We start from the raw sequence: 287010 nt of genomic DNA, 5'->3' as shown, positions 1-287010 counted from the left end.
TTACTGGCTGTGTGACTCTGGGCAAGGCACTTAACCCCAATTGCCCTGCAAAAAAAAAAAAAAGAATAAATAAATAAATAAAAAAGAATGAAGGACAAACAACTTTTAATCTTAAACTAAACATGATCATTTACTTAGCATTGAAGTAAAAGACATAATAATATCACAGGTACATATATTAATGCAAATTCAGAAATAAATACATAATAATCCCATAAACCAAGTTCATACCTTCTCACCAATTATCTGGGGAGTGGGGGTGGGTGGGAAGTGGACATGTACTTATAGGAAAGGAGCATGAGGGAGGGAAGGACATGATGGAGGAAAACCCATGAGCTCAGGGTAACTCACAACTGTTGCCTACAAACTTTGATGTCATTGGTCCACTTAGAAACATCAGCAGCACACAAAGCTGCTTCTCTGCTAATTGCTTGTCAGTTTGGTCCCTGTTGTGCTCTAGGTGGGTAAAATTATTCTAAAACTGACAGAGCATTTACAAGCTCTCTCAACTTAAAAATCATTTTAAAATTGATGTTGAGAAAGTGTTAACTTTTAACTTGTATACCAATTCCCTTTAAGCTGGAGAGCTGCTAACCCTATGTCTAGGCAACCATAGACTAGACAGGCCCAGTCAAGATTCACTTACTAGGGTGCTGTATTGTCCGAATCAAGCTGCAGAAAATGGAGCTCTCTTGGGAACACAAATTCAGCTGACGATATGAATAAGGCAAATAATCCTACCTAGTTTTTTACTCACCAGGAGGCTGCATTATTCAAGTAGACCTCGGAAACTCCTGTTATACAAGAGTAACTGTGTAACTTTGTTTTGTTTTGTTTTGTTTGTAGGGCAATGAGGGTTAAGTGACTTGTCCAGGGTCACACAGCTAGTAAGTGTCAAGTGTCTGAGGCAAGATTTGAACTCAGGTCCTCCTGAATCCAGGGCCAGTGCTTTATCCACTACACCACCTAGCTGCCCCCCAACTGTGTAATTTCTTTCCCCTTTCTGCTTTTCCCTCTCACACCAGAAGGGGGCAGCAAAAGGCAAAGGGCATTCTGAAAGGCTTCACCTCTTTTAACCTCTAGGGTGGCACTTAAGGCTATAGCTGAAATTGAAGCTATCTTCCAAATCAGGGCAGCAACTACAATCTGTAGTCATCCCTTCAAGGTACTACTAAATCGCTTTGGATAGAATGCACGAACTGGAATCAATAAGATCTGAATTCAAATCCAGCCTCAGATACTTAGCATCTGTGTGACCTTGGGCAAGTCATTTAACTCTTTTTGCCTTAGTTGCTTTGTCTGTAAAATGAGCTGGAGAAGGAAATGGCAAACCTCTCCAGTATCTTTGCCAAGAAAAGCCCAAAACAGGTCACAAAGAGTCAAATGTGACTGAAAAATGACTAAACAACAACAAAATCCCCTTCCTGTTATCTGACTGCTTCTGCTACTTCACATAATTTCAACAAAACTGTTTTTCCCCCTACAAAACTGGGTTTACTCCTACTCAGTCTTCTACCAAGTTCTTCACTGTCTTCATCAAATCAGGCTCAATCTTTTTCTCTGCCCCCTAGATTTTCAATTGCTTAAATCATAGCCTCCTAGCATGCAGTGACTCACCTTTCACTCACTAAGTTTTCCCAGTAAAATCAACAAGATTTATTTAATTCCACCCTCATCTCCAAATAGTCATATTATTTTTTCTTTCCTTTTTAGTTTTACCCCTTTGTCTTAATATAGTTAAATGCAAATGAGCTGAAGGATTATGGTGCTCTATAGTTTTGGGAGTTTTTTTGGTGGGGCAATGAGGGTTAAGTGACTTGCCCAAGGTCACACAGCTAGTAAGTGTTAAGTGACTGAGGCCATATTTGAACTCAGGACTGCCTTCATCCAGGACCGGTGCTTTATCCACTGCACCACCTAGCTGCCCCAGGAAGAGGAGTCTTTCTGACTGTAGGCTGACACTCTATCCACCATGCCACCGTGCTGTCCATAATAGTTACATTTCCCCAATTTTTTTTTTTTTAGTGAGGCAATTGGGGTTAAGTGACTTGCCCAGGGTCACACAGCTAGTAAGTGTTAAGTGTCTGAGGTCGGATTTGAACTCAGGTACTCCTGAATCCAAGGCTGGTGCTCTATCCACTGCGCCACCTAGCTTCCCCTCCCCAATTTTTAATAAATAAAAGTTCTTAGTATGCTCCTTTAAGTCATCAAACTGTTCACGTAAAAGGAGATGTCAATCAACATCCTTTACAAGGTGATTTGAGTTTTAACATTCATACCACAGTTCACTTTCTGTCTCAACCTACTTAACTCTCACCTGAAAATCATTTCTTTATACACATTAGCAGTGTTTTTATTAAAGTTTTTTTCCCTAGTCCTTTCAGGTATCAAAATATCCATCTCTGACAGAGGCAATCCCTTACATCCTTCATGAGTTTTAAAAAATCTTTTCCTTTATGCAAAAGTACTTTTTCTGTCCCTTTTAGCACTAAACTGCCCCAGATGAGAGAAGCAGTATTTTAAAGGGAAAGTACAAAATAAAAACAAGGACATTTTTTTGTAGAAAGACATTAGCACATGGAGAAACAGGAAAGGCTCTATGTAAAAGGAAGGACATACTGAGCTTTGAAAGAAAGTTCTAAGAAATTCTAAGAGGTAGGGGTGAGGAGGGTTAGTCATTCAGGGCATGGGGGACAGTCTCCCAATCAAACAGGCACACAGCTTGTGTGTCATCCTCCATAGCTGACTCAAACTCACTAGATATATCTATTCTGTTGCTGAGTCTTGTTTCTACCTTTACAAAATCTCTGGTCTACATGCCCTCTCTCCCGTCATCCAGCCACAACCTCATCATCTCTCTCCTAGACTTTTGAAATGGCCTAATGGTTCCCCTTCCTTCTCCTTCTCTGCTCTCTGCTCCATCCCTTACAACTGCTAAATTAATGGTTCCTAAACAAATCCCATCTTCAGATTCTTCAAATACATATTTTAGCAGTTTAAAAAAGATTAAAAGATTAAGCCAATGTTCATTTTTTATTCCTTTTAGAAACCAACTTATTCATCTACGAGAAAAGCAGTATCTTACATCGTATACCTATTGATTTGATCCCTTTCTTTTCTGATCCCAGGAGATCACAGAATCTCAGATTTGGAATGGACCTCACAGGTCATTAAGTCCAACTGTGATCTGAACGAGCGCCCCAACTGACATTCAGTAATTCAGCATCTGTGTGAAGACCTCCATCAAGGAGACTTCCTGAGACAGCCTACTCCACTTTGGAACAGCAATTCGTAGAATGTTCTTCTTCCCGAGGTCAAACCTTCCACATATTGCCCCTGTTCTGCCTCCTAGAGCCACACAGAACAAGTCCAACCCCTCTTCCTCTTGACAGTCCTTCAGAGACTTGAAGACAGCTATAATGCTCCCTCCGCACCCCTCAAGTCTTCTCTTCTCCAGACTAAACACCTCGAGTTCCACGAACTAATCTTCCTATAGCAGGGTATGGGCTCAAGGTCCTTCACTAACATGGCTGTTGTACTTGGAAGCCCTCCAATGCATCAATGCACTTCCTAAACCACAATACTCCAGATGAGCTCTGACAGGGACAGAATAGAGAGGGACCATGGCTTCTTATGACTGTATACTACACCACTCAATGGAGACCAAGCCTTTAGGTTGTCATGTCACACTGTTGACTTGTATTGAGCTTGCAGTCCACTAAGACTCTTGGAGATGATATTAATAATGAAATTGTGATAACATTTAGTAATATTAACACAGACACCACTGATCTCTGGCTAAAATATACTTTTGTTCAAAGTCAGGAGAGATACTGCAAGAAGCTTGGGGAATGCTGCCACCTAGTGGCAGCGGGAGAAAGTTGGGTAAGATAAATCTGATAACGCAGATAGCGCTAGCTTTCCTCTCCAGATTTCTGGATCCCTCTTGGCTAAAGAAATAGGAATCCTGTTTTCATGGATTAAACATCTATGAATCATGCAGTGGTCCGAAAGGGAAATCAACTTTTACACAGGAATGCAGTCCCACACTGAGGCCAAAATCCCAGATTCCTAGAAGCTCCTTGAACAATCCTGAGGGAATGTGTGAGCCTGCACCAAACACGAAGATTGCTCTTTTATTTAATAGTGAAAAATTAACTTTACCGAACCCTTTTTTATATCATGGTAGTTAGTAGTTTTTGTGTATACTCTCCTGTTCAACTGCACCCTTATCACCGAATCCTCCGATGTTATAGTAAAGAAAAAGACAAAAATTCACCGGCTGGGTCTAATATTCTTTGTAGTCCTCTAAGTGCCCCATCTTTCTTCCAAGAAGACAAGGATGTGTTCCATTAGCTGGTTTCTGGAACCAAGATCATTTATTTCAACCACTTGGTGTCTTTTTAATGTTCATATCACAATATTATTGGAAATGAGCAGGACATTTGATTTGTGATTAATCTGATAAGCATCTGTTAGCAATCAATTAACAAACATTTAAAAAAACATCATATATTAAAGGTTTAATCTAATGTCCTTTTCCCAGTCTTCATCCTTCTTGACCCCTCTGTGGTCTTTGACACTGTTGATCACCCTCTTCTTCTCAATACTGTCTTTTCTTTAGAATTTCATGGCACTCCTTTCTCCTGGTTCTCCTCCTACTCCTCTGTCTTCTTTGCTGGATCTTCAACCAGGTCATTTCACTACTGGGATCTGTCTTGTACCCTCTTCTCTTCTCTCTCTGTACAGCCTCAGTTGGTGATCTTATTAGTTTCATGAATTCAACCATTTCCTCTCTGTGGATGATTCTCAGATAACTTTGTCCAGCCCTAATCTCTTTCCTGACCTCCAGTCTTGCCTCTCAACTGTCTATTGGACATTTTGACCTGGATGTCTCTTGGGCATCTTAATCAGCAACTCCAAAACCGAACTAATAATATTGGTCTCTACAAACATGGATGATGACACAGCTTCCTATTTTAGTGGTTTCACTAGTGTGAGTGTGGAGAACTCGCAGTAGGAGAGCTTCCTCCAAGCTGTATCATATTAGAACTCATCTACCACTTCTGGGGTAGCAGGAGCATTAAAAGGTTACATGAGGGGCAGCTAGGTGGTGCAGTGGCTAGAGCACTGGCCCTGGATTCAGGAGGACCTGAGTTCAAATCCGACCTCAGACACTTAACACTTACTAGCTGTGTGACCCTGGGCAAGTCACTTAACCCCAATTGCCTCACACACACACACAAAAAAGTTAAGTGAATCGCCCAAGGGGACAAAGCTAGATGCATCAGAAGTAAGAATTGAAGCAAGGTCTTCCTGAGTCCCAAACTGGCTAGCTATCTGGAAAGGGACAGGGAGGAAAATTGATGGTAATAAACATGAAATGGTGGGAAGTAACAAGTCTACTTAAAAAAAAAAATACAGTAAGCCACTGGTGCTATTGGAAGGGACATTTACAGAGCACTTTAAGGTTTGCAAAGATCTTTACATACCTCATATCAATTGATTCTCACTGTTGTGAAATAGACATCACTGGGCTCATTTTGTTGTTCAGTTGTCTCAGTCATTTCTAACTCTTTGTGACCCCATTTGAGGTTTTCTTGGCAGAGATGCTGGAGTGGTTTACCATTTCCTTCTCCAACTCATTTTACAGACAAGGAAACTGAGGCAAATAGGGTGAAATGACTTGCCTAGGGTCACACAACTAATAAGGGTCTGAGGCCAGATTTGAACTCTGGTCTTCCCGATTCCTGTCCGGTGTTCTATCCACTGCACCACCCAGCTGCCCTTGGGCCCATTTTATAGATCAGTAAACTGGGACTCAGAGAAATGACTTGGTAAGCTTAAGTCATGGTTCTTTGTCTCTGAATTTAGTTCAGAGGACCTGTCTTGGGTTAATTTCAGAAACCCAGCTCTCCTGTTAATCACTGATCTATTCTTGTCTCAAGGAATTTTGCTAACCTTGGGGAATGTGTATGAAAGAAAGGGAATGGGGACTGATATCTTTATTTCACCAGGCTATCCCTCAAGGATGTCTACTTTGCTATCCAAAAGTCTGGGCTGCTATCTTGCACCTGGGCTCAAACAATGAGCACTTCTTAGTCTCATGAGAAAAGAAGGGCATCCATTGCGGGCCTCTATTATCAAACTTTCAACCAATCATGTTGTTCCCTGCACCTCAGCTCCGTAACCAGTCGTGTTGACCTTAATCCCATGATGTCATCTACCTTTTTACTGTACTCTGTTCCCGAAAACCTACAAAAGGGCTTAATTTTTGTCTGTCTGCTTGGGGTCTTTGGCATAAGTGGAGGCACTCCACTGACTCATTTATTGATGGGTAGAATTCCCTTGCTTACAAAAGTCACCTTCCTTGGAGATTTGCCTCAGTCGTCCCTTTTGTAAAATTCCAGAGGTAACAGCAGGCACTTGATAAATGCTTGTTGACTGACTTAAAGAAAAAGTATACTTTCCATCAAACTGAGCATCTTCCCTCCCATTCTCTCATCCCCTCCCCATCCATCTGTTCAAGGTTCTTCCACATTTTCTTCCTCGGCTTCCCGTCTTCTGACAGGTTCCCAAAGGTATGCACTGAGCTGATGAGTTCCCGATTCCATTTCTCTTCAGCATCACAAGGATGCTTCAGATCTAACTTTAAAAAAAAATAATAAATTGCACCTGGGATTTCATTAGTTTAGATAACTTTCTTCGTGGTGAGGCAACTTAGCTTCTGCTCTGCAACTTACTGACAGAATTGCCTCAGGCATTGAGAGGGTAATTGAGCTGTCCAGGGTCACACAACCAGGATGTGGAAGAGGAAGAACTCAAACTCAAGTCTTCATGACTCAAGGTCAGTTCTCTATCCCCTTGGTCTTGGTTCTAAAATACATTTTAAAATGTACAAAATCATATATCAGGGTGGGGAGAGGGAGGGGAGGGGAAGGTGAGGAAAGAGACCAGGAAGGAACCAAAAGAGCAAAGACATAAACGTGGCACAGGAGTGACTAGCAGGGCCCAGCCTGTTGGTCAGCCAATAGAAGGAAGGCTTAAGGGCTGAGGGTGCTGAAGAGTTGGTGCTTCTGCCATTATTGCCCATTTAGAAGAAGGGAAAGAGAGGAGGGATTGTTCCTTGTCATTTCCATAGCTGTTCTCTTGTATTCTGGGCTCCACCTATCTTCCTGGGCACCTAGACGTCTTCTTTTTTTTTTTTTTTTTTTTGCAGGGCAATGGGGGTTAAGTGACTTGCCTAGGGTCACCCATCTAGTAAATGTCAAGTGTCTGAGCCTGGGTTTGAACTCAGGTCCTCCTGAATCCAGGGCCGGTGCTTTATCCACTGCGCCACCTAGCCGCCTGCACCTAGACTTCTGACTGATGGTCATTTGCCTCTAGTCCAACTCAGATCCCTCACATGAACGTTCTGTGGACATCTTTGAGCCCCAATGTGGCCCGTGCTTCTCCCTGCCTACCTCCATCAAATTCTGTTTTCCTCTATTAGAACTGGAGCTGGGGGGCAGCTAGATGGTGCAGTGGATAGAGCACCAGCCCTAGAGTCAGGAGTACCTGAGTTCAAATCCGGCCTCAGACACTTGACACTTACTAGCTGTGTGACCCCTGGCAAGTCATTTAACCCCCCACTGCCTCACTAAAACAAACAAACAAAACAAAACAAAACAAAACAAAACAAAACAAAACAAAACAAAACAAAACAAAAAAAGAACTGAAGCTGGGAGCAGCTAGGTGGTGCAGTGGGTAAAGCACCAGCCCTGGATTCAAGAGGGCCTGAGTTCAAATCCAACCTCAGACACTTGACACTTACTAGCTATGTGACCTTAGGCAAGTCACTTAACCCTCATTGCCCTGCAAAAACAAGAACTGAAGCTCCTTGTATTTCCTTTCCATTGGTTGTGAATTTACCTTTTTCATTTTTGATATTTGTAATTTTACTCCTTTCTTTTCAGAATTAAATTAACTAAACAGATTATCTATATTAGGTGGTATTTGGGTTTTTTTAACTAGCTACTAGTTTTATTTATGAGTTCAATAGTTCCTTTGATTTTCAGGATTTTTATTTTGGCGTTTAATTGGGATTTTAAAATTTGTTGGTTTTGTTTTCTTTTTAGTTGCATGACCAACCCATGGATCTTCACTCTTACTAAAGGACACATTTAGAAATATGTAATTTCCCCCTAAATATTACTTTGACAGCACCCCCCAAATGTCGGTATATTGTCTCCAAGTCCATTGTCCACCCATTCTTTAGTTTCCGATTGCTTTTTTCTTTTTGTGAGGTAATTGGTGCTCTATCCACTGCACCACCTAGCTGCCCCCCCCCCACCATTGCTTTTTAATCTTGGCTTCAGATGCCCTTTGCTGAATGCCATTTTTACTGCATTATATTTAGTAAAAGATGCACTGCCCTTTATGTTTTTCTGCATCTGTTTGTGAGACTTTTGTGCCCTAATACAGACCGTTCTTGCTTGACAAACGTGGACTGTACTGCAGACCTCTACATAAAGTGATTTTTACATAATGTGAATTTGCCCATGGTTGTGGGGGAGAGAATTAGGGAGGCAGGAAGGGGGCAGGGTGACCATAGAGGGAAGGCACCAACATGCGGCTCGAGGACATGTGGGGGCCAGGGCCAGAGAAACCAGAACAGGAGGAGGAACACCTAGGGGCCTGGGCAGAACCAAGAGGAAGTACATACAGGGGCAGGCACATAGGGGTCAGGCGTGGGGGACAGGTGGGACGGGGACAGACCTGTGATCCTTGGGGACAGACGAATGGAAGATCCCCACCCAGGGGTTGGACGTGGGGGGAGCTGGGGGGAGCAGGGCAAAGGTCTCCTTTCTCAGCCCCAGAGTTCTCTAGCCAAGTCCTTGAGCCAGTGGTGGCAGCAGTGGTGGCGGCCTCTCCCCCTCAGCATCTCTTCTGCAGTGTGTGTCACCTCCCCGGCCACTCATACCTCCCCCTAACTTTACCTTCTGCCTCTGAGCTAGGTTGCATATGTCATGCAAACAGGGGTGTGCTGGAGCAAGCTCAGGCAGACTCTCCCAAGCAGATTGGGAGAACTACAGTGTGAGCATTTACACCTCGGATATCAGCGACCCCCACCCAGCGGGGCTTGATGGGTTGCTGATTGGCCAGAGTTAAGAAAGTGAAGCAGAAAATGTTAATACAGATTCAAGTCCAAAGTGTTTTGTGCATTTTTTTTTTTGGAGAGCTGGTTTAAATACATTGTTTAAATACCTATTTAAATGTTGTGTCCTCCCCTTCTCCCCACTGGGATGTAGGCTCCCTGGGGACAGGGACTATTTTCTCTTTTTCTTTGCATTTGAAGTACTTAGCACAGCCTGGCACATGGTAAGTGCCAAATACAAACTTGTTGATTGATTTTAATCAAACCATTCTCTGGCAGCTCGGTGTCGGTGGCACAGTGGATCAAGCACCAGTCCTGGATTCAGGAGGACCTGAGTTCAAATTCGGGTTCAGACACTTAACACTTACTAGCTGTGTGACCCTGGGCAAGTCACTTAACCTTCATTGCCCCACAAAAAAACAAACAACAACAGAACCCTTCTCAGTTAACAAGTAGTTCTTTGGATGTTCACCCTGCCACTTTCTGTCTAGAAGTTGGCTTCTCTGAAGATGGTTTTGGATGGGGGTCAACACTCATCCTCACACCAAGACAGCAGAGCATTGGCAGGCCTTTTACTTCAATTCCAGAAAATGTAAAGGGGGCTTTTTTTTTATTCCTATGAACACTCATTTTTTAAACCACACCCCCCCCCCCTTTTTAAACTTTCTTTGAGAAAAATGCTGAAAACACTGTGTTTCCAAGAAGAGAGTTACAGGAGAGCTTGGCTGTCTGTCTCCTCCTGTAGTGGTGTTGTGTGTGTCTACCTCCTGTAAGAGATTATCCTTTAACCAGGTTGTAAACACATCTTCTAAAGGTGTGACTAAGAGAGTATGATGGTTGGAGACTTCTAAATGGGGGATGGCGTGTCAAAGTCTTGTGTGTGTGTGTGTGTGTGTGAAAGTCTTAATGCCACACAGGTCAACTGCTTAAACCCTCCACAGACATATTTCCTGGGAAGAATGACATCAGGACTAAGAGCAAAGTACTGCTACTAACTGAAAAGGGAATTGTGTGTCGTGTGTGTGTCTTTTTTCTCTATCTGGATTGAATCCAGAATAACCCCTTTTCCGCTCTCACCCATACCCCACTTCACTGTTCAACCATAGAATCAAATTACACACATATACATGCATACACACACAAACTTTATACATGCACACAGAGATATAAATCTGCAGAGATATACACAGGATGTACATGTATGTGTGTTATATGTTTAAATGCATCTGTGTGTGTACACACACACATATCCTAAGGGTTCGTTAGCCTTGACTTCCCTTTTATGAGTAAAGATTCACCCCAGCTGTCCTCTAAAGTGACAGGACTCTCAGCCATTCCCTGTGTATGAGGTCTCTGATGTTCAAAGACACCATGTTTAGGCTGGAGAAAATGACCAGCATGGAGAAGGGCATTGGCTTTCTCATGGCAAGTCATGCCAGATCAACTGGTCTAACTGCCTTCTCTCTCAACCGACAATCTTTTTTTTTTTTTTAAAGAAAATCAGGGTTATGTGACTTGCCCAGGGTAACGCAGCTGGTAAATGTCTGAGGCCACATTTGAACTCAAGGTTTTCTGACTCCAGGACCAGTGCTCTATCCATTGCACCACCCAGCTGCCCCCTTCAATCTACAATCCTAAGATTCTGTGATTCAACCCTCATAGTATTTCCCACACACACTAAGGATCCCTGTTCAGTCTATGATGCAATGTGAGTGAATGAAAAATCAATGAAGTGAATGACTAGAAAGGTATTTATTAAGTGCTATGTGCCAAACACTGCTAAGTCCAAAATCAAGACAGGCTCCTGTCCTCAAAGAGCTTCCTTACCAATAAAGGGAGGAGGTATCTAGAGGGGTGTGGTGCCCATGCAGGACTTTTTTGGTTTGGAATGTTGCAGGAATAGTGAGTAGGGTTATAAGGGAGTAGCCTGACATGCCCTTTCTCTTAGCTGTTGAAGGACGGAGGATGATGATGGCGAAGGAGGAGGGACTGAGAAAACAAGCAAGGCAGCAGTGAGGAAAATGAGAAGATGGCATTGGAGCAGGAAGAATGATGTCATGTGAGGCACTCATTCGTCAAGACCTGGGGAGGGGGCGGGGAGAGAGCTGGGGCAGGAGTTCCAAAGCTGAAATTGTTCAGTCCTCCAGGGCACGGTCTCTGAATGGGAAAGCTTGAGAGCTGGTGGGAAATGAAGCACAATTATGGCTTTTTCTTTAGTGATAATTCATATTTTTCAGGCTTCCTGGACAACACTGTTCCACTATAAAAGAACTGAAAATCCAAATAATAAACTATGAATGGGTTAAAGAGGAAATCAGAATAATGTTAAGATTATTTGAAAGATAATGTTAAGGGGCAGCTAGGTAATACAGTGCATAGAGTACTAGCCCTGGAGTCAGAAGAACCTGAGTTCAAATCTGGCCTTAGACATTTATTAACTATGTGACCCTGGGCAAGTCACTTAACCCCAAATGCCTAAAAAAAAAAATGAATTAAGCTTGTACCTAAACCTAAAGGCACAAAGGAATAAAGCAAAATCAAAGAAAAGAAAAATCAAAAACAAAAATTAAGGGCAGCAAGCACCAGCCTTGGATTCAGGAGGACTTGAGTTCAAATCCAGCCTCAGACACTTGACACTTACTAGCTGTGTGACCCTGGGCAAGTCACTTAACCCTCACTGCCCTACCAAAAAACAAAACAAAACAAAACAAAACAAAACAAAACAAAAAAGGTGGCACAATGGATCTGGCCCTGGATCCAGAAGGACCTGAGTTCAAATCCGGCCTAAGACACTTGACACTAGCTGTGTGACCCTGGGCAAGTTACTTAATCCTCATTGCCCTGCCCGCCCCCCCAAAAAAGAATAATTGGAAAAAATAAAATAAAAGATACAGAATAGAAAAGCTAAGGAGGAAAGAATGATGAGGAGAATTGACACTTCAGAACACACAATAGAAAACCTTAATTAAGGACTGCCTGGAGATTAGAATGGGACAGACAGAAAACTATAACTCAATGACAATGACAATAGAAAATAGCAAAACAAACCAAAAAAAGTTGAAAAAAAAAACCACCAGAACATCTAAGACATATAATGTTAAAAAATAAACTGGGGGGCGGCTAGGTGGCGCAGTGGATAAAGCACCGGCCATGGATTCAGGAATACCTGAGTTCAGATCCGGCCTCAGACACTTGATACTTACTAGCTGTGTGACCCTCGGCAAGTCACTTAACCCCCATTGCCCTGCAAAAAAATAAATAAATAAATAAACTGGAAAACAGGTCAAGCATAGACAAGTCACAAATTAACAAACTATTTGAAAACTATGCTCAGGAAAAAAAAAAAAAAAGGTCTGGATGCCGTATTTAAGGAAATTATAAATGAAAATTGCCTAGATCTCTTAGAACCAGAGAGCAAGGTGAAAATAGAAGGCATCCACTGGGAACTTCTAGGAAGATATTCCAAAATCATAACGCCCAGAAATATCATAGGCAAATCATAGAGCTTTCAGGTCAAAGAAGAAAATGCTACAAAAAGCCAAAAAGGAATTTAAATACCAAGGAGTCACAGTAAGGATTATAAGAGATTTATTAGCTGTCATTATAAAGAAGAGGAGAGCTAGGAATATGACATTCCAAAAGGCAAGAAATAAAGGTTTTCAACCAAAGTACCTATCTGGCACAACTAAGTATACATTACAGGGGAAAAAAAGCAAGCTTTAGTGGAATATGGGACTTGATATGGGCTGGAATTAAGGGTCAAATTGATCGTGAGTTATCCCAAAAGAATTACAAGACTCAGTGACTCAGTTTCCCAAGTTTTATCGTGATACTGTGAGTGAACACGGGGAGAAAACCAGAATAGTGGAAAGGTATCTCTTGAATAGAAAAAGAAAAGACAGTTTTATTTATAGTATGGATAGAATGATTATCAGTTTCATTATAATAATCTCCACCTTAGGGAGGTATAGGGGAGGGCCTATCCTAATTTGGAGTTCCTGGGGTCCTAAGCCAACCCCTGAGGCAGGTACCTTTTTCAGTGGAGGTGTGTTTTGGGGGTTTACGTGTCATAAGGTGAATCGGGATAAATTTGGTCTTTTCTGCACATGTCTCTTTCTGGTTCCCATGCTTAGTTTCAAAACATCTTCATTTATCATTTATTCCTAGTTTGAGTTTCTATAGCCTGTCAATGTATCCTTGTTATAGTCTTAGGCCTTCACAGCCTGGCTCCCTCTGTTCCTGTTATGGCTACTGATTACTGTAGGTAAGAGAACTTAGCATCCTGACTTGTGAGTTATTCATTAACTGGGATCTGAATCCCTCTTAGAGCTCATATCTGAATTAGAGCTTGGGTCTTAAGTTTTTCTGTTAACCCCTTTTTGCCTCCTACATCAGGACTTACACGCATAACTAATGAAAAGGCTAGAACTGTATAGATATTTGAATATGGAAATACAGGTGCCAAGAAAAAGTTAAGAGGGCAGGTAGGTGGTATAATGGATAAAGCACCTGCCCTGGATTCAGGAGGACCTGAGTTCAAATCCAGCCTCAGACACTTGACACTTACTAGCTGTGTGACCCTGGGCAAGTCACTTAACTCCTCATTGCCCCAGGGGAAAATTTTTTTAAAAAAGAAAAAGTTAAAAGGTACACAGAGTTGCATAGTTGAAAAAATATGTGGGGATGAATTTTTTACATGTTAAATGGAGAATAAGAAACAAATGTCTTTTTAGAACTCTAATATCTTTAAGGATCATAGAGAAAAATGAAAATGATCAGGGGGTGGGGTGGGATGTCTTTGGGTAGTTCTGTCACAGGAGAAAACAAAATTAGACATGGGACTATACTGCAGGTGAAAGGAGGAAAGGGGGAGGAAAACCACTATTGCATAATATAGATGCAGAAGATAAATAGTATGTAGTCATGGGGAGTGGAGGAATGTATCTCAAGAACCTTATTTTCAACTGAAGCTGATAAAGGAAGATTGAACACAAGTAAATCCCTCCATGCCCCACCCTAACATACTAAATTCAAAGGAAGGAGAAGGGAGGGGTCTAAGAATGAGGACAGGATGGATAAGGGAATAGAGCTAAGCAAAACGAACTCTGATGTTAGAGTGAGGAATATGAAGGGAGGATTAAAAAGAAAGGAAAAAAAGTAAAAACCTGGCATCAGATGTGGGAGAAGAAGAGCAGCAAAAGAAAGGAAATAGGGGCGGCTAGGTGGCACAGTGGATAAAGCACCGGCCCTGGATTCAGGAGTTCCTGAGTTCAAATCCGGCCTCAGACACTTGACACTTACTAGCTGTGTGACCCTGGGCAAGTCACTTAACTCCCATTTTCCTGAAAAAAAAAAAAAAAGAAGGGAAACAGGCCGTTTCATTTCTAAGATCACAAGTGTCAGACAAACTCCCTTTCCTCTACCACTTTTTTATTTGTAAAGAGTGAGGTGGGAGCAAAGGAGGGAAAAGTGCAAGAGGATAAGATGAAGGGAAATACACAATTAACAATTATAACTATGAGTGTGAATGGGATGAATTCATTCGCAGAATGGAAGAGGGTAGCAGAATAGATTAGAAAGCACAATTCAACAATATGTTGTTTACAAGAGACAAACTTGAAACACAGAGTTAAAACGAGGGGCTGATGCAAAATGTGTTATGCTTCAGATGAACTCAAAAAAAGCAGGAGTAGTAATCAAATAAGACTCTAGTCAATACAGGTAAGATAAAAAGAGATAAGCAGGAAATTGATATTATACTTAAAGGCACCACAGATAACAAATCAAAATCCATTTACATATGTAAATATAGATCTTGCTTATTTATCTGTTATGTATGTCACATATAAATATACTACATATAAATTGTTATCTGTATTTGTTTTATTTATCTAACTGTATGCACCTAAATTGTTGTTGCTCTTCATAATCCATGAGGATCAAAATGACATCATAATGTTGGGGTCAATGTACAATGTGTTCAACCATGGCTGATCAAACCAGTACTATCTCAGAAGGCTCTACCATGGGTAGGCATAAATAGTCTGTATGAACATTTGGACTGAGTAACATAGCATTGAAATATTTAAAGCAAAAGTTAAATTGTAGGGGTAAATAGATAGTAAAACTATAATGGTGATAGATCTTAGTCTATCCCTTTCACACATAAACAAATCTAACCAAAAGACAAACAAGAAAGAAGTTAAGGACTGGAATAGTAATTTTTAAAAGTTAAAGGTGATAGATCATTGCTGATTACTGAATGGGAACAGAAAGGAATTTGCAAACAGCTGTGTTTTACAAAAACTGACCGTGTATTGGGGCATAAAGACCTCAACCTCTCTCAAAAAATGTAGAAAAGCAGAAGTACTAAACACATAATTTACTAACATAATGAAATAAAAAAAAATATAAAAAGCCCTTAAAGAATGAAGGTAAAAATAACTGAAGAATAAATAACATAATTCTATTTTTATAACGTAATTCTAAGCAACTGATCAGTTAAAGAATAAATTGTGCTTCCTCCACCCAATTCCTTCCTCCTCATTTTAAAAAATTATTTTTATTTATTTTTTTGTGTGGGGCATTGGGGGTTAAGTGACTTGCCCAAGGTCACACAGCTAGTAAGTGTCAAGTATCTGAGGTCAGATTTGAACTCAGGTACTCCTGAATCCAGGGCCGGTGCTTTATGCACTGCACCACCTAGCTGCCCCTAAAGAATAAATTATGGAAACAACAGAAAAGTTCATTAAAGAAAATAATGAGATCAAATACCAAATCTTATGGCACGCAGCTAAAGCAATTCTATGGAGAAACACTAATTTCTAAATGCTCATCCAAACAAAAAAGAGAAAGAGCAAATCAAATAAAAAAGGAAAAGAAAAAATCAAGTGAAAAAGAGAAAGAACAAATCAACGAATTAGTCATGAAATTGAAAAACTTGAACAACAAATCAAAAACCCCCAACTAAATAACAAAGTAGAAATTATGAAAATTAAAGAAGATATTAATAAAATTGAAAGAAAAAGACCTAAGAATTTATATATAAAACCAGGGCCTGCCTTTTTTCATGCATTACATTTATTTATTTTTAACATTCATTTTAAAAAAAAATTCTGAGTTCCAAATTCTCTTCTTTCCTTTCCCTTCCCCCAGCCATTGAGAGGGCAAGCAACACAATGCCCATTATAGGCATGAAGTCATGCAAAACATATCCAAAAAGTAAGAAAAATAAAATGAAAACCAATAAGCTTCAGTCTTCACTGAGAGTTCAAACACTTCTTTCTCTGGAGGTGGATTTCACTTTTCAGCGTGAGTCTTTTGGAGTTGTCTTGGATGATTGTATTGATCAGAGTTGTTGTTATTTTTAGTTGGTAAAACGAATAGCTAATTAACCTGATTTCTTTTTTTTGTTTGTTTGTTTGTTTTTTTTTTTTTTAGTGAGGCAATTGGGGTTAAGTGACTTGCCCAGGGTCACACAGCTAGTAAAGTGTTAAGTGTCTGAGGCCGGATTTGAACTCAGGTACTCCTGACTCCAGGGCCGGTGCTCTATCCACTGCACCACCTAGCTGCCCCCTTAACCTGATTTCTTAGAAGAGAGGAAAACCAAATTCTTCATCTCAAAAATGAAAAAGAGGAACTTATGAAAATCAAAGAGGAAATAAAAGAAATGATCAGAAACTGTTTTGCCAAATTATATAATAACAAAACTGATAACATAAAAGAAATAAATACCTGGAAAAACTTAAAATAGCCATAATGACAAGGAAGGTTTATTTAAATAACCCAATGACAGAAAAAGAAACTGAACAAACCATGAATGAACTCTCAGATAAAAAACTCCACGGCCAAATGGATTTACAAGTGAATTCTATCAAAAATCCAAACAATTATTTATAATACTACATAAACTATTTCCATTCTGGAAAGTAATTTGGAACTATACTTCCAAAATTACTAAATCGTACATACCATTTGACTCAGCAATATTGAGACTAGGTTTATATCCCAACAATTTTTTTTTTTAAAGAGGAAAAAGATCTATATATACAATCACTTTTTAGCAACTCTTTTCATGGTAGCCAACGATTGGAAACCAAGGGGATGTCCTCCTATTGGGGGATGGCTAAACAAATTGTAGTATGTGAGTTGAATGGAATATTATTATGCCATGAGAAATTACAAAATGGACAATTTCAGAGGAAGCTGGGAAAACTTAGATGAACTCATGCAGAAAGAATAGAACAATTCACACAATTATAATATTATAGAGAAAAACAGCTTTGAAAGACTTCAGAACTCTAATCAATGCAATGATAATCTGAGCATCCAAAGGCATGAAAATGAAACCCACCGTTCAGCTCCTAACAAAGAGGTGTTAGATTTAACCATGAAGAGAAAGACCATACATGGCTAATATGGAGATCTGTTTTGCTGGACTATGCAGCTATGTATTGAGGGCTTTTTTGGAGGGAGGGGTGTTAAATTTGCTTACCGGAAAGGAGATATTGGGGGGGTGATTTATTTTCAAAAGTGCTTGGTAATTGAAAAAATAATTTTGGGGGGGCAGGGCAATGAGGGTTAAGTGACTTGCTCAGGGTCACACAGCTAGTAAGTATCAAGTGTCTGAGGCTGGGTTTGAACTCAGGTCCTCCTGAATCCAGGGCCAGTGATCTATCCAATGTGCCACCTAGTTGCCCCCCAAAATAAAAATTTTTAAAAAAGAACAAATGTTGGATCTCATCAAAAGTTTTTCTACATCGACTGACAATTTCTTTTTAGGGTGAGGCCTTTGGTTTATGTCTTATGCTTATAGTCTTTCTCTGTTTAGTTTTGTTTGTTTGTTTTTTTGGTGAGGCAATTGGGGTTAAGTGACTTGCCCAGGGTCACACAGCTAGTCCATGTCAAATGTCTGAGGCTGGATTTGAACTCAGGTCCTCCTGACTCCAAGGCCTGTATTCTATCCACTGAGACACCTAGCTGCCCCTCTGTTTAGTTTTTAAAGCCCTTTATAAGCTGTCCCCAACCTGTCTTTCCCATCTCAATGGACCTTCCTCTCCCTCCTGCCTTCTGTCCATTTTTTGATCTAGCCAAAGTGGCCTCTTTTTCTGTTCCTCCAACAGGATACTCCTCATCTCAACGCTGTGCCTTTGATTGGCTGTCCCCGGTGTCTGGAATGAAGGTGTGGACTCTCTCCAGAGCCGCTAGGTGGAGACAGAAGAGAGAGTTCTGAGTCTGCAGTCAGGAAGACCTGAGTTCAAATAGGATCTCAGACCCTTACTAGCTGTGTGATCCTGGGAAAGTTACTTACCCCCCCCCCCCCACACACACACACAAAGGTTGATTCTCTCCTTGTCCCTTTTGCACGGTCCCTTTGTTGTTTCAAGACCCAGCTCAAGCACTACACGAGGCCTTTCCCGATTCTCCCACATCAGTGCCCTCCTTCTCTAGCTACTTTCTATTAAGTTATTTTGTATATCGTTGTTTATTCACTTTATATTAACGCTACATGAAGTTACATGTACCTGTCTCCCACATTAGAGTGTAAGTTCTTTGAGAGCAGGGATTGTTTCATTTTTTACACTCCTGTCCCTAAAGAGCCTGGCATATAGAAGGAACTTAATGCTGCTTGGTGACTGATGGAGTGTGGTTAAGGAGGTGGGGGTGGGGTGGGGTGGCGGGAGGTTGTAAAGGAAATCAGTGTTCGGATTGGAGTTGTAAGGTGCCCTCTTCCTTCCTCCCAAGTCTGCCAGAGGTGCCCCCGCCTGGGGCTTCGGGAAAGCTGGCCAAAGACCTACCCGGATGGCCTGAGAGAGAGAGAGAGAGAGAGAGAGAGAGAGAGAGAGAGAGAGAGAGAGAGAGAGAGAGAGAGGACGGGCAGGTGGCCAGGCCATTTCTCACTGGGGGAGCAGTGCCAGGAAGCACATCTGGCCAAGTCTTCCTCCACCTCACCTCAGGTTGCCATCCTCCCCAAATTGGGGCTGGCCGACGCTCCCAAGGGCAAGGCCTCCCGCCTCCTCTCCCAACCTCGGCGGACAACCCAGTCAGATGCGGACTTTCTCCTCATCTCATCGGCTCAGCCTTCCTGATGTCTCCGGCTCTCCCCTCCCCAAACCCCAGAGGCTTTTGCAAGGAGGCCCGGGTGACTGGGCTCCAGGGCTGCTTCTCGGGTTCTTCCCAGCTCCGCCCCTGCGTGCTGCAGGGCGCGGAGGTTGGGTCTGGGGACTTCTCTCCCCTCCTCCCAGAGTCCCCTCTGCCCCAGGACCCCCAGACGCCTAAGAGGAGAGAGTATCAGGGCGGTAGTTTTCCACTTCCTCGGCCCAGTTCTCCCTAGGCTAGCACAGCTGGAGACCAGATGTGCCGGGGCGAGGTGGGGGGAGCGGGGGCGGGACGGGGAGGAGAACCGGACGGGACAGCACAGCGGGCGGGGCGGGGCGCGCCGAGAAAGTGAAACCGGACGGGGCGCAGGAGGAGGAGGAGGAGGAAGAGGAGGCAGCGGCGGCAGCATCCGCGAGATGGGGAAGTAGCTGGGAGTCGCGCCGAGCCCAAGCCGAGCCCGCCATGGCCTGCGCCAGCCCCAGCCCCAGCCGGGCTGTCACGGCCAAGGTCACGACCACGGCCCCCGAGATGCACGACGTGCCCCTGGTGGCGCTCAACTTCAGCGTGAGGAGACGCCTGTCGCTCTACCTCAACCCTCCCACCCAGGTGTCAGCCTACTGGCCCTCGCTGGCCGAGGAGCTGGGCTTCGACTACCTGGAGATCCAGAACCTGCAGACGCAGCCGGACCCCACGGGCCGCCTCCTGGACACCTGGCAGACGCGCGAGCTGGCCACCGTGGGCCGCCTCTTGGAGCTGCTGAGAAAACTGGAGCGCTTCGACGTGCTCGAGGATCTGCGGCCCAGCATCGGTAAGGGGGCCCGGCATCGGTAAGGGGCCCCACCGCGGGCCAGGAACCAGGGCTAAGCCCCGGCCCCCTGGCCGCCTTTCCGTGCGCACCCGACACTGTGCTCTCCACTTGCCTCCTGCTTTCCCCCCATGTCTCCCTGTCCCGCGTCTCTGCTGCTCCCCAGTGGCCCTGCCCTTCCCTCTGCTTGGTACCCCTCCACTCTTTCTCACTGCCCTTGACCTGTCCCACTGTCTCCCTGGCCCCTGCCTCCTTGCTGCCTCTCCCTGGAGAATTCACTTTGCTTGGTACCTGTCCACTACTCTTCTCTGTCTCTGCCCCATCTCCTTGTTCCTTAACCCTTCATGGCTCCCTACTATCCCCTGTCCATCACTTCCTGCCCCACCTAATGTTGTAGTAAAAAGACCAGTACATTGAGCATCAGAAGACATAATTTTTGGTCCAGGCCACCCCATTAATGCACAGATAACCTTGGGCAAGTTATCTCCCTCTTTGACCTCAGTTTCCCCAAATGTAACACTAGGTGACCTCCTGTCCCCCAGGTTACTTCTGGTTCTTGATGATTTTCCGTCCTCACTCCCTCCTTGTCCACCCCTCCACCACCCCTGCCCACTCCTTTCGCTGCCCATCTTAATGCTTCTTAGGCAGTGCTCACTCCTGTTCATCCTTGTCCCCAGCCCCCTTCACCTGCCCTAGGTGCCACCTTCCCCCTTCTGGAGAGCTTACATTCCAATATGCCCCCCCAACCCAATACACACACCCCAACACAAAGGAGAAACATCAGGGGGAGCTTAGGGGACTCCCAAGATCATGGTTTTCAGCCTCTTGGATACCTGAAGCAAGTCAGTCAACCAGCATTTATTAAGCTCTGACTATGTGTCAGGCATCGTGCTAAGTGCTTGGGATACAAATAAAGGCTGACTTTAGCTAGGTAAGATGGGAGGCAAAGATGAGTGAGAGAGTTCCAGGCATGGGGGACAACCAGTGACAATTGGTGGAGTTGGAAAATAGAGTGTCATGGGCAAGGAACAGCTGGGAGGCCAGTGCCCCAGCATCACTATATATGGAAGGGAGTAAGATGGAAAGGTCAGAATGGGCTGGCTAATGAAGGACTTTGAAAGCCAATCAGAAGGTCTTATGCTTGATCCTGGGGTAAGAGGGAGCCACTGGAGTTTATTGAGTAGGGGGTGATATGGTCAGACCCCCATTGTAGGAAGATCAGTTTGACAGCCGAGTGGAGGGTGGCCTGAAGTGGGGAGAGGCTGTGAGGTAGTGAGACCAATCAGCTCAGGCATGAGATGGTTAGGGTGTTTTCAGTACCAGAGGAAAGAAGGAGGCATATGAGAAGAGTTATTAAAAAGTTAGAACTGACAGGACTTGGCAGCTGATTGATAGAACGAGGTGTCCAGGATGATGCCTACGTTGGGGGCCTTTGTGAGTGGGAGGATGGGGATGGCTTTAACAGGAAGAGGGGAGTTGGGAGGAAAGGAGAGTTTGGGGGGACAGATAGTGAGTTCCATCTTGGACGTGCTGAATTTGAGCTGCCTGTGGGACATCCAGTTCGAGATGTCCAGTTGGCAATTGGAGGTAAGAAAATGGAAGTCAGGAGAGAGCTTAGTGTTGGACAAATAGAACTGAGAATCATGTGCATAGAGATAATAATTGTAACTCCAGGAGCTGGGGCATCACCAAGTGAAATATAGAGGAAGAAGAGAAGAGGTCCCATGACCAAGCTTCAGTGCACACCCATCATTATGGGCCTCACCTAACAAAGATCCGGCAAAGGACAGAGAAGGAGCAGCCAGACGGGTCAGAGAACCAGCAGAGAGATTAGTGTCATGAAAACCTAAATCCAAGAGAGTATCAAGAAGAGGGGGGTTGATAGTGTCCAAGGCTGCAGAGAGGTCAAAGAGAATGAGGATTGAGAAAAGGCCATTGGATTTAAGCAATTAGGAATGCATTAGGAACTTTGGAGAGAATGTTTTCAGTCAATGATGTGTTCAGAAGGCAGTCTGCAAAAACTTAGGAGTGAGAGGAAGTGGAGGCCCCTGTGGTAGACAGCCTTCTCAGGGAGTTTAGCCACAAGGGGGAGGAGACATGGGGCTACAGTGAGCAGCGATGGTGGGATCAGGAGAGGGCTTTTGGAGGAAGGAAGAAGACAGGTGCACATGTTTATAGGCAATAGGGATGTAGCTGGTAGGGAGGGATTGAAGATCAGTGAGAGATTGGGGCGATAAAGGGGACTTTTTTTTTCTATGAAGAAATTGAAACAATTTATAGACATGAAAAGATGCTCAAAAATCTTTCCTGTTTAGAGAAATGCAAATTAAAACAACCTTGAGATATTATTTTACACCTATCAGATTGGCTAAAATGATGTGTGACAAATGTTGGAGGGGATGTGAAAAATTGGGACCTTAATTCATTGTTGGTGGATCTTGAGGCTGATACAACCATTTTAGAGAGAGATGTGGAATTGTGCCCAAATTGTTATCAAATTGCCTATACCCTTTAGCTCAGCAGTATAGAGGGGACATTCTGCTGGAGAAGATGGAATGGAATGGGTCATTTGTGCCTGGAGAAGGATTTCCCTTAGCAAGGAGAAGGGCCCCCTGTCCCTGTGAGATGGGGGTGAAGGAAGAGGTGGTAGCAGACAGCATCTGAATGATATGAGGCGAGGAAGAGGGAGAAGATGGAGCCCTTAGGCTTTAAGGACAGGGAGTAGAGAGGTACGGCTACTGATGGGGCTTAGACAGGAAGTAGGCTTACTGTGAAATGAAGTGAAGTGAAGTGAAGCCCACTCACCACCCCAGCCTCTAGAGCATTAGGCCTACTTCCTGTCTAAGCCCCATCAGTGCTTGGCACATGAAGTAGGCACTTACTAAATGCTTGCTGATTTGACTTGGTTTTCTGTGGGCTGCTTGGAAAAGCAGGCCCCTCCCGACACAGATTTTTTTTTTTTTAAGTGAGGCAATTGGGGTTAAGTGACTTGCCCAAGGTCACACAGCTAGTAAGTGTTAAGTGTTTGAGGCTGGATTTGAACTCAGGTCCTCCTGACTCCAGGGCCGGTGCTTTATCCACTGTGCCACCTAGCTGCCCCACCAACACAGATCTTAACCTGGTGTCCTGGGGTCTGTGGATCAATTTCAAGGAGTCTCTGAATGTGGGTGGGACAAAATCATACCTTTAGAAGAAACTTAGCATCTCCTTCAATTATTTAAGAACATGATTCCAAGAAGGAATCCATAGGGCTCACCGGCCTGCCAAGAGATCCTTCTAGGAAGCCTGCTCCGACCTCTGATGGAGCCCCAGGAGAGGGGTAACCTTTGTAGAGCTGGATAGGTCAAAGTGTCTATCTAGGCCCACTATTCCATTTTAGAGATGAAAATATTGAAGCCCCAGGAAGGAAAGAAAGCGCCTTGTCCCCAATCACCCCAGGCATAAGCAACAGGTGAGATTCAAAACCAGGTCCTGGTACTCCAAACGTAGTGCTTTTTCTGCTGCATCACTCCCAATATCTATGACCTTGAGCTTTGTTCTCTGGGCCCCTATTTTCCTGCAGGTCATTTAGACCCCTCACTTAACCCTGAGAATTGGGAACCTTCTGTCCATTGGGTGTAGCACTTTGATCTGGAAAATCTCTGAAGTTGAGGATAGGTTGGGAAAAGAGAGAGAGCAGGCAATGGTGGGTCAGACATTAGTTTGAGATGAAAGGGTCATTGTTAACCTAAGGGATGTGGGCACTCAGTAGTCATAGAATCTCAGAGTGGGAAAATATCTAAGAGGTCATTTAATCTAAACTCCTGCCCACTCTTGTCCATGATCTCTCCAAGCCGTTCTCTTGCCATAGGATGGACACCTTGAGGAGCTCACTAGTGATGATGGTGGCAGAGGTGGGGATGGTGGTGGTGGGGATGGTAATAAGCCAATACAACCAGGTGATCTTGCTAAAGTGCAGGTCTGATCATGGCCTCCCTCACCCCAATTCAGTCAATTCCAATGGCTTCCTATCATCTCCAGGATCAAATAGAAAATCTTCTATTTGGTATACAAAACCCTTTGTAACCTGGCTCTAACTGCCTTTGCACTCTCTTTATAACACAGTCCCTTCTATGCACTTTGGGATCCAGTGACGCTGTCCGATTTGCTGTACCCCACACACCACATGCCATCTCCTAAAACCACGACTTTGCACTGACCTGAAATGCTCTACCTCCTCATCTTACCTCTTGGCTTTCTTCAGGTCCCAACTAAAAATCTGCTTTCTGCAATAAGCCTTTCTGGGTTCCCCCTCCCCACTTAATGCTTGTGTCTTCCCCCTTAGTGCTTGCATCTTCCCTCTGAGATTATCTACAATTTAACTTGCACATCTCTTGTTGGTCCATACGTGTTGGCATATTGTCTCCTCCTTCAGACCAGGAGCTTCCTGAGAGCAGGGACTGTGTTTTACCTTTCCTTGTATCCCTAGTGCTTAGCACAGTGACGGCACATAGTAGGCTCTTAATAAATGTTGACCTGATTGTCATTTCTATTGCACTTTTGACATTATCTCATTTGATCTTCACAATCACCTTGTGAGGTAGGTTCTACAGGTATTTTTATCTCCATTTTACAGATGAGGAAACTGAGGCTCATAGAGGTAAAAACGGCCCATGGTCACACAGCATCATATAGAAGCATCATCACAGGGTTGGAAAGCATTTATTCAGTCTCTGCTGTATGGAAGCCATCCTACTAAGTGAATACAATGACTAAAAAACCAAACCAAACCAAACCAAAAACCCAAATAGTCCCTTCCCTCCAGGATCTTACCTTCTAACACATACTCGAGCAGAAATCCCTACTGCAACCTCTCGACGTTGAGATTCTGCTTGAAGAGCAACAGTGATGGGGAACTCATCACTTATTGAGGCAGCCCATTTCCACTTTTAGATGGCTCCCGTGACTAAGTGTTCCCCAGCAGAAATCTGTCCCTTTAACCTTCATCCAGTGCTCCGAGCATCTGGGACCGAGCAAAGCCAGTCTAATGTCACTTCTGCAGAGCATCTCATGAGAGTCAGTCCATTGTTCTGGCACGAGAGCTCTTTTTGAGATTCTCATTTTGTTACCCAGTGTTGGCTATTCTTTCCAGATGTTCATGTGCAAACTGATCAGGATGCTTTCTAAGTATTTTATTAACTACCAGGTAGTTAGGTAAAGTCTGAAGACAGATTCTCGTGGCCCTACATTAGGGACTTCCCTCCTTGTTGACATTGGCCCATTAATCAAACCTATTAATTTTCAGGCCACCTAAGGGTGCTATCACCCAGTCCACATCTCTCCATATTGTCCACAAAGATATTGTAAGTAAGAGACTCTGATGTGACATTCTGAAATCCAGAACTTCTCAAAGCTACCCAGTAAATAACCTTGCCAAAGAAGGAAGATGGGTTAGACAGACTGGTATGGCTTGTTTTAGAATGAACTCATGCTGACTCATAGAAATCACCATTTTTCCTTCCCAGTGCTTAGAAAACATCCTTTCGTAATTCATTCTAGAGTTTTGTTACAGTCTGAAGATAGACTGTGGTGAGTGTATACTATTGTCCCATTCGTTCATTCATTTGGTCATTGAGTGTATACTTTTGTCCCACCCACTCATTTATTCATTCAAAAGATATTGATTGATTGTAGCCACTGTGGGTAATGCCCAGTTCTGTGTCAGACATACATCAAAAGTGTACTGATGCAGGGGCGGCTAGGTGGCGCAGTATATAAAGCACCAGCCCTGGAGTCAGGAGTACCTGAGTTCAAATCCGGCCTCAGACACTTAACACTTACTAGCTGTGTGACCCTGGGCAAGTCATTTAACCCCAATTGCCTCAACTAAAAAAAAAAAGTGTACTGATGCTGAAAGACAGTTTGGTAGAGTGGATAGTGCACTGGCTTTGGAGTCAGGAGACACCCGGGTTTGAACTCCACCCCTAATATACACTGGTTGTGTGAAGCTGGGCAAGTCAATTCACTTTTCTGGGCCTCAACTCCCTCATCCATAAAATGGGGATAATAAATAACACCCGTAGCTGTAAACACATGGGGTTGCCAGTCAAAAAGTATTTATCAATAGCTGTGTGACCCTGGGCAAGTCACTTAACCCCCTTTGTCCTGCAAAAAAAAATTTGTTTATCGAGCACCTATTATGTGCAATCACTGGTGATACAAAGAAAGGCAAAAGATAGTCCCTACCCTCAGGGAGCTCTCGATCTAATAGGAGACACAATTAGCAGACAAATATGTACAAACAAGCTCTAGACAGAATCAATAGGAAAGAGGAAAGGCACTGTAATTTCAGGGAATTAAGAAAGCCTTTCTATAGAAGATAGGATTTTAGTTGGGACTTTAAGGAAGCCAGTTCTCTGGCCAGGGAGGCAGAGAAGAGGAGGGAAAGAGATAAGGGATGGCCAGCCAGAGAAAATGTCCAAGGATGGAGTGGTGTTCCCTGTGAAGTCCTGTCCATAAAGTGCTGTGCAACCCCCAAAATTCCTTTATAAAGGGCCCCCCTCATTATCTTTGCTTTGCGTTAACACAGTAAATAAATCAAATTATAAGTAGAAGATGAGCAGAGCAGATGGTGAGTTAATAGAGGGGTGTGTAGGATCTCTGAGAGCTGAGTGTTAAATGTTAAGTTTGAGCATTTACACCTCAGAAATCAGCAAATGCTACTAAATCAGGACATGACTTATTGTTTTGTCGATTGTCCAAGCTTAAGAAATTGATGGAGAAAATGGTAATAATGCAAATTAAACATCAAAGCGTGTTGTACATACATTTCCCCCCAGAGAGCTGGTTGTTAAATATGTACCAGTGTACTCAAGGTGCTTACTGTGTGTCAGGCACTATGTTCTTCAAGATGTTCAGAGTTTCCAGGGGAGCTAAGAAGAGGAAAAGAGCACATCTATCCAGGAAGGCTTCAGGGAGGAGGTATCGTTAGTGGTGTGTTAAAAATGGTTAGGGCATGGGGCAGCTAGGTGGTGCAGTGGATAAAGCACTGGCCCCAGATTCAGGAGGACCTGAGTTCAAATCCAGCCTCAGACACATGACACTTACTAGCTGTGTGACCCTGGGCAAGTCACTTAACCCCAATTGCTTCACCAAAAAAAAATGGTTAGGGCAAGGGGGCAGCTAGGTGGCACAGTAGATAAAGCACCAGCCCTGGATTCAGGAGGACCTGAGTTCAAATCTCGCCTCAGACACTTGACAGTAGCTGTGTGACCCTGGGCAAGTCATTTAACCCAGATTCAAAGCCCACCCAGTTTAGACACAAAGCATCTGGGCCATTTTTTCCTCTGGATTTCCTCTTTCAAATCCTATAAAGGTGAAAATCTTATGATTTGAGATTATCCTTGAAAGACAGCCACAGTTTCACATGGGCATGAGGCTGTGTTTGAGAGAAGGTAAGCAACATGACACGCATTGAGGCAGAGAGTGGCAATGGAGATGCAGTGAACAGTCAGCCTGGAGTCAGGAAGACTTGGATTCTAGTCCATCCTCAGACACAACTGGCCGGTAACCTTGGACACGTCATAGCTCCTTAGTACTCCTGGCAACTCTGAGACAAAAAATTCTAAAACAGTTGCTAGATTTTTATTGGTAGAGGGAGTTTCTTCACTGAGCATTGCCCATATCAATAGAATCCCAGATCTGGTTTACTACTACTAGTACTACTACTAATATAAATAATAATAATAATAAGGTTGGCCTGCAGAACCTGGGAGTTTGCCCAGGAATAGGGAGCCATTGAATGTTATTGAGCAGGGGAGTGTTTGAGGAAGATCAGTCTGTAATTGATGTGAAAGATGGCTGGTGAGCTCATAAATGTAGAGCTGAGATTGACCTTAGGGGCCACAGAATGCACAACCAAGTCCCAGAGAATATGAGATTGGGGAGAGAGATGAGAGGCAGCAAGACAAATGAAGACACCATCACAGTGGTCTATGTCAATAAGCTATGGCAAGAATCAACCCGAGAAGGTGACAATCGCAGCTATACGGAGAGTTTTGGGCAGCTGGGACGAGCAGCACTGACCAGGGCCAGCCCTTAGATCACCTTTGTGATGTGATCATCATTTAAAATCAGATCAGAAACTGTTGTCATTGAGTCGTTTCAATCATGTCTGACTCTTCATGACCCCATTTGGGGTTTTCTTGGCAAAGATACTGGAGTGGTTTGTCATTTCCTTCTCCCAATCATTTTACAGATGAGGAAAGTGAGGCAAACAGGGTTAAGTCATTTGTCCATCATCACACAGCTAGTCAATCTCTGGGGCCAGATTTGAACTCAGGAAGGTGAGTCTTTCTGACTCCAGGCAGTGTCACCTATCAGTCACCACTTAGCTGCCTATTCCCACTTAGCTTGCCCACAAAGAAATTACTAAGAAGTAATGAAGACATGGGGCGGCTAGGTGGCGCAGTGGATAAAGCACCGGCCCTGGAGTCAGGAGCACCTGAGTTCAAATTCGGCCTCAGACATTTGACACTTACTAGCTGTGTGACCCTGGGCAAGTCACTTAACCCCCATTGCCCTGCAAAAACAAAACAAAACAAAACAAAACAAAAAACAAAAAGAAGTAATGAAGACATGGGGCAGCTAGGTGGCACAGTGGATAGAGCACCAGCCCTGGAGTCAGGAAGACCTAAATTCAAATCTGGCCTCAGATACTTGACACTGTGTGACCCTGGGCAAGTCACTTAACCCCAATTGCCTCACCAAAAAAAAAAAAGTAATGAAGACAAATGCAAGTGAGTGGGAGACAGAATGGTATTCAAGGGATCTTCAACTTCCTTTGTGCTGTGGGCTCCTTGAGCAACAGTCTAGTGAAGGCCATGGACCCCTTATCGCAATCATGCTTATGAAGGAAAATAGTTATATTGAAATATGGTTGTCAAAATATTAAACAAACAGACAAACACAAATTCATGCATCCTACCCCAGTGACATAGTGGTTGGTAACCTCATTGTTTTGGCTGGGCCCTTGATCACCATCTGGTCCAATACACAGTATTTGGGGTCCCATGTTCCTTCTTCCTAGTCAGAGTGGCCTTGTCAGGAGAGAAGGTGTTACCCAGATATATCAGAGAAGGGCTGCAGCTTCTAGGGAGAGGGGAGGAGAGAAGCTGGCCCACCTGAAGGGACAGAAGCAAAGCCCCTCTTATCCCAGGCTCATTATAGCTCATATACATGGAGGTGGTGTGATCGCTTGAGAGGCCTTGCTGAGGCAGAAACAGCAGGACTTAGCCCCTGATTGCATGGGCCGGGGTGAAGGAGAGAGTTGAATCAAATTGTCTCTGGGATTCTGAGTGGGGGGAGTAGGAGGCTGGCTCCTGGTCTCTCAGCAAAAATAAGGACATCCTAGGGAGCAGCAGGGTGGGGCCTGGGGCCTGGGGCCTGGGGCCTAGAGGCAGAGTTCAGTCTTCTTTATCACTGCCAGCAGGTGCCTACGCCAAGGACTGCCAAGGGTTTAGAGTAAGATAGATGAATCAACCCAGCCTGCCCACCCTCAGGGGGCCCCACTGGGGCTGGACACCCAGAATAGTGCCAACACATACCTCTGGTCACACACCTAATGGCTGCCCGGGCAACTCACAGGATGAGACAAACTGGCAGCCTGTGAATAGAGTGGAGGGGGGAAGGGCCAGGTGTGTGTGAGTCACTGCATGCATGTGTATGTGCCTGTCAACGATGTGTGGTGTCTAAAAGTCTCATGCCCTGGGATAGGGGATGCCCTGAGCTGCCTCAGGTTTCTCTCTATGTAGAATTAACTTGATTATCTCCATTAACTGACGGGGACACGGTTCATCCATTCCTCAATTCACTTCCTTGTATTGACATTCAGCCGTCCCTTCACTCACTCACTCACTCACTTGTTCGTTTGTTCGTTCATTCATTCATTCATTCGTTCTTTCATTCGCTCGTTCATTTCTCCATTAAACATTAAGACCACAGACCACCTTCGGTTTGTCCCCTCTTGCATTAAGAAGGCATTTTTTATAGCTTGCCTCACTCATTCAGTCAGCATATAAGCCCTTCCCTCATGCTAAATTCTGTTCAGGCCCTTGATTTTCAAAGGCCACAGTGCCACAGTCCTGCCTTCAGAGAGCTTCTGTTCTATGATGATAACTCTGTACATATGTGTAAATTGATGAAAAATTCACACAAGGTGATTTCAGGAAGGCACACACTGGAGCCAACAGAAGGTGGGAAGAAGGAAGTTCTTGAGCTAAGTCGAGGGTAGGGAGGAGGGTGTGTGTGTGTTGGGGGGCAGTCGGGCCATGGCATCCTGGTTTGGCTGCCCAGTTAGCCTTGATTTCCTGCCTCTCTTCTATAGTGTTTCCCTGACACATTAGCCCATCTGCCCTTCCCGAGTTCTCAGTATCCGGGCAGTGGCAGACGTCCTTCAGGACTGGAGAAGGTAAGCCAGGATTTTGATCAGAACGCCCAGTGAAAGTCTCATTCTGGGTCTCAGAATGTTAGAAGTTCAGCCACGCCATTTTACAGATGAGGCTCAGAGATGGGATGTGACCTCCCCAAGGCCACACAGCTAACTCTTTTTGTGATGCCCCCTACACCCCCATAAGGAGGTCAAATCTCTTTCAGCTCTGCTGTTGGTGTTTGTCTTGAAGATTATAGGGATGGGACAAGGGCATTATGGGGAGTGTTGGATGTGAAGCCAGAAAGAGCTGAATTCAGATCCTGCCTCCAACACTTTCCAGCTGTGTGACAATAATGGATGAGTCGCAGAACATCTGCTAGTCTCCCTTTAAGTCAGAAGGCAGCAGGATAGAGCAGAAACACACTGCCTTTGCAACTGGAGGCTGTGGGTTCACATCTCAGCTCCGTTCCTTCCTGCCATTAGTTATAAAGCTTTCCTAGGCCCTGTGAACTGTTCCCCAGTTTCACTGGTAAGGACACAGGAGATAAACCCTCACCATTTATTCATCCTAACTATGTGCCTGGCTCGGTAATACTTGTTGGGGACACAGAGAAAAGCAAAATCAGTCCCAGCTTCAAGGAATTGAATGGGGGTAGACATGGCATATAAGTGACCACAAACATAAAAGGTGGGCACGGAGTAAATGGGAGGTGACCTCAGAGGAAACGTACTACCTGTGGGGTGGAGGAGAGACTAGGAAAAGCTTCATGAGGAAGGTGAGATTTGAGCTGAATCACGAAGGGTCAGGTCAGCCAGCATTAACTGCCTTCAATGTTCCAGGCACTGTGCTAAGTACTTAGGGTACAAAGGCGGCAAAAACCACAAAAACACAAAAAACCCAGCCCCTACCCTCAGGGAGCTCTCATTCTATGCCCATGACTCTGTCCAAGCAAGATATAGGCTGGCTCAGTGGAGATAATCGCCAGAGAAAGCACAAAGATTAAGGAGGGCTGGGAAAGGCTTCCTGCCTTAGGTCTGAAGCCTGAAGGAAGTCACAGGTGGTGGTGAGGAGGGATGGAGTCCACAGATGGAAAAGCTGTAATGAGCCTGGTGTCTCTCTCCTCACAGACGAGGACTGCAAGAAGTACCTGAAGAAGCAGCAGGAGCAGGAAGCCGAGAAGCCTCTGCAGGTGCCTGCGGTGGATAGCAGCTTCCCCCAAACCTCGGAGCTGTTGGGAATCACCACCCTGGATGACCCACTGGGTAATGGGGCAGAGGGAAATGGGGGCGGGGAAGAGAGCCTTCCCTGAACTCCCCTTGGAGGGCACAGGGGGGCTCATGTTTTCACAGCTGGGATACCTGGGGCTGGATAATCCCATCGACCACCAATCAGCCCCATGTGGTCTGCTCTCTTGGCAGATAATCTGTGGCAAAGCCAAGCCAACTTCTCCCCTCACCTTCTTCCAGTCACCATGTATCCTAAGGGAGTATAGGTTTATAAAAATGACCTGAGCAGAATGGAATGAATAGATGAATCAGAAAAAGAGATTCCAAAGCCAACACCAGTCCTGAATTAGCTGATGTTTTCAATTTTTTTCCATTTAGCGTTTTATTTTTCCCCAATTACATGTAAAAACAAATTTTAACATTTGTTTTTAAAAATTGGAGTTCCAGATTTCCTCCCCCCACCACTGAGAAGGCAAGCAATCTTAGACAGGTTATACATGTGTAATCATGCAAAACATATTTCCATGTTGTGAAAGAAAATCTAGACTCAAAGAAAATTTAAAAGTGTGCTTCTATCTGTATTCAGACACCATCAATTCTTTCTCTGGGGATGGATAACATTTTTCATCATAAGTCCTTCAGAGTTGTCTTGGATCATTGTATTGATTAGCTGAAGTTTTTAATTGACTCATGCCACTATTTCTGTATAATGGAGAATTTGTAAGTTTTTTTTAAAGACAACTTTATTAAATGTCATTATAGTAGCTGAAATTGAGAGAGGTTAAATGATTTGCTTGAGGTCAAAGGGAATGCCTATGGGCCTGTCTCTATCCTTTCTACCTCAGCAGCAGGGCTGATGGGAATATGGCCGTGGGCATCTGGATTTGGCTTCGACCTTCTCCGTTCACCACCTCCTGAGTTCCTGACCCTTGACCTCTGGCCTCCTCTCACTTCCCCTTCCCCCCTTCCCCCCAGGACAAATGCCTGAACGCTTTGATGCCTTCATCTGCTACTGTCCCAGCGACATCCAGTTTGTTAAGGAGATGATAAAGCACCTGGAACAAACAGATCACAGGCTGAAGCTGTGTGTGGCGGATCGGGATGTGCTGCCCGGTGCCTGTGTCTGGTCCATTACCAGTGAGCTCATTGAGAAGAGGTCAGTGGGAAGGGGCGCTGATGTGGGACAGCGAAAAGAGCCCAGCTTCAGAAGCCCAGAGACAACGTCTAGTCTCTGCTCTCCCTTGAACTCGCTGTGTGACCTGGAATGTCATTACACCCCCTCCAAGCCTCGGTATCCCTAGCTGTAAAATGAGAGCAGTCATATGTGTCCTGCCCATTTAGACAGTTACGGAAAGTCCCTTTTAGAAGAGTCCTCAGGGGTCACCGAGTCCAACTCCTCCCCCCTGCCAGGAAACCACTAAGTGGCCCTTGAGCTTTGAGTGGGAGGGAACTCGGTCTCCCCCAAGGCAGCGACTTTATTCAGCTCTAGTTGTTTGCTGCCTAAATCTCCCATATTTCAGCCTAGATTGTCCCTAGTTGTGAGGTCACGTGCCTATCTATGGAGTCCATGAGCAGGTGAGTGTAAGAGGCAGAGCAAAGAGGGTTTGGAGGCAAATGAGTTGGATTCTCATCTTGCCTCTAACACTCCTGCTGACACACCAACACCCCTGCACACCACAGCCTCTCTGGGCCTCAATTTCCCCCTCTGTAAAAAAGAGGGCCAGCCTAAATGATCCCTTAGATTCCATTCAGGTCTAAATATGTGACTCCAAGAGGGGCAGCACAGCTTAGTGGATAGAGAGCTGTCCTTGGCATCAGGACAGTCTGGGTTCAAGTCCCCTCTCTGACACATGCTGGCTGTGACTGGGGGCCAGCCACCGAACCTACCAGTGCCGGGCAGCTCTCCAGAACTTTAAAGTTGCAGGTCAGGTGCTTTGCACTGGTGAAGGGAGATTCTTACCTGAGAGTTCCTCCCTTAATGGAAGCCAGTGAAGGAAGGAAGGAAGGGAGGGAGGGAGGAAGGAAGGAAGGAAGGGAGGGAGGGAGGGAGGGAGGGAGGAAGGAAGGAAGGAAGGAAGGAAGGAAGGAAGGAAGGAAGGAAGGAAGGAAGGAAGGAAGGAAGGAAGGAAGGAAGGAAGGAAGGGAAGGAGGGAGGGAGTGAGGGAGGAGGGAGGGAGGGAGGGAGGAAGGAAGGGAGGAAGGAAGGAAGGAAGGAAGGAAGGAAGGAAGGAAGGAAGGAAGGAAGGAAGGAAGGAAGGAAGGAAGGAAGGAAGGAAGGAAGGAAGGCAGCATGTATTAGGCTCCTGCTGTGTACCAGGCCCTGTGCTAAGAGCACAGTCTTCCCGACTGCCGTCTAGCTGCAGTAACTGCTTGTACTTCCCTCTAGGTGTCGAAGGATGGTCGTTGTTGTTTCTGATGAGTACCTGCAGAGCAATGAATGTGACTTCCAGACCAAGTTTGCTCTTAGCCTATGTCCTGGTGAGCATCCCCTGTGACCAACCTGAAGGGTGGAACTTTCTGGGTTCTGAGAGCAAGGGGTGAGGCACCAATATTGGGGAGGAAGAGGGGGAGAGAGAGGAGGAAAAGGAGGAAGAGAAGGAGAAGGAAAAGAGGAGAGAAGAAGAAGGAGGAGGAGGAGGAGGAGGAGGAGAAAAAGAGAGAGAGAGAATGCAAAGGGAGGGAAGGAGGGAGGAAGAGGGACAATGGAAGATAGAGGAGGGGAAAGGGTAGGAGAAAAGAGAGAGGTTGTCTGTTACCCTCCATTAAAATGTCCTTGGAGATCCCGCCCTCATCCATTCAGATAGATGCCCTGCTTTCCCGCTACCCTCTTTATGTTGTCTTCCTCCTTTTGAATGTCAGTACCTATGGCCATCTCTAGGACCCTTTTTCTTGCTAAGTTTGGGTCCTCAGCATTGAGCGCAGTGCCTGGCCCACCTGAGTGTTTAATAAAAGCTTTCATCTGATGTTCTAAGCACCTGTTCCATACAAGACTCTGACCTGGGTGATGGTTACCTGGCTGGCCAGATGCCAAGGGAATTAGCTCTTCTGGAAGAGTGGGACTCTCTGTTTGATGGCATGTCCACTTTCTTCTCCTCCTCCACCTACTACCTAATGGAGCCTCAAGCTGCTGGCCAGAGTGGACCATGGGGAGAAAGGGGTGGGTTGGGGTCAGGCCCCAAATGAGTGCATCCAGGTTTTTGGCTCCAAATGCCCCCAAAAGCCAGAGCATGCTACTTTTTAATACTCTCTTGGGTGGACTCTCCTTATTCTTTTTTTTTTTGGCGGGGCAATGAGGGTTAAGTGACTTGTCCAGGGTCACACAGCTAGTAAGTGTCAAGTGTCTGAGGCAAGATTTGAACTCACATCCTCCTGAATCCAGGCCAGTGCTCTATCCACTGCCCCACCTAGTTGCCCTGACTCTCCTTATTCTTAATCCCTTCAGTGGAGTGATTGGTTAAGAGAAACCGAGGAGCTCCTGCTGCCTCCCCCTCTGTAAATGATGGATGGATGGATGGATGGATGGATGGATGGATGGATGGATGAAAAAGTGTTCATTAAGCACCTGTTAGGGGTCAGCCATTATCATAGGCACTAGAGGCATAAACACAAAAGCAACATAGTCCCTCTCCTGGTAGAGTTTACATTCTAACTGAGGAGAGAACTCATCAGAGAGAGGAGACAGTGAGTGGTTGGTGCAGCCATAAGGCAGCTCGGTGTCAGGCCCTTTCCTGAAGCAATGGGAGCATTGGTTTGGCTCCTGTTTTCAGGGCAAGAGCTAGAACGGGGCAGGGTAGGTGGTAAATGCTTCGACTGGCCAGGGTTCCCTGTGGATGAATGGAAGAGACCTAGACGTGGTCTAGGGTCAGGCTTAGGTGAGTTGGTGCCCAATATTCTGCCATAGCAGCAGCAGTGGCCTCCATTGCGGTTCTGACAGACACATCTATAAGTGAACAACTATTAAGCCCCTCCCTGTGGGAGGGGCTGGGTGGAGGCACAAAGATAGAAGAAACTCAGCATGGCCCTCACAGAGTTTACTGACCCTGCCTCTTTTGCAGGGGCTCGACAGAAGCGCCTGATTCCTGTCAAGTACAAGGCTATGAAGAAGGAATTCCCCAGCATCCTGCGCTTCATCACTGTCTGTGACTACACCAACCCCTGCACCAAGAGCTGGTTTTGGCCACGCCTCGCCAGAGCCCTCTCCCTGCCCTGAGGGGACCTCTCTCGGGTTGCCCAGGGCCTCCTAGGACTGCCTGACTCTGTAGGGGTGGGGGCGAAGCCTGGTCTCCCTCTTTAGCCAAAACTACCCCCTACAGACACAGCTGAAGTCTGTATCACGTGTGCAGCCCGTGTTGGATTTCATACATGTAATCCTCCAGATCTGTCATGACCGTAGGTAAGCCCTAGGGAGCTGCCTGAGGCTGAGAGTGATTGAGGAATATGCTCAGTCACACAAGAAGTCAGTGTCAGACGAAGACTTTGAACCCCAGCCATCCTGGATTCAAGTCTTTCCCTCTATCCACTACGCCATGATGCCTAGTAGACAAGTCATCCTAAAGAGAAAAGATGTTCCATGGTTTGTCTGGAAAGAAGTCCTGTAGATAGCCCCGTGCGATGACTGTTTCCTTATCTAAGTGCCTACACACCACCCCTTTAATGATCTCTTAGAGAACTGGACGGCGAATTGAGACCAAGCTCCCCAGGGCAGAGTCTGGAGCATCCACCTTCTTCCCCTTCTCTGAAAACCTCTAGACTTGCATCAGCCTCCTTTCCCATGATTTCTCAACTTTTCTGCAATCAGTCTCCAAGTTATCTCGTCTTTGGGGACAGTTCTTCTGGGCAGCTGGATGCTCCCTTCTTAAGTCTTCATTCTCTTTGGCTTTCGATGAACCATTTCCCTTCTTCCTTCCCTAGTGTGGAGATCCTTCTCTCTGCTAGAGAAGCCAGAGACACATGGCCAATATCTTGTCCTATGCAAGGGCTGTCCTTGTCCACGATCTCTCTTTGGTACGCCACCTGCCCTCACCCCAGGGAAGCCTGATGGAGGTTACCTACAGGAGGAGATGAAGAAACTAAAAACTCTTGGTGCCAAACTCAAGAGACAGCCATTAGCAGCTGCATCCCAATGAATAACCCTTTACAGAGCCATAACTAGGAATTTTTGCACCAGAGGGACCCACCACACCCAGGGCAAGTAATAAAAAAAGCCTCATAGCTGGGGGAACAGACATTGGGATATTTGTTGTTAGAAAGGTTGCTGAGGGGCTGGAGGGGTGGCAGGGTGGGGAAGGGAAATAACTCTCTCTGGGTAGCTTCCAATTTTAAGTAATTCTTCCTGACTAGGTCCTAAGCTTGGCTGTTTATAGCATTGAAAGGACTTCAGGTATTGATTGGGTGCCCTTTAAGTTCAGCATCCTGGGACAAAGCCTTGATCACCGCCCCCCTTAGTTATACTTTATGGGTTCAGTGCATTGCATATCAGTGCCTGAGGTGCTATGGTCCCTCAGCAACCCCTTGTGTGAATATTTCCCTATTTCCCTGCTGTATTGTTGCTCCCAACCATCCCGTTCCAGCAGTGAGATACTTCCTTTTCCTCTACTCCCGGAGTAAGTGGGCTCTGATTGTTACCTCCAACTCAGGGAATATATCCCCTGCTGCTAGAACAAGCCTGGATTCCATATTGGTGCAAACCAGGCTATACTCTTTGACTACTCCATTAAGAGGTGAGAGGCACAATGGGGACTAGACATTTTTCTTTACCAGAGCAAGTAGCAGAGAACAGGCCCAGAGTAGGAGGTCCAAAATGTGTCCACATAAAGCTTCTGGGGAAGCCAGAGAGAGGGGAGAAGAGTCAATTAGGCCAATGGGTGGAGCAAGAGCCTACCTGTGACATGGTGGCTTTGGGTGGAGGGAAAGAAAGTTTCTTTTTAAATTAATATTCTTACTAGCTAAGCTCAGTTGTTTCTATGCTATTGAAGAACTGAAAAATGTTCAAATTTCATCACCATGGTAGAAAGCATTTGTTGCCCCACCTTAGTTGTGATTCTGGTGGAAGGTTTGTTGGGGGTGATTGGGGAGTACGTTGACAACATGCTGAAAGCTGTCAGGAGGAGAAGTCGAGTTATCTGCAGCACTTGCTCTGAGACACTCTGCGTATTGAAGCTTTTGGCTTCTGCCTGGGGAGACCTGTCTCAAGGCTCACCAAGTCAGAAATGGGTGTTCTGGCTCTGCCCTAGCCGGGCAGCTCAAAGGCTGGCTATTCTGGGTTTTCCGATGAAGACTGGAACAGAAGCAGACTGCAAATTGAAAGGAGATGAATAACAGAATGGAAAGAGCCCCAGCCTGGGAGTCAGGAGCCCAGTGTCCTAGCCTCTGCTTTATAGGCAACAAACATTTATTAAATACCAACCATGTGCCAGACACTGTGCTGAGCCCTGGGATGCGAACACAAGCAAACAGAAGGACCACTCCCTGCACTCCTCAGGGAGGAAGCCACGTCATAAAAGGGAGCTGGGGGGATGGGGGAGAATAATGGCTACCCACATAGGGAAATGGGGGCAAAGTCTAGAGAGTCAGCAATAGAGCGAGTGGGATGAAACATAGCCATCTTGGGCCCATCACCAGATGCAGATCCTGGAAGGGAATCCCCAGTGGGAGAAGGGAGCTTGGGTGGTGCAGAGACATCGAAGAGTGAGAAGGAAAGGGCAAGGGAAAGGCAGAAACTGAGGGACTGTGGTGAAGTCCTCAGAGTCAGAAGCAGAGCTGTCCAGTCCCCAAAATGGACACCCTGAAAGGTCACCAAGGGACAACAGGGACTGACACGGCAGAGGGATGTTGCTTTGAACAATTTACTTTCCCTCCCCGGGCTTCAGTTTCTCCATTTGTAAAGTAGCAGTGACATGGGTAGAGCTGTGTCTGTACAAATTGGGGAACCTTCAACTTGGTTTAAGTTGTGGTCACAAAAGCAGAAGGATATTGGTGTAAGGACTGACATACCTAAAGTGTAAACAGCCTGGACTCTCACCTTTTACAAAAATTGTTTTCTGAAAGATCTTCCTTTCCTTTGCTCTTCCCCCTGAAATGGAAAACCCTGTTACAAGAAAAATGGTTAAGTAAAACCATCTCCTGCACTGAGCACATCTGGCAGGGTATACAGCACTCTGCCCTAGCAGGCCCCCACGTGTTCAGAGAAGGGAGGTATGCATTACTAAGTCTGGCCTTTTATAAAAATTTAACAATAGATTCATTAAATGCTGGACCAGAAGAGGACTCTAGTGGTCATCTTGTCCAACCTCTCACTCTTAGAAGAGACTTAGAATGTTGAAGTAACTAATAATTCCCCATGTATATAAATTGCGCTACTTCTCGAAGCACTTTCACATCCATTTTTCCATTGGACAGGGTACTGCTTCACTTTGGCTTTTCATGCAGTAGGCACTTAATAAGTGCTCTTTGATTGATCTGTAAACAACAGCAGGTAGGCGGGGAAAGCACTGTTACATTTATTTTAAAGATGAAGTTGAGTAGAAAGGGATAAAGAATGTATTCTATACTTATAAAATAAAAGCTATGCTCTACATTATGGCTACTTGGCATTCCTTGTACCATCTTCTTTGCCTGTTCTTTGTCTATGGAAATGCTCATTTGGGCTGGTATTTGTCAGTCAGAATCAATTTTTTAAAAATAATAAATCATTTAAAATTATAGTGATAAATAAACTGTAAGATCTGAGCAAGGTGGGGCAGAAATGGCCTTGGATCTGGGGTCAGGGTGAAAAAACAGCTGTCATTTGCACGGTGCTCTAAGCAGTTTGTGCCCAGTGAGAGGCAGTGAGACCATTCCCATGGTGCAGATCAATAAAGAGGCTCAGTGATAGGTACCAGAGCCAGAACCTTTCCTGGGGTCTACATCCTCCAGCCCTCCGGCCTCTGTCACTCTGCTCCTGAGTGGCGTTGCTGGTAGTGGCCCTGACCAGCTCACCTAGTTATTGTGAGGACGGCATTGTAGAACCTGATAGAAGGCTACATCAGCACTGTGAAAGTTTCCAAAATGGAGCATCTGCCTGCTGGGTGTGGCTTCCCACAGTCAAACCTGTTAGAGAACAGCACCAAAAGCAGGCTGTTTTGGAGTCAAAGGAACAGGGTTTGAATCCTGGCTTTGCCACTTCCTACCCACATGACCTTTGGCAAATTTCTGACCTCTGACCTCCATTTTCCTCTTGGGAATTTGACGGGGTTGGACCAGACAGAGGACACCAAGGTTTCTTCCAGTTCCTATTCCGCAACTCCATGAACTGACTGGTTAAGCTGAGGCTTCTTTTTGTTGTTGTGGGTGATCATAAGTTACTGAACTCTGTCCAGATAATGTCTCCATGCCTCAGAGTGGGCCTTTGCCAGGACTCCCACTTTCTTGTAGATAGAATCATAGATTTGGAACTCAAAGGGGTCTTGGAAGCTCTTCTGGTCTGATCCTCTGTTTTGTTTTTGGTTTTTGTTTGTTTTTTTAAAAACAGAGGATCAGAAAAGTTAAGTGATTTGCCCAAGGTCACACAGCTTTTAAGCAGGAGAACTGAGATTCGAACCCAGGCCCTTCTAACTCTAAACCCACGGCTCTCTCCAATGGACCATGCCAGAGATTCACTAACCACGGAAATACGCACAAGTCTGTGGCACAGTAGAGGAGGTCATGACCCATGAGTCAATGGTGTCTACTGTGACATTGGCTACTTTGACCTCTATGATGAAGTTGTTGTAAGGATCAGGATGAAGATGGGGGTCAGGATAAAGCATTGTTTGTGCTCAGGATGTACTGTCCACCTCCAGAAGCCTGGGAGATCCCTTGGGATGCTTTGGCATGTCTCTGAAAGGTACTGCTGAGCTGAAACAAAGCAGGCATAAAATCCCGCCCAACTGAGGACCTGCTGCAGATCTTTCCCCAGTGTGGGAGGTGGGTCCCCCTCCCTACTCTGTGTCTTCCTTTCATGTGTCCCAGGAACCCCATCTCTTCCTTCTTTAATGGGCACTTCTCTCACTTAGCGAATAGCCAACATGGCAGATGGGTTGGACCCCAGTGAGCTGGGCGGGGCCCCGATACAAGATAGGAAAGTTACACAGCTCAACAATTTTGTGATGATGGAATTCATGGATCCCCAAAAGGCCACAGGGGCTTTCAGAACAGAAATCAAATTGTCACCCCCATTGCCTCTGAAATTTACCCAAGATTACAGAATTAGTAACAGAGCAGAGATGTGAACCCAGGACCTCTGACTTCTGATCCAAAGCATTTCACCCCATATTACATGCATACAAAATCATGGAAAACTAGCAGGCACAAACCACTGTGGGAAAAGCTACCATAGCATCTGGAGCACTCTGACACGCCTGGGTTCCCAGCTGGCATGGTCTTCTTGGAATGCGGGCCTCTTCTCATCACCTGAGACTATGTCCAAGAGGCCTCAGAGAATTCTTTCTGACAGGTTCTTCCTTGAAGGACAGGGAAGTTGGCTGAGCCTGAGTAGACAAGTCTCGTGGCTGTGGTTACTGGAAAATCTTAGAGAGGTCAAGGAAAGGCTAGGTGACCTCACAATTCTGAGTGGGGAAGGGCTTGTGGGAGGGAGCTCTTCCCCTGTGCGTTCCTCTAGTCTCATCCTAGATGATTTTGTATATATTTGTGTGTATATGTACATACATAGGGCTATATATGGCTATAGGTACATATACACACAGATGCATAGCCAAACATTGTATTTATTTTTATATGCCCTTGTTTTCTCCCTAATTAGAATGTGAGCTCCTTGCAAGGAGGGATTGTTTTGTTCTTTGTACTTGTACCCCCACTGCCCAGTCCAGTGTCTGGCACATAGTAGGCACTTAATGAATGCTTGATTGACTGGTCTTAGTTTAGCTAACCAAAGGACAGGACCCATTGGATCTGGCACTGGTTTAACTGGATAATTGGCTGGCAGCATCGGTCCTCAGAGAAGCCTTGAGCTGCAAAGAAAGCTTCCCAATCAATGTCCTTCTGTGTTGCTGTCCCCATTGCACACTCACACCCTGAACATGTTGAATAAAATTAAGTAAAATTGAGATAGATTTAAAAAATTGATCAGAGAGTAAAGGAATAAGCTTAGAAACATGCATCAAGGCAGCTAGGTGGCACAGTGGATAGAGCACTGGCCTTGGAGTCAGGAGGACCTGAGTTCAAATCCGGCCTCAGACACTTAACACTAGCTGTGTGACCCTGGGCAAGTCACTTAACCCCAACTGCCTCACCAAAAAAAAAAAAGAAAGAAAGAAAGAAATGTGCATCAGTCACATCCATCCAAAAGGAGGCCAAAGGAAAGAGAAATCAGTCTCTCCACAATCCCTGCCACACCTTCTTTTTCCCATGCTCTAGCACCATGAGTGATCCACAACGATAAAGAGCAGTCTTTACAACTCATCCATCACCCCCTTTCTGTCTTCTCCCTTTGGATCTGGGAGGAGCAAGTCAACAGCTGCCTTACCACTACTGCTAATGCAGCTAGGTGGTGGATAGAGCTCTGGACCTGGAGTTAGGAAGTTGTCCACTGATGTCTGACTCTTCATGACCCGATTTGGGCTTTTCTTGGAAGAGATACTGGACTGGTTTGCCATTTCCTTCTCCAGCTTATGTTACAGATGAGGAAACTGAAGCAAACAGAGTTAAGTGACTCACCCAGGGTCACATAGCTGGCAAATGCAAAACAGATCCAATATCTTTGCCAAGAAAACTCCAAATGAGGTCAAAAAAGAGTTGGATGTAACTGAAATGACTGAAAAACAAAGCCTTTAGCTTACTATACTCATCAGTTTAATTCTTTCCCACCACATGCTAGTTATGGAAAAGATCACCATTAATAACAAACAAGTTTATCCAAGCAAATAGGCAACAGGAATTAGAGTAATTCCACAGATTAGACTGTGCCAAAGCAGTGGAAAAAGCACCGGCCCTGGATTCAGGAGGGCTTGAGTTCAAATCCAGCCTCAGACATTTGACACTTCCTAGCTGTGTGACCCTGGGCAAGTCACTTAACCCTCATTGCCCCCCCCCAAAAAAAAGTAATGGGCCCTTCATCTTGGAGCAAGAGGAATCTCAGCTCAATCCAGAAGAGAAAGAAGAGTTTCACTCAGAAGTTAATTCCAGCAGTCTCTAGAATTTCAAGCAAGTTCAGAAACATGATGGGAACGACTTTCCATGCCCATCCACCATTGGAAAAGACTCTCCTCCCTGGAGTATCCTTGGTTCACATGTCTCTGTCCTTGAAGAACCTCAGGAGATTAATTAGTAAATTCCATACACAGATACAGAGAGGCACATCCTCTCTACCAATCAGAAGTCACATCTCTCTACCTACACAGTAGCAGGCACGATTCCTTTGGCTTTTGTGGAAGCTGGATTACAAATACCTCACTCCAATCCACATGTAGTACTTGAAGAACCTTGAGGTAGGAGTTGGAGTTTTGTGGTGGCACTCTTAAATTTCACTGTTGTTAAGTTTGAAAAGTGAGGTAAACTGAGAGACAATGATTCGAGTATGATCAATTTATTTGGCTAGCAGTAACTAATACATTGGGTCAATGGCATCTCTCAATGACCAAAGACCCCGAGTGATGACTGACAGGGTCTTTTTTTTTTTTTTTTTTTGGTGAGGCAATTGGGGTTAAGTGACTTGCCCAGGGTCACACAGCTAGTAAGTGTTAAGTGTCTGAGGCTGGATGTGAACTCAACTCAGGTCCTCCTCACTCCAGGGCCAGTGTTCTATCCACTGTGCCACCTAGCTGCCCCCTGACAGGATCTTTTATACCTACATGTGTCTTCCTTCTGATTGGCCTGGCAGGCAGTACATCATTTGGACCTGCCTGGCAAAAGTAAAACAATCCCAGTTGTTAGACATTTTAAAGAAGAGGTGCCTTGAGTTATTTCAGCTTCTCCCCATTACTTCCTCATTGGGAGATGGGAATAATCTTCAGGTGATAGGATTAGTCTGCAGCTTGAATCAACTTGAATTAGAGTTAAATGGGTGGACCATGTTCCAATGTTTAGTCATTTTTTTTTCAAGGCAATGAAGCCATCAGGAAGACAGTATAGGAACTAAGTTCTTTTTGCCAAAAGTGATGAGGAAGCTGAGATGAACAGAGGTTAAATGACTTGTCCAGGGTCACACAGCTAGTAAGTTTCTGAGACTAGATTTGAACTTAAAGATTTCATGATTCCAGACCTAGTATCTATCTACTGTGCAAAAAATCTTTGAAAACATCATGGGGAGATGGGACTGAAAAAGGAATCATGATTTAGTAAGTGTAGCCCTCTGTTGCCTGCTTCTGTTTGTAGCTACACTTCTTTCTTTGGAATCTTTTTCAGCTGTGACAGCCATTAAGATTAAACATTGGAATAACCAACTTAAAATCAGGATCAGAATCACTGCATCTCAAAGTTTCAGATCAAGAACATATTGCTTAATACCACTTTTGGGTCTTTTCCCCAAAGAAATCATGGAAAGGGGAAAGGGACCCACATGTACAAAAATATTTATAGGTGCTCTTTACATGGTGGCAAGGAATTGGAAGTTGAGGAGGTGCCCATCAATTGGGGAATGGCTGGACAAGTTGTGGTATATGAATACAATGGAATACTATTGTGCTGTAAGAAATGATGAGCAGGAGGAGTTCAGAGAAACCTGGAGAGTCTTGTGTGAGATGAGTGAGATGAGCAGAATCAGAAGAAGATTGTACACAGTATCATCAACATTGAGTGTTGATTTACTGTGATGGACTATATTCTTCTCACCAATGCCATGGCACAGAAGAGTTCCAGGGAACTTGTGATGGAAGAGGATCTCCAAATCCAAGAAAAAAAAAAAAAGAACTGCGGAGTATAGATGCTGAATGAACCATACTATTTTTTTTGTTTTTTTCTATTTTGAAGTTTTTCATCATTGCTCTGATTTTTTCTCTTATAACATGACTAATGCAGAAATATGTTTAATGTTATTATATATATATATATATATATATATATATATATATATATATATATATATATATATATATATAAAACCTATATCAGATTACCTGCTGTCTAAGGGAGGGGGGAGGGAGGGGAGGGAGGGAGAAAAATCTGAAATTGTAAAGCTTGTATAAACAAAAGTTGAGAACTATCTTTACATGTAATGGAAAAAAATAAAATACTTTATTAATTTAAAAAAAAGAACATATTGCTTAGCTACTGCACCCTCACAACCATGGGATCTTTCCATCTGACTTCTAGGGATTGCCTTGCTTTTCCATTTGTACCTCTCTCTCCCCTCCCTCAGTATAATGCTTGGCACATAGTAAGATTTAGAGAAAAAACTTTTTTCATTCATTCATTTAAAAATAATGAAGTATATTAAATCACATTGTTTTCTCTCTCTCTCTCTTTTTTTTTAGTGAGGCAATTGGGGTTAAGTGACTTGCCCGAGGTCACACAGCTAGTAAGTGTTAAGTGTCTGAGGCCGGATTTGAACTCAGGTACTCCTGATTCCAGGGCCGGTGCTCTATCCACTGCGCCATCTAGCTGCCCCTACATTGTTCTCACTAATATATATACATATTTTTCTAGTAAAAATAAAAAAAACTGTATCATTAACAAATAAAATAAAAACTATGGAACCTTCTAGATAGGATCACTAGTTGGATATACCTATTTCTCAATACAACATGACACTTTTCCAAAAATATATCATGGATTAGGGCCCCAGAAAAATTGCAAATAAATGTAAAATGTCAGAAACAGACACATCCTTTACAGATCATGATGCAGTGAAAATATTAACCAATTCAGAGAGCACAAGTAAAAGGTACAAAACAAAATGAAGGGAGTGAGTGAGGGCCAAAGAATAAGTTGTAGAAACTATTAATAATCACATGAAAGACAATAGTAATGAGACATCAATTTAAATTGCTTTTAAATTATATTTATTCCATCTTATTCTCAGCCTTTTTAATTTCCATTTTTTTGTGTGTAATGTTTTAAAATGAGCTCTGGACATGTATAAAACTTAGAGATTTTAAAAATGTACATATATGGGGGGAGGCGTTGCCTGTTCAAAACTTTTTGAGGATGAGGTATCTGATCAAATAACTTTGGAGCCCAGGATACAAGTGTTAATTTGTGGCATGGATTGCAAGTACAAAGTTCAAAGAAGGGAGATGCCAGAGTGGAATGAAGTCACTCTCTGGAGGAGGAGAAATTTGAATGGCCTTGGAGAATTTGGATCAGTTCCTAGGGTCCTGTCCTAGGAGGTGCAAAGTGCCCCTAGAGCTTCTGCTTAACTTCTCTGTGCCTCAGTTTCCTGATTTGTAAAATGAAGGCATTTGCCCAGATGGCTTGGGAGGTTCCTTTCAGCTCCAGATCTGGGCTCCCATGATCTCTGGTTGTCTGGTGATTGATTTTCTGCTTTGGTTACATGACCTTAGTGGGTACTTCATTTGTTTCATTTTTTGTTTTCATTTGGAAGCAGTCTCCCTCTTGCCTGAGTCTTCAGGAAAGGTTTTATCTTCAGAGCTAGAGGAATGCAAATTCCTCACTGTTCTCTCCTGTCTCAGGGTCACTGAGTGTCTATAATTAGTTGGTGGTTACTAGGTGGGAATCTGAGCCCTGGATGTGAGGCAGGCAAGCAGGCAAGCAGGCAAGCAGGCAAGCAGGCAAGCAGGCAAGCAGGCAAGCAGTCCAGAGCAGATAGGGTTGGGTGAGCCAGGGGAAGAAGGGTCCAAAGATCAAAGCTCGGGCTTGGCAGGGAAACTCCCCCTTTGCTCAGAAGCAGCCGTCCAAAAGCCAAGGGAATCAGCATAGGAGTTAGTGTCAGGAAAATGATCCAATGTGCCTTGGGACACTGAATGGATGCTTTCCAGGAAAGGCTCAGCCAGAGGTGGTGTCATTTCATGGTGTACCCTCATCAGCTCCACTTCCCAAGACCCTTGTTTGTTTGTTTGTTTGTTTGTTAACTCAAGTCTTTCTTTCTAATTTGAAAAAAAAATTTTTTAAATACCAAAAATTTTTATTTAAAGTTTCGAGTTCCAAATTTTATCCCTCTTCCCCTCTCTCCCTTTCCCCCTCCCTGAGGCAGTAAGCAGGTATAGATTATACATGTGCAATTATGTAAAACATTACCATATAAATCATTTAGTATAAGAAAAATTAAATAAGAGAAAAAAATGAAAGAAAATGAAAAATAGCATGCTTCAGCCTGTGTTCAAGCAATATCAGTTCTTTCCTTGGAGGTAGATAGAATGCTTTATCATTAGTACTTTGGGATTGTCTTGGATCATTGTATTGTTGAGAATAGTCAAGTCATTCACCGTTCTTCATCAAACAATACTGCTGTCTCTGTACACAATGTTCTCCTGGTTCTGCTCACTTCACTCTACATCAGTTCATACGAGTCTTTCCAGGCCTTTCTGAAATCATCCTGCTTTTCATTTCATATAGCACAGTAATATTCCATCACCATCATATGCCACAGCCAAGCCCTTTCTCTGAAGATAACGCAGTACCACAGTGCTAGATCTGCTAGTCCATAGCTTTGTATTACAAGGCGAATGGGCTATATCCAAACCCAGAGATTTCCATCTTTTCCTACATAAAACCAGTGCCCTGAAATAAGGTAAAATATCACCCTCCCTTCCTAGTGCTCTCTTCCAAGACCCTCCTTGACCCAGGAATTCATTTTGCTTTCTAATAGAATTATCCATTTGCCTAAAAATATATAAGTAGGAAAATATGCAGGAAATTTAAAAAATGCTAGTGAGTTCCTACCCCAGTTAGGTTGGTGGCAAAGGTATCTTGTTGCATTTTGAATCTTTCATGGCTAAATCATTTTATCTCACAAGACTTCAGTTTTCAACGTCAGTTTCTTCATCTGCAATAGGGAGACACTTGCAGTATCTAATTTGTTGTGGGCAAAACACTTTGCAAATCTTGAAGCACTATACAAAGGGGATTATTATTGTTACTATTCATTACAAAATAGCATTAATTGCAGAAACTGATCCTTTTGTGGAACAGCTAGGTGGTACAGAGTGGATAGAGCAGTGGGCTTAGAATCAGGAAAACTTATTTTTCTGAGTTAAAATCTGACTTCAGACACTTACGAGCTATATGATCTTGGACAAGTCACTTAACCCTGTTTGCCTCAGTTTCCTCATCTGTCAAATGAGCTAGACAAGGAAACAGCACACCACTCCAATATCTTTGCTAAAAAAATCCCCCAATGGGGTCACGAAGAGTCAGACATACATAACTGAATAACCAAATCCTTTTGTAGGGAGGGCAACAACAACAACAACAAAGTACCAGGAAATCTGAGTTCTTAGAAATGAAAATTATCATTATTTCCTTTAATCCAACAACCACTTTTTAAACTAGGGCTATATATGAAGAACACCATCAAGTCTGTCTCTATCCATAGAAAAAATCGAACTCTTTCCATACTATTGAGCATGACATTCTGGTAGTGAACCAAACCTGCTCACCTAAGGAATTCCCAACATTCTCTACTTTCTCATACTTGAAGTTCTGATTGCTGATTAAAAAGAAGAAAAAAGGAAAGTGGCTTCCTAGAGAATCTGGAAGGCAGTGAAGCTATTTTCCTCTTTGCTTGGCAGCAAAAAGAGAAGAGAAAAGGGAAAAAAGTGGTTATTCTGCTTCCTGGATGAGCCTTCAGAGTGAGATCAAGCACTGGCCAACAAGTGGACCAAACCATGTGGTGACTGCTTGACTTCCAAATGACCTCATGGGTAAATCTGGCAATGTTCAGCCAGACTGCTGAGAAGGCAGGTGGGGGCGTGGCTCCATTGCAGCCCATTTCATGGGAACATTCTTGGGGTTACTGAGATCTGTGCGTGGGAGATGCTGTTCCCAGGAATGAGGGGAAATCCTTTTAGGCTATAAGTGAATGTGCTCATGACTGGAATCCAATTCCAGATCACTTCTACTTTTTTTTTTCCCAGTGCCTACAACTTTAATTACACGTTTAATGAAATAAGGGAGGCAGTGTGCATGCTGCATAGAGAACCGGCCTCAGAGCCAGGAAGACATGGCTTTAAGCTCTGCCTCTGACAGGCAGTGGCTGTGCCTGAGTCAGGGGCATAATCTCTCAGTGCCTTCACTGGGGAAGGGAGCTGCCTGTCACCATGAATCACAGAGTGAGTCCTTACAGGGGAAGAACAAAACCCACCATGTGAACGAAGATTGTTTCAAGTCCATCCAATGGTAACCATTGGGACAGCCATCCAAATGAGCAGATCCATTCACACATATATCCCACACAGAGCCAGGGAATGGACAATGATTTGGGCCAAGCATTGAACAGGAAGAGGAATGCAGACTGGAGGGGTTTGGGGAAATGACGCAGTTTTGTGGATGGGCCCACGCTTCTCCCTGAAAGAGGTCAATCGTTCGTCTGGTCCCTTTGCACAGCTGTGAGACAGGGAACTCCACGGTCTCTGAAGGACTGAAGGTGAAGATCCAAGAGGTGAATGGGAGAGCACAAGAACAAGACAACAACACATCGCAAATGAGGAATTGTGCAGGAATGGTGAGAGAGTGTAATCAAAGACATGTACGGTCACAAAAGACATGTATGGTCACAGGGTGTCAGGGAGCGGTGAACCATGGACAGCCTTGAATGATGATCACAGAAGTTGGAACTGTCCTCAGTAGACAGCCTCCCCCTGAAGTGGGAACTTGTGCTAAGTGGCCTGAAGGCAGGCAGAGTGACCTTTTCTGGGTTGCACAATGGAGGAAATGGAAGGGGGAAGTGATGGGACCAGTTTGCTGTGACCAAAGGAAATAGTGGCAGAGGCAGAATAAGGCATCAAGAGACGTTGGTTCCCAGGTTCTTGTTCTGGTTATTAGATCAAGGCCCAGAGTAGCTGGTGCTTGGAGGGTGTAAAATGACCTTCAGTAACCAAGAACCAAAGTGATTCACCATGTGCCCTCTAGGCCCCAGGATGCCTTGGGGTTGGGGAAGGGGCCCCTCTTATCTCTGCTGCCATCTGGTGAAGCCTCACCCACCATGTCCTCAGCTCTGTAGGACGTTCTCCCTAGGTCCATTTACCCCCAATATCATTTAGCTTTTACTCAGGGATCTTCACCTCAAGGGACAGCAAGAGTATCTCTGCAGACATTGGAGCTCACACTCCCCTACCCTATTGCATCTTAGGGGTGAGGTGACCTCGGCCTAACTTAGCTCAGTTCCTACACATCATAGATCCTACTTCTAAGTCCATTTCCAAAAGGACATCGCCACTGGGCTGGGGTCCAGAAGGCCAGTCCCAGCTCCTCAAGGCTTGGATACTGCATTGGCTCCAGAGCCCAGACTCTGGAATGCCCACTGGGCCTTTTGAACTCACAAGGGCACCTAGAAAGGAAAAAGAGCAAACCACAAAGCCAAGGACAGAGGCCCTTCCACAGGGCCAGATGGCCTCAGAGGGAAGAAGGTCCAACAATCTCTCACCAGAGCATGAGTGATGTAGTCACCTAATAAAGGAAGTTCTAAAGCAGCTGTTAGGAAGAAGGTTGGCTCAGTGCTTGGCACATAGTAGGCATGAGCTGAATAAATGCTTGTTGAATTCCTTTGACTCCAAGGTATTTCTATCCCATGTCATCATGACTCTCCCAGAAGCAAGCTCACTAGCCTGGGGGAAATGCCATCTGGGACACTATGCATGGGACATAAGGTAAAGACCTTGGTACAGGTCCCTGTTATACAAGCTAATCAGTATCTAGGGGCAGCTAGGTGGCCCAGTGGATAGAGCACTGGGCCTAGAACCTGGGAAAGTCATCTTCCTGAATTCAAATCCAGTCTCAGACACCTACTAGCTGTGTGACCTTGGGCAAGTCATTTAGCCCTGTTTGCCTCAGTTTCCTCATATGTAAAAGGAGCTGGAGAAGGAAATGGCAAACCACTCCAATATCTTTGCAAAGAAAACTCCAAATGGCATGAAGAGTTGGAGACAATTGAAACAACTGAACAACAAGTATCCAAAGGCAGATTTGAATCCAAGGCATCTTAGCTTCAGGTCCAGCCCTCTATCTAATACTATACCCTCTATCATTGCAAAGACTATACTAGTCACTTTGCACAATGTATAGCAATGTATAAAGTATATCATCATAAATAAGTAGAAAGTCTAACAATGTATAAAGTATCCAAGTATCCAAGTATAAAATAATTACAAGTATAGAGGCTAGCTCATATTAGATGTGGTCTTTAGGGTCTCTCTAAGGGAGGGCTTCCTAAAGTTTTCCCACTCAAGACCCCTTTTTGCCCAAGAAATTTTTACTCAGTCCTGGGTACATAGGTATATAAAATAGGTATACATGACCTTTTCCTATTGCCAAATTTTTTGCAACCCTCATATTCAGTTACATGATCCCATATGGGGTTGCAACTCACAGTTTAAGAAGCTGGGCTTCTAAGACACCCATAGTAAATAAAACCAGGGGGATGGTGGGAGCCAAAAGGTGCTTTTCCAAAGTGTGGACAAACCTCAGATTTTACTGGGAACCAATGATAAAACTCCTCTGCTTCCTTACATTAGCAATTGAATTGGGGAAACCCATCTCTTTGGTGTGTGCAAGCTGCATTTAGGTGGGAAATATAAAGTGAAGGAAGGGTGGTGGCTTAGATGTTTGACTAACTGTTCAGCTATTGCCCTTGAGCAGATTTGCTTTCTAAATGTAGAGTAACCCAACAAAGCCTCGAAGGTGCAGAGAGGGGAGCGGCAGCATCACTGGGTGAGAATCCTGGGTGGTTGTTTCTTACACGGGCATTTCTCTGTGCTCTGCTGACACGGCATTCATGTGGAAGGAGGGCTAAGAGGTGGATTATGGTGTATCTGCATCCCTACCTCTAGGTGTCTCCTGTACTGCACGTACTTTGTACCTACCCCAGGGGAAGGGATCTGCTCACCACAAGGGAGAGTCTGTGATGATATGATAACTGAGATACAACTGGAAGCTGGTAAATGCTTAACAAGCTTTGGGGGGGGGTGTAGGTGCCCTCTTTTAAGTTTAATGTTCATTGATATTTTCTCCATCACTTTCTTTTTTTGTTTGTTTGTTTTGGGTTTTTTTTGCTGGGCAATGAGGGTTAAGTGACTTGCCCAGGGTCACACAGCTAGTAAGTGTCAAGTGTCTGAGGCTGGATTTGAACTCAGGTACTCCTGAATCCAGGGCCAGTGCTTTACCACTGCGCCATCTAGCTGCCCCCTCCATCACTTTCTTAACCCATGATAATCAACAAAACAATACATCAAGCCCTAATTTGTAGAATGTGCTGATGTAGAAATACTAAACTGGAAATTTAACAATCGACTCTCTAGTTGGAGTTGGCTCCCATACACTCCTGGCATAAGTGCCAAATTCTGCAGCTAGCTCCAAGGGCGTGTTTGTAAGCACCAGATGCTACACCTTCATCACTGGGAGTTTGCACATTCCTTTCTTAATCAGAAATCATGCAATATCATGGTAAAAAATGCTACCAAAGAAGAGAATCTGGCTTGAGGTACGTGGCAGAAGTCAGAAAATCGAGGCCCAAACTTGTTCTTCTCAGTAAAAAACAGTGACTCAAAGTTCTTCTAGGTGTGGGTTTGCTGAGATGCCAAAGCCCGAGGTATTTTCTTACTGTCGCTGCACTAACGGGGCTTGAGGTAGACACAAACCAGAGAAAACAGGCAATAAGAGAAATTGGCATCTCTGTCAACATGCAGACATCTTGCCCAACAGAGGGGTAAGCCAGAGAAGGGAAACAAAGAGGCCAGCACCAGCGAAAGGCTTTCAAGTCTGTCTGATGGGTAAACCCCCATCTTTTACAAAAATCTGTGCTCACACCTTCAGGGGCTGATTCCCTGAACTGTTCTCCTAAAAAGAACTTAAGCAGCGGATAAACTAGTAGAACTTGAATGCTGTTACCTGCCCTGGACTTCTTTCAATATCATGAGACACTTCTGATTCCATGATCCCCACCAAACACCAATTGCTTCAGAATTTGGGGTTATTTAAGGATTTAAGGACCATAGAGTACTCCAATTCAAACTTGAATGGACTACAGACACGTTCTGGTTCAGGGATCAGCAAACTATGGTCTGAAAGCCAATTCTGGACCTCCAGATAAGAGCAATAACGATCCTCACCTCTCGGCAGGTGAAGGATTGATTTGACTCAAGGGTCATTGTTTGCAGTCCCTGCTCTAAGTTTGACCCACTCTTTTTTTTTTTTAATAATCTATGTATGAGGTATTTTATTTTTTCCATTACATGTAAAGATAGTTCTCAACTTTTGTTTATACATGCTTTACAATTTCAGATTTTTCTCCCTCCCACCCCTCCCTCCCCCCTCCCCTAGACAGCAGGTAATCTGATATAGGTTATATCTATATAACTCTATACATATACATATAGATATATATACACACACACACATATATATATATATACACATAATAACATTAATCCTATTTCTGCATTAATCCTGTTACAAGAGAAAGAATCAGAGCAGTGATGCAAAACCTCAAAATAGAAAGAAAAAAAAAACCAACAGCACCCAAAACAAAAGAAATAATATGGTTCAATCAGCATCTATACTCCACAGTTCTTTCTTTCTTTTTTTTCTTGGATTTGGAGATCCTCTTCTATCATGAGTTCCCTGGAACTCTTCTGTACCATTGCATTGGTGAGAAGAATATAGTCCATCACAGTAGGTCAACACTCAATGTTGATGATACTGTGTACAATGTTCTTCTGGTTCTGCTCATCTCACTCATCATCAGCTCACGTAAGACCCTCCAGGTTTCTCTGAACTCTTCCTGCTCATCATTTCTTACAGCACAATAGTATTCCATTGTATTCATATACCACAACTTGTCCAGCCATTCCCCAATTGATGTTGACCCACTCTTTTGAATGACAAGTAGCATTGTACCATGGGAAGAACAGTCACTGCCTCTGGAGCCAGGACAGAAATCCTGAGGAGAGGTTAAGCTTTCTGCCCATCAGATTAGTCCATCTCTCCATGGGGTATGGATTATCGTGGTTTAAGTGAATAGAATCAGCAGGCGAACTTTGCTTCTTCTCTGAACTCACTACATTCCAGGGATCCCTAGTTAGGTGATATTTGACACAACTGAGCCACTCCCTAAAGAAGCAGACAAATATGCTTAACTATATGTGCAATGTTTTCTTTCTTGCTGAAGAATCAAGAAAAACAATAAGTAATACTAAATAAAACACTACCTTGATACTGAGGTGTGTAGGAACCAGCTCAGATCTACTAGCAAGAGCGACTGTTAAATTTTCAGTGTGAGCATTTACACCTTGTTGTTGTTCAGTTGTGTCCAACTCTCTGTGACCCCATTTGGGGTTTTCTTGGCAAAGATACTCGAGTGGCTTGCCATTTCCTTCTTCAGCTCATTTTACAGATGGGGCATACAGGGTTAAGTGACTTGTCCAAGGTCACACAGTGAAGTAAGTGATTGAGGCTACATACATTTGAACTCGGGTTTTTCTGACTCCATGCTCAGTGCTCTACCCACTGAGCCGTCTAGCTGCTCTAATTTCCACCTTGGAAAGTGGCAAATACTACAGATTAAGGATTTATTGTTTTATTGTCTAGACACATGATTTTTTTCCCCCAGAGAGCTGGAGTTAAACATTTACCAGCACTTCCCTGCCTGGATGTTGCCTGCCTACCTCCTTTCTCAAGCAGTACAATTCTCCATGGCAGTCCTCCTGTGAGCCTCACACCTCGGTTCTCACTTGATGTCTGACTCACACTTCAAGGAGGGCCAGGCTAGAGAGGAGAATGCAGATGTTCTGGACTTGTGGCATCAGCACCCAGCTCACACTGTGCCTCCTTCGTGAACCTGTGCCTGTTCCTACAGTCGCTGGTGCCTTCCCTCTCCCAGGACGACCTTGCTTGCTTTTTGTATATTCATGCTGTCTTCTCTCTAGGGTGGAAACTCCTTGAAGGCAGGCAAAGAACACTTTGATGGCTGTATCTCCAGCACCCAGTGGGCACATCTTATTTTTGGTGAGGCAATTGGGGTTAAGTGACTTGCCCAGGGTCACACAGCTGTTAAGTGTTAAGTGTCTGAGGCCAGCTTTGAACTCAGGTCCTCCTGACTCCAGGGCTGGTTCTCTATCCACTGTACCACCTAGCTGCCCCAAGTGGGCACATCTTGATTGATTGTGGGTCCTCCTCCCAGGCTTGGACCCCAATAGATTTGGGAGAAAAGAGATGTTCCCCCACAGCTGGTGCATCTCTGTCCTGTCAAGAACAGAGAGATCCAAACTCTTCCAGTTCATCTCTTATGGAGCAGGGGAGTGAACCTAATGGCCAGCCCTGCCACCACCATGAAGCCCTGGGATCTCCTTTACCTGGACCATAGCACCCCTTGGTTGCCCTACCCCATCATTTCCTGGGGCATAACTCCTTCTCACTCCACCCCCACTCTCCAGCCAAAAGTCTGTGCTGAAGGTGGGAGCGCCAGACAGAAAAGGGCACCATACTGGAGACAGAGGCCAGCTTAGTTGGAACAGAGCATGAAGGGAAGTGAACGAGGTTGGGAAAAGTCATTTGGATCCACACTACAGATGGTTTTATCTTAAAATAATGAATATTTTTATTTAAAGTTTTGAGTTCCAAATTCTATCCCATCTTCCCTTCCTCCCTTCCCCTTCCCTGAGGTGGTAAGCAGTCAGATATGGGTTAAACATGTACAATTATGTAAAACATTACCATATTAATCATTTTGTATAAGAAAACTTGAATAAAAGAAAAAGAAGAAAGTGAAAAATAGCATGCTTCAGTCTGTGTTCAATCAATATCAATTCTTTCTTTGGAGGTGGATAGTATGCTTCATCATTAGTTCCTTGGGATTGTCTTGGATCATTGTATTGCTGAGAATAGTTAAGTCGCTCATAGTTCATCAAACAACATTGCTGTGCAATATTGCACAACATTCTCTTGGTTCTGCTCACTTCACTATACATCATTTACACAAGTCTTTCCAGGCCTTTCTGAAATCATCCTGTTTGTCACTTCTTATAGCACAATAATATTCCATCACCATCATATACCACAGCTTGTGTAGCCATTCCCCAATGGATGGGCATTTCTTTGATTTCCAATTGTAGATGGTTTTAAATGCCAATCTTTAGAGTTTGTACTTTTTCCTAGAGACAATATCCTTGAGCAGGGGAATGGACTGGTCAGATCTGTGGTTTAGTAATATCATCTTGGTTACTATGTGGAGGATAGGTTAGTGTGTGTGTGTGTGTGTGTGTGTGTGTGTGTGTGTAAGGAGGCAGGTAGTTCTCTAAAAATTTAGACACAAAGGAATGAATTTATTATGTTGGAATTTGTCACCATGGCAGGTTAATGAGGGCTACTTTGGACAGAGGGGAATTTTTAAAATTACAATGTGTGATTTTACTGTGGTATATGATTGTAGTGGAATGGTATTGTGCTATAGGAAATGACAAACAGGATGATCCCAGAAAAACCTAGACTCATATGAACTGATGTATAGTAAAGTGAGCAGAACCGGGAGGACATTGTACGTAGTGACAGCAGTATTGCTTAATGAGCAATTGTGAATGACTTAACTACTCTCAGCAATACGATGATCCAAGACAATCCCAAGGGACTAATGATGCAGCATACTATCCACTCCCATAGAAAGAACTGATAAAAAGAGCACTTGTGGATTGTACATATATAACCTATATCAGATTAGTTGCTGTCTTGTGGAGGGGGGAGGAAAGGGAGAAAAATTTGGAACTCTAAATCTTATGAAAATGAATGTTGAAAACTACCCTTACATGTAAAAAAAATAAAATAAATGTTAGTTGCATTGAAAAAAAACAAAAAAAAAATCCCAAAGCAATGTGTGCTTTTAGATTTTATTTTATTTTAATTTTATTTTTTTTGCGGGGCAATGGGGGTTAAGTGACTTGCCCAGGGTCACACAGCTAGTAAGTGTCAAGTGTCTGAGGCCGGATTTGAACTCAGGTACTCCTGAATCCAGGGCTGGTGCTTTATCCACTGCGCCACCTAGCTGCCCCCTTTAGATTTTGTTGATGGCTTTAATTTTGTTTATCAACATAGTCATTTTCAGACATCATTTTCCTATCATCTTCTCTTCAATTCTCTCTTGTAATAAAGAAAAATGCCAGGAGAAACAGAGACACATTGTCTTTATCCCATTGTGGACAGTGTTCTGGAAAGACAATGTGGAGAAAATAGCAGCCTCTGAAGACTCACTTTACTCCCTGTGTGGCCTTTCTCTGTCTCTGTAGGACAATGGAGTTGAATTGGATAACTCCTTCCAGCCCTAACCTGGAAGAATCCTAGGATTCTCTTTTGTTGTTCAGTTATGCCTGACTCTTTGTGACTCCATTTGGGGTTTTCTTGGCAAAGAAACTAGAGTGGTTTGCCATTTCCTTCTCCAGCTCATTTTACAGATGAAGAAACTGAAGTGAAGTATGGTTAAGTGACTTGCCCAGGGTCACACAGCTAGTGAGTATCAGAGGCCAGATTTGAACTCATGAAGGTGAGTCTTCTGACTCCAGGCCCAGTGCTCTAGCCACTGTGCCACCTAGCCTCCCTCTAAGAACCTTATGACTTGAATACAGGAAACATTGAGAGCCCAGTGCTCTAGCCACTGCTCCTCCTAGCTGCCCTAGGCTTGTGGGTTTCACTACTTGTATGGGACTCAAATTAGTCGTTAGGCCTCCTCCTCTTCCTGTTCTTCTGCTTAGGTTGAGCTATCTTCTCCCGGTATCAGTTGATACAAGTCTTTCCCAGTGTCTCTGGATATCACACACGGGCCATGCTTTCCTGCCTGCCCCTCCCTTACATTGACATCTGTTTGTTCAGTAGCACCCACAGAGTAGCCTGAGCCTGCTCAGGGCAGAAGGACAAGAAAGCTCTCGATAGATGACCTAGTCCCCCACACCCCGCTCTGCCATGAGTCTCAGCTCAGGTATTCCTCTTTACAAGTGTATTTAATGGGGAGATACCAAGTCTGCTGGTATGGACAGGTGAAAATGACCATACAAGGAATTTGGGTTTAGCCAAGTCCTGCCACCTATGCAGACTGGACCAGAGGGTGACTGGAAGTCCCTTCAGCTCTCAGCTCAAGGCAAGGCTCTACGTCCTCATGCCAAGGAAATCCCACCTCAGGTCTGGGGCCCCAAGTCTTTTCTGGGTGTTTATTATCTGCAAGGTCGATCATATCAACGACATCAGTCGAATGAATGAACAGTTAGCAAGCATTTATAAAGCATTCACTGTGTTCCAGGCACCGTGCTAAGCTCTGGGGATACAAATTAAGGCAAAAACAATCCCCTGTCAGAGCATACAGTCTGATGGGGAAGACCTCAGGCAAACAACTCTGTACAAAGATACAGGAAATGTCGGGTTTAATCAATAGAGGGGAGACTAGAATGAAAGAGGCTGGAAAAGGCTGTCTGTAGGGGTGGACTTTTGTCTGGGCCTTGAAGGAAGTCAGGGAAGCCAGGAGGTGGAGATAAGAGGGAATTTAGGTGTGAGGGAAGGCCAGTGAACATGTCCATAGGAGAGTGAGTGTTTGTTCCCAGAACACTGGGGAAGCCAGAAATGCTGGATCATATAGGACAGGCGTCTGAAGACTGGCAAGGTAGGAAGAGGTCAGGTCATGGGGGACTTTAAAAGCCAAACAGAAGATTTTGAAGTTGATCCTGGAGGTATTAGGGCACCACTGAAGTTTACTCAGTGGGAGGAAAGCACGGCCAGGACATGGTCACACCTGAGCTTTAGGAAGATCAATTGGACAGCTGAGGAGAGGAGGGATGTGAGGCAGGGAGGCTCACCAGTTGGCTACTGTAACAGTGTAGGCATGAGGTGATGAGGTTCCTGCCCTAGAATGGAGGCCGTTGGAGGAGAAGGGCATATATGAGATGTTCTGAAGGTAGACTCAACAAGATTTGGCAACAGATTGGGGGCACATGTAGTTTGAAAGAGTCAGGAGTTAAGGGTGATACCTTGGTTGCTAGCATGGGTGGCTAAGAGAATGGTGGTACCTTAGAAAGCAAAAGAGAAGTTAGGAAGAGAGGAGAGTTTTGAGAAAAAGATAATGAGCTGTTCTGGACTGCATGAGTTTAAGATGTTTATGGGAATATTTAGTTTGTAATGTCCAAGAGACAATTGGAGATGAGAGAACAAAAGTCAGGAGAGAGGATAGGGCTGAGAATCATCTACATAGAGATAACTGAATCTATTGGATTGAATGAAATTACCAAGCAAAAGCATGGGCCCTGGATTCAGGAGGACCTGAGTTCAGATCTGGCCTCAGACACCTGACACTTACTAGTTGTGTGACCCTGGGCAAGTCACTTAACCCTCATTGCCCTGAAAAGAAAAAGAAAAAGAAAAAAAAATTACCAAGTAAAATGGTATTATGGGAGATGAGGGCACAGGACAGAGCCTTGGAATACCCCCACAGGTAGCAGTCAAGAACTGGATGAAGACATAGCAAAGGCACCTGAAAAGGAACAGGTAGGAGATTTAGGAGAGAACACTGTCATGGAAACACAGAAGAGAGCATTTAGGAGAAGAGGGTGACCAACAGTGTCAAAAGCTGCAGGGAGGCCCAGAACAATGAGGCCTGAGAAAAGGCCATTAGAGGTGGCAGCTAAGAGATTATCATTAACTTCAGTGAGAGCAGTTTCAGTGGAATGAGGTGAGAAGCCATAGCAAAGAATTTAGAAGTATGAGGAAAGAAAGGGAAACTCCTCTTGTGGATGGTCTTCTCTCAAGGATGCTGTTGTTGTGTTTGGCTTTCATTCCTGAGAGAACCATGACATTGGGGTGATAGTGTGGCAGGGCTATGGAGGGTCACCAACCTCACTCTCTCCTCCAGAGCCATGATATATAGATCAGGATGACTGGAGATGACCCCAGATGTTTAAGGCAATTGAAGTTAAATGACTTGCCCAGGTTCACATGGTCAGTAAGTGTCAAGCCAAGGGGGGAGGGGTTTGCACGTGATTTGGAAAGAAAGGAAGAAACAGCTGGTGTTTGTCTTAGAAGCATCACTATCTACCAACACAGATAAGAAAGTCCCTGCCCTCAAGGAATTTGCCGGTAGCTGGGGAGACAGGAGATAAATGCATATTTATCTACGTGTTGTTAAATAACTCTACCAGGCAGATTGCTCTAGATATCAAAGATGTGGGCAACTGCCCCCCAGCAGCTGGAGGAAGGTTGGGACAGTGAGGACCTTGAGGGAGTCCCACAGCTGTGGGTGACTCGCTACAGTATGGCTGGGGTTAACTCCAGAGCTTGTCTTGGGGGCAAATCCAGAACCATTTCCTAGGGTGAGGTGGAGGGTTGGGCCAGGGCTGGGAACCAGGTATGAGAGATACTTTGAAGGGGTGAGGCTGTTGGCTGTTTATGTTCCGCTGACATGAACTAGACTTGGTCAGATGAGAAATCGGGACCCAGTGAAAGAAGACTGCAGAATTCAGACAATGTAGGTGGGAATGAAATCATCAGCAGGGCAGGTTGAAGGCAGGTGATTACCTCAAGGTTTTCCGTGGTCTTAAAGGGACCAATTAATTTAGGAAAGAGAGAGGAAGGAAAGACAGAAGGTAAAGAGAGGAGGGATATGGGTAAGAGCCTCGTCAAACTTTGAGAGTTCTGACTTCATCCCAGGCAATGTCCTCAGAGGGACCAAAGTAGATTTATCTGTTGATGGTATAGAAGGCAGGTAGAAACTGAGGGTGGGAAATAGTGAGGAAACTAGTACCACAGTTTAGGGAGGAGATGATGGCCTGAGAAAGGGTAATACCTGGGAAAAGGGCGACAGCAGAGGCCAGAAGCTGGCCCTGGCCCTCCTCTTACCTAATGGTCCTTCACAAGCAGCCCGATGCCCCCTCCCCCTTCTGGGTGGATACTCCCCATGGATCTCTCCTCGAGAGTTCCTTTAACAGGTCTTCAGGGCGGCTAGGTGGCGCAGTGGATAAAGCATCGGCCCTGGATTCAGGAGTACCTGAGTTCAAATCCGACCTTAGACACTTGACACTTACTAGCTGTGTGACCCTGGGCAAGTCACTTAACCCCCATTGCCCTGCAAAAAAAATAAAATAAAATAACAGGTCTTCAGCTACCACCTCCACGTGGATGAACTCAAGCCCAGAGTTCTCTTCTAAGCTCTGCACTTACAATTCCACCTGCTTGCAGGACCATCTCCACTGTAACCTAACTTTTTTTTAGGCAGCTACACCATGCAGTGCAGAGTGCTAGCCTTAGAGCTGGAAAGACTTGAGCTGTGTGATGCTGGGCAAGTCATTTGACTTTCTCAGTTTCCTTCCCTCACAGGAGATATTTGCGAAGCGCTTTGCAAACCTTAAAGCATTGTATCCATGCTAGCTATTGCCCTTCCTCCTCCTGATTCCAGGGTAAAGCCCCATGGGTCTGTATTGGGGTCAGTGCTGAACATTTTCATCAGTGGCTAAGATGGAGGAAGAGTCAGCAAGCTCTGCTAATTCAAAGATAACAAAGGGCTGCACCTCAGTCAGGATCCTGGCAGTCTAGGATATCAAACCAAACCTAAAAAGATGAAATTTAATCAGAATAATGGAGTGGCACATTGGATTCAATAAAGTGACTCCAGCAGTAAGTACAAGTTGGTAGGGACCTGAGTGGTCAGTCAGTTGTCTGAAAAAGATCAAGAGACCTTAGTGGGCAGTCAGCCCCAAATGAGTCTGAAGCATGTGAAATGCAAGCTCCACATGAGAGCAGCAGCAGAGTCTAGGGAGGTAACTAGCCAGACTCTGTCTGAAGAGCTGCATTGCATCTTTGAGCATTGAGAAGCTAGGGATTATCCAGAAAAGGGGACTAAGCATGGGGGAAACCCCTCAGAAGGAAATCAGGGAGCTTTCACCAGCAGAAGGGGATGGGGTGGTGACTGGAGCCTTCCTGACAGTGTCTTTGCTTCCATTCCTCATGACCTTCCACTTTCCTTTTAAGCCACACTCAAAGGCCACATGAGGCAGCTAGGAGGTGCAGTGGATAGAGCACTGGTCCTTAAGTTGGGAGGATCTGAGTTCAAATTTGACCTCAGATACATACTGTATGACCCTGGACAAGTCACTTAACCCCAATTGCCTGAAACATCCAGGGCCATCTCCAGTCATCCTGATGTATATTTTACCACCGGACCCAGATGGCTCTGGAGGAGAGAGTGAGGTTGGTGACCTTGCACAGCCTCTCTCACTTCATGACCCCATGTCACAGTAGTCTTTGAGAATGAAGGACAAACAAGAAAGGCTGGATCGACGGGAGGCCTTTTCAGAACCTTTCTGCTGGCAAGGATCCCAGACCCTGAGTTCTCTAGCCCTCTTTCTCCTGAAATGACCTGCATTAGTGGCATTTGCATCTTCTCTTCCTATAGAATGAAAGCTTCCCGAGGATCGAGGATCGGAACGACTTTGTTTCTCTCCACAGGCACAGCTTCCCCTTCTGCATACAGAAGGCGCTCCTTGAATGCCGAAGGAATGGCTCTGGAGTCTATAGGGCTCGGTTAGTTACCCCGAGTGGGACCGTGAGGGCCCGGTGCGAGTACCCGTGGCCGCGCCTCAGTTTCCTCATCTGTCCACTGCCACCACTCGCTATTTCAACAGCAAAAAGTGGAGACTCGGGCAGCCCAGACCACCGAGCTCCGCCGTTCAAACCAAGGGCCGAGGACGAGTCCGGCGACACCCCCGGAGCTCGAGGGGGCCCCGGGCCCTGGGAACCAAGGGGTGGGGAGGAGGGTCGCGAGGCTCCTGCTGGAGGCAGTTTTATTACGTACATGAAACATAGGCTTGTAAACGGAGTCAATTATATCGAAATAAAGATGCTCCTCCCAAGAATGTCTGATCTATAGGATCAGGACAGGACTTGAACCCAGGACAGCGCTTCGGGAAGTCCAAGGCTGGACCACCACAGCGCCCGGCACACAGTGTATTTGGGACCTCTCTCCACCTCGTGCCTCAGTTTCCCCGTCTGGAAAGTGGGCCCACGGCCGCAGGAAGTGGTTTCGAGGCTAAGCTCAGTGACGGGTCACGAGTGGACGGGCCGGAGGTGACTGTCCACAGCGAAAAGCACAAGAGGACGGAGCTCAAAGCGTTCTCGGGTCCCACCCTCTCTTTGACGACACAGAAACGTGGGGCGGCAGAGGCGGGATTCGAACCGAGGGCCCTCGCAGCCCCCTCACTTCTGGAGCGCGTGAATTTCTTTCGCCCACAGCCCTGGGGACGGAAGCCCCAGAGGGGGCTGGACCCGAGCGGGAGGAGGCTCCGCCCTCTCGGTCCGCCGCGGACAAACCCCACAGCACGCCTCTCTTCCCCGGGCTGCGAAGCGCCGACCTGCCCAGAAGTGATGTCACAGGACTGGCAGGCGACTACTTCCGGCCCTGACGTCATTTCCCCCTCCCTTTCCTTTCTCCTTTCCGGCCATCAGACTTTCCACCTTCCCCCCACCGCAGGCCTGAGGGAGGGGCCGCGGCGCCCCGACGTCACGCCGGAAGTCTCCGGGAGCCGGGCGCGGGCGGGCCTCTGGGTTTTGAAGGAGGAGCTCTTGGCGCTCCACGACGCGCGCCCGCCTCGGAGGCGGAGTTCCGCGAGACGAGCGGCCAGCGTGGCCACGCCCCCCCGCTCCTTGGGCTCCAGGCTCACGGCGTAGGGGGCGGGGCTACGCCGACGACTTCGTGCCGGGCGCCATGTTGAGTGTGGCCTTCCGGTTCGCTTCCCAGCTATAATGGTAGGACTGCCCCTGGTCACTCTACCAATCATTCATTAGGTTACACCTCTCTGGGGTGAGCGGACTGTCTTCAGCCCACTCTTCGAGGCCAAGTCCGCGGCCAGGGAACACTCAAGATGGCGATGTGGGCGGGGCGGTGACGTCAGCACGCTGCGCTTCGCCTCAGTGCGGTCGCGACGGAGGCTCGGGTAGTTGGGCGGGGCCACTGGGCGGGGCGGGGCCGGGCGGAGGCGCGGAGCGAGGCGCCCGCTGGTTGCTGCTGTCACTCCTGCTCCGGCTCCGGCACGGGCTCCGGCCGCAGTCCCGCTCGACTTTCTATCCCCGGCGTGCCTGGAGGCGGGGGCGGGAGGAGGTCGAGGAGGCCGGGGCGCAGCCGCTATGGCCGAGGACGCGGGCGCGCTGCCGTGGTCCATCAACAGGGACGACTATGAGCTGCAGGAGGTGATCGGTGAGTGCGCGTGCGCGGGAGCGGGCGCGCGCCGAGGGCTCGGGGGCGCGCCCCCCCAGGTGCTTTCCCCCCCACCCCGCCCCCCTGTCGGAGCACCTAGGAGGTGCTTAATAAAAGCTGGGGCTGGGCTAATTAGCCGGAATTGAAACTGACGTCTGGGGGGGCGGGGCGTGAACAAGCGTGGCCCTGGCCCAGGGGGCGTGAGTGCAAGCTACCGCATCTTTTAGGCGCTTGCTGTGTACCGGGGGTCCTGAGAACTCCGGAGCTTGCGATCTAGTGGGGGAGACCATCGGGACGCATGTACACTAATCGTTCAGGAAAAGCATTTATTAAGCGCCCGCTGTGTTCGGGTATTGTGCTAAGCGGTGGGGATACAAAGAAGGGTAGCAGAGAGCCCCTTTCTTCCAGGAACTTAGGAGGAGGAGACCCCAAGGTATAGCTTAGAGGAGTTAGAGATAATCAGTATAGGACAAAATAGAGAAATCTTGGGACTCCCGGAGGCAGGGGCTGCCTTTGTCCTTTCTTTGTGTCCTCCGTGCTTAGCGCAGGGCACGCAGTTGGTGCTTAATAAGTGCCCGCTGACCACCTGCGCTTGTGGGGAAGACCAGCCACCACTTTGCAACTTGTAGAGTTGCTCGGGACGGGAGGGGTTAAGTGACTGGCCCAGGGTCACACGGCCTGGGTGTGTTTGAGGCAGGTTTCTACAGCACGGGAGGGAGGGAGGGAGGGAGGTTTTCAGCAGGAGGCCTTGAAGGGAGTGGGGGATTCGGAGAGGAGTGAGTGCCGAGAGGCCCAGGCCAGTTTGGCCGGACCCTGGAGGCTCTGCCGCTGAGCACACACGGAGCTGGGTGTGGGTGCGGGGCTGAGCCGGGAAGGTGGAGGGTCGGTTGGCCTGGGCTCCAGAGTGTGGAGCGTCCTGGTCACCCCGTGGCCGGCCAGGCCGCCTGGTGCGTGGGGAGCCCTTGGAATGGAGGCCTCCCCCGGCTCCCTTGTGTGCAGGAGCCCTCCCTCCTGCTCCTGGTTTGTTCGCCGGGCGGCTGTGGAAGGGAGGCATCGGAGGGCTCCTGGTGAAGACCTTGCGCCCAGCGCTGCCCTGTTGTCTCTTGGCTCTCTCAGTCCACATGTGTAGACCTTGCTCTAAAACAGCTTACTTGGGTTTCCCTGACCTTCCTCCTTCCTCCTTTGATCTTCTCCCGGAGGCCCTGCCGAGCCTGCCTTTGCCCTTGTCGCTTAGAGGCCCAGACAGCATCCTCTGATGGGGGCCAAAGGAAGCTGCCCGTCTGATGGGGGCAGGATGGGAGGGTTCCTCTGTACAGTGCCCCGGGGCAGGAGGGTATGACTGCTCTTTTATAGGCTCTGCGGGATCGCTTAGCCTATCCACAACGTGCCTCCAGTGAGGAGCTCTGCCTTTCGCTGTGATTTGGGGCTGGGGCCATGAGGGTTAAGTGTCCTGTCCGGGGTCTGCCCGGAGGTGGGGCGGGAAGCTCCGTAATACAGCTCACGGTCCCAAAGTAGCCTGGAATGAGCAGCTCTGGGCAGCTCCCTCAATGCGGCCGGGGCTGAAGGGCCGGCCGCTCCTTGGCCTGGCCCTCTCCCTGTGACTAAGAGCTGATTAATGAACTCTGCTGTTGGCATCTTTGTCTGTGGGCGACAGAGCCCGGAGGTTCATCCCCTCCACGCAGCTCAGTCAGTCAGATCAGCCAGTCAGCAGGCATGTTCTTAGTGCCCCCAGGAGCTTCCGTTTGAGTGCGGACGGAGCCACTGCTGAGGGCAGGGAGAGAGAGGGGCGCGGGGGGGCTCCTCAGAGGGGGCCGCTCCTGAAGAGGCTTTCTGGCCTGAGCCCAGGTCTGGTGGGGAGGTCGGCAGGGGGCTGTGAAGCGCCATGGCAGGTGCTTATGTAGATGTCGGTCCTGAGGATTTGCTCTGCTTTGCACTGGAACAGGCTTTGGGATCCAGGGTTTTCTTCTTTCCCTTCCAAGGACTCAGGGTAGGAAGCCCATTTTACAGATGGGTAGAGGAGGTCTCTTGTACATTCCCACGACCAAACCCCGGCCCCTGTTCAGACGGTTTCCCGGCCCCGTACAGTACTTCTTGTGAAAGGCGCTGGATCGGACGGTCTGGCTCCAACCCAGAGCAGCCCCAGATGGGGACAGCTCTTGCACCAAGGCCCTCAGAAGGGTCCCTGGGGAAGAGCGGGCGCTGGCCGACCAGTGGGCCCGGCGTCTGTTCTGCAGGTGCTGGGCCACTCTCTGTGCTCGCCTTGACCAGAACTTTTTTCTTTACCTTTCCCTCTGATGCGGAGGAAAATCACTTCTTATGGAGCTGTTCAAAGCAGCCTCGAGAAGTTGGAAGCAGGTGAGTTTAAACAAGTTAGGGTGAGCTGGAGGCCGCCCAAGCAAGTCGGGGAGAAGTTGCCCTGCTAATGTTTTCCTCATTCCCCACCTCCACCACCCGGCCTGTCTGGGTCGGGCTTCTGATTACATTGGCATTTGGGGGACAAATATTAGATGGCATCTCCTGGAGGAACATATGTTAAGATATTATGGAGCAGACGTGTTTCTGCCCCTGAGATGGCTTTTTTCCTACTCCCCCTCCCCCACCCTGTTATTCCTCAAGACTTATCCTTGCCAGCAAATGCCTATGGCTGTGTGGTTTAGCAGTCTTGTAACACATATTTGGAGACTTTAATGCAGATTGGAAAATCGCTAATTCATTTTCTTTCCATGTATGATTCTTTCGGATGGATTGGGGGATTTAGTCAGGGAGGTGATGGCCCACCTGGGTCAGGCACGGGGGCACTTGGGGCAGAGCCAAGAAGTTAGTGCTTCCAGGGAACCCGGCAAATCATTCACTTTGAGAGGAACCCATGTAAATATAAAGGATTAGAAAATTCTTCTCTCTGAAATCTTTTTCCAACAATGTGACTCACTTTGGGAAGCAATCTACTTTTTTCTTTTCCTTCTTCCCTCATTTTTAATGGGGGCTTAATACCTGCTTATGCATCAGTCTGTTGATTCATTACCCACAAATATCCCCTTTGAGACTTGCCCTTTTTCCAGTATATGGGGCTGAGGTGCATCTGATGATGGCAAGGATGCAGGGATGATGCCGCCTAAGGGGACGGGGTGGTGGCCGACCCTAACAAAGAGGAGGCTCTTCTCCCCATGCCCCACATTGACTTTGTTTGAAAATGTCACGTTTATCTCTGTTTTTTGGTGTCTCGAGTGATTTTGTTAAATATTTTCCACTTACATTTTAGTTTGGGTTGGGCTGTCTGCAGGCTGGGGAATGACCCTATTGGCCCCTGGTCTGGGTATGCGGGGCACCCACCTGGATTTTTTTAGCGCTTTAAGGAATGTTTTTTCCCTTTATTGTTCATGCTCCAAATAGCTTATATGAACTTGCTATACAGCATGAGTATTAAAGGTTTCAAAATGGTAATCTTTCAAATAGTATAAATGTAAATTATTTTACTTTGTTAAGTTCAAGTAGAGGCAGCTGGTTGGTTGTGCAGTGGTTAGAGCACTGGGTTTGAAGTCAGAAAGACCTGAGTTCAAATGTGGCATCGGACACATCCTAGCAGTGTGACCCTGGGCAAGTCTTTTAACCTCTGTCTGCCTTGGTTTCCTCATCTCTAGCATAGGGATCATTGGTGCTTACTTCCCAGCATTGTTCTGAGTATCAGATGGAATGTTTGTGAAACACTTAGCCCAGTATAGTATGCGTATAGTAAGTGTGTCCTTCCTTCCTTCCTTCCTGCCTTCCTGCCTTCCTGCCTTCCTGCCTTCCTGCCTTCCTGCCTTCCTGCCTTCCTGCCTTCCTGCCTTCCTTTCTTCCTTCCTTCCTTCCTTCCATCCTTTGGCAGCTTTTTATGAATGGGCTGTCTTTCTTACCCTTTTTCTTCATCCTAATACAAAATAACTCATTGCAAATATAAAAATAATCCATTTGGAATTTGTTTTTTGGGGGGAGGGGAATCTATGCCTCTTTATTGGACTTGGAATTGGCTCCACGGTTAGGAGTTTTGTCCATTTGGAAACTAAGGCGCCACCTTCTCCTTTGGTGTCTTGCAAGCCAAAACACAAATGTATTCAAGTGCTATTGCTAGCGGAGTTTCAAGAGAAGATACCTTTGTGGTCTCTGGGAATCTTTCTTGAGTCTGGTGCAGGAAGGCTCTGGTGGCCTCTTGTTGGGCATTCTTTTTTTTGTTGTTGTTTTGTTTTGTTTTGTGGGGCAATTGGGGTTAAGTGACTTGCCCAGGGTCACACAGCTAGTAAGTGTCAAGTGTCTGAGGCCGGATTTGAACTCAGGTCCTTCTGAATCCAAGGCCAGTGCTTTATCCACTGCGCCACCTAGCTGCCCCTTGTTGGGCATTCTTAAAAGTTTTGGGACATGGAGAAGGATTGTAGGAATCCCATCAAGCCAGCGACATTTAAAACAAATTACTTTATCATTGATGAATAAAGCCATGAAATTAACATGATTGTTCTCTATTAGCATGTTGACTTGTTTTTCTCTGAGAAGAATTCTTTCCCCATTACAGCTCTTTACCAAAGTTGTTCTTAGTGGTGGATTCATCTAGTTTCATGGCCTTAGAAGAGATTTTGCCGGTTTACATGGTCTGTCTGTCCTCTGGCTTTTCCATAGCCATTCTAGGTAGTTGGAATTCTTTAGTTTAAAGAGCTGTGCAGTGCATGCCTTAGCTTAATTGTGCTCATCTTATGGATGGATGTGCCAGGAAAATTTCACAGGAAAGGTTAGAGGACCAGAGATGATTCTAAAAGGAATAAAATGTCTAATTTGGAGTATTTTCTGAGAACTCTTCAAGATTTGCAACGAGAATTTCAAACTAGCAGAGGAACTTAAAAATCTTTCAGTACAGTCCCCTCATTTTTCACATAAGAAAACAAGTCCAGAAAGGGGAGATGACTTTCCAAGGTCCCCCAGGGAGTAAGCAGGGGAACCAAGATGTGGGGGTCACTGGGGGAAGGGCCCCTCCTGGGCTGGTCTTTTTCTGCCTGTACCTGCCAAGAAACCCTTTCCGTGGCATTCCTGGTCATTGGTTCTCTGGTCCCTGCTAGACCCAAGCAGCCAGCCTAGAATAGCTCTGGCTCTTAGGATGGCTGTCCATATATTGAATTGAAATCTACTTTTATAGATTTCTACTTCTGTCTTTTGCTTCTGATTTTTGTCTCTGGGTGTGAGTAGAATAAGTCTAAGGCCCCTTGTGCACACTCCCCATTAAAGCAGCTGGCCGCTGGTCCTGCCTCTCTCCCCCCTGCCCCTCTTCTTCTTCTTCTTTTTTTTTTTTTTGCAGGGCAGTGGGGGTTAAGTGACTTGCCCAGGATCACACAGCCAGTAAGTGTCAAGTGTCTGAGACCAGATTTGAACTCAGGTACTCCTGAATCCAGGGCCGGTGCTTTATCCACTGTGCCAACTTGTCGCCCCCCTGCCCCTCTTCTTGATGGGAAATAGTCCTAGGTCCTTGTATAGGCCGGTTTGAGACCCCTTGATATCCTGCTTTCCCTTCTCTGGATGCTTTCCAACTTGTCAGTGTCCTTGCATGGAACGTAATTCTCCAGATGTGTCTTTACTAACCACCATCTCCTTGTCTTTCTGGAAATTGTTTCTATTAAAGCAAATGCCTATTGAAACTCAAGTTGAGCCAACAGAATAGTTGCTTCCTAGGAATCCTTAGGAGGAGAGAATAAAAGCAATTTGTAATTATCACATTTTCAGAATTGTAGATTTGTCAAAATCCTTGATAATAAAATATTTCCAAACATTTCCCCCAACCATATTATTTGCATCGTTTGTTGAACAGGTACACAAACATACACTAATTTGAAATTCTGAATGTATAAGGTTTTTCAAACTAGAATATTTTTTCCTTTGTAGAAGGTGAATATTTTATTTGCAACTTCTGAAAATAATTCTGACATTTACTTTTGAAGTAAAGGTCTGCCATTATTTAGCATCCTGGGCAGAATCTTGATAGCCCTGGGTTTTCTCTTTAGTGTCAGTCATTGATCCTGGTTGAGATTTATATTCTTTTGGTCACTTTTTAGTGGTCATTTTAATAATGAAAAACCAGAAATTAGAGAGGGAGGAAATGGGAGAGAAAAATGATGCCCAGATAGAACTTTTCAACAAGACTTTGAGGGAACAACATGTATGACATGTAAAGCATATAGTGGTGGAGAGGTCACCAATAGAGGGGAAGCTGGGGAGAGGACTAGGAGCAAGACTTTGAGCCACAGTCTCCTAATGACAGTGGGGAATATTTTTTTTTGGGGGGTGAGGCAGTTGGGGTTAAGTGACTTGCCCAGGGTCACACAGTTAGTAAGTGTCAAGTGTCTGAGGCTGGATTTGAACTCAGGTCCTCCTGAATCCAGGACCAGTGCTCTATCCACTGCGCCACCTAGCTGCCCCAACAGTGGGCAATTTTTAACCAGCGTTCTTGTCATATAACCAAGAATGGAAAGTCAGGGTGGTAAGTCTACCTCCCTACATAGGTGTCTTTGTAGCACAATCGTGGAAGGTCAGCCCTGGCCCAGAATACAGTGGGTGTCTATCAAATACAGGGGATCTATCAGCCCATAAGCTCTGTCCCAGGGTGAAAGTCTGTGACCCTTAAAGAACAAAGCTTGGGGGAAAGCATTTGGTTAAAGACAAAAAGAGAAATAGCAATGATCTTTGATTGGGTGGGCCGCCAAAGCAGCTGGAGGAGAGGGCTGCTGAATCCCTGCTTTAGAGACCAGACTGTCACAGAGGTGAGAGAGTGATGATGGGAGATTTGGGCCACCTACACATTTTGTGGAGACCTTTGGCTTAGGAAAGAATTATGGAATGAGTTCCTTGTCCAGCATCCTGGGCTGTGGGTCCTCCAGACTCTCGCAGGCCTCTGCTGATGGAGAATGGGCTACTTTTTGAGGCAACTCAGACCGATTTGTGAAAACTTGAATGGTTAGGAAATCTTTCCCTATGTCAAGCCAAATTTTGCCTTTCTGAAATCGAGACATAAGTAGGGGGTAGGATATTGAACTTGGAGCTAGGAAGAGCTGGGTTCAAATCCTGTATCAGACACTTACCAGCTATGTGGTCCTTGCCAAATCACTTAACCTCTCTGTGCTTCAGATTCCTTGTCTGAAAATGAGGAGATTGGGCTCTGTGGCCCCCGAGCTTCCCGCCAGCTCCCACTGGTTCTCACCGGGCCTTCTGTGTCCAAGCAAACAAGTCTCATCCCTCTCAGGCGGTCGCCCTCCAGAGGTGGGAGGATCTTGACTGCTCTAGCCGACTGCCCAGTCCTCTGACCAGCTTAGTCACGCTTTCCCGGATGTCCCTGTTTGTCTATGCCGTACCTCCGTGTAGCACCTGGCGGCAGATGCAGCATTCCATGAGGGCTCTGACCAGGACTGCCTCCTTCTAAAGCCTTGGTTTCTGCCACCTGCCCCCCATCTAAGCTCACCTGAGTGAGGCCAGGAAAGTGCTTTGCAAACTCGAAGGCTTCATGCACACACCCGGTGTGTGATCGTAGTCATCCCTGACACAGCCTCAGGTTGTTGGCTTGGCCTGGCTGCTGATCATATCTTCTTGGAGAGAATGGAGTGAGCAGCTGTTCCTTTTGCCCCACATTTCACCAGCAGGGAGGAAAGGGTCAGGACCCAGAGGGGAGGGAGTGTGTCCCCTCAGCGTTCTCGAGAGCCAAAGAAGGGGACGTGGATGTGTCTGACGTGGGCCTGTCACACTCGGGGTTTTGCCTTTTTAAGAACTTGTATCCCTGGTGCCAAAGGCAGTGCCAGGCATCTTGCAGGTGCTTCAGTGCTTTTTTAAGTGAGTGACATATCTTCCATTTTAGGAGATGAAATTTTAAATGGTTCAGAGGAAGAGGAGGCCCGATTTTCTTGTCCAGAGACTGAAGAAGGAAAGATGCCAAGAGAGTTGAAAGGCTCTCAGTAATGAAATCAGGGTGAAATGCCATACAGAGGGCTTGTGTGGATGAAGGGCACAGGCAGCCAGGCGGCCCAGTGGTTAGAGCACCAGCCTGGAGTCAGGAGGATTTGGGTGACCCTAGATAAGTCACTTATACCTCTGTCTCCTCCGTTGTAAAGTAGTGATCATAATAGCACCTACTTCCCAGGTAGCAATCCTGGGGATCGAATGAGATCCTCTTTTAAAGCCCTTTGCAAACTGTAAAAGCACTTTATAAAAGCCAGTAGCTATTTTAACCAAGGATGTGGCAGATTCTTAGAAGGAGGAATCTCTTTTGGTTGAGGATGGGGGAGCTGGCCTGGGAGCTGGGCTTCACGGAAACCACCATTTTAGAGGGATATTGACAAGCTGCTGAACATTCAGAGGAAGGACGGGGATGGCGAGGGACCACAGGATCATGGACTTAGAGATGGAGGCACCTGAGACTGTCATTCGACTCGCTGTTGAGTGGATGAGAGAGCTGAGGCTCAGGAAGTAATGCTGAGTGTAAGGCAGTGGCCAAGCGGCCATTTGCCCCTGGTGCTCTGATTCCAAGCTCAGGCTCAGGCTGAGCTGTTCCCCCTTGAGGGAGGATCACTGCATAGCCTCATTCAGTGTCACCGTGAGGTGCCTTAGAAGGGCTGGGCCCTGTACCAGCCAAAGGAGCCTGTGTGCCAGGCACTGTGCTGATGGCTAGGGATACAGAGAAGTGTCAGGAGCCAGCGGGCAGGCAACCGGGACAGCACCTTTACTGGGCACTTCCCGGCTTCCAGCTCCTTGGCCAGCTCGACAGCTTGCCTGGAAGTCTCAGCATATGTGCGGCATCTATAGGGAAGCAGGCAGGGCCACGCATCGCTGCAGCTTGTGTCCCCTCCAGGAAGGTGGGTGGCAGAGGTTGGAGACATCGCCGTCTCGGGCTGGTTCCCTGGGAGGGTGAACAGGACAGCTTTCTGTCATCTCGGAGTGAAGTCTCTGACTGCAGTGGCCCGGAGTCTGGGCTTGCCCTGGTGTGTGTCTGAACATTTTTCACCAATGGCTTGGCTAAAAGCAGCAAGGGCGTACTTGTCAGATTTGCAGAGGACAGAAAATTGGGAGGGAGAACACACACACACACACACACACACACACACACAGGGAGAACTCACACACTCACACTCACACACACACACAGGGAGAACTCACACACACACACACACACACACCCAGGGAGAACTCACACACACACACACACACACACACACACACACACACACACACACACACACACACCCCAGATGAAGCTTTAGGAATCAGAAAGAAAGAAAAGGAAATGCAACAGGAATAGCTTGTATTTGTGTTGAAAAATGGGTTCTTTAAGTGTAAGAATGGAGCTGACAGCAGTTCATGGGGAAAAGATGGGGATTTGGGGTAGACTTTTAGATCCATGTAATTACTCAACAGACCTTTTTATTTAGTGCCTGTTGTATGCCAGGAATGGTGCTAAATACTGGCAAAACAAAGACCCAAGTGAAACTGGGCCTGTGCTCAAGGCGATTTCATGGAATGGGGGAGACAGCATGCACACGTGGAAGTATCCATGTTGTACATAAAAACAGGTGCCAGGTGGTTTGGGGGACAGAGTACTAGGAGTTGGGGAGATCAGGGGAAGGTTCATTTGAAGTGGATGGATGTGGAGAGAGAAAGGACAAGATTTGGCCCCTGATTGGCTATGTTGGGTGCGTGGGAGCGGGGGGGGGGGGGGGTTGAGAATGACTTGGGGTGTAAACCTGGGTGCTGCCCTTGAAAGTGGGAGTGGGGAAGTTGGAGGTTCAAGGGGGAAGGGAGTGAGTCTGGTTGGGATGGAACCAGAAAACCCCCAAGCCAAGTTCTTGAGCCTCCCTGGCCTTCCTGGGAGGTGTGGCCTGGCCTTCCTGCTGAGGTCTGTCCTGTTCAGAAATTGTGTGACAGAGTGCTGTGGGAACTCTGGGCCGTTGTTGTGGTGTCCCTCCATGGTTCATTGTTGGATTCTGTAGAAAAACCTTTTACCATAACAGTAGCATGCAGGGCACTTGGCTTCCATTCTCATTTGATCCCCATAATCCCCAGGCCTTGGGAGTTACTACTGTTCTGAAATCCACCTTACCCATGAGGAAACAAGCCCACCCATTGAAGTCCTTGCTCAGGGTCATGTGCCACCTAAGGGTATGTGTGTGTGTGTGTGTGTGTGTGTGAGAGAGAGAGAGAGAGAGAGAGAGAGAGAGAGAGAGAGAGAGAGAGAGAGAGAGAGAGAGATTAGGGCAGGTCCTGCTCACTCACAGGGCAGGGCTCTTCTATACTGTGCTACTCTTCCTCTCAATACCTAAAAGAAAGTTGAGATCTTCTCTTTGGGGCTGGGCCTGTGTGCCTCCCACAAGTCCCATTGGATGTGGGGTGGCCAGCTCAGAAGGGATGAGCTTCGATCACCAGGCAGCCAGTCTGGTTGTGCTTGTGGATGAGAGAGAGAGAGAGAGAGAGCGCGCGCGCGTGAGAGCGAGCGTGCGCGAGCGGGTGTGCATGAGCACAGGAGCTTCAGGATGGTCTGCGTGGCAAAGGGCCTGTGGTGTTGGGCAGGTGGAGCACCCGGAACCTCCAGCCATCTGGCCGCTGTGACTGTAGTAGAAGGTGTAAACCCCATGTCCAGGATACCTGTGTTGTCCATGAAGATCACAGAAAGGAACAGGCCTGTGAGCAGAAGAGAAGCTTTGGCAGTGCTGTCACGTGGTCTTTTGCTTAGTTCCAGAGTTCCAGGCAGGGGTTAGCACGGTCAGACATGAGGGAGGAGCAGTGGGTATAGTAAGGCAGAAGAAGAATCTTTCTACCCATCGATTAGAACTTTCTCAGCCTCGTGCCCCACCAGGGAAGCCATCAAGACCCCTCACGAGCTGCGCCCCAGCCCCTGGTTTTTGTGGGTTTCTCTTCTAACTTGGGGATTAGGTCTTGATCAGTCTTTTGGCTCTCGGGATGTTTGCTGAATACTTAGTCTGAAAGAATGGGATCATACCTAAGAAAGGTTGCGGTCCAATCCATCCCACTCAACCTTTATTTTACAGTGAATGGCAAGTAGTAAGGAGAAAATTTCTTCTCTCTTCTCTCAAGGTAAAAAAAACCCCGACAGATTTTTGTTGTCATTGTTGCCCTGGTTATCTTTGTGATGGAGAAGGGAGGAGTTGCATAGTTAATCCTTGAATCATTTCTCTTTGGCTTTGGAATATATTATGATATTTCCACTCTTTATAATTATGTTTTGGCCAAACTCTTATTAACATCGTTTTGCATTTTATGAGGAACAAATGATTATTTTGTATGACTGAAGGCCTACTGAGTGTAAAGGGAAAGCCGAGCTAAACTTAAAACGTTTTTATTGTGAATAATCTACAAAATAGATAAGCGAGAGTTTATTATCCTTTAAAAAAAGAATCAAACAGCAGTTCTCCATCCCATGGGTTCCATGGGATTTTAGGGCTGTTCAGTTCAAGGTGCCCACCAAGTGCTGCTGTTTAGACAATGGTGGCTGAAGAGGGGCCATCCGGCCGGACTCTGAAAAGTCCCCTGCAAGATGGTGTGAGGTACTGTTGTCTTTATTTTATTATAAAAAAGCAGCTTTGCTTTGGGGAGCAAATTCTCTTGTCAGACCATCCAGAGATGGAAAAGTGCCTCTGGTCATCGTCCCCTTCAAATGAATGGGATTTGGGGGAAATTTAGTTGAGTTTTGTTTTTTTTAAAGAATCAGGATAAAAGTATAATTGGCAAAGATACATGGATTTTTAATGCTCTTAATATATCCATTGACAGATAGCCATGTGAATACGTAAATGAGAACAAGAGGAAACATTGCACATGAAACTGTACATGTCAGTTTAGGCTTTCAGAAGTTCCTATAAATATTAAAGTAATACTACTGTTGACCTTTTCCTGTGTAGTCTTCCCTTTCTATGTATTTATCTGTTTGGGATTTTGTTATTTTGCTATCATTTTTATTTTTATAGTAGCGTGTGTGTTTTTATTTCCTCATTAATTTGTGCATTTTTTGTATTTGTCATTTTTTATGAAACAGTCATAGCCCATTGCATTAATATGCCATATTTTGCTCTGCTCTTTTTCTGACATTTGGTCCCATAAGTTGTTTCCAGTTACTTTGCTCTCATGGGCAGTCGCATTGAGAATCTTACTTCTTTTTTTGCGAGTTGGCCCTTTTCCATGTCAGCATTAACCTAGCAGTGACTCTGTGGGATGAGCAGTTGTATGGCTTCTGTGGGTCTAATTCGGTATCATTTCCCCCCAAATGACACTGGTTTCCAATTCCCCCAGAAAGATAGGACACCGATTTTTCTACAGACACATCAGGTTTGAAATTGGAAGTCTTTTTTCCAGTTTGGTGAACACAAAGTGGCATCTCAGAGTTGTCATCATTGGCATTCCTTTGATCACTTGGACCACTTTTTCATGTGTCAACAAACATCTAGTGTTTCTTCTTTGGAAGAAGAGCCTGGGGGTGGGGGAGATTGGAGCCAGCTTGTGCCAGATCTTGAATGTAAAGGACAAGTCTTTCGGAAGTGTCAGCTCAGTACCAGACAGGGTGCTGGAGGTACCAAGAAGGGTCAAAATAGGCCCGGCTCTTTAGCTGCTCACGGGAGAGATGCATACAAACAGTTGATGTACAGATAGGCTTGAGACAGTGACCTCACGAAGGGGGGCAGGTGCTAGCACGAAGTGTGGGGGGCAGGTGCTTGGGAAGGATTTCTGCTAGTAGGTGGAATTTTTAGCTGGGACTTGAGGGAAGCCAGAAGGAGGAGATGAGGAGGAGGGAAGAGGGGGTGTCCAGGCAGGGGGGCAGCTAGAGAGAATTCCCAGTCACACAGGAAGTGTGTTTGAGGACCAGGCTGTGTCACTGGATTCCAGGCAGGTACAGGGCAGGTTATGAGAGCCCGAAGCGTCAGACTCAGGCTTTTAAATTTGGTCTGGGTTGTAATAGCAAGGTGCCAGAGTTTATTGGAGGGGAGCAGGGGTTACCATGGTCAGACATGAACATCTGTGTCAGCTGAGTGGAGGATGGATAGCAGTGGTGGAGTGAGCTGAGCGCCTGCAGTCTGAGGAAGGAGCCTGGAGGAGTTGGGCTAGGAAGGTAGGCTCAGTGGGCCTTGGGGCTGTTTGCACATGGAGGCTGAGAGGGAGTGGGGCATGACTCCTCCAGGTAGGCGGCACTAGCAGCCAGGAGAACCAGGGAAGTGTTCTGGGAAAAGGCCTCATTTGAGCTTTAGTCTTACCAGCATTTGAAGAGGCAGGAAGTGAGGAGGGGATGCAGAGGCTTGGAGACAGGAGGTGAACTCTCTTGTATGAGAAGCAATAAAAAGGCTAGTGTGGCCAGGCCATGCTGAGAAGGGGAGTGGCAAAGTGTAATAAAGGGACAAGATGGGATGGTTCTTTGTTGAGAGAGGCTTTAAACATCAAGCAGAGGGTTTGAGGAAGCTCTTTGAGGAGGTTCTTGACAATAGTCTAGGCAGAAATGATGAGGGCCTGATGAGGGGGTGGTCACATGAGTGGAGAAGTGTGGAAGGTGTCCATTTCAAATTTTCCAGTCACCAAATCAAGCCACCTAGCATTTATCGGATGCTTCCTGTGTCCTAGACCCTGAGCTCAGCCCTGGGCATACAAAGAAGCAAAACGAGACAGTACGCTAAAGGAAGAGGAGAGGAGGGAGAGCCAGGGCTAGGGAGCCAGGATCAGGGCCCACGAAGCCCTGAAGGACTGATGGTGGCTGGTCTGGGGCCCTTCCTTCAAATGCAGGTTCCAGGAGGAAATGACCAGTGAGAGGAGGACTCCTGCGTGTAGGGATCTTCCAGGATGAGAAGGCTGCTGGAACATGGTGGAGAAGAGAGTCTTACCAGTTAAGAACCAGAGCCGGAGAGGAGTGGGGGTGTGAACAGTGCCCAGGAGGCAGTTGGTGATAGGAGACAGGGGCCCGAAGAGAGGACCGGGCTGGATCTTAGGTCCTAGACAATGGAGACCCCATGTGCTCTGCTGAGCTTGTCCAGTGAGAGCGGGTGGCCCAGGGCAGCATGGTGGGGTCTGGCCACATTGAGGTGTCATGATAGGTTTGACGCTGCAGTGAAGGAGGTGGAGAGGGAATATCTGGTGGGAGGAGAGGCAGGACAGAGCAGGCCCACAAAAGGAACCTCCTGAAGAGCACACATGTGTGGGCTGCCCCTCCCTGGCCCTTTCCTTCCCCCAACCCCCTCCTTCCCTCAGCCCCTCCTCTTCCTGGGCTCCTTAGCAATATTGGGCTTTGCCCTCCTGAATATCATATTGCAAACCCTCTGATCCTTTAATGTAGAAGCTGTAAAATCTTGTGTGTCCTGGCTGTGGTTCCATGGCACTTGAAATGGTTTCTTTTTGGCTGCTGGTGCTGTTTTCTCCTTGACCTGGGAGCTCTGGAGTTTTCATTTTGGGATCTCTTTCAGGAGATGCTTGGTAGATTCTTTCAATTTCTATTTTACCCTTTGGTTCTAAAATACCAGGACAGTTTTCCTTGATCATTTCTTGAAAGATGATGTGTAGGCTCTTTTTTGATTATGGCTTTCAGGTAGTCCAGTAATTTTTAAATGATCTCTCCTGGATCTTTTTTTCCAGTTCAGTTGTTTTTCCAATGAGATATTTCACGTTGTTTTCTATTGTTTTGTTCCTTTGGGTTTTTTAATTGTTTCTTGATTTTTCATAAAGTCATTAGCTTCAATTTGCTCGATTCTGATTTTTAAGGAGTTATTTTCTTCAGTGAATTCTTGTGTCTTTTTTTCCATTTGGCCAAGTCTATGTTGTTGTTGTTTTTTTCTAGTCTGTTTTTTAAGGTGTTATTGTATTCAGTATTTTTTGTGCCTCTTTTACCAAGTTGTTGACTTGTTTTTCATGATTTTCTTGCATCACTTTCATTTCTCTTCCCAATTTTCCCAATACCTCTCTTAATTTATTTTCAGTCTGTGTCTCCGACCCCCCCCCACTCCCCCCAGGCAATGAGGGTTAAGTGACTTGCCCAGGGTCACATAGCTAGTAAGTATCAAGTGTCTCCTGAATCCAGGGCCATTGCTTTATCCACTGTGCTGCCTAGCTGCTCTCAAAGTCCTTTTTGAGCCCTTCCGTGGCCAGAGACCAATTCATATTATTCTTGGAGGCTTTGGGTGTAGGAGCTTTGACTTTGTTATCTTCTTCTGAGGGTGTGTTTTGAGCTTCCTTGTCACCATAGTAGCTTTCTGTGGTCAGATTTTTTTTCCTGTTGTTTGCTCATTTCCCCAGCCTTTTTCTTGATTTTTAACTCTTTGTTAAAGTACAACTCTGCTTCTAAGATGGAGGGCGCATTGTCCCAAGCTTCAGGGGGTTTGTGCAGCTGTTTTTGGAAATACTTCTAGGGACCTGTAAGTTTTCAGTTCTTCTGAGGTGGTATGATTGAAGGAGAGGTGTGTTTACTACTCTCTTGGCTGTGCTCTGGTCTGTGAGCAACTATAGGCCCTCTTTTCTGCCCCGGAACTGTGACGAGGGTCCCTGCTTCCCTACAGCCACAATCTCTGGTGTGCTAGTGCTCCTCCTTGCCCTGGGACTGCGACCCAGCTCAGCCTATGTGCAAAACACCAGAGTCCTGCCTCATTGCTGGCAAAGAAACCCCTGGGATCTCTTCCTGACCACTTGTCTGACCCCTTTACCGTCTGTGGGCTGAGAACTCCAGAAGCAGTTGTTGCTGCTGATTCAGTGGCTCCTAAGGCCTGGTTCTGGTTCGAGGGGGCTGGGGCGGTGCCGGGCTGCACTCACTCTCACCTGGGTGTGACAGAGTTTTCTTGCCTATCTTCGAAATTTTCTTTGGCTGGAAAATTATTTCACCCTGTGCTTTTGTGGGTTTTGTTGCTCCAGAGATTGTCTTATGGCATTATTTAAAAGTATTTGGAGGTGTTTGGGGGAGAGCTCAGGCAAGTCACAACCTTTCCACTGCCATCTTGGCTCTGCCCCCAGCAATATTAATCTTTATGCATCTTTGTACTTACAGGCTGAGATTTAGGACAGCTGAGAGAATGTCAGCATTTGTGCTTTACAGCTGGCAAGAGATTTTTTAAATCTTTTTTTGGCCAGAACAACTCCTTAACCCACCTCTGAAAGTGTAAAGGGATTGTGCTGTGTACCTAGTGAGCAGGTTACATACTGAGGATGTAATGGATTGTGCCCTGTTCCCTGTGCTGTCTACTCCATGTGGGTGTGGACTCTGGTGGCATCACCAGCCCCTTAGCTGTGGGGGCTGGTAACTTCACTTTTCAGAGCTGATTTCCTCTCCTATCAAAGGGGTTGTTTTGTGGAAATTCTACTATACAAACTTGAGCTCTCTCCCTCAGCACGTGGCAGGGAGTCCAGTTCACAATGGATTCTTGATAAATGTTGGTTGAGTTGAATTGAAAATTGACCCACAGTTGTGCATCTACAGTAATCTGAGTAATACCGAGCTGGTGATGTTACACAAGACAGCAGCATACCTGAGCAATGTGTCCTTTTACAGAGATACTTGGATGCCCACTCACCAAGGAGAAATTGTATACTGAAGGGGTTGGGGGGGGAGGGGGAATGAGCCTGGGGGCTTCGGGTCTGGAAGGGCTCTTATAGTGGATTTTGAGCTGTCCTTTGGAAGTCTTTGAGGGCCTTGGAATGATAGAGAAGACGTTCCTGGCACAGGGAATGGGATTCATAAATCCAAATTGGAAATCACCGTCATCTAGGTTTTATATTCAAATATGCTTTGTTGATGCTGGGGTGTTTCATCGTTAGGGTCTTGGTTTTTAATGCTTTTCATTTCCTGCTTTCCAGACTTCCAGTTTAACCCAATTATCCATAATGAGAGTTCATCTACTGCAAAAACTCTTGTAGTAAAAAATAAAACACTCCCAAATTAAAACTATAAATGAATAAGGCTTGATTTTGACTTTATATTTGTTCTCCTGAGACAGACCAACAGCCCTCAGCTTGTGTGTCCTGTTGTTGGTAGCATTTAGTGATTGGGTCTAGGCCATTAATTAAGAGTCTAATGTGTCAGTCATGCGGTCAGTTTTGATTAATATCCAATTGTGTAACTGACACAGACCCGCCTAAGGTAGATGTTTGTAGGGGGCCCTGTTTAAATTCTCATTGAGTGTACTGAATATGAATTAACTTCTAGAATCCTTGTACTTTCTTTTAACCACCTCCTTTTTATTGTTGTTTTTTTTTTAAAGGAAGTGGAGCAACTGCGGTGGTCCAAGCAGCGTACTGTACCCCCAAGAAGGAAAAAGTGGCAATCAAACGGATAAACCTTGAAAAATGTCAGACCAGCATGGATGAACTCCTGGTATACATGGACTAGGGAACCTGAGGAGAGTGCATGAAAGCTGGGCTGTAGAGGGATGAAAACTGTTTGTTTCTAATTGGGGTGGGCTTTGACTCTTTGTTCTGTACTTAGGCTCTCTCAGGTGTCAGCAGTCCTTGGCCCATTAGCCGTTTTCACTGGCCTGCCAATTGCTGTCTCTGCCTTGCTTTCTTTCTCTACTTGGAGAGGCTGCTGCAGCTGCCAATGTCAACAGCTGGCTTGGGTTCCCTTTCCATTTGAAAGGTGGCAAACAGCATGGGATTGGCCCTGGGGGTGTGTCTGAGCTCCCCATCTCCGTCCTCTCCAATAAAACCAGAAAGAGGACACAATAGAGACATCCTCAGAAGCATGGGGGAAATGGCCGGCATTTGGGCTTTTGGTGAGCAGAGTGCTCGAGGCAGCTTGGCCACAGGGAGAGAAGATTGTGCTCCCCTGCTACATAGCTATGTGAGATTTGTGTTGACTTTAACTATTTTATCCTCTTCCAATTTGACCAATAGAGACTATTTAGCCTCCAAAATATTTTCATGGGTCTAATTCTCTTGGCTGTTGCTTTAAATGCTCTAAACTTATAGCATTTATATTGATGCTTTATTTGGCTCTCCCCTCAAGTTGCAAGTGACTACAGCTAAAATTTGTCCATTTCAATAAATAATAATCATCATTATTATAATGAGTTGGCATTTATATAGTCCCCACTAAGTGCCAGACGCTGTGCTAAATAATTTACAAATATCTCATTTGCTCCTCACAATAACCCTTTGAGGTAGGTGGCATTATTATCCCCATTTTGTAGTTGAGGAAACTGAGGCAAACAGGTTAAAGTGACTTGCTCAGGGTCACAAAGCTAGTAATTATCTAAGGCTGAATTTGAACTCAGATTTTCAGTCTGCTGCATCACCTAGCTGCCGCCGAACACATTCATTTTAATGAATCCAGTAGGTGCCATTATACATGTGTTCTTACTGATGAGCTGGAAATGGATCTGTGGTCTAGAGAGGAGAAGGTGTTCACCCTTACTGGTTTTCTCTCAAACGGCAGCTCCATGCTCGACAGTGGGAAACAAGGGAGATTGGAAATAGCAAATGCCAGTGAGCAGCAGGTGCTGAGGCAGGGGCTCTGGGAGCTTTGGCTCCCAGTCAGGCTCTGCATGGCCCAGAGTGCTCTGCACAGTCTTGTGGACAAGAGGTCAGCTGAGCTTGCTGAAGAGGGGAAATCTACCTTGTAAGGGCGTTGACTCTAATCTTTAAGAAGTTTTCCCCTAATATGTGGTGTCAATCGGCAGCTTCTTTTACCGCCCTCTGGAGCCAGGCAGGGAGCTCTGACCTTTTAGCAGGGCTAGGCACTTAATTAGGACCTAGTAAGGGCTCTTCCCTTCATTTGCTCCAGGTCACATCCCTTCACAGTTTTCATTTTCCCCTAAGTTTTCTTGTTTCCAGCCACACAACCCCAGGTTCTTCTACCCATCATTGTGTGATAAGGTCTCCAGTCCTGGAGGTGTCCCACCCAACTGGCTGCTGTTCTTTCTAAAATCTTGCACTTTTTTTCCTTTCTTTAAAGTATTTTATTATTTTTCAGTTACATCTAAGGATAGTTTTCAACATTTGTTTTCCCAGGATTTTTAGTTGCAAATTTTTTTCTCCTACCTTCCCTTCCCTCCCTCCTCCCCAAGAGAGAAAGCAGTCTGATATAGGTTGTATATGTACAATCACATTAAGCATATTTCTACATTAGTCATCTTGTGAAAGAAGAATCAGAGCACAAGGGAAAAACCTCAAAAAAGAAGGGGAAAAAAACTAGTCCAAAAGTAGAAACAGTGTGGGTCAATCTGCATTCATAATTCACAGTTCTTTTTTTCTGAATGTTGAGAACATTTTCTATCATGAGTCCTTTGAAACTGTTTTGGATCTTTGCACTGCTGAGAAGAGCCAAGTCTATCCCCATTGCTCATCATACAATGTTGCTGTTACTGTGTGCAATGTTCTCCTGGTTCTGCTCCTCTCAGTCAGCATCAATTCATGTAAGTCCTTCCAGGTTTCTCTGAACTCCTCCTGCTCATTGTTTCTTACAGCACAATAGTATTCCATTACATTCATATACCACAGTTTGTATAGCCATTCCCCAGTTGATGGGCATTCCTTCTATTTCCAATTCTTTGCCACCACAAAGAGAGCTGCTATAAATATTTTAATACATGTGGGTCCTTTTCCCTTTTCTGTGGTCTCTTTGGGATACACACCTAGCAGTGGTACCACTGGGTCAAAGGGTATGAAGAGTCCCATAGCCCTTTGGGCATAGTTCCAAATTGCTGTCCAGACTGGTTGGATCAGTTCACAGCTCCACCAACAATGCATTAGTGTTCCAATTTTTCCACAGCTTCTCCAATATTTATTATTTTCCTTTTTTGTCATATTAGCCAATCTGATAGCTGTGAGGTGGTACCTCAGAGTTCTTTTAATTTGCATTTATCTGATCAGTAGTGATTTAGAGTATTTTTTCATATGGCAATAGATAGCTTTGACTTCATCAGAAAACTGCCTATTCATATCCTTTGACCATAAAATATGGCACTCTTAGTGAAGTGAGCAGAGTCAGGAAAATGTTGTGCACAGTGACAGCAACACTGTTCCATGACGAACTGTGAATGACTTTACTCTTCTTCGCAATGCAATGATCCAAGATAATCCCAAGGGACTAATGATGAAGCAGACCATCTATCACCAAAGAAAGAGCAGGTACTGACTGAACACAGACTGAAGCAGGCTATTTTTCTCTTCCTTTCATTTTTTTCTTTTATTCAAGTTTTCTTATACAAAATAACTAATATGGCAATGTTTTACATTAAAAAAAAATGTGGCACCTTCAGAAATGACCTAACAAGAGCAGGGAACATAAAACCGAATTGAGAACTGAGTAGTTTAACCGTCTACCATTTCCTGGCTTTAGGCCCTTTTTGTCCCCCGAATAGCTTTGAAGAAATAACAAAAATGGTTGGTTTGCTGACCACCTCTTCTCCTTCCTTATTATTCTTTATTCTAAGGAATGCTTCCTGGAAGGGGTGAGGAGAGGAATACATTGTACAGGTGATGGAAGAGCAAAGATATCAGGGACAAATTCTTTTCAGAACAGCGCCCCCAACCCTTTTTGTTGTCCTCAGCATTTATCACCGTCCAGAGATTTTTTAGGGCCCGGCCTGCCCTCCTGCAGCCTTCTCAGCACTGTGTCCGTTTGGTGTCCCCTTTTGCATTTGCTGATTGTTTTTAGTGGACATTCCGTTTGTGACGTACAACATTTTCTCCCATATGGTCATTGATAGTTTGCATTTCTTTTCTGCTGACACTCACCTGTCAGGGAATGTCTATTGGGATTAGGGGTTTTCCCCATTAGTGTTTGATTTTGCTCTCTCCACTCCCTCATGTGATGAGTTTTCTTATACTAGCTTCATGGATTTTGCATGTGCAAAAGCCTTTTAATTTTATGTAGCCAAAAAGGCCTCATTTTGGGGGGCAGTTTTTTTCTTGCCCTTTTTAAATTAAGAAATATCTCCCTGGCTGTAGTTGTGAAAGATCCTGTCATTTTCAGAAAACCTTGCAGCTCTTGTTTAGTCATCCTTAGTTCCCTTCCCTTGCTTCCCCCTTTACAATCTGAATTTGTTGGGTTCTCTGTGCATCCACATTGGTCTCTCTAGTAACTTACCTTTTCTTCCTCTTTTTGTATCTGCTTGTGTCTTCAGAATTTCATTCTTTGGCACTCAACTGTGGGGGCCAAATTTAATATAGAGAGAGTTAATTGGGTGGCTCACCGTAATATTGGGGTTCTGGAAATAATGAGGGACCTCTAGGTCCCTCCCCTCTGAACTGACTTTTTAGAGATTTCTCCCAGGCCAATAAGAAAGGAGCCTAACAGCCTCTTTTCCACAGAATAAGCAGGTTTTATTAATGGGAATAAAATAAACCACAAAGGTGAAATTAATAAAATCAAAGCCAAGGGAATAGGGAAAAAGAACTTCCAGTTCAGCTAATTCAAAAGAGCAGGGCTCATATGTTAACTCACCACCTGGAGTTCGTAGCTTCAAGGGGAAACAGCTTTGCAATCAGGGCCCACAGGATAAAACTGCTAAGAAAGAACCTCTTTCTCGTCTGCTCCTACAGCTCAAACCATCAGAAAGAAAGTGACTCCTGAAAGAGACTGAGCTCCCCTCAGCGAGCATTTACTCTCCCTCCCCCAAAAGGCGACATCCTTCAAACTGCCCATGGAGAGTGGTTTCTCCTGCTGACATTAGCAGCATAAGTCACTCAGGACAGGCCAGGTGTGGCCCATCCCAATCAGTTTGCCAAATTCCGTGATTTTACCACACCTCTCTCTTGTTTAATCTCCTCAAGCAGAATATTAAGTTTTTGGATCCTTTTCCTGAAAGCACTGAAATTTGTACTCCCTAAATATAAGTTGGGCCTATGCTCAGCTTTCCTCTCCTCCATCAGTGATGGGTTTAAAGTCATTTATTAAGCAGCCACTGTGTGTCAAGCACTGGTAAGGAAAAGAAAACTGAAAACCCCCTGCCCTCAAGTAGCTTGCATTCTTTTGGGAAGGTGGAAGGGAAGGAAATAAGCATTTATATAGCACCTACTATGTGCTGGGCCCCGTGCTAGGTGCTTTTACAGCTATGTTCACATATATGTTCATAAAACATTTCTCTTATTATTTGTTTCTTCTTGCTGGTTTTTTCCCCCCATTTTTTGAAGAAACTCTTCATTTCCCCAATAACCTCAAAAGTAGAGCTGTTTTTTTCCAGCCTTTTCACCTTCTCTGCGGGAAAAACAAACCAGGCCTATGGTGGATGTAGAGGTGCTCTCTGGTTTTAGAAACAACACAAACACTGGACACCGCAAAGACTCCTTCTTGGCCTTTGTCTTTGGTTGCAGTGAGATTCTCTGGCCTCAGTTGTTCTTTTTGGTTATTTTCCTGACAAATGGCGTCTTTACCACGTCTCTTGTCTGTGCCGAGGCTTTGTAGTGGCAGAAGTGATTTGTTCTAGAGAGCAGCTCTGTCCCTGGTCGTGGCTTCATTAGTAGATTGTTGATTTCGAGCCAGGGGTGCTCTGCTGATCTCTCAGGGGATTTGAAATAGCAGCTGGGGGACCTTGTTGTTAACCTTCTCATTTCTCACTGCAGTGTCCCTAGACATTTCTTTTCTTCAGCGTCCCAAGATCTTGGTTAGGTAAAGACCCAGAATTGTTTAGCCTTATGGAGCCAACAGCTTGAGCTAAAAGAATTGTCTGGTTATATGTTATATTACTCCTAAAATAATGTGGTCTTTCATCATATTTTATTAATATCTCATAATCAGGAGAAAGCTGTTAAATTTCTCTTTTAAAAATTTCATCCTAGATATAGAGCTTGCTAAAGTCTTATAGGTTTTTTTTTTTGGAGGGGGTAGTTTTGCTTTTTTGGAGATAAAACTTTAAATTTTTCATTTCTTGTTTTCTTTTTTTTTTTTTTAGTGAGGCAATTGGGGTTAAGTGACTTGTCCAGGGTCACACAGCTAGTAAGTGTTAAGTGTCTGAGGCCAGATTTGAACTCGGGTACTCCCGACTCCAGGGCCGGTGCTCTATCTACTGTGCCCACCTAGTTGCCCCCCCCCTTTTTTTTTTCATTTTTCATTTCTTAACATAACATCATCTCATTAAACCTTGGTTACAATAATACTCCTGTTGTTTTTAAACCTTTGGTTAAGAAACAGGAAGGTAGTGCTGAAGTTGTGTGATCTTTGTAAGGTCAGTAAGTAGTGGGGCTGGGAGGGCAATGGAAGCCGGCCTGGGTCTCCACAAAATGACGGGCTCCTTGTCCAGATTCTTTTAGTACATGAGGTTGGATGGTTTGCTGTGGCCCCTTCCAAGGTTAAGATTATGGAAGTCTAGGTCAAGTTCTGTAAGAAATAGGTCGAACAAAAGCTCACGTTCAGCTGGAGCGCTAAGGGAACACCCCCTGGACTTAGGAGGGAAGCAGAGCCCTCAGAAGGTGTGGGAGGAGAGTGTTCTTAGTGAGGCGGCCCTTCCTGATGGGTGAAGGTGGGAGAGGGTGAGGAAGCTCAGGGAGAGGCTGGTCAGGGACTCTTGGGTGTGACGTTTGCCATCTGTGCCTTACCTCTCACTTTGTTTTTCCTTTTACAGAAAGAAATTCAAGCCATGAGCCAGTGCCATCATCCTAACATTGTATCTTACTACACATCCTTTGTGGTGAAAGACGAGCTTTGGCTAGTGATGAGGCTGCTGAGCGGAGGTAAGGAAGGGCCCCTTTTGTTGGGACGTTGTCCGGTTATGTTTGAGTGTGAGATGAAGGGGTCAGGAGATAGCGGCCTCTCTCTTTTTCCTAGGGGGTGACCCTTCTTCCCTTGCCTGCATCCTTGTTGATTATTGGAGCCCCTGCAGCGTGCCCGGTGCATCCAGGTGGCAGCTTTCTTCTCCCTCAGGAACACCAGGTGTTAAGGCAACACGCCTCCTACGTGTCTCTGGTTTAATTTTGTGGGGAGTGAAGAGATGGGCTCCGTGGTGGTGCAGTCAGCCTGCAGGGAGATCTCAGTGGCGCGCCACGGGGCCCGGTTCCAGGGTGCTCTTCGTCCGTCTTTGTCAATAACTTGGAATGAAGGCAAAGATTCATGTCGGCGTGAATCCCCACGCTTCCTGAGCTGAACTGCTTTCTAGGATGAGAGAGGCGTGACAGTGGACTGAGTGCACATGCAGGCTGTGCTGCCAGCAGAGCTAGCCTGGGGACCGGGGGAGGCACCGGAGGTCCTGCTGTGGGAGGCACCCGGTCCTCTTCAGAAGACAGTTTGAGAAGTGAGAGTCCATCCAGCATCACAGCGATTGGGGGGAGGGGGAGAGGCAGAATCTTCCAGACTATGTGGTCAGAGGATCAGGTGAAGGAAATTGGGGTCTTTGGCCTGAAACAGTTGAGAGTCCAGAGGCCATCACAGGCATCTCTGCCTGAGGCATAGCAGCAAGGCAGATTCCAGTGTAGAAACACCTCAAAGAAAATGAGGAAGAACAAAGCCTGAGGAAGAACATACAGTAGGAGCAGGACAGAGCTTTTATATTAAAGTTCTCTAACTCCCTACCTCTTGAGGCTCACATGGGCTTTCTAGTCTATCTCATCTACCTTTAGGCAGTGAAGTGATGGCGGATAATTATTTTGGTTTAAATATATGAAAGGGGAAATGTTATTTTTTGTATTATCCAAGTGTTATCCCAAAGTAGGTGAAATAGATATTTCTTAAGATATATTTCTATATTTAAAACACTAGATAAGGTGCCACATCAAAAAAGAAAAATTGATAATCGCAAGAAATAGGTAGGAAGACATGGCTGCTGAGAGAATGCGTTGTCCTAATGTGCTGAATCTTTCTCTGCCGTGACGTTCATTGTCCATTGCTCGGGATAGATAGAAGCCTCCCAAGATGGGCCTCGCCAGTTTTATGGCTTTAGGTACCAAGCTGCTAAGAATTCTTATTTATCAGACAGTAGCAAAAATATTTTCTGACTCGACTAAGTTCTGAGTGGCTCAACATTGTGCTGACCACTGATGAGTGAAGTTTTTAGTCAGAGCCCCTGATTAAGACCATTGGTTAAGGCTTGAGGATTGCTGGCAGTCTGTGTCAGTGGAAGGGAGATCACAGGTCCTTGAGATGCTGAAGTATCTCAAGTAGGAACAGGACCCAGGGCTCGGTGGCCCAAGCTGGAGGCATGGGGGTCCGGCCACGGCAAGGAGCATCCGCAGACAGTGATAAAGCAGAGTCCAATGGACTCTGGTCTAAATTTGTGCCCACTTGTATGCAGATGTACATTTCTCGGACACTCTGCTCAGGTTATTTTAGTTGGTGGAATTCAGTTCTGTAAACATGGTCAGCGAGTTGGCCGAGAGGTTTTCCGTATGTGTCATTTGCCTCCTTGTGACATGGCTGTAACTCTGAGTTCTCAAAGGCCGTGGCAGCAGAATGTCAGCTTTGTCAAGTTCTACCAAGCGGGATGGCTTTTGAGGCTGGGCCTGCTGCCAGAGCTGCCTGGTGACCGGGCCTCATCCCCAGCATGTTTTGACCACTGAGTGATGAATTCTTGTTTTGTGGCAATGCACAGAACAGATAAAAATTTGAAAAAACTGGCCCTCAGTCCTTTAGGTGACTGTAAGCTGAAGGTAAAAATCACTTCTTTGGGGAGATTCAAGACTCTCTTTACTGTGGAGTGAGAGCTTATCTCCACGGCTCTTTTCTAAGCAAGTTCAGGCCAGAGCATGATGGTAAGGTGATCGGGCCAATTAGCTTCACCCAGAGAGTTACCCTCAGTGCCTCTAGTTGTAGCCCAGCCCATTGTAGTAGGGTAGCTCCCAAGGAGGGCCAGGTGAGCGAGTGTAGGTGACTCAGGGCTACGCTGGGGTCTATTGCTGGAAGAACACAGTTCAGAAATAGCTTTGTAAGTGCTCTCTCTGCCAGGCTGTTTTTTCACACCATGACCGGAGTAACCTTCCTACAGTCCAGATCTCATCAGATATTTGGGAGGCTTAAAAACCTCATCTGGCCGGCCTCTGCTACATGTTCTTTCTGTTCTCATCTTTCTTGGCTTTTTATAAGAATGATCTATGCACATTGAGGACATACTTTATGAAAATATTAGAAGGGAACAGACTTTGCCAGATGATCATTGATAACAGATAATGTTTTTGCAGTTAGAGACTTTACTTAAGGTATATAAAACACAAGTTCAACTTTGTTTTCTTTGCTCTTGTATTTTTGAAAAATTGGCAGTTGTGCAAAATGTAGCTTCAAGGCCGATGGAGTTAAGTGCAGTGACCAGTCATGGTCTTGGATAGGATGAAAAATCACTTCCTTTCCTTCCAGAGTATACTCTCTCAGGCCTTGCCCCTGTCCTCATCTCACAACCCTTGACATCGTCCCCCAAACACTCTTTTCCTTCACTCTAGTTTTTGGTAATGCGGTGGCTTTGCTCCTTAACAGGGACAATCCCTTTGTACACATTCCCTTGTTCCCAACCTTGCCCATCTTTGCCAGCAGCCCTAATCTTCAGTCTCTCCCTATTTCCTGATCACCTCCCTGCTCCCTAAAAACATGCCCAAGTTCTCTTCCCACTGAAAAACTTCAGTTTTTTAGCTGGTGTGATTAAAGTTTAGAATCTCCCACTGGGTGGAGAGACAACTTCCTTTTTCTTTCTGGTGCCTAATATTGTCACAATCAATCTCCCCCAGTGCTAGATTTTAAAATTTCCTGCCAATTTGTTTTTCTTTGATGATGCCCTAATTGTCTTGTCATTGTGATTTCCCCCTCTCTTTGGAATATTAGAACCAGGACATGGGCAAGTTCAGCTTTTCTCAGCCACGTGGTTAGGCCAGTAAGGGGTAGTATTAGCGGGAACCCAGCAAGAGCTGTAGAGCAAGGCTAGGCTGGTGTTCCTTTGGATCGGGATAGTGTTTGGGGAGGAATTAGGGTCAGACCTAGGGGGCTGATAGTGAGGACCGGGGCTATACATGTGGTGAAAGCAAGCAGGTGCAGCAGGGGCCGTGTGGCCCTCTGGGTGATGGGGATGCCTCTTCCTGTGGCTCTGGGCAGAGGAGGCCTCAGGAACCCGAGGAAAGCTGCATTCGCTCAGTGCCAGGAGCACCATGTTGACAGGACTTCAGTACGTAAGGTTCTGCGTGCTCGTGGCGAGCCTGTGCATCACAGAGGGGACATCGTTTCCTTTCTTTATAGCTTAAAGTTCTGCAAAGTCTCCTCTGTGTCCCGTATGTCCGGGTTATATGTTTGCGATTAGGGTAGAACTCTAAGACTAAGAGGAAGTCTTTGGGGTTGGTCATCCAGCACGCAGACTTCTTTAAGTGGTTTCAGCCCTGCTTTTTCAAGTCTATAGATAGTGCCCATCTCCAGTTGGGTCTTAGGAATGAGGACTTGTCCATTACTTACTGAGTTGGGTAAAAAAGATGCATTTATACCCAGGCTGCCAAGACATTGATCAGGATGCTCTTTTCAGCGTAAGATTCTTAACTCTGCCAATAATGGAATTAGTTTAGTTAGTGATTAAAACACCCCCTTTATTCACCGTTATAGGGAAAAGGCCCGAGCAGCTTTAAATGGCTGCACTTTTTAGAAGCTATTGATTGACGCCTGTTTCCTGCATAAATGAGAGTACGTGTGGTACCTGGCTGCGTTGGTGTTCTTTACCTGCAGTAGGCAGTGGCTTCAGGTACAGTTCAGCTTGGGGTGTGGACGTCAGACTGGTTTTGAAATGTTATTTTCGGGGCAGCTAGGTGGCGCAGTGGATAGAGCACCGGCCCTGGATTCAGGAGTACCTGAGTTCAAATCCGGCCTCAGACACTTAACACTTACTAGCTGCGTGACCCTGGGCAAGTCACTTAACCCCAATTGCCTCACCAAAAAAAAAAAAAAAAAAGAAATGTTATTTTCAACAAGGAGGTAGGGATGGGCTTGGGGTCATAGCTGCACATTGAGTGACTTGTCAGGGCCTCTGTTGGGATGCCTGTGAGGAAATAAGGATGGAATGTGTTTGAGTTTTGCCTGCACAGCATATTGACTTACACCTCTCTAGTGAGCTTTTCTGGTAACTAATGCATGAGACCTTCCTTGTCTTGTCTGTAGCAATTTATTTAGCCCTTCTGAGGACTTGGCAGATGTAGTTTATTTGAACTAATTAAAGGATTTGATGAAGACTGTGGAGAAGGCTGGCTCTTGCCTTGGTCAGGACAGGGTGGAGAATGTCGGTGTGGTAGACTGAGGGCTGGCCTGGAAGTCGGGAGTCCTGGGTCTCCATGCCCACTCAGGCACTTCCTGGCTTTGAGCTGAGGCCAGTCAGTTTCCCTTTCTGTGGCCCTGCTTCCATCCATTGATACTGGGAATAATAATTCCACTTCCTATCTCCCTCACGAGTTGTGGAGAGGACAGAATGAAATGCAGAATGGAAAGGGCCTTGTAGGCGCTGAAGGAGGATGAGAATAAGGAGTAGCAAGGGTGAGACTCTTTCCAAGGAGACCGAGAGCACCAGTGGTCCTTCTTTGGGCGCTCCGACTTCTCGGCCGACGTGTGCAGCTTCTCCCAACTTTACGAGTGCAGCTAAGAAAGGTGTCAAGGACTGATGGTTCTAGTTCAGCAAAAGGGAACTTGGCCTAGCTTGGCTTGCCACAGATGACTGTCTATCATCATTGAGCTTCTGCTGTCATTCCTCTTTTGGAAAAGGGATCGGGTTGTGCCACACCTTCCGAAGGGCCTTGTTGCTGGAGTCCAAAGGACACTCACCCTGGATGTTCCACTGGTGGTTTTTGTTTTGTTGTTTTTTGCTTTTTTTTTGGTGAGGCAGTTGGGGTTAAGTGACTTGCCCAGGGTCACACAGCCAGTAAGTGTTAAGTGTCTGAGGCTGGATTTGAACTCAGGTCCTCCTGACTCCAGGGCCGGGGCTCTATCCACCATGCCACCCAGCGGCCCCCCTACTGGTGGTTTTGACAAAGGCCCTCCCAGGAGGGCGAAAGCTGACTCACACTGATGTCTTGACGACTGACGATTGACTGTGGCCTTCAGCTAAATGCCAAGGGCTTTCAAAGGAGAAGAATCATTTATGCACAAAGAAGTAGGTTTGGAACAATTAGCTCACATGAGCGTCTGTTACAGGGGACCAATGACACGTCATCATTCACCTTATTTGCAGATGCTCTCTTGGCTCTGCTTTAGAACATAGTCCTGCAACATAGAGCACCACAGGAAGCTGCATTTTGCCGTGCCTTTTGCTCAGCATCTTACTTGATTTTTTCCAGGATTGCTAACTGAGGATGCTCTGGCATTTAGGGTTATTGAGGGCTTTAACGGTCAAGATTTTGGGCTTAGCCTCAGTAAATTTAGTCTACTTATTTTGTAGTCAGATCCAGGGCTAGCCAGTAGCCAGTGAATTCTGTTATTGAAGCCTCCAGCTTATGTTAAGACCAGCATTTGTCTGTATGACTCATTCAGAAGTAGCTCGCATTTTATAGTATCAGTTACAGCGCTGGAAGAGAAGGGGTGTGTAGTGGGTAGAGAAGTGACCTCAGAGTCAGGAAGCCCTGGGTTCAAGGCCTTCCTCTGAAAGGGGGTGCAGGGTGGGGAGAAGAGGATCATGTTCCCTCATTAGGACCAGAAGTGGTCTTCCAGGGTTTCCAGAGTTCTCTATCTGGAATGGCTAAATCTGTATTAATCAGAGGCGTGAAGAGACGTCTGTACTCAGCTCCCACTCCAGGCCCTTTCCAGCCCTGGGAGTCAGAGGGCACAAGAGAAGAAACTGCTGGGGCTGGCCAAAGGCATGTCATCCAGAGGAGCCAGGTTCGTGTGAGTTTGAGAAGATTAAGAATGACAGGAAGAGGGGGCAGCTAGGTGGTGCAGTGGATAAAGCACCGGCCCTGGATTCAGGAGGACCTGAGTTCAAATCCGGCCTCAGACACTTGACACTTACTAGCTGTGTGACCCTGGGCAAGTCACTTAGCCCTCATTGCTCCCCCTTCCCCCAACTCCACAAAAAAAAAGAAAGAAAAAAGAATGACAGGAAGAGCAGGACCTCGGAGCGATCGTTCCCAATGTTGGTGACTGTAGGGGCACAGAGTCGGATGGAGTCCTGGGGAGAGGGAGTAGCACGATTGCATGTTGTGTTTATAGGACCCTGACTTACAGCACTCGGGGACCTGAAGTAAGCTGTTTGCCAGCCTCAGAACAGGGAATGTCCCAGTGGCCGAGAGAGGCCTTTGCTCAGCAAAGGGAAGGAGATGATCCAGTGAGTGGGTTCTGAACTTGGGGCCCATAAACTTATTTTTAAGATCATTTCCTAACTGTTTATTTTTTTAGTATACTTGGTTTCCTCTGCAGTCCTACAGATTTTATTTTATGCATATTAAAGCTTAAGAAGGGGTCCAAAGCTTTACCAGCAACTGTCGGGAGACCCATGACACACAAAGGCCAAGAAGCCCAGGCCTCATGCAACAGAAGATGCCCGACACTGACCAATCCCAGGCACCACGCGGCTGGGCCCGCCCTTTCTCTCTTGGGCCCTCTAGCCTTGTTGGGGTTGTGAAATGTAAATGTGAAATCCTTCACGTGGGCTAAGAAAGTCATCTTCACAGGACGAGGCGCAGGAAGAATGGCTGGATGGGGGTAGTTCAGAGGCTGCAAACCAGGGGCAGTGGTGTGGGAGCTGCAAGAAGCAGATTTCAGCTTGATCAAATGGAAACCTTCCTAATAGTCAGAACCAGCCAGAATTGGAGTGTCGGTTTCCCTTTCACAGAGAGCTTCAAAGGAAGTTTGTTGAGGACAATGGAGAAGGACCTCTGTCCTATAGGATTCAGACAATACAGCCCTGGGGGTTCTGTCATTCTGAGTGGGGCTTTATGTCACTGGGGAGATTGAACTGGATGGGTACGTTGTAGTCAAAGGCAGCAGCGAGAGCAGAGGCCTATGTGCCAGTGAGAACCCAGGGCAGCCACTAGTCTGGTTTTTCTGCAGGTCAGACTAAATATTGAATATTGGTATTAGAGTAGAGTAGCAGAGATCGTGGAGGGACCTGGAGGCCGAGCGGAGGATTTAAACTTGATTTTGTAGACAGCGTGGCACCGCTGATGATTTGGGGCAGAGTTCTGTGCCCCAAGCCATAGCTGAACCATCAGTCAGGCTGTGCTCTGAAGTTTGCGGTCCAGGCTGGTGAGAGAAGGAAGCCGGCCCGGGCAGTTGAAAGAGAGGGGAGTTGGGGAGATGGATGATGGCCAAGGTCTCCGGTGCCACGCGACCCCAGAGAGGCCAGAGAGAAGGGCTGGCAGAGGTCATCATGAGCTGTTACCTCTGACCAAATAGATGTGTCAGCAATAAATAATTAGGCCAGAAAAGGAAGGCTTAAAACTCCATTTGGAATTTGTGTTGCCAAAGGTTACATCCAGCTGGATAGACAGGCACACAGATGATCCCTTGGCTCGATGGCTGCCATCGTTCCTGGTACCATTTCTCACCAAGTCTCACTGGGTGTTGTCCAACTTTTCAGTCTGGTCCTACAGAGTCTGGCTTAGGAGTAAGCCGAAACTAGGATGCGGGGACTTGGTCTTTAGGGTCTAAGAAAGGAGTATATTTGTGGGTCTAAATATGGATGTTGTTTCATGTCAGAATGAAAGAAAGTTTTCAGGGAGTAGAATCTGTTTAGCTTGATATGTACACATGTGTGGATGTATGTATTTGCTTGAGATATCGACCTGTGTGTGTATATCAAAATTTATAGTTTTATATTGTGATAATATGATCAGTCAACAAGTTATTTATTAAGCAACTACTGTGTGCCAAGCACTGGGGGTAAAAATATAATGAATGAGTGAACTCCTCCTTGCAAGGAGTTAGGGTTGCGCTACAAAGGATGACCTGCAAAAACTTTGTAGTGGCATTTGCTTTTCTGTAGCCAGAATCATCTTTTTGTTTTAACCCCATTAATGACACCCTAGAGAAAGAAGGTAACCATGGCCCCGTCCCCCCACCCCCCAAGAACCCCCTCTGTGGTCCGTTCACATGACTTGCTGGAAGGCTTGCTAGCATACTAGCCCCAGAGCCTCCTGGTTGGTTATCGGGTTCTTTCAGTGTGGACAGACAAGGCAGGTACTCTTGTTTATTTATTTGCTTTGTTTTTGTTTTTGTTTTGTTTTTCTTTAGTGGTCACCAGTGACTTGGTCTTCAGAAATGATCAAATATACCGGTTTTTTTGTTGTTGTGTTTTTTTGTGAGGCAGTGGGGTTAAATGATTTGCCCAGGGTCATACAGCTAGTAAGTGTTAAGTGTCTGAGACTGGATTTGAACCCAGGTCCTCCTGACTCCAGGGCTTAGTGCACCATCCACTGTGCCACCTAGCTGCCTCTAGATATAACTTAAAAAAAAAAAATTTTTTCCCCATATAAATATTTTATTATTTTCCAGTTACATTTAGAGATAATTTTCAACATTTGTTTTTATGAGATTTCTAGTTTCAAACTTTTCTCCATCCTTCCCCTCCCTCCTCCTTTCCCAAGACAGCAAGTAATCTGATATAGGTTATATATGTACCATCACATTAAACATATTTCTGCATTAGTCATGTAATGAGAGGAGAATCAGAGCAAAAAGGAAAAACCTCAAAAAAGAAAAACAACAACAAAAACAATAGAAATAGTATGGTTCGATCTGCATCCAGATTCAACAGTTCCTTTTTTTTCTGGATTTGGAGAGCATTTTCCATCATGAGTCCTTTGGAACTATCTTGGACCATTGTATTGCTGAGAAGAATCAAGCCTATCTAGATATCACTTTTAATCTTGTTTGATTTGAAAACAAATAGCATCTAAGCTGTTGAATGTCAGTTATAGCTTTGCAGAATCTGGAAATATGGTCAAATTAGAATGAAGTAAATTTATTTTTAGAAAACCTACAAAAAATTTAGGGAATCTCTTAGCCAGTGGGATTTCCTTTTCTAGTCAGAAGAAAGTTAGATTCTCCCAAATGTAATTTTTTTTGTTAGCTTTTGTGTTTTTTTTTTTTAGTGAGGCAATTGGGGTTAAGTGACTTGCCCAGGGTCACACAGCTAGTAAGTGTTAAGTGTCTGAGGCCGGATTTGAACTCAGGTATTCCTGAATCCAGGGCCGGTGCTTTATCCACTGTGCCACCTAGCCGCCCCTTTTTTGTTAGCTTTTACAAAATAATTTTTCTGTAAACAAATTTGACTTTTAATTTAGTAATATTACTTTGAAATGGAATTTAGTAAATCCAAAACAATTCAGTTTATCCTCATCTTTGGAGCCCATAGAGATAAAATCTTCAATCATCTGTTGGGTCAAATAGATGAAATAACTTTGATTAGATTTATTAGTCTGATAACTTGATAACATTTCATTTAAGCTGTAAACATAATGGCATCATAATCATAATTTGTAAATAATAGCTAACATTTGGGTAGTGCTTAAGATTGGCAAAACACTACAAAAATCTCATTTGCTCCTCATAATACTGAGGCAGACAAGAGTTAAGGGACTTTCCCAGGGTCATACAGTTAGCAAGTGTCTGAGACTGGATTTGATCGCAGGTCTTCCTCACTCTAGACCCAGTGCTCTCTATAAACTCCACCTTATTTGGGGCTACCAAAAACCAAGGCAGTTACTAGTATACTTTAAGCTTAAGCACTCTTGAACTCATAACTAAATAATCACTTGTAAATTTTATTGGCTCCCAACTGTGATTAAAGACATTTTTAATCAGTAGTTTTAAAAATCTTGTTCTATTGTTCTATTGAAAAGAGAAATAGCTGGTAGGTATTAAAAAAAAAAAGTGACTGCAACATAGAATCACAGAATCATCCCTATCCCTGGTAGAGTTTCAGGGACCTTCCAAAGTCATAGACTTCCAGAAACTTAATTCAAGGGTCTGTTTTATTTCTGGTTCCTGTACAGTGCTATTTCTGGGATATACTTTAGAACCCTCAGTCATCTTCTTTACCAGGAAAGGAGGTGCAGCAGTGATCTTGTCAGTGTGTTGGGTCAGGCTGGCCTAGCTCTACCTTGTAGGTAGCTTAAAAGAAAATTGGCAAATTGCTCTCGTTGCGGGGTGGGGGCACAAAATGTGCTTTTAAAATAAGCTAATGAGTCCGAACTTGTTTGTTCATCTCTTTCAACCCCAAAAGAGTTAAGTCTGACAATGATCTTAGAAAAAGTGGAGTTCCCTCATTGGTCAGCTGTCTTCCTCTCTTGCCCCCTCTGCTTGAAAACCTGAACAAACTGAGCCCAGAGCCCAGAACGTACCACTTGAGTCTCCTCTGTCCTGTGTGCCCACCCCCAACCTTTCCTCCTTGCCGTCAAGAAGACGGCTCTTCCCTTCTCTTTCCTAGAGAAAATAGAACATGGGCAACATGCTGAAGGTTTTCTAGAGACATTGGTTATTGACTGGTCTTTATGTTTTGTTGTATTAACTGGTATAAGGAAGACAAAAAAATTAAAATATGTCAATTGTTACAGATAAGAATGGTGTGAAATCTTTTTCATTTGGGAAAAACAAAACACAATGCAGCTGTCCTAAATGTTGTATTATAAACATTGTTTAAAAATGATTCTTCTCCCTTAAAAGATGTGACTGTGGCCATGGTTATGTAGGTGAGAACAGCTCATTGGGCAGTTTGGCCTTTCCTTGGTGACCTGTAAGCTAATCCGCACGGTGTGCTATTGGGGGGGATGGGGGAAGCATCTGATGATGCCTGAAACCTGTTTGCTGGTCTTATGGCCAGAGGACTCGATGGGCTTGTTTTAGGTCATTAATCTGGCTCTCCCTTTCAATGGAGGGGCCCAGTTCATCTTGGAATCTTTAGTGGGACTTGGTGGTTGGGTTGGGAGGGTTCCAAACCATTTTAAATTTAATAAAGCTTTAGCATATTTCTAGTCTGCTCCTATGTTTGGCTTTGACCCCTCTTGGTTATTATTGACAGTCAGGATTAGTGTTTTGTGTCTACACCAGGCATGCCTTCATTTGCTAACCTTTAAGCACCTACTATGGATAGAAGGTTGTGTGAGAGGTATAAAAATTATGGGGTATTATGCACATCGAGAAGTAAAATATAGAACAATTTCTGTTTGGTGCCTGGGGGCACCCCCTCTACTGCCCCAAAGAATGGCTACCCCAGGTAGAAAGTAATGTCTGAGTGCACATCCCCTAAAACCAAACCTTCTCCATTTCTACAGATGCACGTATTGTTAATGCTCAGAGGACACAGTGTAAAGGCAAAGGCCTTTAATGAAACGACAGAGTAAGAAAAAGAAGTCTTACACCAGGTGGGAAGAGGCAGCTGGTGGTGCTGTGCGTAGAGTGCTGAGCCTGGAGTCAGGAAAGCCAGAGCCTGGATAGTTAGCCTTGGGCTCCCGGAGAAATCGCTGACCTCTTCCAAGTCAAGTCGGCAAGCCAGCACCAGATTGAGAGCACTGAGGAGGAGGGGTTCAGAGAAGGGCCAAAGACAGTCCCTGCCCTCAAGGGACTCACAGTCTAATGGGGGAGACCACAGGCAAGCTAGAGGCAGGATTAACTGAAGCTAGTGTCCAAAGGAAGGCTCGAGAAGAGATTTAGAAGCTCTGCTGAGTTGAGTAGTGGGGTGAATAAGGATGGCCGTGCAGCAGGGAGGGCCTAGTTGAGATTATGTATGGGCCCGGGCAGCTCCATTTCTTGATTTTCTCCTGCTCTGTTTAGCAGCACCAAGAGGAGGAATAGACGCAGCGGATGGTGGCCGTAATCCAAGGCTGAAGCTTGGGATAAAGGATCTATGGGAGAAGAGGACAATGGGGAGTAGAGCTGCTTCACTAGCTGGGCAAGGGGGGCAAGGGAGGAGAGTGCACCTAGGGAAGGGCTTTTGGCTTGGGAAAGAACTGAGCAATGTGAGGGGGCTGGGGTGAGGATGAAGAACAGGGTTCAGGGCTGCAAGTCAGAGTGCGTGAACATGGAAACGGAACTCATGGGTGGTGCCAAGACCCAGAGTATCCCCTCTGACTGTGGCTGTGATGGGCTGGAGGGGTCAGTCATGGGACATGAGAGCGTTGAGGAATTGGGAGGAATGGGTATTGGAGGGGGTATTGGTCTGTGTGTGGGAGTCCCCTAGGGTAAGGGCAGGAGCTGGGGAGGAGAGAGAGGTCTTGGGCGGGCACTGACCTCATTGTGGAGGAGTCTGTAGACTGGGTGATAATTATATTTGGGACAGACCTGCAATGTGGAGGAGTTGCTGATTGGTGACCTTGAAGTGTCAGCGGGGAACAAAGAGGTGGTATAGCATAACACCCCCCCCCCACCTTGTGTCAGGGACTAAGAGTGAAGGGGTAGGGGCAGCTAGGTGGCACAGTGGATAGAGCACTGGCCCTGGAGTCAGGAGGACTTGAGTTCAAATCCAGCCTCAGACACTTAACACTTACTAGCTGTGTGAGCCTAGGCAAGTCACTTAACCCCAATTGCCTCACAAAAAAAAAAGAGTGAAGGGGTGACTAGGAAGGCTGTGTCCTCCGGGGGGAGCCAGGTTTCAGGGAGTGCCAAAAAGCAAGGAAAAGGCTGAAGATAAGAGCTCTTTTGTTTCCTATGGGACTGGTGTTCCAGAATGAGGTGTAGGGTGAGGTAGGAGCTAGGGAACAATCTGTGGGGAATGGAGGATGGAGTGTGAACAAGAATAGCCTGGGGGTTCAGAATCCCTGGGGAGGGGCTAATGGGCCAGGAATATGTTAGTCATTGAGGGATCCCATTCTGGTAGATCATCATTATTCCATTTGTTCAAGCCTAATTCTTAGGCAGTTTTCTTCTGAGAGCTTTTGTATCTCCTTTTCCATTTGGCTTTTCAAGTTATTGACTTTTTTCTCATGACTCTCCTGTATTGCTCTCATTTCTCTGTCCATTCTTTCTTCCACCTCTCTAAATCTTTCTTCTCTTCCTTCTGCTTTCTCTTTAAAGCCCCCTCCCCCCCTTTTTTTTTTGGTGAGGCAATTGGGTTTGAGTGACTTGCCCAGGGTCACACAGCTAGTGTCAAGTGTCTGAGGCCGGATTTGAACTCAGGTCCTCCTGACTCCAGGGCCAGTGCTCTATCCACTGTGCCACCTGGCTGCCCCTAACGTCCCTTTTGAGCACCTCCATGGCCTGAGACCAACTCATATTTTTCTTGGAAGCTTTGGATGTAGTAATGCCCCTGAGGTTCTTATTCTCTTCTGAGGGTGCACCTCGATCTTCCTTTTTGCTAAAAAAACTTTCCCAACTTTCTTTGCTTGCTCATCTTGCTGTCTTTTACTTGACTTTGAACTCCCTCTTACAGTGGGGCTCTACTTCCAAGCTACACTGTCCCAAACTTCAGAGGGTCCCAGGTGCTTCAGTCTGAGGAAGGGCAGAGTTTGCTCTCCCTGGCCTGTTCTCTGGTCCGAAGATAACTTCACTCAGCTCTCTCCTGACTTCAGTTGCCTAACCAGTATTTAGTGACCTGCTGAGCCTTAGGGCCTGGGTGTAACAGTGGGACATACCAAGACCAAAGGACAGGCTCTGACTTCAATCAGCATGGAGATACACATTCATTTGTGCACAGTAAATGTTAAGTGCTTTCAGGGATTGAGAGGAGGCATAGGTAACTGGGAGCCAGTGCAGGGGCAAATTGATTGTCTGCTCCTCCTGCTTGGCCACATTCCCAAGCCCTGCAGATGCTGAGTCGCTGAGCCCAAAGCCTGTGCGGGGCCTCCAGGTAAATCCTTGTGTCCTCTGGAAAGCCAAGGAGGGTGCTGATCCCATCAATAGGGGATGGACTTTAGGATGGAGGAGTCTGAGCCCAGAAAATCGGGACACTAGGAAGGGGATTAGCAAGAGGCCTATATAGAGAATGAAGGAACAACACGAGGGAGTTAAAAACTAAACAGCCCTGCCTCGAGGAACTTCTCTTCTATTGCAGGAAACAACAGGGCACAAGCATGGTCATTGTGGGCCGGGGAAGGAAGTGCTGGGATCCCCAGGGGCTTCCTGGAGGAGACTGCTTTTGAATGGAGTTGAAAGAGGAAGGAGGGAGCGCATCCCAGACACGGGCTGGGCACAGCTTGTTCCTAGGCCCAGAGATTGAAGATGGAACAGCCTGGGTGAGGAGCTGCCAAGAGGCCAGTTTGGCAGGAGCTTAGAGTTGAGGGCAGAGAAGTAATAGCCACTAAGCCTGGCCAGGTCAGCCGTGGCCTGACCGTGGAGGGAGCCTCCAGAGCTTTGGAGTAACAGGCCCTCAGAGCCCCCTCCAATTTACTTCCCTTTCTGGGCTGTTGAGGAAACTGAGTGTGGAGGCTTTGGGACTCGCCCAGGGTCTGGATTCAGATCTGGGCCGAGAAGTCGGAGTCCTCTTCCTTACCCCACTGGGGTGGGGTGGGATGCTATCAGCCTGGCACGATGGTTATATTTTATAGCTTAGGTAAAGCAGATGGGGCAGTTATTAGAAGGAGGCTTTACATTTACAGTAAGAGCTCAAAAGTATAGCGTAATCCTGTGGGAATAATAGCTTTAGAAGTTATGAAAAGCCTACTGTGTGCCAGATCCAGTGTTAAGTGCTGGGCATACAAAGAAAGGCCCCCCCAAACAGTCCCCACCTCAGGGGTCTCCCAGGCTAATGGGGGAGACCACATGGAAACAACTGTGTACACACAAGCTCTAGACAGGATAAATTGGAGATAATCAGCAGAGGGAAGCGCCAGCGTTAATTCAGGGGTCAGGAAAGGCTCCTTGCAGAAAGGAGACCTAAAGGAAGCCGGGAGGTAGAGGCTGCCCAGGGTGACGGCCAGTGAAAAGGCTCCCGGTCTGGAGGTGGAGTCTCACGTGTGAGGAGTGCTTGAGCATTTCCGCTGAAAACAAGTAAAGCTTGTGAAATTCCAAGCGAGTTTCTACCCCTAGCTTTAACTGGGACGAGTTCTTCCAATTCTGATGCTACTTGGTAGCAATTCTGTGTTAAACTGGCATTCAGTCAGTAAGCATTTATTAAGTGCCTGTATGCCGGGCATTGTGCTAAGTTCTGGGGATTCAAAGCGAGGCAAAAGGCAGGGAGTTCACAGTCTCCTGGGGAGCCGTGTGTATAAACAAGCTAGATGCAGGCTAAGGAGGAGGTGGCACTACACTTAAGTATTCAGAAAGGCTCCCTGGAGAAGGTGAAAGCCAGGGAGGTCAGTAGTGGGAGCTGAGGTGGCAAGGTGTACCAGGCCTGGGGACAGCCAGAGAAAATGTCTAGCCGAGAAGTGCAGTGTCCTGTTCCTGGAACAGCCACTGGTCTCCAGTGTCACTTGACTGAAGATGGGGAGGGGGAAGGGGGAGGGGAAGAAGACTGGAAAAGGGTGGGGGCAGGGCTGGGGGGGGCGGAGTTTAGTTTGGACTTTGAACGCCCCTGGAGGCAATAGGGAAGCACTAGAGTTTGTTGTTGTTTGTTTTGAAGTGCACCATGACTAGGGCATGACTAGCATTGAATGGGATTTAAGTGAGAGTAGGGGAAGTAACATCCCACCTGTGCTTTAGGAAAATCACTTTAGTGACTGAATGAGTGGGGAGAGACTTGAGGCACTCAGCCTTCCTGGGAGCTATTGCAGTAGTCCAGCCATGACAAGAGGAGGACCTGCATCAGAACAGGGGCAGTGTCAGAGGGGAAACAGGGGCACCTTTGAGAAGTGCTGCAAAAGTGATGCTGTCAGGCTTTGATCCCAAATATGGGGGTTGAGAGAGAGGGAGGAGTCCAGGATGTTGCCTAGGTTGGGAGCCCAAGGACTGTGAAGACAGTGTTGCCCTCAGTAGTAATAGGGAAGTTTGGAAGTGGGGAGGGTTTAGGGGAGAAGAGTTCACTTTTGGATGTGTTGCATTTTTAAAAAATAATATTTTACTTTCCCCCCAGTTACATGTAAAGACAATTTTAAACATTCATTTGTTTTGTTGTTTCTTTGTTTTTGTTGTTTTTTGTGGGACAATGGGGGTTAAGTGACTTGCCCAGGGTCACACAGCTAATAAGTGTCATGTGTCTGAGGCCGGATTTGAATCCAGGGCCGGTGCTTTATCCACTGTGCCACCTAGCTGTCCCTAAACATTCATTTAAAAAAAATTTTGAGTTCCAAATCTTCTCTCTCCCTTTCTCATCTTCCCCCTCCCTAAGACCATAAGCAATTTGATATGTTATACATGTTCAATAATGCAAAACATATTCCCATGTTAGTCATGTTGGTGAAAGATGACACAGACCCAAGGCGGGGGGGGGGGAACCCCCCCACACACACACAATCAGAAAGTAAAAAATAGTGTGTGCCAATCTGCATTTAGACTCCATCAGTTATTTCTGTGGAGGCGGAGAGCATTTTTCATCCTGAGTCCTTTGGATTTATTTTGGATAATCGTATTGCTGAGAAGAGCTAAGTGTGTCACAGTTAATCATTGCAGTGTTGCTGTTATGTGTATAATGTTCTGGTTCTGCTCACTTTACTTTGCATCAGTTCCTGTAAGTCCTTCCAGGTTTTTCTGAAATCAGTTTGCTCATCATTTCTTATAGTACAGTAGTATTCCATCACAATCACGTACCACAACTTGTTCAGCCATTCCCCAGTTGTTGGGAATCCTCTTAGTTTCCAATTCTTTGCCACTACAAAAAGAGCTGCTCTAAATAATTTTATTCAGATTGATCCTTTCTCCTATTTTTTAAAAATCTTTTTAGGTTACATACCTAGTAATGGTATTCTTGGATCAAAAAGGTAGGCACAATTTTATAGCCCTTTGGACCTAGTTCCACATTGCTCTCCAGAATGGTTGGATCAGTTCACCACTTCACCAGTAGTGTACTAGGTGACATGTTGAGTTTATGATGTTTACTAGATATCCAGATCATGATGTCTGAGAAGTAGTTGGAGATGAGAGATCGGAGCAAGAAAGGTAGATTTGTCAGAGCAAAACACAAACTCAGATGAGGACAATACTCTCATATTGCCTCAAGAGGGAAGATAATTGGTCTCAAGACCAAAAAGCCTTCTTGGAAAAGCTCAAAAAGGATTTTAAAAATCAATTGAGAGGGGCAGCTAGGTGGCGCAGTGGATAGAGCACCGGCCCTGGAGTCAGGAGGACCTGAGTTCAAATCCAGCCTCAGACACTTAACACTTACTAGCTGTGTGACCCTGGGCAAGTCACTTAACCCCAATTGCCTCACTAAAAAAAAAATCAAATGAGAGAGGTAGAAGAAAAAAATGGGGAGGGAAATGAAAGCTACACAAGAAAATTATGAAAAAAGAATCAACAGCTTGGAAAAGGAAAGACCAAAGTAGATTTGTCAGTCCTCAGCATAGAGGTGATCAGCTTGGGCGCCTCGGGGATCACCAAGTGAAGTTGTATGGAGGGAGAAGAGAAGAGAGCCCAGCTCTTGGGACACCCGTGGTTAGTGGACGTGACCTAGATGAGGATCCACAAAGGAGACAGAAGCCGCAGTCTGATAGGTAGGAGGAAAACCTGGGGAGTGATTGGCAGGGTCAGAGGTTACAGAGAAGTCAAGGATGAGGAGTGAGACAAAGCCATTGGGGTTGGTCATGAGATCATTGGTGACTTTGGAGACATTAGAAACCAGATCGTAGGGGGAAGCAGGCTAGGAGAGATGCTCTTGCCAAGGGGGTTAGCTGCAAATAAAGTGACATATTATTATTAAAATGACATATATGTCCTTTCGAGGAATGGAATGGGGTGGGCTAGCTTAGAGGTATCCTATAGCCTCCCTGTAGAAGTGCTTGAGACCAGAAATGTAAGTGGGAAATATTTGACAAACATTACATTTTAAAACAAGGTCTGTCTGCGGCCTGAAGGGATCCTTATGTATGCATTAGTGACCCTGGTCCTGTTTGAGTCTACACCCCTGGACCTCTCTCTGAGGTTTCTTTTTTCAAGTCTAAATTACTGATTTCTAATTTTGTCCTGACAGAAAATGACTATGCAGTTTTCTTAAAATTTCTGTTTTATATGAAAGTGATAAGGAATTATATAATAAAAAATTTTAAATGGTTCTTCATGCACCCAGTGACTGAATCTATCGAGCCTGGGGGGTGGGAGGGAGAGGGGCAGCTGGTGATTGGCCAACAAGAAGAGGCCCACTTTTGAAAATGTTTATATTAGCATTTTTTGTAATGGAAAAAAGTTGGAAGCAAACTCCATGCCCAATGATGGTGAATGGCAGGGCAAGCTGTAATCTATAAATATGACATATCACTTCATAAGAAACATGAGCAATTCAAAGAAATAGAGATGACTTGTCTCCTAGCCCTCTGTTCCCTGCTGGGCCTAGCCCAGTGTCCAGCACGTGGTCAGCACTTCCTAAATGCATGTTGGTTCCTTTCTGTACTGATGGGTTACTACACCTGTGTCAAAGAAGATAGTTTTACATAGTGACAAAGCTCAGATCCTGCCCCAAGAGACCTGGAGCAGTGTCCAAAGGGCCAGAAGGACAGTTAATGCTTCTTATATTCAACATTATAAAAATGAAATGAGCAAAACCAGGAGAACAGTTTAATAAACACTGTAAAGACAGCTTTGAAATCTGTAAAAATTTGATCAATACGGTGACCATTCATAATTCCAGATGACTGTTAACGAACCATTACAGAGAGGTAATGGAAGGATCCATATCTTTTTTACATAGCCAATGAAGGAATTTGTTTGGCTTGACTATGTATATTTCTTACAAGGAATTGGTTTTTCTTTTCTCCTTTTTCCAGTGGAGTGGCAGGTAGAAGGTATAGAAAAATAGATTTTTGTTAATTAAAAAAAATTCAAATAAAGAGGTGTGTGTGGCGGGGAGGTGACAGAAATATTACACAAACTTTCAGGTGAGGTCTCTGTATTGTTTTGCTTAATTCTATTACTTTGTTACAAGAGACCTCTCACTGAGTTCTGGTAATGCTTAGATGTTTGTAATGAAAAAACAAAACACATCAATACAACTTTTCAAAAATTAAAAACCATTAACTATGCCCAAAGGGCTATGGGACTGTTCATACCCTTTGACCCAGTGGGTCCACCGCTAGATCTATATCCCAAAAAGATCATAGAGAAGGGAAAAGGACCCACATGTACAAAAATATTTATAGCCGCTCTCTTTGTGGTGGCAAAGAATTGGAAATCGAGGGAATGCCCATCAATTGGGGAATGGCTAAACAAGTTGTGGTGTATAAATGTAATGGAATACTATTGTGCTCTAAGAAACAATGAGCAGGAGGAGTTCAGAGAAACCTGGAAGGACTTACATGAACTGATGCTGAGAGGAGCAGAACCAGGAGAACATTGTACACAGTAACAGCAACATTGTGTGATGAACAATGGGGATAGACTTGGCTCTTAAAGTGCAATGATCCAAAATAGTTTCAAAGAACTCATGATAGAAAAATGTTTTCAACATCCAGAAAAAAGAACTGTGGATTATGAATGCAGATTGAACCACACTGTTTCTACTTTTGGACTGTTTTTTCCCCCCTTCTTTTGTGAGGTTTTCCCCTTGTGCTTGGATTCTTCTTTCACAATATGAGTAATGCAGAAATATGTTTAATGTGATTGTACATATATAAACTATATCAGATTGCTTTCCGTCTTGGGGAGGGAAGGAGAGGTGGGAGAAAAATTTGGAACTTAAAATCCTACGAAGACAAATATTGAAAACTATCCTTACATGTAACTGGAAAAAAATACTTAAAAAAATTAAAAACCATTTAGCTTATGTTGGTGCTGACTTAGCTCATATAAGCCATCCTTTATCTTAAATGGAAAACTACTGAATTGCATGTAAGATGACATGTACACTCCCAGTTGTTCTCAACAAGCATATCTTGGGGGATTCAGCTGGGAGTAAGCTAAGAGTTTGTATGATGTACTAAAACCAAATTTATCAACAAACTTTTTTTTAAAAGTCCAGTGCTTGTCTTGCTCTGCTCCACACCAACTCTTGCTCTCTCTTGCTCAGAGAATTCATTATTTTTACTTCTCAGTTCATCAGCCTCTTTGGCTCTTAGGATTTATACCTTCCTTCCACTGCAGTTGTTCACAGGGGTCTTTTCATATTTTAGGGCCTCACCATTTACCCAAACTGTATCACCCCAATGATTTGAACTCTGAAATTCTTCTGAACACAGTTTCCTGTTTCTGTCTTTTCTACTTCACTCCAGAGCCTCCCCAGAAAGGGCATCTTGCCACCTACCCTACTGAGACTGAACTCTGGGGGGTAATTCATTCCATTTTAGGTGCGCTCCCATGGGTTAGCAGCTGAGTGAGGAGCACTGCACTGACCTTTTATCTACCCAGCCTCACCAGGCTTCACTTCATGTCCAGCTCTCTGCCTGGAAGCCCAGCACACACATCTCACCACTTCCCCAAACTCCATGGGCTTCCTCTCTTCCCCCCTGTCCCAACCCTCCATTTTTGCTTCCCAGCTCTAGTTTTCACTTTAGGAACAGTAATTAAGGCACTACTACCATTGTCACTAAGGAGGCTTGCAGTCCCTACTTCTCTGTGACCACTTAGTTCTCATCCCTTGTTGCCATTCCCCCCCGGGAGGGTCCCCCGAGCAGAAGGAAAGCTTTCTGAGAGCAGGGACTGTCTCTCTTTTGCCAGTGCTGGGCACCGGCTTCGGCACACAGTGGTCATGGGATAAATGCTCATTCATTCTTTCCTTCTCACGGTGGCCTTCAGGCCTTTCTTTTCTTTGTTTTTTTTGGGGGGGCGGATTTTGGGGGGGTTATTTTTTGGTGAGGCAATTGGGGTCAAGTGACTTCCCTAGGGTCACACAGCCAGTAAGTGTTAAGTGTCTGAGGCCGGGTTTGAACTCAGGTCTTCCTGAATCCAGAGCCAGTGCTCTATCCACTGTGCCACCTAGCTGCCTCCAGGCCTTTCTTTTCCTCTCGTTCATCCAGCCCGTGAGCACCCTCACCTCCCATCCCAAGTCTGACCCTAAGGCGCTGCCTGCCCCCCTTAGATTCCTTTTCTTGGTGTCAGCATTCTGTTGTGGTAAGAACATTGGACTTGGCCTTAAGGATCTAGATCTGACACAAGAGTGTGTGTGACTGTGGGCAAGTCCCATGACCTCTGCCTTGGTCGGTGGGGGGTGATAGGCCTCACCTGCCAGGGCTGGTGTGGCTGCCCCGGACTTCACTGGTGGTGACTGGTGACGATGAGCCGCAGTCTGGCCTGGCAGCAGGCAGCGTTGGCAGAGGCTTGAGACCTTCAGCCATTGTGCTGCCCTTGATGGCGGTCAGTGCTCTTCCTCCCTTGCCAGTCCCAAACTCTGGCTCCTTGTGTACTTTCTGTCTCTTCCACATTTTTGATCTTGTCCTGCAGCTCTCCTGCCTAGAGGAAGGGGGAGGGGGGGAGCGGTCAGTGTCCTGTCCTGCTGGGCCCGTCCAACTCAGTTTATGGCCAGGTTGGATCGGTTCTTTTCTTGGGGACTGGTCTGGTTATCGCAGCTGAAGCCTTCAGGCCTTCCTTCTCTTCTTTATGTATCCCATTTACCAATGCGGCTCTCCTCTGGCCTCCCCGGCAGCCCTTCCCACTGGACTGAAAGCCGTGCACTGTGAGCCCCCTCTTGTCTTATCCTAGATTCCTCTCATCATCTCCTGTCTTGGTCAAAGCCCCTCCCTCTCTGTACTGCTTTGATCCCCGCCCCAGTCTTCCCTGAAAGCTCCCCCCCCCCCCCCTGACCTCTGATCTCTTCTTGCATCCCTCCCTCCTTTCTGGATCCTTCCATCCCTGTTGGCTGTTGCCCTGGATATCTCCTTCCTTTCTCTGAACACCTGGAGAACCTCAGCTACACTTGGTGCCTTCTCTCCCCATTCTCTCCTAAACCCTCTGAATTCTGGCAGTTACCAGAGCGCCAGTGCTCTCTTAATGGCCGTACCTCAGGGTCTTTGTTCAGTCTTCATTCTTCTAAGTCTCCCGGCAGCGTCTGACACCGTGGTTTGCCTTTTCCTACTGGGTGCTTCCTCCTCTTTGGGATTTCATGACATTGTTCTCTATTGATTGGCGAGTCTTACCACTCCTCCTCAGTCTGTTCTTGTGCGTGGCCCTCCAGACTCCTCATTTTTCTCTGTATTATCTCAGTGATCTCATTGGCCCCCGTGGGTCCAATTATCATCTCTACAGACAATTCCCCAGTGTGTATTTCCAACTCTAGTCTCCCCGATGAGCTTGTCGCACATCATCAGTTGCTTATTGGGCATTTCAGATCGGATGCCTGAGACACCTCTAAATCACCGTGTCTGAAACATCTCATTATCTCCGCTCCACTCTTCCCAACTTCCCTGTTACTGTCAAGGGCCCACAGCTTCAGAGTCATCCTCGACTCCGTTTTTCCTTAGGCCACGTATCTAGTCAGTTGTCAGACATCCTTTCTTTTACCGTCATGACATTTCTTCACAGACCCCATCTGTACTCACGCAGTGACTGCTCCGGTTCTCCTCCTCTCTTTCCTGTAGGTGTTTTCAGAGGCTTCCTGACTGGCCCTTGTCCTTCCCTCAGACTCTTCCTGTCTCTTTTTTCTTCAACACTCATCTCATAGGCCACTTTCTATCCCCTCAGTCCACTGCAGCCTCCTCCAGCATACATTACTTGTATGTGCCTGGAAACTCCTGGAGGCCAGGGCCTGGTTTTGTCTTCTTTTATCCTTACATTGCCTGGCGCATAATAAGCTCTTGGTAAGTGCCTGATGACTGGATCTTACGGACTCTCCCACCAAGTTATGACTCGGGGCCTCAGCTCATGGGGACCTCGGGTTATCCGGAGTTCTGGCGGCTCCCCGAGCTGGGGAGGCCGTGCCTACGGGTCTCGGGATGGACGGGGATCAGTCTAAGGCCCAGCCCCGGGCGTGCTGGTTTGGCTACAGGTAGACGGCTTTCTGGCTGACTCGGTTCTACAAAATCATCTCCCGAGGTCGTCACCCAGGCCAGTGGAGGCAGGTCACCGACCCAGGAAATGACCAAAGTATTCAAGGTGACCAAGTCAGGTGGGCCTGTTGTCAAATTAGGGGAAGGGAACCAAGGGTATTTAGCCTAGTAAAGGCCCAAGCAAAGGGACGAAGGGGCGGGATCGTTGTGCTTAAGCATCTCCAGGGTTTTCATGGGGGCTGGGCACTCAGCTTCTTTGGGCTGGCTCCTGCTTGTGAAATTTCCCATCTGTTGGTGGGAGTTGTAGGGAGGGAGGTTTTCCTTGAGGCCAGCGCCCCCTTCTGGAGACACCATTGCTGTTGCACCCTGCTCTGCTCCAGACACTTTCGAGCTGTCTGACCATGGATGGGCTGTGGAGCCTCAGCCTCTCCAGAATGAGGATGACGACCACTCCCCAGGGCTAGGAAACTTAAGTGGCATAATGACACGTGTGTGCACACTTGAAAGCTTGTTGCTGTTGAGAGCTGCCCTGCTCTCTGTGGGTTAGTGAACAGGCCCTGCTCCAGGGAGGGCTCGAAGAGCCTCTGCTGTCGAAAAGGTGCCGAGCTGCCTTACTCCGTCTAATGAGGAGAAGAATGACTCGATCTTAGACACTGCCTTTACCTCCTCCTTTTTCACATGGGCATTATGTACAACATCACCATATTAATCATGTTGTAGAAAAAAACGAGAATAAAAGAAAAAATGAAAGAAAGTGAAAAACAGCCTGCTTCAGTCTGTAGTTAGCAATATCGGTCCTGTCTTTGGACATTATTAGTCCTTTGGGATTGTCTTGGATCATTGTATGGCTGAGAGTAGTGAAGTCATTCACAGTTCTTCCAAAGTAATGCTGTCACTGTGTACAATGTTCTGGTTCTCTTCACTTCACTAGACATCAGTTCATAGAAGTCTTTCCAGGCTTTTCTGAAGTTATCCTGCTTGTCATTTCTTGTAGCACAATAATATTCCATCACCATCATATGCCACAGCTTGTTTAGCCATTCCCCAATGGATGGGCATTCCTTTGATTTCCAATTCTTGGCCACCACAAAAAGAGCTGCTTTAAATATTTTTGTACAAATAAGTCCTCTCTTTTTTGGGATGTCTTTGGGATATAAACCTTGCAGTGTTATTGCTTGGGTCATAGGGTACACATAGTTCTATAGCCCTTTGGGCATAGTTCCAAAGGGCTCTGCAGAATGGTTGGATCAGTTCACAACTCCACCAACAGTTCTACTTTTGTAGGTCCATATTTTAGAGTGGAGTGGGGGATCTCAGCTTGCAGTTCATTTTTTCTCCTCCCATATCTCTTTCAATGTGAGAACATGGAAGCACTGTCAGGCCAGGTGTAGGGTATTATGGTTAGTGCGTACTAAAGCCTTAGGATGACTTCCCCTTATAGTATCAGTGCTTTCCCTGGGTGGTAGTAAAAGCTGATTCAGGTGGAAAGAGCAATGGCTGGAGAAGCTACTTGCCCTAACTCCTCAGTGGTAACTTCTGATGGCGCAGATCTTTTGGGGCCCCTCCCCCTTCTCTCTTGAAATGGCCAGAGGACACATCTCCTTCCAGCACTATAACCTCAGGCTGCTGTCTCCTAATCAGCTGGCATAAACTCACTGCCAAAGAAAGAAGATGCCACTGGGCATGTTCCAAACATGTTTTTGTTACCAGTGTAGAGTTGTGAAAGGGCTCGAATGGTATGGGGACATTGGCAGAGGAAGGGCTGGTGGTGGAGATGGTGTGAGTGCCGGGAGCCACAGCCTAGTGAGACTTAAAAGAGTTGAATTTGCTGGTGCTGGTGCTGGTAAGATGTGTCTGACTCTTCACGACCCCTTTTAGGGTTTTCTTGGCAAAGATGCCCAAGTGGTTTGCCATTTCATTCTCCTCTTCATTTAAAGATGAGGAAACTGAGGCAAACAAGGTGAAGTGATTTGCCCAGGGTCACACAGCTAGGAAGTGTGCAGCCAGCTTTGAGCTCATGCCCTCCAGACTCCAGGTCTGACAGTCTGTCCGCTGCACCATCTAGCTGTCCTAGATTTGGTCTAGGGAAGATTTAAGGTAAACAGGGTAGCTCCCTCACAGATACTTCAAGGGGGCTGTCACATCAAAGACGTGGTTGACAGTGACTGATGTTCTAGAGGACAGAACTAGACAAGGACAAAAGGTGGAGGCAGAACGAATGAAAGTCGGCATTAAACAACAAGCAGCACTTTGGGCACATCCAGCTATGGATGGGCTGTTGGGAGAGAGTTCAAGCAGAGCCTGCATGACCACTTTTATTTTAATTTTAAAAAATATTTCCGAGTTACATTTAATGTGGTTCTGCAGCCTTCGAGGGGACTTGGGGTGGTTGACGCCTGAACCTGAGGAGCACAGATTTGTGATGTTGTGGGAGTACAAAGAACTCTTGATTTTGAGTCACCCGCTTGCTACCTGCCTGATCTCAGGTGAGTTCCCTGGCATGTTTGGGTCTCGGTTTACTCACTTGTAAAATGAGAGGGTTGAACTAGATGGCCCCTTCCCATTCTAGATTTGCCATCCTTTGGACTTTCTCTTTTCAAGCATGCCCTACTGAAGCAATTCTTCTAGGCGCACTTTCTGTATGACATTTCAACAAATCTTTATGAAGCCTCTGCTCTGGGCAAGGTTTATTAACACTGGAAAAAATGAGACTGCCTGCCCTTGTGACTAAATAGGAGGTAAAACAGGTACGTAAATGGTACAAGCTGTCAGGGGCCCTGTGCGTCCGGGCTAAAGGGTTTGGAACTGGGAGGGATCCTCGGGTCATCAGGGGCAGTGCTTAGGAGAGAACCAGCAGAGACCAGTGAGACCTGAAGAAAGTAGCAGAATCACCTCCACCTGGGATGTGGGGGAGGGGGAGAGGGGAAGAACAGCTCCCTGGAAGGGAGGGAGAGGCTTCAGTGGGTGAGTGGATAAGCGGTGAGAAGCCACTCCAGATGCAGGGGAAGCCAGGGCAGCTTCTCACAGTGGTGAGTGGTCCCATCTGTCTGAAACAAGGGGCATGTGAAGAGGGTTTGGATCCAGGTTCTGGACTGTTAGAGATGGAGCATAGATTCCTGAGCCCTCTGCTTTTATGGATGAGGACCCTGGGCTGGAGAGAGGCCAGAAGCTGGGATTTACTCTGCAGGGGTCTGAGGAGGGAAGGGAGGTGGTTGGCCTTGTTTGTTAGGAAGACGACCTTGGGAGGGGGATGGAGGAGGCGTTTGACAGGAGGTGCGGGTGGGAATCTCAGAGGCAAGAGTGAGTTTCCAAAGGGAGGGTGACGGGTAGCTAAGACCGCTATCTAGTACTCCATTTCTTCCAAGTGCATCTTCCGCCCGTAGCTCATTTCATCTTCAGAATAAGGCTATGGGGGGCAGGCATTATACAGGGGCGTTATTTAGCTCGTAGTTAATGAAGCTAAGACCGAAGCAGTTAGGCGGCAGCAACATCTAGCGAATGTGGGCTGACCCTTTGGGGATTGACTCGGTGTCTGTGTGCCTCGGTTTCCTGCTCTGGAAATGAAATATTTTTTCTTTTCTCTGAACGTATGACTTGTTTGCGGTCACACAGCTAGTCAGTGTTACGGTCGGTGCTGGAAGCAGAGTCTTCTAGACTTGGGCTCCCATTGAAAGGAATTTGGTGGTGAGTGAGCGAGCGTGTGAATGTGTGTACCCCTTGGAATGTGTCTGCTTTGCCCTTTTCCTTTCTAATCTGGCAGAGCATGTGTTCATCCCTTCTGTTCTTTCACCTACGCCCTGCTGCCTCCCATTTGCAGCGTTGAAAATCTCATCTGCAGCCCTTGAACATTTAGACAAATATTGTGTTTGTCTTTATATCACTTCTTTGGCAGTCTCTCAAAGGTCTTTGATGTTTTGGGGGCAAGAGAGAAATAACTTTGGCCATTCGGTTTTTTTCTTCTCATCTGTAACCGTAAGGCTGATCATTTTACCTGAAGTGAGACTCCAGCCAGGGATGAGAGGAGAGGGGAAAGCTAATGATGGAGTTCAGTGAGGGCTGGGGACTAGACAGGCTCTTAGCTGCATTTTCTCTCCTATTTCCTGCACACAAGAGGCACGTTAGGAATGTTGAGGGAATAAAGTCATTATCAACAATTACAGTTGTTGTTGGAGAGAACTTTGTTTAGTCCTTAGGGGATAGGTGGGGAGTGGTCACCCTTGGGGTTCACTCAGCTGCTCTTGTTCATATCTGTGTTACACCTTTCCCCACTAATTTACTTTCATTAGTTTTCTATTTTAGCATTGTGCAGAAAGGTGGGTTGTTGTTCAGACTTGGTCACTTGTGTTGACCAGCGTTGTGCTTACAAGTGGACTCTTGACCGTCACAGGCATTGCGTTGTTTGTCACGTGTACATTTGTGGTGGTGACTCTTAATACTCAAGAGCAAATGTTTTTGCTTTAAAAAGACAGCGTTGGCATTGTCTTAGTGGTCTGGTTTGGGGTAGGGAGGGGTTATGAGTGTGCATCTAGTTTTGCAAATAGGAACTAGAGTTTTTACCCGCTGAGCAGCCAGAATGCTGTGTTTGGGAACACTGCTTCCCATCTCTGTGACTTCACACGAGTCACTTTACTTTTCTGGACTTTATCCCTCACCTCCAGAATGAGGGGACTGGATGATACGGTTTCTGAGGGCCTTTCCAGCTCCAAGTGTGTGGTCCCAGGAGTTACTAGAAGATTGTTTTTGGTTCTCAGCCTTCCCTTAAGAGGAACTGGCCACTCTTCAGTTGTATTCTCTCCCCCTCTCTCCGCCCACCCCACTCTCATGTGCACCTTTCAGAGGTTAGAGATGCTTCTGAGACTTTAAATTCTTGGAGTCTTTTTACAGATGTAGTTTTTACTTTATACATTTCCTGACTTTGACCTAGTCAGCATTCCTTTGTTGCTGTTCTTTTGAGATATCAATCCTTAGAACAGTGAGTTGTTCTACTCTCCACGGTCCCAATTGGGGTTTTCTCGGCAGAGATCCTGGAGTGGTTTGCATTTCCTCCTCCAGCTCATTTTATAGATGAGAAAACTGAGGCAAATGAGATTCAATGGCTTGGCCAGAGTCACACAGCTAGTAAGTGTCTGAGGCCACATTTGAACTCAGGAAGATGAGTGTTTCTGACTCCCCTGTGGGGCCCAGCTGCCCCTGGAACAGTGAGTCCTTCCTATATGACCAGCCGTAGAGGGGTGCCTTGATTTGGGATGCTCTAAGCTGAAAGTTGGGGGGCGTTTTTAAGGTTAAGTCTTTTTGAGGGCTAGATTCTTGTCAGTAGACACCATGCACAAGCACATCTCTGTGAGAAGCTTACCTCTAAGGTTTGATTGTGTGAACACCTCTCAGGTTTGCACTTTTCAGGGGTCCCCAGGCCTTGCTTTGTAACCGATCTTCTCCATGTACAGGATAGAAGGCACTGTAAAACTTCATTTCACAGTCCCCTCTCCTGAGCTCTCACCCCACCTGCCTGGCTTTTGGACAGCTCAGACCGGCTGTCCTGCAGACTTCCTAGAGGGAGGCCATTTTCATACTTGCCTTCTGGAGATTTCCTTTGGAACTACGTTCTTGATTCTGTGTGTCTGTGCTTTCTTCTGTCATGGCCACCTATCACCTCAGGAACTGAATTTACAAAGGAAAATAAAAAGGATCTGAGCACGTCTTGCCTCCAGCGAGCTCCAAACTGTGCAGCGTAACTGTGTGGAAAGCTCACATGCAATGTTTTCTTTCTTTAGGGTCTGTCCTGGATATTATCAAGCACATTGTTGCCAAGGGGGAGCACAAAAGTGGAGTCCTGGATGAGGCTTGCATCGCCACAATTCTCAAAGAGGTGCTGGAGGGCCTGGAATATCTGCATAAAAATGGACAGATCCACCGGTAAAGCCTGCGAGATGGGGAGGGCTGCTTTGTGTCCTTGCTGTCCTGACCAGCCCATCTCTCAATGCCAAACCACCTGCTGGGGCCTTCTCCCCTGGGGCCGCGCCTCTGCCCTCTAGTGCCCAACCACAGGTGTCTCCAGTCAGAAAAGGTGCTCGGCCTGCTGGATGGCTGGGGGCCGCAGAGAGCTTCCCCCTGACCCTTCTTTCTCAGTTCTTTCCCCACCTCTCCTGACCCCTTCCCCCTCCCCTTCCTCCTCCTTTCTCATGTCTTCCTTCCTCTTCCTCACTCCTCTCCTCCCATGTTTGTAGGCCAGAGACTGGCCACCTAAACCATTTCTCTCATTTGTTAAGTTGTTTGTCTAGCCCTAGCTGCCCTCTAGGGCAGCCAGTGAAGTGGGGTCAGTGAAGTGTTCAGGTGTGGTCTGTCTGTGATCAATGCTCAGGAAACAAGTACAGGAAGGAGATTGCTGGCTCGCACTAATGAAAGATGAGGCTTCAAGCTAACCCCTTCCTGGGCCGAGTTTCTCCCACCTCTCCTTAGCCACAAAGCCATCCTAGTTGTCGCTGAATCGGTGGCATCCTCTGGTTTAGGATGTGAGGCCTCTGTGTGTCTATTAATTCAAAGGAGAGATTTTGGTGAAGCTGCCCCCAGCTCCTGGATTCCCAGGACCGTTTGCTAATGGCTGTGGTCCTGATTTCCTTTACCTGCTCTGCAGAACATAGTGTGCACCTGCATTGCACAGAGTCAGTCCTCAGGTATTGTTAGTTAATCGGATCTTCTCAGATGGAAATGATCCGCCCCCTCTCCTGCTCCAGTCCCCTACCTGCCGTTGGCAGCTCAGGCTGGCTCTTCTGTAGACATTTCAGTCTCCAAACCGGGTTCGTTCTTCCCCCTCTAACTTCCCTGTCCAGGGCACCCCCGATCACGTAGGCTCACGGCCACGCTTCTGTCTCTGGCTCCTCACTCACCCTTTTCCTCCTCATCTCTAATTCCCACTGTCCCGGACTTCCTTCAGGCCCCAGCTCAAGTCCCAGCTTCTGCAAGAAACTCAGTCTTCCTCGAGGCTGGTGCCTTCCCTCCATCAGCTGTTGCAGATTTATCCCATTGATCTCGTTTGGCTGTAGTTCTTTGTTTGTTTGGGTTTTTTTTGGTGAGACAATTGGGGTTAAGTGACTTGCCTAGGGTCACACAGCTAGTAAGTGTTAAGTGTCTGAGGCCAGATTGAACTCGGGTCCTCCTGACTCCAGGGCTGGTGCTCTATCCACTGCACCACCTGGCTGTAGTTCTTAACATGCTGTCTTCCCATTACACTCTGAGCTCCTTGAGATCAGCGACTGGTTCTGTTTGGAGCCTTTCTTGGTTTCCTCGGTGCTTAGAAAAGGAGGAAACGTGCATTTATTATGTGCTTACTACGCGCCAGGCATGTTACAAATATGGTTAAACTGGATCCTCACACTAATCCTGGGAGATGCAGGTACTACTGTTATCCCCCTTTTACGGTTAAAGAAACTTGGGCAAAGAGAAGGTTAAGTGACTTACCTGAGATCAAACAGCTAGTCAGTGTCTGAGGCTGGATCAGAACTCGGGTCTTCCTGAGCCCAGGACTCCATCCACAGTACCACATAGCTGCTGGTGTGTGGCACATAGTAGCTGTTTAATAAATACTCTCTGACTTGACTGACCTTAACTCCCTCCACAGACCCATGTTGTTGTCAGACCTTGTTGGCTTTTGTCTGGTTGGCTGTTGCCTACTCTGTTGTCTCTAGCCAGGACAGGCCCTCGTTCCCTCTCAGTCGCCGCCGTGGCCTTCTCCTTGTTCTCTCTTCTTTCAGCCTCTCTCCGTTGCCGTGTCTCTCACTCCTGCTGCTCTCGCCTCCCTCGTTAGACTCCCCTGGCTCCCTGTCACCTCCAGGATGCAGCCTTGGCCAGCCTGTCCCTGTCCTCCCTTGCCTTTCTCGCGCACACTCTCAGATCCAGCCCCCCAGCCTCCTTTAAGCAGAAAAGGTTTCATTTTTTCAGCCCCACTGTCTTCTTTGTGCAGCCTCCCCTCCCCCCAAAGACAGTGACTTCATGAGCTCTGAAGGGTAGGAGTCCCGTGGGCCACTTCAAACGCAGAAGAATCTGAAAGACGGGTGGATTGCTGGGGTTGGGGTCGGTTTCATTTTCTTCTTTTTGGGGGCGGAGGGCACGCAGCACTTATTATTGTTCTTTATTCGTCTAGGGATGTCAAAGCTGGAAATATTCTTCTGGGTGAAGACGGCTCGGTGCAGATCGCAGGTAATGCACCATCCCTCCCTCTTGGAAAGGAGCCTCAGTGTTTGCGCTCCCCAAGCTGCTTCTCGTTAAGGTGCCGACACCCTTTGGACTGGAGTCTGGGCACCGGGACGGCTGACGCTGGGTTTGCCTCCTGGTTCCATGTGTTTCCATGCTTGTGCTGGGCTCAGTTTTGTGTCTCGTGGACCTTTTGTCTCTTCATGTCTTCTTAGCTGTGTCACATGGAGGTCTGGGGAGTGGGTGACTATCCTGCAGTTAGACGGGCAGTGTGGTGCAGGGGGCAGGGTCCTGGGCCTTAGCTCCTGGATCTGATTCCTCCTTGGGTTACTTGGGCACGTCTCCTCTCTGACCGACTGTGCCTTAGTTTCCTTTGGTCTGAGATACTGCCTCACTTCTGAACTTGTGTAGCAGACACCTCTGGACATGGGAGTACTAGCCAAGCATGAGGCACTGTTGTTGCCAGTCCTTTATCATTCTGGAAGGTAACCGGTGACACCCTGCAATGTTTGTGACTCCTGGAGTGACGGGAAGTTGGCTACTTGTGCGTCTGTCCATAAGCAGAGCTTCCCCACCACCGCCTGGGAGGACAAAGCTGGGATTAGCCACACTTTTGTTTTTTAGCTTTAGAAAAATAGGTAACTTTGCCCTGTGCTCTGGTCCTGAGTGTCAGGGGAGGCATCAGACACATGCTGTGTGCTCCCGAGAGGGGCTTTCTGCCATGCTGGGGGATGTAGTTGCCGTACAGAACCAGGTGGAAGAGCGATCTCCGTAGAGACGATGAGGTCTTCTGGGTGATCTCCGTGGCCACTGGAATATTGGGCTAGTTGGCTCGGGCCGCATCCAGGCTCACTCAGAGAGGGTCAAGCTGATGGGCCACAGTGGGCAAAGAATGTTGATGTTCTGGACTCTGGGTTGGACTGTGGCAGCTGGATGAGGAACCACAGTGCTGGTCCCCAGGTCTGTGGCCCTTGGGAAGCTCCTGCAAATGGTCGGTGCGCTGGGGCAGAACTGAGTCGGCAGAGGAGAGGTGGTCGAGCGGCAAATGGAGCTGAGCTACCTCGGGAGCCTTCTTGGGGCTCTACATGGCTGCCAGTTAGGAAATAGCGCATCCCCGATCCAGGCTGTCATTGGAATGGTGGTCCGAAGGCAGTGAGGTACACAGGGGATAGGACACTGGCTGTGGAGTCAGGAGGACAGGAGTTCAGATCCAGCCGAGACACTTGACACTAGCTGTGTGACCCCGGGCAAGTCACTTAACCCCCATTGCCTTGACCCCCCCCCCAAAAAAAAAAGGTGGTTCTTGGAGAGTTGCACATTGGGGCTTTAGAGTGTGATATCATAATGAGAAACTGTACAGAAGAAGCAGCAGCTGGGGTGCAGTGGTGGGTGGGCATGGCCCTCTGGTTAGTTGGCAGAGCAGCGGAGAGCTGAGGGCCCATGGGTGTCCATGCAGTGTCAAGGAGGGCAGAGGAGGGTCTGGCGAAGGATTTGTGGAAGCCCAGGACAAGGTGAGCAAGGGAAAGGTTGCCGCGGGCCCTGTGGGAGCGGGGTATGGGGGCTACTCTACTCTATAGTTCTCTAGCATGTGTTCTTATGCAATATATGACAGAGTAATGATGTACATCATGTTCTAGTGGTAACAACCAAAGCCGCCATTTATATAGTGCTTTACAAAGAACCATTTGAGGCGACTTCTATGTGAGACGCCGGGGAGACCCTAACCCAAAAAAGTTGTAAGAAACCATGCAATGGAGGGAGGACCCAGAATGAGGCAAAAATGAAAGGAACTAGAGGCTTCCCCTGGACCCCCCTTGCCACCCTGTTGTAGGAGGAAGGACGTGTAGCAGAATTAAGGCCAAAACAGCTAGAGGTATTCTGCTGGGGCAACATCTGATAGACCTGCTTTAGCAGCGAGGTCTAAAATCTACCCCAAGATCACAGTGGTGTGCTCATCACACTTATTTCTGACTTTGAATCTTGGATCGAGGAGAACTGCACACCTTCAGTTGACTAGTGACAGACTGGCTGAGGAGTCTCCTAAGCAGTTAATTTTACCTCCGCCATTTGGTCAATAAAATCAGACAGAAGTTGTTGGATTCTTCAGTGTTCAGCCTTGAATTTACCTTCACCAGGGGGCGGCTAGGTGGCGCAGTGGATAAAGCATTCATTGACCCTGGATTCAGGAGGACCTGAGTTCAGATCCGGCCTCAGACACTTGACACTTACTAGCTGTGTGACCCTGGGCAAGTCACTTAACCCTCATTGCCCCGCCAAAAAAAAAAAAAAAAAGAAAGAAATAGAATTTACCCTCACCAAGTATAACATTGCCTATACTGACATTTCCGTGTGTTTTTGATTCCCATTTGTAATGCATTTTCCTTTCAGAGGGAAGGTTTCAGGGATTGTTATTTTGTTATTCCCATTTTTTAGGTGAGGTTAGGTGATTTGCAAGTAATTGCCAGACAGAGTGTCTGAGTGAGATTCCCAGCTCAGTTAGTGACCTGTGGGGCAGAGGAGGCTGGCCCTTCATTCTTTTCAAGCCTTGTTTGAAGCTCTGCTAGAAACTCTCTAATTGATCACTCCCCAATTCCCCACTGAAGTGCCTGGCTGAGTTACATGACTAGGTTGGCAGAGACAGGACAAGACTAGGACAGAGGGGCAAGGCTGCTGCATCGAGAGCCTCAGGAGCCGTACTGTGGAGCTGCCCCTGTAGGCTCCTTTATAAAGGGAAGGGGTTGGGTCCTTCTGTGAGTTCTTGACATCCCCAAGACCACAGAGTTGTGGCTGCCTGCCAGCCCAGTGCTCTTCCCACTGTGCCTAATGGGTTTCCTAAACACTTATTGGATTTCCAGTAAACCCAGTGTAGATTCCAGTCCATCCACTGGGTTCTTTCATAAAGTTTGTGTCTGTTTTTTCTGCATTCTCTTCTTGGCTGCTGCTTCCAGATAGCCCCGAAATGCAGCTTTTGGCTTGTTGTCCTGGGTCCTCCCGAGGGTAGTCAGTTTGGCGCCCTTATTAGAAGGCAGTGTAAGATGCAATATCCACCTCCTGGTGTAAGCCCACCTGGCTCTTGATTGAGTAGGTGACATTCCGTTAGTGGCCTTGTCCATGGGCAAACCAAGTCCTGAGGATTCACCGCCGGGATGTCATTCCATAGAATCCATGTGTTTTGGGCCCACTCACTCATGCTTGTATCTGTCAGAATGTTAGCTTCTCAAGGGCAGAGACTGGCTACCTTGGGATTCTGGGATCTTGTACGGTGCCTGGTCCATCAGAGGCTGTTCCTGCTCAGTGCTTGTTGGTTCATTCCACAAGGAACACACCTACTAGGTGCCAGGCACAGTAGTCAACCCTCGGTGTGCAAAGATGAAATAGAAACCAGTCTCTGCCTTCAAGGAGCTTATGTCCGGTTGGGACAGGGGAGGGGCTTGGGAAGTACCTCCTGAGGCACACTGAACTTCAGCGTTTCCCAAGGTCACAGAGCCAGTCGGTGTCATATTATGCAGGTGGTTCCAAAGAGAGTAAGTTTGTACTGGTCTGGCCTTGTTCAAGCCAGTTCAAGAGCAGTTCAGGTTTCCAACTTCAGTGGTGTGACATTCCTGCATTTAAAGAGTAGATTAGAAATAGTCACCGTAAAGATGAAGAAACAGAACTGAAGTCGCTGCAGGTCTGGCATTGGGTGTGGCCACTTGGAATCTGGGTTCTTGTTTAAAATGGAAAACACTGAAACCCAGAGTGAACAGCAAGAGGGAATCTGGGTTTGGCAAGTGCAAATTGTGGATCATACTTTAGTTCATCCTTGACTGAGTTTGAATAATATCCTCAGAATTGAAATTTCTTATTTTTCAAATTGTTAATTATTTGAAAACTAAAGAAATTGAGAAAATAAAACATTGAATTGCCCATTGTTGGGAGGAGGCTGAGATCTTTGAGATCCAGACCCCAAGGAAACTACCATCAGATGGAAGGGAGTCAGGAAGTAAGTGATAAAGAAAATGGGGGGGGGGGACTGAAAGTACCAGAGATTTCAGGAAGGAGAAAACTCAAAGGACCTTGAAAATAAATAGAGAGGGGGCAGCTAGGTGGAGCAGTGGATAAAGCACCGGCCCCAGATTCAGGAGGACCTGAGTTTAAATCTGGCCTCAAACACTTGACACTAGCTGTGTGACCCTGGGCAAGTCACTTAACCCTCATTGCCCTGAAAAAGAAAAAAAAAAGTGAGTGGGGGAAGAGGGTGTGGTGAGAAAATAGAAGCAACAACTTTAAAAAAAAAGAAAACAAAATAGAGAAATCAAGAGGAAAACCAGTAACAGCAGAAGGAACTAGGGCCTCCAGATCTAGTAAATGAGTCCAGGCAGCTTTGTTTCTCTCTCTCTCTCTCTCTCTCTCTCTCTCTCTCTCTCTCTCTCTCTCTCTCTTTTTTGGCGGGGCAATGGGGGTTAAGTGACTTGCCCAGGGTCACACAGCTAGTAAGTGTTAAGTGTCTGAGGCCGGATTTGAACTCAGGTACTCCTGAATCCAGGGCCGGTGCTTTATCCACTGCGCCACCTAGCCGCCCAACTCACCCAGGCAGCTTTGAATAAATACTGCAGAATAAAGGAATGATCCAACACCTGATGAAACAGAACCTGTGGAATTTGAGGAGAATGCGGAACCACAACATGCTGTTACTGAGCGATTTAAGGGAAGAAGGAGGATTCTGTGAGCAGAATTTCTGGCTTGCACTGAAAAAACAGTGAACAGAAGAGATAAACTGGAGTCTGTAGTGGCCTCACCAGAAGAAATGAGAGAGAAGAACAGACTGGGAAGGCAAATACATGGAAATGAAGGACAACCTAGAAGAAGAGAAGTGAAAAGCAAGAATTCTATGGGAAAATCTGCTCATAGTGCAGCAAAGCCAATGGATCTCAGTCAGGATGTGCAGAGACAACCTAAGGATTGCAGGGCTTCCACAAGAACCCAATGGAATAAAAAACCTTAACACTATGAATGAAATAATAAAAGGCAATGGCCAAGATCATCTGGACCCAGAATATGAAATTCTAATGGAAAGATTTCATAGACCACCTCTAGAAAAAAACCCAAGGTTGCTAACTCCAAGACAAATTGTAGTTGAATGTAACAGTTCAATTCAGAAACGAGGTCTGCAAGCCACCAATAAAGACCTTCAGACGCCACAGAAAGGACATTCAAATAATGTAAGACTACCCACACCCACCAGAAAACATAGGAAGGGATGGAATAGTGTGGAGCTCAGGATGCCGACCAGGGTGACCACTCCTGCAAATCTGAGCTTAGCCATGCAGAATGGAAGGTGGACATTCAATAATAAAGAGTTTGAAAGATTTTTAGAAAGACAACCTGAACTACAGAGGATATTTGAGGGACAGCTAGGTGGCCCAGTGGATAGAGAGTCAGCCGTGGAGTCAGGAGGACCTGAGTTCAAATCCGGCCTCAGACACTTAACACTTACTAGCTATGTGACCCTGGGCAAGTCACTTAACCCCAATTGCCTCACCCCCCCCCCAAAAAAAGAGAATTTGCCCCTTGAACACCCCAAGGAACAGAAAGCAAAGGTGAACGAATGCAGTAATAGCAACAGGACAACAGGGAGACCTGGAAGAGACTTCTTTCTAAATGGACACAAGGAGATGGGCTTCTGACAGCAGAAATCTGGGCCTAGGGCACATGGACAGAAGCCTGCCTGCTGGTGAATCTGTACTTTTGTGGGGCAGTTTGATAGCATAGGAGGGTACGTAAAGAGCGGGGAGGAGACCTGGGGAAAGAGGCATGAGTGACGTAGCCAGGTCAAGTCAAGGACTGACAGTGAAGGGAAGGTGACTCCGAGTTACTGAAAGAGAAGAGCTTACAGGGGAATCGGTGAGGAGGAGAAAGAAGGAAAGGAGGTGGTAGGGGGCTCCACTAATGAATGCTTCTGTGGGTGAGGGGAGATGAGGGCCTTAGGCTGGAGCAGGCCTAGGGGATTTGAGGCTTGGAAAGTCTGATTGTCCTGAGATGGGCAGAGTTGGAACCCTTGGGAGCAACTGGAGGAGTGGGAGAACATGGACACAGGGAGGAGATTTCTAGGCAAATGGAGGGGGAAAAACTGTCAAGAAGAGAGGGTATGGATTAGTGCTGGGCTGCATAATCATGGACCTGGTGGAGGAGGGACCCTGGCATGGGGCATTGTCCTTTCTGAGGCCTGCAGTAATTGGCATTGTTCTGGAAGTGAGGCACGATGCACAAGGGGAGTTCCTGGGGCAAACCCTACAAGCAGTGGCCGAAAGCCCCCAGGGGGAGAGCCTAGAACAGACACTTTGGAAGCCTTGGCCACCAGAAGAAAATACAGAAAAGAGAAAGAGAGACCCGATCATTACAGGCACCATGAAGTGAGAAATGAGGGTCTAGAGTTAGTGGAGGGAAAAGATGGATAGTAAAATGGATGAGAGAAAGGGCAGCAAAAAAGCATGAGATTTACAAACTAATGACCGGACTGGCTGGAAGGGAGGAGAGGAAAGGGGACTATTAAATGAGAAGAGGGGAATCTGAGGAGAGGGCACTGGGTCACCTTAGAAAAAAGATTAGAGCAGCTCAAGGAACCAAAAAAGGAACTTGGAACTAGAAAGTTTCTGTGTAGTCAGCATTCACACTTCTAGGGGAAAAGTCTGTGTTATAGCATTTCTCCCATAAGGGCTTGCTATCTATCTCAGGTATATAAATAATTAATGCATAGGTGATACATGCATACATGGATGTGTGTATATGGCGGGGCATATGTGTTGGGGTATGCCATTCCCCAATAGATAAATGGTCAAAGGATGTGAACAAAGAGTTCTCAAAAGAACTGCAGAGTATTCACAATCACATGAAAAAAGTTCAGATCATTAATATGAGAAATGCACATCAAAACCACCCTGAAGTTTCACCTCACACCCTGCAAATTACCCCAAAAATGGCAACAGCGGAAAGGACACTGATACATTGTTGGTAAAGCTGTGAAGTGGACAACCATTTTGGAAAGCAGTTTGGAATTATGCAAATAAAGTGACTAAAATGTCCATATTCTTTAAATCAAAATCCTTTACTGAGCTTATAGCCCATGGAAGCCATTGATAAGAAAAAAGTCCCCATATACTCCCTAATATTTATGGTGAGTTTTTTTGTGATATGAAGAACTGAAAACAAAGAAGAAGCCCTTTGGTTTGGGAGTGGCTAAACACACTGTGGTGCGTGAATGTAGTGGAATCTTACTGTGCTGTAAGAAATGATGTGTGTGATGAATTCAGAGCATTGATAGAGAGTGAAGTAAGCCAAGAAAACAGTGTACACAGTAACTACAACAAGGTAGATGGAAAAAGAACTACCGCCACCCCCACCCCCCAATCAAAAGGAAATGTAACAAAATTAGATCAAGTGGAGCTCAGTGAACAGACATGATGAGAAGATGGTCACCCAACCCATCCCTTCATGGAAGGGGGAGGTCCAGAGGCATTACACACTGTACGGGTTTCCGGTCTTGTTCAATGTGTTGATTAATTGTGCTGACTCTCAGCCCCCCCCCTCCCCCCCACTATCTATCTATCTATCTATCATGGCTTTCTAGGAAAGGGAAAGAAAGAAAGATACACAGGATACTGTGAAGATAGAAGGAACAGAAAATGTCAATAAAAACTTATGTAAAATTAAAAAAAAAAATAAATGTAATTGCACATCTGCTGCTTTCTATAAAAGAAACTTTCCAAAGTGAAAGTTAATAAAAAGTTCTTTGATCAGCTATGAGCAAACATAGATGGACAAATCTTGCGCTACTGGCTATGCAACATGAACGTGAAGATTCATTTTGATGAAATTATTGATGAATTTGTAGAAGGTAAGGCTTAAAAACAAGCTGTTGTGTTGTTATTCATCATTAATAAATCAATTTGTAGGTATTTGTGGGTTTTCCCCTTTTAAAAAAAATAAATTGATGGAGTTAAAAAGCATTAGTTAATTCCCTTTTTCCTTTTTTAATGCAGTGATATTTAGTTTGTTTTTTATTTTAAAAAATTTAGTGGCATTTTATATGTGTGTGTGTTTATGTGCATATGTGTATGAAATTTAGTAAGAATTTGCACCCTCTGCATTTCTGTTCTGGTCATTATTATCATTTGTTTTATTTGATGATTGTTACTAAAATTTATTTTGTCATGTTGGGGAAAAAAAGGTCCACTCCAGATGGCCAGTGTGCCACAAAACTTACTGCTTCCTTCACTAGATACTGTTCCAGATTTGATCATGTTAGAGTTTGTTCTTAGTCTTCACTTGCTTCACTGGAATACAAAAATGTGCCTAGCGATTCTGGCCTAATTGTTGTTGTTGTTGGTTTTTTTTTTTTTAGTGAGGCAATTGGGGTTAAGTGACTTGCCCAGGGTCACACAGCTAGTAAGTGTTAAGTGTCTGAGGCCAGATTTGAACTCAGATACTCCTGACTCCAGGGCCGGTGCTCTATCCACTGTGCCACCTAGATGCCCCTGGCCTAATTGTTTTAAGAATTAATAGTCTCAGGGCAGCTAGGTGGCGCAGTGGATAAAAGCACTGGTCCTGGATTCAGGAGGACCTGAGTTCAAATCCAGCCTCAGACACTTGCACTAGCTGTGTGACCCTGGGCAAGTCACTTAACCCTCATTGCCCTGTCCTGCACCCCCCCCCCCCCCCCCCCCCCCAAAAAAAAAAAAAAAAGAATTAATAGTCTCCTTTCCTCTCTCTTGATTACCACATTCCTCCCCCAACTCCAACAAAGAAAGAATACCATTGTAATTTGTACTGTAAAAGCAAGAGGCTGCAAGGCCTTGACTTCCATCCTGTCTCCGGCACCTTGTCCCTTATGGCTTCTAGGGTCCTATTTCAGCTCTTCTGTTTGGTTTGTAAAAGCCTTCACACTTTCCATCCCTTCATGCTCATTGGCCTAGTCAGACCCCATCCCCGTTGTCTGTATGTATTTGTAGTATCTCTGCCCCATGATTGGATGTAGCACAGAATCCCTCTCTCCCTAAAACACTCAGCTCACAGGCTCCCTTCCTGCTAGTGTCCTCCCTCAGCCACCGTCCTCCCCAATTTTCTGGTGTTTGTTTTGTGCACAATAGAGATTGGTTTGTTCTGTGTATTTGTCTCCCTGAGGTAGGCCTAGTGCCTGGCATAGAGGTGCATAGTCAGTGCTTTCAGTTTGGTTGGAAACTCCTTTGCACATTGCAGACGGACGACGCTCCTGTAATAGAGGCCACCGAGAAATGATGGCGCTGCAGAGGGGCGTCCCTAAAGTCTTCTAAATACTGTAATGTTGAACACATCACTGTTCCTATAGCAGAGGATGCTGTTGTTAATAAGGCTGGAACTGTTCTTCCCTAGCTGAGAGGAAGTTTCCCAGAACTCTCTCTAATGGGTCTTTCCCCTCCCGGGCTGCCATGTTGCTCGGCTTTGTTTGTGCTCTCCTGGCTAGGTTCTTTTCTGCATGTGTGTTCATTTCTTTCTGTGACTTCGTTTTCTGTAGCACAATAGGCCCCATTCTCTGCATTAGGGATGGGGTTTAAAGGCCAGCCCAGGCCCCTTAATCATAGAGTCCACACAGTTCATTTCAGACCTTCCATTACTGAGTTGCTCAGCATTTCTCCTCTCCTCACATTTCTCTTTTGGTTTAGAGGCAGCCGCGGGGTGGACAGAGAGCTGAGCCTGGAGTCACCAAGACCTGATTCAAATCTGGCTTTGGACACTCCATAAATGTATAACCCTGGCCAAGTCGCTTCACTACCTGCTGCCTCAGTTTCCTCAACCCTAAAATGGGAATAAGAATAGCACCTATCACTGAAATTCTGAGGATCAGATGACATCATGATTATAAGGCATTTAGCACAGTGCCTAGCATGTAGTAAGTGCTTAGGAAATTCTTGCTCCCTCCCTTTTCCATCTCCCCTTCCCCAAGAAAGTACTCAAGTCTCACTTGACATGATGCATCTTTATTTTCATCAGCTGCCTTAGTATCTATCTTTTAAGTAAATTTTTTGGCAGGTTGTCACTCAACATCTCATACCTTCTGAAAGCTTATCTCACCTAGTTTTCTAGGAGCAATAAAATAAAAATAGCAACCCAGAGGAAAAAATCTTAGGAATAGATTACAACCCAAAGCCTAGTTATTTTTGACCATCATGTGTTCAAACATCATGATACCATTAAACTCCTCGCTTAGTCTTTTTTGTGTAGAAACATGTTGCATTTTTTGGTGATTTTGTCACAACACATTTGGACATAAGTTGTGGCTGAATATTTTCCTTATTTTCATGAATCTTGTGAGCGTTTTCTTTTCCCTCAAAAAGCTTTGATTTATCAGGACTGTCATGGTGATTGAAAATAATTGAGCTTGTCAGAATTTGTGGTAGAATTGGCTGGATGTGCTGCTGCCGGGTGTTTCTGATGAGATTAAAATAAACCTGGGGCTATGGATTCAATTTTCAGTTGAGAAGAAGTCAGAGCCACACAACTGAATTTTTCTTTTACTGCCTTCCTCTCATACTAGTAAGCTTTGAACTCTGGTCTTCCTGACTCCAGGCCTAGCACTCAATCCACTGCCCCACCCACCACCTGCCTTAGCATGGTCAGATCAGAAGCTCTGGGGAGCCTTTGCAGCCATAGGGGATCTCTCTGCCCCTTGGTTTGGTACAGACATCTTTCATGACCCCAGGAAAGACCTCGGACATTACCACTTGCATCCAGCAAAGTTCAATGCCATCACAGAATCCTGTATGCAGTTTTCAAATCTGCTTGGAAGATGAGGAGGGATTTCAAAGCTGTGTTTTGCTCAGTAGGGTTCTCCTTCCTCCCTCCCTCCTTCCTTCCTTCTTTCCTTCCTTCTTTCCTTCCTTCATCCCTTCCTCCCTCCCTCCCTCCTTCCTTCCTTCCTTCCTTCTTTCCTTCCTTCATCCCTTTCTCCCTCCCTCCCTCCCTCCCTCCTTCCTCCCTTCCTTCCTCCCTCCCTCCCTCCTTCCTTCCTTCCTTCCCTCCCTCCTTCCTTCCTTCCTTCCTTCCTGTGCTCTCTCTTTTTCTCAGTGACCTGGGGGATTCAGCAGGTGGTCTGGGGCTGAAACCTCGGCTCGTCTGCCCCGTCTCCTTTTCAGCAAGGGTGCTCTCTAGGCAAGCACAGACTCTTCTCAGAGATTTCCTAATGATGAAAACCAGGCTTATAGTTTCCATTTCTTTCTCTCTTTTCACCCATGCGTTTCTCTTTTTAGCGATTTGGAGTCATCTTTGGTGTGGTTGCTGATTGCCAATAGTTGGCGGTTCTTCTATTGAGGACTCTTCCTGTTCTCAGAGAGTATTCCGTTTCAGTTAAATTATGGTCATGGTTAAGGATTGTTAGAGATGGAAACGCTCTGAAGCTGTTTCCTTGAGTTGGTGCTTATCAATTCTATATCGACATTATTCTAAGACTCTCCGAACTTAAAAAAATATTATATATTAAGCTCGTTTTAGAGTCTGTGTTTTTGGCTTGGAAGGAATGAAACAAAAAGGTACTCTGTATTTTTCTTCATGGAATTGAAGATAAGAGGATTGATGCGACAATATTCGTTAGTCAAAGTAACAACTAAAAAACCCATTGTGTAATAATAATAACAGAATGTTGTCGTCTCGATTTTTCTCTGAACTTTCACTGTGGGATAGTGAGAATCAGGGTTTGATCTCCAGCTTGACACTACAACCCTGGTGAATCATGTGACTGCTCTGTACCTCATTTTCCTTTTCTTTAAAATGCGGGTAACGTTATTACCGATGATGGGCTTGTTATAAGGAGAGTGTTCTGTAAACAAAGCTGCCCTCCACATTGTCATCCTCTGTGAGATTATACCAATTGCTCTTTTTGATGTTCTCAGTTATTCAGTTTCCTAAATACTAATTATAGACCTAATTACCTTTTTTGGTGGGGGGCGGGGATGAGGCAGTGGGGGTTAAGTGACTTGCCCAGGGTCACACAGCTAGTGTCAAGTGTCTTGAGGCCGGATTTGAACTTAGGTCCTCCTGAATCCAGGGCCGGTGCTCTATCCACTGCACCACCTAGCTGCCCCGCTGATTACCTTTTTATTATTATTAAAGCCACCCCTACCGAAAGTAGACATGCTGTTTCTCAGTCAGATACAGCTAACGCTTTCTCATGCTCAGCACAGTGCCTGGAACATAGTAGGCACTTAAATGTTGATTGATTGGTTCATATCATAACTATTTTTGGAGGTTTAGACAATGAGTGGTTATCGTTGAGGCTCTTCTATAGACAGATAATGCAGTCAAAGGGAGGTTTCCAATAAGAGAAAGATAGAGCTATCATTGGAATTTTGCAGTGTTTTTCAACTTTCATTCTCTGGGTATTGAAGGCTTTTGGGGGAAGGTTTTGTTCTTTCCGTCTGAGCAGACACCCCCCCCTACCCTTGAGGTTGGGATTTGCAGTGAACAGTCACTCACTGGCTCCTCTGCCCTTTGTTGGCATGGAAGCTTTGGCTCTCTTTCTGACTTGGGCCACTTGCCCCTCCTTAGGCAGCCTGGCACACACTTTATGGGCAGAACAAGCTAGAACTGCAGGGCAAGAAATAGACTCAGGAGTTTTTGCCAGTTCTAACTTTGTTCGGGTGGCCTTCTTTTGATTAGGGTGAAACTTCTTTTGAACCTTGTCCTACCTAAAATGTAAAATTCAGCTAGGGGAGAAAGACATCCCTTCATTACTTTGTTTTGTCCACCCTCTAGTTAATTGTCTCATGCCCAAAGGCAGTTCTGCGTTGCTGATTGGGTCAAATGGAAGATGATCTGATCTCATCAGTAAACTTGTTGCTTTCATTTCTCAAGCTGGGTGGAATATTTTCTTCCAGGGGTTTCACCTGGAGCAGAATATTTGGGATAATGGTGAAATAACAGGATGGAGGGTCCCCAGAAGAGAAAGCATCTCCTTTGGGGCTGAGTATAGGCAGGAGAGTATGACTGGAATGACTTGGGTGTGCTGATGTTCTCCTCCCAACTCTATAAAGAAACGTGTCCCAGTGTTAGAAGCATATTTTGGGTCACATTTTGATTGCATTGGTATTTTCTTTGGGAGCAAAATCATTCTTCTCTCTTTTTTAAGTTGTTGAAGGTTTTATAAGTATTTTAAGACTGACTAGAAAATTTCTTTGGTTTGTTCATTTTTTAAGAAAGTATTTGGGGGCAGCTAGGTGGCGCAGTGGAGAAAACACCAGCCCTGGAGTCAGGAGGACCTGAGTTCAAATCCAGCATCAAACACTTGACACTTATTAGCTTTGTGACCCTGGGCAAGTCACTTAACCCCCATTGCCCTACCCCAAAAAGAAAGAACTTGAGTCTTTGCTGGGTGCTTGCCATGGCTCAACACTGTGGAAAAACACTGATCATGAGGCATTGGCTCTGTTCCCCTGGACTTGGCAGAATAGTGGAGGAGAGGGAAGTGGTGCAAGTGCCATACAGGATGAAGCCCCCAACTTAAGTGGTACTAACAGCTAGTGTGTTAGGAGGTTAGTGAAGGGAGTGGTAAGTGGGGCCAGAGGGATTTAGAAAAGGCTTCCCTGTGGCAGTGAGCCTGATGTGAGCTTTTAGGGATGATTAGGATTGGGGCAAAAAGAAGAAAAGCTTGAAATAAAAGGTTGAACTAAGTGTCGTTGTGAGACAAGGGTTCCTGTGGGGAAGCAGTAGAGGCAGGTGAGATTTCTGAGGGTCCTACTGGCCTTGGTCCCATAGGTAATGGGGAGCTATGGAAGGCGTGTGTTTGAGGAGTTTAAGCTGGTCATGGTATGCGGGGCAGAATGAAAGGGGAGAACACCCAAGTCAGGGAGACCAGGCGACTCAGTAGCTGAGGGAATTCTAAAGTATTGCAGAATTCATAAGTGGCTATTTTAAAACTAATAAATCCAGCATAGATGTTGTTTAAAAAAAACCTCTTTAAGTCACACATTTAGAAAGTGTGGCATTAATTTGTGCTTTGGGTTTTCTCACCGTGCCTGGAGTATTCAGTGGTCTCTCTTGATATGTTGTGGTTTTTTTCTTCTATTTCAGATTTTGGGGTTAGTGCTTTTTTAGCAACTGGTGGTGACATAACCCGAAATAAAGTGAGAAAGACCTTTGTGGGCACCCCTTGCTGGATGGCACCAGAAGTCATGGAACAGGTAAAATACACGTTTCATACTTTTAGAAAAGCAAGCTCCAGTTTCCTTACATCAGCTAAGTCAACATGCACATAATGCATATTTCAGGCAGTTTGCTGTCCTGGGGTGGCTTAATGGCCTTTCTAGCCATCAGCGGCATCTGGGTGGTGGGGCCTTGGACCACATTTTTACAGTCCCGCTGCAGCAAGCATCCCATAAGTGTCTGCTGTGCTAGGAGCAGAGAGATGAACCTATAAGGACAATGAAGCAAGGAGAGAGCATTGACAGGTCAGGAGACAACATTGTCTTACAGCCTCAGGGCTCTGTGGAATCCAGCATCACGCAGAGTAGGAGGAGTGTCCTCAGCTTGTGCTTAAAGACCCCTTTGGGGCAGCTCTCTTCTTCCTTTTTCTAAAGTTCTTCTCAACAGCCAGCCCGGATTGTCAGTCTCCTTCTAGCTGCAGTTCAGTGCTGCTAGGCCCTCTGGGGCTCAGAGCCTTTCAAAGACTCCCCTAAGTCTTGTCCAAGCTGAACATCTCTGGTTCTTTCAGGTGACCTCAGGTGGTTTCACGGTCACCTGCCATCCTACATTCTCCCCTCCCCCCTCCCCAGACCTTTCCAAAATGTGGCAGCCAGACAGGAGCAGAGTCGGTCAGGTGGGGCCCAACCAGGCTGGAGGACAGTGGCCCAAGAGGCAGCACGACGGGCCAGGAGAAGGGCCAGGTTTGGAGTTTCACATCCTGGCTCTGCCATTTATCATCTTTCTTGTAAATTGTGTCTTGAATTTTCTTTTACAAAATCTTCATTGACATCTCAGGGTGTTTATGTCCCTGTCCAGTGCTTCTCCCTCCTTTGTGCCCAGTGAGTCATTCCTTATAAGAAAGAAAAAAAGGGAAAAAATTCAACAAAATTAAGCAACACATAAACTAAGTCTAACATTATATTCAGTATCCTCACCTTTGCATGCAAGGAAGGGGCGGTATATTCTGATACTTCTTTGAGGTGAAAAAAAAATAAAATTGTGAGAAGACTTAGTTGAACTGATCGGTCCATCTGCATTTATTACATGCCTACTATGGGCCAGGCCCTGGAGATGCAGAAAGAGGCAAAAGATAGTCCCTGCCCTCAGGGAGCTTATGATCCAATGGGACAAGTAAATCATATACAGGAGCCATAGGAAATTATGAACAGAGGGAAGGTGCTAGAATCGAGGGGGGTTGGAAAAGGCTTACGGTGGAAGATGGGATTGTAGTTGGAGCTTACAGGAAGCCAGGAGGCAGAGTGGAGAAAGGAGACCCTTCCAGGCCTTGGGGACAGCCAGAGAGAGTGTGCAGAGTCAGGAGATGGGGGCGTCTTGTCTGTGGAATGGACAGGAAGCCAGTGCCACTGGATCTAAGGGTGCATGGTGAGGAGTAAGGTGCAAGGAGGCCGGAAGGTAGGAGGGAGCTGCGCTGTGAAGGGCTTGGAAGGCCAAACAGAACACTTCGTATTTGTCCCAGGAGACAGTAGGGAGCCACCAGAGGTTATTGAGCAGGGGAGGGATGTGGCTGGATGGAAGATGGATTGGAGTGGGGAGAAACTTGAGGTGGGGGGGCAGTGTCGGGGGAGAGAAGGGGCGCTGCAGAAGGAAATCGACAGGCCTTGCCTTGGTCTGGGGGGTGAGAGGGAGGGAGGAGGCCAGGAAGAGAGGCAGAGGTGAGAAGGCAGTGCATTCCAGGCAGGAGGAATGGGCAGACCCAAGGTGTAAGGTTGGGAGAAGTCTCGTGTGACCAACTGATAAAAGGCCAGCTGGGTGCGGATGCAGAGCCTAAGGGGAGTGAGACCCAGTGGGCCTGGAAAGAGTGACTGGGGCCCTGGACGGGGGCTTTATGGCCCCGACTGCGGCTCATGACGTCTGAAATGGCTGAGGAAACAGAGGTTCGGGCTACCCAGCGTCTTGATTTATTAAGCTTTGCATGCCGGTCGCATGACAGCTCCCAACCAGGCCTCCTCAGCTTGGCACTGGCCCCTGAATCCAGGGGCAGACAGATGTTTATGCCTTGGAAGAAAACAATTAACAGAGTATAAACCAGCCTACAGATGAGGTCATCTCGTTTCTAATTGGAGCAAAGATTAGGGACTTTCCAAGTTGGGAGGAGAAAAGTCAACAGATACAGTTCCTTGAAATCAGAAAAAGAGGCTCCGCCCCCTCTGAGTGTCTGTGGCCAGTCAAAGGAACAAGGAAGCAGTAAGTGGCTGACCAGTACGGGGCCAGCTTTCAGGTAAGACCTGTAGGTTGTTAGAGACGTGTAATCACGAGAAAACTCACATCCAGCTTTGGGTCTGACTGGGCTTCTGGTCGGCATAACCCGGGTCCTTAGTTAAGGGTCTCTAAACAACAGCGAGAGGATGAGATTACAGAGTTGCTCTTAGTTTTAGTGGAATGTCTGTTTGATAATGAACATTTGGGTACATTGGAGGACATATCTGTGATCTACTGCTTTAGTCTCACCTGGTGTCACCAGATCGTGAAAGTGATCAGCTAAATGGTTTCCTCTCAGGAGGACTACAAAGTAGATGACGATCTGATCCTTAGAAAGGGATTTCCCAGGGGGCAGCTAGGTGGCGCAGTGGATAAAGCACCAGCCCTGGAGTCTGGAGGACCTGAGTTCAAATTCGGCTTCAGACACTCGACACTTACTAGCTGTGTGACCCTGGGCAAGTCACTTAACCCTCATTGCCCCTCCAAAATTAAAAAAAAAAAAAAGAAAGAAAGAAAGTGATTTTCCATGTTCTTTTTTTAATGGGTATTAATTACTGGGAAGTTGTGCTGACTATAGTTTGAGTGCATAAAAGCAGGAAATCTTTTTGATCGAAGCTGATCCTGTTTGAAATAGAAACTAGATTTGGGCTCATTCCATTACAGTAGCTGACCTACACTATAATTGGCATGAATTGGGGGATCAAGACAAAAAGGCCCAGCTGATAAATCTTTACTCTGCCTTGTAAGGAGGGGACCCAACAGTGTACTCTCTGAACCAAGGTTGGGGGACAGGACACATAGAGAAAGAGTTCTCTCCTCCCTTCCTCTTCCCTCCCTTCTCTCTCTCTTTCCTGTCTTCCCTCTCTCTGTCCCCCCCTTTCCCCTTCTCCCTCCTGTCCCCTACTTGTAGGTTTATTTTATCCTTTTTTGTCCAAGAGTAGAGGGAGACTCTTGCTCCCAGTTCCTGCCAGTTTTAATTTTTTTGGTGAGGCAATTGGGGTTAAGTGACTTGCCCAGGGTCACACAGCTAGTAAGTGTTAAGTGTCTGAGGCTGGATTTGAACTCAGGTCCTCCTGAATCCAGGGCCGGTACTCTATCCACTGTGCCACCTAGCTGCCCCAGTTCCTGCCAGTTTTAAGACAGTAGAGGGTGTAGATCACATCCTGAAAAGGAAGCCCTTCTTGTCCCCGGCTCATTTCTGCCCTGATTCTGCAGTGTGTCAATGCTGAAAGGCCAAAGGAAGACAGCCTTCTTTGAAGAGGCCTTTGACTTGTTTCATCTTGTCCCACCATGCTCTTTTCCCAGTGACAATGCTCTTCTTATTTTTAGGTCCGTGGTTATGACTTCAAGGCCGACATCTGGAGTTTTGGAATCACTGCCATCGAGCTAGCCACAGGGGCCGCCCCCTATCACAAGTATCCCCCCATGAAGGTAAGGCCCCTCCCAGAGTGCTGTCTCAAGGTCCAGTGTCGGGTGGTCAGGCCCCAGCCTTGCACATCGGCCCCATACCGGAAGCACAACCAGTGCCTTGTGCTCTCAGCAGGGAGCGTCCATCAGAGGACAGCTCTTCCTAGCTGACTCACCCCCACAGTGGAGCTCCCCGACATCTGTTCCTCAGTGAAGACCTGTGCTGGGCATGGTTGGAAGGACACATTCCAGTCTGGAGCCCATGCTGTGTGGCCCACGGTGGTTGGGGGCTAGAGGCCTGCTCCTGGCCTGCTTTCTCAGAGCGGCCTTGGGGACACATGACTGTTTGCCACAAGACCAGGCTGGTTCCCGGCCCTCCCCCAGCGGTGTCATTGTCACTGTACTCGGTGGAAAATTTGGTCCCTGCCCTTGAGGACTTTACAAAGGAGTGGCCGCAGTAGGCTGGTTGTAAGGGCAGTGAAGCTCCTTCCGTCTCCTAGCTATGACGGGAGTCCCCGATGGCGCAGCCTTCTTGGCCTCCCTTTTCAGGCTGGCTGCACCTCCCCTCGTGCCCCTCCTGCTTCCCTTTGCCACTTGAAAGTTCTCCAACGTCCCTCCCCCACTCAGTGGCCTCTCCTCCTTTGACCTTCCTGCTCGTCATCTCTGCCATTCATTCGGAATCCCAGGAGTGTCGGCCGTAGACCTCTTTAGGTCACAAGTCACTCCTCCCCTCACCCTCACAGACTTCAGCATCATATCGGCTCTCCCTCAGACACTGTCCCTTACTCCTCCATCCCACCTCGGCCACACACAAAGGTGGACACCCCCTTGATCCTGCTATCGCTTCCAGATGCACCCACCTCCATGTTTGAGGTGCCCAACCTATGTGTCTTCCTGGGCTCCTCACTATCGCTCCCCGCCCCCCCCCCATCCAAGTTGGTGCCTGGGCCCGTCAATTTCACCTCTGCAACATCTCCCCTCTGTCCCTGCCCCCCCATGCAGACCCCTCCCCACCATCTCATACCTGGACTATTGCAACAGCAGTTGGTGGGTCCGCCTGCCTTGTCTCTCCCCACACCGGCGCCTCCTCACCCAGCCACTAAAGTAGTTTTTCTGCCCCCCGAGTCTGAGTGTATCCCCATGCCCCTGATCACTGTGCACCAGGGGCTCCTTGTCACCTCTAGGGTCAGACACACAGTGCTCTGTAGGGTGTTTGAAGCCCTTCACGACCAAGCCCCCTCCGACCCTTCTGGCCTCCTCGCTCCTGACTCTTGGACACACGTGCTCTGATCCCGTGACATTGGCCCCACCTCTCAGCTCTGGGCATCTTATCCCAGGCCTGGAATGCTCTCCCTCCTGAGCTCCAACCACTGACACCCCCCTCCCCGCTTCCTTTGAGTCCTGGCTAAAATCCCAACTTCTCTGGAAGCCCGGTGCCTTCCCTCTTTAATCTCCACAGAACTTGTCTTTCGCCTCTTTTTTGTCCCCAGCACTTAGCACGGTGCCTGCCACACAGTAGGTGCTCAGTTAGAAGTGTTTATTGGCTAAAGGAATGTGCCAGGTGAGTCAAATCAGTGCCACTGCCATCACCGTGACCACCAACTTCCCTCTGACCCTGATGGAGAGAGCCCAGGACCCTACAGCCAGAAGCCTTGGGAACAGCAGTGTCTCTAACCTGCTTCCAGCCCAGCCCCTGCAGACATCACTGAGGGGAGAAATCATTGTGAAGACTCTACATGCAGGAGACCCCTAGCCCTCCCAGCCTCAGTCGAGGGGCACGTCTCCTGTGGACAAGGCTGCAGCCATCCTCCCCAGATGCCAACTGTGGGAAGTCAAGCTGATGTCTCTGAGGGAGAGACAGGAGGCAGGGCCAGCCGGTGGAGTGGCCCAGGAGCCTGGGGAACAGCAGTGCTTCCAGCCCAGTGTGCAGAAATGGGTGTGGTTTGATCAGTGGAAATGACAGTAAAGAAGAGGCCCCACCATTGGCTTTGCTGCCGTGCCCAAGCATCGAGGATATTTCTATCTGGCTGGCCGCTGAAGCCTTCTGACGTTTGGGTGTGAATTCTAGACCTTCCCCGTCAGCACGGGAGTTCCTGGAGAGCAGACCACCCTCCCTTGCTGCTCACATCCTCGGCGCTTAGCACAGGGCTTCAGTACGCCCAGAACAATGCTTGATTCATTCGTTCGTTCATTCCTAGAGACATGTCTGATGACACCAAGAGGCTCCGTGATGAGCCAGACTCCAAGGCCAGCTCTGCATCTCCTACTCCATGCTGCCCCCCAGGGGTGGCACTAAGAAAATCATATTGTCCAGAAGAAGGGACCTCCCAGTGCCCTGCCCTCTGCCCTTGGTCACAGCACAGCCGGAAGATTGTGCCTAACGCTGCACGTGGCCGTTTGGGAATGACATTGACAAACTAGGGTGCATCCATGGGAGGGAGACCGGGATGGTAAGGGGACCAGAAACCTTGCGGTAGCTGGTCACTGAAGACATTCAGATTGGGAAAGGGAGGACTCCAAATGTTTGAGAAGTTGTCTTGGGAAGAGGGCAGACCTGGGACCAATGGGGATGGAATTTCAGGAAGAGTAATTTTGTCTTGGTGAAAGGAACTTCCCACGAAAGCCTTGGAGCTCCCCCTAACCAGGGCCTCCAGCTGAAGGCAGAATAGTAACCTAGGGGATGCTCTAGAAATAGGAATTGGCTCTGTCTTGGCTTTCCTTCCATCTGGGAAAGGTGAGACCTACAAAGATGGTGGGAAATGTAGTTGGTTAAAGCTTGGCCGCGGCCTTCACAGGTCAGATCTTTGCTTCAGCCAGAATTGGCCTTTCCTGGTCAAATCCCTTCTGCTTTTGAGATCTTGCCCTGCTGGCCCAATAGCTGGCTCCAAACCTGCCTCATTTGGAGCGGCCTAAGCAGTCACCCTCACCTCATCACCTGCCCAGCTTCCCTGACCCTGTCACTGCTCTGAAGACCCCCTGCCCCCCAGAGCCTCTTCCTCGTTTTTGCCTCCTGTTTCCCAGACTCCAGGAACTATGCTGCTCTCAGTGCCCTTGGGAATTAGAAATTTCCAGGGTTGGGGGAAAGCAGTGGGAGGGAAGCCCGACATCACTTGTACAGGAGAATTTATTCAGAATTGCGCAAAAATGACTTCCAGAGGAACTTTGGGAAACCAGTCCATTTGCAAGTTGGTGACTATTTGTGTGGAATAAGTTATTTCTCAAGTCTTACTTAAAATTGGTTGATCCTCCAGAAGTTTATAATGGATTAAATTCTTTCAGGTGTTAATGCTGACATTGCAGAATGATCCTCCTTCTTTGGAAACTGGTGTTCAAGATAAAGAAATGCTAAAGAAATATGGAAAATCCTTTAGGAAAATGATTTCATTGTGCCTTCAAAAAGATCCTGAAAAAAGGTAAAATAAAGACCAGAAAGTTTTCTCCTCATGTAATACTTAAACTTTTGGAGGGTCTTCATGAAGTTAGATCATACACACACACACACACACACACACATACACACACACACGCTCACATTTGGGCAGATTCTTGGTGCACATTCCATAGCTCCCCCACACTAAAGTCCTTCCTTCAGGGTCTCATTATGTCAGGGAGCTGACCTTGAGTACTCAAAGACTAATTCAATAGAGTGGTTTCTACAGCTGGGGAAGCTCTGAGCCAGGCTGAGGGGTGGGCTGGAGGTCTTTTGTCCAAGAACCAGCATAACAGCTAAGTCAGCTGGCCCCAAGGGAGGCACTTTTTGGCCCCAACAATTCTCTATGACTGCTTCCGCTGACCCCATTATACAGTGACTGTGATCTGTGTTAGTGGAGGGAGTATGTGCACCAAAGACACCTGAGATCTTTGAAGGGCAAAAATGCCTTGTGGGGCCCCAGAGACTGACCATCTCATTAAACTAGGAGGAGAAAGCCCCCCAAGCGGCTGGGTTGTCATGGGGTACGTGTGAAAACAGAACTTGGTGTTGGACATGAGCACAACAGCATTGGGTGCAGTGAGTTCTGTATCCTTAATCTGAGTATTTGTCCAGTTTTCTTCCCCTTCTTTCCCTTTGATCACTGGGGGCTCAATACCACTGAGGATCCCTTGTGGTACCAGGTCGGGTGCTAGGTGGTGGAGATGGGCAGTGCAGCGCTGGGCAGGGTGCGAGGCCCGGTCTTCAGCCTGCGTCTCAGAGGTTTACAGTCGCAGGAGGATCTTGTGACATTTTCAGTCTGGATGAAAAGGAATCCGTGCTCCAAGGGAACATTTAGCACTCATGGGTCCTCACTGCTATTTTAACAGATGAAAGAATGTAAATAACTGGGGGCCAGAATAGGTGAGCAGTGACAGCCTTTCCTTTTCCCCAGCAGTGGTGCCAGCTCCTTGGGTAATCAGTGGTGCAGTAACCCAGACACTTGCTGCTGTGTGGTGACCTGCATTGCTTCAGTACAGGATAACTGCAGTACGCTGGTTTGGTTTTCACCAAAGGCCCTTCAGAGGTGCCCGTGTCTTCCACTGTTTTCTCATCCAAACTCTTTGAGGCTGATTTTTTTTAAAAAACAAGACACGTCTTTTTCTTTTCTGAGCCTGCCCTCTCAGTGACTGTGGCTTCCCCGGCACTTGCCCTTCCCTCCCTCCCTCATAACAATGGCATCAGAATCAGAGCAGGGCAGGAGCTAGTGTTTCTGTGGAGCTTTACGGTTTGCACGGCGCCTTCCACCTGTTAACTCATTTGATCCTCAAGGGAGCCCTGGGGCACAGGCGTTATTCTTGCCCTCCCCGTTTTACAGATGAGGAAACTGAGGTAGGCAGAGGTGAGGTAACTTGCCCAAGGTCACACAGCTAGGAAACAAGTGTCTGAGATAAAATTTGAACTCAGGTCTTTGTGACTTCAGGTTCAGCTCTCTCTCCACTACGCCACCTTCGATAGCCCTAACAACAAGTATTTGCCATTTTTTGGCAAACATTTCCTTTTTATACTAATCAGCAATTCTGAGGTTTGTTTATATTATTTATCCTACTGAATATTGTCCCAACGTATTTACCTGTTTCTGAGTAAATTTAAACATTTAGTGTTCAGGTAAAAAATGGCTTTAGGGGCAAAGGACCAAAGGTGGGTCATTGGCTTGGGCCCACAGGGCCCCCAGAAAAGGAGTATATTCACATGAATCAGAGAGGAGAGGGGAGTTTGGCTCCATCATTCCTATCCATTCAACAGAAGAGACCTATTTGTTCTTGGCGTGTGTCAGGGTCCTGGGGGAGGACTGTCCCCCTCTCCCACCCCGCCATTCGCACGGGGCACAACCTGAGGAAGAGCTTGATTCAGAGGGAGGGGCTGTTTTTGACTGGGTAGCACCTGGATTCTGGGCATGTGGTCCAGAGAAGGACACTCTGCTCTCCATCTCCCGTGTCCATGGGGCGGGTGGGGGAGCAGGAGGGCCTCCATTCAGCTTTGTTGGGACACAAGTGACCCTTTTCTTTTGGCTGCAGAATGGGAATTTACTTAAAAAATTTAACCTTTCGTCTTGTTTTTAGACCAACGGCAGCTGAACTGTTAAGACACAAATTTTTCCAGAAAGCAAAGGTAGGAAAAACTCGCTCTTGATTGTGAGTGTGTGTTAGCCCTCATTAGTGGGGGGTTTAGGCTTTTTCAGATTTTTGTGGACGTATTTTGTTTTTACATTGAGAGTGACGCATTCTCAATTGTATCCATCCCCCTGCCCCTTTCCCCAGCAAGCCAGATCTTGGAACTCAGATTTTAAAATGAGGGGAAAGCATTCAGCCAGAAGCAGCAGCCCTAGTCAGCCACCTGTGCACCCCCGCCTGTGCGGCCCCCACCCGTGCCTCCGAGGACGTTGTCCGGCTTCTTCCCTGGCAGCAGGCTTGGGATTTGTAGAAAGTGGAGTTTTATTTCGAAGTTGAATCGGCCACCAAGCCCAAGCCACTGCCCAACAGAGCCCAGAGCAACACAGTCCCACCCTCGGGGAGTTTGTGTTTTAATGGTGGCATCGACTTGCGCATGTGCCCGTGGTGACCAGGAGAGTAGGGATCCCACAGCGAGGGCCTCATTAGTACTCATCTGTCCAATGAGAGAACAGTGTCAGGCGCTTTGCAAACCTTAAAGTGTTGTGTGAGTGCTGGCTGTCATCGTCCTCCTCCCCATCCCCACCATCCCCCGTAGTCGTGGCCCCTCTCCCATGGCTGTGTGACTCTGTGTCAGTGCGGGCAAGAAGGCAGCTGGCAGGAGCCACTGCCTCAGAGGGGACATCGGGGCAGGGAACTCACGGGTTCAAGATAGTGCAAAGCTGACCTAGTCGACTAAAGGGTCAAGATCAAAAAGGAAGGAGAGTGAGTGCAGAGCTGTGGTTACAGGCAGAACAGACGGGGCAGTGCCAGACGTTTCAGTGAGGAACGAGCGAGAATAGATGGTGGAGGGACGGGGGAGGAGGAGGGTGTCATGAAGCTTGCATTCAGGAGTGATGGTGAGATTCAGAACCCTAAATCCAGAGCTGGGGCAACCCTCAGAAGCCTAGTGCACCCTCCTCACTTCTACAGTTGGGAAAACGGAGACCCAGGGGGTAGTAAGTGTTCAAGTGTTCTTTCCACTGGACTACACGGCTTCCCAGGAAACACCTCCCCCAAAACGTGCTGGGTTCTGACTTTGCTCATTGGTGGCAATGGCTGCACCAATAAGATCACCAGTCCCTTGGATGATTAGCATCTACTTTGTACTTCTCTGCTTTCATTTTCTCTTTCCCCTTCCTCAGTTTCCTCAGGGGCAGGCACTGACTGTCCTTTGTCAACCTAGCATGGAGGGCCTCGCACCAGTAGTCCCCTCTGCTGTGGGTGCCTGGTAACTGTTGCTGACGTGGAGAGTGAGTTTGTGATTCCCCGGACTTTTCTGGGGGATCGGTATATCCCACAATAATCTCAGCACAACAGGCTCCTACATGTGTGGGACCTGAGATGACCCAATTGAACTCTGGTAATTAGTAGCAGGAGAGAACTGGAAGGTCTCTGTGCTTTGATAAGTAGACAGACACATCACGCTGTAATAATGCGAACTTCCCCCGTCAGTAAAAAGGGCTTTTTAAAAATAAGAATGACAAAAATCCTCTCTTTTCCCCTTCTAGAATAAAGAATTTCTCCAAGAAAAAATGCTTCAGAGAGCACCGACCATTACTGAGAGAGCTAAGAAGGTAACCATGCCCTTTATCCCTTTGAAAGTAGCTCAGGAGTGTGGGCCTGGGCAGTCACTTTGCACACTTCTTTCTAGCAGTCTGGGATGGAAACGAGCTTCTCCCTGGGAGCCGAGGCCTTTCCACAGCCCAGTGAAAAGTCTTCCACTGAGTTAACTCTCTGCTTGGGAGGATGGTGTCTTGGGATCCCAACTAAGACCAGGAGGAATGAATCGCTTTGACCTTGGTGCTCAGTAGACGGTGTGTGAAGCCTGAGCTCAGGGTGGGGCGTGGCTTTAATGGCCCTCGGGGGCAAGGCTTCCAGGGATATCCCACTCCCTTTTGGTTGTACTTCAGACCCCTTTGAGAAAGCAAGGAAGAGAAAATCCTCTTTCAGAATTCTAATTCCACTGCTCAAACTAAGAGGTGCCGTATAGTCGATGGAGATGGGGAACTAAGATCAGAACAACTTGTGACCCCAGCAAGGCCCCCTGGCCTCTCTGAGCTCCATCTTCTGCACAGCTTCCTTCTTGGAGCTGTTGCTGGTAAGAAAGCAAATTGGAATGTCCCCCCAAGGAGAAAGATGGCTCAGTCACAGTCACAGCCTCAGCCGACGACCAGAAAGCAGAACCTAGGAACCTTTGGGGATATGGCTGGACATGAGGAGAGTCAGGTAGGCCCAGTGGCTTCAGGGCTGGAACAGTGAGAGTGGGAGGCTGTCACAGGGATCCAGGCAGAAGGTGACCGCAGGGGAGTAAGAAAAGGGTTAGAAGGTCTCATGGTGTTACCGTCCCCTCAGGCTGACGGTTCTGTTACTCACATAGTCCATTGCAAATGACCCGGCCCTGCAGGCCCAGATGCCAGCAGGATGGTATCTCATTCATTCATGCAGCCAACCTGGACCATGGAGGCTGCAAGGGAGGCTCCAAGAGCCCCGGAATCCAGGTTTTTACAGAAATGCAAGTGCTGGGGAAACCTGGTTGATTATCTAATGAGAGAGCTTAATTGAGGTGTGATCACCTGTCCTTTATCCACCTTATCGTGGCCTAGAGGCAGCTGCATTTACAGAATTCGAGAATGTGAAAGGAGTTGTTTTCAACAACCCTATTTGGGGTTTTCTTGGCCGAGATTGCGGAGGGGTTGGCCATTTCCTTCTCCAGATCGTTTTACAGCTGAGGAAACTGAGGCACACAGGGTGAAGCGACCCGCCCAGGGTCACACAGCGAGGAAGGGTCTGAGGCCAGAGTTGAGCTGGGGAAGAGGAGTCTTCCTGACTCCACCTCCACATGGCGAACACTTCATAAATGTTAGTCGATTGGTCTCCTGTTCTGTAATCTACCCGAGGTCTCTTTTAGCCCTACCTTAGCTTTCCCTGGGCCTTTGTCCAAGTAATTGATAAATAGGTTAACCCTGGGATTAGTCCGGACCCCAGAGCACTCCACTTGTCACTTCTTTCCCAGTTAGGTTTGAACTGCTCTGGGGCTTTGACTATTCCATTCCATAGCCACCTGATTTTACTGGTGTCCAGCCCACATTTCCCCATCTTTTCTCCAAAAATAGTGTGCCAAACTTGGTCAAGTGCTGTGCTGAGATCTGAATAAACTCCTGTTGTCAGCATGTCTCTGGTCTACTAGTTGAGTGAACTTATCCCCCCAAAAATGAGAGCCCGGGCTACTCTGGCCCAGCCTTTTCTTTGTGAAAGCAGGTTGGTTTTTGGTGGCCCCTGCACCCTTTTCTCATTGTTTACTGACCATCCCTTTAGTGGAATCTTGGAGAATTTTTCCAAGAATCACAGTTAAATTCACTGGCCTATAGGTTGTAGACTGCATTGTGGCCCATTTCTTGGAAATCGGGGCACCATTGACCTTTCTGGAGCCCCTCAGAACCTCTCCAGTTGTGTGGATCAGAGGCAGAAGTTGGGTGTATGGAATCCAAAGATGGATTTCCCCTGGGCCCAAAGCAAAGTATGACAGCTCCTACGCTGCCTGAAGGCTTGGAAGGCCATTTCACCGACTGATCGTCCCCTGATGCCCTAACAGTTCTGCCAAGGTACATACGTGTACATACGTGTTGTAGGTGTGGTAATCCCTGATCTCTGAGTCTCAGAGACTTGGTTCGGACTCGGCTGTGGCCCTTTAATTCCTCAAGGGGAGCAAAGCCGAGAAAAGTTTTGATGCTCCAGGTCAGCCGGAGAATGGACCAGAACGTGTCTGTGAGAGCCTGGAGAGACTCGGCATCATCCGGGTGACTCGTTTGTTTTCAAATACAGCAGCTCGTGAAGGTAGTTGGCTCGGAGGGGAGGGATGCCCAGAGCAGTCAGCTTCTGGGGCTGAATTCTAAGGAAGAGGAAGCAGCAGTCTGGGTTACTCAGAAGGAATGCAGTGTCCCAGCCCCAAACTGTTCTCTTCTCCAAGACGTTTTCTTAAACATCGGCAGTCTTTCTCTCATGCTCTTTGGGTGCAAGGGGCAGATTGGTAACAGCTGTTGTGGACGGGATACTTTAAGGTTTCCCAAGGACTATATATTTATTAGCTCATTGTTGTGTCTTCACAACAACTCCACGAGGTATAGGTAGGTACCACAGGGGTTATTGCGAATGAAATGTTAGAGACGAGGCAGCCGAGTCTCAGAAATGACGGCTTGTAAATGTCAGTGGTGGGATTCAAATCCAGTTCTCTCTGGTCTCCAAGCCCAGTGTCCTTTGCATTATACCACATTGCCTCTTAAGGATAACAGAAGAAATAAAATTACAAACTATTCAGACAGTAGTGAAGAGCTGAGTGAGCAGGCTGCTGTTTGCTGTAGGTGAAGACTCACGAATAAGAAATGAAGACACAAAGTAAAAGATGGTCCATTTTTAATAAGACAAGCCATTCTATTAATATTGATGGGATGTAGCAAAAGCACTAATCAAAGGAAAATTTCCATCTCTAAATGCTTACATCAATAAAATAGAAAAAGAGCAGACCAATGGCTGGGCATATAGTTTTTAAAAACTAGAAAAAGAACAAATTTTGAATCCTTGATTAAGCACCAAGTTGGAAATCTTAAAAATTAAAGTTGAGATTAATAAAATTGAGTGTAAGAAAACCACTGAATTAATAAATAAAAGGAGAAGTTGGTTTTATAAACCATTGGTTAATATGATTTTTTTTTCGATTTCATCACAGCCGTTTTTTATTAACAGACCATTAGAAAAACAATCATGGTAGCGACCTTTAGTTCATTCTTCTAATAAGCCTGTTGATCTGGTCTTCCCTGTTACCAGCATCTCCACCTTCCACAAAATGAGTAGTCTTTTTATTCATTCCACCCCGAGGAGAAGATAATTTGAAGGGCCACAAGAAGTTGTTGGCAGCTTTGAAGTGCTTGCCAATAGTGTAGATCTCATGAATCAAGTCCTCCATGCAGATAATGCCATATTTACCTAGAGATTTTGCAATAAGGGCATTATCAGTCAGAGCAATTCTCTGTTTCTTGATTTTGCCATAGCCACGTTTGTAAATCAAGTCATTCACAGATTTCAGGTTTGGATAACCCCATGCAATGTATGGTTCCACAATTCTCAGCATGCTAATTGAAGCCTTGTTAAGCTTAACAGAGGTGCCGTTGAAGATTTGTCGAAGGCAAAGAAGCTGCGATACTTTTCGGACCTTTGGGCTAACACCATTGATACCTCTGATTCCGATCACAAAAGCTAACTTGGGTTCAGCAGGTACATAGTAGTTTCCAGCTTTGTGTGCCATTCTAGCCAGCTGAATTTCACTCCTGTACATCTGTTTGTATTCCTTGTGGTAAGCTTTAGCTTTTTCATAGATAACCTTTTTTCTGTATTTTACGGAGCTTTTTTGTAGCCACTTTCTTCTTCAGGTGTTTGGCCTTCAGAATTGCAAACGCCTTCACTTTTTCAGAAGGGGTTCTGGAGCAGATGGCACCTTCTTCTTTTCTTCTGCGCCCGCCATGATTCCTGCTGGAAAAAGAGCTAATATGATTTTTAAAAGAGAAGAAAATGAAATGACTGGTATTAAGAATGAAAAAGGTGTATATACCACTGATGAAGATGGTCAAAGGAATTATAAAGAGTTGTTTTGCCTAATTACATGCCAATAAAATTAATAATTTAAATGAAATGGAAGAACATTTGCAAAAATATAAACTGCCTAGATTAACAGAGGAGGAAATCGAATGTCTGAATAAACCTATTTTAGAAAAATAAATTGAACAAACCATAAATGAGCTTCCTAAGAAAAAAGCATCAGGACCAGATGGATTTACAAGTGAATTCTACCAAACATTTAAAGATCAACTAATTCCAATATTAAATTTGGTGGAGTTTTTTTTGTTTTGTTTTTCTTTTTTTTGGTGGGGCAATGAGGGTTAAGTGACTTGCCCAGGGTCACACAGCTAGTCAGTGTCAAGTGTCTGAGGCCAGATTTGAACTCAGGTCCTCCTGAATCCAAGGCTGGTGCTTTATCCACTGTACCACCTAGCCGCCCCCTTTTTTTGTTTGGGGTTTTTTATATCCAATATTAAACTTGAATAAATAGCAAAGGAGTTCTACCAAACTCATGAAACAAATATGATACTGATACCAAACCAGGAAGAGCATAAACAGAGAAAGACAATTACAGACCCATTTCGTTAATGAATATAGAAGTAAAGCCCCTCAATAGAATACTAGCTGGGGAACTACAACAAGCTATGACGAAGACTATACATTGTGACCGAGTGGGATTCATATCAGCAATGCGGCGATGGTTTAATATAAGGAGTATTAACATAATCGATCCTGTCAATAGTTCAAGCAACGAAAATCATACGATTGTATCAGCAGATGGAGAAAAAGCTTTTGATAAAATACAGCATTCATGCCTATTAAAAACATTTGAAAGCACAAGTATAAATGGATTTTCCCTTAAAATGAAGAAAAGCATTGACCTAAAGCCCTCAACAAGCATTACATGTAAGGGGGATGAGCTACAAGCTGTCCCAGTGAGATCCGAAGTGAAAAGGGGATGCCCGTGGTCACCAATATTAGTCAGTGTCATGCTAGAATAAGAAAAGAAGAAAATAGAAGGATCAGAAGGAGTGATGAGGCGATAGAGCGATCTTTCTTTGTAGACGTTACGCTGACGTACTTGGGAAATTCTAGACTCCATTAAAAAGTTAGTTGGAGGGGGCAGCTAGGTGGTGCAGTGGATAGAGCACCGGCCCTGGATCCAGGAGGACCTGAGTTCAAGTCTGGCCTCAGACACTTGACATTCACTAGCTGTGTGACCTTGGGCAAGTCACTTAACCCTCATTGCCCTGCCCCCCCCCCCAAAAAAAAAGTTAGTGAAAACAATTTTAGCAAAGTAGGATATAAACAAACCCATCTTCATCATCAGCCCTCAAGGAGCTTACAGCATAATAGGGGAAACGACGTGCACACAAATGGATACCGATGAGCCATCCACAGGATAAATAGGAAATAATGAAGAGAGGGAAAGCACCGGAATTGAGGGGGAGGGTGGCAGGAAAGGCTGCTTGTTTGAGATGAAATTTTGGCCGGCCCTTAAAGCAAGGCAGTGGGTAGAGATGAGGAAGGAGAACATTCTAGGCCTGGGGACAACCAGGAGAAATGCTCAGAGGCCAGCGTCACTGTGAGGAAGAGTTAGGAGTAAGAAGACTGGAAAGGTGGGAGGGGCCTGGGTCATGAAGGGCTTCGAGTGCCAGACAGAGCGTTTTCTATCAGATCCCCAAGGGGGGAGGAAGTCACTTTAGGTTATCGAGTAGGGGAGGGAGTGCGGTGACACGGTCTGACTCACTGGCTGAACGCACGGGGGACTGCAGTGGGAGAGATGAGGCAGGCAGACCCATCAGCAAGCGATTGCAGGAGTCCAGGCATTAGAAATTCAAGACAAATATAAGCTTAACTATTGAAAATTTCAAACAATTATAACCATCCTCAAATCATTCCATTTTTGATAAAATTATAGTAATCTTGGAAGCCATCTCATCACACCATACTGACCAAAAGAAGGGTCTATGATGGCACTTTTGACTTGGGCACAAAAATGGTTGGAGTTTAAACACTTCATGTTTGCATGTAGCAAGAAGTGGAGTGACAGAGCTCATCTGCATCCTGAGCCCCCAGTGACCGGTGGGATGACGGCCAGTGGTCCCTTTGTGCAGGTTCCCTGTGCGCTAGCTCCATTTGGCCCTCGTTTGTAGGTGCGGAGTCATTGAGGAGCGAGGGCACTGTTGGAACAAACTGAACGTGTCGGCTTTACTTTTGTAGACCTTGCCTTGCCCTTCACTGTCATTTTTCAGACTAGTGGCTATATTTAGCAGGAGTTGTAGTTAGAAACGTCTCGTATTTGGGAACTGTTGCATTATACTCCCTTTCCCTATCCTCCCTCGGGTCTCCCAGGTCCTCCTCCTCTCTCCGTGGTGGGAGACCAACCCCAGAGGATAGGAAGTGCTGGCTTTGTGGACGGTCCCTTCCAGCTCGATCATGCTAAACAGCCTGGTTTCTGAGAACCAGGGATCCAGTCACAGCAAGGAAGGCTACATGGGAAGACCGGTGGAGGCAGGAAAATAACCGCCTGAACAATGTATGGGAGTTGGGAAGAGGAATCGACTGAACGTTGTCCTTGCTTGGTGGACACTCGAGTGAATGTTCCGCAGCAACAGAATAAATGTCTTCTTTTTCTGCCGAGCAGGTTCGGAGAGTGCCAGGCTCCAGTGGCCGGCTTCACAAGACAGAGGACGGCGGCTGGGAGTGGAGTGACGATGAGTTTGATGAAGAAAGTGAGGAGGGCAAGGCGGCCATTTCACAGCTCAGGGTGGGTAACCAGGCGCCGTCTCGGGTCACACACGTGGGGCTTCTCAGCTTGAGCAGGAGACTGCATTTGGCTCCCTTCTTCAGCCTCACGGTTTAAAATGGGGTACAAGTATTCTTTTTTCTTGTAATAAGATTTCATTTCTTCCCCAATTACATATAAAGATCATCTTTAACATTCATTTTTTAAAAGTTTTAAGTACAAAGTTGCTCCTTCCTCCCTCAGCTCCCCCGAGATTGTCAGCAACTTGACATGTGTTTCTGGATTCATCATCTTTCTCATTTGGGCTGTCCCTGAAGGAGCAAATGGTGCCTGAGTCTGGGCTTGAAGGGTCCCCTCGGCCAGCACAGGCTTTCCCTAAATAGGGGGCAAACGTGGGCCAAAGTTCATCTAGATGTTGGATGTTGAACTTAATGCTTCACAAGTCCAGTAGTCGTGATGGGGCTGGCTCCTGTATTCGAAGGTGGTAGTCTGGGGCTGAAGGTCAGTGACCTGCCTTCTTCTCTCTCTCTCTTTTAGTCTCCTCGAGTAAAGGAACCGTTAACAAATTCCGAGGTAAGTCGCTTGGTCAAAGGTACCCAAAACATCCTGCTCCAAGAGTGTGTCGGCCATGCTGTCCAAATGGGTTTTGTGCCATAAAGGAGGCCCGTGGAGAGCTGTCCGGGAAGCCTGTTCTGAGTTATGCTGGAGACCCTTGAGATTGAGTGTAGACCAAGAGAACGCTTGCTGTAGATGGCAGGCATTGCACGGCTTCTCTGTCCCTTGGGCCGCCCACGGGGAACGGTTTCAGCGGCTTGGATCAGCCCAAGGAGTCGCTGGATTGCGGCTCTTGTCTGAGTGTCTTAAGTCTCCTCATTCCTGCCCCATCGTGCTCGATGACTGAGCCTCAGTTATGGATGGCGGCTGAGTCGCACCCACCCTTCTGTCTTGTCTTCATTTCTCCATCTCGGCATGTTGTCTCAGAGCACAGAAAGCTCTGTCCATTTGGCTTTTTTCCCTTTTAGAAACGGAATTGTCTCTATTCCTGCCTGCTTTATTTCACTGAAATAAACCTGTAATACTGCTGGAATGAGCCCTCAATGTTTAACGATGTTGACGAGCCGGGCTCTGATCCTGTAGTTGCCGCGCTCTCCCGCACCCCCTCCTCCTTGCCTTCTGCCTACCCCTGCCCTTCTTTGGCCCCGCCTCTGTGCCAAGCCCATCACCATGCCAGACTAGCTGAGGGAGAGGAGAGCTGGCTTCTGAGCCGTGGCTGCCAGGCTGCCTTGGGTGCTCATGGAAAGTCTGGGATTGGGGAGGAGCTGCTTGTAGAAGACAGGAGTGCTCCCACGTCTTGTTGAACTCCTGTTTTAGAAACTTGTTTCTTCCTTTGGGGTGAGGGGAGGTGGGTGGTAGCCACAGAGTGCCTTGGCCCCCCTAGGGGCTTCCCTCATGAAGCAAGGGCAGGGGGAGGGACAGAGGCAGGGGCAGAGGCAGAGATGGGCAGGGGTGGGGCAGGGGCAGAGGCAGGGGCAGAGATGGGCGGGGATGGGGCAGGGAGATGCCCTGGGCAGAGGCAGGGGCAGGGGTGGGGCAGGGAGATGCCCTGGGCAGAACCCCTCTGTAGCTGTCACCCGTTCTGAAGCACACGACATCTCCAGGCCTGTGGCTGAAGCCATGTGTCCACGTTTCTGTGTTACAGCTCTTTCCTCCATCTGATTCCATGGGTACTTTACTCCAAATTCCAGGACAGACCCCTGCTCACCTACCTCAGCCAGCTGGACAGACTCCTGCCCAGCCAACTCACATCACCGTCCCTCCACCTGTCCAGGCAACTGTAGCTCCAGCAGGAGGAGCAGGACAGGTAAAGATGAGGAACTTCAGGAAGAGGTGGTGTCCAGAGGAGCAGGAGCCACGGGCAGGCCTGAGCCAGGGGAGAGGGGGCTGCCAGTGAAGGGGACGGCCATCGGCAGAGTCTGAGATGAGTGTCCACGTGGGTGGGAGCCGCAGGGGGGCAGGCGGTCGACTTTGTAACGGCCCCGGCCCGCGGCCGCTGCACAGAGCTTATGAACCTCCCTCTCACTGAAAAGTCCAAGTTCACACCCCTCTGAGGGATTCTTGCACTGAAGCCAGGTCACACGGTGGCCCTTTTCACCCTCTGGTTCTGGGTTTCCCCCAAATAAATGGAGTCTTTGAAGGTTTTGGGGGTGGGGGTACTGCTGTGAAATGGATAGTGGCCTAGAGGAGGGATGCTTCTGTGGAAAGGACATGCAATTTGGAGACAGAGGGACATGGGAATCCCAGCTGTGCGCCTCACTGCCTTGGTGACTGTGGGCAAGTCTCTGACCTTTTCTAGGCCTCCGTCCTGTGAAAGGCTTGGGTGAATTTCTCTCTGCTCTGAGTCCATGACCCTGTGAAAGGAACTGTCCAATGCTGCTGAGCTTTAGGTCTCCCTTGGAATGAATTTGATTCCCCATCATCTTGTTGAGCTGTCTGCTCCTTGAGCTTTTCTTATCTGAAACCAGGAGAGAGTTGCTTCACTCCTGCTTGGGGGCCATTCATAGCTTGTTCAGAAGCCCAGCTCAGGAGAGTCAGGTTGAGTTTTCGTTTCACTTCCCGGAAATTGCATTGGCCGAAATAATCTCTGTGCCCCAAAGTGCGTTCTTGTTCCCTTTGACTAGTCCACAATGCGCAGTTCCTAACAACTTCTCTTAGGAAGCTCGTGAGGAAGCAAGATTAGGGCGAATTATTAATGGAGCTCAGATGTGAGCGTGTTGAAGAGTCAAGGGCACAGTAATGATTTCTGCAACCTGAGAGCAGGAATAAAAGAGGAAGAAAGTATTGGCAGAGGCCAAAACGCCATGAAATCCGGGGAGGAGCCTTTCCATCTCTGACTGTCTGTCCGGCTGTTTCCCTCCATGCCAAGAACGAGAACAGGAATAAATGAGACACCATCTACTGTTGTCTCTACAGCTTAGCCCAGTGCGCTAAGGCAGCGCTAATCAATACTGATTTCTAATGTTCGTGGTAGAGCAGCGCAGGGAGGTGTTCTTGGGGGAAATCGTGGCCAAGCGCGGCTTTGACCGACCTGAGCCGTGAGGCTTTTTGCTCACGTCCCATCTGTGTCCTCTTCAGCCTCTTTAAAACGACGTGTTATTTTGAGAGGACTGAGACTCAGCTGGAGCCGACGAAGCAGAAGCAACAGAAATAACATTCCCAGCAGCTTAGATTTAGATCTGGAAGGAGTGTGAGAGGTTGGCTGGTCGGGCCTCCTTCTCCTACACATGAGCAGGAAGGGAACTGTCAGATAGCAAATAGAAGAACCAAGATTCGAACGCAGGTCCACGGACTCCAGTGCCAAGTGTTCTTTCTAGAGTGCCTGCTGGCTTCACGAGACAGCCCTCGCTCCTGCAGGCTGGAGGCCCAGCAGCATCCCCAGGCTCCACGAAAACGTTCCCCTGCTTCATTTCCTAACCTGGGCTGGTTCCTTTGTCCTCAGGCAGCCGGGTAGCCCTGTGCTCCAGGGGAGTCAGCGGATTCAGTGTAGACACCCCATCGTTGGGAGCCAGACTGCAGCTGCCTCAGCCTTCTCTGCAGCAGGAACCCAGGCATGCACTTCCACACCCACTTAGACTTGTCAACTTAAAGCAACACCAGCAACAGAATTGCCCCCCGAATTGTCTTTTTTAAGAAAACTTTTAAAAAACCCAATATTTTCTTTTTCCCCAATATTAGTTAAAAACTATTTTTAATGTTTGTTTTTTTAAATTTTGATTTGCAAAATCTCTACTTCCTTCTCCCTTCTTTCCCTGCTTCCTGAGATGGTAAGCAGTGTAATACAGGTTATATGTATGCAGTCATGTAAAACATTTCCGTATTTGTCATTTTGTGGAAGAAAAGCCAAATGAAGTGTGTGTGTGTGGTGGGCAGAGGGGGGATAGTGTGCTTCATTCAGACTCCCATCCGTTCTTTCTCTGGAGGTGTAGAGCATTTTCTGTCATGAGTCCTTTGGGATTGTCTTGGATCCTTGTATTGCTGAGAAGAGCTGAGTCTTTCACAGTTGATCCCTGTACAGTATTGCTGTTACTGTGCACAGTCTTGCCTTGATTCTGTCCACTTCCCTCTGCTTCAGTTTCTGTGAGTCCTTCCAGGTTTTTCTGAAATCCACCTGCTCAGTATTTCTTACACAGCACAGTAGTATTCCATCATAATCGTGTACCATAGCTGTTCAGCCATTCCCCAATGGATGGACATCCCCTCGACTTCCAATTCTTTGCCACCACATTTGCTGTTAACGGTTTTGTGCAGATGGGTTCTTTGATCTCTTTGGGACGCTTACCTCGCAGTGGTGTTGCTGGGTGAGAGGGAAGCACATCTTCATCACCTTTTGGGCTGTGTTCTAAATTGCTCTGCAGAGTGGCTGCCACCCTGGCCTTTCTTGACCAGTTTGTCTGTTTCCCAGATATAAATTAATCTGTCACTAATATTCCCTCCAAGATATAACAGTAAGCTTCGGTTTATAGTCTAAATTCTAAGCTTGCCTTTTGACAAGTTAAAAACTCCACTTTATTCTCCCTCTAGCCGTGGCTCTGTGGCTTCAGGCCACGTTACCTGTATTTCCAGGATCTAATGACTTTGTTGTTTCCTTCGTCTCACTGTTCTCTCTTTCCTGTGCTTGGAAGTTCTGTGGCTGGCATGGTCTCCGAATCGCTTATCTTAAGGAACTAACTCCCCTCATCCCAGGGTAACTTGAATAATGGATATTGCCACCCCCTTCACGAAGCTTTTCCTGCTTTCCCATGGTTGTCAGGGGCCCTCTCCCCACCAGTAAAGTATTTTATACTTCTCGTGTTTCTAGACTTGAGAACCTGTTGTGTTCCCCCACGATCCTTGAGGATGAGGCAAGTGTCATTTGGCATCCCTCATGCCTAGCACAGTGCCTGGCCTAGCTACGGTGCTTAGTAAATGCTTATTGATTGGCTGATAGCCCCTGCTGAAAACCATACTATACTTTGCCTACCTCATCAGTGTGTACCAGCCCAAAACAATTCATCTGCAAGTTCAGTTTTTTAAGTGTTTATTATTATGAATAATAATAACAATATTATTTTCCAGTCTGTGATACTTTTTGCTTACTAAGCATTAACCCTGAAATCCTTATGCAAATGACATTTATACCTTATTTTAAGTAAACTCAGGAATTTTTAATTGATAGAAGTGATAAAGCAAAGCATGTCATGAACACTCATTAGCTGGCTGTGATATTGGCCGCTTGATTCCATTAGAGAGAAATTTGCACAGATGGGGAAGATCTCCCTGGGCATACGGACCCTTGGGTCTGAGGAGGATCTGGGCCCTAGATGCAGATCACCTGCCCAGCATGGCAGAGGCTCGGCCATGTCTTAACCTCTTCGGCATCATCCAGAGTTTTCAATCCCGTTTTAAGGGTTTTTTTCCCCTTTCAGTCTTATTAGTGAGTCATTGGAAAGACCGACTTTATCTTGTAGCCAATTCTCCTGAAAAACACACGTACATATGCACGCACACACACACACACACACACACACACACACACACACACACGACTATGCAGAGAGATCTTTATGACTTCTTTATTTCTCTGCTATATAGTCCAGAGTCACATCTAAACCTTGTGGTTACTCATAGCGCTCTCCCCTGTGGTTCAAATGACTTGATGAGCACTGGCTATCTGGAGACACCTCCCGTGAGGCTCCCTCTGTGACATAAGGTGAACCCACACTCTGCCCACGCTCTCGGCCAGTGTTCAGTCCAACTGCTAGTTCCCAACATAACCTCCCTAGACTTGTCTGAGTGTTTGATACTGAATAACGGGAGGCTTGCTAGGGAATGACGCTCTCCTTTTGAACGCGCTTTCCTAGGTTCCACCATCAGAAGGGGCAGGTTCACAAGAGACCAAGGTCCCCATCAGTCTAGTACTAAGGTTAAGGTAAGTCTGTCGCTGCTTCTTTGAACACCGTGACCTGCCTTTTGTTTGAGAGGGGCTCCCATTTCTCTAAAGGCTTGCAGGGAAGGCAGTGGGGGGGGGGGGTCCTCCTTCCTTCTAGAATGTCCCCTGTTGCCCAGGAGGACGGTGACTCCAGGCCTGGCCCAGGCTCAGCAGGGTGTGCTTGGAGGTGGGGTTCCCCATGGGTATCCCCTGCCCCCGGGGAGCATCAAATGCTGCTCGGTGGGCACAGGGCGAATCAGCACAGAGCAGGTACACAGGTGGACCGGGCAGCTTTGCCTTCACTGGCACCAGATGAGCCCAGGAACGGAGGGGGTTTGGTTCTGGCGATGTTGGCCAGAGACTTTCAGGGATGTGTGCCTTTCACCCTTTGCCCCACAGACAACCGTGGGACTTTGAAAGAGCCTCTTGTGGCCACAAAACCCAGCTCCTGAGCCGCCCAGTGGCCCCCCTGGACAGGTGGACAGGGAGCTGGAGTGGCGGGGTGAAAGAGCGGGCTGGTGTGTCTTCGCTCTGCTTTCATTTGTTTGGGCTGAGGACCACTCTGCCCTTTGTTTATTCCCATGGAGTCAAAAATCTACTTGTTAGTGGCTGTAGCGCCTCAGCTTTTCACGACTGCCTAAAAATCTAGAAAACTTGGCCATAAGTAACTTGTCCTTTTTTGTCCTGAGTGAAGCTAGCACCCACGTTCCTGGATCAGAGACCCCTGGCTGGCTTTGTTCTTGCTCCTCTGGGCCTCCCGTGTCCCAGCCCTGCTGCTTTCCTACCCCAGGCTCAGCCACTGTGGGCCCCGTGACACATTATCTCTGTTCTGGGGGGGGGGGGGGGGCCTTGTTTGAGATTGGAAACACCTGGGGGGCAGGGAGGAGGACTCTGGTCGGTGTACTCCAAGTGCCTCCTGTGGGGCCTTGGACAGTGTAGGTGCTTATCCCGTGGCACCTAAAGCAAAAGCCTGCAGAACTGGCCCATGACCCATCTGCTGTCTGCAGATGATCCGGGCTGCTTGTATTTCTAGAGGCTGAGGGTCTCCCTATGTGTCATGCTGCTGAGCCTCTCCCGGGCTAGGCCAGGGGGCTGGGTGGGGGCCATGCCAGTATTTCTATGGCAGGGTATGTGAAGGGTAAGCTTCATGGAATAGGAGTCACCTGGGAGTGGTGTGCAGAGCTTGCTGGCCAACGACTGGTGAGTCACGATTCTCATGGCTCATGCCGTGCACTCTGATGGAAGGAGGAGAGTTCAGAAGGAACTTTGGCGGGTGGTGACCCGGGGCTGTTGGCGGCCATGGAGAGAGGGCTCTCCTGGGCAAAGCAGCCCGCCTCCTGCCATGTCGCCGGAGCCTCCAGATGCAGACATCCCGGCCTGATGTGCGTGCTTTCTCTTCTCTCCTAGGAATTCAAAGAAAGAACTCAATGACATCCGATTCGAATTCACTCCGGGGAGAGGTGAGGGCCCCCAGGGCCTGAGGGACAGGGATTGCTAATGCTCCTCTGGGGGTGATGTGCTCCAGCCCAGTGTGGGGAAGTTGACAGCGATGGCTTTGTGGGGGAGGAGGGGGTTTCTGGGATCATAGTCTGCTTTTGATTAATAGCAAACACAGGTTGGATAATAAAGGACCGTGTTAGAGTAAAGTGGAGCTCTAGGCCTTGGGGACCCCAGATCGCCCCTCACTGGGGCCCAGCTATAAGATGGCGTCCCAGCACAGCGTCGCCGGCTTCTCAGGGTCCTCGTGAGACTCGGCCACCTCCGGGACCACCTACCTGGGAGTTCTTGTGTAAAGAAAGGCGGCCCCAGCACTGGGCTTCCCCGGGTGGATCCTTCCCTCCCACCTCTTTCTGGTTGTGAAAACTGTTGTGTCTCTGAAAGGAGGGATGGGATGGGGTCAGGGTCACACACAAGGGAGGAAGGCAGCAATGAGCACAACAGCATGGAGCTGGCTGCGCCAGTAGGCCGGGCAGAGAGAGCAAGTGTTGTCCTTGGTCAGCCTTCCTGACCTTTTCTTTCAAACCATCAGCCCCACCAGGGGAAACACAGGCTCATGTCTGCTTCGAGATCAAGAAGGACACACACACACACACACACACACACACACACACACACACACCCCATACACAGCGTGGGCCCCCACCCTGCCTCTGGCTGGGGCTGAGCCAGGGCCTGCCCTTGGGCACTCACCAGGGCACCATATCTTTCTCTTGTGTTCACAGACACAGCGGACGGTGTGTCACAAGAACTCATCTCTGCTGGCCTCGTGGATGGCAGAGACTTAGTAATAGGTAACTTTGTCACGCTCTGCTCCTGTGCGTCAGGAAGGAGGGGACGGCTGGCCCGGAAATAAGAGCAAGGCCTCTTCTGGCACAGCGTCACTGGGTGCTCGGGGATGGTTGCAGACTTGACACTAAGCCGTCCATCTGTCCTGTTAAGTGAATACAGCCCTTGTGGCCTGTGGGACGCCCTAGCCAAATACTAGCAAAATCTCAGAGAGAAATGGGTCTGGAAGCGTCTGGTCCATGGTGAAGGAGGCCTGACTTCAAGCCCAAATGCCATCAGCATCACAATTCTGCTCGTGGAGTGGAGCCAGCAGGGACATGGCCTAGGAGATGGGGAGAGAGTGTGGGTGTGGGGCGGGGGGATCGGGCAGGCAGCTTTGTTCTGGACCGGAGGCTTTTCCATCCCCTGCTGTGAGTGTGCTCCGGCTTTTCAGAGACCAGACTCAGACCAAGGCCGTGGGGCTCGGACCGCTGGGAACACTTCAGCCTGAGGGGCTGGAGGAAAAGGAACTTGGGCGGCATGACCGAGTCCTGTGGTTCTGTGTTGGGGCTGGAGCTGCTTGGCCTAACGTTTTTTCTTGGTGTGATTACAGTGGCAGCTAATCTGCAGAAAATTGTGGAAGAACCTCAGTCAAATCGCTCTGTCACTTTCAAACTGGTATTTCCTCCTCCTCCCCCCTCCTCCTCCCTCCTGTAGACAGTTGTCTTGCTTTCTGTGTGTAGGCCGCCCCATCGTCCTGTGGCCACACTCCCCAGAGGGGTTGAAAGAATCCCGAACTCCTTTGGAAGACAGGTCTCTGCTCTGCCTCCCCAGTCCCTTCCCCACACCGCTTCGCCGCGGTCTCTGGGTGATTCTGCAAGGCCAAGTGACTAGCCTTGGTCCACCCAGGCCCAGTCCCATGGGCTCCTCAGAACCTGCCCTTACGAGTCTGTTCCCCACTGGTTTCCCTCTTCTGAACACGTCAGACTCATGCTCTGTCCCCGGCTCTCCTTGAAGAGACAGCTGCAACAGGTTCCTTTCCATTCCCTCAGCAGCCCACACCTTCACCGAGCTTCTCTGCAATCCCTAGTTACTTCTGATTGCTTCCCAGAGTCCAGTGATGGTGCCTCTCAACATGCCAACTCTCCTTCTGTTTGGTCTGCAGGCATCTGGTGTTGAAGGCTCAGATATTCCTGATGATGGCAAACTTATAGGCTTCGCACAGCTCAGCATCAGCTAGACCATGGTCGCAGAGGAAGCTTCCCCACAGAGAACCCACACATCCTATTTCTCTTGCTCTGTTGGCCTACAATCCACTACTGCCAAAGAACCCAGGTCTGCCCTTCCCCGTCCCCCCGGTTGGATCACCACTGGCTGGCATCAGCTCACCAAAGTCGCCACGACACGCTCCGTTTGTAAGCTGATTACCTGCACAAGCCGTGTCTCCCTTCATCTTGGACACGTGGACTGGATGCCCTCGGGCCCGTCAGTCTCTTATTGCCTTACTCGAACATGCCATGGAGCGTGAGGCCCTGTTTCTTCCAGCACCGTGGGACGCCTAGCTGGTGTTCCTCATCATTGGGCACATCCTCGCCACACGCTGGGGCCGAGATTTCTTCTTGCCACACTATAGCCATGAAAGGTCGGTCAGCTGGAGACCAGAGAATTTAATTGCGGATGATTTCCTTTGGTCCTGGCATAACTCCTAGCAACCAATAAAAGGACATCACAAGCACAGTTTCCAATGTCATCGGCCTGAAATGTTCCAGTTTTATCGATCACGTTCTTGGGAATTTTACTGAGGCTCATCTTGCCACACGCTCTCAAGCGGCTGCTTCCTGATGACTTCCTGGAGGGCTGCTCACCTTGCCCTGGGCCTCCCACCCCTCGTGAGGTGGAGTGAGGTTGGGCAGGGTGGGGAGGACCTCTCGCCCAACACCCAGAGACCCTCAGATCTGCGTCACACAAGTTACTTTCCCCCGAGTGACTGCAAGCAAGCCATTACTTATATCATTGGAAAAGTGGTGATTTTCACCACTTAAATAAAATTAAACAAAACTTGCCCTTGACCCCAACATGCTTCCTCCACTGAGATCGACCCTCAAGGTGGTGAGGGAAGGGTCTGTGTGGACCAAGGCTGAGGCTTTCACAGCAATAAAGGGGAGTCACGATTCCCAGGCCCACCTGCCTGCCTCCAGCCCCCTCTCCTGCACTAGAAGAGGCACCCAGACACCTTCCCCAGCTCAGCCCTGCTTTGAGATGTGCCTGGGAGGGGGAGGGCTTAGGAGGAGACACTTGTGGTCCCCTATATGAGGAGTCTGGGGGTGGGGTTTTTCTACAATTTCACAACTGGCCTTTGTAACCGGCTCTTGGCTGTGCAGGAGTTTGCCCTGTGGTCGCTGGCCCAGCCTTGCCTTTTCCCAGACTGGAGAAGCTTGGGGGGCTGCTTGCTGCAGGTGACTGGAGACCGCCTGGGCTTTCAGATCCCCGAGCCTGCTCATGCCCTGGCCGGAGCTCGCCAGTGGCTTCTCTGAAGGTTCCCCAGCTCGGATGATTTCTTCTGGTGGCTTCTGTGAGCCTTGGAAGTCCTCAGCCCCCTAGGGTGGGCCTCACAGGACTCGCAGGGCTGGGTTGGAGGTGGGGAGAGGAGCGATGCGGTCCTTTGGTCCGAGCGTGCGTTTGCCTCCGACCAGTGCCATGGGGACCTCCTTCAGGGTACAGTCAGCTGAGGGCCGTGCTCCCTCTGCTTAGCTTTCTGTTGGCAGGCCAGCCAGGCCCTGCCCGCTCTGCTGCCAGGACAGAAACCCCACAGGCTAAGCTGGTTTTGTCTCTTGTTTTTTTAATGATTTTGCCCAACTGAGGTCTAGGGAGACAGCTAGGAAGCCCCAGGACAGTATTACTATTACTATTACTATTATTATTATTATTATTATTAGTCTTTTTCTTTTGGCATACACACATGCCTCCGTTGATTTGTTTGTATGGTGGTGCTGAGAAACTCTAGGATGGAAACTGCGCAATGGGACAGGGGACCCCCTAGGAAGGGGCTCCTCCCCCCAAGGCCCTCCTTGCTCGCCCTTGGGGCTCTTGGGGCTGAGGTAGCTGGGTGGGGGAGGAGAGGCAGCACGTGGGCATTCGCCTCTGGGAGTCCCAGAATAAGTGCCAATGCTAGTCATGGAACGTGGGGTTTTTCTAACACGGCTAATGGATTTGTTTGGGCTTTTGTTGTTAACTTCTGAACCAGAGCCAGAGCCAGCTGATATTAGAACAGTGCTGTAGGAATTCATGGAGGCTCCTCTACACAGTCGTGTACGGTAAATTACAAAAGGTGTAAAATATTCAGCCGATCCCTTTTTTGTGACTTTGTATTTTACTGCACGTTCCCCCTCATTTTTAATCAATAAACAACAAATTGGCCGTGGCCGTGGCTGGGGCTCTTGACTGGGGCAGAGAGCTGGGTGAGGCAGGTGGGGAGCTCAGGGAGGCCCAGGCAGCAGGCTCTGGGCGGTCATTTGGCTGCTTTCTGGGTGAGTGTTTGTCTTCCCACTTCTCACTTGAGCTTCTCTGGCCTGTGTCCATCAAGGTGGGCTTGGGGGAGCCGGCCCTCAGACTGGCCTGAAGGGTCTGGCTTTTGGTCACCCCCAGGGACTGATCGGGGAGGAAAATTGCGGGGGGGCGGGGTAAGGGGGGGGGGCTGAATTAGGAGTCAGAGGATCTGAGTTCAAATCCTATTTTGCCACTTGCTACCTGGGTGGCTTTGGCTAAGGAACTGCACCTGTCTGGACCTCTATTTCCTCTGAGGTTCCTTCCTGATCAATCTGGGATGGGCAGCACCGCTGCCCCCAGCACAGTCTGGAGGAGAGAGGTACAGAGCTAGTACTTTGTGCAGAAGTGAGGAGGTAACTGCTCCAGGTCCCAGCTCTGCCCCTTTGGCCTCAGTGGCATCAGCTGTAACAGAGGGGGCAACTCCCCTCCCTTCTGCTCCCAGTCCCTAGCCATAGGATGTCTCTCTGAGCCTCCTTGCAGGTCTGAAGGTCTCCATTTCTATTCACTGTGACTTTGGTCTCCATCACCTCAGCCTCGAGAGACACCAGTGCTTTTTTATTTTTTTTAAGTATTTTATTTCCAGTTATATAAAAGGTTAATTTTCAACATTTGTTTTTGCAGGATTTTTAGTTCCAAATTTTTTTTCCCACCCTCCCTTCCTTCCCTCTTCCCCAAGATGGAAAGCTTTGTGATATAGGTTGTATATGTACAATCACATTAAACCTATTTCTACATTAGTCATCTTGTGAAAGAAGAATCAGAACACAAGGGAAAAACCTCAAAAAAGAAGGGAAAAAACCCAGTCTAAAAGTAGAAACAGTATGGTTCAATCTGCATTCATAATTCACGGTTCTTTTTTCTGGATGTTGAAAACATTTTCTATCATGAGTTCTTTGAAACGGTTTTGGATCATTCACTGCTGAGAAGAGCCAAGTCTATCCCCATTGTTTATCACACAGTGTCGCTGTTATTGACACCAGTGCTTCTGACACAGTGAAGGGCCAGAGAAATGTTGGCATTCAGGAACACCAGGTGTTGGGATTAGGGTTGAGAGCTGTCTCACAACACACAGAACAGCAAGTGGAGTTTGTTTTCAAGATAATGGGATTATAAATATGACAACTTGTGTTTGTGAGGTGGATGAGGTCATGGGTAGGGGCTGACTTCCTGGTAAAGTGGAGGGCATAGTCTAAAGTCACAGGCTGGGGAGTCCTGAAGGCTTTAGGCAGCAATCAGGTTGTGAGCCCTTAATGTGCTCATCCAGACCCCATTCTCTCCAGAGCCACTCGGGGCTTAGAGGCAACAAGTGAACAAGTGCCCATTGTGGCCTCACTGAAGTCTATACCGAAACGCCTACCCCCCAACACACATCCCTGGGGGAAGGCCTTGTTGTCAGGGCTGTGGTCACTGCATTTGAGCCTTAGTGAGTCTTGGAGTGTCCAGACCTGGGCTTTCTCAGCCCCTCCCCTCCCCCTCCCCCCAACCTTGAAGCTCTGCCTCCCTGGACCTCGCTCCTGTTGCTGTCCCTGGTCGAGGCCCACTGAGGCCACCGGTTTTATACGTGGGTGCTGATAAGGCTTAACCCAGGCCAGATTAAACATTAAATGCAGCCTCCGCTGCCAGTATGACCAGATATTCATAGGCTGGGTCTCAGAGCGTCTAGTGGAACAGACCAGCGCAGAGCTGAGCAGAGCTGACAATGGCTGTTGACTTTGCCCAGGTCCTGGCAGAGATCGGGGGCTTTGGCACCTTCCAGATCCGGCTGCTGGTCCTCATGTGCATCCCCAACTTCTTGTCGGCCTACTACATGTTTGCCCAGGTCTTCATGGTTTTGGAAGAGCCTCACCACTGTGCCCTTGCTAGCTGGGTCCAGAACAGCTTTCCCAACCTGACTGCCGAGGAGAAGCTGAATCTCACTGTGCCTAGGACTGAGACTGGGGAATTGGAGTCCTGCCTCATGTACGTGCCACCCCCCGCAGACTGGAGCCTCGAGGACATCCTGCGCTACGGCCTCAATGACACACAGCCTTGCCAAGAGGGCTGGCAGTACCCGGAGAAGAACCCACCCTCTCTGGAGAATGAGGTGTCAATTCCCGCTGTCTCTTCCTCTTTGTCTGTCTCCCTGTCTGTACTGTCTCTGCCACACTGGGCTTGAGTCCGGACCCTGCTCTTTACTGCCTGCCCTTGGGCAAAGCGACCTCTCTGGGCTTCACTCTCCTCATCTGTAAAATGGGAGGGCATTGCTCTTGATCCCTTAGGAGCTCTAAATGCTATGATTCTTGGAGTCAGTTATAGAAAGACCTCCCTCCCCTAGGGTAGTTTGGGTGGGGGTCTTGCCCAGAATCCCTGAGACCCATCTCTGCAGGGAGCACTGACCCTGTCCCTTGGACCCTTCCTTAGGGGGAGGGAACATCTGCGGGTCTGAAAACCTAGATTCTCCAGCTTGGATCCAGTCAATTTGGGGTATAGCCACAGGATCTCCTTTTACCTACAAAGGTGCCATCTTACCTTGGGATGCAGACATCCCAGCCCTTCCCCAAATTCATTGATTAACCTTCACGTGGGCACCGATCCTCCCTCTTCCCCCAGCCTGGCCTTTCTGGCCCCAGGGATGGTTCCTTGCACTTCACCCCAGCCCAGGAACAGATGCTCCCTTTCTCCTGTGACTTCGTGGGGTCCCTCCTTAGAATGAGAACGTAATCACAGCTCAGTTATCTGCATGTACAGGGTCCTGGAATCGTAGACTCGGGACAACAGAAGGTTAAAGATTCTTCAGTCCAATCCCAACCAGAAATGATGCTTGTTGCAAGCACACCCCACCCCATCGCACCACCTCCCTTCTTCTCTTTGCTTCTCTGCCAGCAAAGCTGTGCAGAGAAGGGGTCCTGGTGTGGAGGGAGTTGGAAAGCATTCAGAGATTAAACATTCACTAAGGTACATAGGTCTGTGTGATGTTGATGCTTTCTGTCTGTCTTAAGCCTTTAACATGTGTCCTATGTCTCTCTTGGGGGTAGGGGGGAGCGTCTTTGCTCCTTTTTCCAGTACACTGTGGGCTAGCTTGAGGTCAGGCATGCAAAGGTTTGCCATTTGAGTTGACTTGAATTCTGTGATGGTCCGGGCCACCAGCCGACCCAATAAGGAGCCTTCAACTTCTTGCATTCCTGTGGGGATCCACCTGGGAGCACAAGCCTCAGATTGTAGGGTTAGAGCTGGAAGGAGGAAACCCCCCTTGTCCAAATCACTCATTTCACTCACAGGAGAGAGCAGGGTCATTGAGGTGATGTGACTTCCTGAGAAGAATGCTTGCTCATTTCTTGTATTAACACCCACCTCCTGTCAGAGGCTTCCCAGGGTTGGGTGACTCGTCCATATCACAGTGGCTGCAGGATCCCGAGGACGCCTTCTCTCCCCTCGCCTGTTTGTAAATTTCCCAGCCTTTCTGGGCTTCCTGGGCTTGGCCAGGCATCCAGAAGCCTCTGTGATGTGTTCCCATCCTCTGGCTGGCTACATCTGCCTTGCCCTCCCAACTCACCACCCCCCCAAGTAAGCCCCATTCATATTTGCACCCCTCTGACTCTCCCTTCCCTGGACTCTCCTGTTCCTACCTGTGTACTGGGGCAACTAGGTGACTCAGAGCACTTGTAGTTTCTTGAGATCAGGAAGGCCTAAGACCCAACCAGCAGTGTGACCCTGGGAAAGTCACTTAACAACCCTCTTTGTCTCAGTTTCCTCTGCTGCCAAATGAAGATACCAGCATTTCCCTGGCAGGGTTGTTGTGAGGATTGAATGAGATAATATTTGTTAAATATCAACACTTAGCATAGTCTTTTCTACTCTGATTAGACAAGAATGTTCATGTGGCACAGGAGACCCAGCCCAAGCCCCCAGTCACAACTCATTCTTAGTGTTGAATTCCCTAATGCCAATATTGAAGCTAGAAAGGATGTCTGAGGGCATCTTGGGCATACCTGCTGTCCATCTGAGACAAGCTGCCATCCTGTCATTGTGCAAAGGACTTGGGTTCAAATTCCAGACCTTCCATGGGTCACATGTGTGACCTTAGACTGGTCATTTTACTTTCCTGGGCCTGCTTCTCAATCCAGAAGATGAAGGGGTTAGACCAGACATTCTCTGAGGCCTCTGCCAGTGATGGAGTGAGGATGCTGGCCTACAGAGACACTTGTTCCACTTTAGGGATCGCAATGATTATTAGAAGTTCTTTTCCCCCTGACAATACAAATCTACCTCCCAGTGGTCCCAGTTTTGCTCTTCTCGGTCCCACTTGCTAGCACTCTAACTACTTAAGTATGGCCACAGGCATCCAGGATACAACACAAGCTAAGCCCCCTGCAGGAAAAACACGTGTCGACCGAAGGGCAGATGCATCCAGGGTGGCTACTCTGGAAACCTGGGAATGTAAAGTTTATCTTCTTTGTACGCAGCTAAGCTCAGGTGGAGGGGAGGCCAGGGATTCTGTTCAAATAGAAGAAAACAAAACCAGATAAAGACTTAGCTGATGGGAAGACAGGTCACTGGGGGGAGTCTCTCAGAAGGATTTCTCCTATCTATGTGGTTTCAGCCATTCAATTGAATCATCATTTATTAAGTACCTACTATGTGCCAGGCACTGTCATTAAAGGGGGATCGCACCACCCCAGAACTCTTCTTCTCCTTGCTTCACCAAGAGGCAAGGAAACCAAAGCTAAGACAGCAGAAAAGGATGGGAACCTGGGAAGACGATGAAGTCACTTTGGCTGGAACATGGGAAGGACTGGGAGCGTAGTCCACCCAAGCTAGTTGGGAGCCACGTTGTGAAGGGCTTTAAATACTGAAGGTATTTGGATTTGATCCTGGATAAACCTAGAGTGGGAAGGGGCATCTGAAGCCCTGTCATCCAAACCCTTCATTTTACAGACTAAGCTGTTCTGAGTTATGTGAACATTCCCATCAGCTACAGAGGACCTAGGGAAGGCACTATCTACCTCCAGGGAAAGGCCTGCTTTATGGAAGGGTGTAGTGTGGGGCTCACACATGTATGTATCTGTGTCCAATGTTGACCTTCTCTAGTGTGAAGCTAAGAGAGAGGGAGACGACTCAGGACTCAAAATGAAACCAAAAACATTTTTAAAAAATCTGAGACCCAAATTTCTATAGAACCTCCTTAAGCAGCGGAGTAACAGGAAGACTTGTGCTTTGGGGATATCGATTTCACAGATGTGTGGAGGCTGGATCAGAAAGGAAAGAGGCGAGATGCAGGGAAGAGAGTGTTGTTTGTCCATGATACTCAAAGAGGACCGTGACATCTGGGGCATGTTTTGACTTGCATTGAATTGGATTTAAGTGAGGCAGGGCTGTGTAAGGTCAGCAACCTCACTCTCTCCTCCAGAACCATCTAGGTCCAGTGGCAAGATAGACATCAGGACGACCAGATTTTTTTTTAGGCATTAGGGGTTAAGTGACTTGCTTAGGGTCACACAGCTAGGAGCAGATGAGAGGTAACAAAGGCTTGAACTAGGGTAATGGCAGGACAAATGGAGGTGGCAGCAGGCTGGGTATGGAGGGGAAAGGAGAGGGAAGGGTTCGGGATGAGTTCAAGGCTGTAAATCTGGCTAATTTGAAGAACGGCAGTGCCTACCATCAACAGAAAGGAGTTTAGAAGGATGGGTGAGTTGGAGGCAATGGGGGAAGAGAAAGGAAGTTCTGCTTTAGGCAGGTTGAGTTAAAGATACCTACAGATTCAAAACATCTGGTAGGTGGTAGATGATACAAGACTGGGGTCAGCTGTATAAAGCTGGGAGTTACTGGGTAGAGCTAACAATTGAACTCTTGGCAGCTGATGGGATGCACTCACACCAAGAGCACAGAGTAAGAAGGACCAAGGACAGGGGCAGCTAGGTGGTGCAGTGGATAAAGCACTGGCCCTGGATTCAGGAAGACCTGAGTTCAAATCCAGCCTCAGACACTTGACACTTAACTAGCTGTGTGACCCTGGGCAAGTCACTTAACCCTCATTGCCCTGCAAAAAAAAAAAAAAAAAGGACCAAGGATGGAGTCTCTGGAGACATGGTTGGGGAGGAGGCCTGGATGATGATCCAGAAACAATGGTCAGATAAGTCAGAATAAAAAGCAGATTCCAGTTCCGCCCCTTGCTTTCTGTGTGTCCTTGGACACAGCAACCTCTCCTGGGCCTCAGTTTCCTCCTCTGTAAAATGAGGGTGGAGGGGAGACATAGGCATGTTTGGAGGCAGCAGGGAAGACGCCCTGGAGAGAGAGAAATCAATTGGTGGAGTAAGCTCATGTAAGAGATGCGGAGGATGGGCTCAAAGGCCTTGACCAGAAAACTCACCTCTTCATCAGGGACTGGGGAGTTTCAGGGGTTTTCTTAGCCTAAAGATTGGAACTTTGGGAACTTCTCTTCTGGGTGGGACTTGAGGGAGGAGCAGGTGGCTCTACAGCTTCTTAAAAACCCCAAACCGAGGGCAACAGAACCAGGAAGAGCATCCGGACACTGACCTTGGGTGACTTCACTGGGCCCTTGGGATTTCCAGTAACTCAGTCGGTCAGTCAGTCAACAAGTATTTATTAAGTACCTACTATGTGCCAGGCACTGTGCTAGGCACCAGGAACACAAAGAAAGACACAATCCCTGCCCTCAGGGAGCTCACAGTGTTAACAGGACCGCTGGATGACATACAGGGCATATGCAGAGTAAATATTAGGAGGAGCAAACCCAGACCTTGCCCTAAAGGAGCTTGAAGTTTGGGAGGGAAATAGAGGAGGGGACCCGACATGTCTCATTCTTAGTGTGTTTTTAGGCCTGTTGCTTATACAGGTTACAATGAAGCCCATGGGGCATTGCCAGGATGGTGACTGGGAATGTTCATTTGCGACATTTTGGTGGTTGTAAGTGACATTTGGGAGCCCGTGTAGATGTGTCTTAGGATGTGTATAGCTCTAGCGGAGGTCATCCAAATGCTGCTGGTGCACGCTGGCCTCATGGCAACACCCCCAGCCCCTCGTTGGCAGCTGCCTCCTCCTCTCTGGGATGGGCTGAGTATGAGTCCGTTTCTCAGACACCCTCTCCTGACCTTTCCCCTTTACAAAGTCACCAAATCCTGGAGCTAAAAGGGAACCCAAAGGCCACCCACATAGCCCAACCAATACATGAAGTAACATACCAATATATAACACACCCACCTATAAGTGGTCCTCCATTGGGACCGACACAATCTTGCCCCACCCCCATCTTTAGTCTCCACCATTTTATCAGTTGCTCCCTGTTGCCTATAAATTCAGGTTTCCCTCATCCTCAGAAACTTCTCACTTGACCCCACTGTCCCCTCCAGCTCTGTCATCCTTCATCTTTCCCTTTCTCAGCTAAACTCAGAAAAAATCGATTATACTCATTGCCATCTTCTCATTTTGAATTCACTTCTTGAACCCCAGAAACAGAGATTTAGACTTCCTCACTCAACAGAAACTCTACTCTGAAAAGTTACCGGTGGTTTCTTAATGGACAAATCTAATGGTCTTTTCCCAGTCCTTATTCTTCCTGACTAAAACATTCAGCACTGCTGACCAACCCGTCCTCAATCGGTTCCTCCAGATTCAGGGGCTGCCTGCTGATCGCTTCCTCCAGGGATAAAGGTTGGGTTGTTCTGGGTGCACTCCGTGGCCACCACTGAGGGCAAAACAAGGTATAGCTTGTTTCTTGTGAGGGTCAAGGGGATTACACAGTACAGGGTGATGGATGGAAGCCTCTCAGACACATCCTACTGAATAGATTTTTTGGCTAAGGACTGACGAGGATCAGAGGATCCCATTGGCTTTGTTGGTTAATTTCCCCAACATAAGTTTTCCATTAACTCCCTGTGGCTTTGATCCACTTCCAGTAAAACCAGTGGGACTAGATGACTTCTTGGGCATTCTGAGAGCCTGGCCGTCATGCTCCTTGTCCGGGATGGGGCCTGTGTATACTGATGTATGAACTGGTGACGACACGGCCTAGAATCTGGCATGAGACCAGAAGAGATCAAAGGAAAGAAATACCCCATGGTGGGATCCTGGGGAGGGAGAGATTAGTGGCATCCAACAGAAATGGAGAAGAGGCCAGTGAATGAATGTCAAGAACCAGGAAAGATGAGATGGAGGGGGAGGCCAATGAGCCATCTGAAGTGAGCTGGGTAAGTGGTCAGGGGAGCCCAGCAGAAGTGATGGGCTTATTCCAACAGCAAGGGGCACCAGAAAAGTGCAGCTGGGGCCAACAGGAGAAGGAGAAATCAGGCAAAGGTTTTAGACCGAGAGCTAACTAAGCTGGTGAGCTAAGCCAGAGGCCACAGATCCCAAGGATATCTGAGTCATGTGTGCTGAGCTGAGCAAAGTTGTGTGTCTGAAAAGCTGCTTGGAAATAAGATTTGAGTTAAAAATGAATTACAGGGGCAGCTAGGTGGCGCAGTGGATAGAGCACCAACCCTGGATTCAGGAGGACCTGAGTTCAAATCCAGCCTCAGACACTTGACACTTACTAGCTGTGTGACCCTGGGCAAGTCACTTAACCCTCATTTCCCTGCCCCCCACCCCCCCAAAAAGGGATATATTCTGAGAAGGTACAGCAAGGACAAAAGTACGAGGAAATCCCCTCCAAACCTATCAATGCACTCTCCTCTCTACACACCCACACAGTGCCAGGGGAGAGTAGACTTACAGGTATTGGAAGGAGCCATTATTCCTTTGTAAAGTTGCCCCCCAGCTCATTTCTGGGATGGGTGAGTTGGCTTCCTCACCGGGATGGGTCAAACAGGTTGGTCTCTGTTGGACCCGGATGCTGTAGGCACCATGGCTAGAACTCCAGTTGTCAGTGGGCCTCGGCTAACTTTGCTGGGCATCCAGGTGCCGCTGATTGCCAGGGCACTCTCACTGATGGATCCCCGTGCACCTGGCACAACAGAAGCAGGAAAAGGAGAGGATCCGTGAAGTCACAGACAAATGGCAGCCAAACAGAGGAGGTGGTGCCTGCTCAGTAGCTCCCAGCAGTTCTTGCCAACAGGAAAAATGGCAAGAGAGCACTTGCTTGGGAAGAGAGTAGAGAGGTCCCCCTCTTGGACCTTTTGTGGGCAAATGTCCTGGCTTATTGGCCAGTTCAAAAGCCTTTTGTCACCACACTGGAAGCCAAGAGGATAACTGCTCCTGTTCTGAAGCAAAGGGAAAGAGTCTCTTTATTGCACATGCCCAGAAGCAAGCTCACCAGGCCACCACCTGGCTTAGCATGAGGCAGGGTGTGTTCCACATACTGTGTAGACTTGGGCCTTAAGACCCATGTACCCTCCTATGAGCTTTTAAAGGGATTTCACAAAGTGATTAGTAACGGTTTTTCCCTTTTTTCCCCTCAGGGCAATGAGGGTTAAGTGACTTGCCCAGGGTCACACAGCTAATAAGTGTCAAGTGTCTGAGGCTGGATTTGAACTCAGGTCTTCCTGAATCCAGGGTTGGTGCTTTATCCACTGTGCTACCTAGCTGCCCCCATAAAGTTTTTTCTTAAAGATCAGTTTGCCAAAAGACAGATAAACCAACTGTAATATTTCTCACGGCTTCACATTCATGGCCAAGACCATGTGTACTCATCCACATCTTCCACTAACTATGACCAGCCCCCCCAAAGGTGCCATGATGGACTGTTGACCTTTGTCCCACTGTGCTAAGGAGAGGGGTCCAGTGAGATCATCGGGTCATCAGTCTGAAGCTGGAAGGGACCTGAGAGGTTATTTGATCCATCCCCTTGCTGTCTCCTCCCCCATCTTGGCAGGAAACTGATCCAGAGATCTTCCTCAAGGTCACATAGTAAGTGGGACAAACAGGAGTGGAGATTTTAATTCAAGGTCAGTGCTCCTTCCCAGGTACTATGTTCCCCTCCCCCCAAGAGAATGTAAGCTCCTTCAGGCAAAGACTGCCCTCTTTTAAAGCTTCAAATCTCAGTACCTAGGACAACGCCTGGAATCACATGATGTGGTTGGGAGAGATGGGCTCAGAGACTGAAGGTTTCAAGGCAAACTAATCCAACCCCTTCATAAGTGACAAAGATAGGTAGGATTCGAACCCAAGTGCCCTGATTCCCAGTCTAAGACAGTTAGTTGGGTGCTAGAATGGAGAGAGCACTGGCCCTAGAAGCAGGAAGATTTGAGTGAGAATCCAGCCTCAGAGACGTAGGCCTGGGTGGGTCTCTGACTTGGTGCCTGCCTCACTTTCCTCAGCTTTCAAATGGGGATAACGGTAGAGTCGTTGTGCAACTTGGGATGAGAGTCTTTGTAAAGTGCCTGGCACTTGTTAACAAAGGCTTGTTTCCTTCTTCCTTCTTCTTTCCAATGGACTGCACCACCACATCTTTCCTCAGTTTCTGCTCACTTGTCCACACAAGTTCCAGATCCCACTGTTGCAATTGCTTTTTCCTATCTTAAAAAGCTCTCTGTTCTCCTAGAACTGTAAATCCTCACCCTGAGTGTCTCCATCCTTATTTGGGGACCGGCTTAGCTGATGTTGGGAGCCAGTACCACAGAAAGAGCCCTACCAGGGAGATCTGGGTTCAAATTCTTCCTGAGTGACTGGCTTATTCTGTAACCTTGGGCAGGTTGCTCCCTATTTCTGGGGTTGGGTTCCTTCATCTGGAAAATGAAGCTGTTAGGGATGGACAAGGTGACCTGTGACCTGTAGGAAGCTAAATAGTAAGCCAGGAAGAACTGAGCTCAAACATGACCTCAGACACTAGGTGTGTGACCCTGAGCAAGTCACTTAACTTCTTCTGCCTCGGTCTCCTCATTTGTCAAGTGGTGATAATAGCACCTACCTTCAGAGTTGTGAGGATCAGATGAGATAATGTTAAGTGTTTGGTGCAGTTCCTGGCATGCAGTAAGTGGTATATAAATTTATCCATTTCCCAGTTAATTTTAATCCGGTTTGGACCGCACTCAGGAGTGTTTGGAGGCTTCATATTTTTGACACCTTTGTTCTACAAGAAACCCTCCTGGTCCCCCTTAATCCTAGTGCCTTATCTCTTTTGATTTATTCTAAACTGTCCTGTCTATATCTTGTTTTTACAGAATTGTTTGCACGTCATCTTCCCTATTAGAATGGGGAGCTCCTTAAGGGCAGAGAATGTCTTTTGCCTCTCTTTGTATCCCCCAAAATTTAGCCCAGTGCCTGGCATGCACTTAATGAATGAGTTGTTGAGAACAAGAGGAGCCCTGAGGTTAATACAGCCTTGAAGGGGTGTTTTCCTTCTGCACCTTGACATTTACTTTCAGCAGAGAGATAGTTGCTTATCACTTATCACAACAAGAGCATAAAGGAGCTGATAAAGTCCTATCAAGAGGAAAACATACTGTTAGAGAAAAGAGCCTTAGATCATCCTCAGCCACTTTCAGTAAGTCCACATATCAGAACAAGATGAAACCATAGACTGTAGCCAAGTTGGCAGCCACAGGATCAGGCAGTGAGGCAGAGCCCAGCCTCTGTCAGATCCCCAAAGTCCAAACTCATTTTACAGAGGAGGAAACTGAAACATAAGAGATTAATTGATTTCCCAAGATCCCATTGACAATGTCATGGGAGCCAGAAGAGATCTTTAGAGGTCACTGGTTCAAGTCTCCTCATTTTATAGAGGAGGAAATGAGATCCAAGGAGGCTGAGTCATCTAAGCTTTTGTCTCCTGAAAAAAAAAAAAAAGGATTTTTTTTTTCTGTCTGGGTCTTCTATGGGCTTTCTTCTCCAGTCTGCCAGAGATATCTTTCTTTTCCCCAGCATCCTCTGCCTCCAGTAGGTAGGAATACCTGCTGAATGGCCAGTCTTCACAGGTTGGTAATAGTGGGCCAAGTAGATTTAATAGAGATAGATGTAAAGTCCTGTTACCAGTCTTTAAAAATCATCTGCACAAACTCAGGGTGGGGAAAATAAATCATGCGGGTCTTTTTAGTGACCTTAAGGTCAATACATTTGAACCAACAGTGACTCATGGTGGCAAAATGTGAACAAGGTCATTCCAGTGCTTGAGCAGATCTCTGATGCAGGTACTTCCTTCAGTGATGGCAACTCACCCATTTGTCCTTTTGTTCCTAATGCACAAGATGCACCATAAAACCTGTTCTCCTTTGATCCATTCTCTGAAGACAAGATGGTCTTTCTCCTTTCCACAGCCAGTTTCTTTGCATGTGCCCTTGATCCATTCTTCCTTCCTCCACTGGCAGGTAGCCCCTCTTTCTCTCTTATAGTCATTCTCTCCTCATCTGTGTATATTGACTCCTTTCCTTCGGACTAACAACATGTTCTGGTCCCCCTTAGTGGTCATTTTTTAAAAATTGACCTTGGAGTCAATTGGACCCCTAAGCTAGCCTCTATTTCATTGCTAGACTGCTAGAAAAACAATCTTCTGGTCTGGTTTGTGTTGACCTTCTCATTTCTCAAGCCCTTGCAGGCTTCCAGTACTGCTACTTGGCTACAACTGCTACCCTAAAGGTTAACAGTGATCTCTTCACCACTCAAACTGTTGTACTTTTCTCAGTCCTCATCCTCCTTGACCTCTCTGAAGGTTCTGATGCTCTGATTCCCTACTTCCTTCTGGAAAGTTTCTCCTCCCTGGCTTTTTTCACATTACTCTCTTTGGAGCAGCATGGAGTCATAGAAAGAGACTTGAATTTAAAGTCAGATTCCACTACTCTCCCTCTTATTACTTGTATGACTTGGGGTAATCGACTAATCACTGAGCAGTCAATAGGTGCCCATGTGCCAAGTGAATCCCTCCATTTCTCTGCACCTCCATTTCCTCATGTGTAAAATGGCCAGATGGCCACTGAGTCTCTTCCAGCTCTAGATATATGGTTCTGTGGATTCTATGAGCCTCCTCCATCCCCTACCACTCCTCAGTCTCCTTTTCGATTTGCCACAAAGACCCTTGAACACAGGTGTCCCCAAGTTGGCCCTCATTTCTTTTCTCTCTCCACACTCGGTGATTTCATCAGCTCCCCCACATTCAGTTGTCTCTATGCCTTAGACCCAATGTGGATGATTCCTAAAACTATATGTAAGTGGGGGAAGGAGGTTGGACGGTTTTGTGTTGCTCATGTAGGTTATTTATGTCCACATGGGAATGTCTAGATTTAGCTCACAGGGGGACAGGAATGAACCTCTCTAGAGTCTCCTCTCCCAACCTTCTCCAAGGGAGACATTCATTCCTGCCAGGAGGTTGGGACCAGAAGCTGGTCACTCTGCTCTTGTATGCTGTCTGTCTGCACCTTTAAATATTATTCATCTGGGGGCAGCTAGGTGGCGCAGTGGATAGAGCACCTGTCCTGGATTCAGGAGAACCCGAGTACAAAGCTGGCCTCAGACACTTAACACTTACTAGCTGTGTGACCCTGGGCAAGTCGCTTAACCCCATTGCCTCTCCAAAAAAAATATTATTTGTCTGGGGAAAATAATTTTTAGATTCAACCTGCACTCCTGATCACAATCCCTTAACGGGAAAGGAGGGCCCCAAGTTATATTTCCAGGGCTATATTCCCTTCCCACTAAATGCCAGTTCCACAATAAACGCACAGAGCAAATAAACTATTTATCCAAGTTAGCATCAAAACAGAAGTCAGAGAAAGCATACATAAAAGAGAATGTCTCAGACAGTATAGAGTGAATGAACCCTCCCCTTTGGAATGAGATTACAGCTCCACCGAGAGAGAGAGAGAGAGAGAGAGAGAGAGAGAGAGAGAGAGAGAGAGAGAGAGAGAGAGAGAGAGAGAGAGAGGCGGGGGGGGGAGGGAGAGAGAGGGAGAGAGAGGGAGAGAGAGACCCCCAGATTTTACCAAAAAGGGAAACTCCCCCAAAGCCTCTGCTGTAGTGGGCTGGGGACAGCAACATGGTCCAACTGCCAGCTCCGCTCATGTCGGCTTCTTACCAGAGTCTTTTCCTTCTTTAAGGGACCTCAAGGGAGATTTGCCCACATCTCTCTTGAAGCTGGAAGCCAGAAGACTAGGATCCCTATTCTCTCTAACTCTCACCAACTCCAGTCCTCAGAAAGGCAGCTACCTCTGAATAATTAATCTCCACCAAGGAGGAGAGTCTAAGCCTAGGCTTAGAGATAGGTCTAGTTACCACCTCTTACATTGGGAGCTGTCTGCTGGACAGCTCCACCCAGATGTCCTATTAGCATCTCAAGCTCAGTTTTCTCTAAACAGAACTCATCAACAGGCCTCACTCCCACCCCCAAGCCACCCTACACTTCCTGGCCATTTCTTTTTTAATTTTTTAAAATTTTTTTTGCTGGGCAATGAGGGTTAAGCGACTTACCCAGGATCACACAGCTAGTAAGTGTCAAGTGTCTGAGGCCGGATTTGAACTCAGGTACTCCTGAATCCAGAGCTGGTACTCTATGCACTATGCCACCATTATTTTTCATAGCTACCAAGATAGTTTCCGGGGTAGCTAGGTAGCGCAGTGGATAGAGCACCAGCCCTGAAGTCAGAAGGACCTGATTTCAAATCCAGCCTCAGACACTTAACACTTACTAGTTGTATGACCCTGGGTAAGTCACTTAACCCCAATTGCCTCACAAAAACAAACAAACAAAACAAAACAAAAAAGATAATTTCCCCAAACACGCTGTTCTGATAGTGTCACACTCCACCCACCTGCCCCCAAAGCTTCAAAGGCTCTCTGGAATAAAACACAAACTCCACAATCTAGCTGGTTCCCAAACTTGACCTTTCATTTCCACCTCCATACCTTTGCTCAGGCAGCCTCATTTCTTGACTGCATTTCCTCATCCAGTCTCCTTCTCTAAATCATCATCCTTCAGTGATCAAGTGGCATTTCCTTTGTGGAGGCTTTTTCATAGTTCCCCAGTGATTAATCATCTCCCATCCCAATTTATTTCCTATTTACTTATCATCATACATGTTGCACCTCCCCCCCCCAACATGGTACGTTCCTTGTAGACAAGAATTATTCCATTTTTATCTGTGCCTAGCAAAGCACTTGGCAAGTAGTAAGTGATTCATTTGTTTCTGTAGAATTTAATAGAACTGAATGGTGAAAGTTATCCAAAAGTCGAACGGTAATAAGTTCACCATCACTGGATGGCTGAAAAAAAAAAAAAGGCTTGATGACCACTTGTTTGGAGTGCTATACAGGCATTTCCTGCTGGGATATAGGGTGAAGCTAATGCTTTTTGAGCTCTAGTATTCTTTAGAGTGGAAGGGGGGTTGGAACAGGAGCTATGCAGAAAGACTTCAAATGGAAAGGGCATTTGACTTAGAGTCAAAAGACCTGACTTCAAATTCTGCCTCTGCCACTTACTCTCTGCATGAGTCAGTTAACCTCAACAGGACCCAGTTCCAGCATTTACAAACAACAAATAAAAAACTCAAGGGGTTGGCCAAATGATCTCCCAGGTCCCTTCTAGCCCTAAGGTAGCTAGGTAGCCCAGTGAGGAGAACACTGCATCTGGAGTCAGGCAGAGCTGAGTTTGACTTTAGTTTCAGACACTTACTAGCCAGGTGACTCTGGGCAAGTCACTTCACTTCTGTGCCTCAGTTTCCTCTGTTGTAAAATGAGGATAAAAAAGCACCTACCTCCTGGGGTATGTCATGATATTTGTTAAATATTTAGTGCAGTGCCTGGCACATAGTAGTTATACTTGTTTCCCTTCTAAATCTATGAAATTGTTGCAAAATAAAGTCCACAGAGTCAAGAAAACTATATCCACAATGACTAAAATAATGTAAGTTGAAAGACAAATAAAACAAGCCCAAACTGAATGTCATATAATCCTAATCACTAAGCTTGGTGTATAAGAAGAGATGGGAACGTTCACTCCTTGCCTTCTTTGTACAGTTGGGGGACACTACAAATACTGTCAGACTCAGTTGTTATATAGTTAATTTTGCAGAACTTCTCCCATGCATTTTCCTTTCATACAAGAGAAATCCTCTCTGGGAAGGGGAATGGGAAGATCTTTAGAAATGAAAATGATACATAGACAGAAGATAGATCTGATTTTGAAAAGATGACAGTGCCAAGAGGTAGCCCAAGGAGCTCTCCTTCCCTACAATTTGATCACGTCACACCACTTACAACCACAGTAGTGTTTAGCAACTGGGTTGGGAAAAGGCAGCGCAAAGGGAGAGGTCAGCAACCTCTGCAGGCTACTGACCTCATCTGTCTATCCCACATACTTGCAAGTACCTACAGCAATCTCCTTTAATCCCTTCAGTTTGACCTGGTCTGTGAGTGGAGGCATGAAAAAGAGACCTCCCAGTCTGTGTACATGGCTGGACTTCTGGTTGGAGCAGCCATCTTTGGACCTCTCTGTGACAGGTAAGAAGTCCCCCTACTCTTCCCTGTAAGTAATTTGCCTGCTGCCTCCCTTGGCCATCGCCTCCCTTGGCAATGCCCAAGATTAGCATCTTTCGCATGGGAGGGGACCCCTTAGGGCTGGTGTCAGATCTCCTTCCTCAGACCAGAGGCTCCCCAAGGCTCATGACCATGCCTGCCCCCTGTCTCTGTCATCCCCTCAGGATTGGCCGAAGGCCCACCATCCTTATCTTGCTGGTCCTACATGCTGTGTTTGGCATTGGGACAGCCTTCGTCCCCGACTTCTACGTCTACATGGCTTTCCGGTTTGCTGTAGCCACAGCAGTGGCTGGCTATGCCATCAGCAATGTCACTTTGAGTGAGTATTCTAGGGAGGTCTCCAGTACCTCTGAGAGAATTGGGCAAAGGGACCCATTCTGACCTCCCTCCCATGTCTGGGGATCCCTATGGATAAACTTGAGGGCCCCTCCCTGAACACTCAGGTCACCAAAGCTATTAGAAGCATTTGGGGGAGGGGGAAGGTATTCAAACATGATCTAACCAGGAGATGGTCAGCTGTGGGTTACCTGTCCTTTATTTGACATAGATCTAGAAATGCTAATGATTAGCAATAAGACCAGAGAAATTCTGGATAAAGCACCGGCCCTGGATTCAGGAGGACCTGATTTCAAATCCATCCTCAGATACTTGACACTTACTAGCTGTGTGAACCTGGGCAAGACACTTAACCCTCATTGCTGTACCAAAAATAAAAATAAAAATTGAGAAATTCAAGGCTTCTCAGAAGCAAAGAGGAGACAAAGTCCTCCCTGGGTACTAACTATATGATGGTTAACATAGAAAACCCTAGTGATCAGCAAAGAAACTGATTGAGACCATAGTTTCAGTAAGAGATTGCCCCAGCCTAGTGGGAACAGTATAGATGAGCCTAACGTACATTTTTTGCTTGGCAATGCAGACAGGGCAGCACACTCAGACCCACTCACCTGTCTTTCTCCAGGAAACCCTTCAGTCTATACCTCTCTCCCTTTTATATCCTAAATTTAATTTATTTCTGTGACATAACAAGTGACCTAGAGGGATAAAAATGTCAAGCATACAGGATTGGGGCTCAGGAAACCTGTGTTCTTGTCCTGACTCTGCTCACGCTGTGTGGTTCTGGGAGAATCATGGTGATCTTGAAGCCTCAGTTTACTTATCTGTCAAATGAGGAAAATAGGGGCAGCTAGGTGGTGTAGTGGATAGAGCACCAGCTCTGGAGTCAGGAGGACCTGAGTTCAAATCCAGCCTCAGACACTTAACACTTACTAGCTGTGTGACCCTAGGCAAGTCACTTGACACCAATTGCCTTACAAAAAAAAAAAAAAGAGGAAAATAATTCCTATTCTGCCTTCCTCCCAAAGCTGTTCTGAGCATCATTCAACAACAACCAATCACTAAGTGCTGATTGAGCGCTTATTGTGTGTCAGGCACTATGTGTCTAGGGATACAAAGAAAGGCAAGAGCAGTCCCTGCCCTCCATGAACTCCCACCCTAAAGGGGGAGGTCACAGGCAGCCAGCTGTGGACATGGGAGATCTGTACAAAGTGGATGGAAGACCATCTGAGGGGGAAGGTCCCAAGTGAAATAACACAGGGAAGCTCTTTGTGCTGCCTCGATGCAGACTGGGCTTGTGAATGATCTCTCACATTGGTTCCCATCTGAACATTCATCCTCTCTTTCTCTCCTGCCCAGCCACAGAGTGGGTCTCTGCCTCCAAACGGACGATGGCCGTGGTCATCTCCCAGTGCAGCTTCTCAGTGGGGCAGATAGTGCTGGCTGGCCTGGCCTATGGAATTCGGAACTGGAGGTTGTTCCAGATCGCAGGCACTTCCCCTATCTTACTGCTGTTCTTCTATTGGTGGTGAGCAAGGGCAGGGAAGGGCCCCAGGCCAAGTCCACACTGAATCCTTCAGCTCCTCTGTCTATCTCATGTTGGCTCCTTACTCCCCTTCCCCAGTGATCTCCTCTGCCTTCTTTTCTCCTTCTTCCTATAACCTACTCCCACACTTTTAGAACTCAAGTATATGCAGGTCGAGGGCAACTAGGTGGTGCCACAGTGGATCAAGTCCCAGGCCTGCAGTCAGGAAGACTCATCTTCCTGAGTTCAAATCTGGCCTCAGACCCTAGCTCGCTGTGTGACCCTGGCTAAGTCACTGAACCTTGTTTGTCTCAGTTCCCTCATCTGTAAAATGAGCCGGAGGAGGGAATGGCAAACCAATCCAGTGTCTTTGCTGAGAAAACCCCAAATGGGGTCACAGAGAGTCAGACAAGATTGAAAACAACAAACAACTTCTTGACTCCAAGTCCAGGGCCCTCCTCAATCCTTGGCCAGTAAAATCAGTAAGAATTCAACAAGTATTTCTGAAGTACTTGGGCTATCCCAGGCACTGTACTAGGCACTGGGGAGACAGACAAAAGTGGACCAGTGCCTGCCCTCAAAGAGCTTACACTCATGCTGATGCCTCACATCAGTGCAGAGCTTATAACTGACTTTGTAAATAACCAAGGACTTCTGGTGCTCAGAGGGGCTGTTGAAGTGGCTCCTCATGGCCCTCTGGTGAGGGAATGAGAGCAGGTGTCCCCTCTGTGTGAGGCCCAGAGACATTTAGGGATGCCCAGGGCCACAGAGTGTGGTCCCCAGCTTGGACCTGGCTCCCATACACGTGTTCTTCTCATGTTACTTCTCAAATTCTTTTCTCTGCCATGACACCCCTGCCCCCTTCTCCATTCATGATTGCCCTCTCACCTCATGGTCCAACCAGCGAGCAGCTGATGGCCTAGGGAGCAAGAAGAAGCAATGGATGCTATTATCCTCCCCTGGACCCCAGGCCCTGCTGGGAGGGGACCAGAATTCCCACCCCCAGTGGCTCACTACCCCAGCCTTGCATGCCAATGATGGGGCTGTGGGCAGAGGGCAATGGGAAAATCCCTGCTCTGCCTTCTGTCCTGCAGGGTGCTTCCTGAATCTCCAAGGTGGCTGCTGACCCAAGGGAAAGTAGAGGAGGCCAAGGAATTGGTCCAGAAAGCAGCCTTGATAAACAAGCGCAGTGTGTCTCCGGAGACCCTCAGCCAGGTTAATTGCACTTATTGGAGCAGAGACTGCTGGACTCCTGTCACAGGGGCTGTGGGCTTGATGCTTCTGTGGTGGGAGGCTGGTGGCCACTTGACTCTCTCTCTCTCCCCTACAGCTAGCTCCAGAGAAGGCAGCACCCAAGGGAAATGCCCTGGACATGTTCCGGCACCCTTGGCTCCGGAAGGTGACACTCATTCTCTTCTGTGTCTGGTGAGTCAGTGTGTGTACATTTATCCTGATGGATTTTCCCATTTGATGTACTGAGTTGAGTGAAAACTGGTCTGCCTAGGCCAGTTCTCAGTGGTGCTTCCTCCCTTTGCAGAGGATGAGGGGTATCATGGCCAGAGGATGCCCCATGGCCTTCCTGCTTCCAACCATCCTCCAAAACTGCCAGAATAATATTCCTACAACCCAGACCTGCCCTTATCACTCCCCTTCTCTTCAGTGGCTCCCTACTGCCTCCAGCGGCTCCCCGGGGGCTGGCTCCTGAGAAGATAGTAGCCAGGGGAAATGCCTTGGACCCTCCATTCCCACTTTCTTCTGTGTCTTATTGCTGCTACTCCTCTTATCACACTCTCCATGTTAATCAAACTGGTGTGCAGGGCTTCCCCGCCCCCCTGACCACCCTTGCCACACAGCAACACTCATCTCTGAGCTTCTGCAAAGTCTGATGCCACAGTCAGTTAACTAGCATGTATCAAGTGCTCTTTGTGCCTCAGACACTGCCAAGTGCCAGGAATACAAATAGAAGTAGGAAGACAGGAGACTGGAGGCCACCCCCTCTCTTTGTGGTGAGGGCAATGTCCCTGGTCCTGTACTAACCGAGGCTATCATCACTGACAGGTTTGTGGACAGCCTTGGCTACTATGGCCTTGGCTTCAACGTGGGGGGCTTCGGCCTGGACATCTACCTGACGCAGATGATCTTCGGGCTTGTGGAGGTACCTGCTCGCTCGTCTGTCAGCTTCATGGTGCAAAAATTTGGCAGGAGGAAGAGCCAGATGGGAACACTGATCACAGGCGGCCTCATGTCCCTCGCCATCATCTTCGTCCCCTCAAGTATGAAGTTGTCAGGAGCTTTGGGGAGGGATGTTATATACAAGGTTGGCACACAGAACCTTTGGGGCAGAGACCCAAAATACAAGCCTTGTCCCCCGAAGAGGCCATGGCTAAGAGTGAAAAAAAAAACCCCTTCAGGAGACTCTCAGAGAGCACACTTGCTGAAATTCCACCATTAATGGGTCATTCTTTGGGGATACAGCATTGAAAGCAGTTTTTCTGCAAAGGAAGGGACACAGAGGAGCCCTTTAGCTATGAATACTTCAATGGAACTCAGATCCTAGAGCAGCTGCTGAGTTTGGGAGTGAGTGGTTATAGGCTACTTGCTGTCAGGAGGGAGAACCATGGATGGGAGCAGAGTAGGCCTTTGAAGGACACATGTCCTCTTTCCTTCTTGGAATGGGCCAGGCCTGTCCTTAGCCTATCCCAGGCTCCCATCATCCACTGACTGGCTCTTCTCCCTGTGTCCTAGGTTATCCCACAGTCAGCACGGTGCTGGCCGTGGTGGGGAAGTTTGCCACGGCTGCCGCCTTCACCACCTCCTACATATACTCAGCAGAGCTTTTCCCCACCATCATCAGGTAAGGCCAGCACCCAGGCCCTCCACCCCAGAGCCCAGCTAGCGTCTGATTGTCATGACCCTATGGGGGGGTGGGGGTGGTATTATTAGCCCATGTTACAGATGAAGAAATTGGGGCTCAGGGTGTTTCCATGACTCTCTTAGGGTCACACAAGAGCCCTTCACATACAGTTCTCTGGGTACGACAGTGCTGACCCTCAGAGCCCAGAGCCCAGTCAGACCTTGCTTGCTACATGCAGCTGCTTTCCATGGTAGCCTATGTGTGCTCTGTGCCTTTCATCTCCTTAGGCAGACAGGCATGGGGCTGGTGGCCACGTTCTCTCGGCTTGGAGGCATCCTCACACCCTTGGTGACCCTCCTGGATGACTATCATCATGCCATCCCCTTGGCCATCTATGGATCCTTACCAGTCCTGGTTGGGGTTCTCTGTGTCATGCTTCCTGAAACTAAAGGAAAGCCCTTAAAGGATGCAATAGATGACCTGGAGCCAAAAGCCCCCAAAGGGTGAGTTCTCCCCCATGGTCTTGGAGCCAACATAACCCAAAGGGCAAGTCCTCCCTCTGGGTCTTGGAGCCAATACTCCCCAAAGGATGAGTTCTCCCCCATGGTCTTGGAGCCAACATAACCCAAAGGGCAAGTCCTCCCTCTGGGTCTTGGAGCCAATACCCCCCAAAGGATGAGTGCTCCCCAGACCCCTCAAAGGGTGAGTGCTCCCCTGGGTCCTGAAGCCAACACTGCCCAAAGGGTGAGTCTTTCCCCTTGGTCTGGGAGCCAACACCCCCTGAAGGATGATTCCTTCCCCTGATTCCTAGAGCCAACACCTCTCAAAGGGTGAGTTTTTCCCCCGGGTCCTGAAGTCAATATCACCGAAAAGGTGAGTCCTCCCCCAGGAGTCCTAGCCAAAGTGTGAGAAGTAGATTCCTGGGTGAGTCTCCTTGGCCTATCATAGTGCCTGCAATACCACAATCAGAATTGCTTCCTTGGGGATGAAGTTGCAGGGGAGCCCTTTTTAGTTATTCATACCTCAGAATGGACAAGGTCACCAGAATAGTTTCAACATGGAGAAAAGGTGTTGAGAGAACGGAAAGGGGCCTGTGGAATGCCACCGCCCTGCTAGGTCAGGCCTTGGTGAAGACCTTGGGAGGGAGATGGGGAAATGAAGGCATTGTGGCTGTGGTCTGGAGAGGATGAAGGGAAGCTAGTCTGTTCTGAAGACTACTTCTTACCCCCACCCCCATGATTCCTTTACCCTCAGCCCTGAAGTCGGTATTCCCCCACCATCATCAGGTAATGTCTGAGTCCAGTTCCTAGATCCTCCTGATGGCTTTGGGGTCTCCATGTTTGTGGGCTGTCTTCTGTATCTGACTGTGAGCTCCTTGAGGGCAGAGCCGACTTTTGCTTTGCTTTGTGTCCCCAGCACTTAGTAGGCGTTTAATCAATGCTTGTTGACTTGACTCTCCCCAGAGCCCAGAATTCAGAACCTGATCCCGCTGAGAAAGGAGAGATGTCAGCCCAGGAGAATGGCACTGTGGGCTCTCCCAACACCACCCACTTCTGAGGAGCTGTGGGGCCCTGATGGCCAGCAGAAACGCCACTGTCCTCCATCTGTCAGATCCCGGCAGGGCTGGACCCCAAATGGGAAGTGCCAAACACTTTCTCACTGAAAGAGATGTCATCTCAAGCCTGGCTTCTGCAGCATCCAACAGCCAGGGGTTCCTTGCCCTCTCCTCCCTCCGATATGGGAGCAGAAATCCCCTGCCTCCTTAGACTTCAATCTGCTTTCCCTCTGCATTGGCCATCTTCCATGCCCAGTTTGCCATCAATCTTGACCTTCTCTCAGGGTCCCTTGCTTCCTTACAGGAACAGATTTAAGTTGAGTCCAGGAAGGACTCACAGCAAGAGCCTTTTCTCATCTCCCCAGTGCTTTGGGTCCTACTTCTGTGTTAGGCCCCTCCTCCAAAGAAAATGGAAACTCCTGAAGGGCAGGGACTCTTGTTTTTGTACCATTAGAGTCTAGCACAACACCTTGAACATAGTAAGTGCTTAAATTTTTGTTGAATTTATTTGACTTCTACCAGAAGTTATTTAATAACAGCACAAAGTCCTTCTCCATCCCCAGCCAAGCCTGAAGGCTTTAACTTTGCACACTTTGGGGCCACCGGTGTGTTGTTGTGTATTAAATAAACTGAATAAAGCAAGCAGGTCTCCAAGGATTTAGTGGTCCAGCTCTGTCCCCCCTCACAAAATAAATAAATAAATAAACAAACAATCGAATGAATCAATGAATCAATGAATCAATCAATGAATAAAATAACAGGGCAAAGTCTTCCTGAAGCCATTGACTCCACTTAGGACTGTCAGGACTTCTTCTTGTAGACTCATCCAGACCAGAAGGTACAAGTTAAAAGTGACTTTCAGCCTCCCCTGATCTAAACCTCTCATTTTGTAGAATCTGCAGCCCAAAGAGAGGAAGTGACTGGCTTAGGGTCACATAGTCCATAAGATGTAGGATTTGAACCCAAGCCATCTGACTCCAAACCCTGGGCATCTTCTGCTGCACCACACTGCCTTGTGAAATCTCAGAGACCTAAGAAGTTCTTGCTGGACACAGTTCAGGAATTACTGAAAAATGGTGCCTACATCAGATCCTAGTTTACATGCACTAGGAGGCATTCCCACATAGAGAAATGCTTATGTGAATCCACTTCTAAGACAAAGAAAGCCCAGTAAGTCTACACAGTCTTTAAATTCAAAGGCATCCTCGTCCTGGAAAATCATGTCAAAGAAATGTGGTGCTGACGAGCACAAGAGTTGTATAGTATTTCTACAGATAACTTGGGGAGCTTCATCCCTTCTCTTGGTCTGGAACCATTCTAATGGAATGGAAGCTCATCAAGAACAGAAACTTTTTTACCCCTTTATGTCTCTATTGCTTAGGACAATGTCTGACACACAAATGTCCTTAATAAAGGCTTGTTGGGTTGGATACTTGTGTTATTTCCCACTCTGCTCTCAGGGCAGAATCCAAGACCATCAACTTGGGTGGGTCTCCCAAGTAGAAGGCAGGGCAATGTTTGAAGCCAGGAAGCTGGGCTAGCTACTTCTTAGGATTCCTTGAAGATCTTCTTGTTAGGGGTTTTGGCATATCCAGTGTATCCTTTTTTAAAATTTTAATATTTTATTGTCCCCCAATGACATAAAAAACCAATATTTAACACTCATTTTCAAAAATTTTAGTTCCAAATTCTCTCTCTCCCTTCCCTCCTCCCTCCTTAAGTAGGCAAGCAATTTGATATAGTTACACATGTGCAGTCATGCAAAACACATTCCCATATTATGTGAACAAAAACAAACCAATAAAAATAGTTTTAAAAAAATATTCTTTGATCTACATTCAGACTCCATCAGTTCTTTCTCTGGATATGGGTACCATTTTGCATCATAAGTCCTTCAGAATTGTCTTGGATCATTTTATTGCTGAGAACAGCTAAGTTATTCACAGTTGATCGTTATAAAATATGCTGCTACCGTGTACAATGTTCTCCTGGCTCTGCTCACTTCACTTTGCATCAGTTCATGTAAATCTTTCCAGGTTTTTCTGAGAGCATCTTGCTCTTCATTTTTTATAGTACAATTGTATTCAGTCACAATCACATAGCACAACTTGTTCAGCCATTCCCCAATTGATGGGCATCTCCTTACTTTCCAATTCTTTGCCACCACAAAAGAGCTGCTAGAAATATTGTTGTACAGATAGGTCCTTTTCTTTTTTGTTTTTTAATCTTCTTCGGGCCACAGGCCTAGAAGTGCTATTGTTGGGTGAAAGGGCACACAGAGCTTTATAGCCCTTTGGGTATAATTCCAAATTGTTCTGCAGAATGGTTGGATTAGTTCACAACTCCACCAACAGTGCTTTAGTGTCCTGATTTCCCCACATCCCCTCCATTTGTCATTTTCCTCTTCTGTCATATTACCCAATCTGAGAGGTATTGGGTGATACCTCAACATTGTTTTAATCTGCATGTCTCTGATACTGATTTAGCGTACTTTATGTTACTATAGATAGCTTTGATAACTTCATCTGACAACTACCTGTTCATAATCCTTTGACCATTTATCAGTTGGGGAATGACTTGTCTAAATTTGACTCGGTTCTCTATATATTTGAGAAATGAGGCCTTTATCAGAGAAACTTACTTTAAACTGTTTTTCACAGTTATGATTTCAGTGTATTTGCCTCCATCTATTATTCCCCAAGTTTAGCCTACTGTCTCTCCTTTCACCTTGTCTATTGTGGAAATTTATTTTGATTTGGGGACCCTACCTTTAGGCTGAGATTAGAAAGCCTTAGGCCCTCAGGGTCTCTTCTGTGTGGGAGGTGCTGGTGCCCCTCCCCCTCTGCTTCAGCTGAGCTGTACAAGAAGCCAGGTCAGACAGCTGGGTGGAGGGAGCTCTAGAGCTCCCTCCTCCCTGAGCAGAGCTATCCGAGAGATCCTGGGTTTGTCCAGGCCGGGCTCTGGCGTAGCCTGTGCTGAGGCACCTGATGCTCAAGTGTCCCCCCCAGCCCCAGCTGCAGCTCTGGCTGGCGGATTAGCTTGGTCTCTGGGGGCACAAAAAAGGCCCTGAGATTTGAGTGGAGATAAGAAAGATATCTATAGAACTGGGAGTTAGACAGCAAGGGAGACGGGGACGAACAGGAAGACTGGAGGCCAGCTGACAAGAAAAGAGAGGGGGCGGACAAGAGGACTGCCGGCCAGGAGACGAGAAGGAACAGGAACAGAGAAAAGAGAGGCCAAAGGGCACACTGATGGAGCAGACAGACAGACAGAAGGTCGGTGAGAGAGAAACACAGGGGTTCAGTAAGGAGAGGAAAGTTAGAAGCAGGGGAATTTACAATGTGAAAGGGGCTTGGAATTAGAATAAAGGACCTGAGTGGAACATACCCTAAGGCAAGAGGCAGCTATGACCCTTATTGTATTAAAAAAATGTTCCAAGCCCAGCAGGTGGAAAGAGACGCACAATGCAGACAGGTTGTACATTTTATTTCCCTGTATTCTTAATTTTAAATAGTATCTCATAAATAAACTCTGCTTTGATTATTTAGTTAAGAGGCTTCTTAATATTTTGCTTATCAATTTGGGAGTGGAGCAGCATGGTGGAACTTTGTAAATGGCCCATGCTAAGTTAATAGCCCTCAGATAGTCAAATAGTCAAAAGTCCCCAGATTAGTCCTCCAGTCAGATTAGCCCCCAAATTAGGCCTAGTCATTAAAAATATTTTCACATTTGAATGGCAACCACGGCAGGACTTACGGCCCAATTATAATTTCTCTAAGCTTATAATTTTTCATATAATCATAATTTTTCATAAATCCAATTATATAATTTTTCAAGATTAGATTAGCTAGTGAATAATAATTGTTTTTTACAATATTTAATGGTGACCCAGCTAGGAGTTTCTAACCTACTAACCTGGTAAATTTTTTTTAAAAGGGCCACTAGGAAATTTTTTTATATAAAAAGAAAAAAAACCTTTTTTTTCACCCAACTGCTTGCCTTAATTTTTTTTTGAAAGCTTCTTAAGCCTTATCAGCTTTTTTTGCTAGCAGAGAAAAGCCTTAGCATTTATAAGGACAAGAGGAGGAGGCTGAAGGACAAGATTAGGAGGCCGGACTGACAGAGTTTGGGAGAGGATGACGAGATTAAGAAAGCAGACTGACTGAGACATACAGACAGAACAGGAGGCAGTGGAGAGCACAGAAGCGGTCAGCACAGGGTACAGGTTGGAGAAAGTGAAGATTAAGAGAACAAAAGGATGCAGGGGAAGTCTAAAGGTCTAGGAGCAAGGGAGAGGCTAGAAGGTTAAGAGGTTGGAAAGGAACGGACAGAAAGGGGCTACAAGGAGGGAAAGGAGACTAGAGACGCTGGAAGGAGGCCAGAAGATTAAGAGGAAGGTTAGTAAAAAGGCCTGAGTAGTGAAAGTGGAATATACCCAACCCTTATTGTATTAAAAAAGTTCCAGGGGCAGTAGGTGGAAGCACTGGAATGGGAATGCAGTCAGGTTGTACATTTTATTTCCCTGTATTCTTAATTTTAAATAGTATCCCATAAATAAACTCTGCTTTATTTAGTTAAGAGGCTTCTTAATATTTTGCTTATCAATTTGGGAGCAGAGTGGTGGAACTTTATATACAGCCCATGCTAAGTTAATAGCAGTCAGATAGCCAAATAGTCAAAAGTCCCCAGATTAGTCCTCCAGTCAGATTAGCCCCCAAATTAGGCCCAGCTAGCTAAAATATTTTACACTATCCTCAAAACTGTTTTGCTTCTCACTGCCTTCTATCATCCCCACCTCTTCTCCTATCTCCCTCCTCTCCTACTTTCCTCTATATCCAACTGAGTGTGTATGTTATTCCCTATTTGAGCCAATTCCAATGAGAGTAAAGATCAAGTGCTCCCTGTCACCCCCTCTTCCATCTTCCTTTCCACTATAAAAGCTCCTTCACACCTCTTTTATGTGAGATAATTTACCCCATTCTACATTTCCCTTTCCCCTTCTCCTAGTGCATTCCTCTTCCTCAGTTGGTTTAGTTGGGTCCACCTCTTCACGACCCAATTGGGGGTTTTCTTGGCAAAGATACTGGAGTGGTTTGTCATTTCCTTCTCCAGCTCATAGACAGATGAGGAAACTGAGGCAAACAGGGTTTAGTAACTTGCCCAGGACCACACAGCCAAGAAGTGTCTGAGGTAGAATTTGAACTCAGGCCCTCTGGACTCTAAGGCCAGCACTCTGTGCACTATGCACCCCCTAACTGCCCTTTTGACTATATTGTGTAGGACTTTCATTGTTCCAACTATTCCTGGGAATCTTTCCTCTCTAGGCAGACTCTGAGCTTCCTCAGGGCAGAGGAGGCAAAGAGCATCTCTACAGGGTTGTATGGATGACCTGAAGCCCAGCTTCTACCAAGTCCTGATTTAGTCAGCCTCATGCCCTGATATGAGGTGTCATCATGAGTAGAGTGTAAGGAGGGTAGGCTCCTTTTTGTCTCTGTATCCCAGTGCCTAGCACAGGGTCTGCGTCATGGAGAGTACTCAAGTGTTTGTTGCTATTGCCCATATACAACTCTAGTATGGACCTCTAGAAGCTCACTCTTCCAACCTTTTGATGCTTGGACAGTCACTCTTATCACCAATCCCCCTTCAGCTAAAGTAGGAAAGAATAGACACACTAGGGGGCAGCTAGGTGGCGCAGTGGATAGAGCACCAGCCCTGGATTCAGGAGGATCTGAGTTCAAATAAAGCCTCAGACACTTGACACTTACTAGCTGTGTGACCCTGGCCAAGTCACTTAACCCTCATTGCCCCATCAAAAAAACAAACACCCCCCCAAAAAACAACAAGAAGACTGGAAGATAGGAGGGAGCTACATTGTAAAGGGCTTTGAAGGCCAAACAGAGTACTTTGTATTTGTCCCAGGAGACAGAAGGGAGCTACCAGAGGTTATTGAGTAGGGGAGGGATGTGGTCGGACCTGTGCTTTATTGTGACTGGATGGAAGATGGATTGGAGTGGGGAGAAACTTGAGGCAGGCAGTATTCCCCCACCCCCCACCCCCAGTAGCTATTACAACAATCCAGGCTGAGGTGATGAGGGTCTGTGCCAGGGTGGGCAGTGTGGGGGGAGAGAAAGGACGCTACAGAAGGAAATAGACAGGCCTTGCCTTGGCTCTGGGGGGATGAGAGGGAGGGAGGAGGCCAGGAAAAGAGGCAGAGGTGACCCACGACCCAAATTGGAATTATAATGATGAACAATAATTCCAAGACTTAAAAGATGCTAGAGAAACACTTCTGAAGGGAATGGGCTCTTGCTCTAAAAAACCTGAAAACTGGCCGAAATTCTTAAACCTCAACCAAGAGCCTGATGAATGATCTAATAGGTTTTATGATAGACTTTGTGAAGCTGCTAGGCAATACACCAGGCTGGACCCAGTAGATTCAAAAGATTCCTATGTTGTGCTTAACACATTCGTTTACCATTCATTGCCAGAAATCCACAAATATTTTCTGATACAATGTCCAGACTGGGAAAATATGACTACAAAAAGGCTTAAGGAAGTTGCCACCTATGTCTGAGTCAAATGAAGAGAATAAGCCTAAACAGAGCATTCTGGCACCAGCGCTTTCTGGTCAGGCATCTAAGGGCCAGCACAAAGACCCTAAGGTGTGCAGTTACTGTGATAAACAAGGACACTCGTTGAGGAAACGAGAACTTAAACAGATAATGAACTAGGACCAAGGTAATTATAGGCCTTATTACAGGCAGAATCAAAATGGATATAGATCTTTTCAGGGGAATCCAGATAGACAGTATCAGAAGAACCATAGACCCTATCAGAGAGGTACAGAAGGACAAAACCAGAATCAGGGTAACCATGGACTCCCTCAGAGGAGGGCACAGGATTGACTTTATGAAGGGGAGGGTGAAAAATAGATACTGAAAGCTACATATTTCCAGACCCTGATTATATAAACCCCCTTATACCAATCCATTCACCACCCCAGAGTAACGAACCTCATGTGACCCTCAAAGTTGGGGATATATATTATGATTGTCTGTTAGATACAGGAGCCTCAATAGCAGTCCTAGTGAGCAAACCTGACCCTGAATGACCAGCTGAATGTAATCATTCATCAGTTGAATAAACCCCTATGGCAAATTAGTGGTACAGACAAAGCCAATGCTAAAGAACTCCACACTTTCTACCATAAAGAGCATTATGACAGCATTAGAAAAATCAATGATAATTCATAAACCCCTGCCACTTTGGCATGCAGAGAACAGGGGAGCCAGTTAAAACAATGTGGTTTACCCCAAACTCTGGCAATATAGTAACTTAACTTTAACAAGCTTTTCCTTCTACAGGTAAATGACTAAAGCACTTGGCCTTGCTTTGTGGCCTACCTCAACTTCCCAGACCCCTTCTCTTTCCCCTACTGAACCCTACTTCCTTAAAACCATCTCTTTTTTTGTTTTTGAAAGGCATTGAAAAGGCCTGGAATTCACCATATACTTAAGTTTCCTCATGAACACAAAAGGGTACCTAGCAAACCTTTTGCTTTTTTGTTTTTGTTTTTGTTTTTTACTTTTGCTTCTTTTTAACTCCATTTTGTAAACTGAGTGAATTTCAAAGAAATTTTAAGGATATGCTGAATCTATCACAATTTTTTAAAAAAAGAACCATGGGTTTAATGAATTTGTTTATGGGATTATGTTTAAAGCGGGGGGAGTTATTGAAGCCTATTGCTTGATTTATCAATGAACATATTGAATATTGAGTCTTGCTGATTGAGGTTTTATTTCTTTTTGATAAATTGATTATCACTTTAAGCATCTGTTATTGTTATACTAGATAGAGAATTAATGTACGAGGTGATTATGTAATAATGTTTAATATTATCAGCCATTTACATACATTTATCATTTATATGTCATTGTAACTATGTATACTCTGGGTATGGTTTGGAATTATTGTATATGTTACAAATATGTCCTCAATTATGCAGCACAACATGCATTTTTACCATCATATTGTCTTTGGTGCAATTAATATGAGATTTATGAATTATGGAAACTTATCATTTCAGAGACTAATTGCTCTTACAATGAGCTTGATGGAGATGGTTCAACTCCACGATACAGGCCCTGGAGTGAATATTTGTACAGCAGGAGGAGAGACAGGTACACATAAGATGCCCTGATAGAGGCTGAGAAAACAGCCAAACACATTCAGCAGTTCAACAGCTAAAGAAGTAAAAGAGTCCAGAGAGGGGGCAGCTAGATGGCGCAGTGGTTAAAGCACCGGCCCTGGATTCAGGAGTACCTGAGTTCAAATCTGGCCTCAGACACTTGACACTTACTAGCTGTGTGACCCTGGGCAAGTCACTTAACCCCCATTGCCTAAAAAAAAAAAAAAAAAAAAAGAGTCCAGAGAAAATCAGAGTACAGACCAGAGTCCAGTTTTCCTGGTGACATCTCACCACTCCAAGAAGACAAGATCTCAAAGACCTTAAATGAACAGGGTTTTTTTGTTGGTTTTTTTCCCTTCTGTTATTATATATACCATTTGTAATATGTATTCTCTGGAGAGGCCCTCCCTCTATAGGCAGTGTCAAAGCATGGGTTCATGAGGGACCACCCCTCTAGACAAAATTTCCCCTTTCTCCCTGTTCTATATTGTTATTAACATATTGTTTGCTAGCATAGGGTATTATATTCTGTTATTTTTTACTGTTTCATCAAGGAAACACCCTGTGTTCCTTGAAGAAACAAAGGGAGGAATGTGGTAAGATTATTGGAATTTGGCTGACTGATTGGATGAGCCACATCTGGCCTGCCCTGAAGTGACGTATGCTGCTGATGTCAGCAGGAGAAACCACTCTCCACAGGCAGTTTTGAAGGACCTCCCCTTCTGGGGGAGGAAGATTAAATGCTCGCTGAGGGGAACTCGGTCTGTTCCAGAGTCACTTTCCTCCCAGTGGTGTGAGTAGCAGTAGGAGCAGATGAGTCCTTTGGTCCCTGGCTATAAGCTGTTTTTTCCATTGAAGCTACGAGCCCCAGGTAGTGGGTTAATATAAAAGCCCTAATTTCTTTGAAATTAGCTGAACTGGAAGCAAGTTTGGGGATCGTAAAGACTTAGGTTAGAGTTAGGAGGATTATCCATATTTCTTTTTCCCTATTCCCTTACCTTTGATTTTTATTAATTTCACCTTTGCTGTTTATTTTATTCCCATTAATAAAACCTGATTTGTTTGTAGAAAAGAGGCTGTTAGGCTCTTTTCTTACTGGCCTGGGAGAAATATCTAAAAAGGCAGTTCAGAGGGGAGGGAGCTTTGAACCTAGAGGTCCCTCATTTCCAGGACCCCAATATTACGGTGAGCCACTCAATTAACTTTCCTTACATTAAATTTGGCCCTCACAGGACTTTACAAAGGAGGGACCACAGTGGGCTGGTTTTAAGGGCAGTGAAACAGTTAGCAAGCTGATAGATACCAACAGATAATGGAATTGTACCCGTCATGTCACTCTGGAAAGATGACTAGGAAAATGACATTTTCTGGAGGGTCTGTGGGACAACAGGCACCTACTCCATTGCTGTTGCAGCTGTGAGTTAGTCTGACGGTTGTACAAAGTCACTTGGCACTCTGCCCTAAAGGGCATCAGACCATGCCCCTAGCTTGACCGAATGTTCCTGCTGCCCATCAGAGCCACTGAAGAGGCAGGACCTCCTTGGACAAAGCACTGAGGGCAAGGAATGAAGTAGGAACCCGTCAGTTACGTGGATGTGAAGGGAGGTTTTGCCCTAAGAAGTGCTGTTAGACCTTGGCAGCTTATTGGTTCAGTGGCTGCAGTCTTGGTTCTGGAGTCAGTAAGGGCTAAGTTCAGATCTTTATCCTATATAAAGCAGAGCATGACAAAGTGAACCAATCACATTGAAACCCAGCTCCCCCAAACATTTAAAAACAAATCAGATGGAGTCAGGAGTACCTGAGTTCAAATCCGGCCCCAAACACTTAACACTTACTAGTTGTGTGACCCTGGGCAAGTCACTTAACCCCCATTGCCTCACTAAAAACAAAACAAAACAAAACAAAAAAACAAACAAACAAAAAAACAAATCAGAGCAAGTCCCTGCTCTAAGCATTTTGAGACACGTGGCTAAGTCCATTTTAGCTTCAAGCCATACCTTTAAAAGTTGGGGCAGTGGGGCAGCTAGGTGGCACAGTGGATAGAGCACCAGCCCTGGAGTCAGGAGTCCCTGAGTTCTAATCCGGCCTCAAACACTTAACACTTACTAGCTGTGTGACCCTGGGCAAGTCACTTAACCCCAATTGCCTCACTAAAAAAAAAAAAAAAGTTGGGGCAGCAGAGCAGTTAGGTGACACAGTGGATAAAGCACTGGCCCTGGATTCAGGAGGACCTGAGTTTAAATCCAGCCTCAGACACTTGACACTTACTAGCTGTGTGACCTTGGGCAAGTCACTTAACCCTCATTGCCCCACAAAAACAAAAACAAAAAAAACCCTCACACAAAAAAAGTTGGGGCAGCAATGGCAGGTCTCTCTTGAGTTCACTGTGTCCAGTTTTGCTGAAAATGTCCCAGCCCTGCTCCTTAAGAGACCTACTTTATAGAAAGCAGGATGTGAGACTGAAGAGTACAGGTACTCTCAGACAACCAAAGGAAGAATTCCCTTCACATGTTTTGCTTTTGAAAAATGGCTCTAACTCAGTTGAAGCCAAAGCACTGGTGGCCACACTCTGGTTCCAAGAGAGTCTCATTAGGCTGACACAGGAGGGAGGCCCCCTCCCTCCCTCCCAGTCTTGATCTGCACAGGGTGAGGAAGCTGCCTCAAAGGGGCACCGGAGGAAAGAGCCAGGAGCCATGGCGGGCTGGAAGGCTGGAAGGAGTCGGGAGGACCATGTCACTGGGAAGACATTGGGCTTCTGTGGGGCTGGCAGCAGCCCCTGGACTTGAGATGTCCCTGCTGGAGGGAGCTCCCAGTGAGACCTGGCTCTCTGTCTGTGCTTGGAGTCTTCTCTTCAAGGCCCCCTGAGGCAGAGACCAGAGGCTACCGGGCCTCATCGCCAGCCTGACCGACAGCCTCAGGCCAGAAGAGGAAGCAGCCAGACTTTCCTCCTGCCCTTGGAGGAAGGCTGCTAGAGGTCTTGGCCTGCGACACCAGGCACTGCCTGCCTCCTGCTGCCAGCCCGATCCCCTCGGCTAGCACAGGCTTTCCCTAAATGAGGGGCAGACGTGGCCATTTCGTTTGGGCCAAAGTTCATCTAGATGTTGGATGTTTCACGAGTCCAGTAGTCGTGATGGGGCTGGCTCCTGTATTCGAAGGTGGTAGTCTGGGGCTGAAGGTCAGTGACCTGCCTTCTTCTCTCTCTCTCTTTTAGTCTCCTCGAGTAAAGGAACTGTTAACGAATTCCGAGGTAAGTCGCTTGGTCAAAGGTACCCAAAACATCCTGCTCCAAGAGTGTGTCGGCCATGCTGTCCAAATGGGTTTTGTGCCATAAAGGAGGCCCGTGGAGAGCTGCCCGGGAAGCCTGTTCTGAGTTATGCTGGAGACCCTTGAGATTGAGTGTAGACCAAGAAAACGCTTGCTGTAGATGGCAGGCATTGCACGGCTTCTCTGTCCCTTGGGCCGCCCACGGGGAACGGTTTCAGCGGCTTGGATCAGCCCAAGGAGTCGCTGGATTGCGGCTCTTGTCTGAGTGTCTTAAGTCTCCTCATTCCTGCCCCATTGTGCTCGATGACTGAGCCTCAGTTATGGATGGCGGCTGAGTCGCACCCACCCTTCTGTCTTGTCTTCATTTCTCCATCTCGGCATGTTGTCTCAGAGCACAGAAAGCTCTGTCCATTTGGCTTTTTTCCCTTTTAGAAACGGAATTGTCTCTATTCCTGCCTGCTTTATTTCACTGAAATAAACCTGTAATACTGCTGGAATGAGCCCTCAATGTCTGACAATGGGGCTCTTGACGGGCAGAGAGCTGGGTGAGGCAGGTGAGGAGCTTAGGGAGGCACAGGCAGCAGGCTCTCAGCGGTCATTTGGCTGCTTTCTGGTAGAGTGTTTGTCTTCCCACTTCTCACTTGAGCTTCTCTGGCCTGTGTTCATCAAGGTGGACTTTGGGGAGCTGGCCCTCAAACTGAGATGAAAGGTCCAACTTGTGGTCACCCCCAGGGACTTATCAGGGAGGACAATTACAGGGGGGTGAGTGGGGGGGCTGAACTGGGAGTCAGAGGATCCAAGTTCAAATCCTATTTGCCACTTGTTACCTGGATGGCTTTGGCTAAGGAACTGCACCTGTCTGGACCTCTATTTCCTCTGAGGTTCCTTCCTGATCAATCTGGGATGGGCAGCACCGCTGCCCCCAGCACAGTCTGGAGGGGAGAGGTACAGAGCTAGTACTTTGTGCAGAAGTGAGGAGGTAACTGCTCCAGGTCCCAGCTCTGCCCCTTTGGCCTCAGTGTCCTCAGCTGTAACAGAGGAGGCGATTCCCCTCCCTTCTGCTCCCAGTCCCTAGCCATAGGATGTCTCTCTGAGCCTCCTTACAGGTCTGAAGGTCTCCATTTCTATTCACTGTGACTTTGGTCTCCATCACCTCAGCCTCAGGAGACACCAGTGCTTCTGACACAGTGAAGGGCCAGGGAAATGTTGGCATCCAGGAACACCAGGTGTTGGGATTAGGGTTGAGAGCTGTCTCACAACACACAGAACAGCAAGTGGAGTTTGTTTTCAAGATAATGGGATTATAAATATGACAACTTGTGTTTGTGAGGTGGATGAGGTCATGGGTAGGGGCTGACTTCCTGGTAAAGTGGAGGGCATAGTCTAAAGTCACAGGCTGGGGAGTCCTGAAGGCTTTAGGCAGCAATCAGGTTGTGAGCCCTTAATGTGCTCATCCAGACCCCATTCTCTCCAAAGCCACTCGGGGCTTAGAGGCAACAAGTGAACAAGTGCCCATTGTGGCCTCACTGAAGTCTATACCGAAACGCCTACCCCTCAACACACATCCCTGGGGGAAGGCCTTGTTGTCAGAGCTGTGGTCACTGCATTTGAGCCTTAGTGAGTCTTGGAGTGTCCAGACCTGGGTTTTCTCAGCCCCTCCCCTCCCTTTCCAACCTTTCTACTCTCCTCTCTTCCCCTGCCCTCCCCTCTCCTCTCCTCCCCTTCCCTCTGTTTCCCTCCCCTCCCCAGCTGTGCTCCATTGTGCCCAGGAATCACCTCCCTCCCCATCCCTAGCCTGACCCCCTTGGCCCAAAGCTCTGCCTCCTTCATCACTCGCTCTCATTGCCATCCCTGGTCGAGGCCCACTGAGGCCACCGGTTTTATACGTGGGTGCTGATAAGGCTTAACCCAGGCCAGATTAAACATTAAATGCAGCCTCTGCTGCCAGTATGACCAGATATTCATAGGCTGGGTCTCAGAGCGTCTAGTGGAACAGACCAGCGCAGAGCTGAGCAGAGCTGACAATGGCTGTTGACTTTGCCCAGGTCCTGGCAGAGATCGGGGGCTTTGGCACCTTCCAGATCCGGCTGCTGGTCCTCATGTGCATCCCCAGCTTCTTGATGGCCTACTCCATGTTTGCCCAGGTCTTCATGGTTTTGGAAGAGCCTCACCACTGTGCCCTTGCTAGCTGGGTCCAGAACAGCTTTCCCAACCTGACTGCCGAGGAGAAGCTGAATCTCACTGTGCCTAGGACTGAGACTGGGGAATTGGAGTCCTGCCTCATGTACGTGCCACCCCCTGCAGACTGGAGCCTCGAGGACATCCTGCGCTACGGCCTCAATGACACACAGCCTTGCCAAGAGGGCTGGCAGTACCCGGAGAAGAACCCACCCTCTCTGGAGAATGAGGTGTCAATTCCCGCTGTCTCTTCCTCTTTGTCTGCCTCCCTGTCTGTACTGTCTCTGCCACACCGGACTTGAGTTCGGGCCCTGCTCTTTACTGCCTGCCCTTGGGCAAAGTGACCTCTCTGGGCTTCACACTCCTCATCTGTAAAATGGGAGGGCATTGCTCTTGATCCCTTAGGAGCTCTAAATGCTATGATTCTTGGAGTCAGTTATAGAAAGACCTCCCTCCCCTAGGGTAGTTTGGGTGGGGGTCTTGCCCAGAATCCCTGAGACCCATCTCTGCAGGGAGCACTGACCCTGTCCCTTGGATCCTTCCTTAGGGGGAGGGAACATCTGGCTCCTGGGGAGGGAGAGATTAGTGGCATCCAACAGAAATGGAGAAGAGGCCAGTGAATGAATGTCAAGAACCAGGAAAGATGAGATGGAGGGGGAGGCCAATGAACCATCTGAAGTGAGCTGGGCAAGTAATCAGGGGAGCCCAACAGAGGTGATGGGCTTATTCCAACAGCAGAGGGGCACCAGAAAAGCGCAGCTGGGGCCAACAGGAGAGGAAGAAATCAGGCAAATGTTTTAGACAGAGAGCTAACTGAGCCATCAAGCTAAGCCAGAGGCCACAGATTCCAAGGATATCTGAGTCATCCTTGTTTGCTGAGCTGAGCAAAGTTGTGTGTCTGAAAAGCTGCTTGGAAATAAGATTGAGTTAAAAATGAATTAAGGGGGGGGGGGAGGCTAGGTGGCTCAGTGGATAAAGCACCAGCCCTAGATTCAGGAGTACCTGAGTTCAAATCTGGCCTCAGACACTTGGCACTTATTAGCTATGTGACCCTGGGCAAGTCACTTAACCCCCATTGCCCCACAAAAAACAAAAACAAAAAACCAAACAAAAAACCAAAAACAAAAATGAATTACAGGGGCAGCTAGGTGGTGCAGTGGATAAAGCACCAGCCCTGGATTCAGGAGTACCTAAGTTCAAATCTGGCCTCAGACACTTGACACTTACTAGCTGTGTGACCCTAGGCAAGTCACTTAACCCCCATTGCCCCGCAAAAAACAAACAAACAAAAAAACAAACAAAAAAAACCAACCAAACAAAAAAAAACCCCAAAACCAAAAATGAATTACAGGGGCAGCTAGGTGGTTCAGTGGATAAAGCACCAACTCTGGATTCAGGAGGACCTGAGTCAAATCCAGCCTCAGACACTTGACACTTACTAGCTGAGTGACCCTGGGCAAGTCACTTAACCCTCATTTCCCCACAAAAAAAGAAAGAAAAGAAAAGAAGAGAAAACATTAATTACTGAATAAGATCTGTTTAGGGCTAGAAGGTGCCTCAGAGACCATCTATGCCAACCCCCTTATCTTGTAGATGGGGAAGCCAGGGCCCAAGGAGGTTGAGTGACTTGCCCAAGGTCACACAGATAGTAGTCCCCAAAGATAATAGGATTTGAACCCATGTCTTCTGACTCTAGTCCAGAAGAAAAAAAAAATAATGTAGCATAGTGCAGACTCCAGGCTGACTCTCCTGGATCACAGAGTAGAAGGTCAGCTCCTTCAAGAGTGGGTACTACTTCTACTTTCAGCATTCTAGGAGGGGCAGTGTTTCCTGATCCTATTGTTAGAGCCGTTACAGGGGGACTCCTCAGTTTCACTGAATCAGTTAACATCTCCCCAGTATTAGTCAAGCAATTAATATCAAATAGCATTTACAAAAGGATCTATTCAGGAAGCTAGGTGGTACAGTGGATAAAGCACCAACCCTGGATTCAGGAGGACCTGAGTTCAAATCCAGCCTCAGACACTTGACACTTACTAGCTGTGTGACCCTGGGCAAGTCACTTAACCCTCTTTGCCCTGCTCCCCACCCCCCAAAAAAGGGATATATTCTGAGAAGGTACAGCAAGGACAAAAGTACAAGGAAATCCCCTCCAAACCTATCAATGCACTCTCCTCTCTACACACCCACACAGTGCCAGGGGAGAGTAGACTTACAGGTATTGGAAGGAGCCATTATTCCTTTGTAAAGTTGCCCCCCAGCTCATTTCTGGGATGGGTGAGTTGGCTTCCTCACCGGGATGGGTCAAACAGGTTGGTCTCTGTTGGACCCGGATGCTGTAGGCACCATGGCTAGAACTCCAGTTGTCAGTGGGCCTCGGCTAACTTTGCTGGGCATCCAGGTGCCACTGATTGCCAGGGCACTCTCACTGATGGATCCCCGTGCACCTGGCACAACAGAAGCAGGAAAAGGAGAGGATCCGTGAAGTCACAGACAAATGGCAGCCAAACAGAGGAGGTGGTGCCTGCTCAGTAGCTCCTAGCAGTTCTTGCCAACAGGAAAAATGGCAAGAGAGCACTTGCTTGGGAAGAGAGTAGAGAGGTCCCCCCCTTGGACCTTTTGTGGGCAAATGTCCTGGCTTATTGGCCAGTTCAAAAGCCTTTTGTCATCACACTGGAAGCCAAGAGGATAACTGCTCCTGTTCTGAAGCAAGGGGAAAGAGTCTCTTTATTGCACATGCCCAGAAGCAAGCTCACCAGGCCACTACCTGGCTTAGCATGAGGCAGGGCGTGTTCCACATATTGTGTAGACTTGGGCCTTAAGACCCTTGTTCCCTCCTATGAGCTTTTAAAGGGATTTCACAAAGTGATTAGTAACGGGTTTTTCCCTTTTTTCCGCTCAGGGCAATGAGGGTTAAGTGACTTGCCCAGGGTCACACAGCTAGTAAGTGTCAAGTGTCTGAGGCTGGATTTGAACTCAGGTCTTCCTGAATCCAGGGTTGGTGCTTTATCCACTGTGCTACCTAGCTGCCCCCATAAAGTTTCTTCTTAAAGATCAGTTTGCCAAAAGACAGTCAAGAGATAGACCAACCGTAATACTTCTCATAGCTTCACATTGTGACGAGTAAAACTAAATGTATGGTCACCTCAAATTAGAAGCTTTTAGCACCAATCTTTCAGCATTAAGCATTTATTAAAGCATAGTCAACAGAAAGTACTTGGAGTTCAGAAACTTAAGAAGAAGCCTATCTACCCTAGGGTTCAGCCTGGCCTCCTTCTTCTACTTCCCTTCCACCACCAGGAGATTTCAGCCACCAAAAAAGACAGAGCCAGGGAGCCAGCCTTCCTTCCTATTTTCTGCCTCCCTCCCACCAGGAGAGGTCATCTTTCAAGCTGATTGGTTACATTGGGTCACTGGACTTGAGGGTGGTCTTGTTGTTGAGTTCAAAGTCCTTAGCTTCTGAGAACAATACCCTCTTGAGAGCCAGCCAGGTGTGGTTACAACCTAATTAACTTTAAGGGGGTTAATAAGCAGAGTTAGTCAGTCTCACTTAATTCAATCAGTCCAGATTAATCTCTTCTGGTTGGGGCCTTTGGGCTTTGACAAAAAGTCCATTATATCTTACATTCCCCCCTGTGCTTCATTAAGAAACATCGGTTTCTTAATGAAGCAATAACATTACAGATACTTATGACTAACAATGTAAAGGTAATGAAAAGAGACAAAAGAAATTGAGCAACGCATTGACAGTAAACTAAAGGGGACACTCCACTTTAATACGTGGACATTACAAATAGCATAGGCAATGGGAAAAGGAGAACAGGAAAATGTCCATTTAAGTCTTGGAATTCTTTTCTCAGTTGATTCTTGTAATGTCCTCTGAGTGTAGTTGTGGAGTGAAAGACTTTCAGGTGTGGATGCTAGCAAGCCTCAGCTGGAGAATTTCTGGTGTGGTTGTAAAGTCTCTCAGGTATTTCAGATACTGATAATCAGCTGGAAAGTTTCCTGCAAAATTGATCTTCACACAACTTTAAATAGCTTTGCCAATAACCAAATCAAACAATGAAAGTTCTCAAAAACATGTCTAAGGAAATTCAGAATCTTTTAGAGATATAATAAAAACAAAAATTGAATCTTTTTTTAACTTAATATTATTGTAAACCCCCCTGTGGGGAATAAATTGAAAAGACAATTGTGATATTAATTAAGAAAATAATTTTTATCTTTATTTCATCACTTTTTGCATCATCTGCCTAATTATCCTCCTGCCATTATGAGAAATTAAAGAATCTAATATAACTGGTAACAGATGTCAAAGCCAAATTCAACATTGTGTTTATCATGACACCTGAGAAGGAAGAGAAATGAGCATTGCCAAACTCCATGGCTCTACATACAGCCAATGCAATATATGGAGGGTAAACTGAATCAGCCTTAATCAGCTCCATGGGATTGAGATGTCCATGGCATCAGGCATATAGGAGGGGGAAGCGAAGTCAGGCATAGAATGAGATGGCATAGCCTGGCCATCTGGTGCTATGTGGGAAGAAAATTAAACCAGGAGAATCCAACCTCAGCTCTTGCCAATGGCCATTCTCTCAGCTTTTCCCAGGGCAGTGCAGTACCTGGACTTCCTGTGTGTCTCCTCTTCTGTGACAGTTCAATGCTTGTTCTTGTATGTATTCCTCTTATGACTGGCTGGCATCCTGGCTGCTCAGGATCTGATAACTCAGAATAAAGGCAATTAATGTCTCAAATGGTAAGTTCCCATAATCCAAGTCTCATGTGGATTTAACAACTGAGGATAATGATGACAGCAAAAATTGCGAATTTGTTTTGACTCAGAATATAATATACAATAATTCCAAATAATAACTTTTTAAAAGCTAGGTATACAATTACCTTTGTGAAAAGTCATAACACATTTTAATACAAGTTAAAGCACAATCTTGGAGCAGCTAGGTGGCACAGTGGAGAGAGCACTGGCCTTGGATTCAGGAGGATCTGAGTTCAAATTTGGCCTCAGTCACTTAACACTTACTAGCTGTGTGACCCTGGGCAAGTCACTTAACCCCAATTGCCGTGAAAAAACCCCACAATCTTAAAAAAATGAAAATCTCTATGAAAACAAGCCCATATTATTAATTTCAAAATGTAGATGCAATAGCATAAAAAAGAAACCGTTATGTAACATTTGAACTGACATTATTATTTATTATTACATAATTTCCATGAATGCATTACTCATCAAGTGTGGGTACTGGGTTTACGTGAGAGTAATGGATCCGAGTCCTTCTCTCCAATTTTGAAGGCAGTGAAGTTGTCAGCAGTACCTGGAAAGGTCCTTCCCAAGCTGGTTGGGTCCCACTAGTCTGCTGAAAATTTTTAACATATACACTGTCTCCTGGTTTCAAATCATGTAAGGAGAATTCCAAGGGGCCAGCCTGTACTGCTGCTCCTGCCTCATGGAGTTCACATATCCTGGCTTGTAATCCCTGTATATAGGAAGCAACAGAGGTATCTCCCCCCACCACTGATGTATATACTGGAGATAAAGGTTTTGTTTGGATAGGGGGATGGCCAAAAAACATCTCATAAGGTGATATATGTAGCTCTCCTCTTGGCTTGCTGCACAGATAGAACAGTGCCAAGGGTAGAATATCAGGCTACTTCAAATGCGTTTCAGTGCACAATTTGCCAGTCATGCTCTTTATTCATACATTCCACCTGGCCCGAGTTCTGTGGGTGGTTGGGTGTATGGAACTGTGGAGTTACTCCCAGGAAAGAGTAGATTTGGAATAGATCAGAATCAGTAAAATATTTTTCCAGATTTTCCAGAATCAATGGGGGCAGGTGGACCAAAGTGAGGAACAATCTCTTTAAGGAGGGTTTTGGTAACAAAGGCAGCTGTGGCTCAGGGGCTGGGGAATGCCTCCACCCACTGAGTGAGTTGTTTAACTATATCAAGACAAAACTTATAATGTCCCACTTTAGACATTGTGATATAATCATTTTGTAGATGTTCAAAAGGTGTATATGCTAAAAGATGCCCTCCATAAGCTTTAGCCTGAAGACATGTTGATTATAACTCTGACAGGCAGGGCAAGAGGCACACACCCTACAGGCCACATTAGTAACTCCAGGTGAAATCCAAGCTCTTTTTACTGAGTCCACAATTCCCTGTGTGCCAAAATGGTCTTTTCTGTGAATAGATAGGCATACCTACTGGTAGAAACCCGGGCGGGGGGAGGGGAGGGGAGAAGTGGCTTTCCCTCTGTAACGATTGGAATAACGCCACCTGCTGGATACTTACTGTAGAAGAGTTCTGCCCATGAAGGGAAGGTCTTTGAGGGCAAGACCAGGAGTCAGGAAGTGACGCGGGCTAGTGGGAGGAGGAAGGAAGAGACTGGCGCTCAGGCTCGCTGTCTTTCCTCTGGACTCTGGTGGAGAAGGGAGCTAGAAATGCGCTCTCCCTTTAATAGATAGGAATCTAGGCCTTTCTCTCTCTCTTTATCAAATTCTTATTCTCCTTAATAAATGCTTAAAAGTCTAACTCTTGCTGAAGCTTATAATTTATTGGCGACCACTCATTAGATATTTTAGACAGACTAGCTAGAATTTTAGCCCTTAACACCTCCAAAGTTACCCAGACCTCAATGACCTCTTTAGCCTTGAATTTCTTTTTCCACTTCTCTATTTCAGACTTATCATAAGTAAGAGAAATGGAAACATCATCAGAAGATGAGAGGTTAAATACTTGTTCAGGAGCTTCCAAAGCAGCAAGCTTAGCAGCAGCAGCAGCAACAGCAGCTCGTGCATTCCCTTTTGAGACAGGGTCGCTTTTTCTGATATGAGCAGGACAATGAACAATAGCTAGAACAGATGGAAGTTTTAAGGCAGATAGGAGATCTTTAATAAATTCTCCATTAGCAATGACTTTGCCAGCAGAGGTTAAAAATCCTCTCTGTAGCCATAACATTCCTACAGCATGGCAGACACTAAATACATATCTGGAATCAGTGTAAACAGTAGCACTTTTTTCCTCTGGCTAGAGAACAGGCTTGTGTGAGAGCCACAAATTCAGCAGCCTGTGCAATAAGATGGGAGGGCAGAGAAACTGCCCAGATAGTATCATGATTGGGAAACTACAGCAGCACCAGCATAGGGGATTCCCTCACATATAGAAGAGGATCTGTTGGTATAAAAAATAAAATTAGGGTTCTCTAAGGGTATGTCAAAAAGACCATCACAAGGTTTCTCAGTTACGTCACCTAGGGAGGAGCAGTCATGTAAAGGCTCTCCTGAGAATGGCAAATCAGGAAGCAGTGTTGCTGGGTTAAGGACTGTACAATGCTTTAAAGTGATTCTCTCATTTCCTAGCCTGATTACTTCATACCTAGTGAGCCTTTGATCTGAAAAAGCCTGTTTCCTATGATGCAGTAAGAGAGCCTCAACTTCATGAGGGCACTGTATGATTAGAGGGTTATATAAAACCAGATCAGAGCCTTTTTCTACCAAAAGTGTAGTAGCAGCCATGGCCTGAAGGCAGGATGGGGCTCCAGCAACTACAGAGTCAAGTTGAGTAGAATAATAAGCTATCAGGTGCTGGACAGGTGCTAACTTTTGAGTCAGGACCCCAAAAGCTACTCCTCTCTGTTCACATACAAAAAGAGTAAAGGACTCACTATAGTCTGGGAGTCCTAGTGCAGGTACTGATAACAAGGCCTGTTTTAATTTTGATATAGTTGAACGATTCTGGGAATCCAGCTGTAAAGGTTCTGGGACAGAATTTTTGGTTAGAGATATAAGAGGCTTAGTAATTTCACCAAAAGAGGGTATCCATTGTCTGCAATGCCCAGCTGTTCCCAGAATAGCCCTTTGCTGCTTCTTGGTAGAGGGAGCAGAAAGCTGTTGAATAGTTTCTACACGCTTGGGAGAGATGGATCACATGACAGAAGCCAAAACAAAACCCAAATATTCTACCTGAGATATGCACCATTGCACCTTTGGCTTAGAGACCCTAGATAAGGGATATTGTGGAATGGATAGTGGTGGGCCACCTTTGGTCTTAATGGTAACAAGCATAGCAGATTTAAGGAGACCTACATCAGAAGAAGAAGAAGCCCATGGGGACTCAGGAATATCAGAAGGGATTTAAAATGTATACTTCACTGTTTCCTGAGTGTCTGAGATCAAAATTGGCAGCAAGTGGACAGTATCCTCTGGCAATTCCAGGGAGATGTCATCATCTGGAGAACAAGACATGGTTGCTCTAAGTTTATAAAGGAGGTCATGACCTAATAGATTTGCAGGAGAGTCGTGCATAAGTAGAAATGAATGTTCTACTGTTAATGGACCCATAGATACCATGTGAGGGTTTAATTTTTCAACTGTTAACGTTTTCCCTGAGACCCTGACTATATCCAGAGATCCAATAGATGTACATTCAGGGTCAGGTTTGCTCACTGGGACTGATCTTGAGGCTCCTGTATCTAACAAACAATCATAATAAGTGTTCCTTGCAAAAAAAATAATAATAATAAGTGTGCCCAACCCTAAGGGTTACATGGGGTTCATTACTCTGAGAAGGTGAATGGACTGACACAAGAGGGCTAAAGATCTCAGGGTCTGGAGAGGTAAAGTCTTCAGATTCCATCATTCTTTCCCCTCCGCTACAACATCAGTTCTCTGCATCTCTATGAAAAGATCTATGAGTGTTTTGGTTCTGTCCCTCTGTATCTCTCTGAGAGGATCTATTACTGTTTTGATTCTGCCTCTCTGTACCTCTCCGAGAGGGTCTATAATTGTTTTTATTCTGACCCCTGAAGGGGTTTCTAAATTCACCAGTCATCATCTGTCTGAGTTCTCTTTGCCTAATCCTATAGTACTGCATCCTGTGTCCCTGTGTATTGGAGTAATAACAAAACCTAGGTGGTTAATAGCGATTCTCAACTGCCTGAGCTCACTGCCTCATGGTTCCCTATAATGGAGCTAAAATGCTCTGTCTGGGGGCAGCTAGGTGGTGCAGTGGCTAGAGCACTGGTCCTGGAGTCAGGAGCACCTGAGTTCAAATCTGACCTCAGACACTTGACACTTACTAGCTGTGTGACCCTGGGCAAGTCACTTAACCCTCATTGCCCAGGGCCCCCCCCCCCGTTTTAAAAAAAAATTGAAGGGCAGCTAGGTGGTGCAGTGGATAAAGCACCAGCCCTGGATTCAGGAGGACCTGAGTTCAAATCCAGTCTCAGACACTTGACACTTACTAGCTCTGTGACCCTGGGCAAGTCACTTAACCCTCATTGCCCAGCCAAAAAAAAAAAGCTCTGTCTATTCCTTTCTTCCCTCTCATTTCCTTCATAAATATATGTTGCTATTTCTTTAATTCTGTTAGTACTCAAGGCATTCCAACCTAGACACTGCCTTTCAAAATATTTCTGTATTTCTGGCAAATACTGGTGCACAAAATGGCTAGAGATAAAGTGTGCATCTCTAGAATCTAACAAGTCTAGTCTAGTATATTGTGTGGCACTCTTTTTTTTTTTTTGGTGAGGCAATTGGGGTTAAGTGACTTGCCCCAGGGTCACACAGCTAGTAAGTGTCAAGGGTCTGAGGCCAGATTTGAACTCAGGTCCTCCTGAATCCAGGGCCAGTGCTCTATCCACTGTACCACTTAGATGCCCCTTGTGTGGCACTCTTACACAGTCTGTCATAGAATCTATTATGTCTTTCATTGAGTTCTTTAATGGTATCTATAAATTTTTGCCAGTCATCAGTCTTGCTAGTACAAGGTTCCATTGCCTTTAACAATGTTTCCCTTGCTTCTTGCAACTTATCAAAATGCTCAGAGATATTGGGATTCTAGTTAGGGTCTTCTAAAAGGTCATCAAATAGCAAGTTTTCCTGATGTTTCTGAGGAGTTCACTGCATCTATTATATCAGCTCTTTCCACCGGGGATAATATCATTTCCATGAGACCAGTAACATCACTCCAAGTGGGCTGATATCCTCTGAAAATTGCCCTAAACTGGCTGATAACTGCTGTGGGATCCTCATCAAATTTAGGAATATTTCAGTTCCATGAACTCAAATCTCTGGGCCCAAAAGGTGTGTATTGTCTGAGCTTTAGTACAGCAACATTTCAACCATGGGTGAGGATCTCTTGAAGGGGAAGAATTTTGAGCTTGTCTGTCTCCTCTAAAGGTGAATTTTCTTTTTTCTTTTTCTTTCTTTCTTTTTTTTTTTTGGTTGGCATAGAGGAAATAGGAGTTGGATCCTCTAAAGGTGAATTTTTTTTTTCTTTGTGCATGTGTGTGTGTGTGTGTGTGTGTGTGAGTGTGAGTGTGTTGGGTCATTTGGTGTTTCAGCCTGAGAAACAGACTTACATTCAAACTGGGGCTTGGATTACCCTTCTCTTGCATCCCCTTGGGTCAGTACCTTCTTCACTATATTCGAGAGATCCCAATAAGTTAAATCTTTGGGGGAATTAAAGTACAGAATTAATTGCAAATTTCTCAATGTTAGGGAATCAAAAGATCTGTTCTCTGGCCACTGATTCTGTAATAAGCCAAAATATATTTTAAAACACAGTTGGATAAGCTTTGCTTTTTTCATGCCTGGCTGAATTGGTAGCTTATAAGAATCCCATGCTGTGACTATCCTCTCTAGGGGAGACCCCTGTATTATATGGTAGGTTTCAGTATTTTAGTCCCCTCATCGTAATTCAAAAATGTCCTCACTATAACACAAAGAAAAGTAAAAATAAAAATAGGAATAGAATATCCAAATTCAAACTGACCAAGTGTAAACATTATCTTAACCTCCACTTCTCGGATTAACCAGACTAAAGTACTTTGTGTTGTTTGTTCCATAATCTCTTAAAGTACACACACCATCTTCTCTTGGGCTTTTAAAGCTTGCATCTTTTCAGTTTGACCATGATGAAGCAAAGATGGGATTATAAAAACACCAAATCACAATTAATTCCTTACAGTGCCCACATGGGAATGTCTAGATTTAGCTCACAGGGGGACAGGAATGAACCTCTCTAGAGTCTCCCTTCCCACCCTTTTCCAAGGGAGACTTTCATTCCTGCCAGGAGGTTGGGACCAGAAGCTAGTCACTCTGCTCTCCTCAGAGAGAGAAGGTACTGAGTTTGGATGCTGTCTGTCTGCACCTTTAAATATTATTCGTCCAGGGCTAAATTCCCTTCCCATGAAATGCCAGTTCCACAATAAACACAGAGAGCAAATAAACTCATTTACCCAAGTTGGCATCAAAACAGAAGTCAGAGAAAGCATACATAGAAGAGAATGTCCCAGAGAGTACAGAGTGAGTGAACTCTCCCCTTGGGAATGAGATTATAGCAAGAGAGAGAGAGAGAGACCCAGATTTCACCAAAAGGGGAAACTCCCCCAAAGCCTCTGCTGTAGTGGGCTGGGGACAGCGATGTGGTCCAGGTGCCAGCTCCTCTCATGTCAGCTTCTTTCCAGAGTCTTTTTTTCCTTTCAGAGACCTCAAGGTAGATTTCATCTACATGTCATCTCTCTTGAAGCTGGAAGCCAGAAGACCAGGATCCCTATTCTCTCTAACTCTCACCAACTCCGCCCCTCAAAAAGGCAGCTACCTCTGAATAATCAATCTCCACCAATAAAGAGAGTCTTCTCACAACCTAGCTAATGTGGAGATGTTTTCCATGACTACTCAAGTATAACTTATATTGAATTGTTTGAGTTCTTGGGGGTGGAGGATGCGAAGGGAAAGAGGAAGAGAAGTTGGAGCACAAAGTTTTTAAAAATTGATGTCAAAATTTGTTTTTACATGTATTTTGGAAAATAAAATTCTAAACAGAAAAAAACAACAATAAGGAGAGTCTTTAGGTCTAGGCTTAGAGATAGTCTAGTTCCCACCTCTCTCCTAGATGCCAGTCCTTCATTGGGAGCTGTCTGCTGGACAGCTCCACCAAGATGTCCTATTAGCATCTCAAGCTCAGTTTTCTTAAACAGAACTCATCAACACCCCCCCCCCAAGCCACCCTACACTTCCTGGGCATTTCCTGTTTCTTTTGAGGCCACCACCATTCTACCAGTTCCCTGACCTCATACTTTGGGTACCATAGTTGACTCCTTTCCCTCTCCCAACACATTTAGTCACTTGCCCATCAATCTGCATATTAAGTCCTGTTGATCATATCTCCACAATAACTTACATTTTTCATCTTCTCTCTACCATCTTACTGATTCAGACTGTAATCACCACTTGCCTAGACTGTGATAAGGGCCTTCAGTTTGGTCTCTCAAATTCTAGACCGTCCCTTCTCCAATCCATTCTCTTTCATAGCTACCAAGATAATTTCCTGAACACACTGTTCTGATAGTGTCATATTCCAGCCTCCTGCCCCCAAAGCTTCAAAGGCTCTCTGGAATAAAACACAAACTCCACAATCTAGCTGGTTCCCAAACTTGACCTTTCATTTCCACCTCCATACCTTTGCTCAGGCAGCCCCATATCTTGACTGCATTTCCTCATCTAGTCTCCTTCTCTAAATCATCATCCTTCAGTGGTCAAGTGGCATTTCCTTAGTTGAGGCTTTTTCATAGTTCCCCAGTGATTAATCATCTCCCACCTCAATTTGTTTCCTATTTACTTATCTACATACATGTTGCACCCTGCCCCAAAATGGTACAGTCCTTGTAGACAAGAATTGTTCCACTTTTGTCTGTGCCTAGCAAAGCACTTGGCAAGTAGTAAGTGCTTCATTTGTGTGTGTAGAATCGAATAGAACCGAATGATGAAAGCTATCCAAAAGCCGAATAGTAATGAATTCACCATCAATGGATGACTGGAAAAAAACAAAAAACAAACCAAAAAAAACCCTAGATTACCACTTGTTTGTAGTGCTATACAGGGGTTTCCTGCTTGGATATGGGATGAAGTAAAAACTTTTTGAGCTCTAGTATTTAGAGTAGAAGAGGGGAGGGGGCAAGGATGGGGTCTGGGGTTAGAATAGAAGCTATGCAAAAAGACTTCAAATGGAAAGGGCATTTGACTTAGAGTCAAAAGACCTGGCTTCAAATTCTGCCTCTGCCACTTACTCTCTGCATGAGTCAGTTAACCTCCACAGGACCCAGTTCCAGCATTTGTAAAATCAAGAGGTTGCAAACAAACAAACAAACAAAAAAAACTCAAGGGGTTGGCCAAATGATCTCCCAGGTCCCTTCTAGCCCTAAGGTAGCTAGGTAGCCCAGTGAGGAGAACACTGCATCTGGAGTCAGGCAGAGCTGAGTTTGACTTTAGTTTCAGACACTTACTAGCCAGGCGACTCTGGGCAAGTCACTTCTCTTCTGTGCCTCAGTTTCCTCTGTTGTAAAATGAGGATAAAAATAGCACCTACCTCCTGGGGTGTGTCATGATATTTGTTAAATATTTAGTGCAGTGCCTGGCACATAGTAGTTATACTTGTTTCCCTTCTAAATCTATGAAATTGTTGCAAAATAAAGTCCACAGAGTCAAGAAAACTATATCTACAATGACTAAAATAATGTAAGTTGAAAGACAAATAAAACAAGCCCAAACTGAATGTTATATAATCCTAATCACTAAGCTTGGTGCATAAGAAGAGATGGGGGGAGGGGCAGCTAGGTGGCTCAGTGGATAGAGCACCGGCTCTGGATTCAGGAGGACCTGAGTTCAAGTCCGGCCTCAGACACTAAACACTTACTAGCTGTGTGACCCTAGGCAAGTCACAACCCCAATTGCCTCACCAAAAAAGTGAAAGAAAAAAAAAAGAAGAAGAGATGGGAACGTTCACCCCTTGCCTTCTTTGTACAGTTGGGGGACACTACAAATACTGTCAGACTCAGTTGTTATATAGTTAATTTTACAGAACTTCCCCCATGTATTTTCCTTTCGTACAAGAGAAATCCTCTCTGGGAAGGGGAATGGGAAGATCTTTAGAAATGAAAATGATACAAAGACAGAAGATAGATCTGATTTTGAAAAGATGACAGTGCCAAGAGGTAGCCCAAGGAGCTCTCCTTCCCTACAATTTGATCACGTCACACCACTTACAACCACAGTAGTGTTTAGCAACTGGGTTGGGAAAAGGCAGCGCAAAGGGAGAGGTCAGCAACCTCTGCAGGCTACTGACCTCATCTGTCTATCCCACATACTTGCAAGTACCTACAGCAATCTGCTTTAATCCCTTCAGTTTGACCTGGTCTGTGAGTGGAAGCATGAAAAAGAGACCTCCCAATCTGTGTACATGGCTGGACTTCTGGTTGGGGCAGCCATCTTTGGACCTCTCTGTGACAGGTAAGAAGTCCCCCTACTCTTCCCTGTTTGGCAACCATGAAGGGACAGTATTCTTAAGACTCATCCAAGAAGCCCCCAAAGAAGATTCCTTTAGGGAAATACTCTATCTTGTTTTGTCCGATGACAAAAGTAGGCATTGCTTTCTATTAATTAAATTTAAAACTTCAAGGTAGATTTGGTATGGGGAATTGCCAAAGGTAACGTAAAAAAACCTCTGTTGTGCAAGAAAAACCCATTTGAATTTCTTATAACAAGCATGTGAGCTAGTATCATCAACAATTACATATTTGGTTACATGTTTTACAAAAAGAATCCTGTACAATCCATCCAGAATTCTTACCCAAAGCCATTATTCAACCATACAGTTAAGAACTCAAGATAGCTTGGCCATCACGCTAGGCTTGAAGGAATGGCAAGGTATTATACAATTTTCCTTTTTATTCAGCTCTCACCAAATGGGAAAACCAAATAGCCTACATAATACTTTGCCCAACAGTTTCTTTGCTTAGAGGCTGGGTCCTTTTGCATACCTCACTACTCAAGAGTAGTTTGCATGGTTTAAGTCAAATTTACAAAAATAATGAATTAGCACTGATTTGGACTATTTTGCTATTGCAGAAATGTTTAGGGCTTTTCCCCATATGGGATTATGGCAGATGGTGAGGATTCCAATGAAGTTCTTTTTTATTGGAGAATTGTTTAGGGTTGGAAAAAAATGGAGCATTTGCTTATAAAGCGAAGTTCAAAAAAGAAACCATTTAGTGCAATCCCCATTTTACAGACAAGGAAACTGCAGCTTAGAGGTTTTATGATTTACCATGGGTCACACAGGTAGTAATTATACTTAAGTTCTAATCTAAAGTGCTTTTTTTCATTGTACCTACTACCTCTGTGGTAAACTAAGAAAACTAATGGGTTCCTACTGAGAGTGAAAACTACGAATGAGTCTTTATCTAGAGATACTTCTGAGGTCACCTATGAAGTCATGTTTTTATTAAAATTCCTACTAGAGTTGTATAGCTGCCTCATTCTCTATCATATATATTAAAGTTGGACTTCTTTTTCATAACCTTCTGAACTCTTTGTAAATATCTGTATGTTCTAATAAATGTTTAATGACCAAAGACTGGTACTGAAGCCTTTTAATTATTGGCGACCACAATTAAGATTTTAAACATCACACCTGTAAGTAATTTGCCTGCTGCCTCCCTTGGCCATCACCTCCCCTGGCAATGCCTAAGATTAGCATCTCTTGCATGGGAGGGGATCCCTTAGGGCTGGTGTCAGATCTCCTTCTTTGGACCCCAAGGCTCATGACCATGCTTGCCCCCTGTCTCTGTCATCCCCTCAGGATTGGCCGAAGGCCCACCATTCTTATCTTGCTGGTCCTCTATGCTGTGTTTGGCTTTGGGACAGCCTTTGTTCCTGACTTCTACCTCTACATGGCTTTCCGGTTCGCCATGGCCATGGCAGTGTCTGGCTATTTCATCAGCAATGTCATCTTGGGTGAGTATCCCAAGGGAGATCTCCAGTGCCTCTGAGAAAATTGGCCAAAGGGACCCGTTCTAACCTCCCTCCCATGTCTGGGGATCCCTGTGGATGAACTTGAGGGCCCCTCCCTGAAAACTCAGGTTGCCAAAGTTATAAGCATTTGGGGGAGGGGGAAGCTATTCAACCAGGATCTAACCTGGAGATAGTCAGCTGTGGGTTATCTATCCTTTACTTGACATAGATTTACAAATGCTAATGATTAGCAATAGGACTAGAGAAATTCAAGGCTTATCAGAAGCAAAGAGGAGACACAATGTTCCCTGGGTATTGACTATGAAATGGTTAACATAGAAAACCCTAGTGATCAGCAAAGAAACCAACTGAGACCATACTTTCAGTAAGGGATTGCCCCCACCCTAGTGGGAACAGTATAGATGAGCCTGAAGTCCATTTTTTTCTTGGCAATGCAGACAGGGCAGCACACTCAGACCCACTCACCTGTCTTTCTCCAGGAAACCCTTCAGTCTATACCTCTCTCCCTTTTATATCCTAAATTTAATTTATTTCTATGGCATAACAAGTGACCTAGAGGGATAAAAATGTCAATCATACAGGATTGGGGCTCAGGAAACCTGTGTTCTTGTCCTGACTCTGCTCTCGCTGTGTGGTTCTGGGAGAATCATGGTGATCTTGAAGCCTCAGTTTACTTATCTGTCAAATGAGGAAAATAATTCCTATTCTGCCTTCCTCCCAAAGCTGTTCTGAGCATCATTCAACAACAACCAATCACTAAGTGCTGATTGAGCGCTTATTGTGTGTCAGGCACTATGTGTCTAGGGATACAAAGAAAGGCAAGAGCAGTCCCTGCCCTCCATGAACTCCTACCCTAAAGGGGGAGGTCACAGGCAGCCAGCTGTGAACATGGGAGATCTGTACAAAGTGGATGGAAGACCATCTGAGGGGGAAGGTCCCAAGTGAAATAACACAGGGAAGCTCTTTGTGCTGCCTCGATGCAGACTGGGCTTGTGAATGATCTCTCACATTGGTTCCCATCTGAACATTCATCCTCTCTTTCTCTCCTGCCCAGCCACAGAGTGGGTCTCTGCCTCCAAACGGACGATGGCCGTGGTCATCTCCCAGTGCAGCTTCTCAGTGGGGCAGATAGTGCTGGCTGGCCTGGCCTATGGAATTCGGAACTGGAGGTTGTTCCAGATCGCAGGCACTTCCCCTATCTTACTGCTGTTCTTCTATTGGTGGTGAGCAAGGGCAGGGAAGGGCCCCAGGCCAAGTCCACACTGAATCCTTCAGCTCCTCTGTCCATCTCATGTTGGCTCCTTACTCCCCTTCCCCAGTGATCTCCTCTGCCTTCTTTTCTCCTTCTTCCTATAACCTACTCCCACACTTTTAGAACTCAAGTATATGCAGGTCGAGGGCAGCTAGGTGGTGCCACAGTGGATCAAGTCCCAGGCCTGCAGTCAGGAAGACTCATCTTCCTGAGTTCAAATCTGGCCTCAGACCCTAGCTCGCTGTGTGACCCTGGCTAAGTCACTGAACCTTGTTTGTCTCAGTTCCCTCATCTGTAAAATGAGCCGGAGGAGGGAATGGCAAACCAATCCAGTGTCTTTGCTGAGAAAACCCCAAATGGGGTCACAGAGAGTCAGACAAGACTGAAAACAACAAACAACTTCTTGACTCCAAGTCCAGGGCCCTCCTCAATCCTTGGCCAGTAAAATCAGTAAGAATTCAACAAGTATTTCTGAAGTACTTGGGCTATCCCAGGCACTGTACTAGGCACTGGGGAGACAGACAAAAGTGGACCAGTGCCTGCCCTCAAAGAGCTTACACTCATGCTGATGCCTCACATCAGTGCAGAGCTTATAACTGACTTTGTAAATAACCAAGGACTTCTGGTGCTCAGAGGGGCTGTTGAAGTGGCTCCTCATGGCCCTCTGGTGAGGGAATGAGAGCAGGTGTCCCCTCTGTGTGAGGCCCAGAGACATTTAGGGATGCCCAGGGCCACAGAGTGTGGTCCCCAGCTTGGACCTGGCTCCCATACATGTGTTCTTCTCATGTTACTTCTCAAATTCTTTTCTCTGCCATGACACCCCTGCCCCCTTCTCCATTCATGATTGCCCTCTCACCTCATGGTCCAACCAGCGAGCAGCTGATGGCCTAGGGAGCAAGAAGAAGCAATGGATGCTATTATCCTCCCCTGGACCCCAGGCCCTGCTGGGAGGGGGCCAGAATTCCCACCCCCAGTGGCTCACTACCCCAGCCTTGCATGCCAATGATGGGGCTGTGGGCAGAGGGCAATGGGAAAATCCCTGCTCTGCCTTCTGTCCTGCAGGGTGCTTCCTGAATCTCCAAGGTGGCTGCTGACCCAAGGGAAAGTAGAGGAGGCCAAGGAATTGGTCCAGAAAGCAGCCTTGATAAACAAGCACAGCGTGCCTCTCAAGACCCTCAGCCAGGTTAATTGTACTTATTGGAGCAGAGACTGCTGGACTCCTGTCACAGGGGCTGTGGGCTTGATGCTTCTGTGGTGGGAGGCTGGTGGCCACTTGACTCTCTCTCTCTCCCCTACAGCTAGCTCCAGAGAAGGCAGCACCCAAGGGAAATGCCCTGGACATGTTCCGGCACCCTTGGCTCCGGAAGGTGACACTCATTCTCTTCTGTGTCTGGTGAGTCAGTGTGTGTACATTTATCCTGATGGATTTTCCCATTTGATGTACTGAGTTGAGTGAAAACTGGTCTGCCTAGGCCAGTTCTTAGTGGTGCTTCCTCCCTTTGCAGAGGATGAGGGGTATCATGGCCAGAGGATGCCCCATGGCCTTCCTGCTTCCAACCATCCTCCAAAACTGCCAGAATAATATTCCTACAACCCAGACCTGCCCTTATCACTCCCCTTCTCTTCAGTGGCTCCCTACTGCCTCCAGCGGCTCCCCGGGGGCTAGCTCCTGAGAAGATAGTAGCCAGGGGAAATGCCTTGGACCCTCCATTCCCACTTTCTTCTGTGTCTTATTGCTGCTACTCCTCTTATCACACTCTCCATGTTAATCAAACTGGTGTGCAGGGCTCCCCTCCCCACCCCCGCCCTTGCCACACGGCAACACTCATCTCTGAGCTTCTGCAAAGTCTGATGCCACAGTCAGTTAACTAGCATGTATCAAGTGCTCTTTGTGCCTCAGACACTGCCAAGTGCCAGGAATACAAATACAAGTAGAAAGACAGATAGTCCCTGCCCTCAAATAGCTTACATTCTAATTGAGGAAGACAACCCATAAAAAGAAGCTGAAAGGTAGCCAGCTGAGGCCATGCTACAAGTTCCCAGTGTAGAAGATGGAGCTCTGGGTCGGACCCCTACCATCAGAGGCAGGGGCAGAGAGTGCTTGTGCTGTGTGAATTTCAGCACTGGGGTGGGGAGGCTTCCAGTGGAGAGGGAAGAAATCCAGGGGACAGCTTGGAGGGGCGAGAGCCACTTCCTGGAATGCCTCCCTTCTCCCCCCGCACCACACCCCCTTTAATAACAGCTGACATTTCTGTTAATGCTCTCCCGGACAATGTTCCGGCCATCCCCAAAGTCTGAGTGTAGTCTGATCCCTTGGGAAGTATACACATTACAGACTTCAAAAACCATTATTTGAAAGAGAAATTAATGGGGGGGGTGGGCAGCTAGGTGGCACAGTGGATAAAGCACTGGCTCCGGGTTCAGGAGGTCCTGAGTTCAAATCTGACCTCAACCACTTGACACTTACTAGCTGTGTAACCTTGAGCAAGTCACTTAACCCTCATTGCCCCACTCAAAAGAAAAGAAAAGAAAAGAAAAGAAAAGAAATTAATGATATGTTTCTTATGAAAGTCTGACTTAACCACTGCCTTGTACTTTGCAACATTCCTGGCAATTTTAGAGCTTTGTTAAAAAAAAAAGTCATCAGCTGTTGCCCAATGTTTGAAAGGATGGGATTTGAAATCCTAGCCTTACCATTGTCCGAAGAATGAGGTTTCACCAAGGACAGTGCAGTTTTGATACTAACCACCCCCCCAAGAAAAAGTCTAATGAACATGGATCAGGAGGCCAAGCAAGAATTCCTCCTCTGACTGACCAAAGTCCAAGAACATGGAAACCCCAAACCACCACACATAGTGCATAAGGAGGGGGTGCCCCATCTTGAAAGACTGATGATTTGAAATAAGGAAGGCTAAAAAATTTAAATAATTAAAACTTCAAATGACATCTTTGTAAGTTTGTAGCATTTATACTTCTGAAGTTATTAAAGTTTTAGACTGCACTAAGCTTTTTGGAACACCCTATATTATCTTATTGGATTTCATTTCAACTCTATAAAGTAGGTGGTATTATTGTGACCATTTGACAGATGTAAACTAAGTCTAAAGTAGGGTAAATAGCTTATTCAGGTTCACATAGCTAGTAACTGCCTGAAATAGGATTTGAATCCAGTACCCTATCCACCACAACCTGCTGTCTTTCATTGCCTGTCAAGAAGCATTTGTTAGGGAAAGGAAAGGGAAGGGAAGGGAAGGGAAGGGAAGGGAAGGGAAGGGAAGGGAAGGGAAGGGAAGGGAAGGGAAGGGAAGGGAAGGGAAGGGAAGGGAAGGGAAGGGAAGGGAAGGGAAGGGAAGGGAAGGGAAGGGAAGGGAAGGGAAGGGAAGGGAAGGGAAGGGAAGGGAAGGGAAGGGAAGGGAAGGGAAGGGAAGGGAAGGGAAGGGAAGGGAAGGGAAGGGAAGGGAAGGGAAGGGAAGGGAAGGGAAGGGAAGGAAAGAAGCATGTATGGAGGACCTGCTATGTGCCAGGCACTGGGCTGAGTGTTTTTTACAAACCTCTCATTTGATTCTCACAACAACTACTTGGGTGCCATGATTAGCCCTTTGTTATAGATGAGGAAACTGAGGCAGGCAGAGGTCAAGTGACTTACCTAGAGTCAAACAGCTAGTAAGTATTTGAGGCCAGTTTTGAGTTCAGGTTCTCCTGTCTCCAGGCCCATAGCTCTCTGTGCCTTCTAAGTGCCTATTAGGCAACTGCCACATGCCAGGTGTTGTACTAAACTGGGGGACACAGAGTTCTGATCCTTTAGGAGTTCACAGTCTAAGGGGAGAGACAGCATGTAAATAACTCTCTCTCTGTTTCTCTGACTTTCTCTCTGTCACTGTCTCTGTCTCTGTCTTTGTCTCTTTCTTTCTCTATCTGTCTCTCTGTGTGTCTCTGTCTCTGACTCTGTGTCTCTCTTTGTCTGTCTCTGTCTTTCTCTCTCTGTCTCTGTCTCTCTCCATGCCTCTCTCTGTCTGTCTCTCTGTCTTTCTCTGTCTCTGTCTCTCTGTCTCTGTCTGTCTCTTCCTCTTTCTCTATCTCTCTGTCTCTGTGTGTCTGTCTCTCTCTTTCTCTGTCTCTGTCTCTGGCTTTTCCTCTGTCTCTGTCTGTCTGTCTGTCTCTCTCTCTCCCTCTCTCTGATAGATAGATGTATTTCCCTTTGTAGTGACTGATCCGTGGCCATGACACACCAGCACTTTGAAGTTGGGACTGCTCCATTGTTTACTTTGTTTCCCTCCCTGGTGCTTAGCCCACTGCCTGGCACAAAGCAAACACTTCATAAATATATGCAATTCAATGAATGCCTCCTAGCTATTGTGAAGCAATCAGACTGTCACAGCAGGCCAGGTCATTGGTCCAGTGTCCAGGGGCTCAGAACAGAGCTCTTCCATCCAGTGAATGGGCTCCAGGGTTCTGTATGCTCCAACATTGGCCCCTGAAGGAAGGGGCAGTGGGAGTCCAGATTCACAGTGTACGTGCTCCTGGAATTAGGGTGTTTGGGTCTTTGTAGGAAGGGGGAGGGATGCCTGTGTTTTCAGGAGTACCACACTGGCTCTGCTTCAGGTGTGTGTTCTTAGGGGGATGGTGTTCCTTCTCTCAGGATGCTGGAGGCCACCCTCTCTCTTTGTGGTGAGGGCAATGTCCCTGGTCCTGCACTAACCAAGGCTATCATCGCTGACAGGTTTGTGGACAGCCTTGGCTACTATGGCCTGAGCCTCAACGTGGGGGGCTTCGGCCTGGACATCTACCTGACGCAGATGATCTTTGGGCTTGTGGAGGTGCCTGCCCGCTTTTCTGTCACCTTCATGTTGCAAAAATTTGGCAGGAGGAAGAGCCAGATGGGAACACTGATCACAGGCGGCCTCATGTGCCTCGCCATCATCTTCGTCCCCTCAAGTATGAAGTTGTCAGGAGCTTTGGGGAGGGATGTTATATACGAGGTTGGCACACGGAACCTTTGGGGCAGAGACCCAAAATACAAGCCTTGTCCCCCAAAGTAGCCATGGCTAAGAGTGAGAAAAAAAACAACTTCAGGAGACTCTCAGAGAGCATACTTGCGCCCCAGAGCTTCCCTGGAGGTCAAGCCAACTCTAATCCCATCTCTCTGCCTGAAATTCTACCATTAATGGGTCATTCTTTTGGGATACAGCATTGAAAGCAGTTGTTCTGCAAAGGAGGGGACACAGAAGAGCCCCTTTAGCTATGAATACTTCAGTGGGACTCAGATCCTAGAGCAGCTGCTGAGTTTGGGAGTGAGTGGTTATAGGCTACTTGCTGTCAGGAGGGAGAACCATGGATGGGAGCAGAGTAGGCCTTTGAAGGACACACGTCCTCTTTCCTTCTTGGAATGGGCCAGGCCTGTCCTTGGCCTATCCCAGGCTCCCATCATCCAATGACTGGATCTTCTCCCTGTGTCCCAGATTATCCTACAGTCACCACGGTGCTGGCCGTGGTGGGGAAGTTTGCCATATCTGCAGCCTTCACCATTTCCTATGTATACTCAGCAGAGCTTTTCCCCACCATCATCAGGTAAGGCCAGCACCCAGGCCCTCCACCCCAGAGCCCAGCTAGCGTCTGATTGTCATGACCCTATTGGGGGGGGGGAGTGTTACAGATGAAGAAATTGGGGCTCAGGGTGTTTCCATGACTCTCTTAGGGTCACACAAGAGCCCTTCACATACAGTTCTCTGGGTACGACAGTGCTGACCCTCAGAGCCCAGAGCCCAGTCAGACCTTGCTTGCTACATGCAGCTGCTTTCCATGGTAGCCTATGTGTGCTCTGTGCCTTTCATCTCCTTAGGCAGACAGGCATGGGGCTGGTGGCCACGTTCTCTCGGCTTGGAGGCATCCTCACACCCTTGGTGACCCTCCTGGGTGACTATCATCATGCCATTCCCATGGCCGTCTATGGATCCTTACCAGTCCTGGTTGGGGTCCTCTGTGTCTTGCTTCCTGAAACTAAAGGAAAGCCCTTAAAGGATGCAATAGATGACCTGGAGCCAAAAGCCCCCAAAGGGTGAGTTCTCCCCCATGGTCTTGGAGCCAACATTACCCAAAGGGCAAGTCCTCCCTCTGGGTCTTGGAGCTAATACCCCCCAAAGGATGAGTGCTCCCCAGACCCCCCCAAAGTGTGAGTTCTCCCCCTGGGTCCTACAGCCAACACCCCCACAAAGGGTGGGTCCTCCCCCTGAGTTCTGGAGCCAATACCACCAAAAGACTGAGTGTTCCCCCTTGGCCTAGCAGCCAACACTACCCAAAGGATGAGTGCTCCCCCTTGGTCTGGGAGCCAACACTGCCCAAAGGATGAGTTTTCCCCCTGGGTCCTGAAGCCAATATTCTATCAACAATGAGTGCTCCACCAGGTCCTGCAGCCAACACCCCCCAAAGGATGATTCCTTCCTCCTGAGTCCTGGAGCCAACAACTCTCAAAGGGTGAGTTTTCTCTCTGGGTCCTGAAGCCAATGCTCCATCAAGGGTGAGTCCTCCCCCTGGGTTCAGGAGCCAATGCCCCCCAAAAGGTGAGTCCTCCCCCAGGAGTCCTAGCCAAAGTGTGAGAAATAGATTCCTGGGTGAGTCTCCCTGGCCTGTCATAGTGCCTGCAATACCACAATCAGAATTGCTTCCTTGGGGATGAAGTTACAGGGGAGCCCTTTTTAGTTACTCATACCTCAGAATGGACAAGGTCACCAGAATAGTTTCAACTTGGAGAAAAGGTGTTGAGAGAATGGGAGGGGGCCTGTGGAAGGTCACTGCCCTGCTAGATCAGGCCTGGGTGAAGACCTTGGGAGGGAGATGGGGAAATGAAGGCATTGTGGCTGTGGTCTGGAGAGGATGAAGGGAAGCTAGTCTGTTCTGAAGACTACTTCTTACCCCCACCCCCATGATTCCTTCACCCTCAGCCCTGAAGTCGGTATTCCCCCACCATCATCAGGTAATGTCTGAGTCCAGTTCCTAGATCCTCCTGATGGCTTTGGGGTCTCCATGTTTGTGGGCTGTCTTCTGTATCTGACTGTGAGCTCCTTGAGGGCAGAGCCGACTTTTGCTTTTCTTTGTTTCCCCAGTGCTTAGTAGGCATTTAATCAATGCTTGTTGACTTGACTCTCCCCAGAGCCCAGAATTCAGAACCTGATCCCGCTGAGAAAGGAGAGATGTCAGCCCAGGAGAATGGCACTGTGGGCTCTCCCAACACCACCCACTTCTGAGGAGCTGTGGGGCCCTGATGGCCAGCAGAAATGCCACTATCCTCCATCTGTGAGACCCCGGCAGGGCTGGACTCCAAATGGGAAGTGCCAAACACTTTCTCACTGAAAGAGATGTCATCTCAAGCCTGGCTTCTGCAGCATCCAACAGCCAGGGGTTCCTCGCCCTCTCCACCCTCCGATATGGGAGCAGAGAGCCACTGCCTCCTTAGACTTCAATCTGCTTTCCCTCTACATTGGCCATCCTCCATGCCCAGTTTGCCATCACTCCTGACCTTCTCTCAGGGTCCCTTGCTTCCTTACAGGCACAGATTTAAGTTGAGTCCAGGAAGGACTCATAGCAAGAGCCTTTTCTCATCTCCCCAGTGCTTTGGGTCCTACTTCTGTGTTAGGCCCCTCCCCCCACAAAAATGGAAATTCCTGAAGTGGAGGGACTCTTGTTTCTGTACCATTAGAGTCTAGCACAACACCTTGAACATAGTAAGCGCTTAAATTTTTGTTGAATTTATTTGACTTCTACCAGAAGTTATTTAATAACAGCGCAAAGTCCTTCTCCATCCCCAGCCAAGCCTGAAGGCTTTAACTTTGCACACTTTGGGGCCACCGGTGTGTTGTTGTGTATTAAATAAACTGAATAAAGCAAGCAGGTCTCCAAGGATTTAGTGGTCCAGCTCTGTCCCTCCTCACAAAATAAATAAATAAATAAACAAACAAACAATTGAATGAATGAATGAATGAATAAAATAACAGGGCAAAGTCTTCCTGAAGCCATTGACTCCACTTAGGACTATCAGGACTTCCTCTTGTAGACTCATCCAGCCCAGAATGTACAAGTTAAAAGTGACCTTCAGGGGGAAGCTAGGTCTTGCAGTGGATAAAGCACCAGCCCTGGATTCAGGAGGACCTGAGTTCAAATCTGGCCTCAGACACTTGACACTTACTAGCTGTGTGACCCTGGGCAAGTCACTTAATCCTCATTGCCCTGCAAAAAAAAAAAGTGACCTTTAGCCTCCCCTGATCTAAACCTCTCATTTTGTAGAATCTGCAGCCCAAAGAGAGGAAGTGACTGGCTTAGGGTCACATAGTCCATAAGATGTAGGATTTGAACCCAAGTCATCTGACTCCAAACCCTGGGGATCTTCTGCTGCACCACACTGCCTTGTGAAATCTCAGAGACCTAAGAAGTTCTTGCTAGACACAGTTCAGGAATTACTGAAAAATGGTGCCTACATCAGATCCTAGTTTACATGTACTGGGAGGCATTCCCACATAGAGAAATGCTTATGTGAATCCACTTCTAAGACAAAGAAAGCCCAGTAAGTCTACACAGTCTTTAAATTCAAAGGCATCCTGGAAAATCATGTCAAAGAAATGTGGTGCTGACGAGCACAAGAGTTGTGTAGTATTTCTACAGATAACTTGGGGAGCTTCATCCCTTCTCTTGGTCTGGAACCATTCTAATGGAATGGAAGCTCATCAAGAACAGAAACTTTTTTACCCCTTTATGTCCCTATTGCTTAGGACAATGTCTGACACACAAATAAAGGCTTGTTGGGTTGGATACTTGTGTTATTTCCCACTCTGCTCTCAGGGCAGAAACCAAGACCATCAACCTGGGTGGGTCTCCCAAGCAGAAGGCAGGGCAACTTTTGAAGCCAGGAAACTGGGCTAAATACTTCTTAGGATTCCTTGAAGATCTTGTTAGGGGTTTTGGCATATCCAGTGTATCCTTTTTTAAAATTTTAATATTTTATTGTCCCCCAATGACATAAAAAACAATGTTTAACACTCATTTTAAAATATTTTAGTTCCAAATTCTCTCTCTCCCTTCCCTCCTCCCTCCTTAAGTAGGCAAGCAATTTGATATAGTTACACATGTGCAGTCATGCAAAACACATTCCCATACTATGTGAACAAAAACAAACCAATAAAAATAAAGTTTTAAAAAAATATTCTTTGATCTACATTCAGACTCCATCAGTTCTTTCTCTGGATATGGGTACCATTTTGCATCATAAGTCCTTCAGAATTGTCTTGGATCATTTTATTGCTGAGAACAGCTAAGTTATTCACAGTTGATCAATATAAAATATGCTGCTACCATGTACAATGTTCTCCTGGCTCTGCTCACTTCACTTTGCATCAGTTCATGTAAATCTTTCCAGGTTTTTCTGAGAGCATCTTGCTCTTCATTTTTTATAGTACAATTGTATTCAGTCACAATCACATAGCACAACTTGTTCAGCCATTCCCCAATTGATGGGCATCTCCTTACTTTCCAATTCTTTGCCACCACAAAAGAGCTGCTAGAAATATTGTTGTACAGATAGGTCCTTTTCTTTTTTGTTTTTTAATCTTCTTCGGGCCACAGGCCTAGAAGTGCTATTGTTGGGTGAAAGGGCACACAGAGCTTTATAGCCCTTTGGGTATAATTCCAAATTGTTCTGCAGAATGGTTGGATTAGTTCACAACTCCACCAACAGTGCTTTAGTGTCCTGATTTCCCCACATCCCCTCCATTTGTCATTTTCCTCTTCTGTCATATTACCCAATCTGAGAGGTATTGGGTGATACCTCAACATTGTTTTAATCTGCATGTCTCTGATACTGATTTAGCGTACTTTATGTTACTATAGATAGCTTTGATAACTTCATCTGACAACTACCTGTTCATAATCCTTTGACCATTTATCAGTTGGGGAATGACTTGTCTAAATTTGACTCGGTTCTCTATATATTTGAGAAATGAGGCCTTTATCAGAGAAACTTACTTTAAACTGTTTTTCACAGTTATGATTTCAGTGTATTTGCCTCCATCTATTATTCCCCAAGTTTAGCCTACTGTCTCTCCTTTCACCTTGTCTATCCTCAAAACTGTTTTGCTTCTCACTGCCTTCTATCATCCCCACCTCTTCTCCTATCTCCCTCCTCTCCTACTTTCCTCTATATCCAACTGAGTGTGTATGTTATTCCCTATTTGAGCCAATTCCAATGAGAGTAAAGATCAAGTGCTCCCTGTCACCCCCTCTTCCATCTTCCTTTCCACTATAAAAGCTCCTTCACACCTCTTTTATGTGAGATAATTTACCCCATTCTACATTTCCCTTTCCCCTTCTCCTAGTGCATTCCTCTTCCTCAGTTGGTTTAGTTGGGTCCACCTCTTCACGACCCAATTGGGGGTTTTCTTGGCAAAGATACTGGAGTGGTTTGTCATTTCCTTCTCCAGCTCATAGACAGATGAGGAAACTGAGGCAAACAGGGTTTAGTAACTTGCCCAGGACCACACAGCCAAGAAGTGTCTGAGGTAGAATTTGAACTCAGGCCCTCTGGACTCTAAGGCCAGCACTCTGTGCACTATGCACCCCCTAACTGCCCTTTTGACTATATTGTGTAGGACTTTCATTGTTCCAACTATTCCTGGGAATCTTTCCTCTCTAGGCAGACTCTGAGCTTCCTCAGGGCAGAGGAGGCAAAGAACATCTCTACAGGGTTGTATGGATGACCTGAAGCCCAGCTTCTACCAAGTCCTGATCTAGTCAGCCTCATGCCCTGATGTGAGGTGTCATCATGAGTAAAGTGTAAGGAGGGTAGGCTCCTTTTTGTCTCTGTATCCCAGTGCCTAGCACAGGGTCTGCGTCATGGAGAGTACTCAAGTGTTTGTTGCTATTGCCCATATACAACTCTAGTATGAACCTCTAGAAGCTCACTCTTCCAACCTTTTGATGCTTGGACAGTCACTCTTATCACCAATCCCCCTTCAGCTAAAGTAGGAAAGAATAGACACACTAGGGGGCAGCGAAGTGGCACAGTGGATAGAGCACCAGCCCTGGATTCAGGGGGATCTGAGTTCAAATCAAGCCTCAGACACTTGACACTTACTAGCTGTGTGACCCTGGGCACCCTTATTGACCCACCAAAAAAAAGAATCGACACACTAGAAAAAGAACCAAAGAACCCTTTCCCTTTCTCTCTCCTTCTCCCTTTCCTTACTCTTCCTCCCATGTTCATGAGATCTGGGATCTCACTGACCTATCTACCACTAGGTCTTCTTCAGTTTCTGCCACAGTATAAGAAGACAAGGAGCCCCCCACCCCAAAAATAAGACAAGAAATGTCAGAGCCAGAAGGGCCACCTGTCCAATCCACGCTTGAACAAGAATCCTCACCATGATATCCTTGATAATACACCCCTGTCTGAACTCATGTTTTCCATTATATTTTCCCAAAGTCTTCCTGACTCCAAGGCGCACCATAGGGCCTCCTCATTGAGATTCCCAAACACTTAAAAGGGATTGATCATTGTTATTGACCACTCTACCATTCTATTGAATGGAATTCCCTAATGGTAAATACAAAATAGATGAAGTATGAGTGCGGTTCTGAGACACAGAAGATAAAAGAAGTCAGAAGTGGACATGGAGGCAAACAGTGCATCTGAGTTATCAATGAACCATTTATTAAGTATTTACTAGGTACCAGGTATTGTGCTAAGGTGTAGAGTACAAAAATAAAGGCCCCCAAAAGATTATCATTTTATCCAGCAGCTAGGTGGTATGGAAGATAGAGCACTGGGCCTGGAGTCAAGAAGACATGGGGTCAAATCTGGCCTCAAACATTTATTAGTTTGCCTCGGTATCCTTATGCGTAAAATGTGGATACCTCCCAGGGTCCTCAAATTTGATTCAAGGATCAAATGAAATAATAATTATAAAGCACTTAGTAGAGTTCCTGGCACATAGTAAATGATATATTAAAGTTAGCTATTCTTATTATTTAACTTAATATAACTATTTTAACCAGTTGTAAATAATTTCTAGTTTATTTCATTTATAATCTTTTATAATTTTATTTCTTTGAAAGTTTTTACTAGATATTACCAAAATAAGGGGCGGTATATGTGTTTTAAAATTTATTTCTATTTATTTTTGTTAAATATTTCCTAATTATATGTAAAAAAATTTAACAATTTTTTTTAATGTTAAGTTCTAAATTTTCTCTCTACTTCTTCCCCTCTCCCTTCCTTGAGAAAGCAAGGAATTTTATATTGATTATATGTGGAAAGTTGTACAAAAATCTACATTAGTCATGTTTCAAAAGAAAACATATACAAAAGAAAACAACAAAAATAAAGTTAAAGAAAAGTCTGCTTCAATCTGCACTCAGAATTCATCAGTTCTCTCTTTGGAGGTGGATAGTATTTTTCATCATGGGGCTTTGAAATTGTCTTGGACCGTTGTCTTGATCAGAGTAGCTAAGTCTTTCACAGTTGATCATCCTGACAATATTGCTGTTACTATGTACAATATTCTGGTTCTACTCCCTTCACTTTGCATCATTTCATATAAGTCTTCCCAAGTTTTTCTAAAACTACCCCGCCCCCATCATTTCTTAAAGCACAATAGTATTCCAGCACAACCATATGCCACAACTTGTTTAGCCATTCCCTAATTTGTGGGTATCTTATCAATTTACAATTCATTGTCAGCAGAAAAGAACTGCTATAAATATTTTTGTACATACAGGTCCTTTTCCTTTTTGTTTTTTCTCCCTTTGGGCTTCAGAACTAGTAGTAGCATCCCTAGATCAAAAGGCACAGACAGTTTTATCACCCTTTTAACATAGTTCCAAATTGTCCTCCAGAATGGCAGGACTAGTTCACTACTGCACCAACAATGCCTTAGCGTCAAGAGATGGTATATATGTTGTCCATGAAAGTTATGTTGTGTCCACATGGGTCTGTCCAGATATAGCTCACCAGGAGGCATGAATGATCTCTCTAGAATCTCTTCCACCCATCCTTCTCCAAGGGAGAGTTTAATTTCTACAAGGAGGGGAAGCAGAAGATTAGGGCCAGAGGCTGCCACTCTGCTCTCCTCAAAAAGAAAGATTATCAAGCTATAATTATATCTTTCTGCCCCCTCCCCCAATATTTTTATTCTAGGTTCAAGCTGAGCTCCTGATTGCTATTACTTAATGGTAAAGGAATGTCCCTAAGTTATATATTTAAGGCTCTACTCACTTCCTACAAAGAATACACGTAGTGAATAACAAATATACTCATTTATCCAATAAGTCACTGGCAAACAGAATTCAAAGAAATTATACAGATGACAATATACCCAATGCATAGAGTGAATGAATGGGCACTCTCACTGGAAGTGAGATGTCTCAGGTTAGCCAAGAGAGAATTAGATCTCAAAGGGAAATTCCCCAAAGTCTCTAATGCAGTAAGCAGGGGCTAGAGCTACATGATCAAGTTGCACCTTCTTCCCAGAGTCTTTCTCTCTCTTTAGGAACCTGAAGAGATTATGGAACCCCCATATTTCCTTTCTCAAAGCTGGAAGCCAGAAGGCCAGGATCTCTCTTCCTCCAAGTTCATGTCAACTTTTCCCCTCATGCAGGTGAGGAGCACTGAGTAACAACTCTCCACCAATAAGGAGAATCCAATGCAAGTAAGCTTTGAGCTGCAGGTTCTATTAAGTGTAGAATAAATAAATAACCTTAAGGATCAAATTAATAAATGAATGAAGAGTTTTTTAAAGAGTAGGCTGGAGGGGGCAGCTGGGTGGCGCAGTGGATAGAGCACCGGCCCTAGAGTCAGGAGGACCTGAGTTCAAATCCGGCCTCAGACACTTAACACTTACTAGCTGTGTGACCTTGGGCAAGTCACTTAACCCCAATTGCCTCACTTAAAAAAAAAAAAAGAGTAGGCTGGAGAGGGACGGAACACAAATGATGGGACTTTATGCTTTGAGGGAGAGAAATGCTTCCTGGTGCCCAGGTCGTGGTGGGATGATTGTCCCAAGATACAAACCACTTGAAGGAATCTGAGGTTTCATTAATTGTCTAGTGACTTAGGAAGGCAACCCTTGAGAGAGACAGACACAGACAGAGAGACAGAGGGAGACAGAGACAGAGAGAGACAGAGAAAGACAGACAAAGGGAGACAGAGAGAGACAGAGGGAGACAGAGAGAGAGAGACAGAGAAAGACAGAGACAGAGGGAGACAAAGACAGAGAGAGACAGAGAAAGACAGAGAGACAGAGGGAGACAGAGAGACAGAGAAAGAGAGACAGAGACAGAGAGACAGAGACAGAGACAAAGACAGAGAGACACAGAGAGAGACAGAGACAGAGAGACACAGAGAGAGACAGAGAGAGACAAAGAGAGACAGAGAAAGACAGAGAGACAGACAGAGAGACAAAGAGAGAGACAGAGAGAGAGAGTGAGAGACTAAGAGAGAGAGAAGAGAGAGAGGAGAGAGAAAGAGACAGAGAGACACAGAGAGAGAGAGAGACTGTGATGTTGCACAAGCATGTCTGCCACATCATTCACCTACTCAAGAAGTTTAAGTGGTCCCTTCTCTGAGCTTTGCAATCTATCTTTCCAGGATTGTTGAACAATATCCACACTTATGCACTCCAACTCTCTCTATTCCAATCCCACCTCCTATCTCCAGACCTTTTCTCAGGCTGTACTCACTCCTTCCTCATCTCTACCTCTTGCCCAAGGTCACACAGGCAGTAAGTGGCAGAATTTGGACCCAGGTCCTCTGATTCCTACTATACACTTCTTCCACTATACTAGGCTTCCTTCAGAACACAGCTCCAATGCCTCTTTCTTTGGGCAGCCTTTCCTTGTCTTCCCAGTTGCTTGTGCCCTCCCTTCCCAAATGACTTGAATTGAATTCTCTGTGTAGATGCTGCCTGCCTCTGTGCCTTAATAGAGTATAGAGGGTCCTTGAGGGTTGGGGCTGTGGGTTTTTCCTTTGTATCCACAGAGCCTAGTGCATTTTAGGCTCTTAATGAACCTTGTTGTCCTGAACTGAATTCCCTTCTGGGGTTAGCAAAGTTTTATGAGACTGCCTGCTCCTTGTTCTGTGCTTTCCATTATTATAAAGCAAACAAATTCTGTATGATATGTGCTCATGACCCCGTCCTTGGACTGGGTGTGGAGAAGTAGGTGTGGGAAGATTAAAGAAAGGAGTCTCAGCATTATCTCTTGGGAAAAAAAAGTGTACCCTATCTATCCCAGGAGAAGATAATGGCTGAACGGTCCAGGAATGACAAGATAATCAGTGTGGGGAAGATAAAGAAGGGTGATATTATGAATTGATCTTTGCCCCAAACCTATCTTGTCACTGGTTGGTTATATAATACACTGATTTTACACTACAATCTGATGAGACATTCCTTTCTTAAGAACAGAAATGTACAAATCTCAAGCAACAGGTTTGCCTCTTGGTGACAAAAGATTAGAAATAAAGACCCGGGGGTAGCTAGGTGGCGCAGTGGATAAAGCACCAGTCCTGGATTCAGGAGGACTTGAGTTCAAATCCAGCCTCAGACACTTGACACTAGCTGTGTGACCTTGGGCAAGTCACTTAACCCTCATTGCCCCACAAAAAAAAAGAGAAATGAGAAATAAAGACCCAGAAGTATGTTGTATTCGATGATAGAATCAAGGTCCAGAAAGGCTGGAACTTCAGGCTACTCTGGGTCTGATGAAATTTAATGAGATCAAATGTAAAGTGTACACTTGGGTTCAAAAAATCAACTTCACAACCTCAAAACATGAGACCTGTGGCTAGACAATAGTTCATTTAAAAAATAAAAATAAAAGTCCTAGGGACTTTGGTGGTTTGCAAAGCCAACAGCAAATAATGAAGATGAGGTGGTAAAAAAAAACAAACAACTAAGGCTTCATTAAAAGGCAAAATGTCTGGGATTAGAAAGGTACGATTATTCTATCATCCTCTGCCCTGGTCAGACCATACTTGGAAATCTCCAGCACTTGGTTCTCCGTGCCCTCAAGGATCTCACAGCATAAGATGGGAGAGCCTGTAAATGAACTGTGCCCAAACATGATACAGATAGAAGAAGGGATGCTTGGCTTCAGAGACTTCACTTAGGAGAGCTAGCCCAAAGGAGAGTAGGCTGCCTCAGTCTCTCCTTCACTAGAGTTCTTTCGAGCCAAGGCTGGGGTCCTTATAATCAGGAATATTGTGGAGTATTCTTGCAGGAGCACAAATCGGACTCAATAACCCTTCATGTCCCTTCCACCTCTGAGTTTCTGTGGCCACATCCTACTGCCCTGACTTGTGGGATTAGGTTGGGAATCGGGAAACCTGATGCCTCTGACTTTTCATGGGACCTTGGACAGGTCACTTTTCCTCTATGGACCTCAGTTTCCTCATTTGTTAAAATGAGGGTGTTGGACTAGACAGACTCTGAGGTCCCTTCGGCTTCTATAAATAGACAATCTATGAAGTCACTTCTTCTCTCTGGGCTTCAGTTTCTTCATTTGTAAAATGCTTGGATTTGGATGCTCAGATGTGCCTCTCCAGGCCTCTCCAGGCCTCACCAGGCCCTGACATTCTATGTTCTCTCCCAGCTTTGCTGACTTTCCAGGGACTCTAGAGCTGGTCTTGATGCTGCTGCCAGACCACTCCTCCCCACTTCCTGTCCCCAGCCCTTACAGGGCCCTGACCCTCTGGGCTACGAGTGCCAAGCCTTGGGCAACAAGAAAAAGTTTGAGGCTTTAAAAAGAAACCAGGAGAAAGAGGGAGGAGAGAGAAACTTCACCAATGCATAAGAATCAGTAAGTTTGCAGAACAAAAAGGTGGCTTATGACTTGTGCCTACTGACCCCCACATCCTGTCCTCCCACAGCCATTCCCGTGACCTCCTCTTCAAGAACCCTCCCCCCCACTTTGTCCTGCTCCTTCCTCCCCCTCCCAGGTTCAACCTCTTTCACATGGGAGGGTTAAGATGAAGGCTTGGTGATAGTTCCTCTGTGAGGTCTGATAAAGTTCAGTAGTTTGAGACCTTCCTTCCACCCTCTGACAGGAATGCCAGGCTGCCAGGCCTGCACCCTCCCAGAACCTGTTTGCCCATAAGAGACCAGAGGTCACTAATGCTCCCACATGGGACGAAACGATCAATATCCCTGAGGCTCGCTGAGCCCAGATAATGGCAGAAGTTTCTCTCTTCAGCCCTTGGCTCAGCCCAGCTATTAGTTTGGATTTGAAACCAGCTCTTGGCCAGGTCCTTGGCAGGCTTTGCTGAGGTTCTGAAGGAGGCTGGGGGGAAGCACGAGCCCCTGCAAGTGTGGCTGCTGATACGGGCAGCTGTCTCTAGTGGCCTGACTGCCTTCTTCCCCTTCAGCCGAGTATTCGTGTTCCAGGAGTTATCACATCACGGTAATGCCAGCTGGATCGCGGCCCTGAGTCCCAGCCTCACGCAGGAGCAGCCTGACCCGGCCCTAGAGGCCCCAGAGTGGATCTGATAAGCCTGTTACATGTCTTCACCTGTGGCCTGGGACTTTGACTCAATTGTCCATTATGAGTGAATGACACAGTGAAATGTTGAGATGAGCGGGTCTACCCTTGGGAGAGTGAGCCCTCTCTGATCACTGGCCATGTCCCTTTCTGCTTTCAGAGAATTTTTCTAGGTGCTGATTTGGCATTTGGGGTATAGGTTAGACTCCTTGGATGGAGCAGCTCCCTCCTTTGCGGGTGGGCAGGATTAGCCTAGGAAATAAAGATAGGATTATGGGGGCTAATGGCTGCTACCATCACCAGGGCCTTAACCATATCAGTCATGAATGTTTGGGATTCAGCAGTAAGGGAATCCATAGATAGTAAGAGGGAGCCATCCTGTGGAATGACTCTTGACCCGTCTTCCATTTCTTTTTTTTTTTCCCCGGGGCAATGGGGGTTAAGTGACTTGCCCAGGGTCACACAGCTAGTAAGTGTCAAGTGTCTGAGGCCGGATTTGAACTCAGGTCCTCCTGAATCCAGGGCTGGTGCTTTATCCACTGCGCCACCTAGCTGCCCCCTCCTTCCATTTCTAATATGTTTCTATCTCTAATTCTAATTCCACCCCAAGAGACTCTAATTTTCCTTATAAATAAAAACCTTCCTAATTCAAAATCCCCAAATTCAACTCACTTAAACAGAGGCCGGCCCTCAATTTTTTTTTTTTTTTTGCAGGGCAATGGGGTTTAAGTGACTTGCCCAGGGTCACACAGCTAGCAAGTGTCTGAGGCTGGGTTTGAACTCAGGTCCTCCCGAATCCAAGGCTAGTACCTTATCCATTGCGCCACCTAGCTGCCCCGGCCCTCAATTTTTATCTGGTATTGCCTCTAGGAGAAAAAAAAAGGCTGCTGGACAACCCCCTCCTGCCTCGCATTCAGATACACTTCTTTCAGTCTCCTCCCTGCTTTGGACAGACTGTTCCCAGTGCTTGAAATATGCTCCCTCTGTACCTCAGCTTTTGGGGTGTAGCTCGCTAAAAGAAGCTTTTTCTAGGCAACCAGGTGACCTAGTGGATAGAGTGCTGGACTCAGATGTTCAGTCATTTCAGTCGTGTCTGACTCTTTATTACCCTGTTTGGAGTTTTCTTGGCAGAGATACTGGAGTGGTTTGCCATTTCCTCCTCCAGATCATTTTACAGATGAGGAAACTGAGACAAACAGGGTGGTGAAGTGACTTGCCCAGGGTCACACAGCTAATAAGTGTCTAATTTGAACTCAGGTCTTCCTAACTTCAGGCCCAGCACTCAAGCTATTGGGCCACCTAGCTGCTCTAAGACATGGAATTGGGAAAACTTGAATTCAAACCCTGTCTCAGACACATCACTGGCTCTGTGGCTCTGAACGAATTATCTAGCTTCTTTGAGCCAGTTTCCTCATCTGTAAATGGAGATGATGACAGCTGTTTCACTGACTTGTTGTGAGAATAACGTTATCATCAGTGAGCAGGGGAAGCTTGTGGAGATGAGTCCTGTCTTTTGCGCCCCTCTTCAGTGAGGCCAGAAGAAGTTTGCGGACGTGGGTCCTTGGAAGGAGGGGGTGCGGTTGAAGGAAGGAGCTGAGAAAACCACATTCATGTCCATGAGGGAGCTGGGAAGAGAGACGGCCACAGCAGGTGGCAGCCAGAGGAGTGAGGGAGGGCAGTGAGCCAACCCACCCTTGAGCTCTGCAGGGAAGGAGAAAAATCTCCGACATAAAGACACACGCATCACTCTACAATTTGCAGCATGTTATTATCTCCTTTAAACCTCTGGGCAGCCCTGGAAGGTGGGGGACTCATCAGCCTTTATTAATTCCATTTGACAAATAAGGAATGTAAGGGATCCAGGGAGGGTGAGGGATTTGCCTGACAGTCACACAGCAAAGGAATTCCCAAAGGGGAATTTGAACCAACGTCTTCCTGACTCTGAGGCCACTGCTCTAACCACACCACAGTGCTTCTCAGAGGACCAAGGAACCAGCACAGTCTTATAAGAAGTTATTCGAGGGAATGGCTGAACAAGGAGTGCCATGTGATTATTAAGGAACACTATTGTGCTATGAGGAATGATGAGCAGGAAGCTCTCAGAAAAGCCTGGGAGGACTTACATGAGCTGATACAAAGTGAAATGTACGATGTACAAAGTAACAGCAGTATTGTAAGATCAACTGTGAATGACTTAGCTATTCTCAGCAATACAATGATCAAAGAGAATTCTGAAGGAGTTATGATGGGAAAAGCTATCCATCCCCAGAAAAAGATCTAATGGTGTCTGAATACAGATTGAAGCATAATTTTTTAAAATTTCTTTATTTTCTTGAGGTTTTTTGGTGTGTTTTCTTTTACAACATGACTGTTATGGAAGAAAATGTTTTGCATGACTACACGTGTATACTTATATCAAATTGCTTGCCTTCTCAAAGAGGGTAGGGGGGAGGGAGGAATGGAGATAATATGGAACTCAAAAGTTTAAGAATGAATGTTAAAGATTGTTTTTACATGTAATTGAGGGAAAATAAATTTTAAATAAAATAAATAAATGTTAAACTAAAACTAAGCAAAAAAAAGTCCTTTACAACCTGGAAAAAAAGAAATGCAAATTAAAAGAAACTTGAGATATCATTTTATACCTAAAAGATTGGCTAAAATGATTGAAGGGGAAAGCAACAACTGTTGAAAGGAAAAATTGGGACACTAATTCATTGTTGGTGGAATTGTGAACTAATACCACCATTTTGGAGAGCAAAAACTGACAGCTGTCAGAGGGACTATGGGGAGACAGGCATACTAATGCACTATTGATAGAGGTATTGATCAGTCCATTTTGGAACCATTTTGGAAAGCAATTTGGAATCATGCACAAGACATAACTAAACTGTGATACCACTAGGCATGTATCCCAAAGAGAAGACAGAGAGTAAAGATCCATTTCTACAAATATATTTATAGTTGTATTTTGGGTTGTAGGAAACAATTGGAAACAAAGAAAGTGCTCCTCAACTGGAAAATGGCTGAACAAATCAAAATATATTAATTGAATGAAAAAAATTTGTATCATAAGAAAATATGAAAGTGAGGGGCTCAGAGTAATCAAGGAAGATTTTTATGAATTGATGCAGAATGAAGCAAACAGAATGAGGGAAATGTCTTATGTAATGACTACCACATTGTAAAGGAAAACAACTTTGAAAGACATAAGAATTCTTTTCAATGTGTAATACCTGTTTTATTAAGCAATCCCACAGAGACTATAAGACGCTGTTGGTATATCTCTAAGAGTCAATTGGAATATTATGAAAAAGGCATTGTGGGTAGACAGTTTGGGCTTACAGTTGCAACTATCTGGTTGTGAGATACTTCTCCCTAATAAGTCAAGGAGAGTCAACGCAGCCAAAGGACACAGTGGATAGAGCACCAGCCCTGGAATCAGGAGTACCTGAGTTCAAATCTGGCCTCAGACACTTAACACTTACTAGCTGTGTGACCCTGGGCAACTCACGTAACCCCAATTGCTTCACTAAAAAACAAACAAACAAAAAAATAAGTCAAGGAGAGTCTATATAAGTTTATCTTGGATCTATGTGAATCTATGAGGAAGATGTGGGGAAGATAGAGAGGGAAAAGGTGAAGAGAACTATCTCCCTTGTTAGAACTCCCTTGTTTTATAAAGAAAAGAGTCTGTGAGGAATTAACAGTCTGCAATGTATTCCTCTTATGACTGAGGAGAAAACAAAGAAAAAGAGCTAATATAACATTTTCTGAGAGATTGAATTTAACTTTTCTCTTGAGAAGAAATACAAAGAGGATTCTTGGGAGACTTTAATATGTAGAATGAACTAAACAGTGAGATTGTGTTTTTAGAAATAAAGTGATCTGAGGTGAGAGTCAGGATTTGAGGTGACTCTGGTTATGATCTTTCTCATAGCCAAGATATTCTAAATAGTTTGTGTTTTTGTTGTATTGTTCATTTCATTTGGTAAATTATATATTCAATTATTTTAATATTCATTTAATCATAGGAGATTTCAGAATTATAATGTACAGAGAGCTATGAGTAATGACTATGAAAGAAGTTAGGTTCTCCAGTTTATTCAATAGATTACATTTAATGAATTGGGGTGCATGTTTGATCCAACTAATAAGTTTAAAAGTTTATAATTTTATTAATTAGAAATTAAATATCAAAACATATCTCTGGATTACTCTAAATTTCAGAATAAGATAGAGTAGCTAGGTGGCTCAGTGGATAAAGCACCAGCCCTGGATTCAGGAGGACCTGAGTTCAAATCTGACCTCAGACACTTGATACTTACTAGCTAGCTGTGTGACCCTGGGCAAGTCACTTAACCCTCATTGCCCCACCCCACCCCCCCAAAAAACACAAAAAAAACCCCATAAATTTCAAAATAAGATTAAATATTCACTCTCCATAGTGTGGTAAAATATGAAAGTTTTTAACAGTCGGTTAGGATAACTGAAAGACGCCAGTTTTTCAAGGACCACCCTTTTGGGGAGGAGATGAACAGTCCGCCTGCTGCGCATGTCAGACTGCCTGCCGGGTTTTTTGACTTCCGGGGTGGAGAGAACGAGAGTAGGCCTTTTTGCCTGCTTGGCGGGACTCCTGGCGGCGCGGCACAGACGGTCTCCCTCACTCCAAAGGTGGCCTTTTCGGTTTGGTGAGTTTTTATAAGGAATATAGACTAAGCCTAGATTTAAGACGATTTGTACTGTATTTCTATTTTCCTATCCTTCTAATCAACAACACCTTATATACAATAAAGGCTCTATCTAGAAAACCAGAAGCTTCTTCCATTTACTAGTCTGGGAGATAAATTAAGGGAAAAGTTAAGTAGGGGAGATTTATGATCTAATATCCAATTTTAAATCTCACAATAGTTACCAATGATCCTTTAATTGTTAAATCTAATGATCTTTCTTCAGTCCTTATCCTTCTTGAACCTCTATTCCCCGCGCCTGTAACTCTCTCCTTCCTCATCTTTGCATCTCAGCTTCCCTGACTTCCTTTTTTTTTTTAGTGAGGCAATGGGGGTTAAGTGACTTGCCCAGAGTCACACAGCTAGTAAGTGTCAAGTGTCTGAGGCCAGATTTGAACTCAGGTACTCCTGAATCCAGGGCCGGTGCTTTATCCACTGCACCACCTAGCTGCTCCTTCCCTGACTTCCTTCTAATCTGAGACTCTGCAAGAAGGCTTTCCTGATCCCTCTTCATTCCAATGCTTCCATCTGTTGATTTTTTCCAACTTCTCCTGTCTATATCTTATTTGGATGATATCTTTCCCATTAGGTTGTAAGTTTCTTGAGGGTATTTGCCTTTTTTGTATCGCTAGAACTTAACACAATGTTTCACACATAGAAGAGGCCTATTAAATGCTTATTGACTGTCAACTGAAATATGGGAGCGAGTCAGGAAGCAAACCACAAGGCAGTCTAGAAGAGAATGGATTTCACACTATGGCCTTGCTCTGAATGTCGTTAATGACCCATCACAATTCCAACACACAGACAGACGGATGAAGCATGCTGCCCACCTCTTGGCTGAGAGCTGCCAGACCAGCGTGATGGATTGAGACTTGGCCACCACAGGGACTTGTATTAATGACTGTATTTGTTGCAAGCAAGCAAGAGCTTTTGGGAGGGAGGGGGAGAAAGAATTGAAGGAGAGTAAGAGTGATTATGACATCATAAAAAAGAAGAAAAATCAAAAGGCATCAATGGATTTCTTTAATATACAGAAATGAGCAGAGGAAGCGTGTTTGGGGGACTCAGACGAGCAAGGCATTATGAGTGCTACAGTGGCAAATTTAATATCTAGGTAAAGGCTGTATATCCTAGAGATTCACAGATTCATATCCAATCTTCTTTTCTTTGTATTTAGAAATGTTCATGTCTGTTGATGTATGTGAAGTTCGTGAGAAAAAAGAAAACCAAGTCAGTTGCCCTAATTAAAATGTAGATACTCAGATGTTTTGAAAGCACAGTCTCTGAGCAACTTGAGTGTGTTCTGTGTACATAAGGGAGCAAATACATGAAGGGTCTGCCTGGCTAATCTAGAATGATTATAGTTCATTTGTGTGTCCTTATTTATGGCCCAGAATAAAAACATAGCATATGGTGTTAGGAAATGAATGTTGAAATGAATGTCTTCTCTTTCAATCTGCTGAAAACCACAGGCAATTCCTCAACCACTTTACCCAGCCTATGTTTGTTCTGATAATTCCTTTCTCAAGAGTAGGATAGGTAATAATCAGAGCTTAGGCAGCCCCTGTCCTACCCATTATCTCATTTGATACCATGACAACCTACAAGAGACAGGTAGTATTAAGTAGTGGTGTTCCCATTCTGCAGATGGAAATACTGAGGCCTGGAGAGGTGTTATGGTATAAGGGAAAGTGAGGCACACACAAAATCAGAACTTTCCCAGAACTCTCTCATGCATCTCCACCCCCACCCCCCAATAAATTAGCCCCTTCTCAATTGCCTACATAGATGCTTAGGCTTCCTGACTATAAGTAGGACTATAAGTTGCAAAGATGGTGCCGTCCTACACGGAGAGAGGGAGTTTCCTAGTGCTGGATTCCCCTAGACCTAGGAAATCATGAGTCTGGTCCCCAAAAAAATAAGAACAACAATACAATTAAACAAAACGAAATAAAAATATCAGGTCAACTACACCCTGGAGTCAGGCAGGCTATAGTTGGTCCAAGGGTGATATGCTGAATGCCCGTGAATGATATTTACCCATGATATAATTGAATCTTCTCCCTTTCCCTTTTCCTTAGAGTGTTATGTCTGCGTTTTGAGCTAGCTTTGATCTTTAGATCTTGGCTCATGTTGTGGATTTTAACCTCCTTGAGGGTCAGGACCATGATTTGGTCATCTTTGTATCCTCTGCAGTACCTGCCATGCTTCTCAGCGACTGTTTGTTGAATGAATGAATGAATGAATGAATGAATGAATGAATGAATGAATGAATGAGACATACTGGGTCTTGTAGGATGGACCATTTGTATAGTACCCATAGACCTGTTGGTATATTTTCTCTATTACCTCAGATTGTCTAAAAGTCTCTGATAACAGGGGGAGAAATGGGAAAGAAGTCAAATACGGCTGTTATGACCTTGTCCTGAACCCCTTCTCATAGACAAGTCCTGTCCTGAAAGATTTATTTTAGGAGGAATGAAATGAGCATTTAGAGACTGTAAAAGCACAATAACCGACTTGCCGTGTGACCTTGAGCAAGCCCCTTCCCTCTCTATTTCCTCAGCTATAAAGTAAAGGGACTAGGTGACCACTATCATCCCTTCTTGCTCCGAAAGGCTGATTGGGCTATTCTCTGACCACTCAGCAACCTACGGAACCATCATTTCTCACAGCTCCTTTGGGGTGGGCCAGATGCTCATGATGGGCTTAGTCTATGGTGTTTTCAGTTAGCTGTCCCTGCCTGGCAGTGGGCTCAGTCCTCATATTGGTACTCTTCTTCTACATATGGTGAGCACAGACCCAAAGCCTGCTGCTAGTTACTCTTTGAATTCTCCAAGGGCTCAGTGGCCTCTGTACTGGACACTGGGGAAGCATGCTAAGCTTTGGAGTCTTGCCTAGACCTATCATCAGCCAATTCTCTAATATGCCCATCTCCCACCATCAAGGCAGTTGGGCATACTGGAGAGGGTGTTCATGGATATTCAGATATTGAAAATTGGAGTTTTCCCCCTATATACCCCCTAAGAGTGGAAACTATGGTGGTTTTTTTGTGTGTGTGTCCACAATGGCTACCATGTATGTAACAGTTAAAATTAAGGTAGACTGGGGAAGAAAGTTCCCAACATAATCAATTTATTACTAAAACACAAATTTACTAATAAAGAGGATCTCAGCTTCCCCAGAAAAGTTAAGACTCCAAATGAGGCAGACAGTTCTTTTTTATAGTTTTGGAGAGCACAGAAAAAATGAAGGCTAGCATCATAAATGGAAGAAAATATGATTAGATGGATATTGGGAATGAGGGCTAGCAACAACTCCTCCCTTCCTCCTATGACTAAGAAATGTTCATTGTTCAAGTCCAGCTGCATCTGCAAGGATGGAGAGAACAAACCAGGCTTCTTTGGATACAAACCAAACATCCTTCAAGAATAGCTCAATAGGAGGGGCAGCTAGGTGGTGCAGTGGATAGAGCACCGGCCCTGGAGTCAGGAGTACCTGAGTTCAAATCCGGCCTCAGACACTTAATACTTACTAGCTGTGTGACCCTGGGCAAGTCACTTAACCCCAATTGCCTCACTGAAAAAAAAGAAAGAAAAATTAAAAAAAAGAATAGCTCAATAGGGGCAGCTAGGTGGTGCAGTGGATAAAGCACCGGCCTTGGATTCAGGAGTACCTGAGTTCAAATCCGGCCTCAGGCACTTGACACTTACTGGCCGTGTGACCCTGGGCAAGTCACTTAACCCCCATTACCCCGCAAAAAAAAAAAGAAAAAGAAAAAAAAAAAGAATAGCTCAATGGTGCAAAGACACTAGACCAGACTCTCTGGTGTCCACCCACAACCTTTAAAGATAACAGATTTCCTTGACACAAGAATGGAACAGTGATTAATAAGAGAACTGGATTTCTAAATTCAACTCATTATAAGCCAGCTAAATTTCTGAATTTACATTCAGAGATAAAGAATCATGACTTAGGCAGCTTCAAGACAAAATCAATTAATTGTAAATAGGATCAATTAAACAAAAAAGACATGGAAACATTCTGATTATTTCAATTCCCTTCTTCGATCAGTGAGAGATGTGTATATCTCTCATAGATCACTTATCTATAAGATTTCTATAATCCTATAAGATTTTTTTAACAGTCATTATTTTTTTTTCGGGGAAATGGGGGTTAAGTGACTTGCCCAGGGCCACACAGCTAGTAAGTATCAAGTGTCTGAGGCCAGATTTGAACTCAGGTACTCCTGAATCCAGGGCGGGTACTTTATCCACTGAGCCACCTAGCTGCCCCAACAGTCATTATTAACAGTACATATTGACATCAGTTTTACTAGTGCAACTTTAGAACAGACTTTAACAGAGCAACTAATGCAAAGTCTAAAAAGGATTATAAGGTGGAGGGCAATTAAGTGCCCATTTACCAAGGATTGCTAACAGACCATTTCCCTGCAACCAAGTGAAGCAAGAAGTGGGATTCTACCAGGGCTCCCCTGAGGAAAGTAGTTGTGTTTTTGCAATAACTTATTTGGTCTTGTTACAATTTCTACTCACTAGTTAATGTAAGAACAACAAATTTGACAAACCATAGTAAAAATATCTAAAACCATAGACCAATTTTTAGAGGGAAGATTTACATGTCATCAAAGTAACCAAAAAAAAACCTCAGCAAACATAGATACCATGAAACAAAAAACCAAAGTAGTACAATATTGATCATCCTTATTAACCAATGTCAAGTTTTCTTGTAGTCTGATAAACTACTCTCAATGTCTATTTAATCACTATATTTCATCTCAGATCCCAAATGTCCCATTTAGTCATTTGGTCTCTGGAAATAGCTTCTCTTGGACATTCTAGAATGAGTCTCATTCTCAAAGCAGCTCTGAAATCGGTTCCTCTTTAGTAGATTTGCTCCTCTGGTTCCAAGTCACTGGCAAAGATTTCTAGGTAATTCCACTAAAATCTGCCAGTAACAAGATTCAATATAATTTAGTACAGCCTCTTAAATTTTGCTTTTACAATAACTGGTGCATGCAGTGAAAACTTGTTCAAACCTTATGGTTCTAATCCTATTAAAAACAGAGTTATAAGTAGAACATCAAATTAGGAACCCATAATTCACTTGAAACTTCAGAAAATTTAAACTTTTTACCTACCCCTTGTTTCTATCTTCATATAAACCTGGTTGGTACTTAATACAGATACTGCCAACAACAGGTTAAAGGAAGAATCTTAAAAAGAATCAATGAGGGCCTGACTTGTAAAATGGGTCCTTCTTAAAATAATTTCACCCTCTTCACAATTATCAAGGCAGGGGGCAGCTAGGTGGCACAGTGAATAAGCATTAGCCCTGGATTCAGGAGGACCTGAGTTCAAATCCGACCTCAGATACTTGACACTAACTGGCTGTGTGACCCTGAGCAAGTCACTTAACCTTCACTGCCCAGAAAAAAAAATTAAAAACAATTTTTAAAAAATTAAAAACTATTATCAAGGCAATTTTACATTCAAAAATACTTAATCCAATGTTGAAAACTTAGTAGTGAACCATACTCAGTGTCTGAATTTCTCATTAGAAACATTTGGAAGGGAGGCAGCTAGTTGATAAAGCACCAGCCCTGGATTCAGGAGGGCCTGAGTTCAAATCCAGCCTCAGACACTTGACACTCACTAGCTGTGTGACTCTGAGCAAGTCACTTAACCCTCATTGCCCCACCAAAAAAATAAAAATAATAATAAAAAAGAAACATTTGGAAGCCAATCTCATATATATATCCTGTTTTCTTAAAGCTCATTACTTCATTTGATTAGAAAACTTTTACATCTTTGTCTTATTACATATTCGCCTTAATCTCCCTGCCCAGGAAGATATCATCCCCAATAATATACAAAACAATGAGACACTTCAGGGACCTAATCTTATACATGAACATATAACCATTAAGAGGTAGATGATAAGCCAAATAATTCATTTACTTATATAGGATACAGAACTGACTACAAATTCAGAGTAAAAAAACAGTAAGATCTTTCATAATTAAATCCTATTATATTAACTCAAAAGTGCTGGGATATTGCAACATGAGTCACAATATAAAAATTAATTGCTGTTTTACCTGCCAAGTTTAGTGAGATTTGCTATGAAGGGAAGAAGCAGGGACATGGTTATAACACCATCAAGATTGGTTCTCCAGGCCTAAGTCTAAGGGCACAGAATGATGCAACACAGGCATGATAGAATAAAACATCCTTAGTTCTACTTGATTTCAGGCAAGTCCTATTTTCTATTTGGAATAGCCAATCATACAGCAACATTCCCTTATTCACAGAGTAACCTAGCCAAATTCAGGATTAATCAAGTGGGAAACTACTGTTCAAAAAGGAAATAGAAAAAAAAAAGAAAGGAATAGCACAATGGGGAAACTAAGTCAAGAGAATCTTACCTTAGTCCATGCTAAGGTCATCCCCTCAACCTTTCCCAGGCACAGACATCTACCTGTAGTAGTTATCAGATTGGATTCCCTTTGAGAAGCTAGTGGCATTTCACTCAAATGGTAGATTATTGACTTAATGATCATTCAGACAATTATACCTGAATTCAAAACTCAAAACAACATGACATTACAATCCTGTGAGATTTCACCTCAAATAGCAAAGTTTCACTAATTATATATTAGAGCTAAATAGTTATTATTCTCGTGTTGTTGCAATAAGTTAGTTAACAACAAAAAGGTTACTAGGACTTAAAAAAAAATCAACATCCTTTTCTTCTTTTTCTTTTCCCCATACAGTAAGTAATGATTATTCTTTCCTATTAAACACTTGATAGGTTTTAACATTATAACAATAGCTTCTAATAACTTAATTAGTAATTTCACAATATCCAAATCAAAAGGCATTAAAGTCTCCAAATACACAATTCTATCATCTTCTTAAGAGCATTTCTTATATAATGGTTTCTCAGGATTTACATTATGAGAAAATTTAGAAACACAATAATCACATTCATACTGTTAAAAATGTAAAACAGGAAACAAAACTTATTACCAGTCAGATGGCATCAGTTCAGTTGAATACATTTCAAAATTGTCTTACAGAGAAAACATTCATTTTATCACCTTTGACAGTTTATATTAGTCACATTTATATCCAGTACAATGTTGTCCAATATGTAACGATTGCACTCAATTATGAAAATAACAATAATCAACATTTATATAGTGCTTCCCATATGCCAGGTCTTATGTTAAGCTCTTCACACTCATGTAATTCTCAGAACTACTTTAAAAAGTGGGTACTTGGGGGCAGCTAGGTGGTGCAATGGATAAAGCATTGGCCCTGAATTCAGGAGGACCTGAGTTTAAATCCAGCTTCAGACACATGACACTTACAAGCTGTGTGACCCCGGGCAAGTCACTTAACCCTCATTGCCCCACAAAAATGTGGGTGCTTTATTTATCTCCTTTACAGATTAGTAAACTGAAGTAAGATCACTTGCCTAAAATTACTTACACAGCCAAGAATTTATAGGGAGCAGATTTTTAATTGATATTTTCCTTGATACATGCTCTTTCAGCATTTTGCCTTAATGCCAAACCACATTATATTTTAATTTCAGCATAAATCTTTACCACATAACGTCTGAATTTACAATTACAAAATCAAAATCTCAAATTTCCCATTGGCCATATACTCCTAGATGTCACATTATAGGGCCTGATACTCTTGGGTCATCTACTGCCAAAGATTTATTCTTGTTTTTTTATCCCCCTCTTTAGGGTCCATGAGGACTTTATAGTCCTCACATCACAACCAAAATATGCACTACTCTTTTTTTTCAAAATATGTACTTCTAATGGTCCTTCCAAGACAGAATTTTAGTATACTATCTTCAAATAAATGCATGTTGCAAATATATTACAATAATTTCCACATCATAAAGAATAATTGCATTGATTGAACACAGACTGAAGCATGCTATTTTGCATTTTCTTTTTTCTTTTTTTTTATTCTTCTTATACAAAATTACTAATATGGTAATATCTTACAAAATTGCACATGTATAACCTCTATCTGATTGCTTGCCACCTCAGAGAGCAGGGAGGGAAAGGAGGAAAGGAAGGAAGGAGGGATAGAATTTGGAACTCAAAACTTTAAATAAAAATGTTTATTTAGGGGGCAGCTAGATGGCGCAGTGGATAAAGCACAGGCCCTGGATTCAGGAGTTCCTGAGTTCAAATCCGGCCTTAAACACTTGATAGTTACTGGCTGTGTGACCCTGGGTAAGTCACTTAACCCTCATTGCCCTGCAAAAAAAGAAAAAAATTATTTTTAAAATTGTCCAACCTACAATAAAAAAGACTGAGCAATAAAAAAAAAGAACTGCTATAAATATTTTTGTACAAATAACTCCTTTCTCCCTTTTTCGGATGTCTTTGTGATATAAACCTAGCAGTGGTATTGATGGATCAAAGGGTATACATAATTTTATAGCCCTTTGGGCAAAGTTCCAAATCTGCCTCCTGAAAAGATAACAGAGTTCCTTTGTACAAGAATAAAACAGTGATTAACAGGAGAACTGGATTTTTTTTTTCGGGGCAATGGGGGTTAAGTGACTTGCCCAGGGTCACACAGCCAGTAAGTATCAAGTGTCTGAGGCCGGATTTGAACTCAAGAACTCCTGAATCCAGGGCCAGTGCTTTATCCACTGTGCTACCTAGCCACCCCCCGAGAACTGGATTTCTAGACTTAACTCATTAAAGGCCAGCTAAATTTCTGAATTAAGTTTGGAGACAAAGAATCATGAATTAGACAGTTGCAAGATGAAATCAATTATAAATAGGCTCAATTAAAGAAAAAAGACAGTCAATTTTATTATTTCACATAGTAGGTACTTAGTCAGTCAAGAAACATTTATTAAGCATGCATTGTGTTCTGTGCACTATGCTTAGCATTGGGCTTACAAAGGAAAGGAAAAACAGTCCCTGCACTCAAGGAGCTCACATTGTAATGAGGGAGACAACATACAAACACCTAAGTACATTCAAAATCTGTAGCATGCCAATGGGAAGGAATTTCAGAGGGAAGGCACTATTATTGGGGTTAGGAGTGAGGAGGCTTCTTGTAGAAAATGGGATTTGAGTGAAATATTGAAGCAAAACTACAAAGACAAGAGTTGGAGATGTGAAGGAAGAACATCCCAGAGATGAAGGACAACCAGTGAGTAAACTTGGAGATAGGGGATGGAGGGTGGTTTTATTATCTATTTCCTCCTCTAACTCATTCAACTTCTCCTTCAAAAATTTAGTTGCTATACCATTTGAGGCATATGTTAAGTATTGACATGACTTTATTGTCTATGGATCCTTTCAGCAAAATATAGTTTCCTTCTTTATCTCTTTTAACTAGATCTATTTTGGCTTTTGCTTTGTCTGAGATGATGATTGCTACCCCTGCTTTCTTTGCTTTAGCTGAAGCATAATAGATCCTGTTCTAGCTCCTTACATTTACCTTGTGTGTATCTCTCTGCTTCAAATGTGTTTCTTTTTGTTTTTGTTTTTGGGGGGTGAGGCAATTGGGGTTAAGTGACTTGCCCAGGCTCACACAGCTAGTATGAGTCAAGTGTTGGAGGCTGGATTTGAACTCAGGTCTTCCTGACTCCAGGACCGGTGCTCTATCCACTGCACCACCTAGCTGCCCCTCAAATGTGTTTCTTATAAACAACATATGTAGGATTTTGGGTTTTAATCCATTCAGCTATCTGCTTCTGTTTGATGGGTGAGTTCATCCTATTCACATTTTTAGTTATGATAACTATTTCTCTCTATGCTATTTTTCACCTCCTTATCCCCCCCCACTCTTACCTCCCAGCTTTTCCCTCCTCACAAATGTTTTACTTCTGATCACCACCTTCTCCAATATCTCCTCCCTTGTATCTATCACTCCTCCCTCCTCCTTCTATTATTCCTGTCCCTGTTTTACTTCCTTATAGGATAAGATAGATTGCTATATCCAACTAAGTGTGTATATTATTCCCTCTTTGAGCCAACTTTGATGAGAGTAAGGTAGAATCTTTGCCTGCCACCTCCCATCTTCCCAGTTCTTTCATGCTTCTTTTTTGTGGGACAATTTACTCCCATTCAATTTCCTCCCTCCTTCTCCCTTGCAATTTCTTTCTTACCCCTTTATTTTGTTTTTGGGGGTGTCATCCCATCAATGTCACCTTATTACCACATCCTCTCTCTACATATACTCCTTCTAGTTACTCATAATAAAGTTGTTAAGACTTACAAATATTATCATTCCATCAATGTCACCTTATAACCACACCTATTTACATATACTCCCTCTAATTACTCTTATAATAAAGTTGTTGACTTAAAAATATTATCATGCCTTCAATGTCACCTTATACACATGCCCTCTATCTACATATGCTAATTCTAATTACTCTTATAATAAAGTTGACTTATAAATATTATCACTCCATCAGTCACCTTATAATCACATCATCTATCTACATATATTCCTTCTAATTGCTCTTATAATAAAGTTAAGAGTTATGAATATTAACTTGTCATACAGAAATATAGCAACTTAATCTTATTGAATTTCTTACATATTTTCTTTCTTGTTTCTTTTTTATTTTTCCCTTGAGTCTTGAATTTAGAGGTCAAACTTTTTATTCAACTCTGGCCTTTTAATCAGAAATGCTTAAAAGTCCTCTATTTCACTAAATATCCATTTCCCCCACAAAGATAATATTCAATTTTGCCAGGTAGGTGATTCTTGGTTGTAAACCTAACTCCTTTGCTTTCTAATATATTATATTCCAAGCCCTGCAGTTCTTTAATGTGGATGCTTCCAAAACCTGTGTAATTCTTTTTTTTTCTTTTTTTTTCTTTTTTTTTAGTGAGGCAATAGGGGTTAAGTGACTTGCCCAGGGTCAGACAGCTAATAAGTGTTAAGTGTCTGAGGCCGGATTTGAACTCAGGTACTCCTGACTCCAGGGTAGGTGCTCTACCCACTGCGCCATCTAGCTGCCCCTTGTGTAATTCTGACTGTAGCTCCAAGATATTTGAATTGTTTCTTTTTGACTTCTTGCAATACTTTCTCATTGATCTGTGAGCTTTGAAATTTGGCTATGATGTTTCTGGGAGTTTTCATTTTGGAATCTCTTTCAGGCAGTGATTGGTGGAATTTTTCAATTTCTATTTTGCCCTCTGGTTCTAATATATCAGGGCAGTTTTCTTTTATAATTTCTTTAAAGTTGAATTGCTTGATTTCTTAGGGAGGATTGAAGAGGGAGGGAGGAAGAAAATTTAGAATCAAAATTTTTTTAAAAACCAATGTGAAAAAATTTGGTTTTTTCTTCACATGTAACCTGGCAGAAAAAAAAAAGTTAAAAAAAAAACCCCAGTTTTTTAGAGAAAAAAAATTCTTGAAAGACATTGTCCAGGCTTTTTTTTATCATGACTTTCAGGCAGTCCAATAATTCTTATATTACCTCTCCTGGATCTATTTTCAAGGTCAGTTATTTTTCCAAAGAGAAATCTCACATTTTCTTCTATTTTTTAAACTTTTAAAATTTTGTTTTCTTGTGTCTTGATGTTTCATAGAGTCATAAGTTTCCATTTGTTGAATTCCAATTTTTTAAAAATGTTTTCTTCTGTGACCTTTTATACTTCCTTTTCCATTTAGCTAATTCTGTTTTTTAGGGAGTTATTTTCTTCAGTAAATTTTTATATATCTTTTTCATGATTCTCTTGCATTACTCATTTCTTTCCCCAGTTTTTCTTCTACTTCCCTAATTTGTGTTTTAAAGTCCTTTTTAAGCTCTACCAAGAATTCTTTTTTGGGCCCGAGACCAATTTACATTTTTCTTTGAAGCTTCACCTGTAGTCATTTTGTTACTATTGTCCTACTCTAAATTTATTTCTTGATCTTCCCTATCACCCTAGTAACTTTCAATAGTCAAGCTTTTTGAGGGAGAGTTTCTCATTTTTATGTTGCTTTTTGTGACTTGGTGATTTTATGAGAGACTTGGGCTCTATTCCTGTACTATCCCAAGTTTTTGTGCTGAGGTTCTGGGTCTTGCTGGTGGCTTTCACTGGGCTTCACAGCTTAGTCGTTTGCTTTCTCTGTAGAGTAAGCTTCTCTTCTGACTGGTATTGGGGGCAGCTAGGTGAGTTCAAATCTGGCTTCAGACACTTGACACGTACTAGCTATGTGACCCTGGGCAAGTCACTTAACCCTCATTGTCCCACCAAAAAACAAAACAAAACAAAAAGGGGTAGCTAGGTGGTGCAGTGGATAAAGCACTGGCCCTGGATTCAGGAGGACCTGAGCTCAAATCTGATCTCAGACACTTGACACTTACTAGCTGTGTGACCCTGGGTAAGTCACTTAACTCTCATTGCCCCACAGAAAGAAAGAAAGAAAGAAAGAAAGAAGGAAGGAAGGAAGGAAGGAAGGAAGGAAGGAAGGAAGGAAGGAAGGAAGGAAGGACGGAAGGAAGGAAGGAAGGAAGGAAGGAAAGAAGGAAAGAAAGAAAGAAAGAAAGAAAGAAAGAAAGAAAGAAAGAAAGAAAGAAAGAAAGAAAGAAAGAAAGAAAGAAAGAAAGAAAGAAAGAAAGAAAGAAAGAAAGAAAGAAAGAGAAAAGTACTACGGAGATGTTAGGTATTATTATTTCTCTAATGCAATAAGGATCCCTTCTATGCTTTACCCAAATCATTAATAAAGTGCTAAACAACACAGGACCAAGGAAAGTTCCCTGGGGCACCCCACTGGAGACCTTCTGCTAGCTTTACCTTGAACTCGTAGCTCTTCTGAGGCCAGCCATTCAATTCATTCTGAATCCACCTAAGCTATGATTTAGCTCTCATCTCTCCATCTTTTCCCCAAGAATAGCAGAAGTTACTTTGTCAAAAGCTTCACTAAAATCTAGGTGCCATGTATTTATGTCATTCGTCTGATCTACCAGGATAGTAATTGTCATCTAAGGAATTAAAGTTGGTTCTGATGAAGCCATGATGACTGATTATGCTCATCCTTCTTTTCTAAATGCTCTCTATGTCTTAATAATCAATTCTAGTCTTTTGCCAGGATTCAAAGTCAAGTTTACTGGCCCATGGTTTGCAGACTTTGTTCTCTTCCCTTTTTTGACAAGTAGGACAGTACCCCTTCTCCATTCTCCTGGTACCTCTCCTATTGTCTATGATCTTTCAAATGGACCCCCACAATGGCTTAGCAATGACACCCTCCAGCTCTTTCAAGATGTAGTTCAATGGGGTCAGGTGACTTGAATTCACCAAGGAAATTTCTTTCTTTCTTACTGATTTTGGGTGTCATCTCCCTTTTAGTGATTTTTGTTTTGTCTTTTCCAAAGGTCCAAAGGTCATCCTCCTTGGCACAGAAAACAAAAACAAATCAAGAAGTGTGACCAACTCTGCTTTCTCTCTGTGTCAATGGTCATTATCCTGTCCTCCCCAGAGCAAAAGTCCTGTTTCTCCCATTTAGTGCCTTTTCTCCCAAGGGAGTTAAAATAACAAAAATGCTTCTTACTCTCTTTAGCTTCCCTTATCAGCTTCAGTTTACTCTGAGTGTTAGCATTCCTACTCTCTTCTTATGGTGCCAAACCATCCTTTTGTATTTGTTCCCTTTTACCTGCCCTTTCTGCCATCTTCTGCAAATATCTTTTTAAAATTCAAGTAACGACCAAAAAAAAATTCAAGTAATGGCAGCAGCTAGGTGGCACAGTGGATAAAGCACCGGCCCTGGATTCAGGATGACCTGAGTTCAAATCTGGCCTCTAACATTTGACACTTACTAGCTGTGTGACCCTGGGCAAGTCACTTGACCCTCATTGCCCTGCCCCCCCCCAAAAAAATTCAAACTCCTTGGAATTTCATTCCTCAAAGATTCTCATCCTTCCTGGCCTAAGTTCCCCTCAGCTCTCAGAGTGTTAGCCCATGAATTTCCTTCCTACCCATCTTCTGAACCCTTTCAATATGCCCTCCCAAATCTAGGAAGTGATTTAGACTGTACTTCTTTCCTTTCCTCTCTCACGAATAAACTTTCCTCTTTCATACACTTCCCAACAAGGTTCCCATCATCTGCACTTCAGTCACCAGTTCTTACATGTTAATGAGAATCAGATTCGGAATTGAATCTGCTTACCAACCCCTGACCTCCAACCCCCTCTCCCTCTGCACTATGGGCAAGCAAGTCAAGATGTGATTAACCAGCACCGAGAAAGTGCCCTGGCAGATGCCTGGATAATTGAAATCCCCCTACTATATCACACCTTGAAAGCAGACATGATTTGTTTCCTAAGCTCTCCCTCTCTGTCTCCTTCCTCAGATTGCTTGTTTGACAATTCTTTTCAATAAACATTAATTAAATGCCTACTTTGTGTGAGGCAGCATGCTAAGCACAGAATAATACAAAAATAAAAATGTCCCTGCCCCCAAGAAGTTTATTTTCTGTTTGCATATATTTTATGTCAATGGTTCATCCAGGATCTGGGTCTCTCAATCTCTCAATCTCATTGCCCCCAGCCCTAGTGGTGGTGTCTATTATCCCTAACCTGCCTATTCAGATCACAGCCTGAAATGCCAAAGACCTGTTCTCTCAGATGTACACTCACTCTTTCCCTCTATCCTCCATTTCTCTCATTGCTTCAAGCCATGCCCTCACCTAGTGATGGAGGTCCCATTAGAATGTAAGGTCCTGGCACTTAATGCTTGTCAAGTGACTGATGGTTTTCCTTTTGCCTCAAGCCAATAGCTTTTGTTCTTTTTCCAATCCTCTCGGGTTATTGAAGATTCAATGGATCAGGGATGTAGCTGACAAGATTCCAGAGTCTTTAAGGTGTCATTTGTCTCCTGACAGGGTTCTGCCTGAATCTGGTGAAGTGGCTAATGATGAGGGGAAGAATCAAAGAAACAAGGAAGCTTCTCCAAAAGGTGTCAGCCTACATACCTCCTTTCCTGGGCATCCCCAACTCACACTGCATGTTGTGTGCCTCCCATTTCCTATTGTGTCTGCTTACCATAGGTGACCCAAAGTACACTTTTTAAAAGAATCTAATTTAGTTTTTTTAATGAACAGAACTTTCTTTCATTTCCCTTCAACCCCTCCCCCATTGAAAAAAATTTGGTTGTTTTTTTTTTTTTTCAGGGGTAAGGCAATTGGAGTTGTGACTTGCCCAGGGTCACACAGCCAGTAAATGTTAAGTGTCTGAGGCTGGATTTGAACTCAGATCCTCCTGACTCCAGGGCCGGTGCTCTATCTACTGCACCACCTAGCCCATGAATTTTTAAATGAAAAAATTTTTAAATGAAAACTCTTGTAACAAATATAGATAGTTAAGCAAAACATGTCCTTGCATTGGCTACATCCAAAAATCTATGACTCAGTCATGGAATGAACAATATGCTTCATCATTAGGCCCCTGGAATCAAGGTTGGTCCCAATGCACAATTTCCACCACACTCAACAAATGAAAAAAAACACAACATTAATTCAGTACCTACTATGTGCAGAGCCCTTAAGATTAGAAGGGGCTGAAAAATTTAGATAATATTAGTTCATTCTTCAACAACATTCAGAAACTAGTGTGTGAAAGGCACTCTGTTAGGTCCTAGAGCAAAAATGTAGCAGGGGTGATGAGGGGAACCCCTGAATTGTTGGGATGCGGGACCTCCCAAAGAGCTGAACAGGCCCCCAGGGACCCTTGCATACAAATGGAAGCAAGCAAGGTGTGTTTTCAAACATCTTGGGAGGTGCCTCAGTCCGGGGCATCAGGAGTTCCCTTCATCACTCTTGTTACCCAGAGATAAAATGTAAGTAATCCCTGTTCTCAGGGCACTTGCATTCCACTCTAAGAGACCAGAAAAACAAAGTAATTTGCGGGGAGAGAGAAAGAGGAGAGGAGGGGAGAAATGGGGAGAGGAGAGGAGAGGAGAGGAGAGGAGAGGAGAGGAGAGGAGAGGAGAGGAGAGGAGAGGAGAGGAGAGGAGAGGAGAGGAGAGGAGAGGAGAGGAGAGGAGAGGAGAGGAGAGGAGAGGAGAGGAGAGGAGAGGAGAGGAGAGGAGAGGAGAGGAGAGGAGAGGAGAGGAGAGGAGAGGAGAGGAGAGGAGAGGAGAGGAGAGGAGAGGAGAGGAGAGGAGAGGAGAGGAGAGGAGAGGAGAGGAGAGGAGAGGAGAGGAGAGGAGAGGAGAGGAGAGGAGAGGAGAGGAGAGGAGAGGAGGGGAGAGGAGAGGAGAGGAGGGGAGAGGAGGGGAGAGGAGGAGAGGGGAGGGAAGAGGAAGGAAGGGGAGGGGAAGAGAGGGGAGGGGAAGGGAGAGGAGGGGAGAGGAGAGGAGGGCAGGGGAGATGAAGGGAGCTCAGGGGGTGGGAGCCCAGTGGACCAGAGAGTCGGGGGAGAGAATCAGAGAGTCTTAAAACCTAGGGGAATTGGCAAGACCTCCTGTTGGAGATGATAGCAGAGCTGCTAAGGGTTATGAGAGGAAGTTGATTGTTTAAATAGTAGGGAAATAAGAGCCAAGCATTAAGATATATCATACAGAAAAGTGAATTAGGGGCAAGCAAAGGGCTGTGTGAGGCCAGAGGAAGAAGATGGTTCCCAGATTAGGAAAAGCTTCCAGGAGGAGGCAGCTTTTTAATGGGCTCTAGTGTTGCCAGGGTCATGCTACCCCTGTGCCTGTGCTCAAGGACTCCAGGGTACATATCCCTGTACTTCTTGACCCAAGGTCCTGCAGAATAGGGAAGGTATTGTCAAGGAGAACACAGTTGTCACTATCCCGGTGACACTGAATCATTGCCCACCCTCTGCTTTACCTCCTGTGCCTACAGCCTTAAGTAGTGCCATCCAGAGCACAAACACAGAGCTATAGGGAAAGCCATCCAGGTGCCCAGACTCCCCCCTGCCCCCACCAGAGGTGCCATCTTCCTCTTCCTCTTCCTCTTTCCCAAAAAACAAAGCTCTACCACCACAAGACAATGAGCTGATTGAAATGTAAACCCAAAGACCTAGGCTCTTGGCTTTTGAGGCAGCCTCCAGGAAGCCTCAGGGAGAGCAGAAGTCTGGTGCCCTTGGAAGGGTCACCAACTGTAGCAGCTGCCCTCCTGCCCTGCTGACTCACTGGCCCCCTCACCAGTGGCAGGAAAAGGGCCACAGCCTCAGCCCTGGAACAGGATCTTGGAGATTATCAAGTCCAAGCCCTTATCTTCCAGGTGTGGTTACTTGGGCCCAACCAGAGCAAATGGCTCTCCTGAGATCACACCGGTAGTAAGTGATAGAGCTAAGATCCTAAGAACTGTAAGGGACCTCCAGGTCATCAGATTCAATCCCTTCATTTTATAGATGAGGAAACTGAGATTCATAAAGGTAATTAAGTGACTTGTCAAGGTCTGACACCTGGTGTCAGAGGCAGGATGGGAACCCAGGTCTTCTGGACTCCAGATCCAAGGCTCTTGCCATGCTGCCTCTCCTTGAGATTTGGACCCATATCCTTTGATGCCAGTCCCATCTATGCATTACTGGATTGTATCTAGCCCATGATCCAGGCACAATAGTGCCTATTATATCCTGCCCACCTCATGCCATCTACACCTCACTGGCAAACCACCTACTAAATGCTGACTCTGGCACATCCCACTCTGATCACCTCCCAATGTCCTCAGGACACTATACATTGCATAACACGTAGGGCATGTCCCCTAAACCACACATTTGGTGTGGGAAATAAGAGCCAAGCATTAAGATATATCATACAGAAAAGTGAATTAGGGGCAAGCAAAGGGCTGTGTGAGGCCAGAGGAAGAAGATGGTTCCCAGAGTGCCAGAGTGCCCATACAATGAGACATTCATGTTGCCCCTTCTAAACAAGCCAGTTTTCTCTAACCCTAACCCTAACCCAAGTGTTTCAGGGGGATGGACTCGATTCTGATGCCTTTGAAGAAGACACCCCCTCCCATGGATCCCCAGGAAATTCCTCCCAAATAGAGAAAAAACACACTTGACCTCAACTTCTTTCCATTCTCTCAGGCACAGGGGGTGTTTCTCAGCCAGCAGCTCCCAGAATCTGCTACGAGATTTTCTTTCCTTTCCAATCCTTTGGTGACCCTTGGTTGGTAGATGGGAAAGGAAAACAAGAGGAAAAATTCCCTCTTGGACCGAGGAACTGATGCAAGAAAGGAGCCACACTTTGGGGATGAGCAGATGATTAAGGCAAAGAGCAGGTGTGGAAGCTAGCTTCTCAAACCTTCACTGCCAGCCCAAATCATTGTCAGATGTGCCCATCTTTTTGGAGGGTCACACCTCAAATGTGTGAGATGGGGAGTGAAGCTCCCAGACACTTAAGCCTTCATCTCCAAGCCTCAGTGTCTTGATCTATAAAATGGGAGAAATAATTCCTGTCCTGCCTACTTCATGAGCTTGTTATCAGGAAAGTGCTTTTGAAATAGTAAAACAGTAAAATGGGTGCTATTGTTATTTCATTTCAGAGGAACATTCTGCTCTCCCTCCACTTCTTGCTTCATGTAGGAGGCTAGAAATTAGATTTTCTGGACAGTGATGGTGGGATGGGAAATTCTTTGTTAAGTCAATCAGTGTAGAGAGCCAAATACAGCCACCAGCCAAGGGATGACGATGGCTCCATAGGAAGGGTGTTCCATTTGAAATCAAAGAACCCCGGTTTGAATCCTAGCTCTGTCACTTATCACCTTGTGACTTTAACCTCTCAGGGCCTCAGTTTCCCCATCTGTAAAACAGAGAGTTGGACTAAATGACCTCTGAGATTTCTTCTACCTCTAAATCTAAGACCCAATGATCCTAGTAATAAGGACCCAACGAGGAGAAAAACTGAATAGGAATGAATGAGCATTTCCCACTCTCCTCATCACCACCACCTGCCTCCCTGGGATTCCCTGGGCTTTGGGGAGAGCTGATAGATAACTCTGCCCACCTCAGTACACACTTGCCCCAAATCTCTCTCATCTTTAGATTACCTGAGACAAGGAAGAAATTACTCTAAAGCAGAGACAGAGAGACAGAGACAGAGGAACAGATAGACAAAGAAACAGAGATAGAGACAGAGAAACACAGCCCGAGAGAGAGAGAATGGGTGGGGGTGGGGGTGGGGGTGGGGGTGGGGGGTGGGCATTCTGGTAAAGCCTGGGGCCCCTTCCTCAGACTAATGGTTTCTGAATAATTGAAGGGTATTTGTCTCCCCCATTAGACTCTTAAGTCCTTGAGAGCAGGGACTGTCTTGTCTTTCTTGTATCCCCAGCAGTCAGCACATTGTTTGGCATATAGTAGGTGCTTAATAAATGTTTATCATCTGAGAAAAGCACAGAGTTAGTGAGTGGGGAGGGATCTCAGTGGCCATTTAGTCTAACCTATAAATGGAAGGAATCCCTGCTGTCATAGGGAAATTGATGGGGGTTTGAGGTAGTGGTTCTTTGGAATTCCTCTTTAAAGAATGACACCCTCAGGGGCAGCTAGGTGGTACAGTGGATGGAGCACCGGCCCTGGAGTCAGGAGGACCTGGGTCCAAATCCAGCCTCAGACAATTGATACTTACTAGCTGTGTGACCCTGGGCAAGTCACTTAAGCTCCATTGCCTCACCAAAAAAAAAAAAAGAAGAAGAAGAAGAATTACACCCTCTTGCACACAAATCCAATGAGAATAAAAGAATATGTTATTTAGGTGCTAGGGAAAGGAAACCAAGAGAGAAGCCCTTGGATTTCTTCTCATGGGGAGAAGGCATGGCACAGAGGTGTGGTTCTCTGAGATACCTTTCTCCCTGAGCAGGAGACCGATGATGGTCCAATGGGGTGATCATCTGACTGTGGAAAGTTCCCTTATTGGGGGAGGACCATCGCTCACTGGTGGTGGTTAGGAGAAGTTCGGTGAGAGGCAGCTCTGATATCTTGGGCCATCTCTGTCCTCATGCCACAAAAGCAACAGCCACACCCAATGGGCCAATCTCTCCTGCTTCAAGGTGTGTCTCTAGAAGACCCGTGTCAGCTGGCCAGGTCAAACTTCAATAGTCCTACCCCATAACACCCACTATAGCACACCCAACTGGTGGCTGGCACGCATCTGTCTGAAGACTTCCAGGATGGGAGAGCTCAGTGCCTCTCAGAGCCCTCTTCCTGATTTGGGCAGCTCTCATGGTAAAGAAGTCTTTCCTGACATCCAGCCTAACCTGGTGTCTTTAGAATTTTCATCCATTGCTCTCTGAGGCCAGATGGAACAAGTTTCTTCCCTCTTCCAAATCAAAGCCCTTCAAATGCTTCAGGACAGCAACCGAGAAGAGTCTTTTCTTCTACAGGTTAAACATGAATATTTCCTTCAACTGCTCCTTCACCTTTTTTGGGGGGGGCAGGGCAATGAGGGTTAAGTTACTTGCCCAGGGTCACACAGCTAGTAAGTGTTGAATACTAATATAGTTTTCATACCCATCCTCCTACAAAAATAATAAGCAGAGCAGAGACATCAATAATATCTCCAACAATTTGTTCACCCAGATCAGAGAAGGCTATTTCTGCCTCTCTTACCAGAAGTAGGTACCTCACAGAAACCAGATCAGAGAGTGGATAGGAAAAACATAATAACTATTTATTTTTGTCCCAAGAAGAAAGAACCATGATCATGTTGGAGACCCCCCTCCTCAGAAGGGAGCTCAGAAAGCCCTTCTTTCTAAGGGTTTTTTTATGGTTTCTTTGCTCATAGGCAACAGAATAACTTCATTAGCCTGATACAATACTGTAACAAGAATGGATATAACAACTATTTCTACTTTTTTTGTTTTTGTTTTTGTTTTTTGAGGTTTTCCCCTTTTGCTCTGACTCTTCTTTCACAGCATGACTAATGTTTAATGTGATTGTACATATATAACCTATATCGGATTGCTTTCTCTCTTGGGGAGGGGGAAGGGAGAGGAGGGAGGGAGAAAAATTTGAAACTAGAAATCTTATAAAAACAAATGTCTCTACAGGTAACTAGAAAATAATAAAATACTTTTATGATTTAAATAAAAATGGATTAACAGAGACATCATGATAAGATTACTGGATTCCAAAAGAGGATTTGACAAGGATGAGGGCACTCAGATGTCCCCATAAGATAGGGACTTACTATCCTGAGGGAAAAGAAGCCACTAGATAGGGTTTTTTATATGCTAGCTATCTGGATTCAGTTTGGAGTTCAGTTGAAGGACATTTTTTTCCCATTAATCCTATTAACCCAGGGTTTCATAAAAAATACTTTTGGATGAGAAGGCACCTCCATCAAATCCAGGTGATCCATATATTCATATTAACAGTGTCAGGTATCTGAGGTCGAATTTGAACTCAGGTCTTCCTGAATCCAGGGCAGGTGCTTTATCTGCTGCGCCACCTAGCTGCCCCCTCCTTCACCTTTCTTTAAAAAATAAGCAGAATGGGGGCAGCTAGATGGCGCAGTGGATAGAGCACCTGCCCTGGAGTCAGGAGTACCTGAGTTCAAATCCGGCCTCAGACACTTAATACTTACTAGCTGTGTGACCCTGGGCAAGTCACTTAACCCCAATTGCCTCATTAAATAAATAAATAAATAAATAAATAAATAAATAAATAAATAAATAAATGAATGAATAAATAAATAAGTAAATAAATAAATAGATAAATAGATAAATAGATAGATAGATAGATAAATAGATAAATAGATAAATAAATAAATAAGCCTCCGGGGGCAGCTAGATGGCACAGTGGATAGAGCACCAGCCCTGGATTCAGGAGTACCTGAGTTCAAATCCAGCCTCTGACACTTAACACTTACTAGCTGTGTGACCCTGGGCAAGTCACTTAACCCCAATTGCCTCACTAAAACAAACAAGCAAACAAACAAGAAAACCACAGAAGGCCTTGGACATAGCAAGAATTGAACAATATTTTTTAAAAATTTATTGGACTTGGGGCAGCTAGGTGGTGCAGTGGATAAAGGACTGGCCCTGGATTCAGGAGGACCTGAGTTCAAATCTCTCCTCAGACACTTGACACTTACTAGCTGTGTGACCCTGGGCAAGTCACTTAACCCTCATTACCCTGCCAAAAAAAAAAAAAAAGGACTCTAACAGGCAAGAAATGACTTGGTTTAGAGGTGTGGAGTCATTCCTGAGTTAGTGTCTGTGTATCGTCAGACCCCTGATATATTAGAATTAAGATCAAGATTAATGCAAAGCTAGGAAAAGATAAAAATATGGAAAAGAGATGTGTATGTAGCACATATGCTCTGACCCTGTCCCACAGAGCTAGGTTGCTCTAGGGTATGTTCTAGGATATGACTTCTTAAACTTTTCCCACTCACAACCCTTTCTCGACTGAGAATTTTTTTTGGGAGGGGTGGACAATGAGGGTTAAGTGACTTGCCCAGGGTCACACAGCTAGTAAGTGAAAAGTGTCTGAGGAAAAATTTGAACTCAAGTCCTCCTGAATCCAGGGCTGGTGCTTTATCCACTGTGCCACCTAGCTGCCCGCCTGAGAAATTTTTACACAACTCCGGGTATCTAGGTATATAAAATAGGCATACATAACTTTTTACTGTCACCAAATTTTTTGCAAATCCCACATTCAGTTTCAGGACCCTGTATGGGGTCATGACCCACAGTTTAAGAAGCTAGAGTCTAGGGTATGCTCTAGGCATGTCTTACTCTATTGCTATTGGCTCAAGCCCCCACCAACGATGCTCCCCTTTCTCCATTACTAGAGGGGCCAGTGATTAGCATTTCAGATCCATCAAACTACTTAACATTGATTAACTTTTACAAGCATATTTACTTGAAAAGGTACAAAAAGAACAGATATACCAACATTTTCCCAAGGACTGTAGGGCATACTCTCTTCTGCCTTAGTTGGGGAAAGAGAAGGAAGCACAAGTTCCTTGAGCTCGGTTCCTACACAGCATTAGCCCCACAAAGTCCCCATCCAAAATGAGCATCTCCACTGAATGAGTGCTCATCTCTAAGACCAGCTCCATCTGGGAGGGACTCAGGAAGGAAGTGATGGATGCTGCACTGATTCTGAAACATCGTGGGCTCCTGACCTTTTGGACAAATAAGATCTAGGCTCCAATCTCCTTCACCTGAAAGAGAAAATAACAAGCAGAGGCCATCAGGCCTCAGAGGGGAGAAGTCCCCACACCCTCTTCCGTTAGAGTGTTGTCCTTCATTCAGTCACGAACAGAGAAGGAATCAACAAATGCTGCCAAGAGGAAGTAGCTGAATCTGATAGCAGAAGGCACTTCAACATTGACAAGGTAAAGCAATAAAAGCCTTTCTGAAAGGAAAAGGACCCATATGTTCCAATCAGGGCAGCTAGGTGGTTCGACAGATAGAGTGCCCAACTTGGGGTCAGAAAGACTCATCTTCCTGAGTTCAAATCCAGCCTCAGACACTTAACTAGCTGTGTGACCCTGGGCAAGTCACTGACCCCTGTTTGCCTCAGTTTCCTCATCTGTGAAATGAGCTGGAGAAGGTAATGGCAAGCCACTCCAGTATCTTTGCCAAGAAAACCCCAAATGGGGTCACAGAGAGTCAGTCATGACTGAAAAATGACTCAACAATCAATAAACCTCATTGTCACTGCATAGCCAATCAGAACCATTTACAGAATGCCCACAAATGCTGCATGGTCAACAGGACTCTTCAAGAAATCAGAATACTTTTAAATTATGAATTGAGATTGTAAGATGATCAGCTGTGAATGACTTAGCTATTCTCAGAAATACAGTGATCCAAGACAACTCTGTAGGACTTATGAATAATGTGATCCATCTCCAGAGAAGTACTGATGGTGTCTGAATACAGACTGAAGCATAATTTTTTAGTTTACTTTTCTTAAGGTTTTTTTTGTCTGTTTTCTTTCACAACGTGACTAATATGGAAATGTTTTTGCATGACTACACATATATAACTAATATTGAATTGCTTATGTTCATAAAGAAAGGGGTGGGTAGGGAGGGAGGAAGAGAATTTGGAGCACAAAGTTTTTAAAATGGACATTAAAAATTGTTTTTCCATGTAACTGAGGAAAAATTAAATTCTAAATAAAAAAAGAAAAAAATTAATTAAGAACCGAGGATATTAGAACTATTTTATGATTATGGGACAAATGTGATCTACCTGATTGTAGATAAGCAATAGCAGTTTGCTTATTGACCATTAGCTTAGGTGTGGTTGTTCCCAGAAAGGACTCAGCTGCTGAACCAAGATAATTATTAGAGGTGAAAGAAGAGACTTCAGAACTCTCCATGTAATGCCAGAGCGCTCTCTATTGCCACATGCTGTTGAAAAGAACAAAAGGAGCAGAGAGAATAGACTCACTATTATGATTTGCTTTCAAGGAGGTGTGTTTCCACCTGTTGTTGCTCAGAGATGGAGAAAATTAATTTTTTTTTAAAAAAAAGCAGAATTGGAGAAGTTCTAAAGTTAACTTTAGAATAAACATCACTGCCTTTTCCTAAAAGAGTATAGCTCTATTTTAACTGAAGTTATCAGCTAAGCCTGAATCAGGAAGTGATGGATACCAAACTTTTTGAGCAGAGGAATAGCTCAGAAGTAGAGAGTCAGAAAAGCAACCCAGGTGAACAATGAATTCTAGATGACCTGTCCAGTGAAGTATTAGTCAAGAATAGCATTAGTCAAGGGCAGCTAGGTGTCCCAGTGGATAAAGCACCAGCCCTGGATTCAAGAGTACCTGAGTTTAAATCCGGCCTCAGACACTTGACACACTAGCTATGTGACCCTGGGCAAGTCATTTAACCCTCATTGCCCCACCCCCCAAAAAAAAAAGAAAGAAAGAAAAAGAGCATGGGCTGGTCAATACGAAGAATGAAGGACACTGGATAGAGAAAGTCAATGCTCCATCAAGATCTTTTATATGTCAAGAGAAAGCAGACACTTAACATGTTGAATGGAGCCCCCGTGGCAAATTCCTGGCAAGAGATGGACAAAAGTAGCCCCTAGACGTGTTACCATCAGCATGGTTGGCAGAAATTCCAGTCACAGACCCAGTGGATTACCAGAGCATCTGATATTTCTTAGCAAGCAATTCTTTAATTCTTCTTGTGATTTTTTGAAACTTTTGCTTCTTCCTTGAATTCTTTTTGCTTCTGCTACAGTTTCTGGTGTTGTTTCATTGAAAAGCTTTTGAATGAACAAAATCAATGCATCCAGAATTTAAAATAGAGCTATTATTGGGGGAAACACCGTTTGCATTAAATATACCTAAGGGATCACGAAGGTAAGGCTTCTTTAACTTTTTCCACTTATGACCCCTTTTCACCAGAGAAATTTTTATTTGACCCCGGGGTTTACATTTATAGAAAGTAGGCATACATAACCTTTTATTGTTGCCAAATTTTGTGACCCCCACATTCAGTTACACAACCCCTTATGGGGTCAAGATCGACAGTTTAAGCAGCTTTCTTCTAAGGGATACACAAGATATGTTGTCTTTTTTTGTAGCAGCTAGGTGGCACCACAATGGATAGAGAAAGGAAGACCTGAGTTCAAATTCAGCCTTAGACACTTACTAACTAACACTGGGTAAGTTGCTTAACCTCTATCTGTTCATGCCTGGGGTCATGCAGTGGGTGAGTGTCTTGTGTCTGAGGCAGGATTTGGGCTCTGGTCTTCCTGGGTCCAGGGTGGGTGCTTTGTCCACTGGGTCACCTAGCTGCCCCATGATGACATCTTTAGGGTAAAATTGAGGGGGAGAGGAATGCACTGGGGGAGGGGGAAGGGGAGAGATAAAATGGGATGAAATCCCACATGAAAGAAACAGGAAAGGGCTTATGGAGTGGGGGGAGAGATGGGGGAGAGACAGGGCAGTAAATGAACCTTACTCTCATCACAACAGGCTCAAAAACCTTAATCTCATCAAAGTTGGCTCAAGGAGGGATTAACCTCTGTTTGTTTCAGTTTCTTCAACTGTAAAAGTGGATAATGATATCATTTGCCTTCCAGGATTGTTATGAGGATCAAATGAGATAATATTTGTAAAGGGTATAACACAGTACCTGGCACATAGTAGGTGCTTAATAAATGCTTCTTCCTTCCCCTTCCCCTCTTTAGACATAGGGACTGTATTTTTTCCTCTCTTTATATCCTCAGCACCTAGTACAGTAGTACTAAGTACACATAGTAGGTGCTTCACCAGTGTTTGTTGACTGACTACTAGAGGGGGAAGTCATTTTTTACTAGCATTTCATCGCATGTTTCTCTTAATCCCTAATTTATTAATTTTTTGTAATAGATTTTGTTTACATTTGTAGTTGTCTTTTTTATAAAGCTTTAATTTTACTTTTCAAATATCTATAAACTATGTTTTTTGGGTGGTTCTGTTACCTCTCAATCTGCCATCCCCTGGGAAATCCAATTACATTTTAAACCAAAGCAACTTAATGTCTTAACTCTTTTTCTATTCATGGACAGAGAGTTTCTTGAAGCCACAGACTGACTTCTTTCAACTTTGCCTCCCCATGTTAAATAGTACAAGCTTAATAAAAAGTATATTGAGTTGAATTGAATTTCTCAAGCTAAAGAGGTGTTTGTTGATCTTCCAGAGAGTAGTTGGGACACAGAGAAGCCCAGGTTTCCAAGGATCAGCAGTTCCAAGAATGTCATTTACGTTGTTAGGCCAGTGTTCTTTCTTCTGGGCAAATAAGTAACATGGTCTGGAAGAACGGGCAACAGGCAAAGTGAGAGGAAAACATTTCTTATTAACACTTGAATGCTCTAGTCACAGAAGAGCAGAACCCCAGCATCACAGAGTTGGAAGAGACCTCAGGGGCCCTCCTGTCCCTTCTGAGAGATGTCATTTGAACTGCATAGATGTAGGGGAAGTAATGATTTGAGAGCAGCTTCGAGAACATAGAGTCAGTCAGTTAATAAACATTGGTCAAACACCTACTATTTGCCAACACTGTTTAAAACTCCAGAAATACGAAGGAAGGCAAAAGGCAATGCCTGCCCTCAAGGATCTCCCAATCTAACAGGGGAGATTGTGTAAACAACTATGGATGCACATACAAGCTAAAGATGGGATAAATCGGAGATAATCAATGCAGGGAGGGCACTCAGATTAAAAGGGACCGGGAAAGGCTCTCTGTAGAAGGTGAGATTTTCACTGGTCCTTGAAGGATACCAGGGAAGCCGAGAGGAGGCAGAGACAAAAAGGAAGAGCATTTTGGTCCTGATGACAGTTAGTGAATGCAGAACAAAGTTCACCAGCTCTACTTTGCTCCTCCAGGATTGCTTAATGTCACTCCTGCTTCCCATGTCTCTAAAATCACAGAGACTAAGGACTGTGTTCCTTCAAAATGGTGGAGTTTGTTTGGGCAGTTGGGAGTTCAATGAGAAGTTGCTTCTCTCTATGGAATCAGGGAGAAGGGATGGTGTGTGTGTGTGTGTGTGTGTGTGTGTGTGTGTGTGTGTGTGTGTGTGTTCGAGTGCACGAGCTCCCAGTCACCTGCCTGGGGGTGGGGGTGGGGGTTGGGGTTATTTCTGATCCACAAGGCGCTATAAAGAATATGCACCTCAGACACTTGACAATTACTAGCTGTGTGACCCTGGGCAAATCACTTAACCCTCATTGACCCACAAAAAAAAAAAAAAAGAATATGCACCATGTGTACCTTTGCCCATGAAGACAGAGAGTATATGGGAGTTTACTGTTTACTGTAGGATCATTTATAGCTAGGTCCCAATTCTTGTGAGTTCAAACAATTCAAAATTCAATTTAGTGTAAATTATAAAATTATCTCAGGTCTCAGGTAATGCAAGAGTTACTTGATCGTTTTAAGAGGCTGTCAGTTTGTACTTAGCTATCCTTAAGTGTGAATGTGATTAGCTGTTGTCTGCCACATTTTCAATAGCTATGGGGTTGGGGGTTTTTTTTGTTGGTTTTTTTTGTTTTGTTTTTTATTGGTGAGGCAATTGGGGTTAAGTGACTTGCCCAGGGTCACACAGCTAGTAAGTGTTAAGTGTCTGAGGTCGGATTTGAACTCAGGTCCTCCTGAATCCAGGGCTGGTGCTCTATCCACTGCACCACCTAGCTGCCCCGGTTGGGTTTTTTTTTAAGAGCCCTTAACAAAAATGGAAGGAAGGAAGAATACTTCAGATGGAAACAATGCCGGGTCAAAAAAAGAGGCTTTTTATTTATTATATAAGAACAAAAATTGGATGTAATGACAGGACAAAAATGTCAGGATTCCTGAATCTGCAGTATAGAATATTGTAAAAGAGGCAGATGAAATTTTTTTTAAAAGGCAAAGTTGCATCAGCTTCATGTGGTTTGCACACAACTACAAGGAATACAAGTCTTTAAATGATAGAAATAGAGAATCTTTTAGCTAGATGGATTGAAAATTGCAAGTAAAAGCACATTTTCTTAGCATAACAGCCATTCAGACCAAAGTTTCTATTTAAAGCAGAAAAAGGAAATGGAAGTGAAAGGGATAGGAAAGAAACTTTTATTGCATGCATTAGTTGGCTCAATTTTTTAATTGAGTTCATTTGCATCACATTAAAATTATCAGGGAGCTAGCCAGTGCAAATGAAGAAACAATTGCTAAAGGTCATATAGTTTTGAAGAAAATAATTGAAGGTCAACATTATCCAGGAAATTTTTATATAAATGAAACAGGCCTATTCTGGGAAAGGATACCTTCTGCAATTTATATGTCTTTTGTTCTTGAATATTTCTGTCAAGTTCAAATTCTCTCCCTCTCCCACCCATTGAGAACACAAGAAATAAAAAGCCCATTACAAATAAAAAGTCACACAAAACATACTTCTACATTAGCCATGTTGGGAGGGTGAAGAGAAAGAAAGAGATAAAAATGCTTCAGTCTGATCTCTAAACCCATCAGTTTGTTTATTTCTTTGTTTTTTTCCTAGAGGTAGATAGTATTTTTCATGATGAGTCCTTTGGAATTTTGGTGGGTCATTGTGTTGCTCAGAGTTATTAAGTCTTTCACAGTTAATTATCATTACAATATTCCTGTTACTGTGTACAATGTTCTCATGGTTCTGCTCATTTCCCTTTGCTTCAGTTCATCTAATTCTTCCCAGAACCACCCCCTACATAATTTCTTACTGTGATGATTTAAAAAAAAATATGAGAGACATAGTTTCTGGGTAATTTAATCATTTTATTAATATGGCCAGTGAGGCAGCTGGGTGGCGGAGTGGGTAGAGTACTGACCCTGGATTCAGGAGGACCTGAGTTCAAATATGGCCTCAGACACTTGATACTTACTACCTGTGTGACCCTTGTGGGAAAATTTCTAAGTCCAACGGAGGAACAAAAACAACAAAGTTTCCAGGCTGAAGCAAATAGGTTTATTGAGAGAGGGTTAGTCCCCCAACAAAGCCGGTCATCCAGGGGTTGGACCTGAAAGACCTGGGGTTACAAAATCCATGGGTTTATATACCCTTCTAAAAGTTACACTTATATAACATAGTATTAATCTTAATTAGTTGCACTTCTAAAATTAAAACATGTTCTTAGGAAATATGGGGAACTACCTAAGTGGCCATAATGTCAGCATTTTCCAATACTCTTATCAAAGTCTTATGATGACAACAGGGTGGGTCATGATCAGGCCACTGGTAAGCTGCATGAACTCCTTGAGTCAAGCGTGCCACTCATGGTATCTAAAATATAGTATTGCTGACTACTGTAGCTTGTGATATTACTTAATGCTTGACATTAGAAAGTTAGTCAGAAGAGAGACTTAACCTTTTGACCTTACATAATTGTATAAAATAATATCTAAATATAATAAATCACAACTTTAGTTAATATATTGATTATTATCTTAATTAAATCACTTATGACTATGATAAATCTCTTATAACTAAAGGATGGGGAAAATCTCACTCACACCCTGGACAAGTCACTTAACCCTCATTGCCCTGAAAAAAAAAAGAAAAAGAAAAAGAAAGAAAGAAAGAAAAATATGGCCGGCAAGATATTAATAAAAGGAGGTCTATGGCATCTCTCTCAGACCAAAGACTGCATTGTGGCAGGGCACAGAGCTTATATATTCTTTTTTTTTAATCTTTTCTTTTTTAAAAAAATAAAAGTATTGGGGCAGCTAGGTGGCGCAGTGGATAGAGTACCGGCCCTGGATTCAGGAGGATCTGAGTTCAAATTCGGCCTCAGACACTTAACACTTACTAGCTGTGTGACCCTGGGCAAGTCACTTAACCCCAATTGCCTCACTAAAAAAAAAAAAAGTATTTTATTATTTTCCAGTTACAGTTATAGTTTTCAACATTTGTTTATATAAGATTTCCAATTTCAAATTTTTCTCCTTCCTTACCCTCCCTCCCCACCTTCCCCCTTCCCCTAGACAGCAGGTAATCTGATATAGGTTATATATACATAATAACATTAAACATATTTCTGCATTCATCATGTTATAAGAGAAGAATCAGAGCAAAAAGGAAAAACCTCAAAACAGAAAACCAACAGCACCAAAAAGAAAAGAAATAGTATGGTCCAATCAGCATCCATATTCCACAGTTCCTTTTTTTTTTTTTTCTGGATTTGGAGAGCCTTTTCCATAATGAGTCCTTTGGAACCTTCTTGTACCATTGGATTGGTGAGAAGAATCTAGTCTATCCCAGTTGATCAACACATAATATTGATGATACTGTGTATAATGTTCTTCTGGTTCTAGAGCTTATATATTCTTGAAACAGTAGGTGGTCAATGGGGCCAAGAATTTACACCTGCACAGAGAGATTATCTCCAGTCCTGGGCTATCAATTCAAAGAATGTCCTCCTCTTCAATGGGGTGGGGGTGGGGCCTCTGAGTGACCCCCACCCTGAACAGAGAAGCTTTCAACTATCTAAATCAATGGATCTGTCTCCACCTAAGATTCCTTATGAGCTTGGGTTGGTCAAAACCAAGATGAAGAGATTTGATGGAAACTCTCAAGGAGAGGGAAGGGAATAAGGGTAAGGGGTGATCACTGGGTCCCCCACGACATTGATTACAAATATTCTCACATTATAGAGCAGTAGTGTTCCATCACATTCATAAACCACCACTTGTTCAGCCATTCCCCAATCAGTAAACATCCCTTTGGTTTCCAATTCTTTGCCACAACAAAAAGAGCGGCTATAAGTGTTTGTACCTACAGGTCCTTTTTCTCTTTGATCTCCTAGAGGCCTATTGCTTTGTCAAAGGTCACATACAGGGGCAGCTAGGTGATGCAGTGGATAAAGCACCAGCCCTGGATTCAGGAGGACCTGAGTTCAAATCTGGCCTCAGACACTTGACACTTACTAGCTCTGTGACCCTGGGAAAGTCACTTAACCCCAATTGCCTCACCAAAAACAAAACAAAGGTCATGTACAGCTTAATAGTTTTTTGGGCAGCACTCCAAGTTGGTTTACAGAACTACTGGTCTAGTTCACAGCTTTACCATTCACAGTGTTATTAATATACCTATTTTACCACATCCTCTCCAGTATTTGTCCTTTTCTATTATCATAGGCAATCTAATGGGTGTGAGATGGTACCTCAGTGTTGTTTTAATTTGTATGTCTCTAGTTCTTACTGATTTAAAGCACTGTTTCATATGACTATTGATAACTTTGATCTCTTCCCCTAAAAACTGCCTTTGACTATTTATTTATCAGTTGAAAAATGGCTCTTACCCTTATAAATTAGGTCCAATTCCCTATGTATTTTAGAAATGAGACCTTTATCAGAGAAACTTGATGCAAATGTCCCCCCATTTCCTGTTTTTTCTTCCAATTTTAAGTACATTGGTTTTGTTTGTGAAAAAATATTTAAATATTATATAATCAAAATTATCCATTTTATATCCTGTGAACCTCTCTATCTGTGGTGTGGTCATGAGCCCTTCCCCATCCATAGATCTGACAGGTAATTTCTTCCATGTTTCATTAATTTGTTTATTATTTAGCTCTTTACATCTAAATCATGCACCCATTAAGAGCTTATCTTGGTACATGCTATAAGATATATGCCTACTTTCTGCCAGACTTCGGCTTTCCCAACAATTTTTTTCAAATAGTGAGTTCTTACCCCAATAGCTAAGATCTTTGAGTGCTGTGCTTAATATAAATATGTATGTATACACAGATATATATCACACTCACATGTATGTATGTGCATACATGTATGCACGTGTGTGTATACATATACCTGTTTGATATACATAACTTCAAATAGTGCAGATTAAAATACTGTATTCACTAAGTAGGATTCTTTATTCATATTAATAAAGATTTAGCTGTGATTGATCAAATATGAAGAGAGAATATTGAAGATGTTCACTTAAAAATCATAACAAAACTCATCTGGAAGAACAAAAGTTCAAGGATATCAAGGGAATAGGTGAAAAAAATGTGAAAGAAGGTGGTCTAGCAGTGCTAGATCTCAAAGTGTATTACAAAGCACTAATTATCAAAACCATCTGGTACTAGCTAAGAAATAGAGAGGTGGATCAGTGGAATAGAATAGGTACAAATTACACTATAGTAAGTGACTATAGTAATCTAGTATATGCTAAACCCAAAGATACAAGCTTTTGGAACAAAATTCATTTTTTGATGAAAACTGCTGGGAAAACTGGAAAACAGTAATGCAGAAACTAAGCATAGACCAAAATTTCACATAGTATACTAAAATAAGATCAAAATGGGTACATGATTTACACAGAAAGGGTGATACCATAAGCAAATTAAGAGAGCATGGAATAGGGGGCAGCTGGGTGGCATAGTGGGTAGAACACTGGCCCTGGATTCAGGAGGACCTAAGTTCAAATGCAGACTCAGACACTTGACACTAGCTGTGTGACCCTGGGCAAGTCACTTAACCCTCATTGACCTGCAAGAGAGAGAGAGAGAGAGAGAGAGAGAGAGCGCACAGAATAGTTTTTCTGTCATATTTATGAACAGAAGAAGAATTTAGGACCAAAGAAAATATAGAGAGCAATACAAAATGTAAAATAGAAAACTTTGCTTATATAAAATTTAAAAGTTTTTGTACAAACAAAACTAATATAACCAAGATTATAAGGAAATCAGAAAACTGGGAATTTTTTAAACAAGTTATCTCTGATAAAGGCCTCATCTCTCAAATATATAGAGAACTGAGTCAAATTTATAAAAATACAAGTCATTCCCCAATTGATAAATGGTCAAAGGATATGAATAGACAGTTTTCAGACAAAGAAATCAAAGCTATCTATAGTCATGAAAAAAAATGCTCTAGACCACTATTGATCAGAGAAATGCAAATTAAAACAACTCTTAGGTATCAACTCACACCTGTCAGAGTGGCAAATATGACAAAAACGGAAAATATTGGATATTGGAGGGGATGTGGGAAAACTGGGATGCCAATCCACTGTTGGCAGAGTTGTGAAAGGATCCAGCCATTCTGGAAAGCAATTTGGAACTATGCCTAACAAGCTATAGAACTGTGCATACCCTTTGATCCAACGGTACCACTGCTGTTTATACTTCAAAGACATCCCAAAAAGGAGAAAAAGACCTATTTGCACAAAAATATTTATAGCAGCTCTTTTTGTAGTAGCTAAGAATTGAAAATCAAAGGAATGCCCATCAATTGTGAATGGCTAAATAAACTGTGGTATATGATTGTGATGGAATATTATTGTGCCATAAGAAATGACAAAAAGTATCCTTGTTCTTTGTGGGGCAAACAGGGTGGGGTGTCTTATGTCTGGGGCTGGATTTGGGCTCGGGGCCTCCTGGGTTCAGGGCTGGTGCTTTGTCCACTGTGCCACCTAGCTAACCCATTATGACATCTTTAAAATAGGGTTGAGGGGTAGGAGGAATAGATTGGGGTAGGGGGAAGGGGAGAGGGGGACTGAGGAGAGGTAGCTCACATGAAGGAAACAAGAAAAATGCTTATGGAGGGGAGGGGAAGAGGAGGAAGGAACAGGGCAGTGAGTGAACCTTACTATCATCAGAATTGGCTCAAAGAGGGAATAACATACATACTCAAGTGGGTATGGTAATATATTTTTGCTCTGTGGAAAAGTGGGTGGAGGAGAGAAGGGGGGTGGGAGAAGAGGGGAAGGAGGGAAGGGAAGTTTGGGGGAGGTAACTATAAAAAGCAAAATACTTTTGATGAAGGTGAAGATGTTCTGCATAACAGCACATGTATGACATATTGAATTGCTTGATTTCATAGGGAGAGTTGAGGAGGGAGGGAGGAAGAAAAATTTAAGAAAACAGAATTAGCTCAAAGACCTTAACCTCATCAGAGTGGGCTCAAGAAGGGAATAACATACACACCCAATTGGGAGGAGTAATCTATTTAAACCTACAGGAAAGTAGGAGGGGAAGAGGATAAGGAGAGAAGAGTGAATGAAGGGAGGGTAGAGCGGGAGAGGGGGCAGTCAGTAGCAAAATACTTTTGAGGAGGAATAGGGCAAAATAAGATAGAAAATAGAATATCATTGGAAGGGAATAGGATGGAGGGAAATAGTTATGATGATTGACTACAATGGCAAAACGTGTGGTACCTACTCTGCTGGGCTATTGTGAAGAAAATTCTTTATCAATGTAAAGAATTAATTGTTATTTGAGGTTTTTATGCCTCGGAGAGCACTGGCCTGGGGCTCCACCCACTGGTTGTAGCCAGGGTTCTGGCACCTCACGTCATCACCACTCGCTAACGCCTACATCGGCCTGGCAAAATTATAATGATTGGAAGCCTAGTGAGGGCAGTCATGTGACTGTCAGAGCAGCCATCTCATTGGCTGGGACTGTGTGGGGTGTTTCTAGGTTTGGGGGGCGGAGAATTGGGCATTCTAGGTGGAAGCTGAAAAGCGACAGGCATTCTGCTGCGTATTTTCAGCTGATTGCTGGACGGTGGTATTTTTCAGGTATTATAATTTCCCTTTCCCCATTTTTATTTCCTTTCCCTTGATCCTACTGATCCTGTTTGTGGTTTGTTTTTTTTTTTAAGTTCATTCTTATTAAAATAAATCTTGTTCTGTTTTGAGGGAGGCTGCCGGTTTCCTTCCCTGCCCTAATTGGTCCCCACATCAAGTTTAAGGTAAGAAATGACAAACAGAATGATTTCAGAAAGGCCCGGAAAGACTTATATGAACTAATGTACAGTGAAGTGAGCAGAACCAAGAGAACATTGTGCACAGTGACAAAAATATTGTTTGATGAAGAACGGTGATTGATTTAACTATTCTCAGCAGTACAGTGATCCAAGACAAAGCCAAAGGACTAATGAGGAAGCCTACTATCCACCTCCAAAGAAAGAACTGATATTGATTGAACCAGACTGAAGCGTGCTATTTTTTACTTCCTTTCATTTTTTATTTGTTTTCTTTTTCTTTTTTTTTTTTTTAGTGAGGCAGTTGGGGTTAAATGACTTGCCTAAGGTCACACAGCTAGTAAGTGTTGAGTGTCTGAGGCCAGATTTGAACTCAGGTACTCCTGATTCCAGGGCCAGTGCTTTATCCACTGCGCCACCTAGCTGCCCCTATTTGTTTTCTTATACAAAATGACTAATGTGGAAACGTTTTACATAATTGCAAACGTATAACCTATATCTGATTGCTTAGCACTACAGGGAGCAGGGAGGGGAGGAAGAGAAGGAGGTATAGAATTTGGAACTCAACTTTAAATAAAATGTTCATTATTTTAAAAAAAAGAAGAAAGAAAGGAGAGCACTCTGAAAAAAAGGGAAATGTTCACTTGAGAAAAGATGAAAGATATTTTCTATCATTCCTGGAGAGAAGACAGACACAGAGAAAAAAAAATGATTAAAAAGATTACTCTTTTCTGAGGAATATGCTTTCAACTTTGAGTTATGAAAAATATTTAAAAGAAGACATTGGGGATACAATACCAAAAAAGCAAGACATTCCTTGCATTTGAGGAGATTAGATTCTAACAGGGAGTGATAACACATCTAGGAGCAGTGTGTTTGGTTTGGGAAGTCAAAGGGATGGTGACTGAAGCCACAGGGGGATTGATTGAGACTTGCTTTATTTAATAAAGACAAAGTATTTAATACTTTGAGAGATACTGAACGGAGTGATATTGGGCTTTCCAACAAGATAAGAGCAGTTACTGACATTTTAAGCATTTGAAATGACTTCCATAGTAACATTGGTCATAGCAAAAATATTGTAAATAGTCATGTTATTGCTTCCTTTTATTAATAAATTGTGTATTTAATAATTTTAATATTTAAATAAGAGTACTTAGGAAGTATACCAGTGCAGGCTTAGGAGCTACATTAACCACCCACAAGGTTATTTTAGAACCTTAATTGTAGTAATAGCATCCTGGGCACCTAATTTCCTGGCATGGGTGTAAGTTGGAGGAGTAGGCCCAGAGAGAGGAGAATGGCATACCTCCCACATTAGTAAAATTCCTGAGTAATCTACATGCCCCTGACAAGGATATAAAGAATGAATGAATAGGAGCAGCTAGGTGGCGCAGTGGACGGAGCACCAGCCCTGGATTCAGGAGGACCTGAGTTCAAATCCGGCCTCAAACACACTTAACACTTACTAGCTGTGTGACCTTGGGCAAGACCCCAATTGCCACACACACACACAGAATGAATGAATGAATCTATTAAGTATATACTATGTGCCAAGGGCTAAAGATACAAATACAAAAATGGGAGCTTAGAGTCTAATAAAGGAATGGTGACCAAAGAAGGATATTTTGGCTTGGAAAGTCACAAGGATGGTGAGGGGAATGGGGGAACATGGCAAGAAGATAATTATTGTTAAATGTGAAGCATGTCTGGGGCTGGTTAGATACAGTGGGGTATGTAACACACAAAGTAAGGACACTGGAGGACTTGAGGGCAATAGTTCTACACATGAGAGGGTTGAGTTTTCCTGGACATAAGAGAGTTAGGTTTCTCTGGAGGTCCAGGGGTTCAGAGAGTGCAACACAGCAGGTAAGATGGCAAGATCCAGTGGTTCTGAGGGTGCTGTAGAAAGCAGGGAAGATGGCAAGAAGGTAGCTGGACTAGAATGGGAAACAGCCAGGAGGAGTTTCTTCTGAGGTGGAAGTGAAGAAATCATAAAGACAGACTTGATTTGAGGGATTCTATGCTTTGTGGGCTTGGTTGTGGATGTGACTCACAAAAGAGCTATAACTACTCCCTAGGGGGAAGAAGCCACCTAATAGAAGTTGGTACTCAACAGAGATGCGACTTAGCTGCATCCCAGTAGAGAAGCAGCAGGTAGCAGTAGCAGCGCCACAGAAAAGGAGCAAATGACATCTTTGGAGCCAGAGTGGTGGAGCTAGGACACAACACTACTAGTCTGAATTATGAATTATGAATTATCAAACATTCCCTTCTGAACCAGTGGCATTTGGATCTGCAACCATATGCCTTTATATATACTTGGGGAAGTAGGGATAGAGTATCAGAGTATTTTTCTTTTCATGTGAACAAAATAAAAATGGCTAGGATTAGAAAGGTAACTGTCAATTCAGCAAAAAATATTTTCATCAGGGGCAGCTAGGTGGTGCAGTGGATAAAACACCAGCCCTGGATTCAGGAGGACTTGAGTTCAAATCCGACCCTTACTAGCTGTGTGACCCTGGACAAGTCACTTAACACTCATTGCCCCCAAAAGAAAAAAAATTTATACATATATATATATATATATATATATAAAATCTTTAATAAGGTCTGATATACAAGATATATGGAGAATTAACACAAATGGATAGGTCCTAGAGCCATTTGTGGAAGCATGTTAAAAACCACCTTTTTTAGGCTCTCCAAATATAGAAGAGAAAAAAAAGAACTATGGAATATGGATGCTGATTGAACTATACTATTTCTTTTGGTTTTGGTGCTGTTGTTTTTCTATTTTGAGGTTTTTCCTTATTGCTCTGATTCTTCTCTTATAGCATGACTGATTCAGAAATATGTTTAATGTTATGTATATGTGTATATATATATATATGTGTGTGTGTGTGTATATGTATATATGTGTGTGTGTATATATATACATATATGTGTGTATATATATATGTGTATATATATATCCTATATCGGATTTTTTGCTATCTAGAGGAGGAGGGGAAGGGGAGGCAGGGAGAAAATCTTGAAATTGGAAATCTTATATAAACAAATGCAATTGTGAAGTTCCCCTTATACCCCAAAAGTTTGAAAAGATTATAAAAGATGGCACTGGTTGATGTTGGAGGGGCTGTAGGAGGACAAACATACAAGCTATTAGTGGAACTACAGTTTGGTCCATCCATTCTGGCAAGACAAATAGACATACAGATACAGAGACAGAGAGAGGGGAGTGAAACAGGAAGAGAGGAAGAAAGAAACAGAGACAGAAAGAAAGGAGAGTGTGAGAGCCAAATTGGATATACGGAGCATTAATCTCCCCCTTTAACTTTCCCATATCTATCTATCTATCTCTAGATAGATAGATAGATAGATAGATATGTATATCTATATATATCACAAACCAATAAGAAAAAGGAGCCACTGAGCTTTAATCTGTGAGGAATCAGTTATGTTTTGTTTTTTATTGCTTGGGAATTAATTAGACAACAAGAGCTGAAACCAATTAGGGAAATAAGGAAAGAGAAATACAAATGAATAATCTTAGATCTAAGCTTAGTCTATTCCTTTATAAAACTCACCGAATCCCAAACTGCCCGCCAGACCACGAATCCCTGAAAAGACTGAATACCAAACCACGTGCACTCCTTTCAATCCTGCTCAGTCGCTGCTAAGTTCACTGCCAGAGAGAGAGAACTTCCATTCCTGCCCTCATTTTTAAGTTGGCGTAATGGAAGTTCCTCTCGTTCTCCTCCCCAAAAGGGAGGTCCTTCAAAAGCCACTTCAGTAGCATGCGCAATCTCTCAAATGATTCAGCTAGAACTTCCAATATATATCTTTACCACAAATAATTTTACCACATTCCCCCCTTTTTTATTTGAAAAATGAATGAGTTTGCTCAATGAAACAGCCAAAAATAATATCCTATGCTAACTAACAATATGTTAATATCAATATAGAAAAGGGAGAGAGAAAAATTTTGTCCAGAAGGGCAGTTCCTCATGAATGTGACGCTTTGACATTGGTCTTGCAGAGGGAGGGCCTCTGCAGAGAGTACATGTTACAGATGGTATATAATAACAGAAGGAGATAACAAAAACCAACAAAACAAAAACTGTTCATATAAAGTCTCTGAGTTCTCTTGTCTTCTTGAAGTGGTAAGATATCATCAGGAGGAAGCTGGATTCTGGTCTGGAAAACTGGGCTCTGGACTCTGGACTGGAAAGCTGGATTCTCTTCTTTAACTTTTTGAATTGCTGGATTTTTTACTAAATCTCAGCATAGCGTTATCAATGATCAAATTAATAAATTCCATTACATTCCCTCCTTTATATAATAGAGGGGAAACCAATTAGGGAAATAAGGAAAGAGAAATACAATGAATAATCTTAGATCTAAGCTTAGTCTATTCCTTTATAAAACTCACCAAATCCCAAACTGCCCGCCAGACCGTGAATCCCTGAAAAGAACGAACACCAAACCACATGCACTCCTTTCAATCCCTCTCCGTCACTGCTAAGTTCACCACCAGAGAGAGAGAACTTCTGTTCCTGCCCTCACTTTTAAGTTGGTGTAACGGAAGTTCCTCGTGTTCTCCTCCCCAAAAGGGAGGTCCTTCAAAAGCCACTTCAGTAGCATGAACAATCTCTCAAATGATTCAGCTAAAACTTCTGATATATATCTTTACCACAAATAATTTTTACCACAAGAGAGAGACAGAGACAGAGGAGAGATGGGGGATGGGGTAAGAAAAGAGACAGATATACAGAGAAAGAGACAGAGAGAGAGAGAGAGGTAAACAGAGAAGAAGAGAAAAACAGAGACACCAATAAAGAAAGGAGAGAGAGAGAGAGAAACAGAAAGGGAGGGAGAGACAGACAGGAGAGTAAAATGGAGGAGGGGTGGAAAAAGAGACACAGATGAAAGAGACAGAGAGAGGGAGAGAGACACAGAGACAGCAACAAAGACAAAGGAGAAGGCTAGAGATCAATCCTCAAAAAAAATTTTTTTTTAATTAAAAAGATCGATCCCACTGTTAGGCAGGGGATCAGACAGAGAATAATATTCATAGCAGCACTCTTGTGGTGACAAAGCATAGGGAACAATGTAGGTGCACATTTGTGGAACATACAAAGAATCACACAGGAATGTGTCAAAAGAAAAGATGAATATGAATAAATGAAAGAAATGTAAGAAGACTTACATGAATAGATGCAAAACTAAATCACTGGAACCAGGAATGCAATATGTACAATGTCTATAGCAATGTAAATGGAAAGAAAAAACACACACAAGTGAATGCTGTATCATTACAAGGACCAATCCTGGTTCCAGAGAAGAGTTAATAGACATTTTGCAGAGGATGATTAGATAGATAGATAGATAGATAGATAGATAGATAGATAGATAGATAGATAGATAGATAGATAGATAGATAGATAATTATATATGATTTTAAAGCATAAGGAATCAATTAAATTTTTATTTTGAAAGGGGGAGGGGGAACCAAGGTGTGGCCAATTGTAACGATTGGAATAACGCCACCTGCTGGATACTTACTGTAGAAGAGTTCTGCCCATGAAGGGAAGGTCTTTGAGGGCAAGACCAGGAGTCAGGAAGTGACGCGGACTAGTGGGAGGAGGAAGGAAGAGACTGGCGCTCAGTCTCGGGCTCTCAAGGGAGCTAGAAATGTGCTCTCCCTTGAATAGATAGGAATCTAGGCCTTTCTCTCTCTCTTTACCAAATTCTTGTTTTCCTTAATAAATGCTTAAAAGTCTAACTCTTGCTAAAGCTTATAATTTATTGGCGACCACTCATTAGATATTTTAGACAGTTTAGCTAGAATTTTAGCCCTTAACACAATCCTTTAGCCAGTCAGTGACTAACCTTGCTCTAATTCCATCAATAATGACAAGCTGTGTGACTGGGTAAGTCATTTCAAACTCTTTGTGCCTTGGTTTCTTCATGAGTCCTTTGGAATTATCTTGGACCATTGTATTGCTGAGAAGTGTTAAGTCTATCACAGTTGATCATCACACGATGTTGTTAATACTGTGTACAATGTTCTCCTGGTTCTGCTCACTCTCACTCAACATCAGTTCATGCAGGTCCTTCCAGGTTTCTCTGAAATCTGAGGAGGTAGTCTTTGTGATTCAATTCAACTCAATAAACATTTATTAAGTCCCTACAGTGTACCGGACACTGTTCTAAACACTGGGGATACAAAAAGAGTTAAAAGGCAGTGCCTGTCCTCAAGAAGCTTACAATCTAATGAGAGAGACCACATGCAAATAAAGACATACAAAGGGAACAAGATACAGGATAAATGATAAATAATTAAATATTAATTTCCATATTTCACCTTGATACAGTTGGCATAATGCCATCACAAGCAAGGGTATCTGGAAGACCTTCCCATCTAAAGGGAATACCTCTTCAATTTGGATTCTGTCCTAGGTCTCCTCTACTCCAGGGTTGAAGACCTTTGCCAAGCACATATATCCTTCCCTATCTTGTCTTGTTGGATGATCATAATCAGAAACTTTTAGAACCAAGTTATCTCTGTTATATTTCTTTTTTTCTATTTAAATTTTTGTTTGTTTTTTATCATAAAAGTATTTTATTATTTTCCAGTTACATGTAAAGGTAGTTTTCAACATTTGTTTTCATAAGATTTTTAGTTCCACATTTTTCTCCCACCCCCCTCCACAAGACAGAAAGCAATCCGACATAGGTTACATATGTACAATGACATTAAACATATTTCTGCATTAGTCATGTTGTGAAAGAAGAATCAGAACATAAGGGGAAAACCTCAAAAAAGGAAAAAAAAAACAGCTGAAAAGTAGAAACTGTATGGTTCAATCTGCATTCAGAATCCATAGCTCTTTTTTTGGAGGTGAAGAACATTTTCTATCATAAGTTCTTTGAAATTGTCTTGGATCATTGCGCTGCTGAGAAGAGCCAAGTCTATCACAGTTGATCATCATACAATGTTGCTGTTACTATGTACAATGTTCTCCTGGTTTTGCTCACTTCACTCAGCATCAGTCCACTTAAATATTTCCAGGTTTTTCTGAAATCTGCCTGCTCATCATTTCTTACAGCACAATAATATTCCATTACATTCATATACCATTACTCATTCAGCCATTCCCCAATTGATAGGCATTCCCTCTATTTCCAATTCTTTGCCACCACAGAGTTGCTATAAATATTTTTGTACATGTTAGTCCGTTTCCCTTTTCTATGATTTCTATGATATTTTCTGTGTTGAGAGAAAACTTTGTTCAAGAGGTACTGCACCCAATCACTTTCCACTCAAAGGTTCATCTACTCTCGACCCACTAGGTTCAATCCCGAGGAGCCTGGCCTCTAATGAAAGTGAGGCGAGGCTCCTTTTTCTTACATTTTTTGGCTCATTAAACACCAACCCTGGCACTCCAAGGACAAGTTACTGAAAAATTAGGTTAAGACTCATGTCTAGAGCCTCTCCAAAGGTAGAAAAGAAAAACACTGAAGGTACAGTCTAAATTGCACACAAAAGAAATGCTAAGGCACAAAAGATGCCCAGTGGCAATACAACTTAAAATAGGGTTCAGTAGCTTAACTCACAGCTACTATTATTCTCTCTAGGAAGACATTATGTTCATAGGTCATCAGACTATAAAGTAGTCCATGGTCTTCTGACAAAATGAGCCAGTCTTGGACCTACATTCTTGGCTTTGCTACTTACTACCTTTGAGACCTTGGCCCATTTATTTTTAACTTTTCTAGATTTGTTTCCTTGTGTGTGTGTGTGTGTGTGTTTGTGTGTGTGTGGCAATTGGGGTTAAGAGACTTGCCCAGGATCATACAGCTAGTAAGTATCAAGTGTCTGAGACCAGATTTGAACTCAGGTCCTCCAGGGCTGGTGCTTTATCCACTTCTGTTTCCTTTTTTTAATACTCAAATATATTTGCCCATGGAATGTTGCTTGCTAAAGCTTGCCTGTTCCATCAAATATGTATATGGGTCAGTAATTGGTGATCTCTTGGTTTCTTTTTTTTTTCTTTTGCATTTCAAAATAAGGTCTGAGACTTTTCTACACACTTAATATCTTCCTCCTTCAAATGCTCACTCACTTCCCATGAAATTGTATCATATCTGAGCAGGAGGAATTCAGAGAAACCTGGAGGGTCTTACGTGAGCTGATGATGAGTGAGATGAGCAGAACCAGAAGAACATTGTACACAGTATCATCAACACTGAGTGTTGATCTACTGTGATGGACTATATTCTTCTCACCAATGCAATGGTACAGAAGAGTTCCAGGGAACTCATGATGGAAGAGGATCTCCAAATCCAAGAAAAAAAAAAAAGAACCATGGAGTATAGATGCTGATTGAACCATATTATTTCTTTTGTTTTGGGTGCTGTTGTTTTTTTTTCTATTTTGAGGTTTTGCATCACTGCTCTGATTCTTTCTCTTGTAACAGGATTAATGCAGAAATAGGAATGTTATTATGTGTATATATATCTATCTATATGTATATAGATATGATATATAGATATATAGATATAACCTATATCAGGTTACCTGCTGTCTAGGGGAGGGGGGAGGGAGGGGTGGGAGGGAGAAAAATCTGAAATTGTAAAGCTTGTATAAACAAAAGTTGAGAACTATCTTTACATGTAACGGAAAAAATAAAATACCTCATACATTAAAATAAAAAAAATATAAAAAAAAAAGAAATTGTATCATATCCAGCACTTCTGTACACACTTGGTCAAGTACAGTTACTTTTCCCATCTTTTTTTTTAATGCCATTTCCATTTCTTCTATAAGAACATCCAAAATTTTAATGTCACAGTCCAAGTGTGGTAGTGCCACTGTGCTTGATGGTGAAGAAAGTATTGTAGATCTTTCCCATCTCTTCTTTGTTGTCCTCCTTCCAGTTTTATCCTTAGATTTTGCTTAGTGGGGTGTTTATACATTAAAAAAGATATTGGGCCCTTCTGGTGGCTTGAGCAGGAGCAGCAGCAGTCGAGTCACTCAAGCCTGGCTGTGAGCTGTGCTTTCCACTGAAGCTACAAGCTCCAGGTGGGGAGTGACTCTGCTCTTTTGGATAGACTTAGGTTACAGCTAGGAGGGTCATCCGTGTTTCTTCTCCCCTATTTCCTTGTCTTTGATTTTATTAATTTCACCTTTGCTGTTTACTTTATTCCCAATTAATAAAATCTGATCCCTTTGTGGAAAAAAAAAAGATATTGGTATTGTTTTCCTTATTTGAGTTCACATATTATTGTTTTGAAATGTTGTTAAGCCCAGTCTGCAAATCTCTGTGATACCGAGTGCTTATCGCTTACATTAATATTTGAGTGTTGATGTTGGCATATGTGGCGCAATCTGTAAAATTAATGGGGGAAGCCCCCTGTGGCCACAGTCCCCCTCAGAAGATGATTCCAGGGCCATTCTTTGGGGTGTATAACTGTTTCAGAGCTCGGGCAGGGCTGATGGAAGACTAGAAAAACTCCTGGAACTCTTTTCCCAGCCCTCTTTCCCATAGGATCAGCTGCTATAAAACCATTCTGATCGTGTTGATGTTCTACACTGTGTTTGGGTTAGGTACGGCCTTCACGCCCAGCTTCAGTGTCTACAAGGCCTTCCAGTTTGGCACTGGCATTGCCTTCACAGGCTATTTGATAAGCAGTGTCTCTTTAGATGAGACCCCCCCAGGCTGGGAGCAGGCTTCACAAGGAGGAAAGAGGGTGGTCCTTGGCCTCTTCCCCTTTCCACCTGGGAGAAACTAAGGAGATCTCCTGGGGGTGGGGGATGGGGGAAGCACATAGCTCTCCAGAATAGCCCCTTTATACGCCACCACACAAATGAACATACCAAGTAGCTGCATGGATCAGCACATGTGTGGCTCTATCGCTTCATGCCTCCGCCCCATGAGGCTTCTCCAGAACTACCTCAGATACAGACAGACAGACAGACATCGCCTCTAGTTAGCCTTTCATCCTCATCCTTAGCTTGGTACCCCCAGAGGGATATTGGGGTCTTTTATTTTTAATTTTTTTTGCTTCTCCTATGTTTCAGAAGTACAATAAATACCCAAAGAAACCTTTACAAAGGTCATCACCACATGAGAAATGGCCCAAGAGCGACTCAGCCCAGTAATGCCTGTCACATTTTATATTGCAGTTTACCATTTGTTGAGAGGAAGGACAAGAAAGGATGTGAGCTCTAACTTTGACCATTCAGGACCTAGATTGCTCAGAGAGCTGAAAGGGACCTTAGAGATCTCCTAGTCCAGTTCTTTAATCTCACAGCATCTGAGGCCCAAGGACGTTTTCCCAAGTCACACAGCTAGTCAGTGGCAGCTGTGGCATTTGAACCAGGTCAGGTCCCTGTGACTTCAAACCCAGTGCCTGAAACACAAAGTATCAGAGATAAGGGAACTGGACTCCCTGGCCTTGGAAGCCCTTTCCAGCCCTGCATCTATGATCCTCTGGCTTCTGGAAAGAGATGGAGGGCTTTGCTGCTTCTGCTTTCAGCTTTGGCTGAGCTTCCCCTCTTGGCCGGCTGCTGGCTTGACCAGATGGGCCCAGTGGTCCCAGTTCTAAGGCAGTTGGCACTCAGCTGATCCTATGGAAGGTATGGAAAGGGCAGACTGGGCTGGACTGGGAGGACTGATCTGGGGTTCCTAGCTCCCATGGGATAAGTGATGCCTGGACCTGGACTGGGTGGGGATCTTGGAAGAATCAAATCCTAAACCCATCTGACTGCCCTGAACGCAGCGCTAAGTCCTATGTTGTAAGTGCTGGTCATAGAACTGGTCACGTGTGCATTCTGATTTCCAAAGCCCATTCCTGAAGGTTTAGAAAGTCAGGGAGGTCACAGATTGTGAGTATGGTTTGAGGGAGGCCAAGGCCGAGGAGGAAATGGCAGAGCCGATGATGGTCTCCTATGGACTCTTCCTGCAGCTGCCGGATGGTTGGTCATCTCCCAAAGAGCCCACGCCATTGTGTTGGCACACTGCCTCTTTGACTGGGCATTGTGATACTTTCTGGCCTGACCTACTCCATCCCTCACTGGAGACTGCTCCAGCTGGCTGGAAGTGCCCCCGATCTTCCTGATCTCCTGTATCTGGTATGGGGCCCTGCTGATGGGTAGGGAAGGGAGGATGGATGAGATGAAAGATCAGGTTAATTCCGGTGGGTGCCAATCCTCATGATCTGGCAGACAGAAGAGCTGCTCTATTGTAAGCCCCAGGAGCACAGATACTGGGGGTGGGGGGGCCCAGAAAGTATTGTCCATGATCTTCCTCTGAAGCACTGCTCCTATGGGTTCCAGGTTCTCCATCAGCTTTGGTTATTTAGGGCTGAGTTTTGAAGTGCAGAAGCTTCAGGTGAACATATATGGAGCCTAGTTAGTGTTCGGACTTGTGGAGAAGCTGGGAAGGAGAAATAGCCAGGTCCTAATCCTTCTACTGGTGGGCCTCACATGCCTGATGGATGTCTTCATTCCCAGGGGTACAGCTCCCCTTCTTCCTGCCTGAGCCCCCCGCCCCGGCCCTGCTCACTCTCCTGGGAGGCCAACCTCCTGCCTTCTGGGGGTTCTCATCACCCCCCCCCACCACGACATGGCTGGTGAGAGGGTATCAAAAACTCTCTTTGCAGCTTGGAAAGCTCAGGAGTCCCAGGCGTGCCCCTAGCCTCCGTCTGTCTTCTCTGGGCTCCTTGCCTCCATTTCCACTCCTCTCACTGTCTCTTAAACCCCACAACCTGATTTCTGACCTCATCACTCCCCTGAAGGTGCTCACTCTAAAGTAGGACACTCCTGGAATGCCTTTCCACCTTCCCTACTTTTCCTGGTTTCTTTCAAGTGTGAACAAAATCCCAGCTTCTACAAGAAGTCTTTCCTGGTCCCTGCATAATGCCAGTGTCTTCGATCTAAGATTATGTCCCATTTATCCTGTGTGTATCTTGGCTTGTCCACAGCAGTTTCCGTGTCTCCCCCATTAGACTATGTACTCCTTGAAGACAGGGACTATTTTTACCTTTCTTAATGTCCCCAGTGCTGAGAAAGGGAAAGGGAGAGGTGGAATGAGACAAAGCATCTCATATAAAATAAGCAAGAAGAAGCTTATGGAGTGGAGGGGAAGATGGGGGAGGAGTAGGGGAGTGAATGAGCCTTACTCTCATCAGAATTGACTCAAAGAGGGAATAACATACACACTCAGGTGGGTATAGTAATATATCTTGCCCTTCAGGGAAGTGAGAGGGGAAGGAGATAAGGGGGGAGGGGTGAAGGAAGGGAGAGCAGATGGGGGAGGGGCAGTCAGAAGCAAAACACTTGAGGGAAAGGGTAAAAGAAGATCAAAAATAGAGTAAATATCATGGGGAGTGAATAGGATGGAGGGAAACACAATTAGCAATAGTAACTGGGGAAAAAATTTGAAGCAGAGGCAAGAGTGGTGAAAGATGAAGATGATGATGTTGGTACTTTGTTGGGCTATTGTGAAGAAAATTCTTTGTCAGGTATAAGGTACTATGTAAGTGTTAGCTATTATTGTTGTTGCAATAATCAACTTCATGAGTGTTTTGTAAGGAAATCTCCCTTTAAACTATATAAATGTAGTTTGCTATTAAAAAAAAAAAAGATGAGCAGGATGCTATCAGAAAAACCTGGAAAAAGACATGAGCTGAGGCAAAGTGAAATGTACTCTATACAAAATAACAGCAATATTGTAAGATGATCTGCTGCAAATGACTTAGTTATTTTCAGCAATGCAATGATCCAAGACAACTCTGAAGGACTTATGAAATATGCAATCCATCTACAGAGAAAGAACTAATGTTACCTGAACACAGATGGAAGTATATTTTGTTGTTGTCGTTGCTGTTAGGTTCTCTTTCTAAAGTTTTTTTGTCTGCTATGTTTTGCACGACTGCACATGTATAACATATTGAATTGCTTGAGTTCTTAAGGGGGGAATAGGGAGTAAGGATGAGAATTTGGAACACAGTTTTAAAAATTGATGTTACAATTTGTTATTACATGTAAGGTAGGAGAAAATTCTAAATAAATGACAACAACAACAAAAAAATTAACAGCAGAAATGAGAAACAAGGAAACTGGGGGCAGCTAGGTGGTGCTGTGGATAAAGGACCGGCCCTGGATTCAGGAGGACCTGAGTTCAAATCTGGCCTCAGACACTTGACACTTAGTAGTTGTGTGACCCTGGGCAAGTCACTTAACCCTCATTGCCCTGTGAGAGAGAGAGAGAGAGAGAGAGAGAGAGAGAGAGAGAGAGAGAGAGAGAAGGAAACTAACCTATGCAAGAGAATAAACAAAAATCAAGAACCTTAAAAAAAATTAATGTCCCCAATGCTAAACACAGCACCTGGCATACAATAGGCATTTAATAAATGCCTGAAACTTGTCAATAATCTAAGTGCCAAATTCAATAGACTTTCTCAGTCCTCAGCCACCTTGATCTCTCTGGAGTATATGACTTGGTCACTCTTGCTCTCCTCCTGAGTAATCTGGGTTTTCATGACTACATTTAATTTTCTTACTTAGCTGTCTGACTGCTCCCCAGCTTCCTTTGCTGGATTTTCACCCATGCCATCCACTAACTGTGAATATCCCCCAAGGCTCTGTTCTAAGCTCTTTTCCCTTTTCCATGTAAATGGTCTCATCTGGTGATCTCACCAGTTTCCCCAGCTTCAGTTTATGATCTCCATATGG

The 287010-nt window shown here is 45.5% G+C and overlaps 5 protein-coding genes across 5 annotated transcripts; 4 read left to right on the top strand and 1 right to left on the bottom strand.

Annotated features, from left to right (window-relative positions):
- Window positions 1-19594: 19594 nt before the first annotated feature.
- Window positions 19595-39250, top strand: MYD88 (MYD88 innate immune signal transduction adaptor). Its single transcript, XM_043976629.1, has 5 exons — window positions 19595-20042; window positions 31576-31710; window positions 32650-32830; window positions 34061-34152; window positions 35730-39250. The coding sequence occupies exons 1-5, from the start codon at window positions 19697-19699 to the stop codon at window positions 35882-35884; spliced, it is 909 nt and encodes a 302-aa protein (XP_043832564.1). The 5' UTR covers window positions 19595-19696; the 3' UTR covers window positions 35885-39250.
- A 24488-nt stretch (window positions 39251-63738) lies between these two features.
- On the top strand, window positions 63739-162370 carry OXSR1 (oxidative stress responsive kinase 1). The gene is made up of 18 exons (XM_043967564.1): window positions 63739-63967; window positions 81193-81305; window positions 87493-87601; window positions 116509-116650; window positions 118875-118930; window positions 133001-133110; window positions 136661-136762; window positions 140018-140151; window positions 142271-142319; window positions 143869-143934; window positions 150618-150740; window positions 151257-151292; window positions 152419-152580; window positions 156617-156684; window positions 158092-158144; window positions 158907-158975; window positions 159563-159627; window positions 160115-162370. Exons 1-18 carry the CDS (start codon window positions 63898-63900, stop codon window positions 160187-160189), a joined length of 1602 nt encoding a protein of 533 aa, XP_043823499.1. The 5' UTR covers window positions 63739-63897; the 3' UTR covers window positions 160190-162370.
- LOC122728804 (60S ribosomal protein L7-like) lies at window positions 147061-147896 on the bottom strand. The gene is given in 3 exon segments (XM_043967572.1): window positions 147061-147743; window positions 147745-147815; window positions 147818-147896. Coding segments are annotated over 3 exon segments (741 nt in total). The 5' UTR covers window positions 147876-147896; the 3' UTR covers window positions 147061-147131.
- Window positions 162371-164167: 1797 nt separating the features above from the next.
- Window positions 164168-185746, top strand: LOC122735792 (solute carrier family 22 member 13-like). The gene is made up of 10 exons (XM_043977583.1): window positions 164168-164578; window positions 178745-178848; window positions 179049-179203; window positions 180580-180748; window positions 181840-181960; window positions 182076-182170; window positions 182804-183018; window positions 183491-183599; window positions 183887-184102; window positions 185063-185746. Exons 1-10 carry the CDS (start codon window positions 164195-164197, stop codon window positions 185154-185156), a joined length of 1662 nt encoding a protein of 553 aa, XP_043833518.1. The 5' UTR covers window positions 164168-164194; the 3' UTR covers window positions 185157-185746.
- Window positions 185747-198630: 12884 nt separating this feature from the next.
- Window positions 198631-223137, top strand: LOC122736609 (solute carrier family 22 member 13-like). Its single transcript, XM_043978955.1, has 10 exons — window positions 198631-199014; window positions 212991-213094; window positions 214446-214600; window positions 215673-215841; window positions 216933-217053; window positions 217169-217263; window positions 220591-220805; window positions 221330-221438; window positions 221710-221925; window positions 223018-223137. The coding sequence occupies exons 1-10, from the start codon at window positions 198631-198633 to the stop codon at window positions 223109-223111; spliced, it is 1662 nt and encodes a 553-aa protein (XP_043834890.1). The 3' UTR covers window positions 223112-223137.
- The last annotated feature ends 63873 nt before the right edge of the window (window positions 223138-287010 follow it).

Source organism: Dromiciops gliroides, chromosome 1, assembly GCF_019393635.1.
Source record: "Dromiciops gliroides isolate mDroGli1 chromosome 1, mDroGli1.pri, whole genome shotgun sequence".
Taxonomy (NCBI): Eukaryota; Metazoa; Chordata; class Mammalia; order Microbiotheria; family Microbiotheriidae; genus Dromiciops; species Dromiciops gliroides.
The sequence above is the reverse complement of the archived record's forward strand: the minus strand, read 5'-3'. Positions and strand labels throughout refer to the sequence as shown.

What these genes read in the sequence shown, in the direction of transcription:
- OXSR1 (XM_043967564.1), top strand. Translation starts at nt 63,898, where the DNA reads ATGGCCGAGGACGCGGGCGCGCTGCCGTGGTCCATCAACAGGGACGAC. An exon ending in AAAAATGGACAGATCCACCG is followed by an intron (nt 116,651 to 118,874) that starts GTAAAGCCTGCG and finishes TTATTCGTCTAG; the next exon opens with GGATGTCAAAGCTGGAAATA. An exon ending in CGAATTCACTCCGGGGAGAG is followed by an intron (nt 158,145 to 158,906) that starts GTGAGGGCCCCC and finishes TTGTGTTCACAG; the next exon opens with ACACAGCGGACGGTGTGTCA.
- LOC122736609 (XM_043978955.1), top strand. Translation starts at nt 198,631, where the DNA reads ATGGCTGTTGACTTTGCCCAGGTCCTGGCAGAGATCGGGGGCTTTGGC. An exon ending in CTCTCAAGACCCTCAGCCAG is followed by an intron (nt 217,054 to 217,168) that starts GTTAATTGTACT and finishes TCTCCCCTACAG; the next exon opens with CTAGCTCCAGAGAAGGCAGC. An exon ending in CATCATCTTCGTCCCCTCAA is followed by an intron (nt 220,806 to 221,329) that starts GTATGAAGTTGT and finishes CCTGTGTCCCAG; the next exon opens with ATTATCCTACAGTCACCACG.
- MYD88 (XM_043976629.1), top strand. Translation starts at nt 19,697, where the DNA reads ATGGCCTGCGCCAGCCCCAGCCCCAGCCGGGCTGTCACGGCCAAGGTC. An exon ending in AGTGAGCTCATTGAGAAGAG is followed by an intron (nt 32,831 to 34,060) that starts GTCAGTGGGAAG and finishes ACTTCCCTCTAG; the next exon opens with GTGTCGAAGGATGGTCGTTG. An exon ending in TGCTCTTAGCCTATGTCCTG is followed by an intron (nt 34,153 to 35,729) that starts GTGAGCATCCCC and finishes CCTCTTTTGCAG; the next exon opens with GGGCTCGACAGAAGCGCCTG.
- LOC122735792 (XM_043977583.1), top strand. Translation starts at nt 164,195, where the DNA reads ATGGCTGTTGACTTTGCCCAGGTCCTGGCAGAGATCGGGGGCTTTGGC. An exon ending in TTTGGACCTCTCTGTGACAG is followed by an intron (nt 178,849 to 179,048) that starts GTAAGAAGTCCC and finishes TCATCCCCTCAG; the next exon opens with GATTGGCCGAAGGCCCACCA. An exon ending in CTGCTGTTCTTCTATTGGTG is followed by an intron (nt 180,749 to 181,839) that starts GTGAGCAAGGGC and finishes TCTGTCCTGCAG; the next exon opens with GGTGCTTCCTGAATCTCCAA.